The sequence below is a fragment of the Falco peregrinus genome, chromosome 4, assembly GCF_023634155.1.
Source record: "Falco peregrinus isolate bFalPer1 chromosome 4, bFalPer1.pri, whole genome shotgun sequence".
NCBI classification, from domain to species: Eukaryota; Metazoa; Chordata; class Aves; order Falconiformes; family Falconidae; genus Falco; species Falco peregrinus.
In genome coordinates, this window is record NC_073724.1 from 31,299,126 (window position 1) to 31,587,483 (window position 288,358).

Genomic DNA, 288,358 nt, shown 5'->3' on the forward strand with positions numbered 1-288,358 from the left:
CCTTCTTCTTCTCACAGATTGATTCTTAAGTGCTTTACAGCAGAAAAGATGAACCTAGGACTCATGTGAATCACTAGTGATCCTTCACCACGGCTTCAAGACCACTGACAAATTAAAAGTAAAGCTCATTGCACAGACTTGAATCATAGCAGCTAACGCTGGTATGGTATTGGTATGCAGAAGTTACATCATCAGTGATTTAACCCCTCAGCTAACAGTATTTTCTCCAGATATTCAGCCAAACTTGTAAAGTTACATTTGAAAGAAAATATAAAGGAAAATATGGCAATATCTATCTTCATGAATACTCAGGTATCATGTTTCCTTTAATCTTCTAAATAAATGAGTGGACAAACAACACCAATGATTCAAGAGTTAGTAAGAATGAAATGAACTGTCACCGTGGAAAGTATTAATATACTTCCTAGTAAAAGCAGATTACCTTCATTTTTAATTCTGAATTAAGTTATGATTTAAAAACAAACAAACAAAAAAAACCCCACGTAGAACATTTCCCCCCAATGTTTCACTAAGAGATTAACAGCAACTCCAGACTGGCCTCTTTCTAAGCAGCAGTATGTACGTGCACGTAGCTTCAAGGGAAGTTCAGCATTCATGTTACCAATACCCTTAGAGAACAGCTCTCACACGCTAAACAGCATCTACTGGCCATGGCTCCCAAGTTTTCCTTTCCTTGTTTTCTTTGCCAGGTAATATGCCAGAGAACAGATGCCAGGTCCGCAAACTGGCACTGGCACGGTGGATACCATGGTTTGGAAGCCCTCACCTTAAGACTCTTCTACCCCCTGTCTGCATTTCCTTCGTGTATTTGCAAAATCTCAGAAAGCAAATTAGCATACAGCAAAAGAAACAATGGTAAAATATTTTGAGGCTCTGACAACCACCTGTTCATTCAGTATTACACCCTCCTTCAGAACACACCTCAGAACAAATTAACATACATGGATTTCTAAATTAGTCATATTTTTGCTGGGAGTAAGAAGTGCTAAGAAACAAGTTAGATTCATAAATGAAAATGTATTTCACCTTTATACATGCTATACAAGACATGCAAATACAGAAATCTACAGGTTATACAATGACACTATAATAAAACATAACATGACATTTGTCAAACACCATGTCAAACAGCAAAACAAACTGGTTTTGTTTATTATTTAGGAAACGGATGAAGGACTAATTTGGAAGACAGTACCATGCTACAGCTTACTGCACAGTCAAAGGAAAGTATTTCTCTGAAGTACACAAACATAAATAGAGCTGGATTGTTGTAGGTATGATTTCTTTATATATCACACAATATCATTGGTTACTTTCCTGTTGCTGGCTTTAAAGAGCTCAAGAATGGGGCTACAACTGAGCTCAAGCTATGCTGTGAACTCCCTCACATGTGAAAAAAAAAACAAAGAAAAAAGCAAAAAAACCCCACTCCCCCCAAGTTTTCACTTCTTTTGTGTTAGTGTCCCAAGACAGTTTTATTTGTATTTTATTCTTATAAGTAACTGGACAAAAATGTCCTCAAAGAAGCACATGACCCAGCATAAAGTTATAGTCCACTAACAGAAATAAAGTTTACACTGTATGGCACAATGTCTAGACATTATACATCCTTATGTGAATTCTTCCATACAGATGCTTACAGAATGTTGAGGGGGCTAGCAGCGCTCCCCGTGTGTGTCTCAGCCTTTGTACTTCTGCTGCAACATTTGCATATTGTTGCTCCTAATTAAATCTTGGTTTGTTGAGCTTATAGGAAGACAAAATATTTCTCCACATGTTAGAAAGCCTGCTGGTATTAATGAAGTGTCTGCATCTTCAAAGATTAACATGTTATCTTACCCCCCGACCACTCACTTGGATCTACTACAGCTATACTACCTATATATTAAGGGATTACACTAGGCACTTTGCCTACTTTGTTTACAAGTGTTAAAACAAATCTGGTTTTAAACACATAGTTGATAGTTGCTCCCAGACTAATTAATATTAACCATTAAGTGCCAGTAGTGACTAAAAGTGTCAACATAACCATAATGGGATAGCTCCCACATGCCACAACCAGTAAGAAAGCTCTTTTGATTCCAGCAGTTGTGTAATTCAAAACTATAGCTGAAGAGGCTTGAAAAATACACGCCTGCATAAAAGTTGCCAATAACTCCTTATTAAAGACAAAAAGATAGGCACAAACTCAAGTACAGTATATTATTTCATTTCAATGCACTGTGGGCAAACCCCATCGTTATTTACAAGAAAGAGATGTCTAAATGGATGTATGAAAAAGCTTAAGGAAGAATTATTTCAAAATAAAATGCACAGGTAAAAATCACAGTGAAGCGTTGAGATGAATTTTAAATTAAAAGAAGAAATAAGTGCTTTACTAGCAGCTAAAGCTCAAATTCTAATGTACACTCAGCCTTCCCTGAAACCATCAAGGCTCTAGATCATTTTTTTCTACCAAAAGCAGCCAGTTGCTCAACATATTCCCTGGGAAAACAAAGCTCTATTCAGCTCTGATTATTTGACATCCAGTGTCAAGGACTGAAGAAGCTTTTTCAAGTGACAAGCTCATATTTTACTGCCAGTAGTATCATAAGGATATATATCCTCCACAAATTGCTAGCTCTGTCAATTAAAAAAGAGAGAGAGAAGAATATCAAGTCAGCTATGCAAGTTAGATGACCTCAGTTTTGTAATTTAAAATACACTTTTCCAGAAAAATTGACTGTGGCATTGTACTTCAAAACTGTCACTGAAGCCTACTAAGCTTTTTTCTACGCAGGCTTTCCAGGATAAGTGATTATACACTGTGCTGCAAAAGTATTTACAGCAGCAGAAAACAGTAAGCAGCAACAGTAACTACCATTTTCTAGGCTGGCCCCACTTTGAACTGTTTTCTTCATGCAAATAGGCTTCAAATACTTATAGGAAAGGTACTGTATTAATGAAGAAACAAAAAAACTCAACAACTCTTCTCACTGTATTCTGAATGTATAAAGGAAATGTATCCATTTACCAGATACTTTTGGTTGCTATCATACGCTCAGTTTGCATATGATGCCAATTTACAAAGACCTGTAAATATGAAAGATTATGCTGAACTTAAAGATCTAGGAGACCAGCTTTCTTCCTCTTCTCCATATATGCTGTTTACAACTGCTATATTTTTCTGGGAAGCTTGTAAGTAATCACAGCAATTGATTATATCTAAGATGTTTATCACCATACCGTACCTTTATCTGTTCTGCTGAAAAGTGAAGTTGTCAACAGATAGAATTGAGTGTATTTTCCTGTCCTGGACTGTTAAAACCCTCAATCAAGTTTTTGTTACAGTCATCTAGGCTAACAGTATCACTGGACATCTTGGAGTACGTAGCTTGGCCTGTGAAATCCAAGAGATCTTCCAGAGCCTTGGCATTACTTGTCCCATCTTGGTCCAAAGAAACACTGGGCATGAGTTCATTCATGGGTGAATATTCAGGGATAGAGATAAGTTCTTCTTTTGAAACCGGGCTACACAGAAAATACACAAAAGGAAGATGTAGAATAAGAAGTGTTTAACTTTTCATAAAGCAATAATCAAATTCATCTTCTGACTGTTCAAAAACTACCACTTATCTTAAGGCCAGCTGCAGCAAATCTCCATCTATAATAAGTCCCAATCCAAACAAAAAGAGGTTGCCCTGTTCAGGATAATCATACCTAATTTACATTCCGTAAGGATTAAGGTTTGTGGTAGCTGTATAATGTGAACACTCCTCTCCTAAAAACATATTTCTAGTAGTTTACTGAACTGAGTTTACTGATTGCTCATTACTTTAGTCCCTGAACCACTCCCTTACCTAAATGTTTATTGCATCTTGCAAATTATTGTCCTGACTTTGCAAACATTTAGGTAAAGTACTCAACAACTTAAGAAGCTATTTCTTAAGACCTTATGATACACTTCAGACGTAAAAATACCAGAATTTAAGAAGCGCTGCAACCAGTTGATGCTTTGCTGAGACGAGTAAGGCTAGTGAATTTCAGTTTGGAGAGGGGAAGGATTTCACAAACATTTCTGAACAAATGAAGGGGTGGTGAATAAGCTGAGGGCAAAACTACAATGCATGAAGTCCTGCAACACAAAACCTAGGCAGGGGTGCCTGATGCCACTAGTAAGAAACTAGGTTTTACACAGATCAAAGAATATAATTTACTTAGTGAGACTGTATTGTGGAACTTGCTGCTAGATGAGGTCCTGGATGCAAACTCATGGGCAACACACCCATCAGTGGCTATTTAAAAGGCCAAGGAAGAGTTGTACCTTCTTAACATCCCTAAACATAGCACTTCTGTGTGGTCCTGGATTGCAGAAGGTGGTGGGCTCAGGTGCTCTCCCTAACTACTTTTTCCTATTGATACTCTCAGAGACCAAATAATGGGCTATATAGACTTCTGGTCTGTCCCAGTAGGGCATTTCTAACATATTTATGCCTATTTATTGAAAATACTGAAACAATATGAGAGGTTCTGTTGGCTTACTGATTAACAAAGAACCACATAAAAATTATATGTTTAAAATTCAGGGCTAGGTTTCTCATAGCAGCCTTAAATTATCAACCTCCTTTTTTCCCCGGAAGTCCTTCCATCAAAATCCAACAGTACTTAATACGCAAGAAGTTATTTAGTGATTTCCACACATTTGTTCCAATTAAGCACTTAGAATTCTGAATTCATTATTTTCTTTATTCTGTTTGTATGGAGGGAGAAAAGCTCATGCATCATAGCTATGCAGTCTTGAAACAAAAAAAATGGTGACATCAGAACAATAACTACAGTAGTTACTTTCACAGAACAATGTGAATGGTTTGGGCAAACTTATATGGAATCCGTACATAAGGACTGTAGAAGGATTTCAGAGCCCCCCACCTCCTACCAAATATGCGAGTGAGATGAGGTTCAGTTGACTCTTGTCTGAAACAACCTATTTCACGTTAACAGAAGTACAGTACACATACCCCCGAAAGTCACACTGTGGGGTAGGGGAGAGTTATTAACAAGTGAAACTGAAAACTTTGTGTGAGCCTAATACGAATTCTGCAATTTCTATTGGTAGATTTGGTCTGTACCTAACATCCATGGACTGAACCTCATCTGTTGAGTCTTCCATGCTGTTAGATTTCCCATCAACAGCTTCCAGCTGAACAAGCCCTGGAACTGACTTCAGTCCATTAGTAACTATATCTTGGGAACGGATTACAGAGGCAGCACTTTCTAAGCTTTCATTTTTCAGGCAGTTTGCCAATCCATTGATATCTATTAAAAAAAAAAGATTAGAAATTGTGACAGTAGCAACTTCTTTATTTAAATAGTTTGAAAAAGAAAAAATAAATCACAAATGCTTTTAAGTTATAGATCAAGTAGAAAGGAGGATTAACAACGCAGCAGGGCTCAGTTTCATCTATGACTCATCATACTACACTGTCAATTCTCTTTCCCACTCTGAATTTGTTCTTTATGCTATATATTTTAAATCTGAGGGAACAGGAAGAGAATGTTTTGTCTTCTATGTCATGTACTAAAAGCCTTAGCCTGGGGAAGGAAACAAAATATATATAAATGCCTGATATGTATATTTTATTTAATAAATCTTTAAATACATATGCTTTTTCGGGTAAAACCAAATCAAATCTAAGATTTAGAACAATGCCATAAAAAGCTTGCAAGCTTGGTTGTGTGCTAAAATTTTCTACCTACAAAATTCAAAGGTAGGTTGCAGCAATCAAACTATTGGCAGATTAGAACTTCTCATTTACAGAAATGTCAGTCAGGTACTAAAACCGAGGAGAAACTTTCTTTTGCTTCTGCTTAAGCAGCAAAACAAAGCTACATCTCCAGTTTCTAACATTGCCACTGACACAAATGTAGCTGTTCTTTTTGAGAGGAACGCAAAGAACCTGTGATAATACACAGTGCTCTGCTTGAGATTACAAAACTCTGATGAAGAGAACTAACTGTGAAAACAGATCAGAAAAATATGGCAATTTTTACCTGTCTGGTTGAGAACAAGGACCTTTGGTTGCTTTTCCACATTCAAAGTTGACGGTACCTCCAGTTTCGGTTCTTCTTTCTGTAATCAAATAATGAGTCAACTGTATTAGATGAAGGACTGTAACCTTCCTGGAACTGATTGGACCTAAAACCTGTGAGATTGGCCAGGGCCACAGGATGGTCAAAGGTCATCAACAGCAAGAGAAGATTATTTTTCTTTTTCTCCTTTTTTAATTAGGCATAGGATATTTCTTTTTTTTTTTTTTTTTTTTTTAACTTCAAAATGAAAGCATTCTCTGAACATAACTGAAGAAACAGTTTCCTCAGCAGAAAACTTTGAGTAGAAGTAACAACTGGACTTGATACTGCCTAGCTGGACACAATTGCCCTGTTCTCAATCCTGCATCCCTGGCAGGCTTAACACCCAGAGCTCAGCGACTAGTTCACTGGCTGGTACAAAGCAGGAGAAGACACTATCACAGCAGCAAGCATTACAGCTCCAGCGTTCAGGAATAGGCTCTTGCCACCTTTCTAGATAGAGTGAGGGAGGTAAGTCTGCAACAGTTACATAAAACTGGTCTGGAACAGTTACATAAAACTGTCTCTGTAGCAGTAGCACAGCTATAACTGTGACACGGCAACCCTCATTCTCAGTTCAAAACACAACTAAAATTTGGGTGCAGAGCCTACCTACTAACATGGAACTACTCTAGAATTTAATAATTTTCATGTATGGGTAATAAAACAAAACAAAAAAACCTTGCAACCCTTTTTCATACCTTTATTTCTGGTGTTTCACTCCTCCTTGTTCTCTTCATAATTTCATCTATTCTCTAGAAATCAAAACAAATTGGAGGATGAGAAGGCAGACAGAATATTTAACACAAGGACTGATAAAGGAGAAAAAAAGAAAAAGAAAAACTTATCTACTGTCATGACCTCATTTCTGCCTGTCTTGAAAAAGGGAGAACAAATTAAAAAAATTAAAAAAAAAAAAAAAAAAGAAAACAAAAGGTAGAAAACACCTGGGAGCTGGCTTTCACATATCAGATCTCACAAAACATAACTTTCTCAGTTGATGCAATTTGGGAGACAAACATTTTAATACCAGGTGTTTACAGTTATAAGTTGTGCTCAGCTCTGGAACAAGATGTTTATTTAAAACCAACAGCTATTATTTTAATTTAGTTGCTCTTCCAACTATTTTCAACTTTTTTTTTTTTTTTTTTTTTTTAATAGTTAGGCTTTTTGGAATGGAAGAGTAAAATGAAGTATCTGAAGTTATTCTTGCTGGAAATGTGTAAGACATTACCCTAAAAATACCTTTTTCTCCCCTTCATTGTTCATTAAAAAAACCCTCCCAACAAACCTTGTCTCTTTGCACTACTGTGAAAGGGAACAATCTCACATTTAAAGACACTTCGGTTTGGTATTCTAATTTGCAACTGCAACATGCCTCCAGCTCAGTGGTAAACAGTTAAAAATAACATATTGGAGTAACATATGTGGAAAGACCACCTCATATAACCAGACAGAGGTTCTGCAGCTCTGCAGCTGTTCTCTCCTTCCTGCCACCGAGCTGTAGATAAAGCTGATTTATGCAGCTCCAGCCATTTCCTTGCACAGGAGTGGCCAGACAGCCCTACTACCTCTGCATAATGCAACCAGAGACAAGCCAGGTGGGAGCAAACCTCTCTGTTAATCCCATTAATTTTCTCCATTAATGACACTGAGCTTTTGTTAAATAAGTTTTTTAAACAAAGTCACTCATGTTCCTCAATAATCTGTGACTTCCCGGGTTGGGTGGCAATTGACATTTGCTTTGGCATGCCATTCCCATTTGTCTCAGGCATTTAACTTGGTGGGTAGAGGTTAATTCTGTGTTGGTTCAGTGCCTAGTAGAAAGTAATTTGCCTTAGGCAATTCAACTTTGTTACAAACTTTGCTGTCCACATTCCCCTAACATACAAGTAGCAAATACTAAGTTGGGCACAAATATCCATCTATAACTCCTCTCCAGATAATTATTTCTGCATACTATTGGGAACTTCCCGAGTTATGTATTAAACAAGAAATGAAATAATTATGTTGAGATGCAAATACGTACCTTCTTCCGCTCTAGTCTTTCTTGCTCCATTTGCTGCATGATTTGTTCCCTTTCAAGACGAAGTTGTTCGGCTACTTCACGGGCTTTGATTTCTGCTTCTTCCCTCTAACCAAAATGTGATAGGGCCATTATTCATTTCAGGCAGATTACCAGATACTATGAAGTATTTATTTACATGTATATCTAAATACATATATACAAAGTTTCACATTTGTGTTTGAGATGGTACCTGTTTCTCAGGTTTGGCCTGGAGCTCTTCTTCTTGCTTCTCCTTTAGCATTTGTTCTTTCTCAGCTCTTCTCCTGGCTTCTTCTTCTGCCTTTTTTCTAGCTGCTGCTTCTTCACGTTTTCTTTCCTCCTCCTTCTTACGAGCTTCTTCCTCTAGACGAATTCTTTCTTCTTCTGCCTTTCTTTTCTGTTCTTCTCTTTCAAGCCTGCAAAAAATATAACAGTATATTTAAAAGGCTTCATCTTGTTTAGCATGAATTCTATTGCATGCATAGCATGCAATCAGCAGTAACTGGTAATACATACAGCAGCACACATTTTCATGAAAAATGCCAAGAGGTTGGGCACACACTCAGAATTCAGGTTGCTATCAAACTTTTATTCCAATCGTATTTTCACTGCCTAAAATACTTCACAGAAATTATAATTTCCCTTGAAATAAACAGGTGTGATCAAAGACAAAACACTGCCATTCTAATTTCAATTAGAGCTTCAATAATAAAAGTAAGTTTCAGTAATAAAAACATCCCGCTTTCCCCTGTACTTCACACCCAAAATGCTGGTATCTATAAACAAGCAAGTACTTTTTTTCTTTGTTTCATCTGAAGATAAACAGATTAGATGAGTAGCAGCAAAGAAGTCCACAAAACACAGTGGTACACCAGAAAGAGTGGGTCTAAATTCTACCTGTGTTGCTCCCTGGCCCACTGAGGGATATCATGTTCCTTCGTCACCGCATACAAAAGCTGCTTTGACAAGCCATCATTCTTATCCTTGCATATCAGGGATTCAGGAAATATTCCCACTCAGCCAAACTGGCAGGCACTGGTGATCCCCACACCCTGCCATGTTTTCAGTAAGAACAGACAAAATTGAATTTAGACAAGCAGAGTTAGTGATTTACTATTAGGGCCTTGAAGGAAGGGCATGATTTGTTGACACTTGCAACTTGCAGCCCATGTGGAGAACAACCCAAAAAGCTTGCTCCCAGAACACAGCCAGAATTTCACTGCTTAGGCACAGCAACCTTCATTATGCCCACACTCTTAAAGCCCTCAACTGCCTGCAACAGACTTGGGCAGAAAGATGAACTTCAGGTTAGTTTGTTGAATGACACCAGCCTTGCCAACTGCTACTACTGCAAGGCTGTTTCTTCTGCATGAACTAGCTCATTTAGAACTGCCTCAAATATTTTTTTACAGCTGAAAATACTTCAGGTATGTCCACATGGCAGTATGCAGTACAGTGCAGTGTGGACATACCTGAAATATTTGGATGAGTAATAGTTTATATTCAGGCTTCTTGAAGAGGTCAAATTATTATCTTCTAACTTCACTAGTTATGAAGACTGCAAAAGACACTAACGAATTGTGAGTCCCAGTTGAAAGAAATCAACACTTACATGTAAGCTCTTACCTTGATTCTAAAACTACCACATTTTCAAGCCTCTTCAATGATACAGGTTAAACTATTAGGTAATAACTTTAACAAATCTACAAAGATACCTCTCCCGTTCATCTCTTTCCTGTCTCTCCCTTTCTTCTTGTTCTTTCTGCAGACGTGCCTGTCGTCTTTTTTCAGCTAGAATTTTTGAAGCTTCTTCTGCATCAGTTGTTCCTGCTGTAATCTTCCCTGAAAGATGACCAAGGGTTGAAAGTTAGGCAGGAAACAAAGAGAGTGACCAGCACTTCCACGCTCGCAGAGAGGCTGAAATGGGCCTGGTTCACACTGGTATGACACCTTTGCCTTTCAAAAGCATACCTTGGCATTATCAGAGATAGAATATGGGATAGATAACAGCATCCCCAGATTGCAGCATTTGCATATCCTCATTAACAAGCAGTTTTCACACATGGGTAACCCTGGTGAAAACTATACATTTACTGGTTCCATTATGTACCTTTACACATTCTCATAAGCCTATGACTGAGCAGCTTCATGAAAAGAACAGGTCATCACTGTTTAAAAGCCTTAGGGACCCACGATATTTGCAATATATTCTCACAGTAAGATTCACCTTCACTATTATCAGTCTTTCCTGCAGAAGGCACATGCTTCTCAGAAGCCACCTGGCCTGCCTCATCAGTGCGTGCTCCTGAAGATTTTTGATGACTGACATTTTCTTTCTCCTTGTCTGCTTTCTTTTTAGGAGTTTTCTGGTTGAGATTGGAAGTGGCACGATGCTTCACAGGAGAAGCTGGATATTGTTTGGTGTTTTTAGGAGACTGAGGATAAGCCTTTGCAACTGTCCTGATGAGGGAAAACAAAAATCAAAACAGGCCATATGTTACACAGCTTAGAATCAAACTCCATCTTCACATACATCATTCCCCTTTCTTGTCTCTGGCTACACAGGAGTATCAGCTGTTTTGGACTACACTGCATAGAAACCACCTGGATAGCAAGCAATCAGAACCTGAAATGCAGGGAACTGGCATGCAATCGCAAGTGACTACAGAAAATTCTCATTTAAGACGACCAATAATGCTGTCAGAGTTGTAGGCAAGAGATACGGTATCACAGACTACCTAAACCAATTATTTCAGTAATGGCCATTTCATAACAATTTTGTCAATATCACTGTATTCAATAGTCCTTCTCAACATTTAAAGCAAAGCTATGGCTGCTTTCTGTCTGCAGAAGTGATGAGTTGCAGTGTGCTGCCTTTATCTGAATACCACCTTGTCAAACACAGTCTTTTCCTAATAGTATCTGATTTTCCAAAATAGCACCAAAAACTACTAAATACTAAGGTAAAGCTGGGTGCCACAGAAAGAGACAGAACTGACCAAACCATCGTACAGTCAGCTCCCCTGTTTCAGTTATTGCTTTAATCAGCACCAACATAACAGACTCAAGGCTCAAAACTCAGCCCCTGCAACCTTTTTACACAGCTGCATTGATGGCAATGCACAGTGGCAATGCAGCTAATTGCTCATTTGGCTGTTGCAATACTTCAGGTGTAATAATAAACTTGAAGTCAGGAAAGCAGAAGGGTAAAGATAGTTGATATTCACTGAAAAAAGGTGCACGTTAAAGAACAGATTACCAGGAAACATAAAACTACACACAAACACCATTATTTACGTAATACCAGTAACTAGCACTAAATACTCGTAACATCAAGATAGCCTGGGCTGTGTGACTAAGTAGTATGGAAATAAAGAGACTACAATCTTAAAACAACGATTTATGTGACTCCCATTAGAATAAATAACCTTACATTGAAGTGAATGTTACACATGTAGTTTTAATTTTCCTTACGGATATGCAATTATGATATAATGGTATTACTCCTCATCACTTCTTTCATAGAGAGTTTCATAAACTATAACATGTTTTCTGGACTACACACACATTCTGGCAGACCACAAGCATGAAAAACATGGACAATGGTTGACAATCAATGGACTGGAGTGGCAGGTTCTGTATAGATCTAACTACAGAATTGTGTGGCAAGACTATTATAACCAGAACAAGATTTGCATTACAGAGCAGACAAAAATTAAACTTCTTTCAACTCCCCACCAATTCATGAACTCTGGAGACAAAAGGGTTCTCTTCCACTATATTATGCTGCATTTGAAAGAGACTGAGACACCAGAATACAGTAAGCTTGTTCAGAACCACCCAGTTTGTGGGGAGGGGATGACTGCAGAGTATTGCACCACCCATACTTACACTGAAGAGCCACCACAGACTCCAAAAGCCCCTGGGCTGGTCAAACAGTAGCACCCAACTACATTTGAAGTTCACCTCAGGTATCCTCTGCCTGCAGGCCCAGGAGCTCCCTGTCAGCTCAGGTTCTTGCCCTTGGTCCTTGCCTGAACTAAGCTGTAGGTAAGCCCATTCTTGGCCTCCTAACCTGCTGATCCTCACCTAATGGCCTGGCTTGTCCTCAGACCTGCCTCAGTAAGACATTTGCTGGCTACCACTGGACTCCTGGCTGACCCTAGCCACCATCACCAGGCCTGCCCTGGTCACTTCTTTTGTCTGCTAATGGGATGAGGTCCTGTGGGTGAGGTCCCTATCCTTGTCTGCCCTGCTGCCACCCACAGCTCCTGGCTCGCCCTGCCTTGCAGGGCAGCCTGCTCCAGCTGCTCCCTGACAGAAGCAGGCTTTGGAAGATGTGGACAGGCAAGTCTGTTTCCAGCTCTTACAAAAAACAGCAGTGGGAGAAGCCAATGAGATTGGTTGGTGTTGACCAAATCTGGTTTTAGCACTGTCTTTAGTTTTATCTTTAAGATATACATGGATTCCCAGGCCCTCCTAAAGACAGAGATTTCAAGGCCTCGCCTACATACGTCTCGTTTGTGCCTCATCATTACAGCATTTCAGAAAAACATAATGTGTAAATAAAAAGCGAACAACCTTTTTGTTATGCTCCTCTGCAGCACAGAGTATGCTTCCTGCTAATCAAACACTTCTTCAAAGCATAGTCCCTTCTTGCTGTCTTTGGTTTACATTTCCAACTTCACCACACATTCCTCACAACACTTTTTATTTAATTGCTTGTGATAGGAGGAGCAAAATAGGTTAATAACTAAGGCTGAGTCATTTTCAGTACTAGCACAGAATTAACTGTTCTCTAATGAAGACATGACAATCAAATTAAAGAGGTTGGCAGGAAGGAGTCTAGTCATGAGAGCTACCTACATATATCTTGCACTGCATAGGAATTACAGCAGACTGGCTGTGCAACTTACCTGTTGAATGAGAAATATGTGCTGAACGTATTATTTCAGTAATGCATCTTTGAACTTTTAGACCCACAGAATTTTTCTTCTTACAGCTCTTTGCCCAAAAGAACAAGAAATAAATATGGCTTTGATTCTTTTAAAGCAACTGAAAGGGAGATGCATATAAAAGACTGATTACTGCAAGGCCAACAACAGTGCAGTGCAAGGAGTGAAAAGCCGAGAAAGCCCATCAGGAATAAGGTGGGGTTTTTTCCACAAATTTAAAATTGGATGCCAGTATGAAGTATTAAATGAACAGTGTTTTCTCCCTTGTATTTAAAAAGATATTGTCAACTTAGCATCTTCAACATTCCCAGACACAGGCAGATTTTTTACTGGAAAAAAACTTCCTTCTAATAGTATTTAAACGATGTTACTTTTCACCAGAAAGGGCCAAACTTGATTGTGAAGACAGAAAAATGGTATTATTAAGGGAAAATGTATAAACACTTTCACAGAAGTCTGTTTAGGTTTAAAAAACGTTTTATTTTTGCCTTGGGAGAAAAGGAAAGGGATATAATGAAACCCTGGAAAGAACATGGGAAGTGTGCCTGATGAGTTAATCTAGCACAGAATTAACGTGACAAATTGCCAAAATCCAAGAAATGGTAGCATGTTGGTTGTCTGAAAGTTTACTCTTCTAAGTCACTAGAATTTACAGGAGAATACAGAAGTACAGGAAGCATAGTCTTTTCTCGAGGAGGTCTTCGTTTTCTCACTTAACTGCTCTGTGTTGACACGGGGCAGCAGCTTGTAAGAAGCCATTCCCATCATGACCCCTACATGCACTGCAGGAACCTCTATCAGGTCTAAGGATCCACTGGTCCTTATTAAATTACAGTAGCTCTTATTTAAGAGGGGTAGCCCACACTGCAGAATAATACTGCAGAAGAATGTCTCAGGAAGAGCACAAGAGGAGTTCTGAGCTTACCGTTGCTAAGCAGAGAAAATAAAGTATAGGTAGCACATGAATCAGAGGTCATATCCAATTCTGTCCATAACCAGGAAGGGAGAGAACAGCATGCTTTCTTGAAAAGCCTGGTACATGACAGGTCGTTGGTTACAGCAGTTCAGAAGGGTAAGTCAGAAATGGGCAGCAATGCCAGAGCTGCATTTTTTTTTCCTATCTCCCTACTAATTTGACGAAAGCTCTGCTGAAACCACACCAAGGAGTTGCAAGTTCCCAAGCCTGCTTTCTGAGATTGCTCTGATCACAAGCTGTTCCTGGGTTCTGACATTTTTGCTATCTGTGAGAACTTCTCAAAAGCTGTTTTCTTTCACTCACTCCTGATCTTCTCTAGCCAGAGACAGATTCATTGTTCTTCTACATTTCTTAAAAGAGCATAAACTAAGCATAGATCTATAGAATAGTTATTTTGATAGCTGCATTATTACAGATGTTTTCAAAAATCTTGAATTGGTCCATTCTCTAGCTAGCTGCTAAAAAACCCACGTCAAAATAGTCTTGATCCAACATTCTACCCATTGTTTATCTTTCCAAGGCAAAACAACGATCAAGAGTAGTAAATGTAGCACATATCAAAATCTAAAACTAGGTCACTGCAGGACACAGAAGCTGCTTCTGTGAGGAACTAACCGCATAGCAGGTGCATTTCTAATATGTAATTTTTAAAACTTTTAAAAGTTTGGGCTTTTTTGTACTATTCCAGGTTCTTATTTCATCGGTATTCTGTAATTTGATTAAGCACAAGCATTTGTGGTGTCAAAGTGTGTCCCAATGGCTGCAGTGGGATGTCACCCAAAAGAACCACTAAGTTACAGGTTCAGTTAGTGAAACTGTAAGCAAAGGACAGTGACACAGACTGGGACCTGGAAATGAAATAAGACCTACCACCCACCAGCAGCACTGCAGTCCTTTTTCCCTTCGCATTTGCCCCTTCCTCCTCCTCATATGAGGTAATGCTTTGGCAAAATAATTTAACACAGAAGTTTGTCAGAGCTTTTCCATTTTTATTCACTATCTTACCATATGGCTTGTCTAAAGACACTTAAAACTAAATCCTATTTACTTGATTCAGTCAGGTCCCATTGATTTCTAAGGGACTATTTACCCAAAGACATGTGAAGGACACAGGCTTTATTGCTTTGCCAATCTATAAGATCGGACACTTACCTATTCTCTGAGGGATACTGCAAGAATAAACTGACTAACGTATAGATTTTTCAAGACAAAACATCAAAAAAATTTACCAAAAAACCTGGTACTATTGATCTTGTGAAATATCTGAAGAACAGAAACACCTTGCACAATCAGTATCCAATAGCAACTATAAAAAGAAAAGATAATACCTCAATTATCTTAGTTAGCTCTTTAATACATTAATTTTCATCTTTGTCACCTGATCCACACTGGATTCAAAGCAATCATTTTGGGTTTCTTTTTTGTGTGATGTTTCTTGATTTATTTATTTTTTCAAGTACCTTCAAGCTCCAAATTCCTTCCTTGCTTTTAATTATTGCTTAATATATTTTTTCCCCCCTTCTCTCCTTTTTAGGTTCATATTTGTTCACTCATTTTGTCTTGGACATTAAGTTTTTGGGCTGATCTTTTTTGCTTTCTTAGTAAAATCTGCACCTTCAAACTTTTGTATATTTTTATGTAATAGCTGTGAATCTGTTCTGCCATCAATCACTGTCTTTACACTGAAGTTTTATTGTTTTGTCTGAGCCTGTTTCAGCTTACCATGATAAAAAGAGCTTTTTAATTAATACATAATGAAATAACATATAAAGACGAGAAGCAACTACTACTCACAAACCAAGATGATGACTGTGAAGAACTAGTAACTAGAACAGTACCAAGCAAAAGTGACCATCAAGTCGAACACTTTTAAGAAAAATGCATACAGCTAAGTATCATCTAAATCACCAGCCATACTTTACTCTTTCCTTAACATTTTTCAAAGCTAAGGTGTTATGCAGGTTCGCTAACTACTAGTGCTGTACAATATGTACTCTTATATCTTCCAGGGTATTTTTTTGGCCATATGGTGTGCTGGAAGGAGAAAGATTAAACTTGTAAGAGATTGTCAGGTTTGCAAGGAGAATAAATATTTGCCTACATATTTAGTCACATTAAAATCATGCTTAAATTCCACAGTTAATTTTAAATGAAAGGGTATCTTTCATTTAAATCTGAAGATTCTAAAAGCCTGACTGCCTATATTTAAATTCACTGACCAGCCAGACTATTATCTGGCATTTGAGTTGTATGAAGAAATTGGTATCTTTATATAATAATATAATATGGTGATCAGGATGCCTTTTTTTATTTCAAATTTTGAGCAGAATTTTTGAGAGTGCTGAAGCAGAACCATCTTTCTGCTATCACTAATAAACATGGACTTAAACTCTATTTACTGTATCTCCCATAAAGCCAAGGAAAGTGTTCTAATTGGGCCATGTTATCATTAAATGATCTGTAATACATTTCTAGCAGTGGCCAGAATCAGATTCTCATGAGGAAGAGGTGGAAAAAAAAAGGATAACTACTGTGGCTCAGAATCACAGAGAAACCCACCAGCAGGCTTCTTAATTCCTCCATGTAGCATCTGCCTCTTCCTTTAAAAACAGTTGTTTGTATTACTTATAGGCATGAAAACATTTTAGTCTAAGAAGGTTCTCGCACTTTGCCCCTCTGGGAAAGAAGTCCCCATCTTTGCCTAACCTTTTATTGAAATTAGTGCTACAAATGAAGACTGGTCATACTTTTTTCATAAAGCACTAAACATCTGTTTGTTTCACAAAAGCTTTTTCTTTTTTTCCCCCAAATGTCTCTATGCTGAGCTTATCAACCTTTTCAATGTCTGTCCATCAAGAAGCACTTCACTCTCAGCAATCCATTTCCACCAATCATTTTCCTTAACTCTTGGTATGTCTTTTATTCTGGCTGAGTGAACTGAAAGATGCATACTGAACAGGGAATATCAGTATTTACGGAACAATATACATTTTTATAGCTCAAACTTTTCTCTGTACATTTTGAAGTGCCACTAGACAACGATCCACTCAAAACTGTAATAAAAAAAAGCTGATTGCCCTTAACATTTCATATCTTCACAGACATTCACATTAACATCCCATTCTTCACAAAATGTATGTAGTTCAGAATCTGGTGACATTATACGTATATAATATTGAAAATCTGAGAATTTGTAGTCCTATAATATCAACCAAGAATTGCAATTTCCCAGTGGCATGCCAAGGGATGTCTAAAACAGAAAGAATAGCCAAAGTTGGATGGTTTCCTGTATTTTGTCTAATCAATTCACACACCAAATCATCTTCCATTAAAGGGCTATGCACTCACAGCTGAAACAGAAAAGGAACACCAGCTAGTTTTTGATGTGTGAGAAATGCATGACAAAGGGGATCAAGACTGGTTCAGAATATGACCAGGTTCAGATTTAAAATACATAAATAAATAAAATCAGACAAAAGGAGATAATTTTCAAGACCCATGGGACCCCTAAACAGGGTCTAGGGGGAAAAAAAAAAACCACCGAAACAAAGACAACTACTGTAGACCATGACTACTTTAGCACACTTCTGCATTTGAGCCAGACTTAATAACCTGTTCGAAGGAAGCTGAAGACACATTTGCTTAGACTTCTGAGTTGCAAGCTGTGGTACACAGACTACAGTTTTCAGTGTCTGCAAAAGAAAACTAAGAAAAGCCACTCAACTGCTAGTAAACCCAAATATGCTATAGGTCCACAACTCTGCATGAAAAAAAACCCACAACAAAAAGCAACAAACCCACAGAGGTCTGCAGATAAGCAAAGATTAAACCCAATTGTTTAGATGACGCACAGTTAAGTATATTTATGAAACCAGATGTCATGCCAATATGAAATACACATTTTACATTCTGGCATTTCTAGTTAGTATTCATGTTCTGTGCATTTCTTCACATTAGGCAGAATTTCTTTAAAACCAAATAAAACAAAAGCATATTTAAAAATAAATGTTAAATAAAATTTCTTGTGAATTACAAGATGTACCATAATAATTTCAAAAGACAGAAAAAGCAAAGGAGTGACACTAGTGAGCACTAACACAATCTTACATACATTGTATCTGTTCATCTCTCCCCCCCGCCCCCCGTATATGTGTACAACTAAAATTAACTAGATTTTATACAACACTTCAAAGGAAGCTCCTCAAGAATCTATGTTTCCTTTATATGTAAGAAGAAGCTCACAGCATATTAGACCACTAATAAGAAAGGCATACTTAGGTGTCGCAGGTGATGCAGATCTTCTGGACATGGCAGCAGGAGAATCAGACCTTCTTAGAGGAGATCCCGGACCAGACGGTGAACCAGGTGTTGCAGGTCGCTTCTCTTTCTTTATCTTCTCAGTCTAGAAGCAGAGTTCCTTTTAGTTTCCATAATTAGGGCCAACACATCAAAAATATATTCGATTGTTTTATTAACAAGATGGCATATAAACAGATTTGTGTAACCTGAATTTAAGATACATTTAAAAACACCAACTCACAACTGAGGTGCAATAGTTTTCTATTTTACAGACACAACACCCACCCTCCCATGTCTTGCATGGACACAGTATACAAGTTGCAGGTAAGTAACACCACATCAGAGCCTCTCCAAGAGTTCTGGAGATGCATGGCAGCACTGGGTGGAGTTTTCAAATTCATTTACATGCTCCTACAACACCTCTTAGACAAGATCATTAGTGCGCCCGGGCATCTTGCAGAAATGCTGCTGGATATAACACTGTGACTCACACCTAAGACAGACACTACACTAATCTTTAGCTCCCAACTTCGGTTCTCTCACTTGCATCTAATTTAGGTGGCGTGAATCCCACTACTATTAACTGTTACAAGACACAGGACTTTATGTGAATTTTACAGCCCTAGAATAGATATTTTTTTTTAATACATGCCTTACATTGTGCAGACTCAGTGAAGGTGAATGACTTGCCTTTGGTTTTCTGGAAGCTACAGTGGATCAATAATACATTTTACAAGCAAACAGCATTAAACATATCCACAGAAAGAGTTAAGCAATTGGTATAAAACAGAGGCATTGTCAATACACTTGGCAAGTTTCCAAAATATGTGAAGCTTGCTAATTAGCTGGCAAGACTGGATAGTCATACTCAGTAGAGAGATCCTATTTGTCATCCCCATTCCCAGAAGTTACAGGCAAGTCCAGAAACATACACTTCAGTGCCAGAAATGTCAGTTCCCTGAAAATAAAGGTGCAGCTGTTACAAATACCAGGGCTCAACATCGATTCCCAGGAGAAAGATATTAAAATAATACTCAACAGGAGCACGAAAGCAACAGATGCACGCAAGGCTTACTTTCTTACTGCTGTTTCTTACAACAGGAGCAGCACTGTGTTGAATGTAAAGGGAAAGATAAACAACCAGAAGCTGCATCAGTTTACCCAGAAGTGAAATCAAAACCATTGCAAACCCACCTGAGTAACTTCAGCTGCGGCTGCCCCTTTCATGGCATTGGAAGCAGAGGGTGAAGTTGCCTTCTTTCTGTCAGTGCTTCGGGTGGGGGAAGGCTTGTAGGGAGATTTAAGAGGACTAGCTGGTGCTACACGAGGACAGATATGGAATACTAAAGAGTTATAGTACAGTAACAAGAGCAAAAGGGAACACAGAGGAAGTAAAGGAGAGGAGAAAACAGCACACTTTTACGTTATATGTTCAAAGGTAGTTTTAAAGATTTTTTAAGAAGTATTTTAAAAAATCACATTATATAACACATTCAACACAGTCCCACGTTTACTAAAGATGCCTCAACTGAAAGTAACTTTTAATAGGATTTTTAAAAAAATTATCTCTAAAACATTGCTCTCTTACTCATATACCTTTTTGAACCACCTGACTACGACTGTGATTCTTTGTCAGGAAGAAAAGTCCTGCTTCCTTTGCATAGGATAAGAAGAGTAACCAAATAATTCTAGTTGGGTGTCTTTTGAACAAATATTGCAAAACAGGAAAGGTTACAGAAGCGTAGGGACTTTTTTTAAAAAAAAGTCTAAACATGACAAAGGCTCCTAAATATCTTTATTGCTTTTCAAAATAACATTTAATTTAAAAATAAAAGAAACCCCAACTCCAAACCTACTAAATGCTGCTGTAGATATTTCAGTTATTTTTATTTGTGGTAGACATCAGTTTGAATGCAACACATTCATTACAGCTTACGGGGCAACTCTTTTGGGGTATTTTTTCTTTATTTGCAATATAAACAGGATTTTTTTTTAAATGGGATATTTTACTGGTTTTGTTCATATCGCCTTCTAAGATCAAACTTCCACGTACATAACAGAACAATCACCAGATTATATACTTTATTAATAAGACAGGCACTAACTGTAATCATGTGACAGTGTGTTTCCAATCTTGTTCAACTGAAGACAAGATGGATATTGACTTTGGAAAAGCAGTAATTATGCTCAAATGGAAAGGAATTAATATTTCTAATTTTTTTGTTGTTGTTGGGGGCAGTCCAATACAATTTGTTGTAAAGCCTTTTTTCATACTTTTAATTGGACCTGTGTATTCTTTAACTGACTTCCCAGCAAGCTGGCAAAAGTTCACTGAATATTAAGAAAAAATGTTTAGAAAGTTAAATGTTAATTCAGATAAGTATTTTTACTTCAGCTGTAATAAAGTTTTTCTTTTATGTGTCCAATAACAACTGTTTGACTGAGTATCTTGACTCAGAGTGACAATAACAATGCACTGCCCTAGAGAGAGTCTTAAATTGCAGCTCCTCATTTCTAAGCTTACAGAAAGTACAGAGGCAGAGCAATTTTGACCCAAACATAATGACATGAGGCACAGTATAAGCTCTTGAAAAGGAAGAGCCCTCTGACCTATTCAGAAAGCTACTTCTATGGAGAGAAGTACATGACAAATGGGAGATCTCCCTCAATCCTTTTGCTGGCAATTACTGACAAAACCATCAATGGCCACTCTAAGTACTGATGCTGTTTGCAACCTGTGCTACAGCCCGATTGCCTGGTGAGGCAGTGACAACAGGACACTGCTTCAGCCAGATGTTCCCAGTATCAGCAGTCTTGTTTCAGCTCTGGGAAAAAGCAGTTTGCAGGCCAAATTTTACTCTGCTGTCCGACAAGCCAGCAAGCTACTTTAAAGATCCTGTGATGAAAAGAGAGAGAAAGCTGGGAGTTTCCAAACAAGATGAGTGGGTCCCTATTGATTTCTTCAATATCAAATACAACATGGAAAACAACATCTGTAGGTGGCCCCAGCAATCCACCTCAAAATTTTAAGTAGAATAAAATGATATAATTCCAAGTTGGCTTTTCTTCAATCTTAGCCATAGTTGATCCCTGAGCAGCAAGTAAACTGGGAATTTTCTCATGGGCCAAGTACTACATGACAACATTTCTGTTTCTGACAGATGCGGCTTTTAATGTAGAAACAAGAGAAGTAATTTTAGAGCCATTTTGTATCAATGTCCCTATGCACTGCAACAAAGCAGTAATGCACAAAGGCAAGTAGGCTTCCTTCGCAATTCATTTTTAAATAGCTTTGTATTAAAAGCACAGATGCAGGATGTGAGCTTATTTCAACTATGGTGCATGAAAACACTCATCCTAAAGATGACCTGACTTTTTCTGTCTGACTAGTTTTATCCTGAAAAAATGACAGGCATTTGGGTGTATGGTGGGTGCAGATGTTGTTGGGGTTTTTTTTGCTTTTAATAGAAGTAAAAACAGCTGTTAAAACTTTTGTCCTTGTTTCCCATGGCCAGGTATAGCTTTATAAGTGTAAACTACTGTATGAAGTCAGGCACTTGCCTAAGTATTAGCAGAACTGGAAACATTACTTTCGTAGATGTTTGCAAAATAAGGGTTTTACTAGACTGCCATTTACAGATAGGAACCGTTAACTATCATCCCTTAAAGATCAGTAATTTCTGGAACTGACACCTTCCTATCAGTGTCTGTTTTTTTCCTCTGAGAAGTATTCATTTTAAATGTGTACATACACACATGCATATATAGAAATACGCATACAGTCACACAGTTAAAGGCAAAAAAGTAATTTAACAGCAAAGAACTGGAACTCTGGTAAAAATAATTAAGGCTCAAATGGTGCACTGGGATTTCTGCTCTACATATTACTGGGTATGAAAGGGGATGACATTAATATATCAAATAAAGCCTCTGAGAGGTGTCACACACTGGTCTAAAAGACTGTTTCTTAAATTAATGTATTTACTTTTCCATTTGCTTAGGTTTTAGTGATTTTGTTCATTCAAATTGTGTTTTTAAAAAACCAGTGCTCTTTTCCAAAAGACATTCAGAACAAGACAGACAAGATAATGTGTTTTTTCAAGCTTTTAAATATACTGCTATCATGCATAACTTAGTTCATTTTTGATTTTGTACTATCAGGTAAATTGTCATTTGGTTCATAGTACTCTTGTTTCTTTCAGCAACTACTCAAATGCAACCAAAAAGATACCTTGACAGTTTCAAAGTGAGTAATTTACATTTTTACCTGAATTATTGTACTGCTCAGAAAGCACTAAAGCACTTCTGCATCTGGCTAAAGATGACTGTGTGGGAGTCAGCAGTCGAGAAACAATAGAGTTTTCCATTGGACTAAGATGCATGCGGTGAGCTGAGGTATGGAAGCAAATAAAATAAAATTGAAAATGCAAAGAAATAAAACAATATTACATTAAAATAACAAATAAAATGATGAAATGATTAAATGAATTGAAAAAATCTTGAAGTGTTTGAGATTTAAAGTACTTTAATATAATTTTCACTCCCCTCTGAAAAATAAAGGTTTCTAGTGTCTCCATAATTTTAAACTATTTTCCCACCTGTACAATTAGTAAGGTTAAGACCATGTTGCATTTTGTTCTCACATAGAGGCATATTCCATTCTGCAAAATGGTTGCTTTCATGACTCAGCACGAAAAAGGTTTGCCTTCTTTCCCAGCCGAAAGGGTAAAACACTTGATATAACAGCGCAGCTACTCATCAACGTGCCAACCATACTGGGACCGCGTTTAAAATTTGCAGTCTCATGGCATTATATAAGTCTTATTTATACAACATGCCTGCATTCCTTCCTACTTCATAAATCTAAGTGTCAACCAGTAAGATATGATATTTATAGATATTCCTACTACATGCACATCTATATAGCAATCCATCATAATAACCTCAAAGCTATTGATGAGTTTTCATTAAGGAATTCAGAAATGAAAGTAAATTTACCTTCTCTTTTCATTCTAGAAACAACCCTTCATTATCACTTATTTCAGTCAATACATTTTTTTTTTTCTCATTAGGGTTTAAAAAAAGGGGGGGAAGTAGGGGGGGGGGGGGGGAGGGAAGAAAAGACACACAAAACAAACAAAAAAATCCAAAGAGTTCACAGTGGGATTAGTAACCACTAATCCCACAAGATGATCATCTTTTGCTGAGCCTCTCATGGATCTGAGTTTCAAATCAAATTAAAGGGCTCTACAACTCTGGTCACCAGACTGAAGTCTCCCAGATGTATTTCTGCCCACAGTACATCGCACATCTATTGTCAAGCCACGTGTTTGGTTTACTTGTGTTTCCTTATTTGGCTAGAAGATCTAAAGCTGTACAGTTATACGAAATTACTGCAGTTGCAGCACGTAATTACAATCCTCTTTGCTGGAGTATCAAAAATTGAAAAAGAATCACTAAAAAAACAACCCACAGCTTTTGTTGCTGGACCAGGATCTCCAGCAAGCCAGCACAGTCTTGGGATATGCTGCAGAACTATTTTATCATATTAACTTACTACCCCTCAAATATTTGAGTTCTTTTGAATAATAGACATAAGCAAGTTACATAGCTGTATGGATATAAAGTGCTTTAAGCAGAAGGAGAGTTTATGCTGGTAGGAGACCAGCATATTCACTTGCCTGTGTCGGGGGAATGTGTTATTGCCACTGTGGAGGAGGAGAGGTGCTTACTGATTGGCGATTCCATTTGCTTTGGCAGATTCGTTGTAGAAGCTGAAAGTTTGTCACGTGCTGCAGAGAGACGCATTGAAGATATCTGTATTCATATCACAGTGTTGATAAAATCCCAGAATTAACCTCTCATTTGTACTCGTGGCCCTTGCCATGGTGGCCACGGATCATAACACTGAATAAGGCATGAGATAAGCTCCTTCTGACTGCCGGAGGACCAGCGTTTTATAAGACATGCTTTGGGGATGCAACTTTTCTGCTTGTGATACAACAATCCAGTTTTACGACAGCCTATCTTTTATACTGCCACAGGCAAATAATTATGTGTAAGTGAAGCCATTCTGATACAAGATAATCAGTATCAGCACAAGCAGAAAGTTACCTAAAAAAACCAAACTGCACACATAACAACTCTGAACTCCTCATCTGCATTCCCCCTTCCCTCTACTTTCAGTCTGGAAGAGCTGGGATAGACCTCCAATATTATTCTAATATAAAAATGAAACAACCAGCATTTGTGTGTTCACACAATAAGAACTCACTGTTTTAATGACTGATCTGGCACCAGCCATTTGGCTTTTTTTTTTTTTACTCGAGAATATTTTTTATTTAAAAAAAAAAAAGAAAAAAAGCTTTTTGGCACTATCCCAAGTGTTTTTTTCACTTTTCTTCTGAAATACTGTCTGACAAAGTCTATTTGAGCACAATACCAATTTCCTACCTCCCCAATTATTCAACTGAATGACAGAAAAATGTTACTCCAGTATTACTACGGCATACTAGTATATGATGATCATCGCATGATGCTCAGAAGCTAAAAGCATAGATGCTTTATCCTTTAAATTTGATTTTAATTTCTTTAAAACCAAAAAGATTTTCAGCCAGGACACGTATGTGGCCCTAATTCTGCAGCCCCTAAGTTACTGCATTCCCTATTACATCCATCGAAATGTTGCCTCAGTGGAGTCTGCAAGACTTGCCTCCATCTGTGCGGTTGTGGGTAGAACAACATTTACTGTGCATTCTGCAGAAGTAATATCCAAGCCTAGCTCCTCTTTTGGAGGGGAGAGAAGGTACCTAGCTCTAAAAGCACAAGGCTGCATTACGTTTTCAAAATGCCAAGTACATTTGCAACGAAAATTAGAAATCCATGTATACAATCCATTCTTAATTTTGGAGGACATCTCTACTTTACAGTCCTTTTATGGGAATAATAATTACTACTTTTTAAAAAGATAACTGAACAATATAAAAAGAAAAAAACCCACAACTGCCTAAATGAAGTCTACTACTAGAGTTTGTTACAAATACCAGCTTGGCTGAAATCCACTTCAGGAGGCTGAAAACCTCCTGTTTTATACCAAAATATACATGGCTGTTTATACCAAATTTGCTTATTCTTAAAATATTGCAGTAAAAGGCCCTCAAGAGGACTGTTTTGATGAAACATTGTCTTCATAACACGTTTTCTCCTACTGTGCAACCAAAATTTTTTCCAACAGCACCTGCACCTGTGCATGTCCATTAGAGCTGTTAAATATATGCGTAATTATGTTTACAGACACACACAAACACAGAGCACCTGCAGAATTAACAGAGATGAGAATCTGAGTGAAGAAGTCTACAGTTGGTGAGAAAACCATGAAATGCCTCTACTGTGCTGGAATGCGAGGCATGCACTGCAAAATTAAAAGGAAATTAAAAAGACATTTGCTCTACATCACTAAGGGTAACGCCGTAGAGTACCAGACTGAAATAATAAGAAAACAGTGGTTAGGAAGGACAAGATCAGTGGATGGATTACAGTGATTAGAACAGTTATAAACGAGACACGATGGTATTGTGATTCTCTGAAATACCATTGAAGGAATCAGCTGGAGCAGTAGAGGTCACAGGGTCTGAAGGAAGGGTGTTGGCAGCTAAACCTAGAACAGGGCGTGGGCTATTTTCTGATTCACCTACACAGCAGAGAAATCAGAGCAAAAAGAGGTGAAAGAAATTACTGATTAAGCTGGGGGAGCCGGAATTAAGCATAAGCTGCATCACAACGACAAACTGGTTTCTTTCTCAAAGTATAAAAGACTTCTTTTATTATCATATATATTTCATTTCCTGGCTTTTTTTGATGGCATACCGTGAAAACTATGATGTGAAACAGTTTGCCTTTTTAGAGTTAAGTATATCTACACATTGTTTAAAAGAGAGGAACTGTCATATTTCATCATCACCCAAACACAGATATCTTTCCCTGTAACATCAGTTTATTCAAACCTGACAAATTTAAATAAATTATATGATTTAAAACAGAAAACATGCGTATTTTTGAAATATAAAAGCAGTACATGACTGATTATGTAATAAAAAGAGTTTGTTCTGAAGCCAAATCAAAAAAAGAGCAGCAACAAAAAGTATGTGGGGGGGAAAAAAACTATTTTAAACTGCACACGCTGCATAGTCATCTAGAAATTCCTGTCAGGCTTTTAAAGTACCAAACAAAAACAGATCAACTTTTGCAAGTCTTAGGCAGCACTCAGTCCTTTGGTGAATATTAAATTTTCTGACTGTGTGTGTGGGAAGATAATGTGGGGGAAGAGACTAAGGGAGAGAGAGCATAAATTTAATTTTAGCATTTAGCATCCTCCAAACAGATTCTAGTTACTCTATTAAAATGATCTGCGTTCTTCAGTTAGTAGTGACCTTTCTCCCCAGAAGGTATTAGAGAGAGGAAGCCTGGCAAGCAATTACAAAGCATTTATTCACGCCCCAAGGCAGTAGCCCCTACAGCACCACCCTGACTATAAAATGCATCACCCTTACTATCTCTACAACCTCATGCATTTTGCACTTCCAAGATCTGCAATGCAGGCAGCCTGTTTCACTTACCATCTCTCCCTCCTGAGCCTGCAGCCAGTGCTCCTCCCCACGACCATGGCTTCTGCTTCTGTTCCAGCTGCAGGCTGCGTTCAAGGGACCGACGCATCATGGCTTCTAAACGTTCCTGGTTATATTGGTACAAAAACAGAAACCAAATCTGAATCAGTTCTTTGGGGGCTTTTTTTTTTCCCCCTCCTTCTGAAGCCATGCTAAAAATACACAGTTCCCCTGTTGCTCCATGCAAGATGATTACAGAAGCTTGTTTTCGATAAAACAAAAAGGATTGAATAAAGAAAATATCAGCATGCTACCTACCTCCAGATATATGTATCCTTTGTCTGCAAGCCACTGAGGTCACTACAGAGGCCTAAGTAAATAACACAGGTTGCATCACTGACTAGCATCTGCTCCTGCTGGTGAGGCTGCTGCTGTGCTCTGGACTTAATTTGTATAAGAATAATGCTCGACAAGCATTAACTCCTTCTTGTCTATGCAGACCTCAGGATTTTTTTCCATGCCTTTCTGAGCGCAGCTAAATTGCTGTAATGCCACTGGCTCCTCCTAGCCACAGAGATACATGATCACTTCAAATCCAAAGTAGGTTACTTTGCAGGATGCCTAATTTATTTATTTATTTAAAAAACAACTCCCTCCTTTCTTCCACTACGTTACTCACAGTCTAGGCGTTTCAGAGCTTCTGAACCCCAACACCCCACCCGCAGTATTTTTTAGTGCATGCCCAGATCACGCTGTTTTGAGATTTACTTTTTTACCCCTCCACTTCCACATTTTTCTCCATGGCTTGATGAGTTAGGATTTTCAGATGGGCAATAACAAGAAGATTTCTTTCCCCTCCCCAAATCCTGCTCAACCTTTACCTTACAGCTACATATGGTTGCCTTATTCCCTTCCTACCACCTCCTAACTCTCACTTAAAGACCTCCACTCAGTTTTGTTCCCACCTTCTCCCTCTGCTAGTTTCTCAGTGGTTTAATGTTGCAACAATGATATCTGCACCTTTTCTTTTCCTCCTTTCAAGCAGGTAAAATCAGATTCTTCCCCACCTGCTGTTCCATCACCTACCACCCCCTCTTCCTTTCCTTCTCCCAGTACCTCATTCACATCTGGCAATCTCTTCACCCTTACATTTTAGCACCCAAACCCTACCATGAAAGATAAGTCTACTCTTGCTGACTCCAACTCCTGCCCCAATGGTTTTTAGCCCTTTGATACTACTAGTATTTTTGGTCTTACTACTTACTGGCTTAGCTATGTCCTTCTGGTCTAGTACAGAACTCTATCCACTTCAAACTCTTGAGCCTGCAGGCTTCTGTGATTACATCACATCCCCTTCAATTTCTATCCATCCCCTGCTCTGTCTCCAGTATCTTTTGGTAGCTCAGATCAACTGCACGGAAAACTCTCCTGTATCTCTTGGCCAGACTACTGTCTGTCACTGATTCATGACTTCGGTCTAGGTTTCCTGTTCCTCTTCCCTGAGATATTTTACCCAAAATGTCATTCTTTGTTGAAGCATGTCTCCTTCAGTCTCCACACTGATGTCGAGCCCATGATCTCTGATGGAGCTCATTCAGATCAGACTTTAACATCAGGCACCTCCATAACTATCATGCCTGGAACTTTTATGCATGTACCTGTAAACTGTTACCTTCCTGGGGCTTCGTCTATGGTCACTGGCTTTCTACCATGCCAGATGCCCTCTCATCATCTTCTGGTTATCTGCAACATACTTTTGTCTCTTCTACATCTTTGAAGAATCTCTTCTACTACCATGACTTCCAGCAATTTATTTCTGACCTCATTTTTTCCAATTCACCCAACGCTGCTACCAATTATCCATGAATTTCAACAGAAAGCCACTACCTTTTATCTTTAAGCTCTCTTAACTTTATTACAAATCACTTGTACCATAAAGAATTTTGTATCATCACCCTGTATACAAAGAGTGAAAAAAGGCAATTCTCACACACCCTTTCTATCATTCTCACCTCTTCTGTCCCTGTTGCCTCTCAGCCAGGTGACCCACCCTGCTGTTACAATTTCTGCTGCCTTGTCCAAGACTATGATCTTGCAGTCATGTGTTTTGAGCTCTCACTTCAGTTTTGTCTCCCTTCTGTGACTGTAGTTCACGGTCTATCAGGTAACATCATTCAAAGACCACTGAAATCAGGCAGCTGCTTCCCTGCCCTTCCTCCCCCTTCTGTCTAGTCAGTGCCATCAGTGTCCAGGCAGGCTCACAAATGCATGCTTTGCCTCCATCCTCCTCCTTTTTCTCCCTAAAGGGCAAACACATGAAGCACCACAAAGTTCAGGCACAGCCTCTTCTGCAACAGCACAGAAAAACCTCACAGTTTTGGATACCCTATCGTTTATTTTCCATACATTGGGTGTGACAAGAAAGCAATCTTCCAGATTCACCCCTCTGCGACTTAGTTTGCTACAGTCTGTTTTCCTTCTTTTACTACCTGATGATGCAATTTTCACATTTAAAACCTCTGCGTGCTGGCTTTGCATTTCAAGTTCATACTTCTTGCTTTTAACTTCCCAACTCCCAACATTAATTTAATTGTTTCAGTCCCTTTTCTGTACTTACTCTTTCCAAACCTCACCTCTTACTTCATCACCAGTTCTTCTCTGCAGTCTGCTTCTTTTCATTATTTCCTTCTAACTAAGCACCTTGCCCCAATATACCTTTCTACCCACACTCTTTACAAAGGAAAAACCACCCTCCCGTTTTTTTCTCATTAAAGCATACACTTATATGGAATATTTCTTTCCATATCTAATGAATACTGTTACACATGAATCAAAGAAGATAAGATGAAAGCAGTCAAGTTTCAATTATCTAGGTGATTTATGTTTGGAGTGGTTTTTAATGCTGCTTGAAGCAAGGACCAGCAATATGCTGTAGTCTGCAAACCACAGAATACAGTTATACCACCTACTATAGGAGTGTTGATTTAAGAATAAAATGCATGATGAAATAGATTAAAGAAAATATTATTTTTCATACATCTTTGAAAGCCCATGCTACCTACAATCTGAGGTTGAAATCTTAATTACATGATGTGGAGAGGTTGGTTCATTTTCATTTGCAAAGAGCCTTCCATTAAAGCACTGAAGAAAGTAATTATTAAACCTCATGAAACCCTGCAGATATAGCTTAGATAAAGAACAATATGAAGGCCATTTTTCATGACGAAAGGATAGTTATTTAAAAAAAAGATTTTAAGTTAGCACAAAACTAAAAGGCTAAAGAAAATAGTAAGACACATGGAAGCACAGCATAAACAACTCATACATTAATAATCTGGTCTGTGACAAAAACTCAACAAGACAAAGCATTCCTTCATCAGCAAACAATGCACAAACCCCTTCCTGTCTATACTATAGATGAAGCACCTTCTCAAAAATGTATCAAACTATCCACGTGATCCTCATTTGGGAACTCTTAACAGCTATAAATAGAGGAAATAATCTCTGCACTGAAGATATATTGTGAGCTTCCACAAAAAACTATAATGTACAAGCTTTACATGTAGGTTAAATTAAGAACAAGTAAAACCATAAAAAAAGTGCTATCTATTGCTAGTATATATGTTCCTTTCCAAAATCCATACTTATTCATCCAGGTTTTCCTCAGACTAAGCAACAGAACAAATGTTTGCATTGTCTGAATTAAAAAAACCAAGCAAAGAAAACCAAACCAAACAAGCCAAACAAACCTGAAAACCAGTAGTGAGAATACAAGTAATCTGACTGAAGTAGTTTCCTTTTCTCTACATAAAGCATGACACAGATGTGAAAACAAGGAAAAAATTAATTTTACAAGTATTGTAACTTAAAATAATTTGCACGAACAATTCAGAACCAATCTACCTTATACCTACAATACAAACATCTGAAAGAGCCCAAAAAATCTTCCTCTTCAGTTTATATATTTGTCAGTAGCTATCTAAATAGCTCACTGTTTCTCAATATTATCAGTTGCCTTCATCTTTTGAGTGGCTCTTCCACATAGCAACCAGAGTTCTGTTATTTTCTATTTAAAGAATGTATTAAAAAGCAATACAGTATTTTTAAATGTAACTACCATTCTGAATAGAATCCATTTTCTACTCTCAACCAATTACAATTATGCATGTGTATTAAGGGTGCGTGCATCAAAGAACAACACAGGACAAATGAAGTCTCTGTGTTAAGGTATATGGGGAGCTGCAGCAGCAAGTAATGGGGGGGGAGGGGAGCAGAGGACAGTCAGTGTTGTACTAAGGACTAAATTCTTCTCACATCTATCACACAGCTTGCAGCAAAATTTCTGTATTACTTGTGCAAGTGAATTCCACTCAGCATACAAACTGCCAAAATACGTTTGGAAAGCAATTATTCTTTCCATGTATTATAATTCAAAAAGTAATTAACTGTGAATTATAATATAGAAAGTAATTAACACTGTTATATCTTGAGAGTTTTTCACCCTCTTAAGTGCATACTTCTTACACATGTAACAAATAGTCCATGTGCACCAAAACAATCTCTCCAATGCTGCAGGATACTCTTTTTCCATTTAGCAGCTGCTACATTAATCTTTCAAGTCTGAGTGCTGGATTAGACTTGATGCTGCCTACCAGTAGTAAGTCATTTAAACAACAGTATATTGGTAGGATCAGTACTAATTTTATCAATTTCTTTTTTAACAAAATCTGATGGTTTTATTAAAACTGGACCTTTGACTAGATGAATGTTATTACTCTTATTTGCACTAGTATCCTTGACACAGCCTGTACAAGTGTGTTTGTATTGTCTTACAGAATACAAGGGCAGTAGAACACAGCTTCTACAGACTTCCCAATACCCTGGTGTACAGCTAGACATTTATTTGCAAGGTATTTCCAAGTTACATGGAAGTTCAAGATGGTGAAAGAGAAAAAATTATTTTAACGGAATGAGGACTAGCTTCACTTTTATCTAGTCCTAAAGCCACTGGCTACTTACTTAAGTTAAGAAAAAGTTTAAAGCAACTTTTTAATAGCGTCTGTGAAACAACAATACACTTCTTTCCTCAAGGCTCAGAGGCTGCTTTTACTAAAGGAAATAACAACTTCAAAAGTAATATGGAGGAAGGGCAGTGCTACTGAAGACCTCTACGGATAAGGAAGGTGAAGTCAATATACACAGAACAATTTTCAGACACACTTATTCAGTTCCTGTCTGAGGAATGGGACACACTCCCACCGTGCTCTGCCACAAGCTCCAGCTGCCCCAGAGAAGAACTCTGCCAGAACACATCCACTGCCATCAACACAGACTTTCAAACCACGATCTCTTGACTGGCACTGTAGAGGTGGGAGGGACAAACGCAAGCATAAAAAACTGAACTTTAGCCACCTCCTTTTTGAGATGTCCTCTGCATGAAAAACATTCAAGCAGAAGATGTTCTGATGTAGGAAGCCAACAAGTCCCCATAATTTGTTAAGAGCCATTCATCTCTCAAACTCTTACAGGTGCAACAATATTTTCTAGAGAGAGATTTATATATTCTGTTTTTATCACAAATATGCACTGCCTTCAGCTGTGTTAAAAAGCAGGGAAAAAAGACTTAAGGAAGATATAAAGTACAACCAATAAGGCAGACAGCAAGGAAGAAAATCTTCCTACTTGGCACTTCATACACCTGATGAACTGGTAAAATGGGTGCTCCCAGTCCCCGCCCAGTGTTAACCAGTGTTAAAAGGAGAAAAACTGAAGACATGCTGCAGTATGCTGGCTCACTGACCACGGCACTGTCGCCCCTCATCTCAGGTGTGGGAAATAGAGGTTCAAAGCTCTTCCAGTAAAGAAGGCCTCAAATGTCCAGAATGACTCAGCAGCAGTGAGTAATTTGCCATGCCCAGGGAGCTGCAACTTCATTACCATCCTTACTCAGACTACTCAGTACTCAGACTCCACTGCTACTATGCATACAGGGTTTGAGAGGCTCATCAGAAGAGCTGGGCGGGGGTTGGCATACCCTTTAGTAGAACTCAAGTGGAATTCAGCAAATGAGGGAATAACAAATAACCATGAAGGGAAGCAGGAGGTGGTGGTGGTGTCTCCTTTTCCCAGTTTCCTTCTTCCCTCATCCTCCCCTGTCCTACAGTTTATTGTTATGTACCTTCCCCTCCTTCAGAGGCTCCTGGATTTTTCCTCTCACTAGGTCTAATCCATCCTCAAGCAAGCATCCTCTCCTGTCCTCCTGCCCACACAGCCTTTTCTCAGGTTCCTCAACCTGGGGGAAGGAGAAAAGGAAAGGGAAAGGAGCCAGGCCTGGGCCTGCCTTGGCTTCCAAAAGGCTTTAGACAGTTTAAGCTTGAAGGACCAGCTCAGTGAGCAGAACTAGGAGTGGTATGTATTATGACCAAATACTTGGAGGTAGCCTTTCTCTCACCATTAGAGGAATCTCTTGCTACACATACAGGGTGCTGGGGAGCTGTAACAGGCTCATTGATGCTTGGGATAAACATCACTGTGCGCTCAGCTTCTTATATCCACCTCTGGGCAAGTGCAGGCAAGTGCACTACAGATGGGATCCCCACCAAACAGAGCCTTCAGGTCTGACCTGGCATACCCTCTCTTACGTCCAACAACCCTGCTCTCATTTCTGCAGCACAGGCAAAACCACACAGGCAGGGAAAGCAGGCAGTTCATCACTCTTCCTACACCTGTTTCCCCTCCCTGCCCCATTCTGGTGCAAATTCCGAGGACAGGGTTTTGGAAGTTTTTGTACTTGCCACTTTCCCATACAAGCCCTACAAAGGGGATCAATTTTGCTTAGCTGCAAAAGGTTATTACAGGAGGAAATACTGGGGAAGGAGCATGTCAGGCCAATGACGTCACCGAGGAGGAAACCTCCTACCCTTTGTTTCTGGTTTTTGCCATTTTTCTTACCAGAATTTGAAATGAACGACATGACAAAATATTTTAAAATTAATTCTCAGCTATTATGCAGAAGCCACAATCAGTATGTTACTGCTGTTATGACAGCAGTGTATTATTCTGATCCCACGCAGAAGTGTTTTACCTCTTTTGCAATGATATTTTGATCAAAAGATGGAGGGCAGAAAGTAGGGAAGATTAACAACAGCAGATTTCTAGAGCCTTTTTATCTAGGAACTTGGGAAATACATTCTTCTGACTTTTTTTTTTTTTAAAACCACTGCCCCCTTTTCCCAAAATCATTAATTCTTTACCAGTTGCAGTAGCAGTGCTAGTGTTTTCTACACAATGTCACGTGGAGACACACACACACACACTGCATTCAGAGATTCGCAACAGCAATTGGACTCATTAGACCAAAAAAGAACTTTCAGTGATCTCAGCAGGAAGAGTAGAAGACAGGAAGGGTATGAAGATGCTTCAAAAGATGTATGAGTAGTCCTGTTCTGTGCTAGAATCTTAAACCAGCCTAGATTCTTCACTGCTTTAAGTAAGAAATTCTGAATTTGTCACTGAGGAAAAACGAAACAACACATTTTCAAAAACATTATTTCAATTTCACAGACAGTAAACAAAACAGTATGAACAATCTTTTCCCTCTTATGGAAACATTTTTTAAAACTAACTTCTGGAAAGCTGGTGCTTTATCATCTGACAGTGAGAGTCCCCCGTATGTTAGCATAAGTAGATGACTATTCTGGCAGATCATACAAAAACCAAGACACAAAAAAAGCTTTGGGAAGTGTTTTTGATGTACAAGCAGTAGTAGAGTACTTATAACTATGGTCATGTGCATTTGCAAAATAAATAAATCAACATTTAATGCAAGTCAGTAATCAACTATGTTTAATGCTACCATAAAGAGTTGCTCTGCCATACATCTCCCAGTGGATCTTACCTCCTCCTCTTTAAGCTTTTGTCTCCGTTTTTCTTCAACAGCGGCTCTCTTCTGTTCTTCTCTCTGCCTCTGTTCCTCCAGCCTTCTCCATCGCTCCTCCATTTGCTTTTCATATTGAAGTTTTGCTCTTCTCTCCTTCTCCAGTATCTGCTGTTCTCTAGCAGCTTCAGAGAGAAAAAGGTGCATTTCACTTTATGCAAATTTTCTTCTGCTTTAAAACCATTTGATAACATGACACAATAGTGTAAAACAGCAAACAAGTACACAGGGTTTTAGTTCACTAAGATCAAAAATATAGTGCACAGAAGCGCTGGAATGATTAATAAATCTAAACGATTTGCTCGATAAATAAATAGGGAAGCTCTCTGTACACAAGGTGACAGTTTGTGCCCCTTACACCTAGGTAAAAACAGTGTACGGAATAGTTTACAATTCCTTTTTGGTTATGTTTCAAATTCCTCTGTAGCTTAAAGCCAAATGCTTTTTTCACACATAACAAATGTTCTCAGTAGTGAATCAGTCATACATGTTGAAGCAAAAGCCCTTAGAATTTCTTTAAAACTGTGCTTCTCGTTTTGGGGCTGCCTTCAAAACAATACATGAAAACATACGCTAAATTTTCTATGATGCTTTGAGAACACACCATTCTGTTCATTAATTGGTGTTACACTGTTACCCACTTCTGCTTCTCTGCATGAAAAAAAAAATTACTTCTGTTATTGAGGGTTTGCCCAGCTGTTTATTCCAACTGGAGTCATAATCTTCTTGAAACATTAGCTTGTTGTCACAGAAATTCAGACAGCAACATTACATACAGGACTGTTGCTTCAGGTCTGCATAGGAGAACAAGTAGCAGAAGTTACTGTGAGAAATCATGAGGAAAAATCCACTTCTCATGCAAGTGTATTCCCTAAAAAGGCAGGGAAGCAGAGTTCAGTAAGCATGCTTATATACACGCAAGTGTGTATGTCACATACCACCACATATATATGGCCGATATCAAAGAAGGAATATTCTCATGGTTGCCAGGCTAAGAACTTGAAAGTTAGGAAAAGCCAGAATTAACACTGTTTTATACAAGAGCTAGTCCTTCATCCTGCTCACCTAGTCAACTTCAGTGTGCTTCTTCAATTCCTGTTTCCTTGTACAGAAAATTTTCACCCTTTTAACTCTCTCAGTATCTTCCCATCAGTCCCAGACTCTTCCTTGCCAAGCCATCTCAATTCCCTCTTCTCCTATCAGCCTTACTCCCTCACCTCCTGCCCCCAAGCTCTTTAACCACAGCTGTGACCTTCACTACCTCCTTAGCCCCACTCTACCCTCAAGCCCTTGGTTTAAAAGCCAGAGTCCCTCCAATACCAGACCCTTTTCCAACAGTTGCATTTCTTTCCCTTGAATACTGGATCCTCCTACAATACTTCTTTTTCACATCCAACCTGCTTTACAGAACAACTTCTACCTTATTCTTGTTAGAAATAGTTGATGTTGTCTTCCCCTTTTGCCTTGTGAGAAGTCACCATTCCTTGCCCTGAGGACAGGGCAGTGTGAGAGGGGTGTCAACTGCTGCAGGTGAGCCTGGATTTGTACACAGATAAAGAGTTACCTCAGGGACAGTGGAAGACAAGTGACCAGTCACTAATTATTAATGACTACTAGCCACATCAAGTAGAGCAAGTGAAAACAGCATGCTGGAGTTGATAAAACCCAAAAATAAAGTGAGGTGTCCAGAGATTGCACTATTACCTTCCGAGTAAGCAGGTTAAACCCAGGACTGATTCTACACAGAAAAGCAAACCATTCTGTCATCAGGAACATACATACAGTTCTTATTCCTTGATTTAGTGATACTAAACCACTGATCAATGAGTTTTGGCTTTGGTGAAAAGGTTATTTCATATTGCTGCAAAGTACCTGCTAGCTGCATAAAGATCTGTCCATCTAGTGAACTTGCTGCTTTTTTTCTGAACTCCTAAAAGAAATTCGCCACAGGCAAACTGTAACCAAAACCCAGAGCTCCTCATTCTAGAAATGGCCTTAAACCTAAGAAAGTATGTTTCCAGAAGGCATGTATGATGTCGGGATACAAGAACTGCAGAGAAGCCCTCCCAAATCCCCTGGGCCAATAACTCCCAGATTCTCCAACTTTTTTCCCCCTCTCGTCTCTTCTGCTTTTTAATCCAAGTCCTTTCCAATCTATTCATCATGTCACTTTCTCAGGAACCAGAAAAGAAGGGATTATCAAGAGGACAGAAGAGGTAGTCTGGATTGAGTATACTTAGAACAGATGTAAACTACAACTCCGGCTGGTGCATGCCTCATAGACAGAGCCTCTGGGGAGATTAAGAACTAAACACAATCAGATTTTCACAGAAACTACCAAAAGGAATCTTTGCTCACCAAGCCCACAGTACAAAAAAAAAAAAAAAAGTCAATGGCCTCAAGCCTCAGGTTTTGTCAAGAAATGGTCAACAGTTTATTTATTGTGCAAAAACCAGTATTCTCCTATGACTTTTTTCCCACAGGTGTCCATAATGTTTTATTTGACATTTCCTCAAAATACACATCTAGCTTAAATTTTACAAAATCATAAACCACTGACAATTCCTTCTAACAGGTATTGTCAGGGGCCTTTCTTGTTACTACAATGAGGATAAGTGAAGGTAACTGTTAAACATACATATACAAATGCATATATATTCAAAAACAATGCTGAACAATTAATTTAATTCATATATAGATATGAAATTAACTGTGTATACACCCATGCACCTTTTTTTTTTCTCCCTTTGATTTCCTCAGCATTTCCCTGGTGGTATTAGTAGATTAAAAACACCTGAATATTTTAAAAACTCCGAAATCAATGCTTATGTTATTTAGGAAATGAGTATTTTTTCTCATTGTCTTGAAAGATTACACATTTTAAACCTTATGGAAAAGTATCTGCTTCATGCTGTACTTAACAAGTCCATAGTATCTTTTAATATCGCTAAAACTTAATGAGACTAAAATTGAAGCTGGTTCACCAAATCATCCTACTTATTATCCTAAGTATTATTCAAGGCTTATTTAGTATTTTTACAAATCACAATTGTAACACTCAGTATCTTGCACATAAACCTATATTCAGAAGTACATAAAGAAGAAAGTCAACTTGTAACTATAGACTATTAAATATTCAAATGGAAATCGCAGAAGACAGATTATTTTTTATAATTTAATGTAAAAGTAGTAATATAAGTGATAAATACTAGGAACAGACTGAATCACAATGTTTAAAATTCAGAACAGAAAAACTGTCATGTTAGTAACTTAAGTCTATTAACACATATACATAAATAATACATACACCTCTCGCCATCTTACCAAAGTATTTCTCCCTTTCTTCTCTCCTCTCCTTTGCCAGTCTTTGTCTTTCATCAGTTTTTAGAAATCCATCAATGGCTGAAGTAAGAGAGATTAAAAAAAAAAAAAAAGTATTAAAAAAAGTGTTAGTAAAACTAAAGAAGCATCCAAAGATCCAAAAGAACTAAAAAAATCCACCAAAAATAAATATCTACGGCATTTAACAACCCCAACAACAAAAACTATTCTGCACTTGTATGCAGGCCAATTAACAAACTGGGATTTGGACACATCCTGAGCAGTTTCCTACCTACTGCTGAACTCAAAGCACAGCTCCTCACTGTAAATGCTCGACTCCTCTTCTCAGAGCAAACAAGCATGCTGTTAGTGCTCGTTTTAAAACTTAAAACTTTCTTGGGAAAAACCATAAGGATAGAATTAAGAGGTATTAATCTTTGTTAAAAACCTCATTCTAAAGTTTTTGGCTAAAAAAGAAAAACGTAGCTCAGGAAAGCAGTATGCAGCTCTTACAGTCTAATGCTATGTAGAGTTCCAGCCTTCATATTTATGGCTTAACACAGCCCCACAGCTTCCTCGCCCACAGCAAACCACTAGCCCCAGCTCATTTCAACAACGAGCAATTAGCTGGATGAGGCTACAGAGGCAGCAGCCCTCCTGCCCTTTTTTCCTGGTAGGAAACACTTTGTTTCCTGCTCCAGCTGGTATCTAAAAGCAGGTTACTTGTTTGGGAGGAGGCTGCATAAGGATGTGCTGTACCTGAATCCAGACACCCCAGTTCTTTGCACAGCATAAGCCACTGAAAAGCCCAACTTAAGAAAGCAGGGAGTGACACACGAGGTGCCTCGGGGTCACCTGCCTGCATGCCCTGGAATGAGCAGGCAGACAGACCTTAGATGGACCTTCTGCAACACCACAGGTAAGCTCACCAGCAGCTAGTGACTTGATGGACCAGCTAAAGGATGGTATCCTTTCAAAACAGCTGACAGGGCCTCCAGTGCCCTCCTTTCACTCTTTGTTTTCAGGATCTCCTGGGGTCTTAGCAGGGCTCCAGCGCAAACAGGCACAGCATCTCACAGCACAGTTTACATAATTTGCAATCATTATTGGGGCTCCCTACTGAGTTGCTGCATTATAATTAAGTCCCCTTTCCCTTTTGCTCTAAGAACTGAAGTCGATAATTTTCTCGGATAAATACGAGTGGAAAAGTTACTTAGACTGTAACCTCAACTATCTTCCTGAACAGTCACACTTGCAGGCTCCTCTCCGAGGGCATCCTGCCTTAAAGATTCTGCGTAAGTGCCTTTCTGTAAAATGTACAGTTCTGCAGCAAGGCTGAAAACCAGCCTCAGTGGTCCCTTGTGACTGGTGTAAAACGTAGGTCTCAGCTGTCCCCCATTAGAATAACAGCTTGCTTTTTCCCCAAGCAGCACCTTCAAACACCATCTCTAATCCTCCTCTGCAAACACAGACAGTGACTACTTGATGGCAGCCCGGCCTCTGGAAAATTGTAATTATAGTTCACAGCTGGTTAATTACAGCTAGAATTTGTGGGTCAAATACATATCTATTTATTACCAAAGACTCATCCTACTTCCATACTAGTCCACTTGTTTGTTCATTTGGCTGCATTTATTGTCAGATTTGACAAGTAAGAAGAGGAGGCAGCTCAGTAAAGCAACCACTGCAAAGGTTTGCAACTACTTTGAAAGGGCCTGCAATAAGTAACCAAGAAGGGGAATCCTGTTGTCAGCAGTTAAATTACAGCTCCAACGGAAAGCTTTCTCAATGATCTGAAAGTCAAAGCAGCATGAAAACTACAATTTAGACGAGAATCCGTAGAGAAGGTAAAATCAAGACAGGATCAAGAGCTGAAAGAGGGAAGACAGAGCTTGGGAGCAAGTGGAGGCTGGAGAAAAGGAGAAAGACAAGCAGAGGCAGGAGCTAAGGTCTTCTGTGGCAAGCGACCTAACTCTGATGGAGAGGTGGAACCTTGAGTATGGAAGCTAAGGAACGGGCAGAGGAACAGCAAGACAGTTCATGTCTATGGTTTATGTTTACAAAATCCTGCACTAGCTCCCCTCACTCACCTGCTTTCAGGAGAAACGAAACCTTATGAAACCCTACCCTTTTAATCTATGAAACCCACTGGAAAAATATGTTGCATTATGCTTGTCAATGAAGTTGCAGTAAACTTTGATTGCTTTGTGAATGCAACTGGCAGAAGCGGATCTAAAAGCTCCGGCCTTGCTCTCAACTACCATAGCTACCCAGAGTTGATGCACAATTTTTCAGGTTGGCTTTCTCAAAAGTGTGGATGTCTCAAATCCACTCAGGTAATATTAAAAGAATATCAAGGCTGTAATACCAGACATTTAAGAAATGAGATGCATCAGAATAGAAGCGGTCTGTAAAATCCTACTTTGTCTCCTTTTACGCACATATTATGCATTTTTTCCTTTTTGGTCCCTCCACTTATTCAGTGCATGGGATAAACCTCCTCAAGAAGTGAACCAAGTTCAAAGTGGTTAGTACTTCTTGCTTCATATTGTTCTGAAACTGGAAAGTAGACTGAACTATAATCTGAATTCTGTTTTGGAGGACAGTGCTCCAGATTTCGGTTACGGGCCAGGTGAAACAACAAATATATGGAACTGCTGCTCATTAAATGTGCAACACACCAATGTGCAAAAACACCTGTGGAGGAAAATAGTATGCAACCTAATAAGTACAGGACTCAAATGCATATGCACGCAGCAAGAGTAGCAATAAAATAGCACAGGCATCCTCCATACTAGCATTTCTTAACTCAAACACTTGACTTCGTGAATCAGCATGCCTACCAAAAATCAGAAATTTGCTTGCCTTCAGAAAGTAAACACAGCTTTGAAGGACAGAATAACTATTCCCTGGGTAATAACTTGTACCTTGGGATGATGAAAGGCCAAAATTAGCATATTTACTACACATCTTCATATAATACGCATTATAAACGTAATGGGCACAGCAGTTACCTGTGGCGAGAAATCTGATTCATGACAGGAATTCAAATTCTGTTTAGTAAAGCAGGCTGTAAACACCAAGCCAGCGCTGTACCATGAAAATAACGCCATGCCATCTACATTTCCTAATACGACTGCCAGCAGAGGGCAGAACAAGGTTTCCATGAAAAAGGAAAGCCCACAGCAAAAAAGCTTTCACTGTGTTAAGTGACCTCAGGTTAATAGTCTGTATACTCAGCTTTGTCCTGAGCTTTCCTCATATTTACAGCTAAGCCTCTGATCCCTCGGTTAGAGGCGTGTAGCAGCAAATGACATATTTAAAAGTCGGGATGTAAATGCAAGCTGGTTGTGCCTTCTGCCAGAGTAACGAATACAAAGAGACGCACGCTGGCAGAAAGTTCTCTAATAACTCTTTATTCCCAGACCTGCAGAAGAATAAGGAAACTGCCCAAGTGACATCAAAGATTTTATTGTAAGGAAGCACACACACAAATTGCCGCTCCTTCTGCTCCATCTCCCATCCCTTGTCAAAAGCCCCTTTTCCAGAGTCCCCACTCTCAAAGGCAAGCATCTAACTGCTGGGCTAATTCCTTGAGACTGTGCCTCATTTTTCAACTGAAGAGGTCAGCTGCTCCTTTGAGACTTTGTTACAACAAGCATTCCTAAAGAAAGAGACCATAACTTAAAACTGGTTAAAATAGCAGCAGTCCTGCAGCAGTAATATAACAGCTAATGCTGCAGGACTTTTTCAATACTTTAATGTTACTTTGAAATAAATATTCACAGAAGTAAAAACTGACATGTTAATCGCAGCAATCGCTGCTTTGATGGGCAAAGTAAACCTATTCAGACTGATGAAACAGTGCCAGAACATGTCCACACACACTCTGCTCCACATACCACTTGCATAAGCCTCTTGCTGGTTGCTAAAGACAGAGGAAGGCTGTCCTGTCCTGATGAGACACAAGGCAAGCTCTGTCTTTTGAAATCCATATCCTGTTTCTGGTTGAGAAAACAAGTACTCGAGCAGGACAATCAGGTTATTGGAAGCTGAGAGTACATTTCAGAAAGACAAACCTAGCTGCTTGGACATCTCCTGTCCTGAAATTCACACCTGAGTAACTGCCAGCAGATAGGGCGTCCATTCATATTTTTTTTTCCTACTCTGCTGTTGAATGCACATATACATGTGTCTTCTGTAATATTCCACGGTATTTGGTTTCACAATGTATTTATATAATAGCACAAATCAAAGTCCTTGATAGCAGGCATCCCAAGACAGAAGGGAAGTCAGCTAAGGATCTGAGCACAGCTCTCTGTAACTGTGTTCAACATACTTAGACCTTTGGCCATCCTATATGACCACGTTCAACAAGTTCAGACCTTCACCGCTCTATGTGACACCATCCAACATTCTCAGACCTTTGCCACAGTGTATGTCATCTACACTGAAGTTGCTGCATTGGTGAAATTCCCAGTTTGGATGTACTTCTGCCCATGGGTAGCCTTGCCAGGGATGTGGTGAAGTGGCCTGTATACCAGAACAGAGCTGCCTGAGAGCACTTAAACCCACTGCTTTGCTGGCAAACTCCATTGTTTCAAATAATAAAATCTCAATCTATAAAATCAAGGTTTTGCTCCCTAAAAACCTGCTTTCGCTCCCTTGAGACTGTTATTTGCAACCACAGAGAACAGAATTTTCCACCTGCCACTGCTTCCCTCTGGGTACAAACTGAATGAAGAAATGTTATGTTCAAGTTTTCAGTTACTGACTATACTCAGAGGGGAAAAAAAAAGGGGTGACACTGCATGTGACTGTACCTGGATGACACTTTCTATTGGCAAAAGACACTTTGTCTAAATTTTAATTGTAGTATGTCACTGAGAAGCTTTCAGGTAGAGTCAGCCTGCAAACAACACAAGGGCTTTGCCGGTATGTTCAGTAAGATTTAGCGGATTGTCCTTTTTTTTAATAATTATCTTTTAAAAGTTTTGGGTTTTTTTAATTGAACAAGCTGTTTGTTGTATTGCACTCAAAAAAATAAATACAAAGAATCAGAATTTTTCCAGTTTCAGCCACTTAATTTTATTTTCATGTTTGCCAGGCTGGATTTCAAATATAACCAGAAAAGCAAAAGGGACATTTTCCATTATGCCTAATTAAAATACCAGGATTGCTATTTGTTGTTATAAAGATGTTAAGTAGATGAAGTCATTAAGGGCAGACTCAGCTGCCAAACACAGTGACATTTCAGACACCTCAGGCTGATTGTCTGAGAGGTGGCCTGGCAGATAGGACACGGATGCTGTCAGGAACCCACAGGCCCTGGTGAAAAGCTAGGACACAGAGTGTCAGTAAGTACCTGCCTTATGCTCCTCATCTCCACCCTCGATTTTCAAATTATTTGTTTGAATCAAGAACTTCTGCTATACATCACACAAACATTACAGTAGCAAAACATATCCTACTGGTATGTTTATTTAAGTTTAAGGTAAAATCACTCCAAAATGCTGGCCAAGTAACTTTAAAATTAGACATAAAAGTATACATACGTCATTTGGTGATGACTTATAACAACAAAAACATCTTCTATTACTGCATGAAGGGGAAAAACTTGCTAAAATATAAAAGGCAGGTATTTTCAGTTCTGTACGAATCTGTAGGTAGGATTTTCCTCCCCTTCTAGCCTGTTCCTGCAGCTTCTTACTGCAGGTAATTACAAAAATTGCACAAATAAGAAGGTGAATGGTGGAGATTCAGCTGTAACTTTTTTTTAAACTTCAAAATAAACCCGGAAACACTCATGCTTATGAAGACAGTTAAACATTTAATTTCTAAATTCAGGAGTTAACACTCTGTATTCCTACATTTGTCAATACAGATACCAATTAATCCTTTCAACGTTACAAATGAAAATTTTGAAAAAGTCTCTAAAAACGTGAGCGTGTATCATGCACGAAGAGAACTTTTATTCCAGTATATGAAAAAAATTTCATCTTAATCATATGTTCTCTAATTTTTACTATTCATGAATAGTAATTTTAATAGCAGATACTGATATACTTGAACACAAAATTCCATTTCATAATGATTTTTTGTATTTATTCTATGACTGCAGTTAATTTGAAAGCACCTTCAGTAACTTCACATGAAGCTTTCAAATGAAAAATTGTTCTCAAGAACTTCTAGAAATAGTTGTATTTCTCTGAAAACTTCATCTTTGTAGCATATATGCAACCCATGCATGCTGCATTATCTCTTAAATGGTGGACACGTATGTCGGAGTTTCTATGCTGCAGAATAAAGCCTGTACAGAGATGCTTACAGATGGCAAACAGGGATAAAAGACAGACCTGCCTCTCCATCCTGCTCCAAGGGAGTGTATTATACTCCCTTTCTCTGCAATAAAAACACTTTCTAAGACTCTTGACTCACAAGGGGGAGGGAGAAAGGAGACAAAAAGGAAGCGGGTTTCCTTTTGCTTATACATCTTTCATCCAACAATTAGTTACCAATGGAATTTTTCCAGTGGAATATTCCTCTGCTAGAGGACAAATAGGAAACTATTGTTAATGCCTTATATAAAGTTTTAATACAAAACAAAACGTTCATACATGTAAACATTACATTCAAAGCCTTAGCTAACAGTTCTCAAAGCTTCAAAACAAAGCTTCAAAGTCGCTATTGCTCTAGTGGCCATTGATCAAAGCATGCACAGCTCTACGCACTGGCTCCAAAGCAAGCTGGCAGGTAGGGACCCAGTCAGACTTTCATGCCACTCCTGCTCTCATGCAAGTCTCATGAATTATATATTTTGTGGAATATCAGCAGAACCAGAATTTAGCATCAAGATATTTCTACAAAAATGTTGAGAGTTGAATAAAAATTCTAAAATTAGATGAAAGAAGTAGCAAAAAAAAAAAAGGGGGGGGGGGGGGGAATATGCCTGAAGATTCATGTTTGTTTATAAATGTTTTTATGAAAATGTCTAGTCTTTTTGCCTAATTGAAACTGATTAGACGCATCTGCAGTACAATCTAAGTTTAGGGAGACTTTTCAGACCTCTTTTATTAAAGAAAGGCCATTGCACAGCATCAGAATCACAACTAAAAAAAAAATATTTTTAAGAGTTATCCTTTAAAACAGTCTAAGCAGGGCTTTATGGGGGCCTTGGTGTTGGTTGGTTTTTTGTTGGGTTTTCTTGTTTGTTTGTTTTATGGGAGTTGAGAGGGTTTGGGGGGGGTTGAGAGGGTTTGGGGAGGGTTGGGGGGGTGTTTTGGTTTTTCTTGGTTTCCCACATACACACCTTGCTTTTAAAAAAATTTTTTTCCAGTAAACATAGAAATTCTCGGTATAAAAGACAGATAATCAAATTTGAAGATGCAGGAAAACTATGGTTTTTAAAATTGATCTTGTCACAACTTTAATTATATTATCAGAAAAAGCCCCTCAATAATATTAACCAAAAATAATAAGATAGCACTTTCCCTCTTCAGATACTTAACTACACAACACTTACAATGAGGAGTGGAAAAAAGGCATAATCCAAAATGAATTAATGCATTCATAACACTGTCTTGGGAACAGATTCATCCTACACACAGCCACTCTGTCTGAGGAAAGCAATCCTTTTTAAACCTGCTCCCTGAGCAAGTAAATAATCTTACAGTTCTGGGTGGGGGCAGGAATCAAATCAGCAACTTTCTGGAAGAGGAAAAGACTACACATTCTGAAATGGATTAAAAAAAAAGAAATAAACAAAAACAAATATTGCTTCTAACTCACAGTTAACAGTTAAAAACTAAATGCAAGTAAGGTTCACGAAGGAATAATTGCTGTCACCAGCTGGAAATTATGTACTAAATCAAGCAAACCCCCAAACCCATAAACATTACAAATAAAACAATTATTTTTCCACCACAGAATTTTTTTCTTCTTTCGTTCACTCACTACATACCTCCTAAGTTAACAGTTGTCCCAACATGTATTCAGAATTCATGCATTTACTAACTTGCACTGACTAGTTTCACTGACTTCAGCAGAACTAATTGGTTAGAAAAGATAGAAATATCTTGTTAGGATCAGGAAGCCTTTGCATGCCCCACCCAAGTCTGAAAACAGGTCCTATCACTCATGTACTATCATAATAAATGGAAAGCACACTTGTTACAAGGAGAGCATCTATGAATACTGTAAACACTGCTTGCCTAGTTCACTTTCTGACCTTTGCAAAAAAAAAGCCTAAGACAGTAACCTAAATTCTAAGACAAATTCAATTTCTTTCCAACAACTTTTGTCACCAAAAGGAACTAATAAAAAAAGCTGTGCATCTATAGTGGAGACTAACATACTTCAATTCCTCATTAAAAGTGTTTCTGGACTTGCAATGCACTTTATGTATCAACATCTGCTGATGTTATACAGTTGTTATTAGGTATTAGATAACCAGAGCTCAGTGAAAACTAGCATTCCACTGATGCAGGTATTTTTAACATCAGCAAACAAGATGGAAACTGTACGTATCCATTTGTCTCACCTCCAAGTAGTTTGCAATCCTCAAACGCACATTAAAACCCACTTCCTATTCAAGTTAATTGGCTTTGCTGTGTACAGCATTGAATAGCAATCTTACACTTTGGTGGTTTTGCAGTTTTCAATGCTATGTTCCGCTCTCACATGGTAGCTGCAGTGCATAAAGGCAGTAAAATTGAACGGAGAGCACAGAACTGCTTTTCTATATCCAAGTAGCAAGCGCTTTTGTGGAAGTCTTTACAGCTACTGCAGTCTTGCACAGCCCCCGCGTGGGCAAGGAGCTGACCTACAGCTGAGGTGCACCACTCATTTCACTGCGATTTTTTTTTTCCTCTGCTGACAGAGCAGACGTCTTATGCTGTAATTTAAAACCAAGGGGTGCAGGAGCCAGTGTTTGCAAAGATGATTATCTGAAGAAAACAGACAGCTTACCCGATGCAAGAACTCAGAAAAGTTAGAGCGTACTAGGCAGAGCTCCTGTCTTCATGCTCTTCAGTGTCACTGGCCTTGCGACCTGAGTAACATTCCCTTCGGCAGCGGACAGTGTGCTGCCTCCACCCCCAGGCCAGACATCCCTGCAGCCAGGATCCCTCATTAAAATCCTACTTCGCGGTGAAGGGGAAAGTTGGGATGATTTTCCCACCATGGCAGTAGCTCACATGTCAAGCTGCCCAGCTCAAGGCACTGAAGCGCACTGCTGAGGGCCATTATTCTGCTGCCAATGCTCCTTTTATCCAAAACTAAACTTTCACAGCACCAATACAGAGCAGCTGCAAATCTCTGATTTCAGGTGACTTGGGGCTCACAGGACAGTGTTTCAGGGGAAGCCCTGGCAGTTTCTAGACAGCCTGCTTTCTTCTGTGGTCTCTGCCTGTAGGTCATGGGCCCCTGGAGGAAAGCAACTGCTTGCAGATGTGCCAGTCTGGGAGATAGAAAAAGTCCTGTAATCAAACTCTTAATTAACCTCTATGTCAAAGTAACCATACAAGAGCGTGACATGGCAAACAAAACTACAGCTTGCTTCTAAACCAGCTTCAGCCAGAAAGCGTTCTTCTGAAGCCCTGAATAAAAACGATGACACAGACTTGTCAGTATATCCTCATTAACTGTCATTAAAAACAAATCTAAGCATTATCACTGAAGAAACAATAAAACAAGGTTACTATCTAGAAATAAAGGGCTCACAGTGAGGAGACAGAGGCTTGGGAAACGCTCATTAATGAGGTAGCAATTTGTACAGTGTAGCACTGACCTTAAGCAATCCACTGCACATGTACGTACAGGGATGGCTCTGCTGAGTCCTTTAACTAACCGTTTTTCAGTTCCAAGTCTAATTTAACAGAAACTGCCCTAGAAATATCTGTGCTTTGGGATTTGCTCCGAGTTGTAGAAAAGGTGTATTTAGAAAATCAAGAAAACATATTTGGCTTCTATCATTGCTTAGAGAGACACAAAGTGTTGCCAGCATGCTCCTTATTACCACAATATGCCTACATATTTTCTCCTAGACAGTACATTAACTTCTTCATATTATTTTCATTTCTCACTATACCCTGTTCTCCATCATTTAATCAGTGATGACTGAAGATTTGGAGAAGGCTTTAGGGTGTTTCTCTTCTGTTCTTTGTGGTAAGCAAGGTGAATACAGAGCATTTCACAAAAGAAGAATCCATTTGCAATTTTCCATTTATATATGTCTATTAAAAAAAGCACACATTTATGACTTACTAACATGACAAAACATGCACGTATCAAGGACTAATCTAAATAACCTCTACTTTGCTCTGCCTCTACCTGGTGCATTGCTGAAACAGCATATTATTTCACATAGAAGCAGCTACCAGATATCAGATGCAGAAAGCATGTTTTCCCTGTGATTTGGCAAAGGCCTCAAAGAAGAAACAAAGCTGATTAATCCAGAGTAGACATGATCAAGTGAACTTCATCCTTTGTTGACTTGACTGTGAATAGGAGGAAGAGTTAAAATGTTGCTTTTACTGTGCTTCACACTAATAGTGCATCCTATGGATTTATTTCAAGGGGAAGAAAAACATCCATTGATTATCAAAACCAAAACAATTTATTCTAGGAACATGCACCGTAGATCCTCATTGGGAGGGAAGCTTTTACAAAAAGCTTTTACAATTAGATGTCTGACTATAACTTTTTTTCTTGCATTTTAGTAGCTGTACAACACCAATGTATTTCCTATTAATAACATTACACATAGACACAGTTTTGACTAGGTTTCTGGTCAGTTTACCAAAGTGTATTCCATACAGCTCCTGCTTTTGGATGCCCCAGTCTTGGCCCCCAGATACAAATCATATAATTTAGTGGTGGAATCTGAATATTTGCCCTTTTTACATCCCTCTTGTGCTTCTATAGAGTTATTGGTCTCATCTGAAAATCTAATCCTTCTCGGTGTTGCATCAAGAGCCTAACATGTCCCTGTTGCAACTTCTGCCTAGTTTTCTACCTGTCCTTCAGCCGTGACCTTCTGACTCTTAAGGAAAACCACATGTGAAGTTTTCGTTGCATGCAGTTCCACCTGGAAGACTCTGCTGAGACTTGACCAAGCACTGGAAACCTCAATGTCCTAGATAAAGAGAAATAAAAATATTTGCATGCATCCCTTTGCATGTAAAGTATGCACCTTTTTATGATCATTTATAATGATTTTTCTTGATCCAACTATTTAATATTAGCCACTGTGCATAGAAAAATGTCTGTGTTAAAAACCAAACCATGCCCCCAAAGGACACTGCTCCAAAAGAACATCATCCAACTTTTTACCCTTGAACAATGTTAAAGGGTCTGAATTTCTTAGAGCTTCCAGATGTCTAGGCAATACCCCTAGGTGAAGATTGCCTTAACACTGACACAGGCAATGTAATTTATGTACGGGGCTGGTGCAGCCTCTTGAAGGAGTCCAAGACTGCCGACAATAAGACACAGTTACAGCTTTAACACTGAGACACACTGGGTCTCACCCACTTTGGCTAAATCCCACCCCATTCTGATGGAAAGACAATGTTTGCATTCTGTGGAAACAGGCAGAAGGCATTAGATCTATTAAGTTAGTACCTGGAAGAGTATTTTTCAAGGGCAAGGGACAGTATACAGATGGACTGATACACAAATAAGGCTGATAATTTCTGCATCTGTTGAAAGAATTATGTGGACCCATGTTCTTAAATAGTATTTAGTTAGATTTTCAGTACTTCAGAAAGTGTTAAAATGAAGTCTGCCTTCTTACCACTGCAAAAAGAGAAATCTTATTTAATCTGTAATTTCTCAGAGGATTATTCACTGAGTTCCAACTATAAATTGTCTTGTTTAGGCAAATTCAGAACACAAATCACATAATATGTAGAGCTCTTAACCTGCAGAATAAATAAGGTATTTTACCAAACCAAAATTTCTCTACACAAGAGATGAGTGGATTGTGCATCCCCTGATTCTTCCAAGTCTCAAAAGAGAAAGTGGGGCTTTTTTCAGGGTAAGAATCTGGAGCTTTTATGAAGATTTACAAAAATCTATAAAACTAAAGGATAAAACAGAAGTGAAAGCTACCTGTACAAAGTGACTACGCTGGATGCAAAGTGTTTAAATAATATACAAAGATGAACACACACGCTGAATCCAGGATTCACCACACACACGCCAACAGAAAGAGGCCAATTAAAACATAGTGGGTCACTAAACTTCGCAGTAAAGAGTGCTTAGCACAGAGCTCAGGTCTTGTGTTCATTATTTTTTGTCAAAGTTAATCTAAACTTTGCCCATGATGTGCAGCAAAGCTACACAGGATGAAGGGAGATTCCAGTTTGCATAGGTATCTCCCACCTTCTTTTATGACCTTCATAGCCCAAAGAGAATGGGGTCAAGAAATATATTTAAGTCAATAATATGCAACTTTCATTGTCATGACAAGATTGCCTCTGCCCTAGCTCAAGGGAAGTCCTGTGCAGGAGCATGTGTGTCAGTTGCTGCAGGGAACAAAGGAGGACTTGCAGTTTACCAAAACAGCACTGTTCAGCTAAAAAGCTGATGATAGCAGATGAACTTGAAGAAGTTATTTGCACAGAACATAATAAGCTCTAAAAGGAAACAAAGATAATTGTTTGCACAAGTGAACAGTATCATAAATGTACTAAGGTGATGATGATTGCTGAATTCACATTCACAATCTTCTCCTGTGGGAGATGCCACACAATACACCAAATTGAATCACGTGGCCAGACTTCTTTTTGGCACATGGATTTATTTAATGTTATGACACAGTCTAATAGCACGTGGTGTGGCTGTGTACATTGGAATAAAAAGAAAGCTCTTCAACAGAGGTAAATGCAAGGTGAATGCAAGAAACTGAAGGTCACATATGCTTGGCAGACAATACTTTGTTCTAATTGATTTTGAAAGCACGTGAATGGTGATTTTGTAATTAAATGATCTACATATAATACAATGTAGTTGTACATTTTTGAAGATGAAGACCAGTTAGCTTGATTTCTTCCAATGTGTGTTTAGACTTTGTAAGTCCACAATTAGCCTGTACATAGGTTAGATGGTTATTTCCTACTTAAAATTTACTTTTTAATTTTCTCTTGTCCATTGTTCCTCTCACCTTTTGCTGATGTTTCACAGTTGTGGTTTTAATAAAACAATTTATTGGCAGGAAATGTAATCTGACTGATGCTGCAAATAAAACACACATAGCTTTATTTGGCACCAGAATGAAGGTGTTTACAGTCAAAAGCTTGTAACTTAGCATCCACTTTGCATCAAAATAATCCTTTTATAATTCTTACAACAACTTGTGTGTCATCGTCTTTCCCTGCCACAACACCACCAAACTATGATCTTTCCTATGTGATTATTTTTCTTTTCATGCCATGAAACCAGTACGATGGAAAGATCTGTTTTTATATAGTACTTCAGGTATCATGACATTTGTACCAATGAATTTTGCTTTATAGTCATTCCATAGCTGAGTATCTCTTTACAATTAATTCCTCATCTTTGCCCCTAATATCTCACTGGGGTCTCTGCTGAGACAATCAGACTGCCCACCTCGCACAGGCTGCCAGAACTTAAATTATAGCTACAGAGTAGAGACAGATACAAAACCATCCTCACTCCAAGAACATCTTCAATTATTTAAAATAATTCCTGTTCTGGATCCTACAAAATTACAGAGGTTTTTAAATCTAAAAATAACTTCTCAGATATACTGCTGGTGTAAACTGACACAATCACGCAACACAATTATAGAAATACCATAAAATTATCAATAGATTGAATTTTTTTTTCTTCCAGCAATCTATCAATTCAATACACTTTGTAGATTCAAGTTAGACTGTCATTTCATCACCTTTCTTTTGGTTTGCAATATATTTACTTAGGATCTACCATATATACAAACATGTCCTATTGCAATGATCAGGAAAAAAGCAGCAGCTGTGTTTTACCTCAGAAGTGACTGAGCTGTAGGAGAAGATGATTTCAATCAGTCATATGAAACTCATCTCCCATTAATTATGCAATATAAACTAAATTACAAGCAATAAGTAATTGCTAAAGGTATTAAACATTACTTGGAAAACCTTTAATTAAGAATTTATCCTGTTTACACACGGCACAGACATAGGACAACAGAAAAGGTTAATCCAAAGGAATTTGCAAGCAAAACAAAGCCCAAAACACACTATGACAAAACCTCACTAGTCCTCACAGAAGCCAAGGTCCAAGCACCCTGATTACTCACATAGTAACAGGTCTACTGGGCAGCATCAGAGTGTTGGGTAAACAGTGAAATTACCTTGCACCTATCCATCCTTTCTGTTTCACCAGTCAACTCACTTATTAAGAGAGGTTTTATGCAGGACATTGCCCCCTCGAAGACACATCTAGCACAGAGAAAGGACCAGTGCCACACAGATGGGTCCCAACTGAGGTTGTAGGCTGACTGCAGCCCACCTCTGGGCTGTTTCCAGTAGCCTCACCTCCAGCCCAATTCCTGCTCTTCCCAGCTGGGACCCCTGGACCCAACTGATCACTCTACCATGTAGGACCATCAACAGACCAGCACCCTGCTGCACCCACCCCTCCCAAGTGTTGCAGGACAGCACTGTGGGGAGAGGGCACAGCAAAGTACTACACTATTTCCAACACACAAAACTGAGTTAGTCCTTTGTTTCATGCAGGAGAACCAAAGTGCTCAACCCCGCATCTTTGTTACTTGCAGCCCAGGAGCACTTCACTGTAACTCCTGCACATAGGAGCTGGCTGCACACTACACCTGAACAGCCCTGTAAAGGCAGAGGATCTATAAGTGCAGTTTTTCTGCCAAGCTCCTTTTTATTTCTCACCCCTTTTACTTCAACAAAAACCTGCAGGCTCTTTTCCACTTCCAGGAATCACTGACATCAAAACAAGATGATTTTTCACCACATAACACAACAACAAAAATAACACCCAGTAATAGGGTGTTATCTTACTAGTCCATCCACTGGATGACAACTGAGTAAAATAACAGCTCTGTCAACAGCAAACAGCATACCAGGTTTCAGACATTTTTAAACACAGATGTCTCCTCAAGCCCAACTTATGTGAATCACATTACAACAAAACACACTTTGTAATATTTATTTTTCTTTTTTTTTAATAGAGGTTTATGAAGTGTGAAGTACTTTTGTCAAAAATTAAAGTGTTCAAAACTAGTATTACTATGTTATTCTATTTCTATTTTAATAAGCCACACATGCCCATTACCCAAGCCTATGATCATGCTGGGCCAGATACTTTATACATAAAATATATTCATAAATAAACGATTCTATTAACATGCAGAAATGGCTGCTGGTGCACAAGTAACCAGAAGCCAGCAAACCATCCATTTGCTCACTGCACAGGGGTCACCAGCTGCTAACAGATGGGAAGGGAAACCTGTTCTATTCTGTAACATAGACCCGAAAAAAACAGCAGCTGCTCCTGCATAATGAGCGAGAAGTGATCAGATAAAGAAGACCTGAGGGGAGAGAAAACTTTATAGATACCTGTACAGCAGTGTCCATTGTCTGGTTCCACCCCCTACCCCAACACCTTAACCTCCCTTCTTCTTCCGAAGTTTTAGGACATACTGCTCATGAACACTTCCCCAGAATAAAGGCTGGAGTGTCACCAGGTTTGGAGTGCTGAAATAAAAACACTTCTTTTTTGCCACCTTAAAAAGCAAGTCTTAAGAGGATGCACGTCTCAAACACACACTTGCTGAAAGGCAGACTCCTACCCTACGTAATCCATCAGGGCAGATCTGCCAGATCAGGGCTACTTGCCTATTAAACCTGCAGCTCAAAAAGTCCAAGGTGACACGTCTATCAAAGCGCAGTTGAAGAAGGTCCACATACTTAAGAAACACAACAAAACAAGAAGACCCCATACATACAGGTTCTGAAGTTCTAAAGTTGCTAAAGTTAGACGCGGGAGGAAATTTGAAAAGTTTCCGTTTGAAAATAGGAAGTATTCAAGGTGAAAATTAAATCAGCCTGCTTTGCAAACAACTCTAATTATTAATACCATGTAGATCCAGCAGATGGGAGAAAATATCCTGCATAGTGCAGCTGAGAAAAACAACAGCAGGGAAGTAAAATCATTCTTCTTTTCAGCTTTAATACCATGGCTAGCACTAAAAGCTACTTTCAGAAAACATACTGCAGGGTAGGTTTTTTTAAATGAAAAGTAAAGTACAACTTCCTAAAAAGTCTTCCCCATAACAGCCACTGCAGCTGACAGAAGTCACAGCGATTCCCTTCTCTGTGTGGAAGAGAAGCTCACAAGGATGTTTTTGGCTACTACTTAAGCAGACATCATGATAATCTCAAAATAATGTTCCTAAACACTATTTGAAGAATTCACATCTGTTCCCCTCCTCTCAGAAACATGGGAAGTGTATGTATACAGGCCGTGCAGTTCCATTCTCAAAATTACTTTTGACAAAGACACCTGCAGCTAGTGATACCAGCAACTGACTTTCCTTCCTCTCACCAGAAGTAGATGCAGGCTTTTTCTAAGCGCTTTCCATCTTTTAACCCTATGAAAAAATTAATAGGTCAATTACCATTATCTATACAAAGCTAATTTCGACAGAAGAATCAGAGTAGCAGTCTGTAAATTGTCTTTCTAGGTAAAAATATATATAATTTACACAGTGAACACATCATTATTTCAAAATTACTTGTCTTGCTGGAAGAGTTCAGTTGGAAGATGCTGTCTATTAAACAAACGGCTGAAACGGTTAAGGCCCAAGAACAAGGAAAATATGTAAGCACCACAGATACTTACCTGAACAAAAGAGGCTCGGATGGTTGTAGGATGGTTATAAGATAAGGAAGCCCAGAGAACAAGGAAACTGTCCGAAGAACTAGATCCTTAGCTGAACAAAAGAGGCTCGGGATTGGTCGTGAGATAAGGAGGATGCCTGGATAATCTCAGTTTACACAGATGTGCAGGACTTAATAAAGACAAGAAAATCACAAGAGAATGGAAACGACAGACAATCCCAACGACCATTCAGAGACCACCAGGAAAGATGACAGTGCATGCGGACCAGACACTTACATGTGTTAATGAGTTCCAGGAAATCTCATGTATATGTATAATTTTATGGTATATAGCCTCTGAAAGTTTGCCAGATTGTGTGCGCACTCAAGGTGGAAAATCCCCAGTGGGACCCCAGACCCCAGCGCTGCTAATACAGAATGCCTGCTTAACAGTATTGTCAAAGTGCTGCTGAGTCTTGTTTCTTTGTTTCACAGCCAAAGACTGGATTAGCTCTTACACTTATTTTCATGTCTCAGCCATTTTAGATTGATTTACAGGATGAAGAGTAAACAGTAAGATTTAGAATAAGATTTGATTCATGCATGTGTAGATCGATTCCCCCCACATACATATATATGGTAGAAGCAGGGATGAGAGAAATTGAAAATCAAAACATAGAAATGTGTTCCAGTTTTCACAAGTAGAATGATAAATAGCACTGTGTGAACATTTATCTTTTAAAATACCTCTTCTATTTGTTTATTCACCGGGGCTCACATGGCAGGCTTATTTAACTTTCCTGCCCCTAGCACTACTTCCAAGCCAGGATGCTCAGCAATTTACAAGGTTATCTGAAAGATCAACAGAAAAACCCCTGCCAGGACCTCGAGATGCAAGGCAGACCAGGAATGACCACCCCTAAACCCTCCCTAGCACAGCAGTGCCCCAGCAGCTTTCCCCACAAGGCTGGGATTTGCATGAATGGGCAGCACTGAGCATCTTACAGCTAGGTAAGAATTTGGTGGGGTAAAGAACAGTATACACACAAAGCTCCACTGGTGGCGAGTGTTACTTGAGTTTATTTTTATATCTTATTTAGCACAGAAAAGCTGTATTTATATACACCTGAGAAGTACGGGTATATATACAATGCTGCTGAGGCAACACTTCAGTGTTATTAGGATCACGACCTGTTTCTACCTTAGTGGAATTTGGCTGTAAAGCACCAGTATCCTGAGCTCTGCTATTTTTCCACATTTTGTTCAGTTTTCCTCACTCATTTTATTAAAAAGATAACATTTCCTCCCTGTCCCATTCCCCTCCCCCCCCTTTTTTTTTTTAATAATTCAAGTTCCACCAAAACCAGCACCCTGCCTTCAGGCTCTGCTTATGCAGTATGTCCCTTCTCTGGCATGTCCCACACCTTCCCACTTAACAGTATAAATCTGTACTAGCTCTTCCCTCCCCTCAAAACCCTAACACCTCAAACAAAAAGCCTTCTGCCACATTCAACACATCTCTTGCCTGCAGCTCTGTGGCTTTCAGTACCGCTGCCCTGCACACCACCACATCTTCTCCCCTGGTTTGCAAATTGCCCCGGGAAGCCGCCAAAACACTGCAGGGCCTCCCCCATCTTCTTCAGCAGGGCAAGTACCACTGGCCCCTCTCCTGCTGTCAGAGGGGACTGGCATGCCCCAGTGCACTAGCTGGAAGCAAACCCACACGCACGCTCACCGATTTGGCAGCTTGAGAAGCCCTCAGCCAGAAAACGGGCATCCTCCCCCAGGACCATGAAGTTAAGTCTTCTGGCACCCAGCCATCCCATTCACACGGGAGGGTGGTTTGGACATTTCCACGGGCTTTGCCAGCTGCAGCAACCCCCACCCCTGCCTGCTCCAGCAAGCCCTGCCTGACCTGCCAGCCATGCAACAGGCATTCCTGGCTTAGAGTGACTCTAGGCCACATATGGGCTTTCCTTACAGAAATCATACAATAGGACTTACTCCAAAACATCAGTTTTGGTCCTGCAAGTATGTAATTTGCTTGTTGCTTTCTAAAGATTGTCCTCTGAAGATGAGGATGGGGTTGCATGTTCACAGACCCACAGCACAGCCCAGGCTAGAAAAGATGTAAAAAGATCAGCTGGTCCAACCTTTCATAGGAAAGGGAGCCCAGATAAGATTACCTAGCACCCCATCCAATTGCATCTTGAAAACCCTCCAGTGATGGGGACTCCAACACATCCCTCAGGAGGTTGTTTCAGTGATTATCCTCACCATAAAAAATGTCTTTATTTTATCAAGATGAAACCTCTCCGGGTGCAACTTGTACCTGTTTACCCCTTGCCATCTCCATATGGCTCCTCGAAGACAGAGCTTCCATCCTCTTTGTAGCCATCTTTTAAGTACTGGAATACAGTGACAAGGTGTTCCCCCTGAGCCTTCTCTTCACTGTTAAATATCTGGTCTCCAAAAGAAAGAATAGGAAAATAAAACCCTGTGCCTGATGCTACTGCCTTATGACTCCAAACACTGATTCTTCCCAGCAGGTCAAAGAGACAAGCAAAGGGCCAAGCTGCAGCACAGATGGAAGAGTCTCAAACAAGAGGTGGATGCTGTTCTACTCCTGAAGCTACAGGGACAGACCTGCACCTGGGTCCTGGAGTATTATAAACATGAGAGAGAAGCCTAGCCAAGTACACTGAAATAATCTGAGGCCACTCTGCAAATTATAAGTCCAAATGTCTCATTTTGGCATGGTAATGCAACAGAACAAACTGCTAATTTTCTTTTAATCATTATTAAGGCAGGACAGGCTTAAAATCACAGTAGAAAAGAACACTTGTTTCCTTCCAGTAGCTGACTAGACCAGTACTTATGTCAATTTTATTCATTTCCTCCAGCATAACTTACAGTATAAGTTCCTCCAATTTCAAATAGAAGAAAAAAAAGAGAATCAATGCAAATAAATTAATTTCCTATTATTAAAATGTTTCAAAGCTTACATTTTATAGAACTTTATCCAAGTGTTCTCTGACAAGAACCAGAAATATGTTGTGTACTCATTTCAATGGGAAAACAAGTCTATTTTTCTTTTTGAACCAAGTTAGTCCAGAAATCCTTGATGAAAAAATTGTCAATATATAACTTTTATTACTATTTTAATAAAAAAATAGTCAATAAAAATAGCCTAAATTTAGAGATGGGATATAAATCTTCTAGTGGCAAGGTGTTCTCCTCACTGTAAGTTTAGTTCAGCTTTCCACTTGCTTTCCTCTGATTTTTTTTTTTTTGGAACTTCACCTCTCTCCTGTATCATTATTCATCTTCTCTACGTTACCACCTCATGTTTTTTCCCACCATTCAAACTTCACTGAGTGGCTATTATTCAGCTACAAAATTAAAATCCAAACTGATCTTAAATCATACAGGGCTTTTCAAAATCATCTGGTGGATTTTATGCTCAAAAAATTCTAGGCAACATGACTTCCTATACAAAAGTACACAGCAATATTTCAGTATCACCTTCCATAAAATCAAGTTCTATTTGACTCTTAAGTACATGTACGCTTCCATTTTTAAACTTCCAACTTCTATCTTAATCAAAATGCATGTGGGATAATATCTGAAAGAACACTAACTTGGTATGGCAAGTTGATGACTCTTTAATAAATAGTTCTCTTGTAGCTGTAACACCTAAAACTATTAAGAGAAAATATTAACACCAGCTCTGCAAGTTCAATTGAAATAGTTTGGCTGAAGGGAATGTAACAATCAGAAGTGAAATTTTAACTTGAAGCATTTCCTGCAAGCTTTGCCTTACACTTCAGATGTATATAAGCATTGATACTTGACTGCTTACAGTTCAAGAAATGTGTACAAATGAACTTAAAAAATTTGAAAGCAGTGTCAGTACACCAAAACTACCTTAAAGCTAAGTCTGACTATTAGTTTCTAAGAACTAATCAGAAGTACTTTGTAAACTTAACAGACACACATACCCCCTTAATATGAAATAGAAGTTATATGAATAAATATTTGGTATTATGTGAATATCCTTGCGATGACCTTGTTGCCTGAACTCCCAAATTACCAAACTCTGATTTAGTGTTTAACTGTACGTTCGTATGTACACAAAGTTTAGGTCAAGCTGACCCATCCTCTCAAGTCGTCAAAACTGATGAAGGAAAGGACTTTTAATCAAGGGAGTCAACCTTGGGAAACAAAGAACAGATAACTATAAGAACACTATTATCTAAATTATGCAGAAAGAAGCCTCCAAGTGAGAAAGTTCTGGACGAGGAGACAAGCTGATAAGGTGTTGCAATCCCCGGAAAATTATTTGTTAGTAGGACAAAAGTAATTGTGGTAATGGGAGATCCTGACCTCCAACTCAAATAGCGCCCTCCGGAAAGAGGGCAAACCCCTGCTTTGGGAGCTTGCATAGCTGATAAAAAGCTTCAGTAGCACTATCTGAGGATGCGCACTAATTTGCATGGGAAATGAGAAATCAGTAACCTATCCTGTGCATGAATGAAAATAAGTATGTAACGCACTATGAATATGCAAGTATATAATGTGTACCCTCGAGTAACTTGGTGTGCCTGTTAGAAGGAAAATCTCCCATGCACTCAGCACTGAAATAAACCAATGTCGGCTTTCTAAACAATCATTTGGTTCAGAGAGTTCTCCTGGTTATGACTGTCGGTAACAATCTGACCCAAACTATAACAATGTCAGCACATTTTTATCTAAAAGGATTCAAGGATCGAAGTGTGTGATTAAGTCCTTCCACAGTGGTATGCCTGATATACGCAGATAATATACTGGGCATCCTTTCTGTTATGACTAAAGTTGGCTTAACTTGTGGCACTGCTCAGAATTTTAACTCCATCTGTCCTTATGTTTTCCTTGAGAGGCAGAAAGGTATGTATGACAGATACTGCACTTTTAAAAAAAAGTAACTATAACCTCATCTTCAATTGGATACTCCCGAATTTGCTCATCGCCTCAAGAATTCTCAGCTTGTTTCTACTTATACAATCAGCAATTCCAATATGTATTTTTTCTGAACCGTTCAGTGTATTTCTTTTAATAGAAAAATCACTGATAACAGTTTCTAGTATAAATGGAAAATATGAGATCATTCAGAACATTCAATAACAAACCAGTAAGTTTTATAACTAAGAAATACTGGAACATCAACTCACTTTTTCACCCTTGGCTAAAGCTGTTTTGGCTTTACAGACTCTGAACCCCCTTTAAAGAATATTTTTGTCCTTTTTTCAATTGACACAGACTTGTCTGCAACGACATTTGAGTCCTCTGACAAATCTCTCTGTGTTAAAGACTTATTTGCCACCTTTTAAACAACATCTTGTCATGCTACACAGACAAAGCAACCACAATTTCTGTTTGATACATCAATTTTTAAAGTCAGTCTTTGGGTACCACAGTCACTTCCATGCAATGCGCAGAAACTGCGGGTGACAGGCTTGCTTGAGTAACAAGCTTTGCAAAGACGTAAAAAAACCTTCCCTCTGATAACTGGAATGGGAGAGAGGAAGGCTCAGGGTCCTCACAGGCAGGCTGTGGGCGCTGCAGGCTCTTCCTGTCAGCTGTGAGAATTGGGACACCAGAACAATTTAGCATGCTTATTACCGATTCAGTGAGCAAAAGGAGTTAACACACACGTAGAAGTTCCAAGTTACAAGCCAATTTAAAACTTCATATTACTGCACCACCTCACGGAAAGCAGCAAGAATGAACACTGTCAACTTTGCAGACTGGTTCCCTCTTTATAAATAAGACCAGACCAAAACTAAGAAAATAAAACCAAAACACAACAAAAGAGTTGACACAATCACTAGTCCTGCAGTCATCATTTTGACACAAAAGGACACCCTTGAGCATCTGTACATAAAACATACATCGTTTTTACTTGGTGAATGTTGTGATTACCTTAATGTAGCTAATTTGGGGTGAGCCTGTACATGGTCCTTTAAAAAGAAAATCGCCTCTTTGCTAAGGAATGTTTTCATAGTGCTATACAGCACATTACTGAACATATTTCCTTTTGCAGCGAGTAATAGTAGGCTCTCATCTATTATACATAATTCTAGCAGAGCAGATCATTTGGATGCTACTGCTTCTACACTGCAGCAGCTTCAAATTCAGTAACAAAAGCAACTGTCTAACTTAGTCGGGGTGTTATTTTCCTATGGCGATAAGGCAATCAAAACCATTTAAGTAGTGATAATCAGCATACCCACGTATCTGGTTAGAACCATAGCAGGGTGGTAAGTAACTGTATGCTTTCGTTTCACAAGATCCAAGCCGGAGGAGCGGAACTCAGCCAGCTTACAGCAGCTGAGCAAGATGGTATTTTTGATAACTGCCTTCTGGTGCTCAGAACCTAATTTCCGTACAAAAATACCCATTTTTTTTTTTGCAAGTGGAAGGGATCTTCATAAATTTCTATACATGCCTCAGTCAACAGGCTTAGGAGTGTGGATCACACTTATTTGTTTCACAAGGTGTGGATATTGATTTGGGCAACAGGAGTTTGCCTCAGACTTCTTAGTTATTAAAATCTATTTTAATAGATTTAAAATCAAATCACACAATTAAAAAAAATAACAACACAAAACCACCATAAAGTGTCCTCCAATTCTTCCTTTATTCATTAAATCAGAAACAGGCAGCTCAACATAAGGCATTCAAGCTGTTATCAAATTCATTTATTTGTAAATGACAAACGAAACTCCTTCTCAGTATAACAGCTTTTCCTGGGGAGTCAATTTATTTAGGACAAATGTTGACATTATCATACCAAGGCATAATTATGTGATTTTATATGTAGCTGCAGCCTGAAGTATCACAGCTGTACTTTTAAACTTCTCTAGCAAAGAGGACTTATTAATTGCTACACTGTAGACCCTACTATATTTGCTTCTGGGGTGTCTATAGAGTCTCAGAGCTGTATGTCTTGGCCCTGCAATGGACACATACAGCTAAATTTTCCCCTACCACAGTCAGGAAGGCTCTGTGCAGGTACAGAAATCCATTAATGGCCACCTGCAAGGCTGTGTCACAAGTGAGGACTGGCTTGCTGCCTGTGACAGCTAGAAACACCTCTACTTTGCTGCAGCAATGCTCATGGTAAGATTGCCCCCGTGAAACTAATTTAGAAGAATTTACCTATTCAATATAGTCTATCAGCAGTATGCATCTACACTGCAAGACTGCTCGGGTCCCTCAAAGTAAAGAACAGAATGAAACATCATAGTCCCTATGGACAGAGTCCATTAATCTAAACCCCCTATGACTAGTATTTCAACATCAAGGTTATGAGTGTTCTATAGATATCTGATGTAGATTACTCACCCAGCAAGTCTGTCATACACTCAAACATAGTATTTGAAAATACTAGGGTTTTTTCTAATTACTTTTTAAGGCTTAGTAAGAAAATTTTCAACCTACTCATTGTACCAAAACAGCTTGAAGTAGAAATATTTGGCTGTGGGAAAAGAATTACTAAATTGTGTGTGTGCGTAGGTACACACAATCCAGGGACTCCAGAGCATGCCTAACCAAAACCGCTCAAACCTACAAGCAGCAGATCCTATTTTGGGATTTTTATTTTACATTTGCACATAGGCACAATGGATTGCTCGCCTTCTCTGCCTACCCTGCAAAGGTGACTGTATGCTGACTTGGAAAGGCAGGGAGAAGCAGGAGGGCCGCCATGTGCAGTGGGAGTGGAAGGAAAGCAAAGGAATGCTTTGAAGGCAGGACACTGAGCAGTACACCCAGCCCCACAGCACTTTTGTGCCATTGCCTCTCCCATGCCACGGCCGGCAAATCTAATACAAGGGTTTGGCAGGTTACAGCTGAAGCAGGCGGTTATGTCTGACACCTGGGCGGGAGGTGAAAGCATAGTTCTTTAAAGCTAAGAGGTGGGTGTTGACCTGCTTAAAATAGGGAATTTCACACCTAAGTCACACAACCTGATGGACCTGACTTAGGGATCTGTTCAATGCTTGAATTTATTGTAAATACAGTACTATGCCTGAGCATGACAACTGGCTTCTTTCAAAGTATTAAAACCTGTTGTGGTATTTCAACTTTGCCAACCTAAATGTATACCCTTGCTTAACATCATCGGGTAAATCAAAATCAAGGGCTCAGATGGCTCTACAAGGCAAGGAGGAAGGGCTTTTACTTGGGGCAACTGAGATCCATTTTATTTTACATGTTTATCTTATTTGTAAAGACAAAGCTAGTGATGTTTGAGAACACTGAGGAGCATGATAACAAAGCATACAGCAGCATCCTCCATCATCTGCACACAAAAAATGCCCAGACCAAGCTAAATATTTTGGCATATGAAATCTAAAGAAGAAAGAGCATCACTTTGATAGTCTCCAGAGGCAAAAAAAGCTTTTAAAACCAGAGGCAAATAGTATATGTGGGAAGACAAAGTTAAGGCATTATTAAGGTTTAACTACATGCTCTTAAAATTCCAGGTTTTATTCTCTGCAATTGCACAAGCCCTAGTTCAGAATACTCTACAAAGCCAGTCAATCTTTTAGACTAATACAGAGAAAATTCCCTTAATGTGCACATCTCTGAGCCCTAGAGGGGTTCAGTGCACTGTGCCCCTTTCTTAAGGGTCAAAACTTCAGTTCTTTGATATTGCTGTACTTACAAGCTTGTTGTTAACAGCAATTCTTTGGTAGATCAAAGAAGAAAAGCTCAAGGAATAGTCTACAGCATGATGAAATAAGCCGGACTTGTGACAAAGAGCAGACTGTACAGCTCTAGACTAAGGTTAGTCAAAACAGGCAGAATAGCCAAGCTCAAGAAACCAGGGCTAGGCAGAAGGCTTTCTCAGGGCTGCCTAGTGACACAAATGGGATACAAAAGGAGAGTGCAAAGTGCTGTTGTCTGGGGTGTGGCAAAACATGGAAGGGATCTGTAGAGGAATGAAGGCAGTGCGTTGATTAGCATTGATAACATACAGCTGTGGCCTTGCCTCAGAGGCAGTGGGTTGACTGACATGGACCATGTGCAGCTGTAGCTCATTCCCAATAAGTGGTTAAATAGCCCTGAGGATTGTGGGAGAGGGGGTCAGATGGAGGAGGAGCAGTGTGGTCTGACCTCTGGAGGCAGGAGATACAGCACAGACAGTAGAATCTGACCAATGGTAAAGTCTTGTTGCAGCCTACTAGTTTGTTTGTGCTGCAACAATTGGTGCCCCATGTGAGGCTGACTAAGTTGGACTCCGACTACGACAGGGATCCCTCTTTCTCCTTGTCTTGCCTGAACAGGCATTCACAAAAAAGCAAGAAACAGAGGTCAGCATTTTAGCCTGTTTTCCAATCTCATCTAACTGACAGAAGAATTAGAAGCCAACTTCCATACATCACAGGGATATTTGAAGGAAAAACAAGATGGCCATCTAACAGACAAGTAAGAATGAGATTCCACTAAGAAACTGCTTCATCAAACAGTTCAAAAAATAAAGAGAGCAAATAGACTTGCAGCACAGCATGTTCTTGATTTGAACTTAAAACCAATAGGGCCAAACATAGAAATTGCATGCATGGATTGCTTTCCTTTGCAGACCAGTGCTGGGACATACAACAGCACAGAGAGAAGATAAAGATGTGGATATTTTGAAGATGAAAACAAGCAAATACAGTATAATTGCATTCCCGAAGGTGCTAACTTACAGACAGAGGTAGAAAAAGCGCATTAGGCCATGTATGCAAATTTGCACGCAGGAAACAGGGGTGGGGGTGTAAAATCAGGAATGGAAAATGAAAATATTTAGTAGTGTTGAGTTTTCAATATAGGAGCTCCACTTACCTTTCAACTTGATAAGAACTGGCCCATTTACGGTAAAACCCATGATATTTGAATCCCAATTGCTTTATCTGATTTATAAAGCCAACATAGTAAGAATAAATAGCCTCCTAAAGCAAAAACAAATTAAGAACTCTGACTTGACTTTGGGAGCAGAGTTACATTGTGTTCATACCACCACATTAACTAGATACAACAAGGTCAATTGATAATTACATGCTCCTCTGCTCGGGAGCACTAGACGATGTATGTTCTAGAAACAGCATCACTGTAAATGTTTCAAGATGTTCTTATTTATAATCTATCATCATCTTCAAAACCAGTTTCCTAGCTTCTGGAAAAAAAAAAAAAGTAATTTATATTCTTACCTTGATTAAGCCACCCTAGAATTTTAAAGGACAACTTAAAAATTCCCTTTGAACAAGAACCAGTAAGAAAGAAATAATTTTGCCACTGAGGATTACATTTTATATCTGATTAAAATAGGAAATACTGAAAAAGGAAAAAGAGAACACTACATAATTAAATTTCCATTCTCAAAATTATTCCTAGTTTTAACAAAGAACTGAAAAATCTCTGCAAGTCTACACTATGTTTATATATTTAAGAAATGGGATGGTTAATCTGTACTAGGAAAAAAGCACAAAATACACAGTAGACCTGTAGATTTTATAGGAGACAGTAGGCTTGACAAAGTTTTCCTTGCTGCATACACTTTGCAGAAAGTTACATTTCAAATAAATTTGGGACTTTACAGTGCAAATAATGACTAAAGACATTTACAGACAGGTAATCTTTTCATGTATGTCAAATTCTGGATAGAGTTGAAGTTTTTTTAAATTATCTGAAATCATCATCAGTAACACAACCAATAAGTTTCTCTCTAAAAATAAATTACACATAATATTTAGGAAATAACTCTACCACAACCCCTTAAATACTGACTTAAAAAAACCAAAAAGGTTTCATTCATTTGTGCATATTTTATGGAAAACATCCACAGATAACCAGCCTCTGAAAAATCATTAATACTGCTCAGAACAAAAGGCTATTCACATTTACAGGCAACAGCAATAACTACGAAGACATAGGGATGAAGCATGTGCAGGGGGTCCCAGCCAAACACACCTTGATAAAAGCTTAGGGACTTACTGCTGAAAAAGCTGTCACCCTCACGTTTAACACACCATCCAGGTCTATCCTCCACAAACTAGCCCTCCTCCAAGACCACATTCCCCAATGTTACCAATAATTTGAAACACCTCATTGTTTATATTTGCCTCTCACAGACATCACTCTCCACATACCTTTATATTGATGGATGCTAAATTTTATCTGCCATTTACTGCTCCGTCACTTGGTACTAATTTTTCTAACAGACTTTAGTAAGTGACTGCTCTTTACATGACTATTCTTAACACCTTATCAACAGAAAACCCCAACTCAGTATTCACACAGTTTTCACGTCAATTATGAATTCACCAGACAGTAAGAAGCTTTCAAGATATTTAGGGTCTTTGATGAAAGTTCCTACAAATACCTTTCAGAAAACTCAAGCATACTCCTGGATCGCTCCACCCCACATATTTGCTGGCATCTTGTGAGAAGTCCAATTGGTTTACAAGATAAATTTCCTTACAAAAGGCACAAAGGCTCTTCCCAGCATATCATATTTTGCCTACTCAGTTTTCTGCTTGAAAACTTTCATTTGTCACTCTTCAGTTCTCTAGATCTTTTACACCTTCGTACTGAGGCTAATTTCCTCTGTCACCAAATACAATCTAAGCAACAGATTAAACCATATTCCATTTTAAGAAAGACTTGGACAAGAAATATCCCTTGAGCTCCTCTGTGCAGAATAGTGATGCACATAATTAAGCTTCAATGATACAACCTTATGTTTCTTGACTGTTACTTTCACACATGGACCATTTCACAACCTGCCACAAAGTTTGGCAGGGTGTCTGTCAAGGGGTTGGGGTGTTCACTGTCCTTTTTATGCCTTTATCAGTTTGCTCCTCAAAAATATTTGTACTGTAATGTTGTTATTTAATATTTAGATTTCCAGAGACTTGTTCTCTTCCATGTTCTCATTTGGATATATTTCCCCCTTGTCCTTTTATTTCCAATATCCTCCTTTACTGTGCTGTTTAACCATGTTTTAAGGGTTCAGAGTACCTTTTTTTTCTCCTCCCAAAGGAGGGGGGAAAAATGTTCTTTTCTATTGTAGGAAAAACTGCACAAAGTGTCTAATACTGGGCTCAGAGCTGCACTGTGCATCAGAAGCACAAAATAAAAGGTAGTCCCTGTCCCACAGTGCTTATAACCGTAGTAAGGCATCACAAATTATATAAGGTGGCCCTGACAGGAAAACTGGTCAAAGATTAAATACTACCTGTATCTGGCAAATGATGGAAAAAAAGAGGTTCATTTATCCAAGCAGTTTTGCAGTGTCAGTAAGACAAACTCCACAGCTCTTCATAAAAGCAGGATGCAGGGGAAGGGCCGCCATGAGACCTAAAGCACTATCTGCACTGCTTTGCTAATGCAATGGCTTCCTGAAGCTGAAATCTCCGTCTTAGGAGAGGCAAGAATGTTTATTTCTGACAGAAGCCAAAGCAGTCTGTATGGCTGGAGAAGACTTACAGGCAGAGAGCTTCCTGCACAGCACTGGAAGGGGTCTGGTTTTACAGACCTGATGTCAATTATGAACAAACAAACAAACACGTATCTGGAAGTCTTCACCCACCGCTCCTTCCTACCTGGGATGCTACCCAGTGTCCCCCTTCATCTTTATTCTTTTTCAAAATGAGAAACCTGCTCTCTACTTAACAGTTACAGTTTCAACTCCAAAGCAGGGGGCTCCACAGCCTGCTAAGTATGTGGCCCTCTATTTATAACTGGAAAATAAGCTTTCATTACAATAAACACATAACAAGTAATGAAAACATGTACCAAATAGCCAAGTCCAGTAAGTAGAATTAATATAGTAGGTTAAGTTTTAGTCTTCATTAAATATACCTATGTCATCTACTGATCCAGCAATATGTTCTTTTCTCCAAACTGTTCTCATGTCTACACGCAATTTAGCAATAAAAATTACCCTATGTGGAATAACAAGTTGTATAATCAAAACAAAACTCAAATCAAGTCTGGAGCTTGATGATTTTTAGGAATTTGACAGGCTTCACAGGAATCCCCATATACATGTTTACCTTACATAAACCTTTCTTAATCAGGGATAGGCAACTTTCATGATAACGTCCATTTCACATCTCTAATTACTGTATTGCCAAAAGCTAAACCATCACAAACACTATTTGCTGAAGTAGCATGTGTTGCAGCCACAGTGGTCAAAGGTTATAGTGACATACAGTAGATACTGGAACAGTAATACCATTTATGATTAAAACAAACTTGTATTTCAGAGCCAGAGAAGCAACTGCTTTTTTTGGGACACATCAATTTATCTATTAAGAGTGTCTTATGAAGTTTGCCTGCCTTCTTAAATAAAGATTTAAATGAAGCAGTAAGTGGTTTGAATGAAGTGATTACCAGCAATAAACTCAGTGGGGACAAGCCAACCAGGCATTGTAAGTCACACACCAGGAAAAGCCATCAGCACACTAAAACAACAGCTCAAAACAAACTGCTGCCACTGGAAAAGTCTCACTATCTTTGTGAGTTAATGAAAGGTTTCCAAGAAAGGTCATGGCTGAGCAGAGGCTCCATGAGTTGCTAGCCAGTCGCAACACACTCCTACAGAGAGGGAAATGTCAGAGCAGATTGGCACTTCACCTTTGCAACATGAATGATAAACCTGACTTGTGAACAGCACCTGGCTTTGTGCCCACAGGCACACGGGCAGCAGGTTCACCCTAGTGCAGGGGAGGGGCCATAACCAGCTCTCCCATGCCTCACAAGAACACCTGAAAGCCAGACCAGCAAGGATTGAAGTGACTGCTACTGCTGTCAGCATCTCATGAAGAATGGATGGTGGCTCACAAACTTTTCTCAGATACAGCGAGCTCTAATAGGACAGCTACAGCATCTCCAATGCACCAGGGAGGTTAAGATTCATCCTAACTTCAGCTGCCCAAGTAAACAGACATTCACCCCTGAGCTAGCAGCTCTCAGCTTCCCTCAGTCACTTTCTGGAGAGTAGGGGGTACTTCTAGGACCTATCACCTCCTTCTGAAGGAGCATAGACAACCAGCGTAGACAGCTGTCAGACGAATTCCTGCAGAGCACCTAATTGTGCACAGTAATGCAGCCTGTGTGCTGTCCTGCCAGGGAGGCACTAGGGTGCATACAGGGAACAGGAGGATTTTCTACAGGTATTTTCAAAATACCACCTGCCTTCGTTTGCCTGCTTGTTAACAGCCGAAAAAATGACACTGCAAATGAAACAGCAATGCAGGCAGTTTTTATTTAAACATGGTGGGGGGAATAAAAATATCAAAACTCTTTACATTTTTATTGATGACAAAGGAAGAACATTAGGCTGCAGAACACAGATCCCTTCAGGGAAGGGACATTTAATGATGAATTTCCGGCTAAGGATCAAAGGCTTCTAAAAGAACACACAAAAGTCAGGGTTTCTAACAGATTAGACTATCTAAAGCTCATATTTTACAGTTCCATTATGTATGACTATATCCTGCATCATCAGCCTTTGGGTTCCTGAACGAAGGCAGCACCCATTCACTGTTAGAGGAACAGACCTTGGGGGAGTGACAGGACAGAATAGCAAGGTTTTGCAAAGAACAGAAGAAACACCAGTTTTAGCATCTTAGCAAAAGAACTGAAACATCAGGCACTTAATTTCATAATTATCTCCTCGGACTGCTGAAGAGATGAAACACAGCCTCAAAACCTATTTCATCAAAACTGAAACATTTAAGAAGCAGAATGCCTAAAAGAGATGAAGAGAACCTCATTCTTGAGGTAACAGCAAATCTGCACTTGAGGACATCTGCCTGTGACAAACCAGTGTAAATGCTCGTTAGCGGGTACTTTCAACAAATTAACACAGTAATAATACCAGCTTTCCAATATATACTTTCAGGTTCAGCACTTGCTCAAGCTGAATGCTCAGAGCAGCATGAAATAGACAGCGCTCACACCCTGTTAGATCTCGGAGGTAAGAAATAAACCCAAGGAAAGCTTGGCATTTTCACAGTTCAATGAAAGCACAGCAAGAGTGATGCTTGAAAAAGGTCACGAGTAAACAACAGCAGTGCAGCAATGCTAACATAAAACGCTCGACTTTTATTTAATCTTAATCCTATTATGCTTCTTCCCATCATGACAATAAATCCCAAAAGGATATTACAAACCAAGGGGATGTATGCCATTTCTTCCTGTGACTACGTGTAAAAGAATTCTATGGAAAGTACAAGTAAATACAGGACACTTCCAAAGAATTCTTATATCTACATCTATGCATAAAACCTGCAAAAGTTAAATCTGTTGCCAGAGGATGAAAAATAACAAACAGTAAGAATAAATAAATAACCTTACTGAACTTTATTTTTCTTCCTGTTTACATGCAGGATGAAAGATTTTTAAGCCAACGCAACTCGTAGATGTTCAGGTATACAACCTCATATATTGATTCCTTCCAGGATCATCTAACAGGAGCAGGATGCTCCTTCAAAAAAAAAAAAAAATTCTTTCATAAAAGCAGAGATCTGACTAAAGATAAAAAAAAAAAATCAATACATAAAATATTTAGGCTTCCACATTTATAAATAAATATGTAACAGGACCACAAGGAAAACTGATGAGTCGCTCTCTAATATAATGAAGTTTCTTCACAGAGTAAGAGTATGTGGACCGTATTTATTATATAATTAATGTATGTCATTCTTTATTAAACATTGTTTTGCTCAATTTTAGCCAAGCATCTGGAATGCAAAATCTCCCTCTATAAAAGAAATACTAGTGGTGATACTTTTTGAGGAGTAGCTCATTAGGAAGGGCAGAAACAGCTGGAGAAAAAAGCTATTTAGTCAGAGGAAGAGAATTCCCACATTTTGCACTATTCATCAGTTAAGTTTGTCCATGTCCTAGGTGCTACTAGGATGATTTTCTCCACTCTGCGTAGACACCTGCACACTGTCTCCATAATAACTAAGCAGTAGAAGGCAAGATCTATTAAAAACAAAAGAACCTGCAAAAATGTAGTTGACAGTGGATTTTATACCAGGTTCTCTGTCACTCATGATGTTAAAAAAATGGGAATAGGAATACCCTTGTCTCACCACCTTCTCTTTGGCCTTCATTTTACACTTGACATAAGTAAATTAAGAGGCATTGCTCAAGAACAGCTTCCTCAAGAATTTTCCCCATGCAAACTATAGATATTCATAAAAGAAATTTAATCCTCCTGACCACAGAGACAAGAGTTCTGAGGCAAGAAAAAACTGTATTAATCTCTCCAAATGAGCAATCTATATCTGTCTTGCTCAATACACTGTATCAGCCTTTTAAAAGCATTATAGAAGTGTTAATACCAAGAGCAAAAGCTGGTTTTGCAATAGCTGAGGAAATGAGAGAGGACAGATGCAGAAATGGCACAGAGGAGATATTAATATTTGAGGAATTCAGGTTATACTTCCATGCTTCACCCACAGTATCACAGTATCTTAAAGTAATTGCACACACATATACATTCTTAATCCTATTGCAATAAGCATACTAGATAATGCACTATAAAACGTTCACAAATTCACTGCTTGTTTATTCCTCCATAATTTTTCAGAGCTTTGACACTAAAATGAGTTTCATTCTTGTTTTTGTCAACATGTCTAAAAATAAAACACACTCATCCAATGTCTGCTCCATACCATGACCACTTTTTTTTTAATTCAAGCAGTTTTAAAAGCTCTATACCCTTCTAAGAGGTGAAGTCACAGTCACCGATAAGCAAATGTATCTTCCTTGCAAAACTCAAACTAAGCTAAGTAGAAAGGGAAACATTACAGCAAGTGTCACGAGTCAGTGACGTCAACTAATAACGATGTTTTACAGTACAATAGTCAAGCTGGGATAAAAAAATATCAACATATCATGAGAAGGCTTAAGGGAAACAATACCAATTGCTCATTATTGGTAACACATACATAACTATAGTCACATCTTGGTAGTATCAGCTACACAAAAGAACATGCTACATGTAAATAAGCATTTCCTGTAGTTCCCCCACAACAAAATATCACTGTGAGCTTCCTACCATTTTCCTCTCACTGACACTTCTTCACAGGACAGCTGCACAGAAAAACCACTGAATAATTTTGCCAGAACTTGCCCATGTATATTTGAAGCAGAGATTTTGTTTGTTTGTTTTCAGAAGAACCTAAAAGTTTCTAAAGAAACATGAAGAGTGAATGGATTCCTTCCTTAGTACTGACAAAGCTGTCAATGCTGTGCGCACCACCTCAACTGTGGTTTACACTGGTCATCATTTAAGACTTCTGGTAGCCCAGTGTTAACACAGGCATAAAAAGAACACCACATACTTTGCATGAAATATTTCAAGTATGGAGGAGGTTTGTTGAAACTGAAAGCTTTTCATGATTGCAACAAGTTGAGGTTAACCCCACACTGCCTTACAGCTGTTTATAATGTCTCACCAACAGAAGTCCCATCCGCAAGACATGTGGATGCTCAGCATCCCGGCTCTGAACCATAGACACCCCACCTTCTCACCTCCCTGAAATTAAGCCCAAGCTGTGCCTTTGTTGCGGTTAAACTTTCTTCCCTTACCACCTTCCCCAAGCAATCAGGACTCCAAGACAGGCAGCCACCTTCAGCTTTACTTTCCTTCTAGAGCTTCTCAAAAAACAACAAGTTTCATTCCCATTACTTCCAACTCTTCCTAAAATAAAGCGGACTGTTTGCACTATCCCTACCAACATATAGACCTCTGTAGTCTATCCTCTGCCTCCGTACACATGTATGAGGAGACAGTGTAAAAGGTTTTTGCAAACCTCCCTGGTCAAATGGAACTACTACACACCTTACAGCTAGCTATACTTCAAAAGATGAGACATTAAAGTATAGAAACATAGTATCATTTAGGTTGGGAAAGACCTCTGAGATCAAGTCCAACTGTTACCCCAGGCCTGCCAAGGCCATCACCAAACCATGTCGCAAAACCTCCACCTTCCTTAAGCTTACTGTATCAGCTTGGATTAACTTTCCATCTCCTACACATGTCTGTGCTGCATGCAAAAAAACGTACTCCTCCTGTCTGCAATTTGCTGTTCTGCCAACCATTTTAAAAAGCACTTGCCCTCATGCTGCAAGCAAAGTGTTAAAAGAGCTGCTACTTCTCTACACTTAGCAGGCAATCTGTATAGGAGATGAAAATAGATACTATTTTCAAAGGCAAAAAACTTAAGGATATTTTACACAACACTCAATACATGACCTTAATTTTTCCTCCATTTATTTACACCACCCTGAACTTTTCGTCAAGAGGAACAAAACAAGGCTAAAAATCAAGAACAGTTTTATAATGATTTTGAAAGCTTTTAAATCTGAAACTAAGCAGTTTTGCGCAGCCCCATATATTCCCTCCCCTTCAAACATGCTGAAAAAATTTGCCCTTGGGCATGTAAGCCTCTAGCAGTGGGTTCCCATTATGGCTCCCGATGAGAAGAACAGCTCAGCTAAGTAAGAGGAAAGGTGTTTTCTCAGATAACTACTGCATATCCCTAACTATCTTAGTAACTTAAATCCTGAAATGCTGAAGGACAGCACATATGGGCTAGGAATAGATCTGGTATTCGGTGATGCTGTAGGTGGCAGCAGGATCTCTTCTACTGTCTCCTAACCCTTTATGGTTATAAATGCTCCATGCTATTACAAAAAAACAGCAAAGCTGCTACTGCTTTAGTGCTACAGTACACATGACACTTACACTCCTTCCTACTAAAGAAATGGTAGACGCCTATACCAGCAGAGTCGCCATGTGCAGAGCCCATGCAAAAGAGCCACAGCAACATGCTTACCTGCTGCAGTTTAGCTCCAGATGTGACCCAGTCCAGTGCTGTAAATCCCACCACATTCAGAATGAAAAATCCAATGCTTGTGAACAGCATTAAGGCTGATGTTTTTATTTCTTCCAGAGAGCCATCAAGCTTGCATCCTTGACAAAAGAAGCTCTCAAAGCAAGGGAAGTGGAAACTCACTTTTTCATGGAAGCCAGCCAGTACTGTCATTTATCTCTTTGTTCACTATACCGTACGAACAGGTGAAAAACCTAGATAACAAATCAACTGCAGCATATAAAACAAGAGCCTTACCTACTTAAATGTACTTACATGGTTTAGAAATTGATAAATATTCAGCAATTACTGCAAGAGAATACACTCAAAAATAGGCTAGCTGCAGCATTTACAACAAGAAATCTGAAAACTGCATACAATGATGCTACGTCAGTGATTCTCTCTTGGTTTAGTTACTTTTAAAAACCACAGAAGCATGCATCATGGACCAAAACTTACTGACAAGAAAGATATGTCAAAAAGTTTTTGGTTTTTTGTCGGTTTGGTTGGTTGGTTGTTTTGTTTTTTTTACACCGGTTTTACTTTCCTTTACTAATCTGGAATTCAACCATTACGACTTTAGTTAATAAACCTATTTATCAGGGTTGCTACATTAGGGGAAACTGAACAAGAACTGCAGTACTTTTGGACATAAGCACAAAAAAACCCAAACTCCATCAATGATAATACTAGAACAGCAACAGTTGCTCATTCCACACTTCGTTCTATATCTATCCCAAGAAATTTGTCTTAATTTCATCTAGTCAATACTTCTTGAAATGCAATAGCAATACTCACCCTGCAAATCTAGGAACCATACTGGAATACTTTCCAAAGTACATCAGACATCTGAACTTTTATTCCCTCCCTCTTGACTAGTGCTTATCTAGAACCTGCACTGAGTTGAGCCAAACCACCCTGAGCAGTGGCTGCCATACTGCAGCACAGTACAAAAAAAAAAAAAAAAAATCACAGCAAAGTGATCACAGGTGCTGTGTCCTGATATAAAAGGCTGGGTCACAACATCCCATGCCTCTGCAAGAGCAGGAACTCGCTGCTGCCAAGGGAGCCTCAAGGCTCCTGCAACCACCTGTCCTGTTCTTTTCTTCTCTCCACTTCCACATGCCATGAACCAGGATGCAGTTGCTCCTCCAGATAGATGGGCAAGAAAGTGTGCTTGTTTGGATTAAATTGGTTGGTCTAATAAAAAGAGGTTATCTGTCTACAAACCTTGCTTCACTGGAAAGAATACGTTCATCAGATGTAACATTCTTTGCAGAAGGCAGCTGACTATCAAGTTCCTTGCCAGGACTGATTAGACACAGACTAGCTGTGGTCGGATCAAAGTCCGGGACACACCTGTACAAAAAAAATGCTCTACAAACCTGACACCACCAGCCCTTACAAGTTAGCATAAACTACATCAAATTCATTTAAGACCCCAAACTGCATACTCAATGGTTGTCACTCAAGCTCCACCTACAAGTAAATATGTTTGTTTGTTTATTGATATTTAAGTTTGTTTATTTATATATTTCTTTATTTCATTGCTTGAAAAGAGTACTCGGCGTCTGCCAGACAATGCTGAAACCACCTTTTTAATGAATGCCACTTAAGAAGAACAAATTGGGTCTATTCTAGCAAGGGATGAAGTAACAGACTAGATTAGATAGCTGGAAACAAAAAGGGGGGAGGGGGGCAGGCGAATGCATTCAAATCTAGTTGGAGTTAAAGCTAGCTTTTAGTTGCTGAACAGTTAGTCCACATTCCTTTAGTAGTTTTCTTTCTTGGGACTTTTCAGCTGACCAGTTTTATGAAGGACTGTACAATCAGCTCCAGCTGTTCCTGGCCGTTAGGACTGAAGGTCACAATACAAGAATTACATCTTCCAAGGACTACCTTATACCACAGGAGTTTTGACCAGAGTTTCTCAAGATATGTGCATCACCAGGAGATATACCTGATTTATTTCCGTGCAAAATAGCTATTAGAAAACCATCTTGATGACTTCTGCCCTCCTCCTCTGAGTCTATGACTTAAAGAAGTGTATCATACTGCAACACGTTTTAAACAACGGCTGCTGTGAAGAATATGAAAACCTTCCTCAGTTTGTTTGGTTTTTTGTTACCTTTGATTTTCAGAGAGCTCTTTGATATGGTGATTCTCCATTTCTGAATAGCAATGCCTGAAGCAGAAGTTAAGTAATATGGAATGCATTTTCTTTTCTTTACATTTTTTCTCTTGCCGGTCTCCTTGCCTCCCCTACAGCTGCCACAAGAAAAATTTAAGAGCTGCTTTAGCCCTCCAGGCTCCCACTGCAGAAGGCAGGTGGGCTGGTGAGAGGTCGATTCCTGCCAAAGCCCATCTGATGGGCCCAGCCTCCTCCTTGGCATCATGCTTTTCTCTCTCTCTCTGCTCCCAAGGCTGGATGAGACAGGGTGAGCTCTGCTGCAGCACGGAGCACAGGAATGAATTACTGCATTGAATGCAATTACAAAGCTAGAGCAAGGAGCAGGCTTGAGCATGGGAACATCTATATATGGAACATACACCCAGGTCTTCTGGATACACCTCTAGCTCCTGGAACCGTAATCTGTGGGACACTAGGAAGCACACTGTATGCTTGCTCTGATCTTACACCCTTCCCTCAATGCCACCTTCTAGCCATCAGGGAAGACAGAACAGCAAAGGAGCTACTGTTGCTCTGACCAAAGCAGCCATCCTTATGGCCTTGTAGGCCAGGGTGAGTAGATGAAAATAGGGAAGGAGGAAAACATCATTAAAGAGAAAAATAAAAAGCCAATTTATAAAAAGTCAAGAGTTAACGTAGTAGGATGTCAGTTTATTAATAGCACAGGTGCAGTGCTATCAGCAAGTAGGCAACAGATCTATGCACTGCAGGGGTTTTACATCAACAGAGAACTCAGTGGTCTTCCAGGAGCGTTACTGTGCTATTTTAAAGACCTTCTGAGTTACTACATAGCCTGTAAGCTTGTCACTATGCTTTAGGGAGCATTCATTACAAGAAGCCTTGGTTGCATGAAGACTTCCTTTACAGTCTTCAGTTTGTCTTCAGCATTACAAACAGACCAGACATGACAAAAACTGGATTTGAAAATGGATGTGCTTTTACTGTGTAACATGACTTCCAGTTCCATTCACACATCATTTGGACAACTTCATCACAGATTAAGTGTATTAAGACTCAAAGAGAGGCTACCTATTCCTTTTAAGACACCCTTTGGCAGTATGAGACTTAAAGGAAGACTGGATACAGGCAGTGACTATCGTCTAAGAGCAGAGATTACAAAAACTCAGAAGAGGGGAAAAACCCAATCCAAAACAGGGAAAACATACTGCAATGGGGGGAAAAGAAAAGTTGCCCTTTGATTATAAAAACTATTATGAAAACCAAACTCTTCCCGTTATCTGTGAATGCCTCAATCTGTGCAGTTATTTCTGTTTCAGATTTTCAGTTCCACAACTTGCTAATGCACAGAAATTCAACCTTTCTGCATAGTACTTTCTCTAAATAATCTCTCCCTTAAGCATCACTCAAACATTTTCATTCAGTGCCATAACCCGGCCTCAAAGAGCTACAAAACACATTCTGGACCACAATCCTGCAATCCAGCATCCTCATCCAGAACCTCATCAAACCCCCATTTATGCCAAAGGAAGGTCACCCATTTATTTCACTGCACCATTAAACCACTTCCTATGACTGTTGAGAATTGCCATGTTTACTTATAACCACAGCACTTAGTGCTACTAAACCCAGGAAACATAATGGAAATACTTACATCTATTAATAGACCATTAAGCATATGGGGAAAAGATGCCCTGTGGCTGAAGCACAGTACTAAGAGTCAAGAAACTAAGGATAAAAGTAAAACCCTACTCCCTCTTCCCTTTAGGACAGAGAAAGAAGAACCAGCTCATCCATCATTTATGTTGGAAGCCATAATTGGCTTACTATTTATCAACATTTTAAGAGCCCCAACAGCATGTTTCTAGTCCTCTCCCTGAGGTCTCTTTCCCCTGATGCAGAGTGGGTCTGCACACATTCAACAGAAACAAGGAAATCAAAATGATTGGCATGAGTGGGCAAGTTGCCAACAACAGGAAAAGGAAAGCGCTTCCCATTAGTTGATACCACCCTCCCGAGTGAAGGGAAGTTAAACCCCTTTACTTAAAATATGTGAAATCACAGCAACGGTGTGTGGATGAACACTGCAATATTGTTCTGTTTTCCCTTCTGGGACAAAAGGAAAGGCCCTTCTTGTGTGATTTGCCACGTAGCCAACTTAGTAGCACAAAAAATATTTTTGTTTCATAGGACTGGAGTTTTTTCAAAATGAGGTTTATTTTACTTACAATATAATTGTATACTGGAATTTTGTTCCAATTCAATAATCAAAGCTAGTTTATTCAGACTGGAGTATTCTTCAAACTATCACTTGATTTATGCTCAAGTGAAAAAGCAGCAGTGCTTTCCCTGGCTGGGCAGGGGAAGACCCCTTCAGCACTCCTGCTGTAGTTAACAAACCCAGGCACGCTGCACCGCCTTAGGAAAATCCGTATCTATCTTTTTTGATCAAAGCCACATTAAGAATTTCAGCATTCCACCACACCTACAACCAAAATTAATTGAAAACCAGAAATATTTGAATAAATGTTTTGCTGAAATAAAGAAGAGCTCTGCTAGCTTCTGCTTGGCATGAGACAAGTAACTCGTATGGACTGAACCAAGCAAGGCATACTTCCAGATCTTACCTAATTGAGACAAAACCACTATATGTCCTCCAGCATCTGGCATTAAAGCAGACAAAAGACTGAGATATACTAGTGTTACTACTATTTTCTTAAAGATTTTCTGTGACACTTTTACAGTGGCACCCACAAACTGATAAAGAGTATCTTTATTTTTATCCAACACATCCTTTCCAATCCTATCGAAACCTCAGGTAGAAACGATAAATTCTAACTCATTTATTAAAATCACTACTAGGAAAAAGGAGTTTCTAAGAGAAACTACTTAATAAAGGAAAGTAGATTTATGAAGCTTCATATACTTTCTTCTTCTAAAATGGTTGAATACACAATGCACCAATGATGGTGCTAAGGTTATGGGGCATAAAATCAATCTCTCTGTGCAAGCAGATGCGTTAATGTGCATGTGGGGCCAACAGGCACCCAGCTCTGGCATGAAGAACCAACTCAGAAGATACCCAGAATAAAATGCTCATCACATCAAACCAAGTCAATACACAATGGACTGGTGTATTGGAAGGCAATGCAAGCACACAGGAATGACTTTACAAAACAACCAATGTAATTATCAGTGAAGGAGCTGACCTCGAAAGCTTGAACCATTTCATCTATTTCTGTACTTTGAGTACAGAAAAAAGGAGTTTCCAGATCTTTCACACAGCAGAAAAAGGATTTGAATGCTCAAGACCGCACCAAACGTGTATTTACTCTTGTAATGGAAAACAGAAAATTTAAGAAGTTAAATACATGATACACAGGAAAAAAATCTCTTCTATTAAACCGTTACAAGAATTTCAGCTCAATACTACATTTTTCAAACTATCCCAATCAATAAAAGCACACAGGTGTAACACTGGAGCACAAAAAGTTGCAGTTTGCATATTGTAAAGGAATTAATTTAACAAAAGTGAAATATTTGTACAATAAGTTTGCTACTGGCACCTTTATTTATGCCAAAAAAAGTAATGTGAAATCACAGTGAAAGAATAAACTTTGGCACACCGAGAAACAAACAGTTTAAAGCAAAATGACAACACAACTGTGCCAACCCTGCACATCAGAAATACTTCTAGTCAGCAGCGCTTTGGACATTCTCACCGAAAAAACAGCTAAAAAGCAAAGAAGAGCTTGTCTGCTACGTAACTGAAGTTTATGCAACTGAAGTTTATGCAAAGATCACAGAAATGCTTTATCAGTCTCAGCAAAGTAGACATTTGTCTGCAGCACCTTAACACCACGAGAATGATCAGCTTCCTCTTGATCAAAGGAAAACACACACGAGCACATGAAAGCAGCAGCAAAAACCTCTAGATGTTCAAGTGCAAAAGAGAAACTTTTGTTTCTCAGATGTCCCAGAATCTAGGGCAAAACACTTGCACACAGTCTGATCTGGCATCTGGTAAGCAAAAGTGATATACGCAAATAGTACAGTGAATGAAGAGAAGCACATGCTTCATAAGACTTCATATTGCAGAGGAGACAGATATTAAATAGTTCAAGAAAATGGTAACTACTGCAGGTAATTCATTTAAGAGTTACAGGAAGAAAACAAAGAAGATGAGTAAAGTGTAACCAACAGGCATTTTAATATATTAATTCATCACATCTGAAGAAAGCTTGAAAAGTATATGCAGTATATATGTACGTACACAGAACACACAAGACAATTCAAAAGCAGAAGTAATTCTACATGAAACATTTGGATTACTATTTAATCACAACAAGAAGTACTTTACCAAGATCTTTACAACATCCAGACCCGCAGAGAGTGCTGGGTGCTCGGGTTATAGGATCTTGACAGTTTCATGATACAAATGAAGGAAAAAAAAAGTGTATTATTTGACTGACAGACACGAAGTCTGGCAGATGGGTTACACAGCAATAACCTTGAGTTTCCTTTTTCTTTTTCCTTTTTGCCATTTTAATGGTTACATAGATTTCCACTTTGTGAAACCCACTCACCTCTTATCTTTACACCCCCCCATCATCATCATTCATCATTGTGGAGATAAAACACAGTGAAAGGTATTTCTAAATATCCTGTCTAAAGTCAGTTCAGGGTAATACTATGCTGTAAAATACTTCTGTGATTAGCCAAGATTTCAAGTCACTTATTTCACTGGGTAAGCTGCTTGAACACAAGTATATCGGAAAAACTAACACATACCATGTTCTTACATGCACTAATTCCAGCCATAGAAAATACACAGATAATATATCAAGTTGTGATGGAAATATCAAACACAAGTCAATTACAGCAAAATAACTCAGAAATTATCTAAATGTCATACACCACACAGGTTAAAAAAACATCTGTTGCAGTACTGAAAGAACTGTGCTTTTGATTGCTGCAATAGGCTTGGCTCAGTTACACAGCATTACTCCTTCCACTGTTTAAGCATATTATCCACATCTTTCCTCTCAGCCAGTAGGACAGTAGGACAGATTCACAAGAAAGTTAAATTTGGGTGTGTAACACAAGTGTATTTAACATACTGCCCTGAATCACTGTACCACTGAACACAGAGAGCTGAGCATAACCTGTCACACGCACATCGTCTGAAAGGTTAACTATATCAAACAGGGCCTAAAAGATACACAGACCTCACAAAACCTGAAGTTATCGGGCTGAGAACTGTAAGAGCCAATTAAAGGAGGAAGATGGAAACAGGGAGGAGACAACCCGAGTTGGCTGTTACTCAATGCACTTAGTTAGCATCCCCATAATTTGCATTGGTTTCCCGATCAGCTGTACTTCCCCCCAACCTGTATACAGTCCATTTATTTATAAAAATTCTATACAAACAATACTTTAGAAAGTAAAACAACACGTAAGTGGACATAGAACTTAAACTGAGAATAACTGCTTCTAGTATCTGCTCAACAGCTTGAGCCAGTGGTAAAGGAGGGCTGAAAACTGCAATGCCCTATCAGAGAGTTGGTGCAAAAACTAGATTTCATGAAAAACTATCAACACAACTGGAACACAGAAGAGCCAAACAAGCCACTCAACAATACTGACACTAGGACCTTTTGGCACAGATTAAACTCACGTGAAGAAAATAAGTTATTTTTATTTAAATCACCTGAAGAGTCCAGAAATAAACAGAATTAAAAAAGCCTTGCTCTTACTTTTCTGTAGCCATAAAATACATTTGTAAGTCAATATAAGATTTTAAAAGCATTTCCCTTGTTGGTTTTGCTCTGCACACATTAAAAGACCAATAACTAAGAAAGTTATAATTGTATTTCATTTATTCATTAGACAAAAAGAGCTACTACATAAATCTTCATACAGTATCAACATTCAGGATATATAGTTTCATTTCCATTAATTATTTACATACTCCTTCAAATAGTATATCTATAAATAATTACCTAATATAAAAAGGTAAGCCTCTCTGCTGCCTTTCCACCCCTAAAGATAATGCCAGCCACAAAAGCAAATGGAGGTATGTGACACTATGCAATACTGCCTTACAAACACTTAAGTTTTCAGATGCCTCACCTTTCTAACATGTGTATTTCAAGTGATATACCTTTTTTTTTATTTCTGAATTCCTGGAATTCAAAGGCAAGATATTTTTCTTCATTGCAATTTAATGAAACTTAGTTGTAAAGGGATGTGACTTTTTTTTTTTTAAAGGACAGAGGCAAAGTCTGTGTAACAATATTTTAAATAATAAAACAATAACCTTGAGAGGCTGTGACATTTTAAACTGCTCTGAACTAAAACCTGCAAATGGTAACAGCACATGAAAATCAGTGCATGAATTAACAGGGGGATAAACAACCTTGAATGTCCATATATGAGAGTAAATAATATAGTAAAAAAAAAAAAAGTATAAGCATACTTTCTTTAAATTATTTTGCCCTGTAAGAAAATCAGTGCTATCAAGAAGAAAAACCCACACAGTATTTTACAAGAACTATGCACATTAATTCCTTTCACACAAACTGTTTTTGTGATATACAGTCAAAGCTGGCACAACATGTGATTTTTTCTTAAATCCTTTTAAGGCTGAGCAACTTTTCTATAAGAAGAAAAAAATGTATTTTGCTCTGAAAACCAAAGCGTTTAATGTTTCAATCTCTTAGATCACATATTCAGCAAATTTCACTGGGCAGCAAAAGGGAAGATGAGAGATTCAATACCAAGCAGCTTGTCCTTCAAATGCTATTCAGTCATTACAATTACTACAGATGGCAACAGCAGTAACACCTACATCCTGGTCACCTAACACTCTCCCTGACAGAAAGATTCCTGCAACGTCTTCTCCTCAGGCTGTGGCATCTCTATTGTTTGCAACATGCCTTTGATTTTTGGCAAAGGGATACACTTGGAACTCTGCAATTATTATTTGCTTGAACCACAGAATTTTACTCCTTTCTGCAAGAATTATAAACCATTGAGCAATAGACTCTCCCCTAGCAGTCAAGGGATGCAAGTACCTTCCCTTACTGCAGGCTTGTTTATTACAGCTTGATCTGGGCAGACAGTGAAGTGATGCACATGCTTAATCTGATGCCTCACTTTCACTGCCATCTAGCAATACTCTCGGCATCGGCAGACACAAGAGAACAAAACTCAGATGCTGTCAGAGAACTACAAAGTTTGTGAAGCAGGGGGGTGGCTGCAGCCACCACTCGTCGCTGGGGCAGCAACTCTTTGGGGGCCAACACAGTGGGAAAGGAGCATTTTACTTTGGAACATGGAGGCAAGATTATTCCTAGCCCTATGAATAAAATGAGGACTCCAGGACCAAGATGTACACACAAACACATGAATTAACAGAGTATCGTTTCCACACCCACCTTAATGATCTGTGTTAGCAGCTGTTGTGTTTGCTACAAAATTAGCAAATTGAGTCCCAGAAAAAAAATCTCGTTTTTTGCTGCAACAGATCCAAACCCCATCCATATTGCTGTCTGTGAAACACACCACAGACAATATTTTACACCACATCATAACAAAATAACAGATTTGACTAAGACCACTCTATACTGCCTTGTTTGGGCATTAGTGTTCAAATGTTAATGCTTGACAAGTGACTATATCTGTCTGTGCCTGTCCATGCTCTACAACACACAATCTATTCGATATCACCTTTAATTATACTACATGCTGCCTTTTCTATGCATTCCCAATCTCACACAGAGTGAAAAATAGATGACGTCCTGGTCTATATAATGAACAAAGCTTTTTTGCAACATTTGCCTCTGAAGCTGAAAAACTTCAAAAGTAGATAAACACAAGACAAATGTCTGGGAAGAGCGCAAGTGAGTATCGAGTAGATTTCCTTATACTTTAGAGAGGAGGCAAAAAAAGGATCACAAATATAAATTCTGAGCATTGATTATTTTTCTCCATTCCTGTCCATATAAAACATGGAAAAAATGGAGATGCAAGATCTAGAAGCACTTGACTGTTCAACTGCAACAGCTTACAGAGGGAGCTGTGACTGTTGAGCACAGGAGGGTGAGGAACAGCAGACACAGGTGTTCCAGCTCCCTCCTTGGCTCCCCACACAGTGTCACCTCAGAGAATTCAATGACTTGGATTCATCTTCCCACTCCATAAATCTGGGATAACAATACTTCCTTATCCTCCAAAGCAACTGTAAAGGTAATTTAGAAATTATAGTGGCTTAGGACAAGAGGGAAATTAATTCCCTCTTACATTCCAGCTTTAGATGGCTTGCAGTTCATAAAGCAAAGGCCACATATCAGATAATTAAGGTAAAAGTATAATGAGCAGCTGCCTAACACCTTAATCAGCACTCACCTCCTATGTAGAGCCAGGGAGAGGTCATGTGAAGGAAGAGCAGCCAGACCCACCCTAACACCTACGTGCGGTCATGACCACCAGCCCTGGCCCACATATCTCCTGTTGTTGGGGGACTTGATGCCATGCCACACGCAACTCCATACGCTGCAGCAGCCTCCACCACATCTCACACTATTCTCACCCTCAGAAATTAAGTTATGTTCACCAAACAATGAGGAAGGACCTTAATAGGAGCTGCGCCTATAGAAGAGCTCAGAGCGAGGCGTTCACGCCTGATACCAGCTCAACCAGTTTGCTGCGCGGGTTGGCCAACCCGCACAGGCAGGCCCAGGCACCGCTGAAAATGAGGTTTATAAATTGCTCCCTCCCCGCCTGACACTTCGAGGCAAACCCAAGCTGCCGCCCTCCCCGGCGGCACCGCCGGCGGTCGGGGAAATCGCGGCGGCACAGGCGGCTGCCCGGAGAGCCCGACCCGCCGCACAAAAGCCACCTCATGGCAAACACCTCCCGCACCACAAAGGCGGCACCGGGCGGCGGGGGAAGGGGGGCGCCGGGGGCCTCGGGCGAGGCCCGCTCCGCATCTCCCCGGGAGCCGCCAACCGCCGGCTCCCCCTGGCGCCGGCACCCCCGCGGCTCCCGCCCAGGATAACGCGCCTCCTGCTCCGCGGGGCCGGGCCCGGGGCCGCCCCCCCCCCCCCCCGCGTCCCGCGGCGGCCCCGGGCCCGGCCCGAGATGGCGGCCGGACCCTCCCGCCATCGCCCCCTCGGCGCCGCACCGGCCAGCGGCTGCCGGGCACGCGGGGCAGCCACCCTCACCTGCCGCCCCCCGGGGCTCCGCCAGCCCCGGCCCGGGGCGCGAAGGGACGGGGCGGCGCCGGGGGCAGCTGAGGGAGCCGGGCGGGCGGACGAGCCGCCGTCCTCCGGCACCCTGCGGGCCCGCAGACCTGTCCCCTACCTGTCGCCCGCGGGTGGCTGCGGGCAGCCCCCGGCTCCGCCATCTTCCTCGGCCGGTAGCCACCGCCGCGTCCTGCTGCCGGCGCTCGGCTCCGCGGCGGCCGCCGCAGAGCCTCACTCCCCGCCCCGCGGCACCTGACACGGAGCGGCGGGCGGGGAGGAGCGGGAGCGGGGCCGGGCGCGGCGGCAAGGCAAGCGGCAGCCCGGTGTCGCCCGGCGGCGGCGCCTCCCCGCCCGCTGGTGCCTGCGCGGGGCGGCTCTCTTGCCGCCAGGTGCTGCCGCTGCCCCGCCCCACGCGCTGAGGGCGCGCGTGCCCCGCCGGCGGTCGCGCGGCACCGGCTCAGCCCGCCCTGGCCGCGGCCGCACCGGGGAGCGCGACGCCTCGGCCGGCGGCACCGGGAGGGCCGGGCCTGGGCGGAGGGCAGGGGGGTGCCGCCGGAGGGGAGGCCTGGCCCACCGCCCTGCGTGGGGCCCGCCCGGCCCGTGGCACCGCCTGCCTGTCACCGGGTGCCGCGGGGCTGCGCGCTGTCAGGCGAGGCTCCGTGGCCGAGCCTGTGCACGGCTGACCGGGCACGTTTAATCGGTTTAACTCGCAGAGCCCAACAACGTGCCCTGTGGCTTTTGGCGGATCCTGCCGTTTTTTCTAGGTTTTTCCAGATGTTTCCATCCAGGAGGTTGCGCGTGCTGTTTGCAGCCACACGCTGCCTTGGTTGACTCGGTGGCACTGGAGAAAGGGACAAGCGTGTCCCGCTCCACCAGCAGCTGCTCGCGGTGCCCCGCCAGGGCCGCTCTGCTGGGCTGCAGACAGCCCTTCAGCCTGGGCTGGCCCCGTGGCGGCCGTACCGTTTTGTACTCCATTTCAGAAGAGGAGATATGAGGAAACATCGCCTTCTTTTCCCCTAAACAGTCACACGCTAGGGGTCGGGAGCCCCCCGCAGTTTCACACACCGCCCGCCTATGTGTTTGCCCCTGCCCTGCCGGGGCCGGGCTGTGCACGTGGCCTCTGGGCCTGGGGCCTTGGGGCAGCTCCTGCTCCGCTGCCTTGACATGTCACCAGCACTGACGCTAGATGCTAAACACCTTACCGCCTCTTCTTCAATGCCTGTTTAACAAAACTGAAATTTAAGACCTTTTTAATCCTCCCACTTTCCATTCTTAGTCCTCTTGTTCCGTTCTTTTTGTCTAGAAAATATATTCCTGTTAATTAATAATTTACTTCTTTAGCTGAAAACACAGACCATAGTCCATATAAGGGGGTGGAGGAGAAAAGTTATTTTCCTTTTTTTTTTTTTTTTTCCCCTCTGGAAAGCATTTGTTTTGGTATTTCTGATGTGTCTCCCAGTAAATTGCTCTTCCACCCATACATTCAAATGGCGTCCTTGTGTTTTGGTTCACACACCTCAGCAAATGTTTAACTAGACAGATTTAGGTTTTGTTGGTGCGTATATTAACAGTTATTCTTAATGTTGCCTTATCTGTGAAAGACTTCATTTTTGTTGTTTATAACTCTGCCAGATTTAAAAAGTATCAATAGACATTTTCATGCCAGCTGTTTCTCAGGCTAAACTTATGTCAAGGCGCTCCACTTAAAATTATTCTACCTGTCTAAAGATGGAACTGTACTGTTTTGCTGATGCTACAGAGGAGGAACCCTAACTGTCTTACTGCAGATGCGCCTCCAGATTTCCAGAGGCTCCTTTGGCAACAAAAGAAGGAAGACTCTCCTGTAGTCTTAATTAATCTTTAGCCTGTTGGTGCCTGATGAGCACACGGGAAAGAACAGCTGGTCTCGGTGCAAGTTACATGGGCTTAGTACTGAGGGAAAGGAAATGGAGAGGATGAGTTTGCAGGGCTGTGAATTAAGAAAGCGGGGAATTGATGTGGGGGATGTAAAGGGACAGGAGAAGGTGGAGGAGTATAGCCAGAGCTAGAGAAGGGGTATCAGGCTATCTGCAGGGAGGGTATTTGGGCAGGAGCTGGTAGCTGGGTGGAGGGGACTGACAGGACTACAGGAGAACCTGCCCCAAGGAACATGAGTTTACCAGTGCTGGCTCTCAAGCAGTCATGAAGCCCGTAAGCATGACATGTCACACAGAGAAATAAGTAGTCTCCTGTGACTGTAGTTTTCACTGATAGCTGGCTCACAGCCTCACCAATATTCAGACTGGGAGTTGTGCAGTGAAAAAAAGACTTTAAAGAAAACTTGAGGAAACTATATAGAAAACATTAAAGCTCCAAAGACAAAACCCTCCCCTTTATTATTGCATATAATATGTGATGTAAGCCAGTTTTAAAATTACCTTTTCAGAGTGTTTTTTCCACAAGACTCCTGTCTCATTCAGTACAAAGGATGTGTTTAATTAATGTATAGTTCTTCAACGTTTCTCTTCATTTTCATCATGTAAAATGGAATCTTTCATGTCATATTCACTGTACATTCTTCAAACCCTTCCTTGAAGGCAGGTTAATTAATTTCCATGATGACTTTCCTGTGGTAGTCTCATAACTCCTTCAAGCATTAATGAATTTAACTTTATAACATCTTTTGAGTTGAAGTAGTACTATTACCATATTTTATACTCAGGGAAGAACTAACAGAAGGTAACGTATCTGGAGTTGTCCATAGTTGGCTGTTAATTAATAATGTTGGCAGGTTGTTTTAAAGCAGAGGATAGTGGATTTAGTACAGCGTGCATCTACCAGCACCTAAGAAACAAGACCATAAACATTCTTGCTCAGGTTTGACTTCAAATACTGTATGGATCTTTAAGTACCAGATGTAGTGTATTACTTACAGTCTACAAAGCTTTGGTATGCACTTACTTACACCCAGGAGTCACGAGCTAGTTTCAGATGTATCTATGTATCCTTTATGACAGGTGGAGGAACTCTGGTGAATTTTTAAATCTTTTTAGAAAGGAAGTTATGAACTGTTTCATTTTGTCCATACATCACAGAACAAGATTATTTTCTTGACCATAGCTGCTAAAGGGGGTTTTCCAGCTGTGATGGGACTATAGCCGCTGTCTGTATGTTCAGAGTTGGAGATGTCACTATGTCCTTCTCCAACTCTCCACCCCCACCTTGCTCTACTGTACCTTCATATCACACTAAAGGAAAAAGGAAACTGTCCTAGAGGCAGCACATCACCAGGAGCAATGTGAGGCTCCACTTGTGAGTGATAGGGGAAGGAATACACACATAACCCGACAGCCCTACAGCCCTGGGGAGCTCAGGGATGGGACTGGGAAGTTTCTCCTCACCTCTTAGGACCAGGAGCACGAATTATCACAATCATGCCTGTGAGGGCAGGGAGAAGCTGTGTGCATGCTGGGCTGCAGCCAGCCTCTTGCCATCAGCTCTCTGGCATGAATTACAAGGCAATGCAGAAATTCTCCCAAGCGCAACTTCATCTCGATTAGGCACGTCACATTGAGCCTTCTGATTGGGAAGGTGTTTTACTGCAGACACTTTGGTTATTCTGCTTTCTTCATCTGATGCCCAGTTTGTCCTTCAGTGAATGCAACTCTGGTAATACTTGTTCCAGATTGCTGTATTTTAAAACATTTTTCTTTTTTTTTTTATGGTATGTTGTATGCTGTTACAATTGACACCACTTTGAGTTGCTTTTGTGGAAAATATTTTTCCCCTCTTACCACACATTTTCAGCAGGTGCTGAACAGGTCTGTGCAAATATTCATACATGAGCTATAGTAGGTGTTGGTCAACCTAAGTGTGGGAAAATCTCAGAGATAAATCTGCAGAGAGGTAAAGTCTTAAAGTCAGTTGAGGATGAAGGCAGAAAGGAGCTGGAGAGTCTGCTAATTTTGCCACCTTAACAGACATTAAAATAAAAATTATCAAAAGTGTAAACTAATTCTGACAATCTTGTTTCTTTTTACAGTTTCTTTTATATTTTGTGGTTGTATCCATGCAACCAAAACCATCTATGCCTTCGAATGCTTCCAAGGGACAACAGAACAGGCCAAATCTACAATGTTTCAAATCTGTGATGGCCCACAGTTCTTGCTCTATTTTGCTATTTTGAATCAACAGCCGACAAGTTGAGAACCCAAAAAAGTGTGGCAAACAGAATGGCTGCCCATGGTATTTCCGTTAGAGCAACTGGCCCAGTGTCATGTTGTGCGTCAAAGATGGGAAATCCAGTTCTCCCAGGCAGTCTTTGTCTGCTTTAACTTGAAAATCATCCTTCCTTTTCTGAAACTCCTCGATGTCCAGTGACTCATAACTTCTGCATGAAATTAAGTGCTCACACCAAAGTATTTTTGTAGACAACACAAATTCATCTGAAGAGAAGTACTCCTCTTCATCATGTAAGTTCCTGTCCTCCAAGAAAAACAGAACATGACTCAAAAGTTAAGAAGAGTGTTTTAATACATATATCAGAAACTGAAGAAAGGTGGTGGGTGTAACTAATTATAGTTATTCCTGATTGCTGAAATCTTAACTCACCACCTTAAGCATTCCCCTAAAATAGATTATAAATCATAATTGTACTTGGAGAGTTAGAGAAATTAGGTTTGCAAGTGTCAGAAATGCTCATGGACTAATTGACTGATAAATCTTCCTCATGAGGGATCAGTCTCACACAAAAAATTCGTGGGCACTGAGTCAATAAACTGAAACACAGTGTGATAGCTAAGAAAATCTTTTTTTTTCCAGTTGCTTGAAACCTTTTGATAAAATGTGTTGGTGGTGTCAGTCTTGAAGCTAGATGTCAACAGCAAAATGCTGCTCTGTTTCAAAACCACAATTTTGAAATCAAAGATCATTTTTGTATTTCTAAAGGACTTCTACCTTTTAGTTATGAATGTTTTGTAAAATGCGGTTGAATTTGCCTGGTGAAATGGCTAATTTCTCTGTGTCTCTCCCTGTTTAAGAAGCCACAGGCAGAAGAGCCACAAGAATTAAACAATGTTTGTAAGTTCCCTTGATGGGAGAGCAGGTTCAATGTACAGCTCCGTCCTGGCAAAGCTTGAACTACATCTGTCTGCTTTTCTTTTGTGTACTTACATAACTGAAAAGTGTCATTCAGAGAATCATATCAGCCTAACGTTAACATATTTTTTAGGATGAATCATAATGGATTGCTTTTGTATTTGTCATTTGGCATGCAAAAAGCCTATTAGTTCTTCTCCATGTGAAAAAATATATGTTAAAAAACCCCTATATTGTTAAATCGCACATCTTCTACCTCAATATCCTATGCCATGTATGATTTTTTTATACTCCCAAAATGCCTTGAACTAGGGGCATATTCTCACTTGCCTCACACATTTATGTTATCTTTTGAAGTTCAGCTATTTGGCTTGGAACAGGTTGACAATAATGAGGTCAATCTTCACAATAATAAGTGAAAACAGAGAAAGAGAGCAACTCTCTCATCACCTTGTCCTTCATTATTTACTGACAACACAGGCATTTCAAGTCGTGTACAAACATAGCCCTGCCTACACACCCTGTTTTACTGATCGTGAAAATGGGATAAACAGTATTAGAACGCAGCACAAACCTATTTCACAGCTGGTTTAAATTCAATATTTTTTCATGAATGCTTCATTGAAAGGGCGATACATATTATTTCTCCAGTTCTCCCATAAATAAGGCCTTCCTTATTTACAACCAAATACCTGCTGTTCTCCAGATTCAAAGCCTTGTGAGCCATGAATTTTAAGAGCTGTGTTATTAGCTGCTTTGCAGATTTGTGGCCAGGTATCATTGGGGCATACGAACAAGTTAGATTTTGATGAATTTTGGATTGCTTTTGATTCTGGGGTTAAACTAAAAGTTCTTTACTGCAGTATTAGGCAAAGAAAAGGCAAAAGCTCTGTTAGTTTTTCATGCTTTAACAGGATGTGACACAGTCTTAACATTTGCTGGGAGAGGCAGGAGAAGCTAAGCCTTGCTTAGGAAGGAAAGAATGTCTGCCCTGCAGCCATAGAAACGTTTCTGAGTTTCTGTTCACCACCTGCTGAAGTGATTGATATTTGCCTGAAGGATTTGCAATTTTCTGTAGTATTTTTGTTTAACTGCACCACTGTACTTTTCCAGGAAGAGGAACATTCTTTCCCCAGTGGTACATCATCTGTTCATATAGGGGAATATTATGTTATATTCTATGCATGATAGAAGCATGGAGAGGAACATATCTACATTAGATTGATAATGAGCTGTTCTCAAGGTTATAGAATATCAAAAAAAGATACTTCTACTCTGATTGAATGCCTAAAATAGCATTAAACTAATTAAATTTTGTTACCATTGAATAATAATTACACTGCATCAGATGGCAGGCAGGCAGGCGGTAGAGAATTAGGTTTTTACTTTTTTGGTTAAACTAGCATCATCTTGCATGTAATAAATTAAGTCACCTTGAAGGGAAGGGAAGTCATGACTCCCCTGGGGATGAAAAACCTCTGGAACATATAGACCAGGTAAGTCCAAGAAGTCATACAGTCTTGAGACTACATGCATTTATGAGCAGTACCACACGTGCACAGAGGACCCTGCCTCACACTCACAGTGAGACCATTTGCATGCTCTGGGCTCACCCCTTCCAATATGCCTGGTAAGTCCAGTTGCTCAGCCTTTCTGAGCACTATCCCTAAGATAACTCTGGGAGAGACATGATAATTTGAGGAGGTAAGTCAGTGCTTTAGGTCTGATTTAATAACAATTTTTTTTAAATTATTTTTTTAATCATAAACATTCATTCATTAATTTTTACCTTTTAGGAATATATGACAGACCTAAGATATAACTTAAGAATATACTGAATACCTGTCCAGCATAGGAAAATGGAAGCTGAATTCTGATGGATTTTATTGAAAGAGAGAGAAAGAACATTGCAAAAGGTGATAATTTTACTACCTTTCATAATCAATTTTCATTCTTCCTTAAATTCCACAGACCATGGCATTTATTCAAGCGTGTGGCTTGGCTCACTCCAAAAACGGAGAATGCAATGCTGGTCACAGTGATTCTGTGGTTGCTTCAAAGAAAGATAAATCAGGCCATGGCTGTAGCCGCCTACAGTCTAAAGGTCTCCTGTTATTAAAATGAGATCAATAATTTTGAAGCAAGCAGCATTTGAAAAATGGTTGAGCTGAGCCTTAAATCAATGGGTATATTACACTGAACATTTTAACACAGAAGGGGAGGGTCTATTCACAAAACTTCTTCATCAAGAATGAACTAGATCCTCAGGCTGAGCTCCCCTACTTCAGCACAGCTACAACCAAGTACGCAATCTGCCTCCAAACAGAAAAATCAGTTATTTCAGTTTATGATGTATAAACATTCAACAAAGAGATATTAAATATATATGCTAAAAAGATAACAACTTTACAGAATTCTCACAGAGATGTATTTAGACAGCTGTCATACATTTCAAATCTTGAGTAAACGTGGGCTATTAATCGAGTATTAATTTACCTTAATTTCACAGGTTAAAGATGACTCCCATGAACAATTAAGGATCAATTTTCTGCCTCCCTGCCAATCCAGCGATTTGTGGAACATGCTGCTTCCTCTAGATTTGAATTCTATAGGAGTTATAAGTAAGCAAACATAGTGAATGCATTTTGTAAATGTTTACAAACCTCTGTAGCTAACATAAGAGAAACCAAAATATATAATAAAAAGATCTGGTAATTGCTAGGGTGTTAAAAATATGCATGACAGATTCTGTGGAAATAATGTAAAGGATGGTACCAAATGCATAATACTGGGTTTGCTGTCATTTAGTGCATTTTCTGAATTCTAGCCCTTTGACAATTTAGTCTTCCTTCTCCTCCCCCCTTGAAAATCAGGTCTAATTACATCCAGTACATATCTTGTAATTTCCTTCTTTTATTATTTCTACTGCATATCAGGACGTTCAAAGCTTGTTTTTTAATTAATTTGTGATATTTATGCAAGTTACTTACTCTGTCTTCAAGGTCAATTTGAAGGTACGACTAACAACTGGTGGGAAAAAGATTAAGATGGCTAAACCCAGCCTTTCTATTTAATGAGATTTCTGCCACTTCAGAATTTCTTTTAATTTCAAATCAAAGTAATGGAAATTATTTACTTGTAGTTAAAAAACATTTAAGGATTCCACATATTTCTTCCTAGCCATATGACAAAGTTTTCATAGCACTCTTGCATATCTTGTTACTGCAGTGTAGCGATCTGTTATCACATCTACGAATAGGTAGGCCTTCTGATCTGAGGACTTAAAATTTTCTGTATTTATAGAGATAGTAAGGGTATTTCTTTTCTTTTCCAGGTGATATGACAGAGATCTACATCCCTGTCTAAATCCAGCCCACAGGCTCTCTTGGATACTGCAGGCTTACTGATACTTCAGTACAGTATTTTTTCTACTTTTCTCTAAATGAGTTTAACTCAGACATGATCCATCTTATACATACTGTCCCTTTTCTTTCTCTGAAGTCATTAAAGCTGTTTCACCATCTTTATTTTTCTCTTTTTTTTTTCCTAAATGATGCATATACTTCCATCCTGATACTCCAGCCACAACTGCTAATCCTCTCCAGGCCTCTGTACTAGCTAGTTTCACATTCTGACTCGGTTGTTCTGGATCCTCTGATTTGTTGTACCAATGTAATAGCTTCATACTGGCCACCACAAGATGCTGACTTTTAGCCGGTACTTTCCTACTGTGTATTAATCAGCAAGTGCTCTTATCAGTATTGGCACTTTCATTCCTCTGCCCCCTGATACTTCTTTCTCACTATATTATCATCAGGCAGATTCAATGAGCTTTGTTCCCTACTTTTAAATTTAAGCTCTTATCAAATTAGCCTTGATCTCAGTCCAGAATTCAAACTATTTGGTGTATGATTGTCTTCCAAGAACACTTCCCAGTGGCAGACCAACCCTAAACCTTCCTATAGGGTGGTCTGTTTGTCTTCACTGTCTAGTTGCACCTTTAAATCTTTAAAGACCAGAAAAATTCCTTTCCATTTATATTGATTTTTGTATTATTCACACTTAACTAGGTTAGAATTTTGGATCTTTTCTATGTCTTCCTACTAGCAGACAATTGCTTCTGCAGTTGGAACAATTTTTCCATGTTCATTCATGAGTCTTGACCTACTGGAGAAAAAGTTTGCAAGAATCAGAAAGACCATCTCCTGTGTGATTTAGATTAGCCAGACTAATAAAATTACCTTACTGCCTTAAGTAAACCATTATCACTTGACAGACACCCAATAAAAAAAAAAAAAAAAAAGCAGTGTCAGGTACTTAGTGTCAAAATCAAGAAGGCCAAAGCCCAGCAGGAGCTGAGACTGCCAAGGGGCACTGGTTGGAACAAGGCAGATTCTGTGGGAGTGCTAATTGGAATAGCAAGTTCAAGGAAATAGGGCCTTTGCTGATGGAGGCCCCTGGTGACAACAGATGTCAATGAAAAAGCTGATGAACTCAGTGCCTTTTTTTGTACCTCTGCCTTCCCAGCCAAAGCCACCTCCCAGACCCCTGCCTGTATGAGCACAGATGGGGAATGAATTTGGCAGCTGGCAATGAAGGAGCAACGAGTTAGAGAAACTGGATGTATTCAGATCCGTTGGGCTGGATGGGAATCACCCCAAGCTCCAAATCACCCAAATCTCACCAGGCCACCCCAGTCTTCCCCAAAGAACACCTGGCAGGCCTGAGTGTGAGGCCACTATCAATCTTCATCTTTAAAAAAGGCATGAAGGATGACTTGGGAAACTAATGCCAGCCAGCTTCACCTCAGTCAATGGAAAGATCAGGGAGCACATACAGCAGTAGTCAGCCCAGGAAGGCAAATGATGTTTCACCTGCCTGATCACCTGCTACGATAAAACAACTGGCTCTTCGGGTGGGCAAGGGCAGAGTGGTGGGTGTAATATACATTGATTTGAATACGGTTTTTGACACCATCCTCCCCAGCTTTCCCTTCTGGAAGCATCCCCACAGCAGCAGCATGGACTGAACAAACGGACTGTTTAGGTGAATTGAAAACTGGCTGTAAGGGTAGCAGGCAGTAACTCAATATCTGGCTGCTAATCAACAGAGTGCCCTGGGGTCAATAGTGGCACCTATGTCAAATACATTCATTAACAACTTGACTGCAATGCAGAGCTTGTTCTGAGAAGATCTGCAGATAACAGCAGTTTAGGGGAAGTGGCTGCTGTTTCAGCCTAGAAGGACCTTGTTAGTGATTGGACAGAGACCTCATGATCCTTATAAGAAGTATGAAGTTCTGCACTTGGGACAGCCGGAATAACCCCGTGTACAAGTACAGGCTGGGAAGTGGCTGGCTAGGTCATAGCCCTGTGGGTGACAGCACACTCTGGGTTGGATGTGAACCTGTGGCACACTCCTCTGAAAGAAGGTACATACTGGGTTTCAAGGGAAATTTGCTGATGATCTCTGCTTGGTGCTGGTGAAGCCATACCTGAAAAATTTAGTTTTGGATCCGTCTGGTCAAGAGATACATGGGGAAATGGGAGAGAGTTCAGTGGAGGGCTAATTAAGAAAGCTATGGAGGAGGGGCTGAAGGAGCTGGACCTACTCAGTCTGGTAAAAAGTAAGCCAAGAAGTAACATAACATCAGCCTACAACTATTCGAAGGATTATTATAAAAGTGACAGAGCCAAACTCTTCTTGCTGCTGCCAGCTGCTCTAACAGAGCAATTGCCACAGTTTACAACTTGGGAGATTCAGACTGGGCATCAGAAAACAAAATCAGGATAGCTGGGCATTTGTCGTGGTTTAACCCCAGCTGGCAACTAAGTACCACGCAGTCACTCTCTCACTCCCCACCCCCCACCCCTGCAGTGGGATGGAGAGAAGAATTGGGAAAAGGTAAAACTTGTGGGCTGAGATAAGAACAATTTAATAATTGAAATAAAGTAAATGTAACAATAATAACAACTGTAATGAAAAGGAGAAAGAGAAAGGAATAAAATCCAAGGGAAAAAAGAACAATTGGTGCACAGTACAACTGCTCACGACCCACTGATCGATGCCCTGCCAGTCCCCAAGCCACAATCAGTGGCTCCTGGCCAACCCCTCCCGCTCCCCCCATTTATATACTGAGTGTGATGTTCTGTGGTATGCAATATCTCTTTGACTAGTTCAGGCCAGCTCTGCTGGCTGTTCTCCCTCCTGGCTTCTTGTGCACCTGCTCACTGGCAGAGCATAGAAAAGGGATAAGTCCTAGATTTAATTAGTACTACTTAGCAACAACTAAAACATCAGGGTGTTATCAACATTATTCTCCTTCTAAATGCAAAACACAGCACTATACCAGCTACTAAGAAGAAAATTAACTCTATGCCAGCCAAAACCAGGACAGCACTAGAACAGCATGTCCAGAGAGGTGGAGGAATCTCTGTCACTGGCACTTCTCAAGACTCGGGCAAAGCCAAGAGTGACATAATTTAGTGCTGAGCTGGTCCAACCAAAAGACAACCTTCAGCCTTCCAACCAACATTTTAATGATCTTGCAGCATGTCTTGGGTCTTCAAAACATCTTATTAATAAAGCCCTATTATTATAATAATCTGTTTATTAACTTGTTTGGTTTCATGAGTGGCGGTAGAAGATTGTCACGTAGCCTGCTCGAAGAGAGAAGATTCAACAGATGGGAAACACCTTGGTGAGTTGCATAACTGAGACACCTCTCATCAACCCACTTTATGGAGTCAGGACTATAGCAAGAGACTTCAGCTAAGGAAGGGCATTCAGGACACCACCTGCTCCACATCCTTCTTGCCCTTGCCCTGGCACCCATTCACCTTTCCAACTTAGTTGACTTAGTTTTCTACCACATTAAAATCTGAATCTAGACTCTTCTCTCCTTCTGCTATGTCTGAAACAGAGAGAACCTACATTAGTAATTAGCCTTTCTCTGGCCTTCTGTTATCAAAGCATTATCCAGCTTCTTTGGTCTGTGGGAAATGCTTTGATATAAATAGACTGCTGTGAACTATATTGATTCCATGACATCTCAGACCAGTAGTTTCCCACACTGCACGATACAGGGCGGGGGGGTGGGGGGTAAAGAAAGTGTCTCTGTCTCAATTGCATTCATTTTTTTTTTCCTCCATCAGGAGATACTGAAGAGCAAAATTTTCCTCTAAGTCTGTGGACTGCCATTGCCTTTATCAGTTAAGAATAAATGGCATGTGAGATAATAGCTTCTGAACAAAATATAGATTTGCCAATTTTTTTCCATATAGCTTGACATACTGGAGCAGATCAAATTTTAAGTCCATTTGATGCTTAAATCTCAATAGAAAGGTAATTTCAAAATTACGATTCTGTCCTCAGTACAACGGAATTATAAAGCATCCTCTGAAGCAGAGGAAATTGAAGCACTTAGACCTATTAACAAATTCTGTTCCTACCTTTGACTCTCTGTGCTGGCCACAGACTTCTCTTCTAGCAATGCCGGATGGTACAGGGGAAAATGCTTTGTAAAGGGGATGAATCAAATGGACTTGCATACTTTGGATCTAAAAAACTGGGCTTTCAGGATACTTGCAAGAAGCAAGTTATGGTGCATGTGAAAGTCCATGTGATTGGTATAATCTTAGACAAATGACAATAAGGTCATTTATAATCAATATGATTTTCAAGTGTCACCACCAACAGAACTTGCTTTACCGTATTCAGGGGAACAGTAATCTGCTTGTCTCCTGTTGAGAGGTGGAGAGGTATGGAATTTTTGTTTGTTGTTGGTCCCCCCGCTGCCCCTCTTACAGAAAAAAAATCTCAGAGGGTAGTATATATCCATATATTCTACACACCTGAATTCTTTCTTGTATTGTGGATTTGACCTTCGGTCCAGTACTCTAGGTTTCAATGGAGAAATGATAGGATATGATGTATCTAAAGGAGAGGAGCAGAGCAGCCATACTTGGAGAAACTAGAACCAGAAGATACCTGATGGGGTGCACCTAATGCACCTACAAGTGCAGAAAAATCAGATGTTTTCATTTATAAAATATAAACCTTCAACAAAGAAATCTGATATATGTAGTCTAAAAAGGTAACAACGTAACTTTACAGAAGTTTCACAGAGCTGTATTTAGATGTACATTTCAAAACTTGAGTAAAAACGATGCTAACCAAACATTTACTCACCTTGATTTCAAAGGTTAAAGTTCACTGTCATGTACAATTAAGGATCAGTTTTCTTCCTCTCTGCAAATCCTGCAATTCATGGAACGTGCTGCTTCCTTTAGATTTGAATAATGTAAGTTATAACAGCATGGAGCTGGCTGATGTCATTGTGAGGCCAGTGTTGCTAATCTCTGAAAGGTGGTGGTGGTCAGGGGAGGTTCCTAAGGGTTAGAAAAAAGCAAATGTCACTGCTCTCTTCAAGAGGGGCAAAAAGGAGGATCCATGAATCTATGGGGCAGGCAGCCTCACCTCAGAACCTGGGAAGGTGGCGTTGCAAAGGATTTCCAAACATATTAAGGATAAAAAGGTGTCGGGAAGTAGTCAGCATTGATTTACAAAGTGGAGATCATGCCTCCCCTGTGATAAGATGATACTAGTGGCTTGGTGGAGGAAAGAAGAGCAGTGGACGTTATGCTGACTTGAGCAAGGCTTTCACACTGTCTCCCATGACATCTTCATAGAAAAACTGATGAAATATGGACTAGATAAATGGACAGTGGTGTGGATTGAAAACTAACTGAACTGCCAGGCTCAAAGGGTTGTGACCACTGGCATGAAGTCAAGCTGGAGGCCAGTCACTAGTGGTGTACCTCAGGAGTTAATACTCCTCAACATTTTCATTAATGACCTGGATGAAGGGACAGAGTGTACCATCAGTGAGTTTGCAGATTGCACAAAACTGGGAAGCATAGGTGATACATCAGATGGCTGTGCTGCCATTCCAAGGGACCTCAACAGGGTGGAGAAATGGGACAACAGAATCCTTATGGAGTTCAAGAAAGGGAAATGCCAAGTCCTGCATCTGGGGAGAAAAAATGAAGTACCTGAGGATGTACTGAAACACTGTATCTGACCTCCTTTTTCTTTTGTGCAGGTCCAAGTAAAAGAAGTGTTCTTTTACCTGCCTTTTGCCCTTAACTCATGCAGATCCAGTATGTGACCCAGTAGTCCAGTAAATGTTGGTGCTGTTTGAACCACCAGTGACTCTTGTTTCCGTTCATCTGTCTGTGACAGCTGCTGCTCGAACATGGAAGAGGTCTTCAACTCCTGAAGCTTAGAAAACTGATCTGAAGGCTCTCCTGTCTTAAATATTGCAGACAGAAAACTGTAACTTCTTTGTTTGCTTTTGTTTGGGTTGCTGATACCAAGGCAGAGATAAATAAATAAAGCCTTTGAGTGGTCATAGGATCATAGAATAGTTTGGGTTGGAAGGGACATTGAAAGGTTATCTAGTCCAACCTCCCTGCAATAAGCAGGGACATCTTCAACTAGGTCAGGCTGTTCAGAGCCTCATCCAATCTGGCCTCAAATATTTCCAGGGATAGGACATCTACCGCCTCTCTGGGCAACCTGTTCCAGTGTTTCACCATCCTCATTATATCTGGCCTAAATCTACCCTCTTTTAGTTTAAAACCGTTATCCCTTGTCCTGTTGCTATAGGCCCTACTAAAAAGTCTGTCCCCATCTTTCTTACAAGCCCCCTTTAGGTACTGAAAGGCTGCTATAAGGTCTCCCTGGAGCCTTCCCTTCTCCAGGCTGAAAACACCCAACTCTCTCAGCCTTTCATCATAAGAAAAGTGTTCCATCCCTCTGAACATTTTTGTGGCCTCCTCTGGACCTGCTCCAACAGGTCCATATCTGTTTTGTACCTTGCAGTCCAGAGCTGGACACAGCACTCCAGGTGGGTTCTCACCAGAGTGGAGTAGAGGGGCAAAATCACCTCCCCCAGTCTGCTGGCCATTCTTCTTTTAATGCAGCTCAGGATGCAGTTGGTTTTCTGGGCTGGGAGCACACATTGCTGGATTATGTCCGTCTCTTCATCCATCAGTACCCCCAAGTCCTTCTTCATGAGGCTTCTCTCCTCCCCTTCATCCTTCAGCCTGTATGCACATTGGGGGTTTCTCTGACCCAGGGTGCAGGACCTTGCACTTGGCCTTGTTGAACTTCGTGGGCCCACTTGAGCTTGTCCAGGTCCCTCTGGATGGCATCCCATCCCTCAGGCACGTCAACAGCACCACTCAGCTTGGTGTTGTCTGCAAACTTGCTGAGGGTGCACTCAATCTCACTATGTTGATGAAGATATTAAACAGTACTGGTCCCAGTACGGACCCCTGAGGACACCACTTGCCACTAGATCTCCATCTGGACATTGAGCTGTTGATGACTACCACCTGGATATGACCATCCAGCCAATTCCTTATCTATCAAACAGTCCATCCATCAAATCCAGATAGATAGAGGAAGAGAGCTTAAAATGGGGCTTGAATAGACAGGCTCTCAGCAATAACAACAAAATTATTCCAGCAGTTGCACTTATTTCCTCAGAAGGCACTTTCCTAGAAGAAAGGTTGCAAGCTCATTAAATAAAGAGATGAAGAAATGATCCTACAGAATGAACACTCAGACTGATTATAGACTTAAGAAAAATACTTTGTTTAAACATGAACTTAAAAATAATTCCAGAAGCTCACAGCTCAAACAAGTATACCTCTGAAGGTCCTTCTGGTATGAGAAGTATGTCCTACCCTCTGTACTAGCATTTACTTTTCTCAGCTGGTATTCAGTAGATATAAATCAGACTTTTGAATCTTAGCTGTAAGTTTTAACAGACTGAAACTAATGAAATATTAGATAGAAACCTTTCCAAGACTATCCTATGCAGCCAATACCTTTTGGCAACCATATTGTTCTGACAAAAAACCAAACCAAACCAAAAAAAACTTCAATAGATTGAACTTTGGCAATTGAATGTTGAAGAAATCTTAGGAAGAGAGCCTTAAGCCTTAACTTGAATTTAACAAAAGTCCCAATCTAAGCTCAAGACATAAGCACCTAGAAAATCTGTCATCTTGTGGAAGATTCTTAACTGGTTCAGAAATCTGCAGCGACAGTCAGAATCTCATTTATTCTCTCAAATAAGTTTAATAGCTACTAACAAAACAAGCTTCAAAAACACACAGTTGAAAAAAGTTTCAAAAATATTTCACAGGGAATCTATAAAACATGAGAATTAGTGGTTTTTCCGCAAAGGTTTTCAGATCTGTATCTCTGTGGTTATGACAGTAACCAGCACCATAGTCCGTGGTACAGTTTTCATTAGAGGTACAGGCATATCTGATTGCACTGAAAATAAAAACTAGTCTATTTTTTATGTAATACCTCCCAATTGTATTTTTTCACTTCATACAAATCCGCTGAGACAGTCACTCAGTTACCTTCTCTAACAGAGAAGTGAGTCAGGAGTTCTCAGATTCTTGGAATCAAGTTCAAGCCTCATGATTCAGATAAAGTGCTCCAACAGCTCAGTAATGGACAAAAAAATCATACACCAGATGCTTGTTTCATCCTGCAGTGAAGAGCACCATTATGTTGAGACTGCATCTGAAGTACCATGTCCGTTTTGGGGCTCCTTAACATGAGAAAAGTGAGCAAGTCCAGCTGATGACCAACGAGACTGCTGATGGCAGTGGAGCACATGAGACCGGGGAGAGCCCCAGAGCTCTGCGTTTGCTCAGCCTGTGGGAAAGAATGATGAAAGGAGATCTTGCTCCTCTCTGCAACTACATAATGGGTGCGGAGGGGAAGAGAAGGGAGAGCCAGACTCTTCTCGGCTGCACACTGTGAATGAACAAGAGGCAATGGACGCAACTCAGAACACAGAGAGATGCAAGGAAGTTAATTCTTTTTAACCATGAGGGTGCTAAAACCCTGGAACAGGTTTCCCAGAGAGGCTGTGGAACCTCCATCCTTGGAAATATTAAAAAAGCAACAGTACAAAGCCATGAATAACCTGCTTTAACTGGACCTGCTTTGCACAGAAGGTTGGACTAGCAAACCCCAGAGATGCCCTCCAACCTATGCCATTCTGTGAGGCTAACAACTAATGACGGCCATAATTTCCTCGAAGTCTTCGGAGGCTATACCAGCTTAAAACACTTTTCATACCTCCACCACTCTTCTCACCTCCCAGTTCATTTCTCCTTCAGCTTGGCTGGCACTAACGCAAATCAAATAGGGGAAGTGACCTAGCTTCAAAATACATTTGAAAAAAAAAAAAAAGTTATGGAAGAAAACTTTTTTTAAAAAAAATTAACTGCCCTGAGATGTTTCAGAATGTGCTGCACAAACTGTTGTATTGGTTGGTACACTATGGCACAGGTTCAAAATCAGCATTGACGGGGGAAGTACCTAAAGATCATTTATTAAAAAACATTGTCTTGCCCAAAGATGAGTTAGAATTTTTACTATTTCAGAAGCTTTCATGTTGTAACAAATGTTAGCTTCCAGTCCTTTTCTATCCCAATTATACTAATGCAATATTGTTCTGCCAACACAACCATACAGAAATAAAGTAACACAATTACCAACTTCATAAAGTAGTCAATACTCAACTCTGTAGTAATAAACATAAAACTAACCTTCAGTACCATCAAGACACTAATTTCGCAGAAGAACTACAGTGTGGGAACTTTAGTGGAAAATCAGCTACCGCTAATTCAGCTCAGCCCAAGAAAGAACAAGGTTTCTGTGGCTTCTGATTTCTTATTATTGTATAATAGTACAACATAATAATATCTGCTGAAGAAATCATATGGATATAGTACTTCAGCTATGTAAACTAGGTGCATTCATTATTGTTACCATTAAAAATATGAAAAACTATGTAAACAGGCAGGAGTTCCTAATCAGAACCTCAGACTGATATGCAAGACTTAACAGTCCTAATCTCCACTGGATCGATCTCATTTTCTCCTCACATACCATGTTCTTCAGTGTGTTCTGAGCGTCAGTGTTAACTCCCCAAATATTGTGAAAGTTTAAATTTCTCAGAACTCTAGTTTGGGGAGCGCTCAGTGGTTAACACCTTGTCTCTTCAGGCACGCACGCATCATCTACACAAGAGGCTTGGAACAGGGACTAGAGGACACTTGGCCTTTAATTCTAGGCACAGCAAAGGAAGCTATTCCAAACCTGCTGTCCAAAGGCATATTCTCACTGTGCTATGCATAGATGTGATTATTTGAGCTGGAAACATTTTTAGATCTAGCAATACTTTCCTCTGTCAAACTGCACAAGCAACCTACAAAAGCAGAAGAATGTGCCCCATCTTCTGGATGCATCTCATAGCCAAGTTTTGCTGAGGGATTCAAAGGTAAATACAAAAGAAGAAAGGACATTTTAAATAGCCTCCAGTGTTTGGTAAATGAGTTAACTTTTTGCTCCAAATGATTGTCATGGGTTGGGTGCCTCTAAGCTGAATGGAGCCTCATGCAGCTGAATGAAGAATGGTCTTACAAACTTCTAAAAATAGAGGCTGGAGGAGCACACAGCTAACTAGCATCACCAAATTTGAATGCTTTTGTGATGGCATGCTGAACAAAAGTTCGAACAGAGGTTGAGACAGTATTTCTGCATATCTCATTGAAAAGAGCAGTTCTGGGGAACACCTAAGGGTTCAGAGAAGCTCTGTGCAGCCCTGTCACCGCAGGATGTGGTTCTGCTCCATGGGAAATCTCAGCAGGCTGCTAGCAAGGCAAACACCGACACACCTCTATGGAGGGAATAGAAGAGTTGAAGCATTTCCAGATGGGGTGGGGAGTGTCCAACAGGTGCCTAGAGAGACACTCAACTTGGAGCTGAAGGTCTAGCACTTTCCTAGTATGTGATGAAAAGAATTGGGTTTTTTCAGTCCTGAAAGAGGAACATATTTTCCCCTTTGTAATCTGCTGTTCTAAAATGACTCCAGTATCCTGCTAGCATATATAGAGCTGTCAGGAAGCTCAGCTGTAAATCACTAACGGAACAGACTCCAAGGGGAAACTGCTTTTTGATCAAAAAGAACAAATCTTGTGCTGCTGTCTTCAAGCAATGCCACTAAAATAAGTATTTCTGATTGGAGTTGAGTGCCCAATCCAGATTCCTGATACATGCCCAGAGCACACCTGTGGAACCTGGTCACTTGTAAGATCAAAAATCTTTTTCCTGACTTTTTCTGAATGACTCTCATCCTCACTCCCCGTTTCCGTAACTGAAAAGGGAAGGGTTTACCATGACACAGTGAGCTCCAGCTGGGCAATCCCCAAGCTGGTAGGCTTTGGAAGTGGGAGATCATACAAAAGGTCATAGACAGTGAAATCTCTCCTATTTCCTACATTTTTCACTAGCTGCTTTTGGTTATTTCAAAAGCAGGATGGGAGGGTTCAGGTGGTCTGTTCAATCAGACAGATTGGCTATTTTCATATATTTATCAAGTGCACAGTTCACGTACCAAACCTGAAATATTCCAAGGTATTACGAGAGATGAAGTGCACTTACTTAGAGCCCTATTACTTGAGATTAAAAAGAGACTAATTGAGGAAGTGCCATAGGGTGTGGTGGAGGTGGAACAAGAAACAACACTTACTTTGTCTGCCACCTCTGGATTTCTTAATCCAGAGGTTAAAATTTACTGGGAAAGGATTTATAGTGGTGGGGGTGGAAGATCCATGCCCAATACATTTCAAATCTACTTACTGTGCTAGTAATGTGCCTTAGGCACTCCGTCTCTTATCACAAGCAATAGACTGTTACTGGAAGAAAGAATTTAGTCTAACAGAACAGTTAAGTGTAGGCTTTAGTAAGCATAAAGATAAGATACCTCTTTAACTGAATTATGGTTAGTGAGTTATGTATGCTCTTTGAAGTAGCTGCCATACAAACCAATCTTTAAAATATTTCTGAAAAGTATTAGCGTATGGCTTAATAATTTTCTAACTACAATGTCCACATTAAGTTATTTTGAAACATCCGCGTTCAGCGATGGCATACAGTTACCAAAGATTCCTTGATCCTTTGAAGTTTTTGGAAGAAGCCAGGAGCTCAGCTAAACAGCTTTATTTCTGTGTGTCTAAGTTCTAGTTACATATGTATGTGCTCCCCTTGAGGGAAAGTACGGTTTTGGGAGGGAGGAAAACATGAAATATGCTTAGTTAGCCATTGGAAGGAACATGAGTAAAGGTGTAACCACAACTTTAGGAAAAACAGTAGCTTAGCTGATGCTCCTACCAAGTTCATCCACATGGTATGTTGAAGTAAAATAAAAAGAATATTATTTTTTACAGGAAGGACATGGAAAAGATAATTATTAAGGCACATTAAAATATTAGGAAGAACACTATGTTCCCATGATAACAATACTTCTCACAACAGAGGAAATAGATGAAAAGTCTCTTGAAAAATGTCAACAATGATCAGTACAAGAAAACTAGTGTAATGAAAAATAAAAAATTAAGCTAAAGAAATGGTACATGAGTACCTGACATTAATTGAGAAATCATAAATTCAAGGACTTTGTCCCAGAAGAATTAGGTTTTCAGGGGAAGATGAAAGGATATTTACTTACTCTTATAGCGTGATATGAACAAACAATATAAAATTATAAAGTAATGTTTTCTACAGTCATATGTGCAAACAATGTGTGAGTACAGAAAAAGCAAAAAGAATCAAACCCCTATTTGATGAAGAGTAAATATTATTTCAAAAATCAGTAATAAGGAGATTACCTGTTTTAAGGAGGGCTTGGGTATTAAAGGAGGAAACTATTGGGTGCCATACACTCCTCCCTTCCCTTTTTTATTATTTTAATTGATTTAGAAGATATCAGCAAGTAATCAGAAACTGTCGTGCTGTCTTCTCAATATGAAGGTACTGGCTACTTGGCATTCAAGCTGTTTCTTCCAAATGCTTCCTCATACCCTAAATCAGAAACACATCTTCAATGCTTTTTGCTTCTCTAACATCTGTCTATGTAACTATTGGTAGGTTAAGCTAAGCTGCCTGTAACAGCACATGTTCAGCAACTAGCTATATTCTTTTTCTTAATTACCATACATTAGTTTCTGTATTGGTGTATACTAAATACTACAGTTAACCTTCACTTTTGTAATCCTAAACAGTAACGTTACAGCAGTTTAGTTTAAAACATTTCATGAAGCCTGAGATCACTCTTCCTACCATTATAGACACAACGTACACCCAGCAATGTGATAACACCAATTCAGACTGGGGAGAGGAGGGAAAGAGGAGGTGGCTATTGAGGGTTTACTGCATAATTAGAGTAGTTAATCTTGGCTTTTTCCACTTACTTTTCAGCAACTGTTTCATTAGTTGGTGGTACTATAACAATACACCCATGACAGTATTTGTTCCACTTACAGGTGGCATACTCACATTTTTAGTGAAAAAATTCCTATGCTGTTGCACATGTCCAACACCTTTGTGAAACTGGCCCTCTATTTTGGGAAGAGGTTTCTGCTCACTTGCTGCTACTCTGGTTAACAGTAGCAGTCCATAGACACACTACTCGGTTGCAAGTGGTATAAGCTGCTGCTAAGGCGATCGAGCTGACAACCATAGCAGGATACAGCAGGGTGCCCATTACTTCTGCCCCAGTCACTCAAGTGGAATACAGTAAGACTGGACAACCACACCAATGGGCCTTAAGGCATCTTTTAAGATATTTTCAGCTCACAGGACTGGCAGAACCATCTAACATCTTGATGAATACTAAAATCAGTGGATGCACCCATACTTTTTCTTTTCCAAAGTGGCTAGTGCCATTTAGATGCGAAGAACCAAACGTTCCATTAAAAGTGTCATAAGCCACAGGTTCACTGAGAATAGATACTGCAGGCCCTTCTGGTTAGGCTAACAGCTGCAAATGCCTAAACACTACTGCTGCAGAGCTGATGAAGCTATTTACCAAATCTAGGGGAAACCTACATCTACGCACACTGACAACTGATCTGCGGCGTCTTCCTTTCCACTTCTATTCAGGCTCCTACGCTGCAGTCAATTAGCGGCATAGGACTGCGGGGTTATATTGCCAATCTGAAGATCTATTTCTATATATTCCATCACACCCTACGCAGTTACTTAGCACTGGCTACTTCTGCCATTTTCACCAAAATTTAGGATCTAGCTGCATATTGTTATTTGCTCAAGACATAATGGTCCCTATGACTGAGGTGTTGCAAGACTCTCCACCTGCTCAGCTACCTGCTGCGTCAGTTGATGATTAACATCCCAGACCTATTCCAGAGCAATTTGACAAGGCAAGTTGGGACACTTGGGCCCATAGGTTTAGAAGATGGCAAGCTCTTCCACAGCTTTCTGGCATCTTGAACTTCTTAGTGAGCATCCAGGACTACAACTTTAACCACTGTAGCGTCTGTATACATCGCCAGCTTCAGCCATGAGAAGGGGAAGACCGTTCCACCGAGTCAGGCAGAAAAAGAGTAAAATTATTCTCAAAACCTCGTTAGGGCATCCTTCCCCACCCCTCACCACTGTCTACTACAACTAGTCTTAAAGCCTTCTAAGTCAGAAGCTGTTTCCTCAAGCACTTTGCAGCACTTCTCTAAGCACAGAGCCTAAAGACAGTAACTGTGGAGAGTCCTGTCACTGTCTTGAGGATTGTCACAAAGCTGAATCCTCTGTGACAGCAAGGTACCATGGATTGTGGAATGTATACAACCCATGCAGGTCTGGGTGTCCCACGGGGATCCTCCAGCATATCTGCTGCTCTTCACTGTATTTCCTACAGGTGGGAACAGCCGTACCCACCGCGTGTTGCTGCCAGTGCCAGGATTACACCTCAGCCGGTGCTTATGCATTTGAATCGGCTCGGTCTTTAGAAAGAAGACAACCTACTAGAACAAACTTTTAAAAAACCCCAAATCCTAAGTATTTCCGTTGCTGACAAGATTTATTGCAGACATTGGGCACCTCAGAGTCCCTGAAACCATGCGATAGAAACTCTTCCTAAGGAGAAGCTGAGGCAACCTGCTTGCTCTTGATCTGCCAAAGTCGGTTTGGTTTTTTGCTTGTCTGCTCCCTCCAGAGGCCAAGCACGCAAAGGCGTTTTGCTGATGATCTTCCTCAGTTGGGAATAAAATTCATTAACTTAACCATGGAGAACAGCAGGGCTGGTTAAGGAATACAGATGCTAGTGACCACAGAAGAGACGCCCACACTATCGCAGTCTAGATACAAAAATATGAGCTACCCACTTTTGCAAGAGGGAAGAATGAGTGCCTACAAAACACAGCAAGAGCACTTCAAAAGATAATTTACTGTTAGGCCAGTGATGCAGTAATTAATAGGCCCCTTAACTGTTACCACCTTCTGATTAACCTTTCCTTTCTTGAGCGGACAGCCTGGATATAAATAAAACTGCCGTGCAAGTGTCCTCTCTTGTCTACAAACACCCATGAATTGAACTCATAGGACAGACAACCCAGCCCTTTTTAAAAGTATTTTTGCCTCACTAAGCATCTACAGGAAAGCCTGAAAATAAAATTGGTGTGATTAGAACATCTGGATCGCAACTGCAGCCCAGGAGCAAACAAGTGCTTGGAAGGAGAAACCAGCCTTCAGATGCTTGGTGGCACCCTGCTGCTAGTACCTACTGCCTAGATGGAATTACCACATGGAGGTACTCACAATTTTCAGCTTGCCTCTCTATTTGGTCGAGATTGTCTTTTATAATCACAAAGTTGATCTTTGGTATTTTGTTGGGCAAGATATAGCACACGTATCCTGAATTAATCAGTAGGGACTCTTAACTCATGCTTGCTGTGATTAAAAAAAATAATAAAGGAAAGGCATTCTTCCTGCTCACCTCTTCTCCCTCCTGCTCCAAAGGGAAGGGCATGCACAGACCAAGAAATAAATTCTGAATTCATTGTTTTGTATCAAAATCAGAAAGCATCGCCAACAGCTACCTCCACAAAAACCAGCAATGGGCCTCAAGTTTAGAGGGACAAATAAAGCTGCACTCGGAATATTCCAAGGTTATTTCAGATAACACTTCCCTCTTCCCACATCTTCCAAAAAAATTGCACTTAAGTTCTCACCTCTATTAAGTGGTCAACCTACCTATATATATATATATATACACACCTATAGCACGGCATCCACAGATGAAAAGTCTTGAGTCCTCTAGTGAACCATATGATACAGGTATTCTAGTCCCACAATATTAGTGTTCAGTAACAGCAAATAATTATGGCTTAGATTGGAGCTTGCTCAACAGCAGTTGACACCCCAATTTGCCCGAGAGTGGGACTTACCTTGTCACCAGGGGGCCTCAGGGAGTGGCGCCACAACCCAGAAGTGACACCAGTCCGACCTGTTCATCTCGGCCAACCCAGCCCACATTACAGCCAGGTACCACAGCGAGCAAACTGCCACCCACCTGCTCATTTTCATTCACGGACATCACTCTGATTACAGAGCAATCATTGTGTCAGCCTAACCTCCATCAGCTTTTGTACTGTACATTCATCTAAGAGTGTGTGTGTACATACACGATACCATATATATGTATGGTATGTATCATATCAACGTATGGCACTAGCACGTAGAGTGCACTGACCTGATACAACCTATTGGTAGTAACAAGTAAATGGCACCGAGCTCAATGAGCAGCGGTTACTGGCTCCTCCTCTTCTTGCATAAGGAGAGGTGGTTTGTTTGTGTGGGGTTTTTTGCACTTTTTAACCATATACTTTTTTTAACAAAAAAATAAAAATCAATATAGTCTGGACTATATCTGTTAAGAATTAGGATGGAAAAGCATTAAGGCTGTCCAACCAACTGCACAGCTGCTCCTATTATAAAGCAAACACAGAAAGATGATTTAGAACAATGAATAAAAATCGCATCTCAAATAAAAATCACAGGGAAGATCTCAAAGTGGGAAACACCTTAGAGAACACAAAGTTTACACTGTAGCTGCAGTTTTGAATCCCTACCTTCAATTTCACACTGCCAGCAGCAGTTACCAACAAGAATAATCAAAAATTTATCTAGAAAATACTCTTACTGACAGAGCACCTTTCAGAGCTGCACAGTCGGCAATCTTGCAGCTGCTCTTTTACCACCGTTCTTTGCGTGGAGACACTGACGTGAGAGCCACTTGTGCAAGCTGGTTTTCTCCCTCAAAAGAGAAGCAAGAGACAATACAAAGCTGCCTGGATCGGGCTATGAAAGGGGCTTTAGCAGCAGACAGAGAAACAAGCTGAGGAAGTGTATTCAAGGAAGGCGATGCAGCCTAGCACTTAAGTAGAAACTAGATGGTGTTGAGCCAGAGCATTAATAGGAAATTAATAGTTAAACAGGAAATTTCCTTAAAAAACTCTGCAGACTTAGGCTGAGCCAGGCACGAGCCTGGGAGCAATAAAGATTGGAAGGAACCTCAGGGCAAACCACAACTCATTCTGCCAGGAACAGTTTCAATTTTGTCCCGCAGCTAAGTCTCTGTTACACTGGACTCTGGTAGGGTGAAGTAAGCTTCTTGCAACAGCACCGTATTCATTTGTGTACCTCCTCACCACTAACCACGCACTTTACATTTTTCCCACATGTACAAGATTGGTTTTGGCAAGTATCATTTCCATAATACCTGTATCTTCAGTAAACATTCACTGTAATTTAATCATTAACCTTTCTGCTAGCACAACTGAAAACAGATACCTTCTGCACTTGGACCTCAAGATCAGTTTTGAAAGCTTTTAACCATTTTCAGAGCTGCTCATAGTCTGCTTAATATGTTGAAAAACCAGTGAGATTAGTATCTTTTCCCAATATTTGGCAAATTTTTACAACAAATATTTAAATCCCATTAAACACTTGGCAAAGTTACTTAATACTAGGAAAATGTTATCCCTAGAATAAGATACCAGATCCATGTAAGGAAAACTGACATTACAACAAAAGAAAAAAATGTAAAAGACGAGGACATTTTCGCAAAAGCTCTGGAAGTTCAAACCTAGCAAAGAACTCCTTAAAAATCATGTAAAGCAATGAGGCCACTCCACATTTAAAGCCATTTTGTTTTTATCTATTGGGGTAGTCACTTTACATCATACCAAAAAGACTGTATAACGAATACAAGTGTCAAGAATCAGATTTTTATGGCACAAAAGGAAGTTTTCCATTAACCTGCTTTCAGAGTTGCTGAATACATAATTGAAGACAAAGAAACTAAGGCTACCACAAAATAATATTTGCATGATGATGTTAGTCTTTATTCAGCTTCTTAACTGACTCCTCCAGTCTGAAGGCGGAGAAGAATCTTTCCATTAGTTTGCTTCAGTGATTTATTCTGGATGAAAAGATTCTTTTTCTATGTTTGACAAGTTTATTTTCTCATTTATATTGTTATTCAAAGTTCACATAAGCTTTAATGTTGTACCTTACAATGTATGGAATTTAGATTAAAATAAAACTCTACTCTTAACATAACCTTTTCTATAATGTAAAAATATTCTACATGTTTAACATATCAAGAATATTAAGCATTCACTTTGGGGAAAAACTATTTAACATGGTTTTTAGTCCAAACCCAGCTGTTACGGTTTTGTATTTTTGCATCCCTATTAAGTTGGGTGCCACCCAGTTTTCGTCTTCTGCAACTACAGCTTGACTACCGCACTCAGAACACGGAAGAACTATGCATACAAGACAGTTTTCAACAACTGCAAATTTGAGATGCTGCTTACTTTTTATCTTCACTCCTCCCCTACCCCTCCACTGCGGCAAATTTACATCTTTGAAATAATGAGAGTTTTTAATTATCAAAATCAGTATAAAAATAGCAGCATGCTACTAGACATGAAAAGCAGATTCATCATGCATCATGAATTTAAATGCAGATCTCTGCCTTCCTTTTATATTATCAAAATCTTTTTAAAGTTAACATCAAGGCAAGGGGTATAAGGACAGACACTGCATAGTATGATTTGATACTAATCTGAACTGGGTATTTGTATTCAATTAAAATCCATGATAATTACAGGGTAAACAATTTTTATTTCAAAATACAAGTTTTAACTGGAATTGTAGTGATGAAAGCAGAAGAGGGAAAAATGTCGTCTTTTACAGCCCACGTCACTGTATCTCACTTACATCCAGAAGTAAAAGCTCTAATTGGTGAAGAGACAAAATATTTGTGGTGTTTCACTGAACCTTCGTGATAATCCAGCATTATCCATTTCTAAAGAAATATAAATACTTTAAAACAACATTGAAAATAAATCCTTTTGATGTAACAAACTACACTCCTTACTGAGAATTTTCAGTCTTCTTAAAAGAAAGGGACTTCACCCAAAAAATAATCAAAATATCAATGTAGAACAATCCTCGGAGGAAAAAAGTCGGAATGTAAACCTCTGTTCCAAATTAGATCTGAAAAGCAAAAACACCACAGCATGTATTTAATTTGCATGCATTTTTCATCAAGCAGCAATTTCTTTAAGCTCTTTTTATGGTTCAACAGGAGACTTTCCCAACTCAGTTCAGTCCTGTTTTTGCCTCAGCTCACATCCTGTTTTCTTAATACACAATCACTCTCCTTTTATGTCGTGTGTGTTGTTGTCCCCCCCCCCCCCAGTTACCATTGTTATGCAGGTAAGCAATTCTGACAATATAATTATGCATCAACAGTACAAACATAAATTAGCCCATGATTCTCAAAAACGAAAACAAAACAGAGTTTAAGGGTAACTTCCCTAAGCAGTGACTATTCAAATTAATTTATTGGCAAAATAAATGATTTTCTACGCATTCTTCTGACATAAACAACAAAGGAAAGGTTCCACCAAGCCTTTCATTTTAACTATGACCTTGGAAGCCGCACTTCATCCTAGCTAGACTAGAATGATCCTCAGAGGAGTTCAAATTTTCTCTCCTTATGTCTTTTCCCTTCTTAAAGCAGATATTATATTGCATAGCTGACAGAACCTCAAAAACAATCATAGCTGCTCACTGAAATACATTATCCCACACAAAGATCCATTAGTTTGCAAATTTTATTATTTCAGTGTTCCTACAGCTTCTAATCACTTTGACATCTTGCAATAGCTTCATTATTAAAACCATGCAGTACTAGGAAGTGTCTGTAGCTTCAGTAAGCTAAACCTTCAGTAAGCTCAACCACTGACAGATCCGAAGTGCAGCTTTCAAGTCTGGAGAAAAATTCATGAAGATTTTGATATTTTTAAAATATTTGATCTGATGCATCATATAATGAGAACCTCAAAAAAGTCAAGTTAATGTAAGCATTTAAAGAGAATTAGTCATATTACCGACTCTGAGAGAGAGGACTAAAAAGATGAAGAATTAAGACATAATAATATACTTAGAACAGTCTATCCAATTAAGTTAACTCACTGGCTCAGTAAGTTACTACTTATCCTCTCAGCCAGTTGACCCTGCACACATTTATCTCTCAACTGCCAAAAAAAGTGCATCATCTTGGAAAACATTTCACAGCAGATTCTGCTTCTACAATTTGCTATATAATCTGAAGTATAACCATTTTACTACTACAATTTAAGAGTGTGCATGGTCAGTTACTACAGCTTAGCGGTAAGCAGTAACACAACTAATTGTGACAACCTGTAAATTCAAGCCTACGGTTAACTTTAGCAACAACCAAGATACAGCGTTTTATGTAAACAAAAATGGACACTTAAGTCTTTGCTTTTCCTAAAAACACAAATCTCTCAATTATTTCTGTAGTTAGTATTAGATAGTGAGTTTGTTAAATCTACAGAGGAATCAGAATTCATGGAATTCACCAAAACATCTGCATAACCTGTGGCCTGTTCCAGCATTTGGTGTCCAACGCAGTTGCATCAGCAGTTTATGGCTCTCCCTGCCCTGACTGAGCTGGCCACAGCTGCCCTACATGGCACCAGCGCTGACCCACCAATCTTTGTGCCAGCTCCCTGAGAGGTCTTTCTGGCCTGCTGTGCAGGGGTATAAGGAAATCCTACTAGTCTGCTAAACCTTCCTATACTGTCTATTTTGCTTTCCACCAGGAGCTTGTTGTAAGGAGCTTACGCTTCAGAGTGGTACCGAGGGCTACAATCAGTTCCTTCAATACAAACACACCCAGCTACAGCCATGCATGTAGTCGTCGACTCACCTAAACGCAACTCCTCGCGTGCACACGCACACACTCACTTGAACGGACACTGCTACATAACTCTAGGTCTTTGGGGTCAAATTACATTATTTTTCTTTTAGACATCTTAAGGGTAATGAGAAGACTGTGCTCCATGTGTGTTTTAATAGTATGACACTAAGCATACTATCTACTCAGAGGTCAACTGGAGGACAACTGTAGGACAGAAGAGAGAACAGAAAGCTGGCATGCACACGTCCACACCACTTTCTGAGGCAGTGCCTGAGGTGAGCCATTTCAAACATCGGTGTATTACTTGCTCTAAAAGAAGTAAAACCAGCTTACTGCCAATGATTTCAAGCATATGACACAAAATATGTTTACTACTTACATCATCAATATCTTCATCATCATCTCCAATATCATCAAACTGGATTTCATCATCATCTCCAGGACCAAACGTGTCTGTCTCATTGATTTTAGCTAAAAAGGAAATTAAAGAGAATTTAAGCAGCGCACTCACATCAAGTCAAGACAGACTGAATGTTATTGTCCATTATGAAGTTCCAATTTGAAGTGAGAAGATTCTTACCATGTTCTGGAAGCTCCCCATATGCTTTCAGACTTCTGGCTTCATCTGCATTGTACTTTAGAATAACATCAGCCTTGTTATCCTAAATAAAAATATTAGAATTTATTAGTTATCTGTGAAGGAAAAAACTAACTATTAACCTCAGCAGACCAGTACCAATATTATTTACAGAAAAATAACACCTATATTGTTTACAGAAGAATGTCTTGTCCCACCTTCTCCTCCAGTTCTTTTAAAAGTAAAGTAAAAAGTGCTCATTTGTAGAATATCTTAATTTTTTCTGTCTGACAACTTAATTTTCTCCTATTGTAAGTAATTTGAGAAGTTCAGTTTCATGCCTTTGAAACTAATCTTTCTTCAGAGAACACACATAGTGAGGCGTTTGGTGGTCAGTCAGAAAGTGTCAAAACTTCCTAGTTTTAAGTAGTTTAATATATACAGTAAACAACAGTATCTTAAATGTTTTACAACTCTAACGTACGTTTCAGAAGCAGAATCTGCCTTCAAATAACTGATGACACAACACTAACATTCATAAAAAGCATTTACTTAATGAAAAATACAACTGTTTTCCATTAACCTTTACAATATTAGGTAAAATTACACTAGTACATTTTTGGAAATCTAACTAGAAACTAACCACTGATCAATTGGCCTCTTAAGGCAAAAAGCCTAAACATTAAGGCTCAACAACTCCCATCATCACAATAAAATGTTTGGTACTTGACTCAGTCTCCCTTGTATCACAGGATCCAAGCATCAAACAGCTACACCTTGAAAAAAAAGAGTCAGGTGTGACACCAACAAGAACCTTCACTCACAAAGTCACAGGGTGCAATTTAGAAGAACAAGTTGAACCAGCATTTGTCATCTGCTCAAGACAACCTTTCTGTAATACAAAGAAACTAAAACTCATGATTTAGCATAACTAAATACAAATTCAAAGAAAGTTAGATGGGAATTTCCCCATGACACCTGCTGTAATTTAACATTAAATAAAGCTGTTTGTAAGGTATTTTTCATTGGCAAATTACATTGAATTTTTACCTGGTAATCCCTTAAGCCAACCAATATAATATCAGATGTATTTATCCAAACCTGAAAGAGAAAACATATGTTATATTGCAGGAATTCAAGTTATGTCATCTAACACGGAGGTCAAGCAGCACATTTAAGTTTACTGAGAGAAATGGAACACTTCACTACAGCCACCATTTTCACTTTCTAGGTTAGAAATAATAATTGGAAATAGCCAATTTCATATTTTAACAGCAAAACCAAGGTTATATTATTTCACATTACAGACCTATTACCAAGATAAACTTCTTTGAAGAGTTTCTAGTCAACAAAGTGGTTACTAAGCCATAACCTCTGAGAAAACAGATGTAATGCATCAAGCCACCATCTGAACTGAGCTCCATAAAGGCAAACAAGAAAGAGCCCGATGAAGGGGGTGATGGACAAGCACAGTGAAGAGTATGAGAAAATGAAGGGAGTTGATTCTAGCAATTGACTAGGCTAATCAGCCAAACCAAAGCCAGAAGCCTGCGAAACAGCACATGTTAATTTAAATGCACAAGACAGAACTATCCCACCATCAGCTTGATTTTTTTTTTTTGAGATTAAATACATTCATTTCAGTTGGAATTTCCTTTCTTTTAGCACGAGGAATAGGTAAGTGATGCTATCTGTAGCAGGACATTAATTCTGCAGCACCTAGCATTTATCTACACACATGCTCCACTACCTTCAACAGTTTATTGCAGTGTGTTGCAGGCAGCTAGCAGGGCTCACGTTGATACCAAGATACATGCATTCACTGGTCTCCAAAACCAGGCAGGTGGAACATTCCGGAATGAACAAAGCAAACATCTGTTTTTATTGAGAACAGACTATCTGAGAGGACCTCCTCTGTACCATACACCAGCAGAGGATAGAGAGCTGACGAGGCCAGGAGGTGACACCATCCAAAAATGGCAAAGTTAAGAACCTGACTTCCCTGAAGGCATACACTTTTGGAGATCAGCTTCGTACAGAAGTATTTTGGGAACTGATGAAGTGGACAATGAAACGATGGCATCTGAGGTGCCTGAGGGAAGCTGTAAAGAAACCTTCCCAAACTGCCCTTACTGAACTAATCTCTGATAAGTTACCTAGTGAGAAGATGATAATTATTCAGTTCTTCCCCATATCAACCAAAGCAGAGTATCAAACCCTGATTCTTACTGGTTTTGGGAAATAGCATACAAAACCAGGTAGCTCTGGACAACCCTCTTACACCTTTTTCTTCCTATGCTGTGTGTCAATCTTCATGTTAATAGATGTTCTGCTAAACTAAGTACTGATCTAATCTCAGATATAACACGTTGATTTTCCAAATAGTCATCATTCCCCATTTACAATTGGGGTGCTTTTTAGTGTTTCATATACATGCAAGTTTCTAGTATATGAAGAATTAGTATTTCATCAACAGCCAAAAAAATCTCCCCTGAAATACACACATCCAAAGGCAGCCCTTCAACTACAAGCTTCACTCAAAAGTCAGACTGCCTGTTTTTGTGCCAGCAATAATACAAACGGAAGAACGAACTAGTTTACTAACAAAAGTAAGTTTAAGATATTAAGTGCAGTAGAAATGGTAACTTCTGTAACGAGCTACATACATAAATTTTAACAATTACATATCATGCATAATGCCACCGTTCTCTATTGCAATGCTTCAGAATTACCTTTTTTCTTAGTTTCCCTCTAATATGACATAATCTCTTCACACCATCAAAACATAATGCTTCCAGTCTTCCATTGCCTAACATCTTGATCACCTGGGCATATTCTAAAAGAGAGGGTAACATATAGCAAAGCTTCTAAACAAATAGTTTCATGAAACAACCAGTAACTTCTGCCACTGTAATCAAAATTTGCTGTAACATTTTATCAAACACGAACAGCTGTGAGGAGCTTTGATCAGCCACACATGCTGAATGTTATCACAGTTTCTGTATCATTGTTCATGCTAACATTCAAACACTGCTTATTCTTGGTTGTGCCCATACTTTGGTTCCCTCTGAAATGCTTACTAGAGATAATTTTTAGAGCTATCAGGTCACACTCAGAGTTTGAAAGTTTATGGCAGCATCACAGTGTCTGTCTTAAGTGATAAAATCTCATGCTATCCATTGAGGGAAGAGGAGAAAGCGGCACATCTTGTATACCCCACTGATATTTGGAATCCCTTCTGCAGAGGCTCTGTGGAAAAAAGAATACTGTTGTTTAAAGGACACATTCTGGTGTCCTCAGAAACTGACTGAAAGGCAGATACCAGGCTTCAGCTGAAAACGATGAAGCTTCTCTCCAACACCCACCCACAATCTCTCACCTTGTATTTAATCTCCTTCCTTCACGGAGTTGCAGAAATCACTACTGGAGTACTTCATACACTATTAAAGTTTGCAGCATAATGTATTACAATTTAACTAGAAAAAATAAAGCTTGTAAGATTTACAACAACATTATCTGACCACCCATACTCGCCGGGGAGGGGGGAAGTAATATTCAGTTAGCTGGAGCAGTATTTCAATATTCTAAAACCTTTCCTTAGCACAAGTTAAGACAGTCCAACAAACCACTAGACTATTAATAACTGAGAATAATGTTTGATTAAGCAGATTTTGGTGGGAAGTTGAAAAGGATTTTAAGTTTTATAGGTGCATCAAAATCAACTCTTTTTTTTGCTTATAACTGTCACAGAACATCACAAAGCTTAAAGAATGAGTTCAGCAGTCACTTCTTTTTTTAAAGTGATTCAAGTCAGTACTTTTCCTGCATTTCTAAAAAGCCAGCTGACTACTTGGTCACTAGACAAGTACCTGCATATATGTTAGCAACCACAAGAGCATGACACACAAAGACAGGGTAAGCGAAAAGGGAAGCGAGCTCACTGGCACCAAAAAGCAGGGGAGAGAGGAATCCCAGTCATCACCCTCTGGCTGAACACTCTTGTGGCTTATTTTACCCGACAACATCTATGGACCTCACCTATTGCTCCTGTTTTAGTAATTGTTAGAGGTCCCAGCCCAGGAGCCAATTCAACTAAACCATCAGGGGACAGTGCAAAAACAGTGAGATGCACTGTTCTGCCAGGTCAGTGGCTTTCGAGAGCTCACTGAAGGATCCAAGAAACGTTACAGTTGGTATAAAACAGAAAGCAGGACTGTGCATCCAAGAGACAACTACTGGCAACACTGAACGACATCAGCTAAGCTAGCTGCTTACAGACCTTCACACAGAGCTACTCAAGGGATTTCTAGTGAATGCTTACATATATGCTGTATTATACAGGCGTCACAATAAAGTCAAGGAGAGGTAAGCTTCATTCTTACGTGATGAAGCTATTTAAAATGTCCCTTTCCTAATGTCTTCTTCCTACACTCAATATGTCATTTAGAATTCAAATACAACCCCAGTAAGAATACATCTCTCTATTCCCCAATAACTTTGTATTTCTCAGCCATCCAGGCATTTTGTTTATCAACTTCCAACATATGTCACTTACAAGATCTACAGAAAACAACAGCATCACTGTGCTATAGTTAAAAACTCACCTTGCCCATCTTCCTTGAACACCAGTTCCCTTTTTTCTGACTCGTTCTCATTCTTACCTCGTCGCCTGTTTTTACCTCCTTTGCCTAGATTAAAAGGGGGAGAAAAGATACAGTGAATGAAACAATCAGCTATATGGGCATTTCTGTGCCTGTTTTGTATATGGCTGTTTTTTGAATATTCCATCCTAGATTTTCTGCTTGCTCGTAACGTTTTTAGCTCTAAAATTTTTCAACTAAGTAGTAACAATTAAAAGAGCAGACCCTCCATTACTTAAGATGTTCTGGTTGCTCTGGAGTGACAGATGCCTTCAAGAAGAACTTGCGCAAGATCACCATTTTCAGTTTCCTCGACTGCTGCTTCCAAACACCTCACAAGTAACGATGGGATAACCTGGCGGATGGAACCACCAAAGAGCAGAAGAACGGCTTGAGGGATTTACTGTAGTGCTGAAATTCCTGAAATACTCAGGAGAAAGCCCACGCTCCAAGCAAAGATTCCCTTTTAAAAGGGCACACACGTGGCAACAGGACTAGATGCTCCTCACAAGGAAGCAGCGTGAAGCAGAAGAGCGGCTCCTATGAAGAACCCCCGCCCGCGCCAACGAGCCGCCGTTCCCTTCCCCTCACGCCTCCCTGCCCGTTAAGCAGCGGGCGGGGGGAGAGGGGGGTGAAGCCGCAGCCCCCCGGGAGCGCTCGGCGGGGCCCGCACACCCGGCCGTTCCCCCCGGCGGCCGCCGCTGACAGCCGGGCCCCGCCAGGGCCTGCCCCCGCCGGCAGCCCGGCCCCAGAGGCCTCCGGCATGCCGCCGGGCCGCGAACGGCCGGGAGCAGGGCCGGCACCCGCGGCCCAGAAGGGCCCAGAGCGAGAAGAGGGAACCGGCCCAGGGGAGCCCCCGCACGGCGGGGTGGGCTGGGGCTCCCCCGCCCCCTCCGCGCCCCGCCCGCAGGCACCGGGCTGCGGCAGCTCCCACGTGAGAGGCGGCGGCGGCGGCGGCGGGCAGGGCCCCGTCGGGCCCGGCCTCGTCGCTCAGCGGAGGGAGGGCCGCCGCGGAAGGCCCAGCGGCGGAGAGGGCGCCTCACCTTTATTCTTGGGCATGGCGCCGGGCGCTCCGCCGCGGGGCGGCTGCGGGCAGGGGCGGCGGCGGGGGGCTGGGGCTTCACGCGGCTCCCGCGAGGCGAGGGCGGGCGGCGGCGGCGGGATGGGCGGCGGGGCCGGGGCCGGGGCTGGGGCTGCGGCTGCTCGTGCGTTCCGGCCGCTGGCGTCGACCGACCCACAGCGCCCCCTGGCGCGCGGGCGGGCTCACCGCCTCTCGGCCGCGCCGCCTCCGCGCGTGCGCCCCGCGCCCCGCCGCCAGCCCGGCCGCTCCCGGCGGCGCAGCCGGGACACGCCTCAATGGGCGCCGCGGTGGGCGGGCGCCGCGCGATTGGCCGGGACTCGGAGCCGGGCGGGGAGCGGGACCAATCAGGGGCTCCAGGAGGCGGTGGGCGGCTCCAGCGGCGGCGCCGGGCGGGCTCCGCGGGGCGCAGCGGGGACACGCAGCGGCCTGACACGGCGCACCGAGCCGCCGCCGCGGCGCTCGGCTGTGCTTTGGTTTGGTGTTGTGTTCACGGCACCGACCCCGACGAACGGTGCCCACCCCCGCCGCCGCCGCTCGCTCCCGCGGGCGGCCCATGCGTCGGACGTTAAGGGGACGGAGGGGGCCTGGCCCCAGCGCGCCCACCCGCCGGGGGAGCCTCGCCGCTCCGGGGAGGGCAGGCGCAGTCACGAACGGGAGCGTACGCGCTGGGAAAGCGAAGTACGGCGGGAGGGCACCGCCGCCCCCCCATCCCCCCTGTTCCTCCTTCCCAGAGCTGCTCCAGGCTTACACAGAGCCGCTTTACTCGGAAATCCACGTTACGATGTTGTTAGGCGGGCAGGAGGAAGGCTGGGGCGGGCACGGGGCGGCAGCGACACAGGGTGTGAATGTCCCCGCAAACCACGCACCCCCCGCGCCGCTGTGCTGGGTCCGGCCTCGTACCAAACCTCTCGTGTCCCCTGACAGGTTTCTTCTGGTTCGCTGCAAGACTCCGGTTACATTCCTCATATACTCCCTGTCGCACCTATGGCAATTTGATGTAGGCTGCGCACACTTCACAAAATCTTCCAATTTTTCCCGGCTGCAAAGCTAAAAAGAATTACGCTGCAAGCTTCCAAGTCGTGTGAGCTGCTGAAACACACGGACGTTTTTTTTGATGGAGTACTTATGCATATATCCTAATGTTTCAGATGTTTAGAGGCATATTTGATAATTAAGGAACCGTTATTTTCAATGTCCTGAGCCATACAGGCATTGCGAGTCTCACTGAGCAGCGCCCCCCCCTCCCCCCCCCTTTTTAAGTTGTACTTGGGTCAGCTGGAGTTTTTGCAGGGTATTGAAATACCAGGTTGCACTTTGGTGATGCTGTGTCATGCATGGGGTCTGTACCATCCCCTGAATACCAGCTTTTTCCTTTGGCTCCCTCTTTATCTTACTGATTGTGATCTGACTAAATATGCTGTAATAGAATGACATTTTAACTGACAAACACTTATTAAAAACTCTTTTCTGCTTGGAAACGCGCATGGTATGCTGCAAATGTAGTTCAGTGTTAGTGATGAACATACAACTTCTATAACTGGGCAGAACAAATGACTAATCAAAAAAGCACTTTAAGATGTTTGAAAGTTTATTCATAGTAGAAATTTCAGTTTCTTTTGAAGACTACAAAACCTGCCATTAGACAGGAGTACAAGCAATGATATCTTTCCAGAACTGTTCATTGTTACATCCGCAACAGTTCTAATTACACATTAATAGCATGATTGGAACATTTCCTAGATCAGACTTTGAATAAAACGATCATTTAAAGTATTCAGTACAATTTTTCTTTTTCTAAACTAGCATTTCAGTTCTATGACAGCAGTGCCAAGCATCTAACAGATGCCGTTGTAATGGTCTAGAACCAGGTACGATACCACCGATTTCCTGGAACAGTACCTTAGACTCACTTACATGCCATGCTGAGAAAACTAGTATAAAGTATGATTGTATAGAATTGTAGAAAAATATTTTATCTGTGATTTTGTCATTTTTTAAAAACGTTTTAAGTAGATTTTCCCCCCCGCCCCAACTAGGTTGCAAAATAATTACATCCCTCATAAGTACACCTTCCCTTTGATTAGGTCAAGAGTATCAAGATAAAGCTAATCATTTACATCATTTTCATAAGTGAAAATTCATCTATTAACCATTGCTGCTTACTAAGGACCAGCATACTTTGAATCCTTTCCTTCCAATAATAGAAAAGCACAGCTTTAGTTGGTACACAACATTTACAAAAGCAAAACACACGCAAAAAAATCCCAGACACGTAAATCTATTTTCTTAGGCCCTTGACTCTTTAGAAAAAAGTTTTAAATATTCTCTTGAAAAACTCCTTCTAAGTTTCAATACAATGTTATAGTGATTATGAATAAGGAACTTTGCCCTTACTGGATATAGATGGCATTTAACGAGTATTGCAACTACACTCTTCCCTTTGTTCTCTCATGCTCTCACACACAGTAAGTGGTAATTTCACACTGAAAAAAATAAACCATGACCTCCATATAGAAAATTCACCTGTATCTGCAGTTCTCCTTTTTCATCCTCTATGACTCTGTATGCTAGAGTTGCTTGCTGTGCTTTGCAGAACGAGAAGCAGTCCAGCAATGAAATTACACGATGTGTCATGCATACTCACATTCTAATAGAAAGATGCTGAGATTCAAAGAAGCATTATGTGGATTTCTTTATAGCTTCTAAAAACCGCAGCTACAAAAACATAAACGTGAAAGTTGTGAACATGGATCCAAAACAGGAGGTAAGGTATGTAAACCCATGTAAGTTTAGCCTGTAACATACACCTCCTGAACAGGGGGGCCTTTACACCTTTGTTTAGAAAGTAACTTAAAAATACAGTGGATCTAGACTTCAACACATTTGAGTCTGCATGTGCTAAATGGCCCTGTTTTAATAGCATTTAAAATGTTCATCCTGCGCTGCTGTACATGTGACGTAGTAGCAACATCTGTGAAGTCTAGACTAAATTAACAGCTTACTTGAGAGTGCAGATACATAAAATGCAGGAGTGAACTTTGCTTTACTATTTGGCTAATGACCAGTGAGCTTGAGGGCCACAAAACATGGCTAAGCTAAGACTACTGAAAACTACTTTTTATTATTTTAACAGGGATATCGCCAACAGCGAGGCAGCTTAACACTTCCTCCTTTTGGTCTCCTCGCCAGGTACCTGTGTCTACACGCTTGAGAACACAGGAGAAATTCCTTCCTGAAATGAAATGCTATTACTGACACACTAGCAAGTACTGCTATCCCATTATTTCAACACTATCAGTTTTAAATCTTGTGTGTTGATTAGATATGACAATCTTCTGATTAACACACTTAAAAGCCACTCCAGCAGGTATGGTTTCTAGATTTTGGTAAGCCTGACTTACACTGACTCACAGAGCTGAAAATACATTTTCTGAAAGGTAAGGTTTTACTCAATTCCTCTGGAACTGCAGACACTGTCAAAGAAAAATTAAAATAGCCTTTTTGTGCCTCTACTTAAAGATGTTTGCTGAAGGAAGGGTAGATGCATCTGTACAGCTAAAGGGAACATCAATGCTAGAGCACCAAGTAAGGGAAAAATGCTAACTGCTTGAAAGAGCTGTGCATTCAAATTTCTAAGATGTATGGCAGTTTAAAAATCCCTGTTCATTAAACCAATTCTGTAACAGTTATATGATGGATTAAATATTTAACTGATTTTTAAGGGCAATAGAAGCGTGATCCTTTGCAAGTTTAACAAAGGAAGCCACCCAAGGAACTCTGAAAAATTTGGGGCAGAAGGAATGCTCTCACATGCATTTACAGCAAATTTGCAGTGTCATAAAGATGATTCTCCCTTTCACAAACCACTGATGATTTTAGGGAAATTAGCAAATTAATCACCGCAAAAGAAATTTAATACCATTAGATCAAGAAAATGTCTTCTTATGCAAAACATGAAATTGCACCTTTTAGTTTTTAAATTGTATTGTTCACATAGAGCTGTTCACCCAGCCAATAGCCATTTTCATATCTGGAATGAGCTGATGTAGCATATAATTTCGGTGGAGTGGGACACTTACTGAATCCAAACACATTCCAGTCCACTTCCTCATGTGGACAATTTGATGTTTCAAGATTAGCCATCAAGATGTGCCTGTAATTACTTAGGACACCAAGAGGCCAAGAGTATTAAAAGTTTATATTGGTATTTAAAATGAGTCTTTCACCAGACTTGTTTCCATCTGGAGAAATGTGAGAACACTCACTCTGCACAGCTTCGTCTTACCTGACTGAGAAAGTATTATTTTCATGGTAAATTATGACCCTGTTCTAACCCCTGACAGGTCTGGATGACTCTTATCTCATTTTGCTTTGGACGTCAGTTAAAGTTATCAGAAAGTAACTGACAGAACATTAGATCCATCAGTTTTGTAACCACAATGAATGCAGTTTAAACCTACTTTTTGCAGGCTGCTGCTTATTAGTGGTCAATATGTTTTGCTTTATCTTCAATGTTGCCTTTCTTCTATAATGCCAACAATTCACTGAACAAATCCTTTACAGCTTAAACAAAAGTCACAGAATAGAGATAAAATATTAACAATGGATTATAAGAATAAACAATATAGAAATGTCCTCTATTAGAAAGTATTTAGCAATGATTCCTGAGTCCAGAGATTAAATGGGAGAGAAAAAAAAGGGCATGGCAGGGGAACAAGAGTGAGATATGGGGCAAGTTATCTTTTCTCTGGGTTATATTACCTACTGTATACATAGTATGGTGAGAGATCCACTGTTTAAATTTTGAATACTATAAACAGTATCCTGATTTTCATAACATGACATGCAGCGTCAAAAACATGGAAATGTAGAAAAGACATAGGCAAGGAGAAATACATAGTCATAGTATTACATTCAATAGCTGTTTAACAGTCAGGCTTCTTTTAGAGCTGTCCAACAATATCAATTAATCCAGGTGAACTGTTTAATCAGACTTAATTGTCAGAATGATTAATAATATCTAAGTAAAACAAGGCATGTATACATTAAAGAAAACAGCACAGAAATGTACTGCTTGTGAACTGTTTACAAAAACGTACAAAATGTTGGATGGCACAAAGTATATAGTGCTAATATAAACAGATTGTTTAAGCTAAGTGCTTAACATAAACTGTCCATCTCTACCTGTAACAAAGAATATTTTAGGGGGACAAAAAATATTCCTTATAAAAATAATGCTATGTGGTGCAGAGTGCTTTATTCAGTGTATTTTTGACAGAGGTGGCATTCGTAACTCTTCTGGTTTATTCAATCGCGAACATGATCATTTTCATTGTGTTTCCACTTGTCACTCCATTTGAAGCTCCAGTAAGATCAGTAACTTGCCGTCAACAGTTTAAAGCGAGAATAGATGAAAGCAGTAGCAGCAGCAGCATTATAGGTACCAGCTGGGACAGAGTGTGCTTGCAGGTATCTGTCAGATATGTGCTACCTGTCGCCATGATTTGTGCTATCATCTTATACCATGGTACCAAATACCTGGTTGAGGTCACTTCACAGGGCTGTTGAGGTAATTTTTTTTATACCTCTCCTCTGAGCAAGAGTAGAACGGCCGACTGGCTCCAAAACTGGTGACTGATTACGATTCAAAGCAGAGTAAGTAGCTGCCATTGCACCCTGTGGGGCAGAGGGGAAAAAAACCCAAGAAGAGCATGTTGTGACTGATGCACACGCTAGAGATCACACAGCGCTAAGCACCAGAGATTGTGAACGACTTTTAGCTTCCAGTCTACTTTCATCTACAAAACAGAAACATAACACTGCATTACTCAAACACCAGCAGTGTCAGGAGTGAGCGATTTTTAGAGTAACAAATAGTTTTCAGATGAATCTAAAGCAATTTTACCTTGCTTAAAAAGCCAAACCCAGAAGGTGTAAGATAGATTGCTAAATTAAGTTCTCTCTCCATGCGTTGTGAGTTAGTTGGGCAATGAAATCCCATCAGTAGGCTGTCTCTGTTTATCACTTATATAACCATTTCTGTTTTCAACAAAACATTTAAAAATCGCCCACATTATTCAGCACATGGAGATTAAAAAAAAAAAAAAGTTAGGAAGTTGTGAGCTGTGGGATTAGAACTTCCCCCTCTTTCTACTTGTGTTTTTGAATGCTAGAAATTTCTAATAGCTGACTCAGAGTATTAATTATATGCTTCAGATCCCTTTTATGTTGCACAACAGACATTCTTGGATGTAGGACTGAAGGCAGGGTGGAATACAGAGAAGTAGAGTTCAATTATTTTTGATTTCTCTCTGCTTGTTCAAAGTGAAAAAGTTTATCAAGGTCAAAACCAGACTGTGTTTCAAACAGTGCAGAACAGTACAATACCATATTAATTAACACTGCCTTTCTTACTTCTTTTAAACTTACACTGTGATCATGAATATACTATTTTCTTTTAGTCATAGACAATTAACCTCCTCTGAAACTGTAAAATTAGCCAAACTAATTTTCAGCTCCCCTATAGTCACCTGACAACATTTTTCAGTATCAGAAAAATGATTTCTTCTATACTGGTTTCTTAAGGCAGTTAAGCCTCTCAGTGTAAGTCAGTCCACTAAACTTCAAACCTAATAAAATAGAAGTATTTTTCAAATGTATTAAATTTATTCTCCACGAGTGGGTTCTTCTGAAATCCTGTTACATATTACAAGTTCACTTTATAGCTTAGGGAAGCTCCCAGTCACAACGACTTTTAAATAGTATTTAGAGGAAACACATGCTACCATAACTTCTTTTTTAAAAAATCCTTTTGTTTACGCTGGTTTTGGCTAAACAGCAAGCTGAACAAAGACCTGCTTACCTTCACTAAGTGGGGAGCATCCTGCCTGTTCAGCTGGTATTGAGGCAACTGGTCACAGTGAACTATCCAGGGGTGACTAAGAACTTGGGCTGCAGTCAACCTTTGATGGGGGTCAACATGAAGCATTTTTGAAACAAGGTCCTGTCAATAATATACGAAGAGTCAATACAGATAGCAGTAAAACTTCAGCTTTAAAATGGATTATAGTTCAAAACTGCAGATTTTAGCAGTATAAAAATATGTTCATAATGTCAGTTTGAAACAGCTGAAAAGCTACCCAGCAATGCTAACACAGATGTTTGATAACACAACAGGTAGGTATCCAATTAAGTGAGATGAAATACAGAAACATAAAAAATATGCACGTTGGGCTAGAGTAGAGGCCCCACTATGCCAATATTTTACAATGACAAATAGCAGATATGTAGGAAATGAGTACTGGAAAAGGAACAATTAAGAAAACCGAAATGATCCTTCCCTTTGCATGACTTCCTCGGGTCTAAATCTTTCAGCAATTGTGCAGGCTGAAGGCCGAATTTTAGTTCTCGCGCTGGCCATGTACGTACCCTTAGTGTTCTTTACTTCATCCCCTCTGAACTCATTTTGCTGCTTATAATTTTGTTTCCCTCCCCTTCTCAAACACCTTTCACTGTTGTTTCACAATTAAGTTGTGAACCACATGAATAGATGTTTGTTTTTTAACTTCTGCAGAATATATTAATTGAAGGATCCCTGATTTTACTAATAAAATTGTCATATGAGGAAAAAAAGGAATTAGTCTTTCCTCCTTTGTACCATCAGTGAAATGGTACCTTTCATCTGTCACGTCAGTCAACTCTGCTGAGATGAAACACGATATTCTATTTACTGTCCTTACAGCGAAGCGGCTCTTGACATCCGACCAGATTTTCACCTTTGTTCTAGTACACCCTTTTCTACCACCCTTTCTATTCTATATTATCTTTTTCAAATTATGCTAGCAAGAACTGCTTACACCAAAATGTTGAAAACAAATTTATACAGCAGCATATTTTATACATGTCTTCAGATGACAGTCAGTAAGGGTAAAACCCAAATAACATTTCTACATTAAGCCGTTACCTGTGGAGAAACATATTTAGTTGACTACAACTAGATTTAAGGTAAGTTACCTGAGCAATACTGGACATTTTCATATAAAACATTCTTTGTTTTGTAATTCAAATTCAGAATTTGAATATAAAGATGTTACTAAAAAGGAATCAAAGTTTTTTTCATAACTAATAGGCTTTTGATTCATAGTAGCCTCCCAAATACAACTGAACAGAATAGCACTGAAGGAAAAAAAAGCTGATGATACCACATTAGTGTAAACATGTTATTCTAACAGGTTGATTTGCCAATCAAATGAACGATGTGATTTGTGGGAAAATGGATGAGTTATGAGAACAGCACATTAAAAAGCACATCACAAATCAATTGGCAAGAAAAGCACACGTAAATGATTTTTTAGGAAAACAGCACTTCACTGTAGCTGCACAGAAGAAGCATAAAGGGTACTGCACACTCAAGTTTGGAGTCTATTTGCTGTAAAAAATGTACTTTTCAAACAACAAAAAAAGCATGTAAAATTTTTACTTTGTACAAATGCAGTAAAAAAGTATACTGCTTCAGTGGTTTTTTGTTTCTTAAGTGATACGACACCCTTAAGGCCCAAAAGCTCTTAAAGTCCTTAAAAGAATAAACTGCTTAAATCCTAATGAAAGAGTATGAGATACACTGTCTTTGGGTCAGTTCTTCAGAGTTACCCAACAGAAAAATGTGAAAACCTTTTTTTTTTTTAGCCTGAATCAGTGGAGCATATGGTAATTATCCTAATAGTCTAAATCAGGATAATGAAAATATCTCTATCATTTTTGGATGTCATGCTTCCATATGAAGTTTTATTACAGCATTTCTCATCATGGATGACCGTGCATGTGTGTGAATATTGATAAAATAATAACTATCCTTGGAAATATAGTGTAACTACTACAGTATAATGCACAGCTAATTTTTCTTCCTACATGCAAGTGACTGTTGAAATGTGGAAAGATCCTAAATGGGAAACAAACTTCTAGGCGCATAAAGGATCAGATCAGTACTTTAAAATAACAATGAGCGGAACTTACCCAATGATATACAATATAACATATACATTATAAGCAACATGTTACATTGCAATCCATTTCTTATCCTCCAAAGGACAAAGCAAATATACTTGCCTTAGCTGTATCTGAAACGGTATTCCAATAACCACCGCTGAGAGAGAACTTTCCACTACCTATTCGGGCCAAAATCTCCTCTGGGGTATCATCAGGACCATTTGCAAAAGGAGTGTAGCTATTTGACCAAACAATTTCAATGTTAATAACTTCCATAACCTGGACCTCAATAGTTATTATAAATCTGATTGCAGTATCTAGCAAGTTCAAAATAATTATAAGCAACAGATAGTCAAAAAGTTGTAGAAAGAAATTATTCCTAACACATGAAAATGCATGGCACTGACTACAGATCTGTTATTACTGTATGTATTCCCTCTATATCAGGTCTGGAAACCAGATTTTTCCTACAGCAGTCGAAGTACTGGTGGTTCCCAACTTACACAAAGTATTCCTTAAGCCTTTGTATTTTATTGAAGTTATAAAACAAGCTGTTGTAAATTTAAATGTGAAGGCTTTATGGTGAATCTGAGAAAGAAGAAATGCTCTTTTGATACTAGAAGAAGGTGCAGCAATTTTCGTTGCTTCAGTTTAAGAATTCTTGCTGCTACCAAATATCCACCAAAAAAAAATATTAAAAATGAAATATGTTTATCATTTATTTTAAAATGCCAAAGTGGCAATCTGAATAATGCAGCACAAAAAGATAATCTATTTGGCAGGTGAAATAGCAACTATATTTTGAACTTGCAGAACTATAGCTGAATTTATTATTCGTCATCTTTTATACAATTAATTTATGTTGCAAATATAAATGCATTTTTATTGCACTTATTATATACTAACTGCATCACTTCAAACTATCCACTGGCTGAATTTTGCACACAATCATGCTTCAATGCATTGCAATTATATTTGCAACATGTATGCTGCAGGACATACATGCTGCTTAATCAGCTAGTTTTCACATTTCAATTCTTACTCCTAAATCACCGTAAAGCAGAAATTAAACACCTAAAATAGAGGGGACATAAGAAACCAAGAATTTTTCACATCAGTCCTTGCAAACTTGGATTCTATTGAAGAGAAACCATATTCTAGCCCCACTGAAGCCAAAGCAGAGCCTCATCAGTGCCTCCATAAAAACATCTTCAACAGTGGGCCTATCTTTATTATTTTGTTTATATTGGCTTGCTATTCTACAAAGTAAACTAAAATTACTCTTACCCAGTAAGCATCGTATAAAGTAGAACGCCAAGGCTCCATATGTCACATGCAGCATCATAACCTTGTCTCTTTAAAACCTGGGGGAAACAAATATTTTTTCTGCAAAAAAAATACGCTTAGAAATGCTTTGGTTACACCACAAAAATAGAGAGGTCTCAAATTTTTAGTGCATACAAAGTGATTTCACTTGTTACACAAGAATGAAACAAATAACTAGCAAAAAAATCCCATCAGAATAAATCAAGCCATATAAGCTATCCTGGTATTTACCTCTGGTGCAACAAAATTTGCTGTGTAACACGGAGTCATCAGAAGACCATTTTCTGCTCGCAGTTGTTTTGCAAAGCCAAAATCACAAATTCGAATTGATTCTGGATTACCAGATTCGTCAACATAAAGAATATTGCTGGGCTTCAGGTCTCTATGAACAACCTAAAAATTTAAACCAAAACACAAAATACAGTAAGCTAAATATATGAGAAGCTTTATATTATAAAGCTTTCATATATATATATATATATATATATATAAATTCTGCTACTAAATTTCAGATCTCCCATCAGCAATCAGTTTCCAGATTTCCAGCTTCTAACATCAGCTGCAGTATTCTGATGCTCAGTGGTGTCTATAGAGTACTACAATTCTGCTAAGAAACTCTAGCCATAAAGCCTGCTCCACACATCCCACTCCCCCCACTTCGTTTGTACAGATGGTTCCAGATGTCTTGTTCCAACGGGCATATATATCTATTTCCTATTTTAACATGGATACCTACAAGGCTCTGTAAATCAGAACCCTTTGGCTAGTAACACCTTTTTGAGTCATGGATGTCCCTAGGTGCTGATGGGCCACCATGCTAAGTAACCACAAATTAGTTACTGCTGGAGTAACTGTTTATATTCTGTTCTCTTCATTCAAATAATCTGAACTAACCTCAGTGCAAACATTTAAGGTCTGATTAAGGAGGAATTTTAATACAGTCCTGCCAAAAAATAACAAAATATCAGAGGTATTCTCCTAATGGACTGGCATGCCAAAAAAAAGCCTGTACTGGTTCCCAAGTGGCTGTTTTGTAGGGGCTTCAGAAGTAAAATGCTTGACAAAAACTGTAGAAGCTGCCAACGTTCAGGCAAAATGAATCTGATCTTACTTCAAGCTATGTTGTAAAACAAGCCTTAATAAAACCTGGAATGCACATGGACAGTCTTCGAAATCAGATTACCTGTTACATTTTCTTCACAAGACAAATTAGCCTAAAGCCTCTAGAGCCTTTGCTCTCTCTAAAGAAAAGGGTATATACTGCTGTAACACAGAAGAGTGGATCTAAATGTCTTCTGTTAAATATTTAAAGAGACCTGCTATGAAGGCCTTTATCCTCCTGATTGTCCTATGTATTTGACAAGTATTAAACATAGCTTTTCATAGTTAAATTTGAACGGAAGAAATTGTGGTGAAATATTTCAAGAAGGCAACCACATCAGAACAAGAAGATACCCCAAAACTCCTGCAAGCAAGTGATGTGCAGAATTAGAAGCTCTACGCACTCTCCCAGAAAGCGAGCAGCATTTCAGGAAGGCGAGTAATACAAGACCGAGCAGCAAAAGACTGCAGAGGTCTGCGGATTGTAGAGCCACTTAACACAGTAAGTGTATTTAGTACAGGCTTTTTCAGCATGCAAATATTTTTCAATTCCCAGAGTTAGCAAAACAAATACTTAAAATTCTGGAAATAAGAACCTTGTAAGCTGAAATATACAAACGATATTAAAGAATATGAGTCGGAACAGTAGATGTTAAGGGGAACATCCTGGCTTCAGATGTCAGTTTCTGAGAGAACTGGCTCCTGACAGCCCTCATTTTTTAGTCTTTTGATAGATTAGAATTCTTTTTCTCTAAGTAATGTATGAAACAACCTTTACTGCTCCAGGAGGCAGAAGAAAAAACCCACAGTTTTATTCTATTTGATAGTGTGGTTTTTTTTTTTTTTAAATAGATCTTGAAAGGGGTAGAAAGGAAAAGATGACCAATAGAAGCAGCAAAGAGCTGGGGATTTGGCAGACTGTTTCAAGAACAGTCTTGAGCTGTATTTTTTTTTTGGAAGAAGGGGAAGCAATTCTCAAGTGGGAGGAAGTGTAACAGTCCAGTTCAAATCCAAATGCCAGTTCCCAAGCAATCAGAATATTTATGTCAAAGGTCAGATAAAACACCTTCCTGTATTAAGCTGTTTTCCCAAAGGTGAATTTTAAAAAGATAGCAGATTGTTTTAGATTACACTGATATTTTACACAGAAATAACATTTTATTTTAGAGCAACAGAGGAGAACAAAACAATATGCAGAATCTTTCAGTTCTTTATTTCTCAACATCATATTTTTGATTAGCAGTCTCAATCATCTACCAGCTTGCAGAATTATTCTGCTCCAGCATGACACGATACCTCTTGTTTATCCTTTTTATGATGTCTATTGTGTTGACCCTTACTTGTTTTATGCTAGCCTTAATACTTTTAGAATGGTTTGGGTGAGAATTGGAAGTATTGCTTTACTCTGAAGAGAAGGATTTAATTCCTTGCATATCTAATTTTTCAACTCAAAAGTATCCTATGAATTTCTACGAGGAAACTCCTTCTGGGAGAGGTTGTGGAGACTACACACAGATTGAGTCTGTCAAACCAGTTATTACCTAATACCATATTCATATGAGCTCCTCCAGTGTCCGTAGGAGCTACAAAAGTAAAATCCACCAAAGACAAGAACTCTTCCAGACAAAAACTAGACTGTTGAAGTGCTCACTATTTACATATATGCCATCTTTCCTGGTGAAGCGTACTTAACACAAGATGACTCAAAAATTTCCAAAAGTAAAGGTTCCAAACACTGTGTGATCTAATGCAAGTTAAAATGCCAATACTTACAGACATCTACAGTAAAGAAACACAAGGCCCCTAAAATCCCTTAACTGAAGCAAGGATACTGGGCCTTTTTTTGGCCCCATGTGGTAAGAGTGAACCAAGTTATGATTTGTGATATTCTATTCTTTATATTTCCACACAGAATGTATTGAGGTTTTTTCATAATTCCCATGGATGCTGCTGGCCAAGGATTCTAGTCCTGTGCACGCAGGCTCAAAAAAACCCACACACGTAAGCAAGTGACTGAAGAAAATGATGAATCACAGAATAAGATACACCAGATAACTTTGATCATAATTTTTCTGAAATAGCAGCTCCCAAAAATGGCAATGCGTAAGGAATTGTTATTTGTTTCTTAAGATAATTTTAGTGCTGTATGTTCCAAAGCATCTTTTCTTGGGTAACAATATTAGGTGTTAGCAGCGTGACTTTTTCCTTGCACCCTTACTTTCTGCTTTTTCTCAAAGCACCCTTTTTCTTGTTTACTTAAAAATGCAACATGACTTGTCATTCTTGCCATGCAACTGTCACGCTGGCCTTGTCTATCTTTGAACTGCTTCCTTTGTCTCCAAATTTGCGCTAATTCTCTTTCTCCTAACAGTCCACTACAACTTCCTGACCCTATGATGCAGAGGTTACAAGTCATACATCATGCTCTTTAAAACCAAGAAGTAGAAGAAGTTTTAAGTGTGGTAGGTGGAAAATAAACTTCCAGGGTCTGTCACAGGATGGGGTTGGAATTACAACTTCTTGACTTACTTCCTCTCAAATCCTCTCTATTAGTCATTATCTGCACGTTCCACAGAACTCCTGACAGACTGCATGAAGGACACCAGAAACATTTGCATCATCTCCATTATCTGGACATCTACACAGCTGATGAGGAGGAATGTTTTGATTGCAACACAAATTCCTGCTTCAATGAAATTATTCACAAAAAATTAACTACCACACAGAAGAACATATCAAAATACGAGTTTATACTTCCGAAAGAGAATGTTAACATCTATAAGCATTTTTTCTGAGATGAAAACTTACCCCTTGTGCATGAAGATATTCAACTGTTTTTGTTATTGTGAACAGAACAGCACTAGCTTCTCGTTCTGAGAAAAATTTTTGCCTAAGAATTTTATCCAGAAGTTCTCCTCCTTTCATAAGTTCTGTTACTACGTATACATATTTTCCATCATCATACACCTGCAAAAAGTACATAAAGATGTAAACTTCAAAATATTTATTCTCTGCTGTCTTGCTTTGAAATGCAAAGAGGTAGTGCAGATGGGTCCATAAGATGTTTTCTTCAATTGTTTTTCCCATATTTCTCACCCCATACACTAACCTGCAGTTTTCCCCCCCACAGTTTTACTGAAACAAATTAAACTAGACATGGGAGAAATTAAGTAGTAGTAATAATGGAAACTAGTCTAATTAAGGCAAAACAAGAGCTAATTCTAGAAGCGATTACCGCACCAAATTACAAATATGAACAGAGATCATTCCAACTGAACAGTCAGAGAAAAAAAAACCCAAGGAAAAAACCCCTAAAATTCACCTCAAATAGCCTCTGGGAAACACTGAAGTTAATACATACAAAGCTGCTGTGATAAAAGCCTACAACTTATACAGTACTCTGCACATAAAGCCCATAAAAAAGTCTAAAAGTTTTTGAAAATGCATATTTTAGCCTTTAGTTCTAGTTATAAAAATGGCTTAGTTTTTGCAAGGCTTCTTATCTTCCAGGCAATGATAGTTGAGAATTATGTATACCGTCACCAGGGGGCACTACAGACTGAACTAAACCGAAACATGTTTTAAGGTCTATTAAGCACTTAAATTTCAGTTGAACTTTCTTGGGAGCTTTAACTTAACCCAGAAAGTCGTTTCTGCTTTAACGAAACCTTTCACAGACTGTTCCCTATTTTTATTTCAACCTATTTTTTATGGTGATGTTGGAATCGTTCTCTTCAGTAATAAATGTGAAATAAAAACTAACTTGCGTTTAAGTAGAAATAATTGTCCGAGTTGTAGTAAAATGAAGTTAGGAATAGATATCAGGTAAATTAAAAAAAAGTTTTAATCCCAATTTCCTTGTCTTAAGCTACCCGGAAAATACAAGCCACTAAAGTTCTAAGCTTCGAAATTTCTGTGCTCTTAACTATACTAAAAGGATTTATTTTCTCACCAAATTAAAAAAAAAAAAGTGAGAGTGTTAAAGACAATTCTACAGCCTTTACAAGCTTATGATCTTAAGGAGAGGAAGACATGATGGGTTTATATGTTCTCATTTTCTCAGCAATTTTCCCCCCCGAAATATAAATTACTGATAATCTGAATGTACTTGTATTAAGACTTCAAATATTACACAGTATTAATAAGCAGAATTATCTAATTCTAGATAGTAAAATGGCATTTTAGATTGTTTTGTCCAATAGGCATGCTCCCTCTAACCCTGATAGTAACATGAGGAAAATACTAATTTCATTTAACATGACAGAGCACACACATCTCAAATACTGCAGGGAGCATTCAAGCAAAATTTGCATTTGATTACTATTTTATGTGCTACCCCTTGCTGGTCCCATCTGCAAGCCAAAAAAATCCAACAACCCCACCCCAACCAAACCATTCCCCTTGCACGAATTTCTCCAATGGTATCAGCAATTTAGTTTTTTGCACTAAATAAATACTACTGAAGTATTCTTCACAGTTAGGTGTACAGTATTGTGCTGAGATCATTAAGGTGATGTTGACACATGCCAGTAGCATGACACATGACATCATTCAGTATGTCTTCTCTACCAGGCAAACTGGAAGAAACTATAGTGAGAAACAGATGTAGGCACATGAACAAAATATAATAAAATGGAGAAAAAGAACATTGTTTTTGTGAAGTAAGATTTCACATACATATTAGGAGGGTTTTTTTGAACTCATAAATGAGCAGTTGGACAGGGAGACTGGATATACCGTATTCAAATGCTTCTGAAAAGCTTCTTTAGCCAATGCTTTAAATAACTCAAAAGAGGACAAAAGTTCTGTTATAGAACAGTAACTTAATAGGTAAAAAGGGTAAAATACTATAATGGTCTGGTACAGGAAGTTTCTAGGTAATGGTTTGTTGGAAGCTGTGTGCTTCCTCCATTCTTTCACTGTTTCCTAGGCATCCACTAACGGCCACTGTCAGAAGCAGGATACTGGATAAGAAGAACATCTGATTTAGTACAATATAGCTCCTTCTTTTGTTTATAAACTGTAACTGAAAAAGACCAGTGATAACAATCGGAAGAAAAAAACCCAGAGGACTGTACATTGCAGAAAGTTTGGTCTTTTGAATATCCATTGTAAATTACATAAAAAGGCTGAGTGAGAATGAAAATTTCCAGCCTAAGCTAAAATTCAAATATTACTGCATGTATTCTTCAAATACAAGAAAAGAAAGAAATTATTTCTGATAGAATAGTAATTCCCAAAGGCATGCACTTAAATGCCAAAACGGTTTATTTTGGCATTTCAAAAAAGAAACATTTAAATTTTGGTGTGAAACTGAATGAAAAATTGAGTCAAATCAACATTAAGTTTTATTTGTATAATAACTCATGGTGTTCTTGAGTTCAAGGCCTGAAGGCCAAGTACTCCTTATTCTGTCCTCTGAAAACTGTAATAGCACACCACTGTATTGTGGGATATGCAAGCAATCAGCCCCATGCATCTATGTTGAGACAGTGAAAACTTAGAACAATGTTAAATTCTACAGTGGTGGATATTATATAAGTTTCTATTACATATGAATCCTTTACCTCGTTCCTACACTGGACATACTTCCATAAACTCTGCCTGGGGAACTGATCTGAAGTAGAAGTGATAATTACAGCCTACTGTTGTTCTTCTTCTGTGGACTTTTTTTTTTTGTCTCCTTTTGCTGTTTGTGTATTAGTGTTGGTGTGTGAATGAAAGATGGCTCCTGCTAGAAGATGACCGATGATGATGAAGAATTCATCACAAAGTAAAACAATTCAGCATACATTGGTAACTTTTCAAGGCCGCCTGGATTTCTCTGCTCTCAATGTAAAATACTCATAATGCTGAAGTTCAGGTAAGTACTCACATTCCTGTTTGTCTTCATGCCTAAATAGCATATTTTCTATTATGAATTAAAGGAACACATAAACCTAGCATGCAGCACTAAAAGCAATATGAATGGTGATGCAGGTTCTGTGTTAGCACAATTGCTTTCAGGTAGCTTCATTGTCTAACTACACAAGGCAGAAAAAACAGAAAGAGGGATTGTAATTATGGTATCTAGTTTGCAATAAGGTAAGCTCCATGGTGTGCTCCCTTGCATATCTGACTTGCTTTATTCTCCTAAGAAAGAACCAAACTACATGACTTTGATAAAGTGAAGACAGATTATAGTAGGAGAAGCACTTCAGGCGGAGTTCTTCAGTACTCATGTCCACAGTATTGACAAGCTTCTGTTTCAATGACTTCAAAACGTATGAGAACCTCCCTTCAGCTCAGCTTCCTGGAAATGGTTAGATCTTTTGCTTGAGATTTGGTTTTGGGAACCAGAATACTTTCCTGCAGACTAAGTCATTAAGCATATGCCTTTTTAATTTTTAATCTTCTTTAATGCATAATCAAGGAGAGAAAGAATTTTTCTGTTAGATCGTGAGAATCTACTGTTCACCATGAAAAACCTCTATTTTATAACTTACGATATTTTTTGCTTTTTATGGTCAAAGCATTTCCATGGTCCGAGCAAATAATAATAATAATAATGATAATAAAATAGCTAATCTTCCATAAAGACCAGGTAAAGATTCTAGGTAGAGAAAAAAGTGATGACCATGGATATGAAGAGATGCTGTCCACCACTGAGTAATACTCGTTACTGTCCATGAAAATTACTTTGGGTATTGTGCTAACAGTGAGTCCTCAGTTATACAATAATGTATTTTAAAATTGCTTTTGGCTGATGTAAACAGAAATAGATTTGAAGTTAACTAAGCAATCAAAAAACTTGCTTGTTCCTTTAAAAGTACAGCTAATGTTAAATGAATTAATTATTCCTGTACTAGGATTTATGAAGGATGAATTATTTGACTGCTTAGGATTATGTTGTACCAAAATATAAGCATCTTAAAGAAGTGAAATGCAATTATAATACACTAAAGGATCTCTTTAACACACTACTTACATCTTTTAGGGTAATAATATTTGGATGCTGCCCATAGCGCAGTAAGATTTCAATCTCCTCTGTTGGATCTCTTTTACTCTTGTCAATAATCTATAACAGCAAATAGATACATAGGCATAATTCTTTTGGTGAATATTATATAGTGTAACATTTTGGTGTGCATATTAACAGAAACAGATAAGCAATATCTATTGTTGTTGGTAAAGGGCATGGATTATAACCAAAACAAAGTTTGTTAAATTAGAACAGCAAGGCAAAGCAAAAAAAACGTTGGAACAACATGGTAAAATCTCTCAGTTGAAAACAATTTTGGAGGACAAGTGATCCGATCCCTCAGGCTGTGATAAATAACGTAAGGCTGTTTAGTAGATAAGGCTTCAGTCATGCATCATGTAATAACATTGTAAGTTCCTAATTTGACACGAGATACTGGTTTGATGACGCTAATGAACTGATTTTCACAAAGCTAATCTCAAACAAATATTAGTGCAGCAAAAGACAAAGCAGGAGAGCAAAGGAAAAAAAAGAAAGAAAAAGGAAAAAATTCTGAGTTAATTCAGACAAGCATTCCATTATGAAAGTCATTTGAATCTCTGGAGGCTTGCTATCGGGCTCTGAAGTTCTCCCTGTGCAAACAAGCAAAATATTTTGTCCTACTTAATAAATACTCTAATTCTTCTCCTTTTTTTCTCTCCTTCTAAACTGTAGAATTTCCTCTAATGTCTTCTCTGTCTCTGCCTTACCCCTTCTTCCTCTTGACATCCTTAAACCCTACTGCTACCAGCACCATCCTAACACATTGAACACTGATGATGTTATTCTTTCTTCATTACTCCTTGAGGAAAAAAAGCCGTAACACAGGCAACAGAAAAGTGAGGCAATCTTCACAATAAATATAACGGCTTAAAGAATTAATATCTATGCCAGTACTTTCTTCCAGTTTCAAGAAATTACTTCAAATTGCAAGCACATAATTCAAATCTGTTCCTAGTCAGAATCAGAACAAAGACAACTATGTAAGTACCAAACTGAAATTGGAGGGTTTCCCAGTAGACAATCTGTGTGCAAGGACACAGCAAAACATACCTAATTTGTCTTTGAATTTTACATATTTAATTAGTAAACTGTTCAACAATTCAAAAAGAGAACTGCCTCACAGTACAGGATTTAAAACCCGCCGCCCCCCTCCCCCCAAGTCTGCTAATCCATACTTCTGCTTTCATAGTCACTATTCAGCCCCACAGTGTCATACAGAAAGACAAAAAAACTTATCATTTCACTTCTGGGAACTCCACCGATTCCAGCTAAGAATTTAATGCCTTCAAAGAAGTGCTAGAAAGCCCATCAGAATAACATAAAAACAACATTAGAAACCTTGTTAAAAACTAGCAAGCAAAGAGTTGAAGTTTATTCTGGAAGGTATAGCAGACTTAAGCACTGTTACGAACTCCTAGCTATCTGACAATTTATGAATTTACTCTGGAAGAAAAAAAGCCATATATGACTATGTTTAAATAAAAGTAATCAGTCACATTTTTAAAAAATGATGATGAGTCATGTAAGTTTCTCATCGTACATTTCTTTCTAGAAGCAGTCATGTAACTCCCAACAGTTTTACCACAATTACATAGGTGTTTCAAAGACTGAAGATTGCTTTTCACCACCCAAACCAGCATACAGATAACAAAATCCATAGCAATGCTATATAAATAGCTTCCAGTACATATTTGGTTGATTATTATAATTCACATTTACATCTAAAATCTTTTTATAAAAAAAAAAAACCACCTTAATTTTCTTTATGGCAAATAAATTAATGATGCCCCATATCTACCATGCTAAAACTTGAAAACAGTGTGTTCTATAACCAAGTAATTACCTTTACAGCATACTCCATGTTTGAAGCTTTATGAATACATCTCTTGCAGATAGAGTAAGACCCAACTCCAATATCTTCCTTTACTTCATATCCGTCAGTAAACTGAATGCTGTTCCTGTGCAACTGCTACCAAAATAACATTATCAATTGATGACTATTCTAAATATATAACTGACCTTTATATTAAAAATGAGTTTTTGAATTCCTACTGATTTGCTTCAAATTTTCAACTGATGGCTGTACTTGGTCAAAGCAGTCTAAACAGTCACTACCTTCTGTTTGATATTAGTACAAGATAAATTCTATATTAGAGACATTATAAATAATGCACATTGTATCTCAGAAATGGAAAACACGATTTTTCTGGTCACTTACTGATTAATTTAAAGATAGAAACTCCAAAACAGGTAAGATCAGAAGACCACATGACAAAATAATAACAAAATAATGGTAAAAAATCATCACTGTTTCTATTAGATGAATGCCAGCTGGAAAATTCAGACATACTGAATAGAATCAGATTAACTAGATAGAAATTGCATGGAATGGCAGTCAAAAATCCTTTCACAGAAATAAAAAGCTGAAAGAAGGACAAGTGTTCAGTCTTGTAACGGAAGGAAATGGTGTTCTAGTATAAGGAGTTTGTGCAGAGGATGCAAAGCATTTGCAGGAAAACATCTGGGTATCCTGGAGCACAGAAAAGAGGAAATCAGAGTGAGGAAGCGGTTGAGGGGCACAGAGGAAAAGCAGCAGAGAAGCAGACCTTTACAAGAGAAGGAAACCATATACAAAGACAAATAATTTCATCCACAAAAACTATGTGGGAAAGAAGGAGCACAGAAAAGCTTGCAGAAACTATTGGCAAGAAGACTTCATGACCAGAAGTCATTCTGATGTGTATACACCAAATCAGACAGCTTATTTAGAATAAAAAATGGTCTAAACCCCCTTGAATTGTAATGATTCATTACACATGAAGCAGGTAATGTATACAAATAAGTATAACTAATCTAGACATAATGACAGGATTAAAGAAATAAGAGCTACTCATGATCTGAATAAATTGTTTTTTAAAAATTCTCAGACATTTGCAAAATATCCTACATATCATACAGCATACCTTTTTATTCTTGCCTATACACCAATAAGTTTTTGACACAGTTTAGATCACCAGTTCATTTTCACGACTCAGTCCTCCTTGGTAATTACAATAATTAAAAGCAGAAAGAGGAGGTAGAAATACAGTTTTCGCAGGTGTCTTACAGTTTTTTTTCCTGTACATGCATCTGCTTTCTTCTTCCTGGCTGTAAACTCTCCAGTGCTAAAGTACGCTTTTTAGAATGACCTCAGCCTCATAAGGAGGCAAGGCATGCCTCTCCCCTATCCTAGCATGAAGTCCACTTTTCTTGTCTCACACAAAACTGCACTTAACTGAAGGTTTGTTGTCCAAAAATCAGCAGTACTGGCAGTAACAAAGTATATAAGAATAGCAACTGCATTAGGCTACTAAAAGTGACAACCTCACATTTATTAATACAGGAGACTGTACTGGAGTCATTCTAATTCTGTCAGGAAGCCAAAGCTTGTGTGTGTGCTACAACATTACCTTGTATGATGCACTGAAACTAGTCACAAAATATCACAGATGAGCACATCAACTTAAAGTGGCTTGGGAGGGACAGCATATGTCCTGGGTCAGGGGTTCCAAAACGCATAGCAGTCCAAAACATCCAGATACAATTCACAATTGTACTCCAGTGCCTCCTACTGCAAGAATCAACTGATATTTTCACACATTGGGGAAAAAGATCAAGATGTCTGTTATTCCCCTCCACCTTATAATTATGGCTTGACATTAAAGAGTTAATACAGTACAGGTGGTAGAATGTTTTCATTTAAGGGTTGAAGCCTATTCACAACCTGGCTGTTTAGTAATTAAACAGGTCCTGAACCTTCAGAGGTTTGTTTGGATAAAATAATCTGCTCTTAATTTTCTTGTATGAAGCTGATAATGACTTTGTCATGGTACTTCATTCTGTGACAAAGGAAACAATCCTTCCACCAAGAGACAGCAATACTGCTTTCCTGACTTTTTTTGTTTATTAAAGCAGAGATACTCACCTGGACAATTGAATGCACTCCAACTGTCTGCATTGCTTGGCTTTCATCATCTGATGCAATAGCTACAAAACTAAATCCCCGAAAAAGTTGATGTGCATTAGCACTAGGTGGGATACCAGGTGAATCTGAAAAACACATAATCTACTTACAAGCAAAGTTTTTAAAATACAGAGATGAGATTATGTCTACTCTGAAGTGAAAACTACAGCTTTATTCTATAAAGTACACAGAAACCGGAATTTGCAGAAATTCTGTTTCTGAGGACCAAAATACAAATAATTACTGAATTGTTTTGCATGTACCATCTAGAAACACAACAACGACTATTACTGTCAGATAATATTTTATTATACAAAATCCAGTACTCTGCAGAAAATATTTACCTATAGCAGTGTATCTACCTAATATTTATGGAGAAGTACTCAAATTTTGGTAAACACCCTAAATTTGTAAAGACAAAAATTTGTGTCATATTTTGAATAGATCAGTGTACAACTACTATACAGAGATAGACTGCACTTTGCCATCCAAAGCTTGACATTCTTAAGCTTCTATGTATACATGGTATGTAGAGTCACCATCATGGATTAAATGGAGCCACTGCATACAGCCTTTAAGGTCACAAAGACAGGGATAATCTTTTGAATTAAAAAAATGAGATTGCTTAGATAAGTAAAACTGAACCTATGTATTTGCTTTGTAGCTGAGGATTACTTTAACATAGGACAACTCAGTTGTCCCTCATGACATATTCACACCAAAGACCACACAAACTTTTATGGACTATGGAATACTTGTTTGTGAGCATTCATGTAGCCCAGCAACACCTGGAAGAACAAGACACTTTACATAAGCCAAACAATGTTTCTAATTTTTGAATACGTAAATTTTAAATTCTTCACTTTTTACCTTTTGGAGTTTTTGCTGTAAACTCAGGGTCAAAATAAAATGTATCTTCAGGTCTGCCAGTTGCAGGTTTAAAGGGGGGATGAATTTCTCTCCTGTACAATTTCTGATGAGAAGGCACAGGCAAGAGTGAATGAAAAAGTTATACAACACCAAAGTCTGAACTAAAAAGTTTACTTAATTAATTTTGAATTAGATACTCACATTCCAATCTATTTTGGAAAAGAATGCATGCCTCTTAATTTCTTCAACTCCATCTGGACCTGCTCCTTTTGTAAGGAAGAAAAATGCACGTGAATTGTTTTCTTCTCGGTCAAAAGAATGACTAGCAAAACTATATTTCTTCTGTGTTAATTTTAGATGTATGACTAGCAGAAATGGTATTTTATTGATCAATGATGTGGCTAGTGCAGTGCTGTGTTTTGGGCTGGAAGGGCACAGGAAACTGGGAGAGGACACAGCCAGGACAGCTGACCTAAACTAGCCAAAGAGGTACCATGGGACGTCAAGCTCAGTATATAAACTGGGGGAGTGCGGGGAGGTGGGTGTTGGCTGGGATGGCCAATTGCTGCTCGGGGACTGGCTGGGCATCGGTCAGTGGGTCATGAGCAGTTGCACTGTGCATCATTTGTTTTCTTTTCTCCCTTCCCTTTGGATTTCATTACTCTCCCCTTCTCCCTCCTTTTAATTATAAAAGTTATTATTGTTCTTTTGTTTTAATTGCACCTCGCTTGTTAAACTGTTCCTGTTTCAACCCTTGACTTTCCATTCCTTTCCGATCCTCCTCCCCACCACCCTGGTGGTACTTGATTACCTTCTGGGGGCTAAACCAACGACAGTTTAATGATCATTGATGCTATCAATATCATAATCAAATTTAAAATAGTCTGCTAAACACTTTACCTAATCTGTTTGCCGGGTTTCTTTTGAAGAGCATTCGCAAAAGACTCTGTGCTTCAGGACTCAAGAACTGGGGCATTCCAAGTTTGGCCCTATAGAACAAAAATAATTACTAGCATACAAACATATTTAGGTGAGAATTAACTCTGCATTCCCCCCGTCCTTTGTCATTCAAAAAAAATCTGTATCAAAAAACCCAGCATCACTAAGAAATTGCCTTCAGACATCAGAAACAGAGCAAAAGTGCTGTCAGTCATGTAAACCTGTTACTTTTTTTCCCCTCTTGTTTTGAGTACTATAATATTTTCAGTAAGATTCAGGAACTTGAGGAAGAGGTGGTAAAAAATGTAGAGAGGTAAGTTATAGGATAACAGTTTATAAACTTGTAAATTTTTGTAATATGCTTTGAGCAACTTTTAAGTCCAGTTATTACCAAGTGACACCAAACAAGAAAATCCATTCTGATAGTAAGATAAAAGACATTCTAAAAGAGGTAAGAAAACTACCACAGTATGACATACACCAAGAACACCCAAGCAAAACAACAGGAAACCTAAAGCTGGAAAATAGAAATTGTACTAAGGTAAGACAGATCTTGCAAGATTAGCAGGTAAAACGGAAAAAAATCACTCCCTTCAGTCCTTCTTTTTGAACCCCTCACCCCCCCCCCCATCAATTTCAAATACTACTTTCCAAATTTCCAGTCTTGAATTTTTTGATTTATGTTTTTGTAGCCCTGTCATTTAATTTTGTTTTGTAATCTTTGCCATATTTTTCTCCTTTCCATTTAATGTTGAGCCTCCACCCCCTCACTATTACTAGGTATTACTACACTTTTTCTTATGACCATGATAATGGTAAGGGTGGATATAATTTCTCCTTTCCACCTCTCATTCAAACTGTGGTTTGTATTTTTCCATAACAATCCATCACACAAGCTTTCTTTGTGTTTCACTCAGAAGACATGATTTGCCTTGTGTTCCAGCTATTCGTAGATGTCCACCTCTGTGTCACTTCAGCAAGTGCATACACATTGCCGTTGATTCACTACTAATTACTTTAAAACTAGAATTTACTATATTTTCCGTTCCTTTCAGCTTTAATGAACTCAGAGGTAGGGTGGGGTAAGGTAAGTCTGAAAAACCATGCCTTCTTTAGGCTATTCAATAATGCACTACAGGCAGACCAAGACCACGGATGAAGTGGAAGAACAGGCAGTGACCCATCCAATGCTTCCCCAACTGCCATGCACCGCTAGCGGCTGAATTCTTACTCATGCGCTCTATATGCGCTGATTTCATTGCACATTCACTTGATATCATTTCTGCTCACAGTGAAGTATCATAGAGCTATACTGTAAAAGGAAGCAAGAAACACACTGTCTGCAGAAAAACAATGGTATCATTTACAGTGTGATTGAAGGACAGAGAACAGACAACTAAATACAATAGGAGGGCTGCAGTGGGTGGAAATCTTTGTCCTATTATAATCCAAACCAGCTCCAACAGTAGGATGCAACCCTGGAGGTTCAGTATGATAGGGTCAACTACTTAGAAAAAAATCTAAAACCAGGCCAAAAACATAACTGCAATTAATCTTACAAAGAAGTGACTCAATGAATAGAAACCAAGTACACAGAAAAAATTCTAGAGGACTGGTATGTACTGCAGTCCACAGTGGAGTGAACTGGAGGCCCCTGTGCAAAGGGCAGAGATTACGACTGTCAGTGCTCCCTTTCCATCACAAAGGAGCACCTTTCACAAAATCCTTTACTGCCCAGTGACACAGCAGAAGAAAAGATCATCACCAGGTCCTCAGAGTTCCTACGTTATACAACTACATGAGTGACAGCAATTTTTTCCCAACATTCCTGATGGATGAAGACGGAATTTTATATGAAGGCATACCTCTTCAAAAGGAGAAAAGATGCTTAAAAAAGTTAACTTCATTGCTGCAAACTATGATTTCGTCAAATTGCAGACTTTACAATTTTAGGTAGAACACACAAGAATAAACAAGAACTTGTCTTGGTAATGTTGTGAGAAAGAGAGAGCCCAGAAAAACATGCTTGTATGAAGAATACATTTTCTGTGGATTTTCAGGAACAGAACATAAGAAAAGCAATATGTCTTAAATGATACACTATGAAAATATGAACTTGTATGCACACCTGGCCATTTTAAACAGTTTTACAAATTATTTATGGAGAAATATAGTACATTTACTACTATACAGAGAATAAAAAGAAAACAAACTGCCATTCTTACGGGGCCAGACAAAAAATGTGAACTTATTAGAAAAGTCTTTAAAATATCTTCTGTTTTTCAGCTGTTCAATATTACTAACAGTGAAATAGATTTATATGTATGTAATAATGATAAATGTAGAGAACATTAAAACAGAAGTAAAATTTCTTTACTTCATATCACATTTTTTGTGCAGCTCTCTGAAACTAACAAAAGTTATGAAGATTAAAAGGTGAGAAAAGAAAGAACTTGGAAAGGGAATTAGAGATACTTGCTCAGACGAAATCCAAAAGTAATTATAGAATTATAGAATTGTTTAGGATGGAAAAGACCTTTAAGATCATTGAGTCCAACCACTAACTTAGCACTGCCACGTCCACCACTAAACCAGGTCTATAAGTGCCACGTCTACACGCCTTTTAAATACCTCTATGGGTTGTGACTCAACCTCTGCCCTGGGCAGCCTGTTCCAAGCTTGACCGCCCTTTCAGTGAAGAATTTTTTTCCTAATATCCAATCTGAACCTCCCCTGGTGCAACTTGAGGCCATTTCCCCTTGTCCTACTGCTTTTTACTTGGGAGAAGAGACTGACACCCACCTGCCTACGGGCTCCTTTCAGGTAGTTGTGGAGAGAAAGAAGGTCTCCCCTCAGCCTCCTTTTCTTCAGGATAAACAGCCCCAGTTCCCTCAGCCGCTCCTTGTAAGCCCTGTGCTCCAGACCCTTCACCAGCCTCATTGCCCTGCTCTGGACACACTCCAGCACCTCAATGTCCTTCTTGTAGTGAGGGACCCAGAACCTGACACAACATCTGAGATGCAGCCTCACCACTGCCAAGTACAGGGCGACAATCACTTCCCTAGTCCTGCTGGCCACACCGCCTCTGGTACAAGCCAGGATGCTGTTGGCTTTCTTGGCCACCCGGGCACGCTGCCAGCCCATATTCAGCTGGCTGTCGACCAACACCCCCAGGTCCTTTTCCACCAGGCAGCTTTCCAGCCACTCTGCCCCAAGGCTGTAGTGCTGCATGGGCTGGTTGTGACCCAAGTGCAGGACCTGGCACTTCTTGTGGAACCTCATACCACTGGCCTCAGCCCATCAGTCCAGCCTGTCCAGATCCCTCTGTAGAGCCTCCCTGCCCTCAAGTAGATCAACACTCCTGCCCAGTTTTGTGTTATCTGCAAACTTAATGAGGGTACATTTGATCCCTTCATCCAGATCATTGGCAAAGATATTAAACAGAAATGGCCCCAATACTGATCCCTGGGGAACACCACGTGTGACCAGCCACCAACTGGATTTAACTGCCTTCACTACCACTCTTTGGGCTATGAATGACTATGAATATCAATTAACTGGGGAGATGCAAGGAGGATGGTCCACATGGCAGCTAAATACATAAGATTTTTGTAGCAACAGTGGAAAGACTGTTGAGGAACAGAGATGAGTCACATGCAGACAGAGGAAAGAACAAGAAGATGTGACTTGTGAGACATGGATAGAAAAAAAAAGCATGGCTCCTGAAATAAGTGATAGTGCAGTAGAATTCAGACTAGCTTCTTGTAAGTAGGAGGTGGTCAGAAGGAGTTTACGCTTGCTGTGAATAAATAGAACCTTTTAGTAAAAGACATTCAATAATCACAACATGAAGATTTGAATTGGCATGGTGTTGACGCAGCAGCAGAAACTAGCAGCACAAACTAGCAGCACTAAATACATTTGCAAATACAAGATGAGGAAGAAAAACAAGGGCAAAGAGTAACATAACATGTATGCATTATGAAAGCAAAAGCAAAGAAAAGAATGAGTTTGTTTTCTAGCAGTTTTCGCATTCTAATTGCTTAAAAAATATGAAAGAATTTCATATATTTACTTTTCAAAACAAGCCGTTGATGCAAAAGAAATGCTGGCTTCGATATATGGGAAGACAAGCGGTAACGGGACTAAGAACAATGAAAAACAATGAAGCAGAAAACACATGAGAAAACTAAAATAGTCTTATGAACTTCTACGGGAAAAAAAGTATTAGTAAAAAATGATGGAAACAGAGAAGTGAAACTATGATATGAGGAAACAGAGGAGCGTGCACAGCATTGGGCTACAGTCCCAAAAGTGGGACAATTACGTTATAGGTTGTATTAGTTCAGAGAATATGTAGGGAATCAGCAAGAAAAAAACCCCAGCAGGTCTTCATTAGCAAAACCAAGAACATTAACTGCATGAAGGAAAGCAATTTCCACAATATGGTTAATGCAAAATCTATACTGGAAATAGCAAAAGGGAAAACTGGAGCTTGGACAAGTCATAGGAGAGTACGTAAGGGAGGGTGCACTTTAGTAACCAGGGGAAGTATCAGAGAAGCAAGTTGTTGGCAGCACCAGTAATATAAAGTAGGGTGAGGAGCTGGTAAGATAAGAGATGGGTAAGGAGAGAAAATACTTCTCAAAAAAAAAGCTAAACCAAAAAACAACAAGGAAAAAACACACAGGTTATCAAAAGGGATGAGAAAGTTAAAAATATTATGGAAATAAGATGGGAAAGATCATATGGTTGGAGAAGTTATTATTACAGATTAAAGAGCTGCTATGAAATTCTTTGTACCTGGTATAGGGGAGGAATAGAAAGGCAAATTAGACAGGCAGCAAAGGGAATTAGTAGTATGGAATAGGGAGTGAGGATTTACCAGTACCTTTGGAAATGAGGGAAGAGTAGAAATTAGATATTGCAGCCCGGAGGGCATCCCTGTAGAATACCTGATGAGATATATAAATAAGAGTGTACTCACTTGAGAATCATAGTCATGGTTTCTTTTCTGTCTTTCCCTTGGAAAGGTAGAGTACCAGTGAGCATTTCAAACTGTATAGAGTAAAACTTTCATCAATTACATTACCTGGACAAAATCTAATTTTTGACAAAACTACTTAGCATCTTAACCTTCCAAAATTCATGCATGTTAACAATCAAGTCTGTGCAAAACAACTTCTCATTGTACAATTTAAATTACTGTAAACATTGAGCAGCCTTTGGCATTTTTAAAGCTGCAAAATATTTTCCTATATTGACACCTTGCTTTACATGCTTCTATCTGAACAATTTAGACTATAATGTCCTGTGTTTCATTTCTACCTACAAAAGTTTATTCTTGGAAGACTTGATCTATACAACTGTATTTTAGTTTTCAAGAGAGTGGGGAGTAGGGAAAGAAAAAATTCCCCTTTCAAAAGTTAGTGATGACTTCTCCTCATGCAGAGAAATTAAAAAAGGTCAAAATTTTTTACATCGGCATGTACATAGCCTTAATTGGAAAGGGGAAAAAGGTTAGTTGAAATTGACGAAGACATGCATGATGAAAAGTGGTTACTGTATGCATACAGCAGAAATAAAGCCTGAAGGAACACATAAGAGCTACAGAGTACATGCACGCACATTTTACAGTGCCTGGTAGCAGGCAACAGACACTGTTAAAATACTGATTTGTTCTGAAAGTGACTGAGTAAAAATAGATAAATAGAAAGGCACTTCTGTTGTGCTGCAGTATACTGCAGGGATATCGGACCTAAGCGAGGTAGCAAAAGCAGTCCGGCAGCCGTCATGGGAGCCAATACTCTGAGGCAGAAATCCTGATTTTTGATTTAAGAATTGCAAAACAATTTCATCTAACGAAGTGTCAAGGCATACACTTAAAGCCATCAAAATTAAAATAATTATAAAGGAACCCTCTGAACAGCTTATGCAAGCTTAAGTCATCCTGAACACAAGGTATCCATCCTCTATTCCCCTCTTTTCTGGTATGACCTAATCGTTCAGACTTCTAAGCATTAAAAATGTACAGGGATAACTTGAGTGAATAATGTCTGACTGTAGCATTCTTATATCTACAATAAGAGCATGGAGTTGCACTAACAGCATTCTTTAAAACCTTTTTATATAAAAATAAAATTTTAGAATTCTTACCCTACCTATAAAGTATTCAGAGAATAAAAGCTGCCAACTCTTCACTACTGCGAGATACTTTTTACTCTAAATATTATTTTTTACATATATACTTATATTTAAAATTTTACATTTAATTTAATGCCAACATGAAAAAAACCTACTTTTAACTTAACACTTAAGACAATTTTCAGGAAGATATGAGAGGCACAAGCCAAAACTATAAAAAAAAAAAATATCACCTTTTGTTTGTTTATAGTGTAGAATGATTGTCACAAGTTGCACTTGCAAAAAAGCCCTTTTTTAAAGGTAAGTTTATAGTGCTGCATGTTTGGCTTACACTTGCTTGAAATAAAAAAAAGTTTCTTTAGCAAGGTCCTATTTGTCACAAGCATACACACTTGTATAAACAACTCAGCATACGTGTTCTTTGTCCCCTCCAAAAGCACTACCTTCCAACATCAACAGGTCAATAGTACTTTAAGAATAAGCCAACACTGGCCTTCCCTAGTTATCATCTTCTACAGGAGAGTACCTCAAACACATAATGCTCCTGAAAACTTTAAATGAATGTTTTCACATCTGGCATTCAAAACAGTCACTCTTTTAGAGGACAAAATGAAATATACTTCTCAAGGATGGTTTAAACATACTCAGTATCCAGCAGCAGGAGAAAAGAGACCAAATGATTTGTCGATACAACTTTCTAGTGTCCGTTTCTATCTTTAACTTCTGTTCAATCCAGATAATGTGTACTCATACCACACCAACAACCACTTGAATTCTCTTAATTAGAATCTGCATTGATTAAATCATTTGAGAGCGGACACATACAGACTGTCTATGAAAATTACCATGCAAACTAGGAATGCAAGCAATAAAAATACGATGTTGAGAAAACTGCACTGTATTCCATCTAGAATTTAGAGAAATTACTTTTTAAGGTCATATTTTTGTATTCAAAGTAGAACTCAAAGTATTTAAAATGCAGTGCACTTAGACTGTGAAAGCTACACGTCACGTCTAACATCTTTCAGCAGTTTTCAATTTTAGCATATGCACTTTGTAAGCACAAAATTATGTTTCCCAGCTTTATGAAGTAAAGCTGAAGTTTAATCCTGTTTGTGTTATCAACAACAAATATCCTGCAACTACCCTACAATTATCTGTTACTTGACTGTGTTCTTACTGATCAAATGTACTTGGGTGTGTGTGTGTGCTTGTCTATCTGGAGAGAGTCTAGTTATCAGATGCTACTTTTACGTAGTCAGTTTTCAGATCACAACAGCATTCTAGATGATTAAAAGGTGATAGGATGACTTATTTTCAAACACGAGTACTTTTTGTACTACAAAGCACACACGTTAGTTGTACTGTTACAGTCATATGTAGCAGAAGCAGTAAGAAACAAAATTATTTCCTTTAGAAATACAACTATTTAATTTTTATGTAAAAATGCACAAAAAGATTATAAATATTAAAAGCCATTCAGCATTCCTAATATACCAAACATGATCTATTTTTCTCTTCCAAAGCCATATTTGATACACACATTATTTCCCCCAACCCTGTAACTTCACAGAAGTTAACTCTCTGCAGAAACTCTGTAAGCAACTGAGCAACTATATTGTATATCAGCTCAGTGTCATTTAGATTATTTTGACGTGTAAGAGCAACAGCTGCCATTATTCCACTGAGATATAATTACACTGGAGACTAATTAGAAAGTTATCATTCATTTTTTCCAACTTGAGAATAAATTCAAACTTAAAATTTCCATCTAACTTTCTTCCCTGTCTTGGAAGAGACAGTATTTTTCCTGTATACTTTAGTATTCCTATTAGTCTCCGTAACATTCAAACTACAATAGATGCACAGTATTTCAATTCAATGGTAACAAAAATAGGCATATTGTTGGTGTTGATATGAGACCTAGTCCACGTTCTTCATCCAAACTCTGTGGTATTGTTATTAATTTCATATAATTTAGACTTTTTTGATAGTTAGAATTCATTTAAAGCTCACCTTAGAGTTTAATGTTTGATTTGTTTCACCAAACCTGGCAAAGCACAGTTTTGCTATTTTGTACATTTACCAGAAACCTACCATTAAAACACCAAAAGACCACCAGTCTGCACTCTGTGTATGGCCTCGTCTATTAACGACCTCTGGTGCCATATATTCCACTGTTCCACAGAAAGAGTAGGCTTTTTTTTCGTGATCAATTGACTCCTTACTTAAGCCGAAATCTGGTAGAAAACCAAAAATAGTTCTAAATGTAATTATTCCTTTTAAAATCACTTATGGTTAATACTTTCACCATAATGTGAAACGTGATACTTGTTTCATACATACACCCAAGTACACATGTGGGAATTACAGAATTCTCTTCCCCTCCCCACATTATCATATGTCCGTAAGATCAGATATACTTGTAAAGCAGATATAATATTTAAATTATTCTGTATGTTATTTATTTCAAACTAATTACTTTATTTGCTCCACAGCAAAATTACCTACCAGTTAAAACTGCGTATTTTATCACACTCCCCCAAAAAAGGAAAAAAGCAAAGATTTTTATAATTAAAAGATCCAGACATTGCATTTTCCCCTTATTCACCTGTCAATTTGATATGTCCTTCCTCGTCAAGCAGGATGCTAAGAAACAATAAAAAGAATAAAATAAACTAATTAAAATCTTTTAACTGTTGTTTCAGACAATGTATTGATAACATTTAGGAATAAACAGAACAGCATACATAAAGATGAGCAGAATTGAACATGCATGTAAATGAATCATTAGGAGATGATACTTTGAAACCGCACAATTTATTCTCTTTTAATTCTTTCTTTGCAAAGATTGTAAAACATAACCAACACTTCAGAGCTTTATTTAACTATTTGGTTAAATTCAGCACAGTATGTAGTAACATTTATATTGAACTTTCAGTTTTGGCCATCTGCAGTGCGTGTCTATCACAACTGCTAAAAATAGAAATACAGTTCTGTTTCTATTAAACTGAGCAAAATATGTTAATACAATGTATGTTTGCATATATATGCAAAATGGGTATTCATTTTTAATTGCCATTTCAGAGTGTTGACCACTACAGATAACAGAAGTAATAAATATTCTCATAGTGTACCAAAGGACAGAACCCATAAGCCCTACACTTAGAGCAGGCCTTGTGCTTCCGCCTGTTTATTTCAATCACAAAGGCGGCCACAGTTCTCTGAGAAGCCAACTATCCTTAACCACCACTGAATATAATCACAATTCAACACATGTAAAATATTCAGGAACTGGACTCTGTAACACCACCTACACAGAGGACTTAGTTCCTCCAGATTCTCTTGTGGGCAGCTGCATTTCATCCTGGGGATGAGACATGACTCAGGCACACACTTCTTGTCCATTCTCCCTGCCCTTTCCTTTTCCTCCTTACAGTTTCCGTGGTGGGAAACAGCCCCACAGTACAGATACAGCCTGTGAGAGTTACTATGTCATCCATAAATTGCAAGTAATATGATTTGCTTTGATAGGTTTTTTTAATCAGATACACCCAAGGCTAAAACCAAAGGCGTTTCAATAGGTATTGACACATCCAATTTTTTTCTTTTTTAAAAACACTGTGTTTGAGGCAGTAGCTATTTAGTCTTCTGACAATTACTATTTCGTTCTTTTCCTCTTGGAAGTAAATGTTAGCAAAATAACTAAAGTTCTCTCACTTTGCTTTTTAAAGATCTTTTTCTACTGGGCAAGCTTATTTTTCCTCACTTCAGAATTACTTAACAGAACACTCCCAAAGTTTAAACATAATTAATTCCCTGTTCATTTGGAAGTGCAACCCCATGCCAAAAGTCTCCAAATTTTTGATTTGAGTATGAATCTTTCCCTTCCTGTCAGTCAGGGTTAAATATCTTAAAATTTGTGTCTTTTTTTCCAGGAGATGCATAAAAGAACAAGTTATCCTAATGGAATTTTCATGGAACAGCCAGGTTCTGTGATACTTGTTACTCCTTTTTGCTCTTTTCCACCAATCCTTTACATGAGATGGTTATCTCGCACAGACTTTTCAGGTTCCCTCTATAGCCATAACAGAGAAGTTGGGTCACCAAAGACATCAGGACTTTGGAGTTTATATTACAGATTTCCCAGCAACGAGGCAGCCTATGCTAACTAACTGACTGAGCACAACAGAGGAGATGCACACATCATATTGTCACTTAGATTCCCCTCCAGACAGAGGGTAACACTACAGCATACATTTGAGCTGAAAGGCTCAAATGTTCCACGTGATTGCACTGACATTTTCTTCTTCACATCTTCTAAAACTTAAAAAAACCAAACCCCAAAAGCTTCCTGGAGGAGAGACGTACACAGGAGACAGAATTCAGACATTTGAATGAAGCATGGATGGCCAATATATTGAGACACAACACCATACCGGAATTGTAGCTTCAAGCTTATTTTAAGTTTTCAGTGTAATTGTTACTGATTCAGCGATTGTCGATACTCTAAATGAAGCCTGTGACTTAATATTTCCATATTTTACTTAAAATTTTAAACTCTATTCTGCTCTTCCTGCAGTGCACTGTAAAAATCAGCATTGGAAAAAAATGTTTGCTGTTAGCCTTCCAAATGCAAAGACACAACATTCAGCTGTAACTTTGTATCACACATTTGTTCTAAGTTTATCTGTATACCAGAAATTCTACAATAATGACAAAAACAAAAGGTCATGGCCACCTCTTCTCCATCATACACCCTAAAATAACTGGAAAATGAAAGTTAGGAATATTTCAGTACATTCTTAAAGTGATATGGATTATAGTACTTGGCATATCACTCTGCAACTAGATGCTCAGATGTTCTAGCAGAAATTAAATCCAACCTTTTTAATTAAAATAGCCCACAAACTTCCCCCACCTCCCTCCCTGTTCAGTTTATATAGTAAATTACTGAAGTTTAAAAGCTGGATAGTGAAGTGCATGGATAGAAGTGCTACAGAAACCAAATAAATAAACTGCATCTGCTGTAGAGGAGTCTTACTTTTCTGGTTTTAGGTCCCGGTATATTATTCCAAGACTGTGCAGATGGTCTAAAGCAAGTGCTAATTCTGCCAGGTAGAATTTAACATCATCTTCTGTGAACATCACCTGAAAAAGCAAAACAATGTACTTTACATGCAAAATCTGTAAAGCTTATACCAGCACCAACTAAAGAATGGCTTAAACAGTGGTTTTGCAGAATGGTTCTTCATGATACTTGAATTCATTTATATATGAAACCCTAAAAATTAAAATTCCGTAGTTAAACAAAACCTAGGATTTTATAAGCAATACTATTTCACAGTACATACCTGAAAAATAACTTCTGAAGCCAATATTATTCTTTCTGCAAAACAGGTTATTTGCTTCTGATTGTTCAAGGGAACAGATACATTGTATTGGGACTGAGAAATTTTGGGAAACATTTAAACAATGTGACTACCTCTTCATTGGATGTGTCCATTTCACTTCCAGACAACAAATAGACTAAAGTAGTCCAAATGCCTGAATTTCATCTACAAAGTCAGAGACACAAGAAAAGTATATGCACCTTGGCTTGGAGAAGACTGCCTCAAAGTACTATGAGAAAGAAGTTACAGTGATGGTAAAAACCCCAAGATGCAGACTGAGATGTAAGTGCAGAAAAGGTAAATCAAGGAGTAAACTAAGGAAATAGGTTATGTAAGAGCACAGGTAAGATCTCAGGTAGTAATCCCACATTTTCTGTTAAGAAGATAAATTAATCCCTGCTTACACTGAATGAAATGAACGTGTTGTCCCAATTACATCAACAACTGTTGCGATCCACTGACAGAAAAGTTACAAATAATGTTTTCTGAGAATTTAGAAAAAGATACAAATAAAAAAAAGCCTACGTTATTTGATTCTACCTCTGTTACCACTTAGCCTTTTTTAAAAATCTTTAGATACAGCATATGGACCTGGAAAAAACAATGGCAATGGGGAGCACATGTAAACATTATTTTAAGCAAGAGTTAGGAATGAAGACTACACTGTATTTTCCCCTTAGTAAAGCGGGAAAGTGATATCAAAGCTTGTACGAAAGGTTGTTGCTTATGTTACTTCTAGAAAAGAGCCAATATTTAGTACAGGCACATTTAAGAAGGGAAATCCGTATAAGAAACATTTAAAAGCTCAAATAATGAAAGATCCCATGAGGATGATAATACACCCACTATGGATGGAGTTAATCTCTCCTGATCCTAAAACATCTGCGGTTTAGACATCTAGCTCGGAATTAATCACTTTTTCCTTTGTAGTCAATGGGGAAAAAGCAGGAACTTTTAGGCTGCAGTTCATCTGATCTATTGTAAAAATCACATGATTTGATAGGAGGATGACATTAATTGCATCCAGAATGTTCATTTCACTCCTTCAGTTATGAGCAATTTGCTTAGATTCAGGTACCTATAATGATTATTTCTTTCTAACCATATTAAACCTATAAAATTTGAGTGGCTCAAGATTAAGAAGTCATCAGCAGGAAAGCAACATACATTGTTTCTTAGGAATCAAGAAAGAAGTATGGATTTTAAGAAAATATCTCATTTTTAGAGTACTAATAACTTTCTATTTATCTGTGGCAAAACCAACTAAAATAAGCAACTTGAAACAGATGGCTTGACTGAATTAAATTTAATACTTTATGTGGTCAGCACAGAAATTAAGATCTATCTATATACAAAATGCATTGCATTCGACTCTCCTCTTAATAACCATACAGCTTTGTAGTGGTGACCCAACTGTCCCAGATACTGTGTAGCAAGGGAAAATGGAAGGCAGCTACAGTTACAAGCTCTGGCTACTAGATATACATGGGATATATTTATATCTCTATCCTACCATTTATTTGATGAAAGTTTTTGCACAAGTGATAGAAAAAAAATCTGATACATGAAATGTTAGCATTTATTTTAAGAGTTATAATCAAATTAATTTGAGGCAACCAAACTTTTCCAAGTCATTATTTCACATACCTGCACAGAAATACCACCAGTATGACAGAGGCAAAGTGTTCACGTTTGGAAAATTACTGAAGTAAGGGGAATACAATTCTTGCATTTTTAATATTTATAAATAATGTATTTTTGTGTTAAATGTTAATAACTACAACAATCACCACCTGACACTGAATTCTGTATATAAAAACCAGACAAAAAGAAGTTAATTTGAATACAACTACTATATAAAAGTCCACCTCTTTCTGAGACTCATCTTTAAACATGGTAGCAATAGGAGAAAAGCAGCACAGAGAGACCGCTTCTTTAAGCCTTTTTTTAAGAAACAAGTAAATTACCAACAGCATTTCACAAAGTGACTACTTTTTGCAAAAAAACCAACCAAGCAGAAGATCCAGCTGATGAAAAAAAAGATATTAGAAATTTTATTCAATGATAACTGAATTTAAAAATAAATTCTGCTAATACAGACAATTTATAGTGAGATTTTTATCAATAGACAATTTTCAAATTAGAAAAGTTTACCTCTTTGGATAAACGTGTAAACAAGTCTCCTCCCCTGAGAAAATCCAAAATAAGATATAGCTTCCCTTCTGTTTGAAAAGCTGAAAAGATCAATTAAAAAATTAAACATCATCTAATTTTACCCATGATCACAAGATTACCATACCCAAAAATGCACTCTTATTTTCATCATCAAAATTAATTCTTCATCTTTCTCCTTTGTGGAAAAACGTCTTTAAAGGAATTAAGTAACTGTTTCTCTACCATGGACCAGGTAACTCCCATGCCATGTGAAAGCAAAGCAAGTCACCAATGGAATTTCTAAAAAAATATATACTTATGTTAGTCAGCATTTCATTCCAGATTTTGGAAGTAAAAAGCCTAGATCTAAATGGGCAAAATGGTAACTAATGCACGTATTTCTACAACCTCTAGAAACTCACCTTAACGGGAGATCTAGTTTGCAAAAGAGTAACAAGTAAAATAGTGAAAAGCTACATTATTTAAGCCACACCAGAGAGTGATAGACATCTCAGGTTTGAGCTATAGGAAAAACTGGACACTAAAAGAAAACACAAACTGGGGGAAAAAAACAACCAGTGGAAACTATTCTCTATCTTTTTTTCAGGTTACTTTCTGCATGACATGCTAAGAGTATTGATTTCCTCCCCCCTCCACGTGAGTATTTTTTATGGCTGCCCTTAATATTAAAATTAAAAGGCATATTCCCACCAGTTTTGATGCATCTGGCACTAATGCCATTGCATGTATTTTCTATAGAGTAAATAAAGCAAGGCTACGAAATAATAAAAAGAGTGAAGGACATTTACGAAAAAGAAGAGGTTTTGGAAAAGAATGGCTAGACATAAATAGATAACTGCTCTCTGAAAACACAAAGGGCTACAGACTCTGAGTCCTATAGAGATTTAACACTGTACATGAAGGTAGCCATGTGCTTACTTTGCATGAGAATCACTACACAGCAAGTATTTGCACAACCAGGATTGAGATAAGACACTAATTTTCTACGATTCTCTGAACCACAAAGCAAACAGTAGGTACGATCTTGACAAGCACCATTTTTACAATATAAAAATTAAATTTTCTACAACTCACCATAATGTAACTTGACAATAAAAGGATGGTTAACTTCTACTAGGATATCACGTTCCATTTTTGTTCGAACCCGATCTCGAACTACAACAGGATATGAGCAAGATTAAAATAAAAGAATTTACATTATGAATCAGTATTACTCAATGTTTCATGATGTACTTCACATCGTGGCCTGTAGTAATACAATGGTCTGCAGGTCGCTATATATAGAAGAGATATGAGACAGAATTTATTTCACAGTACAGAGCTTTCTGATAAATCTCATTATGCATTTCAGTTTGCTTCTGTTTCTGCTGTTGGGAAAATCTGACACTGGGTAAATAAATATAACAAAAGCACATGAGAAAACATAATCACCCTTCAGTCTGCCCTATACTTAGTTAACCTTTTCAACAGTAAAGCAAAACTGTCACAGCTATGTATAGAAAATATAGCCATTTCCTCTATTGTTGAAGAGCAGGGAAAATTAAAGTCATAACAAAACAAACTAATAACAAATACAATTATACTATCATAAAGATGCTTATATTGGCTTAACCAATTCAAACAACTTGCATTAAGTATCTTCACAATTTCAAAGGAAATTTTTTGTTTTATTTCCCTTCTTTATTATTAACTTAGAATAAAAAGAACACCCATTCAACGTGGTGTGTACTTCAGATAACCTTTCTGATTTTAAAAAGGTCTACTGAGAGTAAACATGTGCATAGTGCAGTGAATCAGACAGCAGAGGCTGTTATTGCTCAAGCTGCCTGTGCTGTCCCCATCATGGTGGCTCAGAACCAGACAAATATCTGCTCCTATACCACCACAGATTAAACTAAATGAGCATCACGTGCAGATGCCCCACATATGGGGCTGGCAATCCATGAATACAGGCAGGACAGTCAGCTGAGCATGGCACCTGCTTCAGCTGTCCTAGGCAACTCCCCGGCCACTCCAGTCAGTGCCTCGTCCCCATCTGAAGCTCCAGATTAGCCAGGACACAGACAAAACTCAGAACTCTTACAGATGGGAGCTAGTGAAGTTTGCTACGTTGGTTTAACATGTTGCATTTCCCTTTCTTTCCCTTATTCTACATTTTGTTACTGCCTCCTTCCCATATGATACAGCTTCTTGAAGGAAGCAGCCCAGAGCAACGAAGTCCAGTCCAAAGTTTAAGATGCTGGCATTCCTAGTACAGTTAACAAACCAGAGTTCCCAGCCATTAAAACATAACAAGGCAGGAAAAAGAAAAAAAAAAAGTCAAGAAGCAAAAGGGTCTTTTAGAAGTTTCGCTACCTTTTTCCAGAAACAGGCACTTACAGTAATACAAGTACTTGTCAAAAAGTTACATAGATACATTTTTATCAAGTTTCCATCTCCCTACAGCAGGTTCCTAAAAATGGAAGCACATGAAATAAGTGCTCAACAAACACAGAGCAAACATCACATTCGAATTTTGACCCTTACATCTAAAGTAATTAAATTGTCATAAAACAGTTGTGTGATTTCACTGTTCCAAGTGTTTATCTGCATTACAAAATCAAAATGCAGAATGTTCTTTTTTTAGGTAGGTTCTGTGGAGAAAAAAAAAAATTCAAAAGACTTCAGTACCTATAGCTATGCAACAGTTATATGGATAACAAGCCTTGCTCCTGAAAAGCTAGAGAAAGTCTGGATTTACAAAATCTGAAGCAAAAGAAGTATAAGTAACTAAGCTTATTTCAGACATTAGTATTAGATTTCTAAGATAAATAATGGCTCACTTCTGTTAATTATAGTTTCTTTATGTGTACTGCTGGAAGCACTGATTTTTCTTAAAATGTTTGATGCCAGACTCTCCAGCGATGATTTGGCCGTTTCTCTCTCCCCATCATAAATGGGCACCGAAAGGTGATCCCTTCTATCAGAGTGTATTAATAAACTAGTCTCTGCACTAAACAAAGTTTATGCATATATTTTTGGATTTGCTCTAAACATTAAAAGGTTGATTGTTCATAGTTGCTGTGTGTTCTGGCTAATATAGTTGCATTCCTATGAAAATAGTCTCTCTAAATTTGATTTGTGAATCACACTGCCTTCGATTAAGAAGCGGTCTTTAAAGGGCATTTTTATCTTAAATTTTAGAACACAGAAATAACTTTGTGAAATATGTTTGAAAGAGCTAAGGAACCTTAGACAAATCAAGCAATACAGTGTATTATTTAAAATTACAACATTAGATTAGATAAATGTTGCAATTCTGGAAAAAAAGGATTACTTTCAGTTAATTTCATATTAAGTTTTCAACAGTAATCTTCATTTGCTTGCAACTCCACTCTTGAATCACATGTGATTCAAACATGAATCACAACCAAAAGACACTCAAAAATTCGAAGTGTTTAAAAGCGTGGCATCCTCCTGCTAGTGTCACCTTTCTGCTCAAGACTTTTGCACCCTTGAATTCTTAGCACCTTAAAGAGACTCCTGTTCCAACCAGAAGTGTCAAGCTTCCAGTTACTGTATTTATCAGTCTCTGCCATCTGTAGGCAAAACTAGATCCACAGCTTGGACTCTTAATTTTTACGCATAAGGTTAAATCACAATCAAAAGGTGTCAGAGAGAAGTCTTTAAATGTCTTAAAAAAGCAACTGCTGAATGACCTTTGACTCCAGTCCTGAGCTATGAACAGGCTGGAGAATGAAAGGCTATTGAGGATATCAAAATACCTTAAATGAGTGGAAATCAATTTCAGAAAAACAGGAAGTAAATAATGAGAATAACACGTGCCACAAAACACAGAGGAATCAAAATATAGGAAACTGTTAAAAAATACTTACACCCTCTCTAATAGTTTTAAGGGGAAGTGACATATAATGAGATTCATGAGATTAGATATTCAGCACTAGATCTTAAGCAGAAAGATGTCAAGTTCAATGTTTCAGCAGAAGTTCACAATTTAATGTAAATTTTTGTTCCCTCAGTCATTCTGTATTTCCGGATTAAGCTGTATGTTATCAACATTAATGAACGACAACATAGGTGAAGTACTACAAGTTGTTGGAACTATCCCAGAATTACCATTGCAATTTCAGTACAGTCACGAGTTATAAGAACTACAGACAGAAGTATTAAACAATGGCATAAAGCAATAAATACATGTTCTGGTTAAGGGATTAGTGTGAAAGATCACTTTCACAATGATGTGAAAAGATCACATTTTAGTCTACAGTAAAAATTACATTATTTCTTTTTTCTTGTCTAATTCTCCGGGACAGAATTGAGATTGTTTAGGTTTAAACTTATTTTGTTACTGAAACAATTCAAGACCAAAACTACCCAGGAAACAAAATAATTTACCTATTTGCTCAAGTAGAGTAGATTATTAACTTATAATTTTATCAAATATATTATACATCCAGAACAAGTGCCAAAAGTTTAGGGAAAATGTACTGTATACCTCTGTTTTAAAGACAGACTTAAACTCCTGTGCTTAAAACTTTTAGAATAAAACAGCTGATATAATGCACTTTTAAATATCACGACCTAAATATAAACTGAGCAAAAGGCATTAACTGTATCCTTGGTGATGCACAGCAAACGAAAAAAGGAAGGATATTAAGTTTCAAATAACAGCTCAGGAACAAGTCGGTGGCAGATGTAACACAACTACCCTATTAAACCCACCATCATCTAACAAACAGCATGGAAAGGTACCTACTTTCCCCCATCAATATCAGTGTAGTACTGTTGTTTACTTAATCTTTCTGGGTTTACAATACAAGGCAAGGTAGTGTATTCTGCTATTTGCTGTTTGCTAGAAGAAAGTTCTAAGACACAATCTGCAGAACGTGTGTGTAAAGATTAAAGTTGAGTATAATGTCCCCAGTTCCTCTTCCCTCCTCCTGCTCTCTCAACAGCGCTTACCTTTCAAGGTGGCCTTTTTCAATACCTTCATTGCATAAAGCTGTCTAGCATCTGATCCTGAGATTTTTTTGACAAGAAAGACCTGCATTGAAAATTAAAAAAGAATTCTTGAAAGAAAATAAAGGCAAGTCTGATCAATATGCTTGGCTATGATATTCAAGTAGTCAGTATTATTTCAATGAAACTCAGCTTGACAGTTTTAGATTCTGCAAAGCTGAACAAAATTTTCCTTCATTTTTTTTCCCTACTATTCCTTCATTTCATAATCTAAAAGGTTAATTCAAGGAAGTCTGCTAAATTAATTTTGGTTTAACTTAATTGACTACAGTGAACAGAAGAAAGGATGAATTTGCATTCTCTCAGAAGTTGAGACAAACTTGAAACATAAAATTCAGTTTTTTAAAATTTACCTCTAAATAGTTTTGTCTTATTCAAATTTGTAAGATGGCATAGCAAAAGTGCTAATAACATGTCAGATATAAAGATAAACATGTATGCAAAAGTTGATCTGGAAAACTGTATGAATCTATGCATAACAAAATAATAATAATAAAAACTCCTATAAAATTATAACAACCTCTTGTGTCCCAAAAACATACCTTTTCATGACATATTTCAGATTAGTTTTGCATGTACCAATAAAGAACAACCAGCCTCAGCTTATTTGTGTTTCATTTCCTTCTTTAGTGTAATGGGATTTCTTGAGTGGGATTGTTTTTTAAATATCCTTAATTCAAAGTGAATTCCAGCAAAGCCTAATTTTAGGTTCAGAACTGTGGAAGAAAAACACATTAAAAACTAATTTCATATTAAGTATTTACGCTTGGTTATATATTCTGATCATCTATCGATGATGCAAAGGGATCTTAACATAAATGAGAACTGGATACAAAACCAGACATAAATACGTTATATGAAATTAGTTTTAACATTCTCGTATACCACAACATGTCTCTACACTTTTTCATAAATAACCAGAAAACCTGTGGCAGGTGTGTTTTTCTTCCACAATTCTGAACCTAAAATTCTGAACCTTGAAAAGCATGCAGAATTAGTCTTTTTAAACTGAGTGGAAATTGGTGACATCTTCCCAAATTATTAGAAAAGATATTATGGGGTTTGTAATATCAATCCTTTTTGCATAAAGGCTAAAACAACTGAATTGTTCAGCACTTCGGCAACACTTTGAGTCAACTAGACAATCAATTACTTTTGCTTTTTCAAAACTTGCTCCCCGCCCCGTTATAGCATTGAATTTAGTAATATAAATGAAATACAAGGGATTGTTAAAATTATCATTTATTAACTTACATTTCCTTGCCCCTGAATGATTTACTTCTCCTGATCTGAAGATTTCCAAATAAAAACTTGGTTATAATTCTGGGTGAAATCATATAGCACAGGAAACCACCTTTGGCATCAGGTTTCTCGGTGAATTCTTACTAGTTTGAGTACAAAATTTTATAGTTTCTGAACATCTAAATTTCCAAGCTTAACTGGAACTTCTATTCCAGTAATATAACTAATATAATTTCCTACCACCAAGAGATAATTGGACCAGTTATTCTCATTTTCCCCCATACAGATGGCATTATATGCTAGAGCCTAACATCACATTCAGAATTGCAATTAAGGTGGAAAATTGATATAAAGGCTCTGTTGTCTTACATTGTGTATTCCATTCTGTCTCAGTGATCTGCCTTGTCACATCAAGTTAATCTTTTGCTTCCACGTTGGATCTGGACAACTAAAAGTATGAATCACGTACATCTAGTGAGATCTCAGTGTGGACAGTACTCACTAAATGCTAGAAACAGAGTCTTTTAACAGATCTTCAAATAAACACGAAGGTACGTTGTGCTTTAACCAAATTATGACAGCTAATGTCTAGTATGACCACAACTAGGGTATATATATCATGTTTACTTCAGTAGCCATTATTGCCTAAAATTGGCTCTTTGCAATTACAATCTGCTACAAAAATAAATTATGCCTATAGCTTCTGTGCTGGTGATGACCTATCATTAGCAAGTTAGCAACTAGGAATACTTACCAAAAAAACATTTCAGAGCCCACCCCCTCCAACACAGAAGAGTAGTTACAGAAAAACGATATTTCATTTTAAACAGTGAATATCCAATTATTTCATATCAAGCCAATTTTTCTATGGAACCTTGAGAACTACATATCACAGAAACCAGAAAAAAATTTACTGCTTTAAAAAGATCTGCCAAAGTTACAGTGGCTAGTTAGCACTAATTCAGAAAGTAGTTTTCACTTGCAGCATTGCCTTAATGCAAGATTGTGGCTGTTCTAAATATTTCACTCCTATTCAATGCTATATTCCTGAATAATTGGCTCTACAAGAGTTCAGTTACCAACCTTTCCAAAGGATCCTTGTCCTAGTACTTTCAGAAGTTCAAATTGCGAAGGGTCTGCTTTCTCATGGCCTTCCTTTACATGGTGAGTTATTGCAATTTCTTTTATATTTCCTTCTTCCTAACAGATGAACACAGTGGAATAAATTTACGTTAGTGGTGCATCTTCCTAAAATGTTTATGAATACACAGTATGTTGAAAAATATCAGTGCCACTGAATACAACCAACTACATGCTCCTACATGTAGATAAAAAACACTGAGCAATGCTATTTGCATAATTAAGACACAAAAAAGTAAATCATATCTGTTACAAAAGGCAGTATTAGTTCAGTAATGACATGGCTTAAACTGTAAGGGATGCATCAGAATCCAGACAAGAATGGAGTTGACAAAGCAAGTCAGCGATTCCCAAGCTTTTGTGCTTAGGCTGATACTGTTTGGTTCATCTCTGTTCCAGATTCATAACCCATGAATGGAAACCAATCTTCTTAAGAATGTAGTCCTCGTAAAGCACACCTAGAATGCATCAAAGGACCGTATCTCTTAGGAAAGCCCTCCTTTTTAACACTTGAATGAGGACCACTACGCTGCAGTGATGCTAGTGCTCACCTTTATAAGACAGTGTAAGACTCAAGACACTTCCTCGAAAAGCAGCACACCCTCTACCCCCACTTCAGCAGCAATAAACTCTCCACCTGCCACTGAGAAAATTCTGGTACGGAAAAGAATCTCATTGCCTCTCTTCTCAAGGAGAGTCTATTCTATAAAAGCTGCCAGTCTTCAGCATTTCCTTCTGTGAGAAACTTGTCACCAGAAAGCTCTAAAGGGCAGTGGATCTTCTAGTGTTTTTCTGGTCTGCACTTAATTCAGCATTTTCAGCACAGAATTCAAAAATTCCCTGAAAAGCACCGCTCCTTGTTACACAAGGAAAGAATTTCAGAACTTAACAGCAAGTGTTCAAAATTAAGTAAAAAAACCTGCATTCTTATAAATGTCATCCATAGAACTATCTAGGCATTACACAGAATCGTTAACTTATATAATGCAAATATACTAACTACAATATCAACTTTTTGTGCATTCTTTCTAACCCTTCTATGGGCTATAGTGAATAAAATAAATCTGAGAATACTTTTCCTCTATTTAATGAGGAAGTCTCAGATCTATTTCACAGAATTACAGACTGGTTGATGTTAGAAGGGACCTATGGAGGTCATCTGGTCCAACACCCCTGCTCAAGCACAGCAACCTAGAGCCAGTCTGTCCAGAACCATGTCCAGGTAGGTTCTGAGTATTTCAAAGGATGGTGACTCCACAACCTCCCATGGTAGCCCATGCTAGGGCTCAGTTACCCTCACAGTGAAAAAGTGTTTCCTGATGTTCAGAGGGACCCCCCTGTGTTTCAGTTCGTGCCCATTCCTCTGGTCCTGTCACTGGGCACCACTGAAAAGAGCCTGGCTCTGTCCTCTTTGCACTGTCCCTTCAGGCTGGTCAAACATGATTTCACCTTTGTGAAATCCATGCTGACTAACCCCAGTTACCTTTTTGTCCTTCACGTACATGGAAATGGTTTCCAGGAATCAGTTGTTCCATCACCTTCCCACAGATCAAGGTGTGGCTGACCATTCTGTAGTTCCCTGGCTTAGCCTTTTTGAAGACAGGGGTGACATTTGCTTTCCTTCAGTCCTGAGGCACTTCTCGTAATCACCATGATCACTGGAGTGATCTTGAAACGACATCTTCCAGGTCCCTCAGCACTCATGTGTGCACCCTGTTAGGGCCCAGGGACTTATGTACGCCCAGTTTGCTTAAGTACTCTCTAACCTGACCCCTTTCCACCAAGGGCATGTTTTCCTTGCTCCAGACCTTCCCTTTATTTATACGCACAAAAACGTGCACTAATTAGTTCTAGTAATGGGCAACTAGAGGCAGCATTCTAAAGACGTGTTTCTGAAGCATGAATTTATAGATTTTTCAAGTGTTCAGCAAGATTTATATGCATTAATTATTGCTGAAAGTATCCTTTTGTATTTGGTCACTGCAGTACTGTGCATTAGTAAGTGCACAGCATCTGTTCATACATATCAGCTTGCTCTAACATATGCTTTTCCCATATCAACATTTCTCTTTCGAAAGACCCTTTTTTTCAAAAGATTTTAACCAAAGTTGGAAAGAAACTGCACATAACAAATCCTGAGCATGTATGTGTGAGAGAGTGTGTACATATATTAAAAAAAAAAATCCAGTGTACACTTTGGAATAATGCACAGAACATCCTGACAACTTTTAAAATCAGAAAAAGAAGAAAAGATATTTTAATGTAAAGAACTTGGATTTGTATTGAGTGTTCTAAATCTAGGATGACCAATAAGGATAGGTGCCGATTTCTATTTTAAGACAGCCAAAATTTTGCACGCGTGTGTATGTATGCGTGCTCTGTACTACTCCTAATAAGCCTAAACTCCTTTTTCCTTTCAGGATAAAATGCTGCCGTCATTGACTCAAGGCTGAATCTTTAGAGAGTTTGAAAGAAATACCGATTCCTTCACTTGTTAAAGGAATTATTTGCTGGTGGACATCTGTATTTTCATCTTTTAAATTAGTATATAATCAGATGGATTACATACTACTTAAACCACCTACTGCAATGTTAGAGAATCCCAGGGGAGGACTAACACAGCAGAATAGCTTGCCAAGTACACATTACTTCAGATACTTTGATCCATTTTTGTTTCACTGTTTTACCTATTAGCTCCTTGGCAACCTTGGGAAAGTAAAAAAACGCGTGAAACAGAACTTCCTCAAATCTTTCTATTATCTACTCAGATTCAGGGACACAAAGTGATCAGGTGGATGCATTGCTTTAAAAACATCATAAAATGTAATAAAAACAAGAAATGGAAAATATATTAACTCATTCTCTATATACAAACAAAAATATTTTTGAATGCGATGCAATTATTATGCAACCAACTTTCCAGTGGTTATTTTGGGCAACCTCTAAAAAACCCTCCAAACTACCACTTCACATTCCTAATGCTAAAAGAATATTCCCAGTCTTCACAGTTTCTCAGGGTTCAGATATTCTTCAGTCCTTATAAGGCAGACTTAATACAACTCTGTTTTAAATTAAACAGAACTCAGATCATATCCTACTTTAGTAACTTGTCCATAACACATTTGGGAGCAAGATTTATTACGAATAGTTACCAACAGATTTTGCAAATGCAGTTAAAAATACAAAAGCTAGGCCTTTTATAGAAATACAAATTATATGCAGAAGTAATCAACCCTCACTGTACACACTATCCACCTGAACTAAAATACAAACCTTTCACACTGGAAAAAGAGATCGCTACTTCTCACCTAACTGTACTAATTACATTAATTGACAGATGTCATCTCACAGTATGCTGGAAGAAAAGTCAGCTGTTTAGCCTGGTACTGAATTTCTCTTAACCTCTGCCTCTGATCGTTCCCTAATATTTGGAAAAAAACATTTGTCCCATGTGATGAATTCAGATTAGATGAGATGTGTAGGGTGCTGAAAGACTCTGCTCCTCCTCTTTCTCCTGTTCCCTGACAACTTTCACACTACTGCAGCCCTTCACTCACCAGTGACCTGGCCATTGCAATGGTGATCTTCTTTCCAGTTATAACTACACCCCACTGCCTAAGTTTTATTTCTGTTACTTACAAGCTTGGATAGTTCCCTTTTCTCAAGCCTTATTACTGCAACAACGTCTAAATAAAAGTCCTGAGAAATAAATTGATTTTTTTAGCCACACAGCTCTCTTTTAAGGCCTTCCTCACAGCAGAAAGTAAAACTGTTATAGAAAGGCACATTTCAAAAAAGTTTTAAATACTGTGTTAGTCAACTTAAAGTGGTTGCTACTGGCTTCCGTTATCATGAAACTTAATATAGAATACAAGGAAACAAACAGACGGTAATGTTACTCTGAGTTCCCTTAACATTTCCTTAACAGTATAATAGTGTTAAATCAACACCGGCCTAGAAGGGAAGTAAGTGACAAACAAGTTTGGGTATGAATTTAAACTGCCACTATTTCAGAATAACTTCCTGTACTGATACAGTTTGCAAGTTAGAACTATTCTGGTCAGTAAGTATCTCAGCGTAAGTAAGCTCTTAGTAATGTACCTCACAATATATGTCTATGCATGTATGCATTCCTGTGCATAACAAACAACTGAATGGGCTATATTCCACAGACAAACCAAATCGGTGGTGGGAAGAGAGAGAGGTTCAGCATACTAAGGGTGACACATTTTTCTCTTTAGGAATCAGCTGCAAATTAGAATAGGAAACATGCTTGTCAGGAAAAAAGAAAAAGGATACACACCTTCTAGGCAAGCAGTTTCTAAAAACCGTTTAACCATTATTAGGCTATAAAAATAGCAGCCTAATCATGTTGCTGGAAAAATTCTGTATTTCAGGTACTTAAACTCTAAATACTTACTTTTGTTTTAGTAATTGAATTTATGTGAATTTGTTTTTATGTTCATTTTTTAATTCAAGACAAATTAATTCTGCTGTAACATTAAATATTTGTATTTGCTTCTGAGATCTTATTACAGGAAAAACTACTAGATAACGTACTAAAAGGAAGCTGGACTTCAAACTCTAAAGGAAGTAGAAGAGCCTTAGTAGGTAAATATTTCTCAGTAGTAACAAAAGAGCCCAGAAAAGTAAGAGAAAAACGTGAGTTTATCTACATACAGAATCTTCTGTCATTTATCCTTCAGATTTCTGAGTTTTCAGTAGGAGATCTGAAAATGGTTCTGTGTGTAAAGAAGTGGCCCACACAGAGCTGGATGGCGTAACACACTGCCTGCTTTACACAGACGAGCTTATCCATAGACCTTTTTCTGAGCAGCATGTTCTAGGGACAACTGAAAAGATGGTCTAGGGCTAGTAAAATGGGCACTGAACTGCTAGGAGAGCTGCCAGTCTCATTCACGATACCACTCCTACTGTTCCCACAGGTTTGTAATTTCCACTTCTTTTATTACTCCTAATAATTCCAATCTTTTTACAGATTGAATTTATTTTCTAATCATGAATACAGCAGCAAAAAGAGTACATAGCCCTTTTACCTCTAACTTCCAGTTCCTGAAGATAACATAACAGTGGTATGAAAGGAAAAACAAGTAAAAAGGGTGTGTGCAAGAATTCTGGAGTCTGAGCTTAAACCATCTGTGGACACTTTAAGCGAGGGTTGCCAGACACACACTTACAACAACTAAGTATTGTGAATGCCATATGAGATATATTCTTATGACACAACCTAAATATGATAAATATAGAAAATACAATAAACACTCATTATAATTTAAATAGCACCTCAAAACACAGAAGCATTCTTAGTCTACAAGTTTTATATAAAAAGGACAAAGAAAGAACAAACTAGAGATAAAAATTAAAAAATATAATGTTTAAGTGTATGCTCTGACACCAACAAAATAATCCACAAGTAAGAAGTCCTGAATCATTTAAATTGATGGCACAGGATCAGATTTGTGCTCTTACTTGTATCAGGAAGAGGGAGGCTATCCAGAATAAGGGACATTAGCACATCCAAAGACCATAGGGGTTCTGCTGCACCTAAAATTCTCAGTTTCAGGTTCGTGAATAAACACATAAGCAAAGTGTAAACATGCACAATGACAAGTGCTTGACAAAGACATTTTAACACTGGGACAGAAATGGGAAGTTCAGCAAGAAAGTTAATTCTCAAAGATGTCTAAGAATTAAACGTGGATTAACTTAAACAGAACATCAAAGAATAAGCTTATATGTCACATATGGAATGCTTGCTTAGGAGAAAAGGTATCCCTGGAAGACAGATTCCTCCTTTTATGAGTACTCAAAATTATATGAATGTAAGTAGAGATATTTTAAACACTTAACTCTTTATGATAGCATATTTTAGATCGGAGTTACTAAAAGAGCAATTAGTTCATCAGCCTCACAATAAGTGACAAAGATCTGAGTATACACACTTTAATATACTGAAAATATGTTAAAATTATAATACATATAAATTACCCTAAAGGGAAAAAGCAGCAGCTATCTAAAAAAAAATATTTAGACTAATAATACTAATGGAATGTTATATTTAAATTGTTCCTACACATAGGTGACATTTAATGGGTGCAAAGTCATGAAGTGACATAAAATTGAATAAGTAAAAAAAAACAACAGGGAAACATTTACTGCTTAAGACATCTAAAGCATTCAGGTCAAATAGAATGCGACTGAAAGTAAACTAGACTCATCCTGAACAGAAAGACTGACTGCATCACCTCTGCTGTCACCTTCAGTGAAATTAAACTGAAATAAGTGAAACACAGAAAGTTAACCAAACCCTAAATGTCCAAAGGTTAGATCTCTAACAAAGATATGCCTGCACAGAACTGGGGGTTGCAGGGGGCTGGAAAGGTTTTATTTTATTATAACAGTGTGGGTCTTTTAAAAATATATTCGTGATAACCATGCACAGAATAACAACTAGCAGTTTATTTTTTATAATATCAAGAGCAAAGATGAGTATGTGCAGTACATGCTATGAATACATAATAGATTAAGGCTTTTTGAAAGAACATTCCATTTATTTTTAACATGCTAAAACACTTCAAAAGGATTGGCATTACATTTTTGATTACTCTGATGCCTGTATTGTGGAAAATGGGTGTTCTTATTTGATGACAAAAAAGGCAATAACAGCACTTAAAGGCTAAACAAAAAAAATGGCTCCTTCACCATACCTGAATTTCACTAACAAATTCAGAAAAAGATTCCTGAGAAAATTCTCTTTATAAAAAAGTTCATATGTGGATTTAGAAAATCCCAGTTCTTATAGAGTGAGATATGTGATAAATAACCGTATCCTATCTTGAGCCCTTTGCATCAGGAAGGGGTATTAAAGATAACACACCGCATAGGTATTCCATTAATGAAAGGGATAGAAGTGACTAAAAACCAAGGTTGCATTTTCCCTTTCCCACAAAATGTATACCACCTAGATGTAGGTGAATATCTCCTCAGAAGTGCGGGGAATTTCAGCTGGTAGACAACTAAACACTGATCAAAGAACTTTCCCTCTGCACACTTCTTCTGTATAAAGGAAATGTATCGAGAAATACACCACCAAACCTGTAATATCTGAATAAAAGGCTTCCCAGTGAGAACATTTCCTAACAGAAATGGAAGTTACTAGGAAGTAACCGATGTACAGGAACAAGAATAAAACATTAACCTTCAGAGTAATTTTAAATAAAACCTCTGAATTTTACCTGAACAAAAAAATACCATAGTATGTTTGCTTTTGGAATCGAGAAGCAACTTGCCTCTCAGTAGGGCTTTAAGATAAACTTTTATTGGAAAAAGGCACAGATGACCAGTACAGACATGGCTGTACGTACTTCAGTTCATCAAAACCCAGTGGGTGGGAAATCTGGCATAAGCAACAAGTCCTTAAGACAGGTCCTGTATTCAAAAAAAGTTCTTCCTGTAGAGCAAACATTGTTGACATGCTGACCAAAACCTGTAAAAATGGGGTTAAGACTTTGACTTAAGGTAAACTTTAGATAAACAGAATAAGAAATTATAATCTGCATGAATAATTAAAACCTGTTTTAATATCTAAGCTAGGTTAAGTAACTACTGGAGAGATTAACTGAAATACTGATATTCCTGGTTCCAACAAGACCCAGGTTTCACCTTTATCTGTTAATTCTGTACTACTCTCAACAGAGTTAAAAAGGAACAAGCAGTATGTATAGTTACGTACAGACTTAGGACTTATTTTGCCCCTTCAATAAGAGTTCGCTCAGATTTTTCACCCTAAAGCAACCTTCCAGTTCCCAATCTTGTAGGGTCTTCTCTGAATCATTTTTTGGTTTTAACATTATTTTGGAAGCCCTTGCATCCTTGCTACAGAGCAACAACAGACTGATTTCATGCTGCATACAGAGCAATAGCCCCATACTACTCTCCTAGTCTGGACCTGAAGAGACTGCAGTTGCTAAGGCACCGACCACGATGCTGCTCAGCTGAGTGTTCAGTGGTATTGCCAGTCCTGTAGAGTCACCACCTGCCAAAGTCAAGTCACTCTGAAACTGTGCGGGATTCTTTGTTCCTAATACACAATTTAGCATGTAAAAGTAGTATTGGCACAGTTAACACTTCTTCTGAACAGACATTATTAACACATTAAGAAATGTTGGTGGGATCCTAGCAGAAACTCTTCCAGGAACAGTTTCATTAATATTTTCTGCTTTCAATAACATTTTAAAAAGGAATTAAAATATATTTTATATATTTAATTTATATAGTGATAATTTACACATAAACCAGTCAGAATCGCCATTAGGAAAGTCCACAGTTCTGCAACTTCAACTTCTACAGTCAGGAACCAGAATGAGAGAAAAAACCCAAATCTTTCTGCTAGTTTTAATCACAACAACTGAGTCAGATCTATATTGACAGTATTGGTGAATACCTGCCTCAAATGTCAGCCATCTTTCAAGATAAGAGAACAGCCCTGAAATAAATTTTAGAATTAAGCTTCTGAAAGAAAGATACAAATACTTCAACAATAGTAAAGTGCAACCCTTTTCCTATAAGGCAGGCAATAGTAAGCTATCGGTGTAAAGGACAGTTCATAGCATACTTCCTCGTAATACTGTTCAACTGCACCTAATGAATTTTAACTTATCTGACTGCTGTATCAGCTTATACTACTGAAATTACAATTTTCAAAAAAAGCAATGTAATAAAGAGCTAATTGCAATCTTATTGTCCACTTTGAAGTTGAGCAGCAGCAACAATACTTTTATCAGTTTTCATTTGTTATGTTAGGTATATAGCTGCATAGATTTTTCCACTTTCTTTATGGAAGTAGCAGCTTTGTTTTCACCCCTCTCAATCTCTATTTCAGGAATGTTTTGCTTCCTCTAGACAAATGCATGTTCTTGAGGCATATGTACATTCGGTACAAGTGAAGATAAGGCTGAAAGCAGAAAAATGGGATTCCCCAGCAAGTTACTTAACACTGCTCCAACCACAGTTGCAGGTTTCCTTTTACTACTTTGTTAGCCTTCATTGTACTTGTCAGAGCTCAATTGGACATTGCTGTATTTGGCAAAATACTCTCCTGTTACAGGCAGAATAATGTTGATCTCTGTAACCAAACAGAAACCATTTCTGAAATATTAACTATGATATTAAACCTTGGTGCTGAAATTACATATAACAGTTATGTCCTGTAAAGACAGTATGCTTATTGGATATCAAGTGATTTTAAAAGGATGACTCAATGCTGGCACAGTTCCCCAGCTCATATACATAATTTCCTTTTCCTCCCCTCCCTTGAGTCAGGAAGTCTCCTAGATGCAGTTTTACATTCCCAAATTGTTATGAATGTAGAATGAATTTTCAGTATTACCTGAAGAAATAAAACGCCTATGAGCTATGCTTTTTGAAGTAAAAAAGAGCCAACAAACTGAAAACCAATTACTTCTAGGTTTGGTATTAGGGCTTATGGAAATCTTTATTACGTTAAAAAAGAGAGTTTAAAATGTGAGAGGCACATCAGTCTAGGTATTTTTTGAAAATCTCAGACAATTCTACACATATTCACACATTCCATACTCACTATACCCTTAATTTTCAATTCAAAACTGACTTGAAAAAAAAATAAATTCAATGTCTAACAAATATTTCACAATCTCCTATTACCTCAGTAAGCAACTTTAGTGAGCTAAACCATGGAATAAAAAACATTCCTTGTATCTGTGACTAATATTCAATTTGAGTCACTTAACAGAACTAATGATTACTTAAATGCTCATACACAAATAATTGCTCTAAAAGCTAATTAAATATGTCGCTTTTGAAGTAGCAATTATTCTAATACAATGAAAACCAAAGCACTGCTATGCATAAAATTAAGTCTTTAAGGATATTCCATGTATGTTGTCTGTCTTAAGCTAATACCAAAGAAAAGCAAGAATAGAGCAGAAGTAAGTTCTAATTAACATGGACATTTGAAGTCAGAAATACAGGTTTCCACAATTCATGCCTTTGCTTCTTTTTCAAAGATTGAAAAACTTGTATTTTCAAATAACATCAGATTACTTGTTGCAGATGCCACCTATTGTTTTATCTGACAGAAAACAAGATTTCCTAAAAGCAAACTATTTGCATATGTTTAGTTTCAGTGTTTTTTTAATTTCATTTATTCTTAAATTGTTAAGTCTCTAAGAGACAAACCATGCATAGAGATAATAAAAATCACTGTATTCATGTATTTATTCCTTACTCTCTATACTTCCTACTCTTTTCATTCCTGGCTTTCTACTACAACAGTTTTGAGATCTGGAAGGATGTCTATGTCCACATTTGTTCCAGGTAGCCAACTCACATAATGAAGACTGCAAATCTGGTTACTGAGACTGAACTCCCCCCATTCTTTTGGTGTTATAGACTAAGCAAGATAGGAGTTTGAAGAATGAGTCCTGTCCCAGAGCAACAAGTCAAAGGATAGGTGAAGCCCTTTGGATAAACATGGTTGGCCAGGCTGGTAGGGTAATTCCGAAAATGCCTTCCCCTCCTCAGAATGAAAATACAAAGGCCAGGACAGAAGTAGGGCTCCTTTCTTCACAAAGGAACTGTGAGGAGTAAGTTGTTCAGCAGGTAAAACTGAGAAATTCCTGTAAGCATTTTGAAAGCTCAGTGTTGGTCACCAAAAGCAGTTTTGTAATGCAGTTGTCTTTTGATCAAACACCACAAAATTATTTCATGAACTAAACTGTGCATGTCAGCATTGGAAAAAAAATACTCATTGGGTGGAACTTTCATTTCTCAGTAACTTTGATATAAGTTTTGTTCCTGCTTTGTAAGTACTAACATTTAAAAGCATTGCAATCAAAAAAAAATTCAAAGTTTAAAAAAAATCAACAAATCAAAAAAATATACACAAGCATATTCAGCACTAATCTATGAAAGCTGCGATTCCCGATTTATCGGGATAATATCCTAAATACACCCTAAAATTTATATGGGCTGAAACCCCTTAGTGTGATCTGCACTGCCTGGCATTTTAAATGGACAGAATGTTAAAGAGAATATAATCAAGCTGCCATAAGTTGATGAAAAAAAGGCACTGTTTTATCTATTTGACTTCTAAGAAATACCTTTCATGTTGCCTGTGGTAAAGAACTATAGTTCAGGACTATGAGTTGATACATGTTTATTTTACATTAAAAAAAGTGTACATAATGCAGCCTATGTTCCATTGTTTTACATGCATGTCTTGTTGTAATGCTTCAGTTACAGCAAGCAAATTCAATTGCATTTTCTAACAAGTATTGCAAAGGCTAGGTCTTAAATTACTATCCCTTTTATTTACAAATTGGTAGACCTCCCTCACTTAAGATGTTAAGACAGTACACAAGAAGGTGGCTGAGGTTGGTGGTTTTGGTTGTTTGGGGTTTTTTTCCACTGAAAAGTATTTGCAGATTACAGGAGGAGAAACATGAAAAGTTATTTGAGTTTCAATGATAAAATGCTCTATCACATTGCATGTTTACATATATTGTTAAGTAGTATGGAAATAGTGCTTGAGATACTACAGTTCTACACTAGGGATTTTTCATTACTTAAACCACTTTTATGTTTAAATACATGCTCAACAACAAGACAAATTATACAAATTAACTGTCTGTTGTGACTAAATTATCATTTAAAAGTTAAAATAACCATGACATTAACTAATGCAAGAGTGTCAAAATTCTTAATACTGTTTTCAGAAGTAAATCTAAGATATTAAAAAGCCCACGTTATTTTATAGTTTAAAGTGCTACATGAAAATTTAACTATTAAAATAACCACTAAGTATTAATTTTAAAAATAGATTTTAAATAAAACTAGACTCTCAGTGAGAAAATTTAACATACAGCTAAACCCATAAATTTTTGGAGGAAAAAAAAAAAAAAAAAGAGTAAGATTTACAGTGTTTACAGACAGGTAAGACATTCCCAATAAGGTTAAATTATCAACAGGTAGCTTAGAAATCTCTAAGAATATGAGCACACCACAAGTTTGTTTTTTGGTTTTTTTTTAAGAAAATACAAACCCCTTTGCATACACACAGCACTGATCCCAAAGCAGTGAGAGACTAAAATTGCTTTGAAATTAGAAGTTTGATTAAAATAGAATTTCCCCTTTCCCCCCTTATTCTTTTAAATAAGAAACTAAGCTCACCCGAATAGAACGAACACGTAGAGCCAGAAACTTAAACATGACTAAGAAACCATGATGTTTAGATTTTCTGACTGAGTGATCATAAGTCTAGCAGGGAAGACCAACCCTGGCGGTTTTGCTGTGACCAGCTGTTCCGGCAATTAGAAAATTTCCTGTCAGGCAAGTCAGACAGTTGGGGGTGGGGTGAGAGAAGGGGGGGGGGGGGGGGGAAGGTCAAAAAAACCCCACCCCAAAACCAACAAAAAAGCAAAAAAAAACCCTGCCCCGCCCCACTAAAAAAAAACCTGGGCAGCAGTGGTACTCATGTTGCTGATGCTGTAGAGATCAGCACAGGAAACTTAAGCAGATTGCCTGATAGCAACATGCTGTTGCAGATGTTATTTATTGCTGGTTCCCAGAAAAGAACAAAAAAGATCAACATCTGTATCAGAAATCATGGTACTATGCCACAATGTACTAGTTAAGCAGAATAGCAACTATTTTAAATTCTACATGTGATAAGTTAAAATTCATCAAAATACAATTAACTTTACAAAATGTTTTAACATATCATATATCACTACTTTTTAGACTTCAATGCACAGAATGTGGTATGTATATGCTTAATGACTATTTTTATTTCTAGAGTTGTTAAAGGACCGAACTGACCTTGCGCATCGCCCTTTGGAATCCTGCACATAGAAAATGCTACACAGATGTTACAGAGGTTAGACCAAGACAAAAAAAAACAACCAGACTGCAAAAATGATTTGAATTGGATCACCCAGGTCCAACATCTGACTTATGCACCAATATTATATTGCTCTGTAGACAGTGAAAAATTTCTTAAAGTAATAAAAATGTCTAAGCTTTCTTTCAATGTTTTAAAAAAAACCTTTCAAATGTTTCTAAGAATTAGAATTCACTCTAATTACTTCAAATAGCTAGAGATGAAGTTTTTAATTTGATCTCTCTAGATTTAGTATGAAAGTTATTTTTCTGAGTATTGATACTATCTTCTGCTTTTTTGATATTTACTAAAAGCACTGAACTACATAGTACAGCCTCAATTAGAATATGGAGCAAGGCTGTTTTTCTTCAAGCAATAAATAAAGGCAAGTAACAACGTTTAGTCAAAGGCATATACAAGTTCAGCTATAAACAGTTCCAGGTGATTCCATTTAGTGACTCTGCACCAAAGGAAACTTACAGAAAAATACTGTACTTCTTCCTGCACAAGACATTAAGACAAACCAACCCTCCAAACTACCTTCCTTGATTGGGTTCTAACAATATCTGGATTAACGCAAATGTTTTTAATTTTAATTCCTCTTCAGAAGACAAAGCCAGTAATTTATTTATTTAAACTGACAGAACATATTGCTTCTATCTCTATACCACATCTTGGCTGTCTACAGTATGTTTCTAACTTTGCTTTTGAAACTTGGATTATATGTCTCCCCAACATGAGCAAAGACCCTCTCACACAAATGCAGAGATGAAATAAAGACCCCTGGCCTTATCAGGACTCCACAAGCAAAAACATGCCTTTTTTGTGTTCTCTCATACTCCTCTGGGTCTTTATTTACATCATATCCACCGGGATGGATTGTTTAAATTCTGTGTACTGAATTATTCTTGAAGATTACACAGGCTTCCACTTACTAGTACTGTACCTTGAGTCCTCAATTACAATGTACTTTTTACAGTGTTACAACCTTTTTGGAAGAAACAGCCTCTACTACAACAGCAGTAGCACAGCATGAAAAATGATTCAATATTTGTTTCAGGATAAACAAAGCTTCTTGAACACAAGTAGGTTACTGCTACACAAGGATTTCAAGTATTTCAGAAACAGTATAAAAATGACTTGAAGCTTTCCTCTCTTCAATTGTTTTAAACCTCCAGCTGCTCTCACCTCAAAACTGAAATATCTCAAGAACTGCAGTTTAACAGCAATATAGTTGTTTACCCTTTGAAGACTTAAACCAAATTAAAATAAGTAAATGGGAGACCATTCCAGTTCTCTGACTTACCTTGTCAAGAACACGTATGAATGCACTAAAAGCAGAGTGAGCAGGAATCTACAAATCACTAAATTAAACTCTATGGTAGCAAAGAGAGGTAAAAGCAGAAATGGAGAGTAAGCGGTAACACATACACTAACTACAATGTTCTTTAAAGATAAAAAGATAATGTGGATAAATAACCACCTTCTATTTTTGCTGTAAGGATATGAGTGTATTCTGCTGCAGATAAGCTGTATCTGCTAAGGGTGACAGGAATAAGGCATTTCAACTGCAACAGTCGTACAATTACTGACTACTGCTCTCTCAAACCTTTTATGTAACCTTCCAGTGAAGTACAAAACACAGCGCTCAGGGGTCAGCGGGGTTACTTCACAACAATAGCTCTCCTAAAACTGGCATGGGTCTGCAGCAGGTGGAAGAAATTTCTTGTGTTCTGGGAGAATAAAGCCTGCATGGTTCCCAAAGAGCGCTACCAGCCAACCAGAAATGTTGTTATACGCTACATAATTAATTTTGAGAATCTCTGAGAAGAAAACTTGCCCTTTTAAATATTCCTTCGTATTGAGAAGAATGACAGGTTAGAGGGCAGCAGTCCCCAACAGGGAAGTCTGTGATAACAAGGACAAACTGCTCCGGCAAATTGCTCCCCTTACCTTGAAGTCTTTGATAAGGATTTGCATTATACATGTTTATCACAAAACACAACTGTCTCCAAAACAAAAGGAATTTGCTTAGCCCAACAGTGACGGTTCTGTCAACTGCAGATCTCCACTTGTACAATGCAATTCCTCCTCCAGTACAGAAATATAAAGTGAGTTCATCTCCCATCTTCCCCTCCTCTTCTTTTAAATGGGATGCTCTAAATTTAGTCAAGTGAAGAGAAAATATCATCAGACTTGCTGTCCAGACATTCAAGAGAATAGGGCTCACAGCCTCCACAGAGAGCAAGGAGAAGTGAAAGATGCTGGAGGAACTCTCAAAGCAGTACAGAACACGTGGCAATCCATAGGTTTTATTGAGTAAAACATGCACGCCACAGCAGGATGCTCACTTTTACATATAACCAGAAAAAGTTGAAGCATTTCATCTAAGTAGAATCCATTAGGTAGACTGACAATCTTCCCATACCCTCAGCCCAAGAAGTATAATAATGCAAACTAAGTCTTTATGCTGCTAGACAAGCAAGGCTCTATAGTACAGATTGCCTTCAATTACCTGGAAAATACAAAGATGGAGTACACACAAGGAACGAAAAGCTTTTTCAATTGATGAAGGTCAACAGTTGAGGAACAGAGAACCATGTTTTGGAATTCTCAGAAGCTGAATAATATACTTCTCTTCATAATAAATATGTATGTTTGTATAGCCAAAGCAACAATATTCTATTAATCCGGGGGTGTGGCAGTTTCCATCTGCTAGTTTACAGGCTTTTCAGGGCTACCATCTGTTTTCTCCACAAGTAACAAGCAAGCAGCTTGACTTCTAATGTTGCTTACGCTCTCAAATTATTCAGTTTTCTGACCAAGATCCAGAAAGTATGCTGCACCTCAGATACTAAGTGCAAAATAAACCACCCAGAAAATCCATTAGAAGGCATCAATGAAAGAATTTTGCTTTTTTTTTTGCATTTCCTCAGCACCTGATGATACCTTAGGGAAAAAAATATTCCTTCTTTATATAGGTTTGATATCTAACAGTTAATGTCTCCAGCTGAAAGCTCTGCGCTGTTTGCAAGGATGCTTTAACTTTTACATGAGGACCACTAATTCCATTCTTACACAGGTAAGATGCACGTACTTCACTGTAAATTTCTAGCAAAATTCACCCAAGCTGAAATACAGCACAGTGCTTTAGAAAATAACGAACTTCCAATTTAATTACACTAGAGGGAAAAAAGGGTATTTTGCCTTTTACAAAGGAAAATCTGAGCACTGAGAAGGGAATAACTGGATTCAAGTTTTACAGACATACATGGTTTGCTTGGGAAACTTATTTGTTCAAGAATCAAGTTATTTGATTTTAAAATAGAATTAAATACACATGTATGTATACTTAAGTATATTTAGTAGAATACATTAGGAGGAATGTAGAAATTATGGACCACCTTAAAGTCCAAGTTTAGTATTTGTAACCCACTCCACTACACAGTGGACACTGTCTCATTTGATGGCCAGGTTATCTTTGTTGGCTTTAACAGAAACTGCAACTTACTTCATAACAAGGAACATGGTATCATACTGAATTATCTAGTATTATGGTTTCAAACAATTGCATTGCTATGGCTGTAAAGAAAGCTTCCTTAGTTTGATTTCCATATAAACAGGCACTAATTACACATTCAAGAATGTCTAAGCAATGTGAAAAAAATGACTGTATACTTCACCTTTCACTAAACCTGCAGAAATATTAAATTGTTACTGTTTTACTACTGATAAGCTACACAAGTAGCTGTTTAACTTAAAACTAAGTATCAGTCTGTAAAAAATGAGAAATCCCAAACAGTGGTCAACAAATACTTGTGAACTCAAGCATTTCTGAAATATTTAAGAAATTCTAGCTCTGTCTTACAAACTCTACTCCAGAGCCAAGAATTTATATCAAAAAGCTGGCAAAAATACACACACCAAAAATTGAAAATACATCAAAACGATTATCAGAAATATGTTTATTGTCATGTTAGCACACATGATTAAGCTTGTAATTGGAAAATGTTACTGAGCACCTGAACAGCAATATCCAACAGAAGTTTGGAGCAGTCCTGAAACAGTGCTTCAGCCTGTCAAAATGCAGCATTTCTGAAACTAAGACTTCTCACTAGTACAATGCTACAATATCAAAAATTGAGGTGAAATTAAAAATCAGTTAAAGCCTTTCTCAAACGTTCTAAAATCTAAACATTTTTCAGTTTAATTATGCTTTTTTTTTGCTGAATTATTTACTTCATTTTAACATTCTTTTGTTATTTTCATGAATGTTGACACAGCAAATGGGATCACCCAGTTTTAGTATTACTGGCTAAGTGATGGAGGGCTGTTTTGTCCATGACTGTAATTGGTAAGTGACATCCCTGTCCTTATCTTGACATTTCCGCCTCTATGCCTCCTCCCCCCTGCTCCCACTCCCCCTCAGTAGACCAGTGTTTTATAGATTTGTGGTAAATTGCACAGTATACATGCATGTATAATATAGAAATTCAACATTATTACTATATATAATTGAACCAGTTCAGTATTTACAGTAAAGAGACTATATTGCCCACATGCTTCAAATTATTTTTCTAATCTAAAAGCATTTTCTAAGATCACATTTTCTTTCCTTGCGAACTCTTTAATTAAAACACTGATTGGCAAGACAAAGGTCATAATTTTAATCCCTCCTAACTGCAAACGGTTCTTTTATTTAAATTCCAAGAGAGAAAAACAAGTGGAAAAGATTTTTTTCACTACTGACTTTTCTTTGGAAGCCTTTCTTATGTTACCTTTTGATTACCCACTGACTACAGTCTTAGTTATCTTAGTTACATATTTTTAGTAAAAGGATGACAGCTACCGAGACTTAGTTTTTTATCATCCAGATCAGCATATTATAGTATACTGCTTTACGCTTTAGTTCTATTTAATTCTATGTATGCTTTAATTCTGCTTTTTTAAAAGTAGGGTTTTGTTTAAAGTTTCACCAAAGCGTACAAGAAGTCAAGCATAGTAATATTACCCAACCACTTCCACTGGAGAGAAGGTTTATTTTTTCATCCCAGTTCTTTGAGCCTGAATAGGTTCCACTCCTGCCTGTACTGAAAAACTGCAATCTACAGTCCTCGCAGGTTACCAAAAAGAAGTATATACTTGAGTTTTTCTGCAACTTACAAAATATTACTGATAATTTTTCACAAATTCTTGGAACCTGTTTTGAATGTTTAATAATTATGCTTAAGCTAGTATAGCGCAATGGCAGCACATCAGTTGTAGTAAGTGTTTTTTAACAGCTTAATTGAATGCAGACAACAGAACGTAACAAAGAACACAGCATACACAATATGCTCTTCACATACATACAAAATGGAAAGCTACATGCTGGACTAGCTGTAGTTTCTACTTAGCTTTACTAGTACTAAAGCATACATCAGGATTGTAAGAGCTCAAAACAGTTTATCTGCTCGGTTAATTTACTTGATCTCTATGGACAGAGAGATACAAAGGCAATGGTACACATCACAAGAGTGAGAAAGGTAGCAAATAAAAGCTTTAAATAGCTTCCCCTCTTTCATTAATGTCCACTCAAGCTTTCACATTAGGTCAAGCTTCAGCCATTTGTTTACTTGTTCTTATATTTATTTCCTGCTGGACTCGGATCATTTATGAGATACATCAAAAAAAATGTTGACAGCAAGCTATAAAGTCAGATATAACCAGTATGTTAATTGCAGTAAAAGTAGAATTATGAATGATTCCTGTTTTAACAGGAACAAGACTTTGAACCATACAGCATCTTGGACTCCTCAGAAACAGGCATGTACCATTATAGCTCCTGATTTTCTTAATTCATACTACCAAATCTGAATCAAAGCCATGCAACTCAGACTCTCCTGTCAATTAACTTTACTTTTGACCCAAAGAACAGGGTTGTAATAAAATGACATTTATTTTTCCATACACAGAATACTAGAGACTTGCTATGCAGATTGCACTGTTAGGCTTTAATATTTATTTTAAATTTCTCATCTGATTTGCAGTATCAGCATACTATCCAAACATTTAACACAGCAAAAGGATGCAGCATTTCAAGTGCTCACCTTCTTCTGTTTCCACAGAACTATGGCAACTCTCTATCCTGAACCTGCATACCTTACACACCTACCAAAGTATTTTGTCTTTGTTACTGATATGCTAGTTGGTACATGCTAGGCCTGTTCACTCTCCTGTCCTCAGTTAAAGCTGGGAGATTTCATAAATTCTCAGTGACCACGTAAGTGCTCCAAGTCCATTGCAGTGCACAGTTAAACAGAACTGAAAGGAGTTTCAGTGGTAATTTAAAATTAGTCTTTATCTTGCACCAAAATCTGAAGCACTCAAAGAATGTCACATCCTAGCTGAAGTAGTATTTAATTAGCTGACAGACAGCAAAGGCTAGCTTTCAGCTATAACTGACTGGGCAGCCTTAGTAATGTTTTGTTTAAAAACCCCCACGTAATTATTTTACATCACTATTAGCAACATTTTACTCGCCATGACCTAGAAATAAATGCAAAATAAGCTCCTAAAATACTGGTCCGAGGCATTAAAAAGCTAAAACAATCTTAACCAAATAGCTCAAGCATGACAGAAAGAATATTAAGAGAAATGTTTTTATTTTTTGATGGTCATATTGTGTTAAGATAGGTTGCTCCCCAAAAAAGCAGCACTTTGGAAACATCTGAAGAAAGCACAGGAAACCACTTTTAAGTAATCCTGCAATTACCAAATATTGAAAGGGAAATGTGACAGTTGTGGTGGGCTAACCTTGGCTGACTTCCAGACACCCACCCAGCTACTCTCTCACTCCCACTCCTCAACAGGACAGGGGGCTAAAAAATAAGGTGAAAGAAAGTTCATGGGTCAAGGTAACAGGCAGATCGCTCACCAATTACCATCATGGGCAAAGCAGTCTCAACTCGGGGAAAATTTATTTCTTGCCAATTAAAAATGAAATAGGATAGTGAGAAACAAAGACAAAACTAAAAACACCTTTCTCCTCACTCTCCCCTTCTTCTTAGGCTGAACTTCTCTCCTTCATTCCCTACTTTTCTACCTCCTCCCCTGACCAAGCAGTGCAGGTGGGATGGGGAATGGGAATTGCAATCAGTTTGTAATTCTGTCTCTGCCGCTTCTTCCTCATTTTTCCCCTGCTCCAGTGTGGGTCCTTCTCATGAGATAGTTCTCTTCAAGAACTGCTCCAGCATAGGTTCTTTCCATGGAGCCAAGTTCTTCAGGAATGGACTGCTCCAGTGTGAGTTTCCCATGGGCCACAGTTCCTATCAGAGAAAACCTGCTCCTGTGTGGGAGTCTCTCCATGGGCTGCAGGTCCCGCCAGGAGCCTGCTCCAGCATGGGCTCTCCACAGGCTGCAGCTTCCTTCAGGGCACATCTACCTGCTCCAGTGTGGAGTCCTCCTCAGTCTGTAAGGCATCTGCTCCACCGTGGTCCTCCAATGGGCTGGAGGGGAATCTCTGCTCTGGAACCTGAAGCACCTCCTGCCTCTCCTCCTTCACAGGCTTTGGTGTCTGCAGGTCTGTTTCTTTCACACTTTTCTACTCCTTACTCTCACAGCTGCTGCACAGTGGTTTTTTGCCCTTTTGTAAACATATTATCATAGAGACATACCACCAACATGGTTGACAGGCTTGGCTTTGGCCAGTGATGGGTCCATTTTGGATAAAGCTGGAACTGGCTCTGTCATACATGGTAGGGCAGCCCCTCCCACCCCCCTGCTCCTGAAACCTTGTCATGTAAAACCAGTACAATAAAGAATATAATTCTAGCAGACAAACACGAAACAAAAAAGTTCATAGGAAGATGAAGTCACAGACTCAAAACAAGGAAGTTATCATCAAGTGATGGCACTAGTCAGAATAAATTAACAAATCAAACCAAAACTGAACACTTTCCCCAAAAGAGATGTTCTAGTTTGCACAAAAATCCCCTTCTGGTGTTGCCTTCTAACTAAAAAAATATTGTTCCTTTCTTACTCTTTAACACTGTGCTACTCTAGAGTAATCTGGCAGCACTTGCCTTGTTCCTTCACTGTGTGCTAAAGACAGCAGAGCCTTGCATGCCATGACAAGGAACCAAAAGCAGCTACATAGTGCAGGCTTTTAATCTACTTTTCATACCCGCTTAAGAGCTACATCTACTGCTGGTATGGGAAAGGCAACTCCACTCATTATCTGAACTGGCTCTGTCCACAACTTCAGCAGAAACTGCTATGGCATTGTAGTTACATCCACGCTACACAGATGTAAACAGCTTTGACCATCTAATCGCAAGCTGACGTCTGCACAATACCAGCATACGAACCCTGAACTCCAACCAAATATGGGGTTTAAAAAACTGTGGTTTATTGTTAAGGCCACTTATTACCAGGCTTAACAGTCAGCTAGTACTCTCTAACAGAAAACTACAGGTAAACACTAAAGTTGCGTTCGAGTCTGAGAAAAAAAGCATCACAATAAGAAGCCTGAAGTCACTGGTATCTTCACAGTACGGAATTTTGTAAACAGCAAGTTTGACATGAAGATAAGGAACTTAAATTATCAATGAACCTTCCCGACTGTGATCTTGTCTTTAGCAGCACCTCTATTTTCAAGAAGCCTGGGTTAAGAATTCATTTGATCAATGCCTCTCAATAACAATAGCAATGTTTCACATTTCTTCTTCTACAGTTTCACAGTCCTTTCTCACCCTTGACACTCCCCTGAAAGACTATCGAAAGCTGAAAGCAGAAAGGAATATGAGGTATGAGCTTTTAGAATTTACAGATAGCCGAAATGAAAAGGAGTTATGGTGAAGGAAGAAAGAAGGGATAGATACCTGGGGTTTTGTATTCACTTGCTAGTTCAAGCTCAGAGTGACCACTCTACTCCTGTATGTGCTTCACAATGCATTAGTTTAGAGCTATTTAATGCTTACTGCCCAGATCTGATTTACACCACTCAGATCTACATTAACAGCAGCCCCTGCCTTTGGCTATTGCATCACTATGAAAATTTCAGTAAGCATGTTTCCGCATTTAGCATCTTATCTGAGGCAGAGAAGGGGTCTTAAGTTTGATACCTACAGCTATCATCTTCAGGTATCTCCATGCAAACACTTCTGGAGCCCTTAGCTTTGTCAGCTCTAAACCAATGAACAGTTCTCTTCCATTCCAACTTAGCCAAACTAGCATCACAAGAGTAAAGTTGCAATTCACATCATCAGAGGAAAGACTTAATACACACTTGGACCTCAATGGACTAGCTTTGCTATTCCTGAATGTACTCAAATGTGACACATCTAAACTTTTCAACCAGAAGCCCAGGAAAAGGACCTAAAACTTTGTTTCCTCATTCTATGAAGAAAGGGAATAGACAGAACATTCCAGGCTAATGAAGATTTATCGTGCAAATAATCTAGTTTGACACAGATCAACAAGGAAAATATGAAATGACTAATGCTGACAACAAAAGGGCACAGACAGATACTGCCAAGAAATCTCATGACAGCATGGAAAAACAAAGGTGATAGCTGCTGTTATACATTGCATATCAAAATAGAAGAGGCAAAGCTATGGTGTACCCTACCACGCTGAAAGAATCATATTTCATACAGCAAGTACACATGTGTCTGCAACTGAATCTGTGTGGAATTTAACCATGAGAGAACTCTTTGCTGTGTGACACAACCCCAATTGAAACCTTCACTATTAATAAAGCATACTCTGGAACTCATAGATGCAGAATATTTTCACCTATGCACTGATGAGACTAACAGAAGCCAATGGAAGTGCTTTACTCGCTGGCACTGGGAAAAGTGGGTAGTAAAACCCAGTATGTTTTTAAGGTTTGCTAAGACAAGAAAAGAGGAGATCAACCTCCCCTCTACAGGAATGTTATAACTAGCCACATCTTACCATCAAACCTTTTCACTCTCTAACACAATTATGATTTCTACCATATTCACCTTTGCGCTTTCCACAGGAAAGCCTACCTCATACTAAAAACACTAGAGATAGTCTATATCATACAAAAATACTAGGGAAAGCATAAAAGTTCATCAGAACAAACAGTAGGATACTGAACAAGACAACAGAGCCAGTGAGAAAGAATAGTAGAGCTCTCAAAAGTATTAGTAACCTAGACTGCACCTCATGTCTAGTAAACCTAAACAACAAAACATAGTGGCAACTGCCTGTAGGTGATATCAGTGTGCTACAATATTGTGCTTTATTACCTGTCTTTATTACAACCATCTTTTACTCACAGTTTGTGTGTTGATATCATCTTCTCCCATAGGTTCATCCACAATTTGCTGTCCATTCTGTAAAAAAAAGATACAGCAAATTACTAGAAATGCTGAATCCAAGTACAGAAATAAAATATAATGCAGATGGGCTTTTATAGCATGCTACTGTACAGGATCAAGTGTTCTCTATATTCTATTAAAAAAAAAAAAAAGTCATTGAAAGTAAACACAGAAGACCGCATACTGCTGGCGCGCAATGCCACTCTCACTTTGATCCTCATCCATTATCAAACTGGATGAAGTCACAGCAAGGCGCACATAAACCATTCTGGTATTTGAAACCCTACCACTACACAGCTAGACATTATTTTCCACTACTACAACTTCCACAAAAGACTTAAAGCTGATGAAGACTGAACAGCAAAAAGCCACAACAAAGAACAGATAAACAGGTTTTAAGAGCAAGATCTTATGTAGCAAGTCAGTCCTTACGTCACCATGACTATGTCAAGAAACTGTTTAACTACAGTATAGCCTTATAAAAACTATGAACACAATGCTAATTTTATTAGCCCACATTTACTTATTTCTGTATTTTTCTAAGGACCATTCTAATTAGCCATAGAGAAATAGGCTTTTGAATTTGAAATTTAGCCATAAAGATTCTAAAAAAGCTTAAATACCTTGCCAGTCAACAAATGCTTTGCTTTCCTTGCCAGTGATACTATACTTGGAGAATCTTTAAGAGCCATTTTTCCCAGAAAGACATAGAATGACCTTGCTTACAGAACAAGCACGAATATTAACAAGTTGTAAGGAAAATACGTATTTTGTAAGTTATGGTACAGGGTGTCACCTAGGGCATTAATTCTTAGTTTGCTCCAAAAGTATAACAGCAATTTAGTATGATTTTAGAAACAAATTAAAAACTATTATAAAAAGTAACATTTTCCGTTTACCACTGGAGGCAGAATTTTAAGTTCATTTGTGCATTGCTTCCCTAGAGAACACAAAGCCTAATTAATCTAGCTTTTTCAGAACCTAAAGTTACATGCATGTAAGGATAGGTATTTTCTAGATGCTAGAAAGTTAACAAAAGCTACTCAGAGAGTCAAGCTTCATCCTACACCTTCTTTCCTACAGTTGAGTTTGTCAGCAGACTTCTTGTGTGGAATTTTCCTAGCATTTTTCTCCAACAATTTCTCATTAATATAGTCTTCCAGGTTGCACATGGCTGGGAGAATCTTTTATATGAAATGACAGATCAGATCCTAACCACTTATGAATTCTGATTTTCAAATATTGCAAACGCACAGAATGTCCAATCTCAGATGATTACCAGCTCTCTACGAAGTTTTCTCCTCAGCATTTTTTTGTTAAAAGATGCAGCTAGATAAAGCTAGGTTATAAGAATTGTGGATTGCCCAAATACGACACAGTGGTGTTTGTGGTTTTTTGTTTTGTTTTTTGTTTTTGTTTTTTTTTAGGGGGTGGGGAGGGGAAGAACATTGGGCTTCTGATTGTCCCTCCAGTGCAGAGTCCTGGCACATGGTAGCACTGCCATTTTCTCATCCTAACTGGCTTCATGAAGATAATAGAGACTTCTAGTATGACTCCAGTCTAGAAGTCATCTTTCCATGACAGAGGACTAGTAAGAAATCAGCTTTACACATTATAGGTTACTACAGAGGTGAATATATTATGTATATATTATATAAGCTTGTAAAAGCTATTTCTGTTAAAGGTAATCAGTACAACCCTCTAGTACAGATAAATGTAATTTGAAAAGATGATGCTCCAAAGAGCCTAAATCCCCCTCACCATAGCATCTTTTCCTTATAGCGTGCAGGCAGTAAATACCGTACTTTCTTTCCTTAAGGTTCATAAAAAGTTGAAATTATCAAACAGAAGACCATAAAAATACCAGCTTAGCTAAGTAACAGAAATGAGTGTTTTTAATAAAGCCTGTTTACAAGGAAGCATATTGTGTATACAAGTATCATTACCATCAAGGCCGCAAATCACATACTTCCCCTTTTCTCAAATCTATGGCATATATTTACATTAAATTAACATTTGTATTTTAGTTACACATTTCTATATTCTTTTCAGGCTACAGGACAGCTTCCAAAGTATCACGTCAATAGGAAAAAACAAAACCCAAAACCAGTAGAACAAACAAGACAATTGAGTTTAGCCCGAAAGGAGGAGTCTATAATGTCCTAACAACTAACGATGGCTAAACTCTGGGGCCTAAAATAGGGCAATTTGTGTACCAAAGCTATGTGCTCTAAACTGACACCACATGCAGATTTTCAGAAATAGTGATTCCTGCTACAACAATAATTCCACTGAAGAATAATGTACACTAAGAGCAGGTTAAATAAGAATTTACTACACAGTAAGCTTTAATATTTCACATTTACTATTTTACAGCAACTGAAACATAGTTGAAAGTAGACCACGCTATCAGAAACCTGAGACAAGCCTCTCTCTGAAGACAAAAAGATCACTCTTTTTAAAAATGCTCTAATCTTTAACTTCATTGAATTTTCAAAATTTTATCTGTCTACCAGAAAAAACACAGCAAACTTTTGCAGCACAACTGAACTGTTTTGTACAATCTGTTTTCCCTGTTTAATCCTGCATTGCTTTCCGTTAAATTCAACCAATGCATTCCAAACACACTTTTTGGAACTAGGAACAAACTCAAGAAATCAGCATGTGCACCATGCAGTCATATCTGAGCCAGATCATTGGACTAGCAAGATCTTTTTAAACAGGTCTGCCCAAGCAATGATTATGCTAAAGGAATCACTGGATGGTAGAACCAGTTTTTCTCAGAACAGTCTCAGCCATGTAAGGTAAAGAAGAATATGTATAAATGATTTATGGTTTGCTGGTATATGATACCATTGAATGGAAAGCAGCTGTGTATTCAGAAAGTCTACAAGGTGTACTGCCTTGCTTATGAATTAAAATGTAAAGCCAAAAGGTTCCTGTCAGAAGTGGCAACATCTAAAGCACTGTGGATCGAGGAGGTCAGCAGCATGCTTAAGTGGTGAGCGAATGAAATAGGTTCCATCTTGCTGGGCGTAGACTCCCTCTAGCATTTAACTAGAACCAAGGGTAACTCTCAATGACATAACAGATTGGGACTAGATATAATAGTCTGATGAATACAGAATAAGAGAAGGCTGAATATAATTTTCGCATGTCCAAATTGGTCTAATTCAAAAGACAGAGACTCGACCTTGATTATTCTTCAACTGTACTCCTCCCACAGTGGGACACTAAGCAAGCAGAATGGATCAATTATTTCTAGTACTCGGCCTCCAAAAGTAGAACTTACTTCAGATGACAGCGCAAGAGAACTATAAGAAAACCAGCAGGAAAGTCCAGTTTCTACTTACACATCAGCAACATATTTACACCATGAAAGAAGGTTGCACATCCCTTATAAAGGTAACCTACAAAGGTTACCACTCAAATACTTCCAATCCACTCAAATTGCACTTCCTAGTCTGTTTTCCACTGGCAAACAGTCATGTTTAGTTACAAATTTGACTCCCAAAAGCTTTTAAACCTGTTGCCACATTCCACTAAATTGGTAGAAATTAATACTTAAAACACAGTTGGGTTCCAGTAGTTTTCCTGAAGGCACATGGACAGGAACACAAAAGAGATCTTACAGGTTCCCTAACTAAGCATAAAACTGACAAACATCAGGGAATCTGCATCAGGCAGCTGGTACGTGAATGTCCCCCATATCAACCAACAGAACGTCTTGACACAAATGTCTATCAACTACAGAACAGGAAATCAACTATCAATATTTCCAGCAATCAAAAATTACAGGTTTATACCCAATGAACTCTTGGGATCTAATCACGTACTTGACTTTCCTGGCAAAAAGACAGTTTAAAAAAGTTTTTTTTTTTAAAAAAATAAATCTAAAAATTCAGATTATTTCATTTCTTGCCTAGTAATCCATACACATAAATAGCTGCAGTGGAAGGGACCAAAAGTTATCAAGTAGTGGTGTAGGTTAGGGTGTTAGTACTGAGAAAATATAATCATACTAAATACTTTGTAAGAAAGGAGTACATCAAGAAATGTAGCCCACATCCCACCCACAAACAATTAACTGCTTTTTGTGAAGCAGGGAATATCCTGCACTTTACAACTATATATTGATCTACAGTTTTAATGTCACTTGTAAATTTTATTTTTTTTTTTTTTACAGATCCAATTGATCTCAGAAGTCTGGCAAAATTGTATTATCTTGGACACCTGCACAATAAACCTAATGCTATTTCCATCTATCCTTCTGATTAGCACTGGATAATTACCACATGGGTAATCTTGCGTGAAAAAATACACCATCTAGTGTCCATAACAGCAATTCAAATTTACCAATTTGATGAAGAATATTTTACCTTAATACTAATGTCAGGTATCCATCATTCCCATCACACAGGTATTTAAACCATATTAATCGAAATATTAAGTGGACAAATCATTATGTTTCTCACAGTACTCTTTTTTCTTATTTTTCCTATTAGTTTCATCAATACTATTACAGATAGCATACACCTGAATTTTTTAGCTTTAGTTTAGTATCTCCATTCTCACACTCTGTTTGCAATTCAAAGTTCTAATCTGAACTTACCTTGCTGAACTTTATGTTCTTTCCTACAGTTTAATAGAATTTTTTTCTGAAGGATATAAGTTCATCCCCAAAGCTTCTTTGATATTAAGACACCACCAATATCTTCTTCCACTCCCAAAACATCTCTGCTTTGCGTTTAGTCTATTGCTAGACTACTCTGGGGTGTTTAAGTAGCCTCTGTGCCAAATATTTTAACTTTTTAACTCAATTATGTTTGTCAGTTATTTTAAAACCCCTTACGAAACTGATACCAGTTATAGCTTTTGGTATAACTCTTCCACTATAACTTCAACATTTCCTAATTATTATTATTGGGCTTGAGCATGTCAGTCTTTATACTATTAACAGGGCTCAGTATATTAAGTAACTACTGACTTTTCCGTGTAATGTTTTAGCAGAACCGTAACTCCCAATTAAGATATAAAAGTGTTATATTCTTACACTTAATTGGACAAATCAAGAATTATGAACCATATATGAAGTGCAGGATGATGTTTTGAGTACATAAATAAGCACACAAGATAATATGTCTGCATCACATTGTTTAAAAATCATTACCTAGAAGTTTTAACATGCCAATGAGTTACACAAACAATGATTTAACTGTGCTTTAGAGTTATAATTTAAATAGGAATTACCTGGGAGAAACTTCAGATCCATCCAGATAATCTAATTCTCAGCTGCCAAAACTTCCAGACTTACCCAGCAACTTTTAAACACAGCTATAGGATATAATAAAACACTTTTTTTCCCCTTTAAACTGAAATGAAGTTTAGGATACCAAAAATAAATATTTCAAAACACACAGGAACTTTAAGTATTATCTATTACTTAGTTATTAAAACACTGGCCATATATAGACCTGAGCACTTACACTCTGGTGTTTTCAAGGGAATCTCAACTGACAGGTAAAGCTCAAGAACTGTGCAGTCCCTGAATTGAGTAAAGCTGTAACAAAGCTTCAGCCTTGTTTCAAAGCAGCACAGAATACAGAATTCTCACTATAATATTCGTAACAAATCTGCTGTTAGCAACACAAGGCACTGCATGGAACTACATTCAGTAAGAGCCTTTTGAACTCCATGCACTCAAACTTGCTATTCTAAGTAGCAATGAGCTACCCTGAGAAAAAAAAAGAAAATCACAGGTCCACAGAAAAAGTTGGAAATAGACTGAGAGGACCTTGAAAGGTCATCCAATCTATCTCAGTTCACCAAGGCATGATCAGCTATTCCTGCAATGTTGCTCACAAGATGTTTATGTCTACTCCATTCTTAAATCTTCAGTAAAGGAGTTTTCACAATCTATTCCAGTACTTAACTAAAATATAAGGCTTTAATAGGATCTGGATTAATGACTTGTGCCCTAACTCCTGAGCTGTGAAGCCACACAGATCCAAAGCACGTACCTAAATCCTGACCTGATTAAAACTTATTGTATGTAAGCAGCAGAAGTGAGCTATCAGACTCCTTTAGCTGTTCTCTTCTAGCATATATATTCAATCCATTTTGCATATACTATGCTATAAATAGTACACGCCAAGTACTAAAATCTCCTTACTTTTTTTGTTTTTTAATCAAAAAAAAAACCCCTAAAGATACAAGTTCTTTATTTTTATGGAACATAAAATTACTGCAATTACTTCTTTTATATAAAGCTTTGTAACTTTAAGTTCCATTAATTTCACATAATTTATTCTAAGCTTTATTGACTAAGGTGACTGACTTCATCCTTCGCCAAGTGTTAAAAGAAACAGCAGGACATTGAAACTTGCCTCTCTGTAGACAATCGGCCTCAGATATAAGCCATTCATTTCTAGATCATTTAGGTACATAGCCAAATTTCCTTAAGGAAGGATACTCTGGCAACTTCAACTATGAGATTTCATAAACCCCATCTACTTTACGCTACCACCTTCTTATCTAATATGACTCAAGAGTATCATTTAGCAATACAGAAAAGTAGTCCCCTTTCCTCCACTGTGAAGCTTTCCTTGGCATCAGCATTTGTCCAGCCCCATGCCAAGTCAGGTCTGAAAATGAAACTAAAAAAAACCAACTCTGCAGTGCTCAGTGAGTTTAATTCTCTGAATTAATTCAGCTTGAAGTTAGACAAGTGTCATGGCATTATCCAGATGCCAGACACACAAGCACTTTCTGTAGCCAAAACAATCTCCAAATCATGTATGTTCATTTGTTCAAGGAAAGAAAAAAAAAAAAAAAAGACAGGGAAGTGAAACTTTCATTTTGTTCCCTACCTGTATGGGTGGTAAATTACACTTCAGGCCTCAATTCAGCAACCTTAGTAAAAAAACCAAACAAACCTAAACAACCAAACACAAAAACCCACACCACCTATTCTCTGTTCATCTGCTCCAAAGAGGAAGAAGAAATGCATGTGTAGAAATCACCTACTTCAACATATCCAACCACTGCTGCACATATAAAAATAAAAGAAATTCCTTCTCTGCTTACACACAATATCTTAGGAGTGACTCTAGCACCCGACAGTATGCAAATCTTATTACCAAGGCTGTACTTACATGAGAAGGCAGGTATGATTTGCCTTCACTGCCTCCTGCAGTCCCTGGCCCACTGAAATGCCCTGCACCTGCCTGGGTTCCTTCCGGAGGGGACTGGGGCACACAAAAGTCACAAGGGAGTGTGTCAGGTCCTTCCCCCGTGAGCTGGGGGCAGCAAACAGCAGAGCAAGGTCTGCGTGCTGCAGTTCCTTACAATGCAGATGCAGGTTTTCAGACATGAGTTGGTTTCTCAGAATCTCTTTGCATGATAAAAACTACAAAGGTCGAAATGTAATATTGAGAACTGAACCATTACTCGTTTATGCTTGTTTTGTCATTTAGCTATTTTAATAAATACTACTAAGAAGAGAGACTAAGCTATGGAGCAACTTCATTGTTTCCTAAAATTCAGGATTTCCAAGGTGACTGTACAACAAATGTCAGCTGCTGGAAGACAGGAGGACAAAGACTCCTCGTTAAGTGAAAAAGAATTGTTTAACATTCAGGTCTAACAGTAACCAATTTTGGCAATCATGTTATGTAAGGAATAATACAAATAATATTCACTATGATCTGATTACATCTTGAAACTACCACCTTCTGCGCCTACAGGACAAAGATTTTATTTTTCAAAGCTATGTTTTGCTGGACATTTAATATCACAATAAAGTATCATTTAATCACAACTTCTGTATATACTTTAGCATGTTCTGATAAATTAATGCTTGAAATTAAATGTGAAATGGACATGTAATCAATTTAATTAAATGGAACCTTAGAAATGGTGACAGAAAACAGACCTATACAATAATAATGTATTTAGAAGACAAGCGCTACTTTTTACACAATTGAATTGCTTCACTCAATAAATAAATAAGTTGGGGGGGTGGGAAACAGGCAGCACGTTTCCTCCAAAAAGAGTTAAGTACAGCAAGCATACCACAGGGGGTTCCTTGCATCAAAGGGAACATATGGTAACTGTTACTGATAAAAATGAGCTAGCAGTAACTTTGTGGTTGAGCCACTGGAGTAGGTCCCTGGAAATCAGAGTTCATCTCCTAGCTCTAGAACACACCCCACGAACCATGTTAGATGGGGTCACTAAGCTGTTGAGCCTCATTTCCCCATCTGTTACACAGGATTTCTCCCCCCCTCTATTTCCAATGGGTGAGGCATTTAATCTTATTTCAAAGCAGGAGAGAATAAGTAGCACAGTATCATGTATGCAAAAGATTCTAACTTATCCAGTTTTACTGATTAAGTTACTCCCCTCTTGAAAGTCACCAAGATTAAAAAAAAAACACAATTACAAGGTTTTACTCTTGCCTGAAGAGCTGCTTAAAAAAGTCATTATTGGAATACAGCTATGAATTATACTGGGGGAAAAAAACACAAACAAAACCAAACACCTAAAACACCCCCTGCACACACCCCCAAACCAAACCAAAACCCACAAAAAACCACAACAAAGCCAAGTATATCTTGAATGAGTTCTTCAAGTTGATAGATCTGCCAGCTGCCAAGATCAATCAACTCATAAAGCTAATATTTTTGATGTGCAGAAATAATTAAATGCCCACTTTAGCCTATGTATCAGTGTGAATCTAAGTCAAGCATTTCAAATGACAAACTACAGTTAGTGTGACAGAAGACAATCAATTCAAAGACAGCAGACATGCCTTTAAACATGCCAGTCTGCATACACCTACTTTGTGTTAGATGTCCCAGCTGTAACAAGAAATATTACCTATGCTATAACAAACAAAATGACAGCAAGCTAAGAACTGGCCATGTCATAAGAAAACTAACGGAACAATTCAAGAAGTCAAATTCAACACCTTCTATCAGGAAACCAGGAACTGCAGAGCGGACACAATACTGCATTAAGGTACTGAATTCAGCAAAGTAAAGCACCTGTCCCCTCGTACCCCACCCAGCTGACAGCAGGACATCAGTACTATGGCACACAGTAGGATTGTATTAACTAAGAAACAGAGCAGGTAAAATTGTACCATTAAGGATCTGAGAAAGCTGAAGAACCCCTCACCCACACACCTAAACATCTTTCATGCAGACATGTTTCTCAGGACAGTATTTACATATATGTAGTGCCTATTACCTATCACAGCAGTTTGTGGAATACAGGGTAATACTACTTACTCAGATGAGAATTAAACTGCAGATTGCCACTTTTAACCCTGTGTAAGAAAATGTTACTTTCACAAATTTGTGAAAAACCCAGACTTCAGAATGTCCTGACAGCAGGCATGCATGAGAAGCAACAGCCATCTGCTGCAGAGAATCTGCCTATATGTAAAGACGATGGATAGTCTTGAAACTCCACAGAGACCAGTCCATTTAGGTGATTCCACTGCAGCTTTGAATTGTTTACCTGTGTTGGCTATACCAGAAATGACTGTAAATACAGCCTTTGTTCCTGTGGAACTTAAGTACAACACTGACTGCACAGTCTAGTCCAGAACGTAGAGAGACAAACACAACCACAGCTTCATGACTGCAGGCAGCAAGATATCTGATAAACTTACACCAGCAGTATACATGGACATACAGAATGTCACATTGACATCAGAATGGAACTACAAAGCAAAAATAATATTATACAAGATTCTTTAAAGCATCAGCATGACTGTTAAACATTAATGTCCTTTGTCTTGTGCAAGGTTCAAATAATTCTGGATACAGAAGATAAAACAAGGAATTCTGCAAGAGGGGATTCATACCATCTATTTAGACACCTAAACAGGTGATCTTAAATCCCCTGCCAAGAGCAGTGGAAAAAAATTCTAACTTTCTCCAGAGCCAGTTTAGAGCACCTAAATTAAAACTCCTAAAGACAGATGGCACAAACACTTCCCAGAAAGTCTAGCAAACTGCATCTCCTTATGATGACCAGCTCTTTTCAGTGTACCTACCGGTGTCCAAAATTTGGCTGCCATAACTGTATTCATTCTCCTCCACTCAACGGTAATATGCATAGCTAGGAGTAGAGATTAAAGGATCAGGCTAGTTACTCAGGCAGTCAAATACAAACTCAAATCATCAATACTTAATTTGCTTGAAAGCAGATGACTAAGTAACAAGCATATTCTCACCACTGAAAACAAACCTATGCTTGTTATAAATCCCAAGTAGACCCTGAGTCAATAAAAGACAGCATCATTCCACAGGCTTTAAAGGTGTTGGGATTTAAAACAGGAAACTAAAACCAAAACAAAACTACACACTACACTATATAGGTAAATTATTTTTAAAATAGTGTAACAACTTTACACATTGAAAAAGCTGTCAGAGATGTAGTGTGGATCACTGACCTTTGTACCAGTAGAAACAAAAGTCCTGCAACTGATGTCTGAAAACTATAAATCCATATTTTATCTAAAAAAATTGTTTGCGTATTTCTTAAGAAGGACCATGTTCTACAGATCTGCTGTCCTGTACATCTAAGTTACAGCATCTGTTTATGGTTAACTATACTGTCTTCTAAAGTAATCCTAGTTAAAGGTATTTTAGTCCTCCTACTAAATTTGCTCACACATCACAGCAAATCGCCTCCTTGGTGATAGCACTATAAAACCAAATACAGGACTGCACTGGGAAACAAATAAAAAAAAAAATCCAATTAAAAATTCAACGACTTGTTAAGACAAGAAAAGTGTCTGAGCTGAGTTTTAAAGCCCAATAATTTGTAATTCTATGTGGATAACATGGTGTTACAAGAACTGTCAGCAAATCCGAGAGGTCAGCGGAAACTCTTTACCTGACTCCGTATTACAGCTAAAGACATTATCACTATCAAACTATGACTGAGATCACAATGAGATTCCAGGTGGATGTAAAAAATACTTTTGCCCAAGGATACTTTCGCAGGATAGGGTCTGTAATTAGGATATTGCTATGCTACAGATAAACACAACTCATGCAAATTGAAAACCTAAGTTATGTATTTAGGTCATTTGTTTACGCATTTGACTGAAACTTACCTGTTTTCACTAAAACATCTTTTCTTAAAGACTCATCTCAAGTAAGCAAACTTTCTAAGTCTACTTTTTACCTTCTGAGGATCATCTGAAAAGCTTTTACAAGTGCAGTCTGGTCTTTTCAAGAACTGAGTGTTTATTCTAGACTAGGGTGTTAGACTGCAAACCTGTCAGGTCGTTGCTGTTTCAAGTTTTATTAGTGGTCCTAGGAAATTCTTTGGTGATAAACTATGGTAGACTCATGTCAGTGTGTTTAACTTTTTTTTTTAGGAAGAGGTTTCTTCTTTCAAGAAGTTTACGACAGTAGCTTAAATACAAATCATGTCTGCAATACACTAAAACAAGTATAACTGATGACAGACATACACACCTTTCAAATAATCTATTTTGCTACCTTTCCAGCATATATACCATTACTACACGCAGCGAGCATGGAAGACTAAAGTAACAGTTAAGATCTTTTTCTCCAAATCATTAGTCTAAACGGTCTTGCTGAAACATCTCCCCTACCACCTTCTCCCCCACCCCCTAGCATCACACTGCTACTGTAGTTACTCCCCATTAAAAAAACATAAATCATCTAAGATCACCACTTCAGAAGTCAGCAAATAACTGGCAAGAATTTAAAAGTAACTACAGTAACTGGCAAGAATTTAAAAGATCTGTCAGATCAGAACAGCAGATTCTTCTGACCTCCAGAGATGCAGTTACTTTAAGCAGAAGGAAGACAAGACAAACGTCAAAAGGACAAATACTTCTGATACTGCAGAAACTTCGCATTGGTCTCTCTCTTTGCTCCGCTCACTAAGGGGTAAGTCCTAACCTTGCGACTAATTGTTGTGAGCTGGCCTGAGTCCACACCGTTCAAGATCAGCATCACTCGAAGCAGCCTGGCTGCGTATCAGCTGGAGCAGATTCAGGTAGAAGCTGCACTGTCAGAGGAAGCTATTTCTTTTCAGATGGGAGTCTGGTCGCAAACTAGTACAGGCGTTGCGGGCTACTAGGGAATCATGAAGCAAGCACAACTGTGTAGGTGTAGTGTTTACATAGATCCAAACCAACACAGTAGTACACTGTAGGAAAAAAAAGAAGACAACTGAGGGCACCTATGGCCTTGGATGCAAGTGGATCTAATTTCCAGCCGCTCTCATTATCTCAGCCAAGGCAAGCTGGCACGCGTCCTGCCTAACAAGGACGGGAGCACACCACCAACTCCCCGCTACCGACAGCGGGAAGCCACACCGCGCTGCACCGCGGGGACGTCCCCGTAAACGCCGCCAAGCACAAAGCTTCACCCATGCGAAACATCCCTGCGGTTTCCCAAACGCTTGCGAAACTGCAGACAACCCCATCCTGCTCAGATAAGGGGGCAGCGGCACCGGGCGGGGACGGCCCTCGGCCACCGCAGGGGGGGAGCGGCGGCGGGGCGAGGGCGCCGGGCAAGGTGAGGGCAAGCCCCGGCCCCCCCGCCCCGGCGGGGCCGCCCGGGAAGGGAAACTCGCCGTGACAGTAACCAGACACCGCGCTAGAACAAAAGCGCCCGAGTCGGCCGCCACCGCGCAAGCAGGTTACTCCCTCCCGGGGACGGGGGCGGAAGGGGAGGGAGCGGGCCGGGAGCAGCCCGGTCCCGTGAAACACGCCCCGAGCCCCGGCGCGGGGGAGTCCCGGCCGGTCCCGGCCGTGAGTCAGTGCCCTGGGGAGGAAGCGGCGCGCAGGGGCCGGCCGGGCGGCGGGCGACAACGCTCACCCCGCGCCGCCCGCCCGAGCGGCGCCCGGCGCCCCGCCGGGCCGCTACCCCCGGCCCCTTCCCGGCCCCCGCCCGCAGCCGCGGCGCTGCCCGCCCCGAGCGCCCGCGAGGGGAAACTCCGCCCGTCCCCTGAGCAGCAGCGGGCGCCCGGGTCCCGTCCCCGCCTCGCAACTTTCCCCGCAACACCCCCCCGCTCGCCCCGTACCTCGGCGCTGCTCTCGGCTGCGCTCTCCACAGCCATCTTCTGCCACGGGTCCGCCAGCTGCGCCAGGGGCATCTTCCCCGCCCGGCTCCCGCAGCCTCCACGTTCCGCTTTCCCGCACCCCGGCGGCGGCGAGGCGAGGGCGGCGAGGCAGGCAACGAGCCCTCCGTAGGGCGCGGGACACCCCGGCTGGCTCTAGCGACGGCTTCTGCAGCGACTGCTGCCCGCTGCCGCCGTCCGTCCGGCCTTCCCCCCGCCCCCTCCCCGCTGCCAGGCGGGGCCGCGCTTCCCCCCCTCCCCCCGGCCCGCCGCGCGGGCCCGGCTTCCGCTCACAACATGGCGCCCGGGCCCTACCTGCCCGCCCGACGGCGCCTGCGTGCGCCACCGCCGGGCGGGTCCGCCGCCGCACCGGCCCTCGGCGCCCGCAGGTGCCGGGCAGGGCCGTGGGGGATGGGGGGGGCAGCGGGGTGCGCCGGGCTCGGGGGGAGCGGAGCCGAGCCGTGGGCTGGAGGCTGGAGCGCGGCGCTGCTGGAGGCCCGGGCAGGACCGGGTCGGTGGCGGGCGCGGCCGTGCCGCCGCCCCTGGCCGGCGGGCGGGGGAAGCGCTCGGTGCCTGCCGGCGCGGTGCGGGGCCGCGGCTCCCGGCGGCGAGGCCCGTCCGTACTTGGCGGCTCTGCGGCCTCGGTCGGCGTCGCCCAGCGCTGTGCGGGACGGCGGCGGGAGGGCGGCCGCGGCCGTGGCGCGACGCTCCCTGCGAAGCGCCCGTGCGGGGTATCGCCGCCAGCGCCGCCGCGGCCGGGCTCGGTCCGGCCAGCCCGAGGGAAGGGGCGGCCGGGGGGGCGCCGGGGGCTGCCGCGCTCGGGCAGGTGAGCCGGGGAGATGGGAGAGACGAAAAGTGAGCAGAAGAGCGGATGGGGAAGTTGCAAGGGGGGTGAGGACGGGAAGGAAGATGCAGTGTTGTGCAGAATAGCATTAGGCAAAGAGGGAGAGGAATTACGATGAAGGAATTTGATTTTATAGCAATGCCATTTAAGTAGAGGTTGGACTGCATGAGTAAGTGTTGCCTTGCAGTGGGAAAGTCATACTGCTGCAGGCCAAGAGCCATGAAGATAAAGCTGTCAAAAAAAACCCCACAGGTTCTGAAAACTGCCCCTATTTTACTTTTTATCCTCAGCTGTTAGGTAGTATGCAAACAGCTGATTTAACCATATACTGAGATCCACAAACATATGTGGTCTTATGTGGTTCTCTTAAAATGTTAAGTGCTATAATAAACGCTCATCCTTTTGCAGTGTCAGGTGGCTCAGCTGATGCAGGAGAAGCTTTGAAACACTAGACCAGCAACTGGAGGTGGGTGCTTGTGTCAGACATCTTGCTGTCGAAGCCAGATTTTTCAGAATTTTGAGAAGGCTGCTTCATCTTCAACAGCTTCCACTGTCCCAAAGCATTTCTAGATTTTGACAGGTCACACGCTTTGTTCCATCCTTGATGAAAAGTTAACATTCTTTAAGTATTTGGAGCTTTTTTTGAGGTGAGAGGAATGGCAAGAATGTTAGTAATTAAAAATGTGTGTACGTGCGTGTGCATGCACACACTGCCATGATGAACACAGGCTATTTCTGTTTCTGCTTGGCAGCAGTTTTGATCCCACCTCATGTTCACGTAAGCATAAATACCTATCTACAAAGAGGTACAAAGGAGTGGATAGGCAGTTGCTCATAATGAATCAGACTTCAGCTGGTACTACAGAAACTTCCATATCTGGAGTAAAAGGTCATAGCTAAATGATCATTTGAAGCCATCACCACTGCCAGGAGAAGCAGCTGTGCCCTCCCCCCCACCCCCGCCTGGTCACTACTGCTCAGCCTGGCGCTTGCATGAGCTTCTCTTTTGAAGTGGTGCAATTGCTGGTGCTGCCACGTGGTGAGTTAGACTGGGGAACAGATCTACGTCAGAACTAGCCCTACCCTTGCCTTCTGTTGTCCTGAAAAAAACCCACCAACCAACCCTATCAAGCTTTGAGTTACAGGTTGAAGAGAGGTCGGGACTGCTTCCTTCAAAAACAGGGGCAATTTGCAAAACTGGCCAGTTATTGGTATGAAATTTAGAACAAGGCAGTAGGAAACAATTCAGTAGTGCTTGGCAGCCTTTATGCTTAACAGCATAATGTTAATAGCAAGGAATCATTTTTTTGTAGTCTGATCAGGTCGCTTCAGTGTCAAACTGGTTGCTGGAATGTTGAATAGGAAGCCCATACTCACAGCAGTCATACATTACGTATTTGGCAACACAAATGACAACTTTTTTTAAAAAATCTTGAGTTTGTGTAAAAATCCACAATGAGAAAAAATGTTTCTTTTCATCCCTCTGGAAATATCAGTTCCTGTTCCCTCACAGGGATAATGTACTTTACATTATCAAAGTCCATGCATTTGTACCTGTCAGGCACATACATCTCAGAATGTGCCATTAGGGAGAAGAACCTAAGCAGCTGAAAAGTGGCAACCACAACAGGAAAAGCGCCCCAAACCTAAGCTTGCATTTAACATAGTTCAGGCAATCCTTTTTTTTGTAAGACTTCCTTCCTCCTAATAAAAAAATTCCATGATCTCCTCTTTTCCTTTCATAGTTGTCTAGTCCTTTCCTGCCATGGGTACCTATTTTAAATTGTTTGAATTAAAAACGCTGGTTAGAAGGACAGAGGGTATCACATTTCAGCTAGCATTTCTAAATTTCATATGTCGGTCATCCTTTGTTCTTCCCTGTATGCATCCTATGAATCCAGAAAAAAGATGAGGGCAAAGATCCTATGTGCTAGCATATGAGGGCTGCAAACAATAGAAATCTGACCTTTTCTCAGGCACTGAAGTATGGAGGGTAGGCAGAAGTATGCTATTTCATTGTTCTGGGGTTTAAGTATTATCACACCACACATTTAAATTTTGTTAAGGAGAAAGCTGCATCAGGATTTTAATAGCTACTATGCAAGAACAGACTTCAGGGCAAGAAAATAATCTGGAAATTGTCTCCACAAAAAAGGGGAAGAGAAACATATCAGTTAATCTCTAGGAGATGCAGGGGATTCTGACTTTCAGATCCTGCTAAGCTCAGAGTTGGATTGTCCTCTCAGTGAGAGGTAAGGCGCTGAAGATATTTTGCCTCAAGACAGAAGCTCCTATTTTTCATTCCTTTTGTCTCAGGCCAAAGCAAGATCATGCTTTCACCTGTGGCAGCAGGCTTTTCCTTTTACCCTCTTTCCCTCTAGGCACAGCCATTACCAGTGACTGTAGTCACTGCTAATAACTGTCACTAGACTTAGCTGTGGGGGTTCATTTCACCTTTGTGTAAGTGGTTGCAACCATATTGCATCCATAGAGTTTTACATGCATTGCACCAGAAAATTTGATCACGTTCATTAGGAAAAGGGTAGCATTTGGCACTGAAATGACAGTGCTGTACAAAATCCTGTAAACCTGTCATCATATGAATTAGGTGAGCTTCACAAGCTGCACCATTTTTTGATCTCACTTCTAATAATCTCACTAAAAGATCACCCTATTGAAATGGAGACATCTGCTTAATAGGACTTAACCTGTCTTTCCTCACAGAAGGTGTCTTGATAAGTAGCAGAAACTGGGGAAGCTTGCTTACAGTCAATGGTATTTAATGCTTTGACTGGCTTTGAAATAGTACCTACTTACTCTTTGCAATTAAGGCAGAATTAATGGCAAAGTTGGTAAATCACCATAGTCATACCCCAAAAATAATAAGTGTAAAACAGGATTAATTTGCTGATATTACTATCAATAATACTCGGGAGCTTGAACTTGCATTTTAAAAATACAAATAAAAGGGGAGAAAACCAAAGCAAACTATTTATGGCAACAAAAAATACAATCTGACACTCATCTAGAAGGTGTAGTAGTGTCTTAGGTGTGAATTATAATGTAATATCTTCTGGATTAAAATGAATAGAATATGAAAAAGTAAATGCATTCCAGAAGTGTGAAATTCAGTTTCAAGTATTACAACCATAGGACTGAGATGTATAATTTTAATTTAATGCACAAGAAATTATACAGAAGCTACTGTGATTTTACATGGGAAAAAACCTCCTAGGAGTTGGTTTTTTTTTTTTTAAATCAATACAATTTATTTGTATAGCTAGTAGACGCAGAGAGTCTCTTACTCTCAAGACACCTGGATTCAATTCCTAGCAGATCACAAAGGACGATTGTGTAATTTAGTAAGTCACTTAATATAGATGAGATTCAACTAAGGAGACCTGGTCTTTCTTCACGATGTTTTCAAAAGTGTAAAGAGGCCTTGATTGGAGCAGTGTAAATACAGCCTGCCAAAATAGACTAAGGAAGCCTTAGTGCTAATTAGAACTGGTTGCTCCATGCTGTAGTTGCAAATATAAAGAACATCTCCTTAACCTCATTGGGACACTGAAAGGATGGTTTCATTGATGTTTGGAAAGCTGACAAAGACTGTGGGAAAAGAGAGACAAAGTGCTGCAAGAAGTTTCCAGCTGGTGTGAGTTGTTGTAGCAGAGACGCCAGAAGGATTTGCTGTATGAACCAGGGTTAAAGAGAGTTATAATCAATAATTAAAAAGGGAAGAACTGAAATGAATGTCTATCATGTATTAAGACTTAACCTGACCTTTCAAACAACATCTGCTGAAGGGCGCTTTCACCATTACAGGCCCCTGGATGATGGAATCATATAGGAATGCGAACATTTCCTACCTTTTTCTCTGGCAGGCTTTTCTTTGAAGTTCTGATCTCGCAAGTGTAGTAGAAGATGTGGTAATGACAACAAGAATACTTCTAAATCCTCTGTATATTAAAGATACGATGTCTGACTCACCACTTGAAACTGTAGCTCTTCTGGATGTATGTACATTTACATTAAATTGCACTGAAGGAGTAAAGCATAATGGATCAGATTTGATGGTATTACTGCTCTGAGTTTTATCTGTGGTCACTATAGTAGCAGGAAATATTGTGCCTGTGGTTTCTACATCCTGAGTGGAAATCTGGAATTCAATAAAATATGGTCTCATTACAGCATACCTGTCTCCAACATATGTTCTCATTTTAGTGTTTCCGTACATACAGATAGCTCAGATTTATCATCTGAATGACAAAACATACCCTGTTCACCACAGAGTATGAGGAACCTTTTGCTGAGCTTTGAAATCTTACATGGAAACCTGCAATCAAATAGTGAATACAAGTTGTCACCCTGTTACAGTGGAGCTTTGAGAAGCAGGTCAGAGTTTCAGGTTGTGGCATTTTGATACACAAAGGAAGCAGTAGAGTATGAACAAGGATCAGTCTCTGAGGATCAGGGTTCTCCTGGGTTAAATATGACACAAGCTAGCTGTTCACAAAAAAGAAAGAAAAAGGATACAAAGGTGATAGAAGCAGAATATGATACTATATTATACAAGATAGGATAGCAATGAAAAATTTGTCTGCTTGTCAAGTCACTGCTATTAAATACACCAGGCCTACAGGAGGCCACAGTATTATGTACCCTATGGGTCTCCTTCCCTAGACTAGGAGTTTAAGAGTCACATACCTTTCTGTTACTGTTATTAATTTAGGTCTGATTTTTAAAGAGTCTACTGACAAGCAAAGCCCAGTTTATCTAGCATGTTTTGGATCTAACCTTACTACCAATTCGTTTTAACACCCTCCCCTGTCTCTTCAAAAGCTAACAGCTGTACTTTATCCTGCCTGACAACAGCTGATCTTCATTCCCAGCAGTCTGCTGATCTTTTTTGAAATACCTGCTGTCAAAGTGATCAGACCTAAAAAAACAGTTTGCTACCTCTACTGGTTTGGAAAACCCATATGTTTCTTCAAGACAGTTCACTCTTCCACCAGCATCTCACATTTGTGCCTTGCGTTTTTCCCTGTAGAGGATCAGGCACTGCCATTTAGAGGGGGGCCCAGGTTTCTGACTGTGCCCATAAGTGTTCTCTAGTGATCGATAAAACTTGTTGCATCATCAAATGTAAATCACAAGGGATCATAATGGCGCATGTAGTACAACAGGCTGCACGTATGTAGTATTTTCCCCATCTCCTTGTATGATGTCTACTGTTCCAGTGCAGCTGGGGAATTCCTGGTGTGGGTGCTGGTCCCCTCATAATTCATGTATGTGACAGATTCACTCTCCCATGTGTTATTGATCTATGACTTCTGTGAGAAAGGAACTTCAGTGATGGTTGACTTACCCTGAAGTGTTTCTTCACTATTCCATATGAGCTGGGGACTGGCAAACTCCAAAGCATACCGGCACCCTTCCTCGTGTCCCATGGATGATTTGCCAGTGAAAAGATACCTACTCTGAATATGGATATTTTAGATCTCCAGCAATCATTCCAGGACCATGCGATGACAACAGTTCCACAGTGAGTGCTCATTTCCAACACCCAGAGTTGGCACTTACTGAAGGCATGAACATGATGGAAGCCATCTCGTTATCTGGAAAGTGTGAAGAGCAACATGTTAGCTGAAACAACCCTGACCCCCTCATGGGTACCACACTCTGTCCCTGCTGTGTTGACCCACTTTGTCCCATTTGATGGAGCAAAGACATCCTCAAGACCTTGCTCCAGAGTCACAACCTTGCCAAAAGGAATAGCAAGATGAAGAGGCATCAATATTTATCCAGTATTGCAGAGCAGCTGAAGGCTCTGTTAAGACATGGTCACTTATTTGGAGTTTTGGTGTTGCAAAAAGGTATGTATGCAACAGGTGAGTCAGAAACTAAAGTCTGTGCTGTCTGACCTCTAAAAGGTTCTGGGCTATGGTGTGCTTAAGCTAAGAAGTGATACAGACTTGACCTACTATTTGATTGGGCAAGAAACTGCAGGTGGAGGAGGGGAAGTTGTGGAAGATTTTTAGCTTGTTGGTCATTCTCCAGTAAGCGAAAAGGAAGGTAATGTAAGATGCAGGAGGAAAGAGAAAGGGGATGGTTCTTTAAACAGGGAAGAGGAAAAAGAGCAAAACACTTCTAAAGAGCATACAAGGAGCAGTTGAGTCTTGGAAATGAATAGCCAGTTAATTCTATGTGAGAATTTTTGTGTTAATATTTAGTGAATCACAGGAAACCGGAAAGGCTGATGTGCTAACGGTGATAAGCCATAGAGATCCTCTAAGCAATTGTAGAAATCTGCCAACATTTCCTATTTTAGAGTCACTTGATACAAGATTAATGAAAGAACCATTTGGTCTCATTAAATTCATTACAACCAGATAAAATATCCAATGGCTTCTGCTAAATGTTTGCAGTAAGAAGCAAATTTTCAGCTCATCAGTGGGCTTACAAGTTAACAGAGTTAACTTCTTGCATCACCACAGACAGTAGAAAGGATTAAACAAGTTGTCAGGGTTATATTCCTCCTCTACTGATTCACTTGCAGCAAGAGTGAAACTTTTCTTGAAACACTCTTGAAACTGACTTCAAAGAAGCTATTCTAAAAATCACAATTTTCAGGACGGAATGACGTTATTTAGCCTGCTTCAACAGAATGAGTCCTCCTCTGCTGCGCACAAACGAGCTGCTTGCCCTAGTTGAACAAAAGCTACGATGAGGGCTTTGATCAGTGTTGACAGTGTTCCTGCAGTATTTCAGTGCTTCGTTCCTTTGTGCTTTCTAGAACCACTACTAATGATGCTGGTTAACAGAGTGTAAATTGCAGTAAGATGGCCATCTCCAGAGAGTGCTGAATTGGTCTGTTGCAAGGATTCTTTAATTATTAATTTCATTGCTATGGATTTATCTTTTTTAATAGTTTCTTAGGACAAAGAGATCCTTTGTGAGCTTCTTAAAGCTCCACTCATCTATATGACAAAGTTTGTCCACTTTACTCCACAGAAACCCCTTTTACATTAGTGACACATCAATGCTCTTGTTTAAAGGGTTACATTCCACTCTGGGTTTATTTTTCGTTGTAGACAAACAGGAAATCTGTCACTAATTTCCTTCCAGCCAGCTCTGACTGCCTTTTCTCAGTCCTCTTAATCCTCTGTACATTTCTTCTCCATTTTATCTTCTGAAGACAGACCTGGTTCTCTTAACTTCATTCTTGTGTTTCTTTCAAGGTATTCTTCATCCTCATACAGCTCCAAGCTGGCACTTGGCCGAAGCAGCAGGTTGCCTGCTCTCCCTGAAATACAGCGAGCAGATCTGGGGTGCTCACCCACCTCAGGTGCATCTACTTCCTCATTTACCACATCTCCTCTTTCCTGCCCAGTCATCTTTATTTTTACCTACCTCTGCATTGCATGCGGTGCGTCCAAAACTTTGCTTCCCTTTTTCACACCTGAATCCTTTTTCTTAATAACTTCCCATTTGCCATGCAAGAAACCTCTCTAATCCTCCTTGTCAAGTTGTCAGCTTCTCATTAGATTGTGTACCTTCAGGAGCTGTGTATTTGCAATTCAGCGTTTCCTGTCTGTTGCCACTGCCAGGAGTTACGGTCCCGTTTCTGCAATGTTCTCATCACTCACCGAAAAAGCCAGACTGCTCCCATCTCTCTTGACTTTTCTACACCTTAGCTTCTTTCTGCTTCTTTCTCAGGTTGAGCCTTGTGGTTCAGCAGAACTCTGTTCTGGCTTATTTCACTTTTCTCATTTTATCCTTTACCTTGTTTATGGTTCTGCATTCTTCTGCATCTTCTTTCCTATTGCTTCACAGCCTCATGAATTTTTTATGTCACTCTGTGCTTCAGGCTTCTCACACGGAAAGCCCTGCTCTTCCCCAAATCCCCTCGAGTCTTCATATATCCACCTTAATAGTGTCTTTCAGCTGCTGTCCCAGAAAATATATTTTTTCCAAGAAGAAAATTCTTCAAAGTGCAGCTTTTGGACTGTCAAAAAGCAGAAACTTTTCTACCTCCACTTTAAAAGTAAGGAGTGTGCTTGAGAGAGAGATGTTTTTGCATATGTAGAGCCACATTCTATACTGTCCTCTGGGGCTCACAGGCTGGGCATCTAAAGGCTGACAGACTCCATATAAGCTCAGTTTTGAAAATTGTGGCAAATGGTTTGAACTCTTCCCTGTTTTATTTAGGTGCAATTCTAAAGTATTTGGAGGACTTGATCCCACAAGGCTAAAATTGCTGTAAACCTTAAGTACTGGTACTCCTTAAAGAAAGAAAAAAAAATATTCAGTTACAAGCCTTTGAAATATGCATAATACTTTTAAGCATGGAATGAAACTGCAAAAGATACCTAATTTGAGGAAGTGGGTGCAAAGCAAATATATTAGGAGTAGGCATGAGAAAAAGTTAAGCTTCCCTTTCTCTTTTCTATGCTTCTTCTTTACCAGTGCCGTGGAGACTGAAAATAACTCTGCTGGCAGTGATGTCATCACCATTAGAGGCATACTGTCAGCTTAATTTGTTTCCTGACTTCAGCAGGGGAAATAGAATCTGACTGCTGACTCACTTGTTAGGTCTGAAGTAAAGTACCTCTGTTTATTTCATCTACTGACCGTAAGTTTGGGGCTTTAAATATCCACCCCCTTTGTACCAGGTACAGATACTCCTATTCATGAAGGGAAAAGGAAAAGAACAGTCTAAATTAACTCTGCACTTTGATATCATAAAGAAGATGTTGTCTAAAGCAGGAATATATAAAATTTCTGCAGACTTGTCCTACTGAATAGTTTCCTTCTTTCATACTAGGGCACGGTGGTGGTCTAGTTATTGGTTGTCCGGGGTGGCTGAGTTACCTTAACTTCAGCAGCTGATGCAGTATCAGTGGTGTCAGCAAGTGATGGTTTGGCTGCAGATCCATTGTTCAGATGCTTTTGTTTTTCTTTCTTGGCCTGCCCTCTAATGTCTCTGCAAGCTGAAGTGAGAAAGTCCTGTGGAAAATCAGCGTGCAAATGGACCCTCTGTTGTCCATTTCATTATCCTTTGTTTTCCACTGACGTGTGAGTTTGGGCACAATTTCGCTTGCCCAGAAAGAAGATTTTTGATGTCTACATGATGTATTTTATGCATATTTTAGGGAGAAAAAAAAGAAGTTGCAGTTTAGCTTGGACTGGCAAAGTAGCAGCAAATGGAGACTTTTTCTGACAGCATAAGTTTTTTGGCTCTCCTTCTGTATTTAAGTACCCGGGGGCCAGATCCTCTGCTGGCAGAAGATGAGAGGGCCTCTAGCTTTTTTAACCACTTTGCATCTTCTGGGGATTTAAAACTTTGACTGCTACTGACTTACCTAAGGGAAGTAGAATTGTGTCCATAATCAAAAGATAAAGCATATTTGAATGCAATGAATGGCTCTAAATATTTAAAGCAAGGAAGAACACAAGCAAGAAACAAGAAAAAAGATAGAGATTGTTTCAGTCGTGTCGTTTTCCTCAGGATGTTTAAGTAGCATTGCCTTAGTTTCAATTTATTTTTCTGTAATCCTTAGAAGTTATTAAATATCATATCTGATCTTATTTTCTGCCTTGTTTGTTTTTAATTCCCCTTTCTGCAGTTTAGGTTGGGAGCTATTCCTGCCTTTTTTTTTTTTTCCCTTTTGTTAGGATACAGGAGAAAAACATACTGGCATATTTCTAAATTCTGATGGACTCAATGAATAATTTTTTTATTTGTCACACTTTTAACCATGAGCATGCATATTAATGATAGAACTGTGTATTTCTGTAGGAAAACCCAAAGAATTCCATAAATTGATGTCACAGCACCATTAACAATAGTCTTCTAGAACTCTTCCCCAAGGACTAATTTCAGTTGTAGAATTTATTCTTCTTATAAACAAACTGTGAAAACTAATGGCAACAGTTTATTTAAATACAAGGTACATGGGAAGGTAATGTACTAATACATTAAAACAATGAATACAGTTCTGTTCCCATTGAAACCATAGGCATAATTTCAATAAATACCTACAGGAGCAAAACACAATCTAATTTTGAAACTTTTAAAATGGCGAAGTTCATCCAGACATAGAGGATTGCTGCATAACATCGTTCAACTCAGGAGTAGCTATCTAGTATAACATCATGCATTTAAAAGACATTGTCTCTGTACTCAGAATCAGATGCTGGCTCTGTCGGCATTTTTAGGATGGTGTGGAGAAGTTTGTCATCCTAATGCTGCAGACTATGGTAGTTTAATTTAATCCTGCTTTAGGAATCCTCCTACATCCAGGATAGGATGAATGCAGGATGAGGAAACTTTGCAGTACTAGCTTAGATATTTAGATCTCTGGCTTAAATGGACTACACCAATACACACAGTTTCTGTAAAAACATCCACGTATTTCTTTTTCAACCTGTAATGATTAATGAAGATTAATGAATAGTTTGTGGTAAATGACTTTAACTTAGAGAACCAAAATTTCCATGCTTCGGGGGCTCTGTGTCATAAATAACACTAGGAAGGTCTTAATCTTCCATCCCACAGTGGCATCTAAAAGGTTCATGCTTAGCCTTGCTTTTTAACTCTGCATATAGTCTAGTGAACTCTTCCCATAAACTGCCCTGCATCCTATAAAATGGATGATACTTGTGGCTTTTGAAAGGCAAAAAAGCCTTTGAAAGCTCATGGAGGCTTTTTCTGATGAAGAATCAAATAAACTTCAAATAGAAATCTCAGGATCTGGCCCAGAGAAAACTCAAATAAACCATTCTTCACTGTTAATGCTGGCAGTTAGTGAGCTTGGTAAACAAACCGAAGGAGACTTCAGCTAAAGAAACAATACCTGGAAAATAAGATGATAGAAATAATAAGTAAACAGCATTACAAGAATTAGGAACTCAACCTTCTTGAAGGATAGGTGTTTTTTAAGTGGCTCAAAAACATAAGCATTAGCACTTTGTCTACCATAATATTGTTCTATTTTGTATTTGGTGATGCTTAAAAAATTGTAATAACTGGATTGAGTGTCATGCCTTCATAGGGGTGTGTGCAAACTCACTGAATTTCTACATCTAAAGGCTGAAGGAGCATTAAGGACACCTAAGTCATTCCTGTGTTTGATATTATGTACATTGGCTACGTGTGTATAAAAAATACAATAAGTGAAGAAACTATTGAAGAAAGATTTTTCTTGCCTTAGGTGCTGTGTAATTTTGTCTTACAAAACAGAGTAAATCCCAAGTTTTCTAATGGTTATGTCTCAGATCAGGCCCTGAAATAAGCTGTGTATTTGTTTCACCCATTGGTTCCTGGCACATCTACTGATTTGTCATGCTGATTCTCTCTCATGGCTTAACCATTTGCATGAGCAATATTCAAAATGGTATCTGGGCAGCAGCTGACCTGCATGCTTTATACTTGTTAGCAAAGAAAAAGTAATAAAAAACCCAACAAAAGTTCAGTGAAAGGTAGTTCAGCTTGACTTTTTAGCCGGAGGAAGAAGCTAATACTGGTGTGTTAATTACATGCCTTTAAAATTGCAAATCTTCATTACAGCTATTGTTCCCAGTTCAAAATCAGTTAGATTTAGTCTACCACAATTCCTAGCTGCAATTCTTAAGCACCAGGAACTGCCTCTGTACAAAAGGCTGCAATCAAGGCCTTGCCAAAATTAAATAGATGCGTGCATTGATATGCTTATTATAGCACTTATGATGTAATAAGTGCCAGGTGGATGCATGGACTATGACAGACTAAAAAATAAAGTTATCCCAGCTTTATGAGTTTGTAGTTTTTTGTAAAGCATATCTAATTTCCTTTTTTTCAGAGGCATTGAGACAACATACTTTCAAAAAACTTTCCCTAGGATGGAGAGGCAGGATTTATTAAGGTTGAGAAGTGTTGGTTTTTCTAGCACATCTGTAGCACATTTTGATGGTAATGCAGCTAAACATCAGTGCCTGAAAATTGTAAAGTAGAATGTGGCAATTATCATTGACAATTTTGTTATATTGAGATATGCACTGTTAACTTTTAATGGTCTTTAAAACCTGCAAATGATAGAAAGATGGATACACATGTAGCTTATGTGTGGTTGTATATTGGGTCACTGCCTGAAGGTGAACTTGAAAATATGAGGAAAAATCTTAGCAATTTGAAATCAAGTTTAGTGTTGTATCTGGAGAAGGCTTTCTGCACTCAGTACTTTCTCAAGTGGGACAAGAAATTATCATTTTTCCTGTGGGCAAGCCGCTGTCAAGCTTCTAACCCCCTGGGCAGCTACTGGCAGGGCTCATGCCTCCAGCTGCTACTCTCACACACGACCTTTCTCACAGCCCTAAATTCCCTGTCACTAGCGGAATGCAGATGTGAAGAAGAGGGAACGTAGCTGTCAGAAGTCTCTTCTCTTGCGCAAGATCAGTGTTGTACAAAAAAATTATCCAGTCACTTTGAGGACCTAGTGGGAATCTTTTGGCGTGGCACCACACAGTTCTGCCTCTAATTTTGAACACTTCTCGACCAGAACGCGAGAGTGCTCCTCCTTTCCCCTCTCAGCCATACACTGGGTGGCCTGGCAAGAGATACCCGTCTGCCCTCCAGCCCTCCACAACTTAAAGACAGCCATGGGTGTCTGAACAGACTTCACAGCAGCCTCAAAGTTGACAGATGCAAGAGGGATCCAACCAAGTCAGGTGAGAGCTGACCCTCACAGAAAGCAGCAGATCAGTGGCTGCACCTGAGTAGGATGCATCTTTCAGAGTATTGCGTGAGCAGCTTCTGTACGCTGGCTGACAGTGGTGGGCAGTTAGCAGTGTGCTGGTGAACCTTCGCTCCTTGGGCTGAAATGCTAAACCTCCCTGCAACCATAAACCTAAACACACTAAAAAAGTGAATCCTAGTGCTTCAAAGTGCCAAAATACCTGCAGTGATCAGAGCAGGAGGGTTGTTGTAAGGGCAAAGGCTGGGAGTAAGCCTGAGAACAAATTGTGGAGGAGGGCCAGCTGGGCAAACTACAACTAGGATGATGCTCACAAAGGAGGTTCAGAGGAAGTCATAGTATCTGCCTTCCTGGTCTTGGAATGGATGGATGGACCTAGATATGCCTTATTCACCTACCTGTGGATCAGACATGACTTCTGGGCATCTAAGCCTGGGATTTTCATGCAGGAAAACAGTTAATTACCTTCTAACCATGATTTTCTTTTAGATGGTGGCAACAGATTTTCTACAGATAGTGTGTGCTTGTCCCATGTCTGTCCTGGCTTTGCCCATTTCAGACAACGAGAAAGAGCAGAGAGGTGTAGTCAAAGGCTGTTTCCTCACCATTGCTCCCACCCTGCTTGGCCTTCCCATGCCTACACTCAGGAACAATCTAGGAAATGATCCTGGAAGAAAAGGCCTGTGCTCAGAGCATAAAGAAATGCCTGTAAACCTTTTCCTCCCTAAAGTTTCTGAGTGAGAAAAGCCATGGTAGTATTTATTGTTTCTTTGAGATCTAGGAGAAAGTGTTTTCCTCAGCAGCTCGCCGTGCCCCTCCTGCAGCCATGGCCTGAGCTGTCCCATAGTCTGTGCTCGCAGGAATCCCCCAGAACGGTTCACTAAACTTTAAAGCTGAGGCTCTAGGTTTGTTCATCCATTTATTTCCAGGACCAGGAAAGTAAGCATAACCCGTTGCTGTCTGTCAGTTCATCCTTTGCTATCCCAGCTTAACATCTGGAGTAACTTAGTCTAAATGGTTTCTGTGAAAACACATCTCGTGTGTCTCTTCAGTGTTGGGGGTCAGTGTTTACACATGAAGACATTATTCATAGCAGTGGTGCTCGAGGAAAGATGGTGCTCCTTCCATGAAGTATTTTCCAATTATTTTGTAGCTGTTCAAACTGCACCTTCGCTTATGTGAGCCATTGAATGTATGTTATAAAACATACTTTTGATCAGGTTTCACAGAAAGTAGCAAATGCTAACTTACATTAATTATCAATCTATTTTCTTTTTGTAGTAAGCAGTTGCATATACTTTGAAGTAATTTTTGTAGCTTTCTTGGCTGATGAGGAAATAATTTTCACATTGATAGTGTGGGAGCTTTCACTTTTCTGGGTTGGCCAGGGGTGGCGTAAGCTCAGAGGGAGCTGGGGACACAGTGGACAGAAATGGGACTTACAGGGCTGGTGTGAGGCAGAGAAATGACCCCAAAGGTCCTAGACAAGGGCTGGATATTTACCTGGGAATATGGCCCAAGTGTCTCAGAGCCTATGTGATCTTCGACTTTAGACATCAAGTTAGTACTAGGGATTTATTTGAGGTAGATGGGATGAATCACAGAGTGGGATTTATCTACCTAAATTGCCTTGAACAGGTACTTTAAAGTTGATGAGCCTGGCCACGAATGTTTTAATGGCTAGAAATGTATGAATGAAACCATTTCCTGCAGAAATATCCTGGGGAAAGTGTTGTGGGAGTGCCAGGTGGGAATGATGGAGGGGATAAAGTGCTTTGAGGTGTATTAACTGATGTGAATCTGACTATGAGCTGCTAATGAGAAGCTTCCTTGAAGCGCTGTGCTTAGATGTGTCAATTGAGGTAATTGTAGAGAAAAATGAGACATATTCATGCAGGTGTGTGTGACTCTGCCAAAAACTTCTCTGGAGTATTGTATGTACTTCTGAGCATCAATGACTGAGGAAGAGGGAATTCAGACTGGAACAGGTGCAGAGAAGTGATGATGGTAATGAAAAATGTTTTAGAGAAGACAGTTTGCTCAGCTTGGAAAAGCAAAGGCTGAAAGAGGTTATGGTTACTCTCCGTGAATGCAAAACAGGTAAAACACCTGGAAGGGAGGGAGCCACTTAAAGAACAATACTGGCACAGGAATGAATGGATATTAATTGGACATGAATAAATGTAGATTGAAGGCTAGGGTGGTTTGCAACCATCAGAGCAACAAAGTTTTTGTTGTTTTAAAACAACTATGTAAATAAGGGAGGACAGAATCTAAGTGGTTTTGAAACAGAATGTGGTCAGTTTATAGAAAGGAGGATGCAGGTTGTTTGCAGATAGATAGAACTCAATACACTGGAAAATTCCATCCAATCCATTGCTCCTGGGTCAGTCTGTAGCCTTTCTACTTGGGCAGACATAGCCAGTGTCAATAACAGAGGAAACTAAAGCTAAAATAAATTGAAATATTAGTGGCTTGCTGTGAGAGGGTGGGTAATTATTTAGAAGATAATATGCCCCTATAGACACTGTGATCAAGTTCCTGCTGGTAGCATTCAGGTATTTAAGCATGAGTGCTAACATACAAACCCGATTAGATAAAGACAGCTAGGATAAGGTAGGGAATAAAAAATAATGCCTAGTAAACAGAGATTACAGTACAGAGGTGGCCTGGCAAACACCATTAACCTAGAACCCTGAAAGCAAAGCAGTAAGACATTAGGGAAAAAAATCTTTTCATTTCTACATGGTCGTTAAAATACTCAAGGACTGCAGACTTTCACTCTACTGCGACCAAAGCACTACACAACTTCTGAGCTTTGAAACTGGTGGTGGCTGATACCTGTGACTGTAACAAGATATATTTGACTAAATGGGCCAAAGTTACTTATTTCTAAATTTCTATAATAGTTATTCCTGAGAATGACTGGATTTCTATACCATCTTCTGTGTATTCTTCATCCCCAGGAATAACGATCTCATTTTAGGATCTCTGATGCTAAAATTAGTTTCTGGTAGTGAAAATTTACAGAGTATGAATACAAAAATTAAAAAGGATGGTGTAAAAAGGGAAGAATATAAATGGTAACATTAAAACCAACACTCCATCTTTTTTTGTTGACTGCACAGAGTAAAGCTGCTTAAAACACACATATACCACACTCAGCAGCTCTGACAGGAATGTCTTTTTCTCCTGTAGAGAAAGGATGAGAAAAGTCTCAGATATAACCCATTTTTCATTATGTTCCACATTTTTTGATCTGATTTTCAGCATTGAAGATTGCAGATACTATAAAAGCATTAACGTAGCACAACATAGTATTAAAGCCATGTCTCACTGGTGCAGACTGTACTGGTTTAGCCACCCAGCCTGACAAACTGCTGCCACTGCCAAGCCAATATATCTTTTTTTTCCACATAATTATACCATTTTTATCCCTGAGTGAGATTTCTCAGACATGCTATTGTTGTCAGGGACACAAGACTCCATTACCACTATGCTGAAAACTCTTCCCTTCCCCCACAGTGCATTCAAATGGATCTTAACTTTTACTAAACAGCGGTTTCATAATCACAGATGGAACAAAGTGTAGTTGTACTTAATAGAAGTGCCATAGTGCAGACATGGCCATTTTCTTATTTAGCTCTAAAAAAAAATAAATCTCTGTACAGTGCTACTTTGTTTTTTTAACCACCAGCCTCCCCTCCTGAGACCCAGATGTTGTATCAAAATAAAAAAAAAAAGAAGTCTTTGACTGGCGCAGGGTAAGATGTATGGGTATCATGCCATAAAATAGTTTAAAATTACAACAAACTGGAAAGCTGTATTGCACGTAAAACATCTTCCAATTACATCACAATTGATAAGCAGTAATTTAGGTTGATATTCCTATTGTTTTCAGAAAGGAGTTCAAAAGTCTGTATTTTTTAAGCAGCATAATTTCCATTGTAGTGAATCTCATTGTAATTATAGAAGGACTCTCACTCATCTAAAAATAGAAGACCGGCTAGCCTCTTCAATGGCAATCTGTTATGGAACAGTTCTATGAAGTCTGACAGCAGCTGTGGCTGGCGGTGCCTATGCTTACCCGTGGCAGAAAGGTGCCTGCTTCTTGGGAACTAGCACAAGCTCTGGACTAGCAGCAGACTCCTGCTTGCAGGCTCTCATCCTCAGGGTGGAGGTTCAACTACTGAGACGCCTGCTGTGAGGGCAGCACAGCATCTGGCAGGAACCCCAGGAGGCTCCTGGTGTCCGTAGGTGATGGGTCCTCAGTGGAAATGCTGATGAGTGGGACAGGGCCAATGACTGACTCAACCTGTTTCTCAGAAGCAGGGAAGAGCTGGTGGCAGCTCTGGTGACACAGAGCAGCCCTGGCTGCAGCAACCACAAGATGCTGGAGGTTGTGGTCCGGAGAAAAGCTCAAAGGTGAGCAGAGGACCCTGGTCTTCAGGGAAGCAAACAGGGACTTGTTTAGGGATTGTCTGGCATGATCTCCTGCTGCTGTGAAGGGGAAGGGCACCCAGGAAAGCTGGCGAGAACTCAGGAATGACCCACCTTGTCGTGTGGGAAGACTGGGAAATTCAGGAAAAGGTCTGCATGGCTAGACAGGGAGCTTCTCGTTGAACTAGCACACAGAAAGGGAGTGGAGAAGAGGTAGAAATAAGGACAAGCATTATAAAGGAATGTTAGGTACTTAGTGTCAAAATCAGAAAAGCTGAAGCTGAGACTGCTGAGGGGCACTGATGGGACAAGACAGACTGTGGAAGTGCTGATTTAAAAGTAAGTTCAGGAAAAGCATAAGCCCATCAATGGGTGGAGAAGAAACCCTAGTTACAGTGGAGGAAAAAATGCTTGACCTTTTTCTCATCAGTCTTCCCAAGCAAAAGCTACTCTGGTACTGGCATGATCTGGGATGGAGAGGGGCAGTCTTCCCTTAGTGGGGAGGAGTCAAACAAGCTAGAGACTTGAAAGAAGCTGGATGTACTCAGAATTGTGGGGTTGGGTAGGATTTACCTGAAGATGCTGGAAGGTCTGGCCAGGGTGATTGTGGGATCAATATACGGCAAAAACATTTTTAAATTAAGCTTTTTAAAATAGTAAAGCTACTGTGAAGAAGAAAATGGAACATGCACGTGAACAATTTTAGCTGTAGCTGAGCTACATTATCTGCACTGGCTATTACAATGAAAGGAATTCCCACAGCTGAGTGAGCCATGGGATTTGATTTTTGTATTTCTTGTCCTACTTTTATAAGACATTACATACAACAGCCTTAAGTTTTAAGACCTGGCATTTGGTGTATTGTAGTTCTGAAACAAAAATGAAAGTTTTGCTGAGGGGAGAGGGAAAAATCCAACACCAGGTGAAACAGTACTTCCAGAAGCTGGACTTAATACGAGCTTTCACAGCTGCCCTGGGTGAGATAAGCTGGTACTCTTGTGAAATACTCATCTAACATCTGGGGAGGAAATGCTGCGAGGAAGTGAGCTCTTGCTGCTAGTGGGCTGAGTCCCAAAGTTTCTGCTTAGTTTTGGCTCAGTCAAATGCTTAGCCAGCTCAGCTGGATTTCTCTTCAGGACTTAGGTCTGCACAAGGATTGTGAGTCATGATCAAACTGATCCCCCACGCCACACACCCCCCTTCACCCCCCAAAAAAAGTAATTTACAGACCATTCAGTTTGTGAGTTGCCACTTGTGAATCTTAATTTCCAGTCTGGCATCTGATCTGCCTGACTCCTATCACACTCATCCCAGCTCATCTTTCTATGTGTTCTTTAATACCCAGCTACCAACCTTGCTATCCATGCTCCCGAGTACTGCCTTAGTAAGAGGGAACGCAGACTGGCAAATCAGAGGGAGTAACTACCCATCTCACACTTTCTCCTAGAGTGGTGACTGATTTGCCTGTCTCTTCTCTGCTATTTCCCCAGAATGTGTAGGAATAGAATCTCTTGGAGGTCAGTAGCCCTCTCAGGGTAGATATAGCCAGATGGTTAAAAAGCGAAGGTAGGCATGCAGACAATCTGGTCAGATAAACCCCATCTCATTCAGAAACCAAGCTAAATGTATAGTGAATCTAAGAAGGAAGAGAAAAAGGGAAGATGAGGCTGGGAGTGAGAGGGACAACTAGGTCTCATTTTCCCTTTCATTTGTGTCATTGGGCATTCTGCTAATTGGTTCGAATAGGAACTGAACTGGACCCTAATTCAGCTATGTATATTCCAAATGAAACACATTTAATTCAGGAGGTGAATAGTGAAGTTAAAATTTAAAAAGACAAAAAAGGTGCCATTATAAAAGAAGCAATGATGCTTGTTCCTTGTTTTAAATTTCTGTTTGATATTAATATTTGGGCATCCATTGACACACTAATAACTGCTTTGAGGAACAATTAAAGAAAAACCGGCTAGATGTGGGGCTAGGTGAGGATATAAAATAAATATCTTGATACACTGGAAGAAATAGAAAAATTGAGAGTAATCTTATGTTACCAATTAAGAAGTGTTGAAAGGGACTCATTTAAGACTGAATGCATAACCTCAGCATTAGTATTTTCTGTCTTGCTGTGCTTAGGCAATTTACATGTTCTTTAAATGCATGTGCTTTTAATGAACTTACAGGTGATACAGTGTCAATGTATATACTGAGATTAATTCACTTTCACTTGGGCTACCAGCTGTGCATTCTGAACGCCTATAATGAAATGTAGTTATTACAGAGTTTTGGTCTCCTGGTTTTTTAAGCCTCAAATTATGTGAGGATATTTCTAGCAACATCATCCATGCTAACAAACTTTCAACCTACTTCCTTCAGATTCAGCACTGGATGAGCCCTTGCTTTGTTAATTTGGCCACACAGTTTCATAATCATTGAGCACTGATGTTATTAGTCCTTACAGACTTAATTTGGCAGGGTATGAGATAAGCAGCAGTTAAAGCTTTCATTTGGGCAACAGCTTGTATGTTTGAAGTTATGGATTCTGCTGGACAAACATGTCCCTTCTCTGAGTTGTGCCTAGCGATGCCATGATTCACTGCTTGTATTCAGGCACAAGAAAAGGCAAAGAGAGATAGGGAGAAGCTTTTCTGAGTCAAACTCATCTTCCTAGGAGCCTACAAATGGCTCTGGGCACCTGTGATGTGCAACCTCCAGATGTTTGGAGGTGAACCAGGCAGGAACTGACTCTGCAACTTAATTCCTCCAGGAGGCAGAGAACACACAGGCTTGTTAAAGAAGAATCCGTGGAAGTTTTCTACTTCAGGGGTATTGTGCTTAGATTCGTAAGATAGAATTTTTTTAAAAAACACCTCAGACTAGGCATCCTCTGATAGAAAGGTGTCTACTGCGTGACAACCTTCTTTGCTCCTGCTTGTTTCTTTTTCCTGTATTTTTCCCAAAATGAGTCTTCTGTGTTATTCTCTTCAGGTGTCTTTTTCAGGGGCCCAGCATCTTCTCACAATGTAATTTATTGCCTAGTTATCACTGACCTTGGGTATTCAGAGCTGAAAACTGGGCCCTGGACAAGAGCCAAGGGTGTCCAAGAGTGACACATGAAAACGGCTGGTCAGGCTTTGTTGTGCCCCCTCACCCTGTGCTCGATGCAAGAACTGGCCTTGTCTCCCCCCATAGGTTCTGTGTCAACTGGGAGGCCAAACACAGCGTAGGAGGCAAAAAACCCCCACACTCAAAATGAGGTTTTCAGCCTGACCTCTATATGCTGATATCTGATGAGATTTAAAAGCCAAAAGGAGAGACATTACACAGAGGTCTGCAATAGTTGGGGCTGTTTTGTACACCACACAACTTTCAGTACTAGGCAGTAAGCTGTCAAACTGGCTGAAGCATATTTATAGGGAAAATTAACTATACAGGATGAATAACTATATACAGTGGAACTTCACGAGCACGCAAAAGCTGTTCTTGGTTATGTAAGAAAGAGAATGGCTAGGATCTGAAACTGAACTACTAAAATGTCACTGATTTATGGATTCCAGTTTTGGGCCGTACTTAGAGCTGTAATCAGTGTTTTGAAAGGACTTAATCTCAGAGCATAAGGAGTGACGAATACTATTATTCTCCTTTTAGATTGCTTGCACAGTTTCTCTTTCTGATTAGTAAGAAGATTTCTCTACCCAAAAGTCCCATCTACTTGCAGCCTCTGCATTCATAGTCAAAGATTAGTTTCCTTTAAGACAGTATTTAGACGATTTTCAAAATCTGCTCAGCATTTTCCTTTCCCATCTCCCATTTCTTCTCTTGCCCATATTCTTCTCTGGCTTGCACTTCACAGAGTGCTATCCAAACAGGAGAGAGGTTGCTATGATCTTGCTTCTTTTCCTGCAATAGTTTTGATGATTGTGTGGAGAATGAGTTTTGAAGTTACCTCTGTTGTGAGCTTCCAGCTCCATTTCTCTTCTCTAAAGAAAGGGACACCCTTTATTAGAGATGCTATCACCTCCACAGTCTAGAACTCAGCAATTCAAAAGCAACTGAAAAATCTGAACTCTTCTGCTGCTCATGAGTTATGCATTGGCTTAAACGTCAAAGCTAACAGTCAAAATTATGCACAGGCAGAGAGCACATCCACACGTCCAAATCCAGCTGGGGACACCTAAGCTTCAGAAAAGGGAAAGCCTTCCTTGTCTTGCTTCTTTCCAAGACATTAACTCACGTGCTTTTAATAATCTCCCTCTTTATTGCAAGGCAGTGCAGTTACTGGTGGCTTAAGCTTCATCAGTTTGTTGCTGCTCTTCTTCTACTCCCCAGTTTCAGAAGAGATCACTGCATTGGGTTTGAACTTCCCTTCCAGCAGATGGTTGTCTCAGTCTCCCAGTAAATTACTCCAGCCTTGTCAGGCCTCATAAAACTTTCTGCTCCTAAAGGCACTTGTGCAGAAAAGCCTCTGGCCTTTGCGGTTCCCTTCTGGGGCTGTCGCAGCCTCTCAGGGGTAGGCAGCATGTTTGGGAGTGCAAGGGTATAAAGCTCATCCTTAGACATGTTATCTCAACCCAAATACAAAGTTTTCTCCATTCTGATAATTGTTCCTGGAATGACATATCCCTACCTCTGACCTGTACTTGCAATTGCTGTAAACTTAATCTTCATTTGTTCTTTATCAATTTTACATTTCAAATTTGTTGGGAATTACAAAGGTTTAATGTAGAACATACTTAGCTATCAGAGTCTTTTTATATCTTTCAAAGAGCTCTTTATTATTTGACAGTTCTCATTCAGTAGGAGGTAGACAATTCTGGCTCACAGATTGGTAACATTATTTTGCTTTTCTTTCATAAGCAGCACAACTACTGTTTCTAATAATATTGCAGCTAAACAGATTCTAAATACGACAAAGTGTAGAAAACACTGATGTGCAGGGTAAGTTGTATAATTGAATAAAATCTTCACTTCTTATGCCCAACACTTTAATTAAATCCATCCATTCAAAGCCTAGAGTTTTCTTGGTCTTTCAGCTGCACTTATCTGATAAATGAGCTTTTAAAAATAGAGATGGGACTAAATTCAAAAGGAGTATTCAAACCTCTAAGTACTGGGAGGGCATAGATAAACTGGGGTTTATATTACAAGCAGCTGCTGTGCTAACAGTCTACAAAACCAAAAATAGGTCTGAAGTTGGATCATTTATTGAAACATTGTAGTATTCAGTTATGGTGTAATCTGGTTCTCCATGTGTTATTCTACCAAACAAAACTTGATTCCAGTTTAAGATCAGTATCATGATCTTCTGGAAGGCATATGCTGTTACTTGCACATGCTGACAATCTACACACACGTGTGCTAGGAACTGGCTGTGGCTTTGACAGCTGGTCCTAACTAATTACCTCCAGCAAGATAAACAAGGTCCTGGAGTTTGATCAACTACTTTTTAGGATAAAGGACAAACGGAAGAGAGCTATGCACTGTGGGAATCCAGGAGATTAACAGGAAAAAGATTAACACTGTAGGAATATTGCTGCATCAAGACAAAAATACTCTTATATATTTTATTCTTCTAAGGTACATTCTGTACAAGCAATTTAGAACAATCTGTGATTTTACCTTTGCTACATCCCACAAAGAAGATCTCCTTTCCTGCAGTGCCATTTTATTCAGTAATTGTCACAAGCCATTAGACTTCCTACACAATTCACAGTCAGAAATATGAGTGTGAAGGGAAACGTGTTGCTTCAGTTTGTGGAAGACTATGTACCCCACTCCTGCTTGGCATGAAATTTTAATCTGATTTATACAATCTACTCTTACTATTTAGCTTTGCAAATGAATTTGAGTCTGAAGAAAAAAGTGCCTAATTCTTTATACTGCTCTTGCACAGGTACAGACTTGACAAATGCACCTCTCTCTTCTCAGGCCAAACCCAAGTGTGAAGAGGAGTGACATGAAGAATGCTGCAATTTATTGTGAGTTCGATCTGGGTTTGTATTTATTTATTTCAAAAATAAACATGCACTAAACTCTAATTTAGTCTGTTAAGACAAAGGAGAAAACTCAGTTTTCACTGTGGATTTATTTCAGTTGCATGCAGATTTCTGGATGATGAGGATGCTATGACTTTTCACGATCTGTAAGGGATAGAATTATCTTATCACAAGAGAACTTTGAGAATAGGGAGCTCAGAGAAGCCAGCCAATTTAACTTCAATGTCATCTGAATTTGAGAGAATTAATGTTCCTGCTTGCCAGATATCTTTTGATAGTTCCACTGTTAGCTGCCTTCTGTGAAAACCCTGAATGTTTTCTCCCCAAAACACATGCTAAAATTTCCCCAAGGACAGACGTGATAATACACAAGGTGAACTGTCCCCACGCTGGTGTAGCACTGAAAGGGTAATGCCAGACTTACAAAAGCATGAATGCAAAGTACATGAGCATGTTTGCCGTACAATTACTCTGTTTGTACAGTCAGTTGCAGTAATTGGATAATTGGGTCCACAACTGCCTAACTACATCGGTAACTACTCATTACTAAATTATATGTGAGCAATGTATAAAAAACCCCAGTGTCTAAAAGCCTCTGTTACATGAAACTTATTTCATGAAGGCTCATCCTACTTTTAAAAAAACATGCCTATGCACCACGAGCTTTTGTTTGTTCCTTCTTTTTGAACCCAGAGAGTGTAGACAGAAAAAGAAACACAGCTGAATGGCAAAAGACGCTGTTGTGAACACAGGCTCTTGCTTTTCTTTTCTGCTGATCCACAGAGCTTTTCAAGGAATGCCATGGGAAGTTAAATAAGGAGGTTTTAAATGTCCAGCCTTTGAAAGAAGCATTCTAACATGGTCTTCCAGTGTCAGGTTGTTATGTTTTTCTTCCTCTCCTAACCTTTTCAGAATTCTCATTTCAGTTAACACTCATAGGAATAAAGAATGACTTCTGAATGTCCCAAACCTGAAGCCAATTTGGAGGACTGAGCCTTAACAGAGAGTTACCAGCTGGACTACATTTTCACCTGAGAGCTCTAAAGAGATGCAAATATTAAATAGCTGAACTACTAGTTGTAGTGTACAGCCACTTATCTCTCATCTAGAACTAATAACCTGGATACCAGAGGAATGGAAATGTAGCAACCGATGGTGCCTGTTGTCAAAAGGAATTGCAGGGATTCTAGAAAATTACAGACTGGTGCTGAAAATTAATAAAACAGAAGAATTATTGGATATGTAGGGAAGCGTGATATGCTGGGCAAGATTCTTCATGGTTTTGTAAAGGGAATTAATTCCTCATAAATCTATCAGAGTTCTCTGAAGAAATGAACAAGCACGTTGATAGGGGAGATGTGGCTGGTATGGTCTCCTTGGATTCCTGAAAGGCACTTGACAAGATTATTCACCAAGTGGTCTTAAAGAAATTAAGATTTGGATGAGATGGACAGTGTTGACATGAACATGCAACTGATTAAAAGAGTAAGTAGTTACTTTTCTCACCAGAGGGAGCTTACCACTGGGGTCTCACAGGGACTTATCTGAGGAGCTTTACGCTTCATCATATCCACAAATGAATGGAAAAAGGGTGAAAAATGAAGTGACAAAGTTCAGTGACTGTTCTGAACTCTTCCTGGTGTAAAAAGCAAAAGCTAGCAAAGTGTGAAGAGTTGCTATAATGTTTTGTGATACTGAGTAAAATGGCAGAGTGAGGGAAGAGAATGTATGAAAATATAAAAAGAGTTCACAAGAGAAATCCTAATTTAATATATGCAGTTGCAGACTCTGGAAAAGCTATTATCAACTAGTACAGAAGTTCTGAAGTTGTAATGACAAGTTCTGTAGGGACATCAGCACAGTGCTGAATGGCAGTCAATATGAAGCAAATTACTAGGGAAGAAAGGGAGAACAGCCCATAAAAAAATATTAGGCTACAATACCTTGAATGCTGTGGACATTTTTAGCCTTCATATCACTATGTATATATAAAAAATATGTCCAAGAAAGGAGCATAGTAGCGTGACAAGGACAATCATATGTATGAAGTAGGCTCAATACAAAAAAATCAAACACACAAGGACTGTAGCTCAGAGGAGATATGAAAGAGAGCTATAAAATCATGTATGGGATGGAAATCAACAAGGAAGAATCATTTTTCTGTTCTAAAATAAGAGGAAGCATCCAAGGAAATCACCAGGCAGCAGCTCAGCTATGAAACCTAGGCCTATGAATTTCAGCTATAAATTCTAGCTACTAAAAATTTACATTGATTCAAAAAGTGATTAGGCAAACCAATGAAAATAAAAAAACCCAGACCAACAAAGCACCAAAGCCTATTTAATGCTGAGATTAAACATGCACCTCTGGCTCAGGAAATTATTGTCTAGTGCATTGCCTGAGCTGGAGGAGTTTTCTGGGAGAGTATGTTCATACGCTTGTCCTGCTTTTGTAACCTTTCTTATATCTGTTGTTGTTCAGCATCATATACTTGACTAAGATGGCTTTGGTCCAGTTCTGAATGACTATTCTTATGATCAGTACAAGGATCTTATGAAGTAGGAGACATCTCATCAGGAGATTATATGCTATGATAACAAGCAACGTTGCTGCTTCCATTGTACCTTTATGGTGACTAACTTTTTAAGAAAATAAAGGTTTTACATTGATAAGACTTTTTTTTTGGCAATGGAAATAAACTGTAATTCAGCACAGATCTACATTCTTTTTTTTTTCATAGGTAACGTCTTTGAAAAACTCCAGATTAGTGAGTGACATGGACATTTCATGAATTAATTTCATTTTAACCTCCACACAATTCTTGAGATGACAGGGGAATAGTTTTAGAGTAATGAATCAAAACTTGTCACTATGTAAAGGAGGTTTTCAGTTTACATGTTGCAGTATCATATTGAAACACAAACAAGTGTCCCAGCACGAAAGTAGAAGGGGAAAAAAAATTATGGTTTGCAGTTTATTTTTAAAACAATTCTCAACTTTTGCAATCGATGATTCATAGAAGGGCCAGTGCCAGTAGGCAGCAAATCTCACAATCTTCAAACAGTTTTGATTACAGCGTTGATCTCAAGTGCCTACTTTTTTTTTTTATTTCTTTTTTTAATGCATGCAAGCACTTTTTTGTCTTTCTTGTTCTGACTTCTAGATGTTATCTCTGTTTATTCTGCTTTTTCACCATAATGCCAGCATTTTCTTGATCTGGGCTTTAACAGTCCTTTCCTTCTTTCCATGTACTTGAAGTACTTTAGAGAGGCTTCCTGAGTTTTTATATATGGAACATTATCTTTGTCCTTTTTTCTTCTGAGAGTCCTCAAAAAGTCACATTCACACACTCACATTGGATGCAGTGGCTCAGAGAAATGGCAGTTTCCCTTCAGATTGCCATCTCAGTGACTCAATCAGTTTCTGAAGATGATTAATATGAAGATGGCTCAACCCAGGGTCTTTCTGAATTGCTGAAAATGTTACAGACTGTGAAAGTTACTTACTAAGTTTTAAAACTGGAAGCAGTCTTATATAATAGCACTGCTTAGTGACTAGTAGATGAAGATGCAGAAAAATAAATTGTGTTTGTTCCTTTTTCTTGGGGGAATTTATCTTTTTTGTGGCTATGCCACTGAAAGTACTGCAGTTCTGCCTAACAGCTCTGGTTTATGACTGTGTCACGCAAGTGCCCCAACTGCTCTGCCTCCCAGCTGGGCCTGGCAGGTGGGAAGACCACATCCTGCAATACGTGAAAAGCTGGGGTCTTCAGGAGCGAAATAATTCTTCCTCTTGTATGTTCACCTCCTGAATATGCAGCAAGTCAATGCAGCTCCCCTTGTCAGAGCTCCTAGGTTATATACCACAGGGACATGCTATAGTCACATACATAGAAAAAGGAAATGAGAATGATAAAAATAAGTGCCAAGTAAAGCAAGAGTTTAGTTTTCAAAATATTTTCAAGAGTTCACAAAATATATGATCACCAATAGATTTTATGAATCACCCATACGTAGATGTTAAAGAGAGTTAATATCAACAGAGCTATTAGAGGACCAGTGAAGAAGTGGCATCCTAGTCTATGCCCTACCAAAACTGATGCTCCTTGGACCTCTTGCACCCCAAAGATAATGCATATTGCCGTTGCTGTTAGTATTTAAGGCATAACAGGTATAACTGTGCATAAGTTGTGCCCATGGTCTGGAGAGGGGCAGAATCCAGAATGGGACTGGCAGTCAGGTGTTGGTGGGTTTGGTGCCCTGGCATATGCTGGCTGGCTGCACCTGCCCTGAAGTTAGTCTTGGTCTCCAGCCATCATGGAGATGGCCTAAAATGCCAAAGGAAATAACTTGACACAAGCTACACCTTCTGGACAAGTATAACTGAAGGGACTCGGCGCTACCATTCAGGTTAGTATGAGGTGCAGAGCGTGCGTGCTGCTTGGGATGTAGCAGTAGAGTCAAGCAGCACAGCCCTCTTTGTTCCTCTGGCTCCAGGATACCCTTCCCGTCCCTCATGCCTTCCTAGCAGCTCCAAACAGTTTCACTTCAGGAAGCCAGGGTTTCACAGATAAACTTTTGAAAATAACCCGAAAAAAATGTCTCACAACTTAAACTCTTCTTTATCCTTCCAGTATTCTCACATTTTAAATTTAAAAGTCCTTTTAGTTCCAGCTCTGTGTGTGTCAATTTCCCAGCTTGCTTAAGAAGGACATAGGAAATCACACAGTAAACAATATAAATACGTCAGCAGATTCAGGATCATGAAGCAGTATTTGCTGGAGTAGTTTAGCTTAGAATTGGAGCCAAGCAGCATGATTGCTTTTTCTACTCCATAATCTTAGAGAAACAGCTCTGTATAATTATTATACTCATGTACTCATGCCACTATTTATGATTAGCATTCAATTCTGCTGAAAATGTTATAAGCTGAATTTTCTTGTAACTTTTAAACATGGGAGAAGAACTGATTCTCTTCTGTTTTGAATTCATTCAGGCAACACCAGTCTCAGCAACCGCAGAGCAGTTATCAAAGCAGAAAATCAGTGTTTGCAGACGTCAGAGTTGTGGCTCTCATGGGTATCATCTCATCTCTGAAGCAGTCAGCATGGCACTGTAGTATCCTGTGCCTTGGTGGGGTGGAGTGGAAGCTGCTTGGACTAAAAGCCCTCTTACAATGTCCGTCACCTGAAATATCTATGTATTATGTGTAATGTCTATGAAAAGCCAAAGTAATGGTAGAGATTGTTTAATGACACGTAGTTAGTAAGAGTATGTACAGCTAAAATGTAATTAGTAGCATGCAGGATCAGACTTACGAATGTTGTAACAACAGGGAAGTGCTTTGAATAGTTGAGATAATGCCTTAACCCAAGATAAGCCATGAATACTTCACCTGTATCTGGACAGGTCTGTAGGAGCTGATCACGATATGCATGAGTAATTTCCTATCTGAATTAGGGAAGTGGTAGAAGAAGCCAGTAGCTCAAAGATCAATATCAAAAGCAGCCTGGAGTGTTAAAGGCAACCATTTTCACGTAAAGCGTTGGCACTGGGGAAGGGAAACTGAAAGAGCTGTACTGATAAAGCTGGGAGAGGTTGGCATTCGGCTCTTGGGCGTGCTGCTGGAGTAGTTGAATGCTGCACTTTTACTGACCAAGGCCTGACTTAGGGACTGTAGATGAAGGACATGAAAACAGCCTTGAAGCAACCTGTTGGTGAACAGAGCCAGGCTAAACCCAAGCTTTATTGCTCTGCTCTGCCTCTGAGAACCTCATCTCCAGTTTTGCAACAAAGACATCAACCTTTGGCTTTTCCAGAATCGCCCCTTCTGTTGTCACCTGCAGAGAGGCAAGTCCAGAGTAAAGCCAGTAGGTTTGGTTCTTACCCTTTTTCTGGAGGCAGTAAAGTCAAACCAGCCAGCATGCACTTGTACCCAGAGATGTGTTTAGTCGAGCCAGATGTCAAAATACTAGCACTGATGGGCCGGGAAGGAATTTTGAAGCAGCAAGGAGTGGGCATTTGGAAGACAATTTGTGGCTTCAGGCAGACCCTAACCCATTGTGGTGACATCTCTGCTGCTTCGTAGAAATAATTACTTTCCTCTGAACATTCAGTATTTCTTTCTAGTAGCCAATCATAGCCTGAATGCTGTGGGGATCTTACTACAAACCCCACTCCCAAAAGCCTGTGTGACACTTCCCTGGCTGAAAGACCTCGCTGACCAGTTAGCAGATTGTAATTGTCAGACAAAGCTGCTGAATCCCTCAGGAAACTCCAGCTCTGTCCCTGTAATTTGCCATTAAACTACCTGTCAGGAGCTAGGCCCCACTGTGTGCAGGAGCTCTCCGGCTCAGTGGGCTGGCCACAGGATCCGGGCTCTAACTCTTCACTCTGTAGTTTAAACATCTCCTTTCCAAGAAGAGTGCTGGCAGCGTGAGCTTCTGACTTGCAGCTGAAACCCTCAGGAGCCACAAGACAGACTTCACGGAAAACTTAAACTCATGCTAGTCCTGTACTTAAGATGGACCTCAAAGGTTTACAGAAAGCACAAGCTTCCTGAGGCAGCTGAAGAGAGGATCTTTCCCCATCCCATGTAGTGAGGTTTGATTGCAGTTCCTTTTCCAGCTAATATAAATTTCCACAGGAACGTATTGTGTATGATTGCGTGACCTTTCCCTCACTGTTCAGATGTGGTTCCCTGAAATGGGTAGGTTTAGATTTGTATGTGGCATCACAAAATAATTAGCTTATTATTACTTTTAACTGTTGGTGTTTCACTGGTAGATAAGCAGATAATTTTTTAGGATCATTTTGATAATTTAGTTCTAAAACTGTAACGCAGTTTGGCTTTTTGCTGGCATCTGACTGTTTTTCTAGGAACAGCAGCAGCCACGATCAATACCTTAAAGATGAAAATGCAGCCTGCCCTCTGGGTTATACTCTGTCAGTGACGTTGTAGTTTCATACCTTTAAACCCTTGTGAATGCTTAATGGGTTTGCTTAGTGAAGATGGCTCACTGCCATCGTGAGTTGTTACCATAGGTGAACTTCATTACCCCTTTGTAAAGCAAAGAAACAAATTAAATAAAGCCAATTAATGCTCAGCACAGCTCAGGCAGTACAGCTGCGGTGGTTTATCAAAGCAAAGCTCCTCGTGTTCCCCCCAGACTTACTGTTCATGAATGTTTCAGCCTGGCTGGGGGCCTGTCCCCACTAGGGAAAGATGATGTTTATGGGTATGAATGAATATGTGCTAAAATCCTCAGTGATTCCCAGCCTTGGTGCCAGCAGCAAAATTTTAATGGAGGAGTTGGTCCCTTCTAGAGAGGAAGAAACTGTATTTGTAGTGGATATTAGCTGCTTGTGGGTTAACTTGAAGGAGTTCTTTCCCACTGTTTAGATTACAGCACAAATTAGCTGAATGTGTCAAAATACTTCAGTTTTACACTAGTATAGAAATTATCTTAGCTTGAAACCCTCAGTGTTAATTTCCTTTTATGCAAGTTGAGGCATGCTTAGCCTGGACGGCAGACAAACTGCTGCAATTCAGTTACGCTAGAGCTAAGGAGCAATAAAATGCTCAGCATTTCGTAAGCCAGGAGACCACACACGCTCTCTTCCTCCTCAGCAGAACAAACCCAGCAGAAAAGAGGCATTTTTGCTAGTCCTCAGCAAAGCCTCCCAGGCCCAGGGCAGGCAGGGGCAGCCTGTAGAGCTGCTGGCCCAGGGCTGGTGTGACTCCATCTCCAATCCCCATGCCCTCAGCAAAGCTGTCCCCCTGCCAGCACCCCAGGAGGACGGGACACTTCGCTTCTTATTGTACTAACTTGTGCCACCCTCCCACTCTGCCTCACTGCTTCTGTGCATCTTTCTAGCTCCGGCTGAATGCCCCAGACTTGGGAAATTTGGCAAGTGACAGGAATTGAGCTTCCCATCCTTCACTGCTGACAGTGCTTCCTCACCCCCGCTTCTGTGACGGTGAAGCTAACAAACTGCAGCTAGGGATGGTGCTGGGCACCACCACGCTCACTGCAAAGTCATAGCAGTGTCATGAAAAGCCTCCCCACTTCCCCCCAATCAGGATTTGGTTCATTTGGTTAATTACTGCCTTGAAGAGGGCATATAACATCTATAGCAGCATTTGGGCTCTAATTACTATCTCCAGGTGCCTTATGCAATAACACTAAGTCACCCTACGTAAGAAGCTGTTCAGTAGGACAGATATTTTTGTAGTTTCATTATGATGACAAAGGCTGAAAGAGCAATAAAGTCACTATTACTTATATTTACCCTCCCTGCACCAGCACAGAAATACCTGTGCAACCTTCTGATGGTCTGTGATGAAAGTTTTAAAGCTGTTTTGCCTTGATTCCCCTGGTAAGGAAGTATCAGAACAGTGACAAATAGATAAATGCTTCTTTCAGGTCTCATCAGACCCACCACAGGTCTCTTCCAAGGCTCCTCTTCACCATGGAAGGTCTCCCAGGCCTCTCTGCAGGTGTCACCATGTTGGCAATGGCGGTGATGGCATTTGCCAGAAAAGTACTTTAAAGTCACCAGAGTCCCCATAGCATCATGTGGGCCCTCTCTGAGGACTCCTGGCCTCTGGTAATCAAGGATGCACTGTGCGCATCCCACCTGGGGGGCAGAGGCACTGCCTGGGCAGTGATGCCACACGTGTCCCCACCCCGCTGCAGCCATTCCCTGGGCTTGGCGGAAACAGGGCAGTGGTCACAGCTGCTGTGTCGCTTCCTGCTTCTCTGCCTGCAAAGCCTGGGAGCTGCCAAACCTGGGGAGAGGTTTCTGTCAGGTAGTTTTCTTCATGAGTCCTTCCTCAGGATGTCCTCTCCTTTTCATGAGAACAGCTGATGTCCCAAACACGTGGCTTTTTAGATCAGAAATACTTTTGGTGAATCCTTTTGGTTGGTACAGGTGTGACTGAGAAGTAAATTACATTGCAAGCTTCATTTAAAACACAGTACCCCTCACAAGACACTAAATGTGCGTTTGCTTTTGAGAGGTCTTGGCAAGGATTATTATTTTTTATATCCTTCTCACCTTTCAACTTTTTAAAGCTTTAATATTTTAATTTCTGGTGAATTTTATTTTCTTTCAACAGCTAGCTGGTCAAGCGAGGAAAAAGGCACTCTTCTGGGTGGCAGTTTCATGTTCTTGTTGTTGCTTAAAGGAAAGTTGATGAAGATTTACATCAGCTTTGTGTTTGAAGAACCATAATGCAGTGTGAGTTACAAACCTCATCCTCAAAACCATTTAATTTTCAAGTGATATAGGTAATCATGGGAGGCAAAATTAACTTTGCAATATTGAATTACTATCATCTTATATGTATGTATAAATGCCTGGATCAGCTCAAGCACCTTTGTGAGAAATGATCTGTCAGACAAAGTGTAGGAAATACAGTGCAAAACAACTGTCACCAATCCTTTTGTAGATGTAATAATGTATTATAGCTGTTCAAGCATAGGAAAGCCTGTTATCCTGAAAGCACTGATGGATGCAATGCTTTTTGGTCATGTGGATTAAAGTGCTCCCTGATGTGTAGCATTTGGCAGAGCTTCCTGTGTTTTTTCCTCGAATAATTATTCATGCGCATATTCTTGGCACGTCATGCCTACTTTGAAAAATGCAAAGTAAGGTGCTATCTGCTTATTCCGTTGTTGGGATTAATGCTGTCATGCGAAAAAGTGCAGATGGCGGTCACTTTTATAAGTCTACAAGAAGAGGTGAGAATCCTGCAGAAAAGCCCATTTACGCCCATGGGACTGTGCACCCTCCCATCCTCCCTCACAGAGGAGTTTCAATGTTTCCTTTCCTTCCCAATCCCTATCTGCTTGTGGGGATGGAAGCAGAGCCACCTGTTTGCACCATGCACTGCTGAAGGTGAGCTCAGACTCCTGTGTGGTCCACACACCCAGATGGTCCACAGAGAGAGCCAGGACACGGGCTCCTCCAGCGTGCCCCACAGGGTGCCCTCAGGACATCCCTGTCAGGGCTGCACTCTACCCCTTGGGCATGGGTGAGCTTCACTCATCCTTGCAGCTGCAGATTTCTTCAGATGTGTTTAGCCTATGCAGGCGTATAAAAGCATGGCCAAGGACATGTTACAAGCATGGCCAAGGACACGGAAGATCCCAGCTATCCCCACTGCCTCCTTTTCCTGCAGCCTTTGTCTTGGCACGCAATGTACTTATTAATTTGCAACAGGGTATGTAGTTTTCCTGTTCTTACGTAAGTCACATTCCTCCTCCTGTCAAAGAAAGCAATTGCTTTCATATTCAAAGCACTTGGACATACCAGCCACAATTAATGCCTTTTATCAGGGAAGTCAGAGCAAGAATAAGCTTGGCCAAGGGTGAAACCTCCGCTCAGTGCTGTGCTCCTCAGGCATGAATGTTATTGCAGCATTTAAAGAACAATAACTTGCTGACATTATTGCTAGCAATACCAGGGCATATTTTATTAATGCATCCACACAGAGTATTGGCCAGCTCTGTCTAACAGCTGCCAAGGGTTACATCTGTGAATGCCAAAGAAGTCTCATTTGTTTGCCTGCCTGGGTACAGATGCTGGACCTGAACTACATTTCAGCACAGGGTCCCATATTATCTCCTGAAATATCTCCTAGTAATTTAATTCCTCCAGGCCACCCTCTGTACCTGGCCTTTAGCTAGCACATCCTAAACTGCTTTTCCCAGTGGGCGCGATGCTGCCTTTGAATGAAGATTGTGCCCGAGCTGGCAGGGGATGGCAGCGCATGCACACCAGTGCAGGGTGCCTGTTACCTAGAAGAAATGACAACGTGAGGGTTGGGAGAGCCATGGGAAGGATTATCTGAGCGTATTTCTAATGTCCATTCATCACAGGCTGGCTGAGCTGTCCTCTGAGGGTTGTCTAGGCTGAGTCCAATGCCCACATCCAAAATGAGACCATTTGGGTCTGAGCGTGCCTGAGGACCTGTCCTGGGAGAGGCCCTGCTCTGGGTTTCCTCTCTTCTGGGTGCTTTTGTTCAGCCCTCAGGGGCATGCAATAGTTGAAACAAAACCACTGAGCTTTGCTGGAGCAGTTTTTGAGCCCCCATGCTTTGCTCCAGGGGTCTGCAAGGGGTGCAACACTGGCGCACCAATTCTTTCCTCAGTTTCCTTGCTAAAGCCAAGGATCTTCTGAGGTTTCTCCATGCCTGCGATCAAGCACAAACACATGCCCGTTCAGTGAGTCATTTTGACTGCCAGTGACTGAGCCCTCCAACTTGTGAGAGGGTGGGGAATTATAATTGTAATAACAGTTTGTGCTACCATTGGAAGATTTCAAAGCGCTTCCTAAGCAGTTTTCCTTATCAGGGTTCCTCTGAGAGATAGCAATCGTGCAACTGATATTTCAATGTTCTTTCTGTGTACTATCTTTTTAAAATGCTTGTTGCTTTTTTGCTGCTGAACACATGGCACGTCCGAGACTCTCCCAACTCCTCCCTTTCCCCAGCCATAATCAATCATCATTTCCAGTTTGAAAAATAATGCAGTGAGTTGCACTGTAGTGAAAGCAAATTGGAGGCATAAAATACCCATCTGTTTTTTAACGCAACCAGCCAGTTATAAGAACATCAGCTGTTGCAATGAATGTAAAACAAACAGCTGTCAGGGAAGCCAGAGGAGCCAACTCCACCTGTTTAAGCCCTTGGGACTGCTCAGGTACACCTCTAACAGAAAATGGGAGGCAGCTCAAGGAGGCAGATGCTGCTATAGTTTGAGATTTTTTAAATATTAATTTGGGGACTTCTTCAGTACCTTTCCTCTTGTGTCTTCAACTGTTCTCCGCAGTGCCTTGTGTATGGTAAGTATGTGTATAGGAGAATCTATTTGAGAAGTTACACTAATCATGAATGGATTCTTGATTGGATTCGGAGACATGATGGACCAAACTAAAGCTGCTCAGCTGAATGCTTGGGCTGTGTTTTGATCCTGTAAATGCAAGAAAGATGGCAAAGGGACTGTTCTTCCTGGCCAAGATCTGCTTGCTGTAGATCAAGTCAGTGACCACTGAGGATTGCATCGAGGTCTGCCTGAAGGAGACTTGCCCACTCAGCCCCTTTCCCTCTGCATTTTAACAGCTAAGTTTCCTTGCTTGTATTCTCTATAAATTTTTATAGAAGTCACTCAAATTGTAGAATACAGATGAAACAACTTACCTTTTGCTTGCTGGTTTTCAGGCATCAGCAGCTTAGTGTGAGTGAGGAACTCAGAATTAGTGCAGCTTGGTTGGGATCAACACACAATTACCATTCCCTAACTCTCCCTCTGCCACATTGCCCCTGTCTCCCAATCCCTAATAAATCAAATTCACAACAATAAAGAAAAGAGAACAATCCAACTGTCCACAGTGAAGTATTGTTTAAATAATGACTCACATTAGAGGATAACTTATTTATTTAACCATTAAGAAATAAATTTTACAGGAAGCACAGAAATAGTCTGACATGGCTGAATTCTGTTTCAGACACAGTAAATAGTCCCTTTCTTGGGAAGAAATCAGATAAAATTTGTACAGGTATACATATATATACACACACATATATAAGATCTATAAAAATATATACTTTATTAATAAGGCTATTACAGTTATAAAAAGAAGTCTTTACTGTTGATGATGCATGCTGTGTGCGTAGTATTTGCATGAATAATGAAAAGTGTAAACTGTAGGTTTTCCTGAGTTTGAGTGGTATTATCCCAGCTGGCAGGGACCAGTTCTTTCTCTTGATGGACCATCTACCGATAAATATCTATAAAATGTGTCTTGTCATTTTTATGACTTTCATGTTATAAAAAGATGAAAATGCATACAGATAATAGCGAGCTTTAGATGGCTAATTGATCCATTTATTTTGTTTCCAGTAGTATTTATCACATGATGTCAGACTTCTAGAAAATGTAAGGGATGTTATATACTTCTTCAGAGGTATATTGCAGAACAGGATGAATTAGCAGTGACTGATCCTATTGAGTCATCATTTTTACCTGCATGCTAATGAAACTCTACTCCGAATATTTTTTCAGGGTCACCAAAATGTGTCTTATTTAATATATTTTGAAAAATGTGTTTAGCACTCTTTTTGGACAACGATTTATAAGAATGACAGAATTGACTATGAGAAGCTAGATATTTTAAATCTGAATATTCTTTTGCATGTTATAGTATTTTATACATTTTAAGCATATTTCTATATACTACTTAACATACCTATGTTCCCTCTCTGGAGTGTAGATCCACATCCTCTCCACATGGAAAAAAACTCCACAAGTTTATTTTTATTGCTTATTTTTCCTCTGTTTGACTGTCAGTCTATCTACGCGTCTGTCTTTCATTTTATTAATCTGCTAATCCATGCAACAAGGTATCTAAAATTCAGTGCCATTTTACAGATTAGTTAGATGTCACCTGTAAAGTTCTGTTGCCAACCTGTAAGTTTTTCTGCTTTGCTATTTCACGTTTTGCACTCAGACATTTTATCCCTCTTGCCAACACACATCAAGCACTTCTATTATTGATGCCTTTTAGTGCTGGAAGTTAGAGTATCAGATTTTATTCTGTTTTTTGAGGACAGGGCTCAGTGGGACATGCTGAACTGCACTGTTGCTACTGCAGTTTCAGCTGTACAGCAATGGATAAGATCAAGTTGCATCTGATCTAGTTGTGTCTTCTGGTTCAGCTTGCTGCTTTGCAGGGGAGGCGTCAGGAGCTACAGAAAAGGTAAAACAGAGCACAGTTGAAGTCCACACCAAATTACCTTCAGCTAGGCAGTCCAGTTCATTAGTGACCCCGCCGGGCATTACAGTAGAGCTCAGGTAGTTGAGCTCACTCCTTTCTGTCAATCTTATGCCCCCCCCTACTGAGATCAGGGAGTTTTTCCATACATATTTCATGCCAAAGCAGAAGTCTGCACTTGTCCTTGCAGGAATACAGAACAAACAGTGGAAGATTAATTTGATTTAAATGACTTGTCCTCAGCAGCAAAAATAGACACTTGACAAAGACTGAGAAATATAGGAACACCAGAAGAATCATTTAAAGCTAATCCCATGATTTGCCTTTTATCCCCTCATTTGATGAAACCCAAATTTGTCAGCTGTGAGCTGATCAATCAGCTGGGTGTGTTGACAATAAAAATATCACACCAACAGGGGTTTCATAGCAAATTGATAGTGTTGAAATCTTTTTATAGTAATGACAGTAGATATATATCTCTCACTGGATTATCAAAGTTGAAATGCAATAAAACAAGATTGTCTAATATCTCTTAGCTGGCTTCCTCACTGATTTATTTCCTTTCTAAAATGTCCCACTACTTGGAAAAGACCTAAAACTTTCATAATGGCATCATACAGAGTTCGAATTTAAACATGACTGGAAGATCTCTCTTCCCCTTAAAACTATGGGTAACTCTGCCAAGTAATCAAACCCAGTTTATGTAAGTGTTCTCTTTTGTGGTGAAATCTTGCCTGTGCTGGAAACAATAGCAAAGTATTCATTAACTTTAATGGAAACAGGATTTCCCTCTTATTTTTATTATTTGCTTTTTTATGGACAAGCAATTGGAAATTATATGAATCGAGTTGGTCATATATAGTACTGAATGGTCTATAAAAATAGATGGATACATACTTGTGCATAGACAGTAAAATGTAATCAGTGTTATGAAGAAAATATTGTCTGATTACATTGGAAGCTGTATATTCAATGAGAGGATCCTCAATACGCTAATAAATTCTTTAGAATAGCCAGTCCACAATGCTGCAGAATTTATACAGTGTACAAGATTTTAATAGAGTTTTGTGAACCTCCTTTTCCAATGTTTGGCTTTTTTCTTTGGGTACTGATTTTCTTCCTCTGTTCTAGACTACATTCTCTTTTTTTCTGGAAGGAGAAAATTGGTTTTGCTGTCTTCACTTAAATCCTTGTCATAGGATGTTTCCATCCCTAAAAAAAAGGCACTAACATTCACACAGCAGAAAAATAAATATATATTCACCCAGAAATTTCCCACACTACTTCAGTTTCAAAGCTAATAATAGTATAATTTCATCTGATCATTTGTAGACATCCCAAACCGCTACACATATAGATTATGGTTTCCAGCACTGCATTACTAGATGCAGGTAATAAAGATGTTCAAGTGATTGACTGAAGTATGGGCTGTTGTGTAATGGAAAGCTGAGCTTGATGACACATGGAAGGGACTTCAGGGAAAAATTTCTCAAAGAAAGGAAAATGTCACAAGACTATGAACCTGATGATATACAAGTGAAAATACACACAATTACATGGTGGAAAGATCCAGTTGTCACATTCTATGTCCATGACTCTTAAAGTTTGAAAAGATTCTCCTCTGAATGTGCAATGCATCTAGCTAAGTGCTGAGCACCATGTTTTTATAAGATGAGTTTACATGACTCCATAATCTTGGAGCACAGCTCAGGGTATGATGCTTTGGTTCCTGACTGCATCATGCTGTATAATAGGGTGAAAATAGTTCACATATTTGTCATGACGCAGTCTAGCATCTGTAGCTACACAGCATTCCTCACTTCTGGAGTTAGAGTTTAGTGGCTTCCTAAACAGATCCATATGACCTATAGTTATATTGAACTACAAAAATTATTTTCCATAGCATATATCTTCAGCAAGGCCCAAGTATGAATCACTCCTCTTGCTCTTCTGCTTTGTGCAAATGGATCATGCACTCTCTTTATGATCTGCCTGGTTGTTATTTAGGTCTTTTCTCTGCAGGTTTTAGTTCACAGTGACATGTTTCATCATGACTACCAAAATGGGATCTTTAGCTCAAGAAAAGTACCACCGTGGCAAATAATCAACAGAACTCATATTTTGCTACAGGCATAACAAATTTGAAATCACTTAATCTTTAACTTTTAAGGTGTATTATTTACTGCTGCACTGACAATCATCTATATGGTAGGAGAGGCATTTCACTTATGTTGTTTTCTCTTTTTATAAGGTCTGTCTAAGTGCGGTTGTTCATTATAAAGTTTACTGTGGCTCTACTGCAGCTCCTTAATGTGATCACATTTCATGGAAATTGCATCTTCTTGAGTCTTTGCCTTAGAAAAACCTTTCTTCTCTGCTAGCTGTTTAGACTATATCAGTATATACATCTTGATTTGAGTTACGCTAGTGTTCGTATGCCCTATCTTTCTTCTGCCTTTGGACTGTGTAGAAGAGTCATCAAACTACCAAGGAACCAAACTGTTTTTTAAAAAAAGCTAGTTTAAGTGTTCCTTTCTCTTAAATAAAATAATTATTGCAAATACCTACTGTGGCCACAGTTTGACATGTTGATGTCTCACATTTCTCTTTTCAAGCTGTGTTACTGTATAGACAAAAACATCCTGTTCTTTTTGGTCTTTTGAGAAATACAGCTGCTGCTGTAGCCTGTTGTGAAAAAAAATATATAAATTTGCTTCCTATTAAAAGTCTGGATACTAAGTCAGTAGGGGATATAATTAAAAACCCTTTTAAAAAAAATCATGGCTATAATAAAGTTAACCAAGCAATTTCAGAAATACAGTTTGTGCAATTGAAAAATAATGAAGTGATGATTGTAGAGGTCCTGAATGGCATCTGCTCTGAAATGCAATAGAGCATCATTTGCGAAGTTTAAAGAAACAGAAACAGGAAGATCCTTGGAAGACAAAAAGTATTGACTCCATCTGATGCTTCAGCCAGAGTGTGTTATGACTTGAAGGGGAGAGCAAAGAGAATGTTTCGCTCGGCATGGAAGAGTATAAAACTCACCCGCATCCTTTTTTCTGAAATCAGTAGCTCAACACCTGCAAGTGGTTGGCAAGTTAAGCCATACAGGAGATACGTGATTCATCAACTGTCTTCAATTTTCATTAAAATGGGTCAGCACAGCTTCTATATATAAAGTCCAGTACAGGCCATATTTTCAACTTTTATCTATAATTGCCTTGTCCTGCTGTCCTCATACTGTTCTCTCACAGCTTTTTTCAGGGGGAGAAATGTGTATTTTATTGACGTGGCTTCCTTCCCTTAAGAGAAGAGGTTGGAAGAGGTTTAATGCCTCCAGAGCATGGCTGTCCAAGGTGGCTGAAAATGGTGCTGAAGAGAGTCGGATGTGAAGCGGAAACTTTTCGTGAAGAACCGGCTGCTCCTTGGCACATCCAAGGAACTGCAAGCTGATCAGGGTGGTTTTGGGGGCTGTGAATAGCTAGTGCATGGTGGGGAGTACTGATGGATCGGTACAGCCACCTGCTTGGCTTGTATGGACCAGGAGAGCACAGAATATGGGGCTTGCATTTTGCTGAGTTTCTCTTTTCTCTGGGTCTGTCGTTTTCTGTTCTTTTCAAAGTCACCTTTAAACAGAAGTAGAAGCTACCTTAAAGCCATATTGCCCCCTGCATTTTTATTCTAGTATTGCTCTGAGCACAGAGATGAAATAAAACGGGGTCAGGCTCATATTTTTGCTCTCTTTGTCTCCCTTGTTCCTTTACATAACCCAAATAAATGTGATCTGTTCACCTGTGACCCAGTTTTATAAAGGAATTTGCCTAGGCTTAAGATCTAATAGCTTCTTAGTAATGACAGCTGACTGTTTTCCAAATCTCTTGTGTAGCATTTCTTTACTATATATAAAGATTTCCTTCCTGAGATTTTTTTGCTATCTTTCTAAAGTCTTTCAAAGTGTATCCATACAGCAGTTATTCCATTACCTACCTCCTCCTGATTTGTTAAGAGGATTGGCTGTGTACAACAGTTATCCTCCTGAGATTATTACTAACTTCTCCACTGTTTAATGGCCTTTATCTTTGGTATAGCCATAGAATAACTTTTAAAGGAAGTATACTCTTCAGTAGTTTAATTAATTGTGATTATTCCTGCTCTTTCAGAAATGAACAGCTGATAAATTTGCTGAAGCAGACCCGTGTGACATCATGTTTATGGAGTGCTTTCGCGGAGCAGAACAACATGTTATAGCTTTAGCCACAAAGTGCAGTCTAAAAATAATTCTGCTTTGCTCCAAAGACGTGTGTGGATTGATTATTTTTCTCCTTCAGAGGTGACTTAAGCTATTAAAAAGTAGGTTGAGTTCAAGAAATGGAAATGTGATTAGAACAGGTGAGTTTTATCTTTATGAGATTCTGGCTTTCTTGTAAGGAGCTGTTAGCTTTAGCCTGGAAATAAATCGCTTATCACTTGCATATTTAAAAAAGACTTTACTTTTGGCAAACAACTAATCTTGAAGTTTTAATGAAGAGTGGAAATGAAAAATACAACTGTCAGGTAACTTTAGTTGATCTTGTTCAGAATGGAGCTGTAAGTGTTTAATACAGTTGTTCATTATCTTTGGCACTGAGAATAAAACACATTTCACTCCATTGCTACAGTCTGCAGCCAAGAAATGCCAATCTAATAAAATACCTTCAGAAGCTGAAGTTTAGATCCACATTTTATGCAAGGTGTGAACCCACAAGGAAACAAAAAAATATGGGCAGGCTGTTTCCTGAGCTGCTGGACTTTGCAGAAGACCAGTGCGCTGCCGGTAACGTGGCAGGCTTTGGTGATGCTCGGGGAAGGCAAGGGGCGGTTGTGGGGACCTGCGCTCTGGGGCTCTGTCTCACTTTCCAGCCTGTTTCTGAGATGTCTCAGCTGTGGTCGCCCCTGACTGACCTCTGCCTTCCTGCAGCACGCCTCTGCTGCAGTGTGCTTTTTCTGGAAAGGGCAGCCATTTAACCCTGGTTAACTCCCCTTCTGTCCACCTTTGGAAAAGCTTCTTAAATGATGACAATTTCTTTGCCTGTGCCTTTTCCCCATATGCAGGTAGCCAGGAAGGCCAGTGTCTCAGCTGGCCTTCTATCAAGTCCTGGAAGCAAATGAAATTGTAATTACCTGGGAGATCTCTGCATTAAGAGCAACAAAAAAATCTGGCAGCATCATCAACTCTATTTTTGAAAAATGTTTTGTGTTTGTTTTTTTTTTTAAACGCAAAACAGAGGAATAGTACAACTTGCACAGTGGATACTCTGTCATGGTTTGAATGCCGAATACATATAGTAATTAAAAAATATAATACAGTCCATGTTTTAAGGTTTTTTAATGCTGTCCTACAATTTCAGTCTTTAGTGTCTCTTAAATTGTCTTGAAGACAGTTCTAACTCAGTTGATGAAGTTGCTGAAGGTGGGCTATATTTTTTGGCAGCTGGCTAGAAAGCATCTAAACTGTTTGATATGGGAGGATTTTTGAAAATAAATAAACCCCCAAATCAGTTCAAAGTTCATTCAAATCAATAACAAGGAGGTTACAAAAAGTTTTCATAGAAAGTGTCATCATTTGGTGTTTTTGTGATGAACTGGGCACCACAAAGCTGGCAACGGTGCTGCTTCATGCTGCCTGCAGACTCAGGAAGCCAATACAGTATCACTTCAGAATATTTTTTGCTTTTGAAGATTTCTTCATAACCACCAAAATGATTTATATTTATATTTAGGGATTGTGAAATAAATATATTTAGGGATAAATATATTTAGGGATTGTGAAATAAGTCTGAAATAATTCTTCACGAGGGATCAGAGGGTAGTAACAAGCTAGGGAATGCACACAGACTTGTGCTTTTGACACCAATGGCAATTCATGTTTGGGATAGACCCAGAGGCTGTGTCTAAATAGGGGATCTGGAATCCCTGACATACTTATGGATCAAGAAGTGTACTGCGCCCATCTTCAGAGGAGATACAAATTGCTGACAGCGCTCCCAGCCTTTTCCTGCTTCTGCAGAAAATGGGGGGAAGGAGCACATTCCGTTCCCCGGTTTGTACAGTTTGGTGGTTAGATGCATAGCATGAATAAAACATTATCGTTCTCACAGATGTCTATAACTCTCATCATTTTATCTAACTGCTGAGTTATACTCAGGGATTTAATAATAATATATCTGATTTATTGTCCTGGCTAGAAGTCAATGGAAGACGATCAGCAGCAAAAATACCTGTTAGTATTGGCATAGGATACAAAGAAGCTTTCACCAGTTGTGCTGCAAACCTGGTTTTCCCTTCTGAAGAACACCAGAGGTATTCGAAGAGCACATTTCCAAATTAGTTGTAGTGTTATTCAAAGAATAGAAGTATTTAAGTGGAGAACAAAATCACCGGTTGTCAAGGTTTTCTCTTGAATGGGAGGTTATCTTGAAGGAGATGGGCAATGAGCGTTTTTAACTCAGCTGCTGTGGTTAGGGCTGTTTTGTGAGAAATGTTATATGGCAAGATTTTGTCTTTTTTTTTACAGATGAATGAGATTATTTTATCATAAAGTACTGATAAAGCTGGAAACGACAATGAACGCTTACACCAAAACTGTATTATACACAGGTATTTTCTTGTATAGTGAAGAGGAAGGAAATGATTTTTTAAATCTTTCCCTGCTGTATGGGATGGGGATTCTGAACTTCTGTATGTTTAAGGAAAGGCTTTAACAGATTAAGACACAACTGGCAAACTACATTACTTGCTCACACCCCACATATGGACAGGCTTTGGGGAATCTTTGTTTCATTAAATGCTAATTTCTGCATGTAAAACAATTTTTTGAGGGGCCAGTTAGCAAACTGAGGGGTTTCTGTGGGTTTTTTATTTCTGATTACAAGTGGAATTTTCCCCAGAAGCTGAACCCTCACTTTCACTCTCTCTTCCTGCTTATGATGTCACACTTCCGATGAAATGACGACTAAATGAAAATCACTCACATTTCCAAGTAGGCCAGCCAACAACTTCTCATACCAAGTAAAACTTAGATATTTATAATTCTATTTCATCCTGGTAAGATTATTTGTGTTCTGTGAAATGTTTTTTGGCAGAGCGAGGATGTGGGTGCCCCCTGTCCCACCAGCATGGTGCCCCAGACAGATGGGGCTGTGCAGGGAGGACAGAGCCCAGCACTGTCTCCTGGCCCCCTTTGCCTTTCTGCTTGCCATTAAGCTCAGAGGAGTTCAAGTGCTTGATGGTGGTGCACTTGTTTTTCCTGCTGAGTGAACATAAGATGACCTAAAAAATGGGAATCTTTCAGCATAATGACATTATCAGGCAGGGTGGTTTACTACTGGAGAAAGAGCCTGTTGCAGCTTTTGTGATGTGTTTCAAAGTTTTCCATCTTTTCTTGCTCACCCTCCCAATAACAACGGTGTAATATATTAAATTAAGTGGTAACAATGTATGAAGCTGTGGTTATCATAAAATATTTACACCCATGGAGTGTTGTAAACACACAGTGGAGCCCTAATTAACAACAGGTAGTCTACAATTATCCCATGGTAATTACCCTGACTGGAATTAGCTCATTATGGGGAATAGAAAAGAATTTGTTTTCTGTTTAGTACTGAAAAATAGAGTTGGCAATTAACTAAAAGCAGCAGCCACTTCATCTGACTTAAAAAAATTTAAATTGCCCTCTTAGAGTCTGTCACCGTTCCCACAATGTGAGCAGTTTTGCAAACAAAACCAATAATCTGATCATTTCCAAAGCACGCATACTTTTTCAACTTTGTCTCTCTCTGTCAGCATTATCAATGAGTCAGGTGATTGATGTGTGATGCACAGAGGTCCATAAAACACCCCAGAAGGTCTATCCAAAGCACTCAGAGATACATAAATCATTTACCCTGTGAAGCTATTAGAGAAGTTGTGGGAGCAGAGAGACAGCATGCACACTTCGTTTTGATATGGGAATTATTCAACAGTGGAGATGGAGAGGCTCTCAGCCTTGTTAAAGCATGGCAAGCAATATTTCTGATCAGGCCTCTCCTTCCCTGGCCATTGGGACATCTTACAAGTGTAAGATGGGCAGATCCTGGGCTATTTGCAAGGGGGTGACCCTATGCCTGTGGAGCTGTTGCAGGCTAACTGGAGCCCTCCTGCATCCCAGGGCACTTGGCCATCACCCCAGATGCTCCCTCCTAGGCCCCTGCTAGCCAGAGGGTGCAACACTTGTGTGCAGGACACTGTGGGTGTATCCCTGCAAAGCGCATAAACACAGCCAGTGCACAAGAGGGTGAAAATCCTGGCTCCCCTCTCAGGCATTCCCAGACACTGGAAACAGTCAGGCATGTTTTCATCAGGCTAATAAAACTAGTGCATCTCCTCATTCAAGGCTGGCAGCAGAGCACGGGGAAGGAAAGGTCACCTACTGTTGGATACAGTCCAAGTGGGATTTCTGGACTAGACTAATCCCTGCTGGCCAAGACTGAGGCCAGGCTGCTACTCAGCTGAGTAAAGGTGTTGCTGTCCCCAAATGCCCATTCCTGCCCCTCCTTCCCCACCAGATAGCCCTGATCCCTTATACCCACCAGCATCAGGGTGCTGAGAGTATGGGGGAGCAGAAACAGCTTCACCTGGGGCTGCTACTAGCAGAAGAGGATCTGTAATTGCAGCCTGAGGATTGAGGACAGCATGCGGCTGCTGTGAGGAATCTCCTGTTTCTAATTTTATTTTCCTATCTGCTCATAAATGTAATGCAAAATTAAATGAAAAAGGAAGTGTAGGGTGTTACAAACTCCTGTCATAAAAATGTGTCTTCTAAGTCATAAATTAATGATTTGTTTTCTCTGTTTGGTTTGCCTGATAAAAACAGGAACAGTTTGCTTTTTCTGAGAGTGGAAATGCCTCCGCTGAAATGATCTTGTGGAAAGAGGAAGATGTAAGATGAAAACATTCAACTAACCTGTAGCAGCCTGCACACTGCTACAAACAAGGAAAGTGCACAAAAGGAAATATGACTTGGAGGACAAACACATCTGACACATTATTATTGATTACTCCCTATCTCCTCAGCTGGTAGCTATGGGGCTTTTTTTCACAATTCATGAAAACCCACTGCTTTTTGACCTTCCTCCTAAAAGTATGACCTATCTACCTTCCTGTCATGTGCATAACTTTCAGTTTTGTTGGCTCCTTGGGCCATTCTTTCCAGACTTGTTTTTACATTTTTTCCAGCAATTACACTAACTGCCACCTCCAAAGGGGAAACTAGTATTGCCAGTTATGAATGAGGTGAACTGTGAAAAGCGAGAAAAGGAAGAAGCTGGAGATATGCCTGAGCAGTATTTCTATAACACTTCCAAAAGGTAACATACATCCATATGCTTTGGAGACAAGGAACAAAGAGGCTTTTGGTCAGAATGAATGAGCTAAGTCCTATACATCTAGAGGCATTGATTATTTTTTCTTTATTGTAGAAATCAAATCTTCTAAATCACTTTTCTCTGTTTTTCAGATATTTTTAAGTTGGATGCTAGGAAAAAATTGTATCCAGATATTAGCTATTTGCCTGTGGTAATGCCTGGGAAAAGGAGGTAGGCTACTGCATGGAGAGATTTCTGGTGAGGTTTTCTGCATCTACATGGTGGCTTTCAGAAGACTTTAGGACCAGCAGGAGAGAAAATATGTTGGTCTCATCAGGAGAATTAGCCTTGATCTTACCATGATCTTTGCTTCTCCGCCAGCCTCTAACCAAGCTATCTTGGGACTTTATTTTTTGGGGCTGAGGCAAGTGGAGGCATAACAGAGAAAGAGATGAGATTGTAGAAAACAGTCTTTTTGCTTGTTAGGATCTCAGAAGGAAGATAACCAAGGCAACATCTAACTGGAGAAAGAGCAAGAAAGGTCAAATCTTGTGCAAAGCCCAGAGTGCATTGAAAAATGATGGCTGTCTTTCACAAAAACATTTTTAAATTAATATTAAAAAAAGCGTGCACATGCATGTCAAATTTACCTTTTTGTTGTTCTCCCTTAGCTCATCCACTTGTTTCTGACTCTCATATTGTCCCTTGTCTAAAGCTGCTTCATTTCAACTGTCTTTTCTCTGTCAAACTCTTCTTTTGGTCCCAGGCATTTTCCAGCAGATCTCAGAACTGTGTGACTGGCATGTGACACTCTCCTCAGGCACCCGAAGGGAAGGAGAACCTGGCCAGGTAACTTCATTGACAATGAGGGCTGTGAAGTGGTCAAAAAAATCCCCTCCTGTTCTGTTATCCAAGATGTTTATGGTTTTATGAAGGAGTAAGTTCACTTAGTGAGTCTCTGTTTTTAGAATTGTGCTAGCAGCCCTTGGGATTTTATGTTGTAGATGGAGATGAAAGGATGTCTGTCAATGTGAAGGTCTGCATAGCCAAAATGCAGTTGCCTTCCTGGCCAGTACTCCCCCAGGGACAGATTTTTTGAGTGGTGTGGATTGTCACAAGAGCCTAAATACATTCACTTGATACTTCTTTTATTTGTGCTTTTTTTTTTTTTTTAAATACCCCATTTTTTAGCCTGGACAGGCATCAGTTGCATTTTACGAGCTTATCCCACTTGAACGTTGGATAATGTATACAGGGGAACGTAATGCCCGTCAGAGGAAACCAAACACAGCGTCTATAAGACTGCTTGAAAACCTCTGTAAACCAAAAAAAGATTCAGATAAAGTGTTTAGGTGAACACAGCCTCCTTTGGGATTATGGAGCAAAGGGCAGTGCCATCCAGAAATTTTCACACCAGTGCTCTGCAAGCTAATTCTGATTCTAGAAGGGACTTGGTCATCACAGCACAACCCTGCCTTGGTTCACTACCCTTCCTAAGCAGCAGCAGCAGGTTATGTTTGCATTGAAAGTCTCCTTACTCGCTTGGCAATACCCTTCTCCAACATTCAGTGTTAAGGGCTAGTCCAGGCATCTTTACATGATACTGCATTGTGCTATATAAACATAACCTTTAATATTTTTTTTTGTTTCATTTGAAATAAATGTAACTGCGTAATAATTTAGGTTTTGCTTCTTATTTTGAAATACAAATACATGTTTCAATTCTCTATTGTAGTAAAAATTAGGGTATTTTTAATGGGCTCAGACATGTTGTTAAATCATTTTAGATGTTACCACTGTATTCCCATTCTTCCTTAAGTTATTAATTTGTTCCAGCACTCCTTTTGGCAAGAAACTCACTTGCATAAGCTGTTGGGTCAGCTTTTCAATGATTTTGAACTCAGTGATTTTCTGCTTCAGCAAAAAGAAAGAGCTGAGTAAAAGAGTTTTTAGTTTAGAAATATTTCTCCTTCAGGATTTTGGGTGGCCATTAACTCCAGCAGGAATGGAGATACTTAGCACTTTGCAGCCTTGACTTGCTAAACCAGAGATGCTCCTGTAACCTTGTCCAGCTTCCAGGGAGCTGTGCTGCTGCAGTACCATTCCCACTTGTCCTCTGTTTCTCACCCTGTACTTTTCTTTTTTCTTTAAGTGAAAGCATTGGTTTTCTTGGAATGAGCTGTAAAACCTACCCCTCCCTCTGCCACAAACATCCTACAAGATGTAATACAGCCAACTTCTCAGAAGTGTGCTTTTTCTCTTCAGTGGGCCAGTAAAGTACTGTTAATCACTAGTGGGTGTTTTAGGTAAATGAAAGCCAACCTGGTGAGTGAGTGATGCCCAGCAGGTGAATTGGCTGATTCTCTCAGTTGTCAGTTGACATTGCCTGCAGCCATTCCTTCCTTGCTTTGCTTGCATAAAGTACTAGGGAAATCTGTAACCAACAGGGAAAATATTTATTAAAATTACAACACCACAATAGCTTAAGCAATTTTTACCTTCTTGGGATTCATTCTAAAACAGTATGTTACAATGGAAAATGCAGTCCGTTGCAGCAGATACTGCACCAAAGCAAACCTTGAAGTGCTCTTGAAAGCTCTCAGTGATTCCTCTTATGGAGCATGTTTAATGTCATGATGGTGATAAGTGATTCACATTGCTCTGTGTCATAGATATCAAACTTAACTGCACAGCTGGCTCTGCGGGGTTTTGTAACACTTCTGTTCACCTTGGTAGATCCAGTTTCCAGATGGAAAATTTAAATTCTGTGAGAAAGTCCATGTGAAAACCTTGTGTCCCAGAAGCCAGGCTGAGTTCTGTCTCCAAATTCTCAAGGAACAATTGTTTCATGCTTTCATCTTCAGGAGATTTCAAGCTTAAGGTGAACTTGATTCCAGACATCCTTTACAAGGATCCAACCTGCAAGGCAGGAGGCAAAAAATTTGGATCTGATCTATTCTCAGTCAATAGCTCACATCTCTGTTGATGGCTGTTGAATGTGGTCTGCTGGATGCACCTCTGTCTCAAGAAGTCCCTGCGCTAACAGCTGGTAGGAGCTGTGAAGGCAAGACAAAGGAATTACAACTTGAGACACGTTACTTACAGCCTTGTCCTAAGTCTCCATTGCTGACGCCATTCAGGACAGTCTCCTGGGTTGAGTGGCTCTTTGCTCCAACCTGGAGGGACTGTTTTCGTGTGCTTCCTTAGGTAAATGATTCAACTTATGTGTACCTCCATTTCCAGGTCTAGAAAATGGGATAATGCCTCACCTTAACTGTGTGTGCATGACAGGCAAACCAAGGCAGACTTCTATAAATATTCAGGCATCAGAAGAGGCAAACTATCACATAATAGGGTTTTCAAAAGAATATAGGAATCTAACTTCTCTTGGGGTGAATCACAGTGAATCACTTTGGATGCTTGTTGCTCAAATGGGGCTCAGCTCCCAAAGGTTGTGTGACAGGAGTCTGCACGAAGCTTTCACTCTTTCTTCTTGCAAACACAGATGAGATTTTTTTTCTCTCTTTAAAAAATTATTCTACTTTTGTTAGAGTTTTTCACTGAAATGAGGATTTACGCGCACAGGCTCAGATAACACCCCCTTTTCAATTGCCAACCATTGGTCCATAAGTTAGCTGACTTTTCAATAGGTTTAAAGATTAAGATATACTTTTGTTTGCAACCACCTTTCTTTTATTATGTCTTGGTCACAACACAAATGCAGCTTTATAAAGACATCTGGTTGATATGATTCAGAGTATAATTTACAAAACCACTTGGCTCTGTGGAGAGAATTGATTTCTTTGTCAGCAAGAGTGATTGGCAGCCCAAACCCACATAATCTAAAAGCAGATGCAGAGACAGGATCTGCCAGTCCATCACAACAGACCTCTCAAGTTAGGCAAGTCCTGTGCAGGAATACTGCACTGGGCTCGGTGATGGGAGCAGTCATTTAATCAGGTGGTGAAGGCACGTGGTGAGCATGCCAGACAATGTGATGAAGACAGCACGGGGAAGCCATGTGCCATGGGAGAGGCTGTTGCTAGAGCATCTGTCTCTGAGCGGTGCCTGTCCCCGCTGCGGTGCAGCCCCCTCTGCCTGGGGAAGCCAGGCAGCAGGCACAGCTGCTGAGGCACTGGTTGGTGGGTGTGAAGGGGAGGACAGAAATGAGGCTTGTGATCATGTGTGGGACTCCATGGGTCTGGCACCACCTCAAGCAGATGTTTTTGGTCCCTGTTTCAGTGGGTTGAGCTGGAAAACAGCACCGAGCCTCAGCCAGCAAGGTTCTTCAAGCTGTACTGCGAGCGTGGCCAAGTCCTGTAGAAGTTGATTCATGGCACTAGAATCTTCACCGGACCCTTCATCCTGGACAACCGTTCAGAAACCTAGATGAATCATGCTATCAGTGCTAAGCACTGAATCGTGCACCTACCAAATCTGTCGGCACCAAAATTTATAGGTAAAAAATAAGTCGGTACACCTCTTTAAATTGTTGGCAACGCTTTATCAGCATAAGTATTTGGATCTTATATCCATATGAGCTTTCCAAAGTATTAATTTAATTGCACAGCCACCTTCTTATCTAATTTGCCCCTAGCCAGATCTTAAAAATAATTTAAACTTCAAAGATGATAGTAATCCCACATGCACAAAGACACTTGGAAAAAATATTTCTTTGAAATGTAACTGCTTACAAAATAGTGTTGATTGCTTGTGCTTTCCTTGCATCATTAGCTTTTCTGTGGGCCCGGAGTGCTCTTGTAATTTGTCAACTGCTACCGCTATTTAGGATCAGTTAAGCTTTCTCACATTAATTAAAAACTGTAATTAAATAACCAAAAAGCCCCTCACTGTGACTTAGCCTCAGAGTGTGCATCTGGCCCTTGTTTGAGATGGAGGAGAAAAAAAACTGAAGTTATGTCAGAAATTTCCGGGATGTTTTCTTTTGATTATCCCATAAAGGCATTCTGCTGAAATGGTGATGGCTAAGAAATATGAGAGACAGACATCCTTTACTGAGGTGGGAAGGACTCTGGTAAATCTTTCTGGCTTATGTTGCATTTCAATCTCAGAGTGCAGTACAGGACTAACAGATCGTGAACAGAAGGTGCAAAATAAATATAATTTTAAAATATCTTTTAATTATAGTCCTGTAAAAGTCTTGGTGGACTTTACTTAAAAAGATTCCTTTCCTCGAGGAGATGGGCACTCCGCTCTTGCTCTCCCATATTCACATAAAAAGGGGAAGATGGGCATTAAAGAAGCAGATCTACTTTTGCGAGCAGCTACCACTGCATTTAATAGCCATTTATATATTTCAAAAGATTAGGATGTAGCTTCTGAATACATTTGGAAAAGAATGAAGAGCTCTGTGCATAAGCTTTATCATATTGCACAAGATCTGTCTCCACTAATTGAATTTGGCTACTTTTTTGTTGTTTTAGTAACCACATAAAACAGGGAGGGTACCTCAACTTCTGTCTCCTGATGGAGATGACATATATGTTGTAGCTAAAGCTTTCTAACAATTAAACTGTCCTGATCATAACGTAAAGATGAGACATATTTCCTCATAACTTCCCATATAGATTCCATGAGAGCTGTGCAAAAACATTTGTTGAGCAGCTGTCTCTAGAAAGAAGAGCGTGCTAGTGATATGTAGCTCTTAAATTGACACAGATTTCAGTGGACTGCTGTTTGGAGTTATTTTTGGAGAAAAAAGTTTTCAGAGTGAAAAAATTATCACTTCAAACTACACTTTGTTTTTCTACAAAAAAAAAGATTTAAAATGGTGTTTATTGAGCTGAAAATTTGGAGTCATACAAAGTAATTTTTCAAAAGAGGGACTCTTTTGTGCTAACTGCTGGCTTTAGAGATCAAATTAATTGGAAAGAAAAAAAGATTATCTTTTCCATGACAGAAATCTCTTTTTTATCAGCTCAAGGTTCTTATTTCTGTCACAGCAGATAGAAATATATTTTTTTCTTGATCAAACCAGAAAAGTAATTGCTTTGTTTATTTACCTTTTATTTATTCCTATGCTGTAAACATGTTCAATTGAAAAACATAGCTCCCTTATTAAAAGGCTGTGATCTCACTTGCGAAATCATAGAGTCATAGAATCACAGAATGGCTTGAGTTGCAAGGGACCTTTACAGATCATCTAGTAACCCCCCTGCCATGAGCAGGGACATCTTCCACTTGCTCAAAGCCTTGTTCAACCTGACCTTGAACACTTTCTCTGGGCAACCTGTTCCAGTGGCTCACCACTGTCATTGTAAAAAATTTCTTCCTGATCCCTAATCTAAACCTAGCCTCTTTCGGTTTAAAACTGCTACCCTTTGTTTTGTCACTATAGGCCTTGGTAAAAAGTCTTTCTCAAACTTACTTATAAGCCCACCTTTATATATTGGAAGGCCACAGTAAGGTTTTCCTGGAGCCTTCTCTTCTTTGAGCTGAACAACCCCAGCTCTCTCAGCCTTTCTTCACAGGGGAGGTGTTCCAGCCCTCTGACCATTTTTGTGGCCTCCTCTGGATCTACTCTAACAAGCCCATGACTTTCTTGTGCTGGGAACCCCAGAGGTGGATGCAGTACTCCAGGTGGTGTCTCATGACAAGGGAGTAGAAGAGAAGAATCACCTCCCTCGACCTAATGGCTGTGCTTCTTTTGATACAGCCCTAGATACGCTTGGCTTTCTGGGCTATAAATGCACGTTGCCAGCTCATGTCTGATTTTTCACCCACCAGTATCCCCAAGTCCTTCGCCACAGTACTGATCTCAAACCAGGTGCAGGACGTCGCAGTTGGCCTTGTTGATCAACCTGTCCAGAGACCACAACACAGCAACATTTAACCTGTAGTGGAAGCCTAAGAATCAATGGCCCTGAGAAAGCCAGAATACATTAGTGTTGTCAACCAGTTGCTGAACAGTCTGCTTGCTACTTCCTAAAGCACAGTTCTCACTGTTTGTACAAATGTGTAATATGCAAGTTGATGCTAGGCAGCTCAATACTTTGATAGAAAAATAAATGTATCATTAATCTTCCCTCTACGTCAAGAACATTGAAAATGAAAATATATCCTCCCCTGACAGATCTGGCCTGGTGACTTTTTGGGAAAACCCCTCTCAGGCGCTCTAAAGGCTATGTCTTGACATAACAGCTTAGCTGCACAGACAGGAAAACAAATAAGGGGAGAGGAATTGCAGAGCCACAGAAATGTTGACAGGAAAGAAGCCCTTGCAGCCTCCTAGCCCAGCCTTCTGCTCAGAGCAGGAGTGCTGCTAGGGCCAGATCAGATTTCTTGTGGTTTTGTTCAGCTTAGTCCAGAAGGCCAGAGATATCACCACCTCTTTAGACAGCCTGATCCAGTACTGCACTATCTTTCTATTAAGTTTTTGCTGTCGCCCAACATGATTGCTCTGACCAGAAAATTGTGCCTGTTGCCCTTCGTCGTATTACCCGTCTCACAATACTAAGAGGGATTTGGTCATTATTTCTTGTAATTGACCTCCCAAGTAGTCTGTCATTACAGTGTTCCTTAGCCACCTGCTTGTCAGTTTGGCAACAGATCCTACTTGAGCACCCCAAGTGTTCCTCCCCTGTGCTTTTCCCTCTGTGTGCTGCTGAGCTAGATGCTCATTTCCAGTTTCATACTGGAGATGTACACAGTGAAAGAGCTCCTTAGCACAGAGGGTGACTTCTTCCCCTCTTCTTCCTTGCCTGTCTTTCCTGATCAGCCTGTAATCATCCAGAACCACACTCCAACTGCGGGTGTAGCATCCGACCATGCCACCACCATCCCAGTCCTGTTGTAGCCCTGCCACTGTGCCTGGACTTGTGAGTCCTTCTGTTGTCCAGGCTTTGCATGAGCTCTGTACAAGCAGTAGAAGAAATCCTTGGTATTAACTTCCCCTCTGAGCAGGAATGCACCAGTCCCTCTGGGGGCCTTCTCCCTTGCGTATGTCCTCCATTTGCAGTTTCTCTTTCATCTCTGGACTTCAGCCCTTGTTCCCTGGTGAATCTAGTTCAAAGATCCCACCAGTTCAACAAACATGGCCACAAAATGCTTCTTTCTCTCCTGGTCCTGTAGGTCCCCTCCCTCCTCAGCAGTCCTTGCTCATAATCAGACAAGATGACATGGTGAAGGAAGCTGAATCCTTGATAGTGATCCCAGCTGTGCAGTCAGACACTGGTCTGCCAGCTGCATCTGCTCCTTCCAGGACCTTCCCTGTCACTGCAAGGATTAACAAAAACACCACCTGGGCCCCCAGTCCCCTCACCCTTCTTTCCTGAGGCTTTATGGTCACCTTTAATCTGCTCAGGGTTTTCTGTGGCTGTATCATTGGTATCCACGTGGATGAGCAACAAAGAGGAGCAGTCAGGCATGTGCCTGGGCCTTGGCAATTTCTCTAACAGTGTCATGGATCTGGACTCCAGGCAAAGCTGCTCCAGCACCAGATCTGCTGGCAAAGGGGTGCTTCTCCTTCCTGCAGAAGGGGGTCGCTGGTAGTGTTGGTCCTAATATGAAGAGTTGTCCAGCCCTGAGCCTCCCTCCAGCAGGACTTGTTCCTCTTCCATTGCAAGTGGATGTGGGAATGAAGCCTTCCTCCTGGTGACCGAAGTAATGAGTTTCCAGCTTGCCCTGTCCTGACACTCCGTCTCCTTCCTCATCCCGCCTCAGTCACATCAACCTTTTTGTTCTCTGTTTTCTAGGAAGCAGGAAGCTGGATACGTGTTTACTCTGTCTGCAGGGTCCCTTGCCTGGCTGGGCACCCCTTGTGCTACCTCCCGTTTCCTGGCATGGTTCACTTGTGAATATCCGAATCACCTCATGCTGCTCCTCCCATGCTGTTTACTAGGAAAAAGGAGAACTTAACATTTCCTCTGTCTCTCTGTGAAATCTCTGCACATTTACTTCTGTGTAGACTAAAGGAAAGAAACACATGTTCTGTGCATGATCTGCTCCCATCTTCCCATGCAGGTAGATTGCAAGAATTGGAAAACAGGAAGATGAGAGAAATATTCCTCTGGAACGGTAGTCATCACATGTCATATAAGCACAGTCTGGGCTATGATGAGTCTGCTGAATGTGATCTGTGAATATTGATATCATCTCTTCTCCATTAGCTCTGAAGGCAGTTAATTGCAAGGTTAAATTCCTTCTAAGGTTGTCAGATATAGCCATTTATCCACCACGTCCAACAGGCAGGAGTAGCTACACTTGTACAGGGAGGCAAAACCATTATCCAAAAGTGGAGAAGGGGATTCTGGTAGTGGTGTGAAGTACTTCTAAACAACGTGCTTTGTGAGAGATTTATTTTATGAAACAGGATTTTTGTTTCCAGATTATAAAAGCCGTAAAAAGTTATTAGAAAATGAAAAGCTGTGTACAACAGCTTCAGAGGCACTTTGACTAATTTACATGTGTGTATGGGGAGAGGTCAGGTGTATCTTGTCCTTGCAGTCACTATTTTTCTGATGGTACAGTCCTTTCTGGAGGTTCTGGCCCAAAATACAGCATGTTATTTAATCATCTGAAGGTTCCTGGTGGCAAGGACAAGAATTAAAGCAAAAAGGTGCTGGAACACCTGGATCCTAGTGACAGCACTGTGGTCTGAGAGGGCTGTGCTCAGTGCACATGTCTTTGCTTCTGGAAATGGAGGAGCAGGTGGGTTGCAGCATGTCCTCACTGCATGCCTGAAGGTCAAGCTGAGAAACCTGGATTACGCTGAGGGGAACAGCTACATCTGAATCACGCAGCACAGTCTCACGTGGAGGTGCTAGCTCATGCCCAAACGTACTCTGTCCATATGAGAAGACCTCTACTCTCCACAAGGCTGATTAGCTCAAGCACAGCTCTAGGCTAACACAGGAGCGACCTACACTACCAGAGCTAGCTCTGCTTATGTTAATTTGGGCTAAATCTGGCTGCTATGCTTTATTACAGCATGTAGACATATCCTCTCATGGTTTTTTGTGTATGTATCTCTGATAGCATTCATTAAAACCACCCATGCCTGTCTCCTGGTGAATTTTAGCAGTTTCACATTTTAGCTGAAAGTCAGAATTCAGGATAAAAGGAAGCTGTAAATAGGCAGGGTAGGGGACTTTCTATTGAACAGCTCATGCAGTCTTCTGCTATGGACCCTTTGCAGTTTTTCTAGGCATATCTTTAGGTTTTTGGTTGCTTGCTTCTGAAAATCCCCACACCATGCTGAACCAGCCCATTGATGTTCCAGTTACTGTGTATCTGTGTTGACTACCTTTGCAGCTAGATCAAATGTTTCCCAAAATCTCCTCACCTGTATACTGAAAAATATCTCTGCTGAGAACTGTTCAAAACAGCTGAATATACAGTCAAAACCACACAGTCAGTCCATGGCCCAAGCCTCTTTCTAAATTGGACAGACAAGACAGAGTAAACAAGATAATGGTCTTTTTACAAGACTGTGCAGCCTCTTAAAAAAACATTAATTCTACATTTCTCTCAATAAACAATACCAATAGATGTCAGAAACACGCAGTGGTATAAACTAACATTTCAGCAGACACAAAAAGCAAACACATTTCTTTCTTAATGGAGAAATACTGTAAGAAATAAAATCCTGTCTCATTCCATAAAACGTTTTCTTACAAGTAAGACCTCTGACATCTGATCATCTCAAATATTTGCATCAAAAAAACTGTTTCAAATTTCTACCAGTGCTCTGCTTGAAGTACGTTTGATAACTTGCTAAGTTTGCCTGTTGATGACTGTGCTTTGACTGACTGTCACTAATCTGGCCAACTAAGCAGCCTAATTTTTGTTTGGAGGGCCATGTGGAAATCCTGATTAATGTAAGGAGAGGACAGTCTGAGTTAGATTCAAATATTAGATATCTGCAGTTCAGACAAGTACACCTTACCAAGGCCCTTTTAAAGTAATAGACACTCTGTGTGACTCACATTGCACAGGGTGAAAGAGATTGTACTCTAGAAGCACCCAGGGCTGTGCAGATGTAGACATCTGCATTTGATGAGTACTAACCTTGGCAACCATGGAAACCAAAGTAACGGAAAGACTTTGGTCCTCTTTTTGCTACCAACACAAAGTGGGAGGAGACCCTGTACAGAAGCTACGTTCTGCTTGTCATAAGTGGTTAGATCTGTGCTTAAAAGGGTGTTGGATATTAATTCAATACACAGATTACAAAAGAAAACAATGAACAATGCTTGATACTCCCAGGGTCTGAATTTCAACAAAGGGTTGGGAATGAGGGCTACGATGCTCTCTGATCCCTGCTATGCCCCAGGCTACAGCCCACAGCTTGACAGTTGATAGGATTTGCAGAAGTGCATAAGGGCTGGTGTGGTTGATTAGTTTTTGATTTGTTTCCTTTTTTCCCAGGACTGTGAAATCTCAAATGTCTTTATCAGTCCTCTCACCGTTAGTAGTGAGTCCAGCCAAATACCTGTGTGAGTCAGGTCTGAGGGGAGGTTGCCCTTTGCAAATGCATGGCTACAGACAGGGCACAGGGGAAGGGTAACACATCCTGTTGTGCCTATCAGCTCTCCATTGTAGGTGGGGACAGGCTGGGGGAGCTGCCTTGGTGCTCAGGATACAGTAGTTGCCTGCTTGCCAGTGCATGCTCCTTCTTGCCCCAGACAGAGATCCTCGTGACCTGGGAAGATTAACCTTTTAATAAGGAATCCTTCTGTTGGTTACTCAGTCCCCAAACTCCTAATGGAGGAAGTTTGAGACCAGTTATTCTTTATTTTTTTAAAAAACCAAAGCTTTTCCCTGTTTCTCAGAAAAACAGGAGATGATTTCATCTTATCATAATTGCTAAATTTATTTTTAAGATGGGAGACTGTCAAAAGCTGTAATCTTGCACGCCTCCTTTAATACGTAACATCCTGATTATAGTGGTCCTGAAAAATTAACAAGTATTCAAATAAACCCTAACAGAAAAGGATGCGAGGCCACCATTATCCAGCTTGCATGAGTCATTAAAGTGAAGGGCGAAGAGCACAGCGGAGTTGCATTAATCACTTGGTTCTGCTACAGGAAGAAAAGCGTTCGTGTGATACTTTATTTACAACATACCATATGCAGAATTAGCCGATAGTCTCACAAAGACTCTAGCTCTAGAAATGCTGATGACAAAGGAGCATCTCACTTCTAAATAATTTTGGGAGGTCCTTTAGTTAAATTTCGCTTCAGTTTTTGCATTTTGCTTGATAATAATGCACAAAAAAATTTCAGATTTTTTTTTTTTAATGAAAAGAAAATCTTAATTTCCTGTTTAATGGCTTCTTCCCTCCTGGATTTTAGAATATGATGAAAGATAATTTCATGACTAGATTTTGTAAGACCAAAAGAGGAAAAAAATTTACAGAGGTTAGATACCTTTTTTAGAGCAAGTTTTTGGATTAGTTACCTTGAAGATGCTCTTAGAGAAGTCATATGGCGTTGGCTTAGGCCTCATACCACAGGTAGGTTGTTATTAGAAAAAGAGAAATAAATGGGTGAAGTAAAATTCTGGTTGCTTAGGCTCTCTGAAGAATACTTGGTGTCAGAAAAAAGAAAAGAAAGCATTCTGAATGGAGAAACAGACCAGAAGGGGTATCAAAAACCAAAGAAGTAGCATTTTTCTGATGATAGGTGGTCATGGTATATTGGTGTTTTTATTTATGCCAGGAATGACTGATTTGCAGCTGATAAGCCAATCTTGTAGTTAGGTTGAGGGCTTCAAATTGTGTTTACACCAGTAAAAAAGTACTCTAATGGGAAATTTCATCAGCACTGAGAGCAAAGCATGTGACAGGAAACTACTGATGGGTATAAATGTTATAAATTACCATTCAAAAGAATGTACGTGGTCCAGAGTAAGACTTACTGGTGATACTCATTGAACATTTACAAGGATCTCAGAGAAGATGTTTAAAGTTCTGGTTTGTGTTGGGCAAAGGTTCACATTGCACAGCACTGTTCAGAAGTGAGGCAGCAGACGGAGAAAATCTCAGATGTGGTTGATACTAGAAAATCCAAAACACAGAAGAAAAAAGACTTGGTGCAGGAGGAAGTGACGAATTCAAAGTTGATGTTACAAAAAAACAACATATGGAGTTTCATATGCTATGGCAAACACCATAAATTGAGGCATGGGCTTGGCATTTGGAAAAAATTTAATGTAGTTTGATTATTGTTGTTTTTGGCTGGGGGCTGTTTGAGAGCCTCCTCTGGGAAGCAGCTGGGATTGATTACTGAGCAGGGTACACGTTCAGTAGAGCCGAGCAGCTAGACCCAAAACACTTGTGGCACAGACCTCTGCCAGGCTCCCTGGCCTGCAGTGGCTGCTGGAGTTTCTGTGGTAGAAATCACAGGATTCCCAGTCTGAAATTGCTGTATCTTGACTGGAGAGTATTCAGATTTGTCCACACACGGCCATTCTCACCTTCAATAAATCAGTCGAAGGAGCTGTTGTAAGATCAGACAGTGAGTTCTTGTCCATGTGGCCCATGGCTTTTCTGTTGGAGTTGTCAACAAGTTTTCCAATTAACGTCAATTGAGGTAGAGGGACCTGTATACTGAAAGATAATTTTAATGGCCTTTTAGCTTCTAATGTGCTTTTATTTAAAATTAACTCTTAAACTTTCCTGAACTTGCTAAAATAAAAGAATTATCTACATTTGTACATAGTTTTCAAAGTTTGCAATACTACAACACATGCTAAACATATAATTCACCCAGCAATACCAGTAGGACTGTTCTTATGCTTAGAGATACACGTCTGCAAGGTCAAGGCCTTATTCTGTTTTGTCATAACTATAGAATAACACTTAGGTGGGTGCTGGCACCAGCTTCACTAGCTGAAAAATAAATTCCTTTGAGGGGTCAGGTAATAAAAAATTCAGTTCATCTCCTTTCCTGGGTCAGTAAAACCTGGCTGAACCTAGGCTTTCTGTTCACGATCAATGAAATTTTCTTCTTTTTATTGACAGAAATATCAGAAAAAACCCCAATGCCTTCCAATGTAAAGTAGTAATAGTCATGATGAGCTAAACATACTCATCAGATTATGATTACCTTTTTTACTTTCTGACCCACAGGACATAAATGACCATCTCTCTCTCATTACCATCACTCCTTTGCTACCTGCAACTTTTTCTCTTAGCTCTTACTGTTCAACAGTCAAATTAATCTCAGAGTCTTGTTCTGTTTGTGTTTAGCTTTGCAAAATGCTTCTGCTATTTCAGACCTGGACAAGTATTTATGTGCCTGAAAGCTTGTTTTCTCAGTGATGTGAATTGACCTAATAAAGATTGTCTGTCTTTGCAAATTGTGTCTTTCCAGTAAGACAGCATCTTTAACCAGTTCATCTGAACTGCTCTGAATTTTATACTGTATTCCAAACCTACATATATGTAACACAAAAAAATTCTAGAGTGAATTTTATAGGATTATTATAGGTACCATGCTCAATTACTGAAGCTCAAAAGTATATATGCACAATACATCTTGTCTGTCTTTAAGATCTCTAAATTATTTTGGTCAGTTAGATTTCTGTTTCAAGATGTTAAGTTCATGATGACAAGCAAAATTCTTTGCTAACAGAATTATTGACCCAAACCCAAGACACTAAATGAAGTATGATTAGATAAAACTGACATCTTGTTAATATTTCTCTGTCCCTTATCCTTCAGTATATCAGAGCTGCAACACTAAAATACCCTGTATACTCTAGTTTCATGCTATCTGTGAACTAGCCAAAATAGAAAACTATGGGTATCTTATAGGGAAACCTGATTTTCTTTGGTCCCATTTTCCTGCAGAAAATTTCTCTGGCACATTTCCCCCATTGCATTTACAACTGCAGCATTCTAGCTCTTTCAAGCTCTGTGAAATACATCAGATATCAAGAAAGCAAATACCTGCGTGTCCTTCATATGCACAGTCTGTGAGAGCACTCCTATCCACTTCCTACATTGTCATGGGGAAGCATTTATATAATCTACCTTTTTTAGTCAAGGTACAAACATGTCTTAGAAAATGAACACAAAGACAGAGGGAAATAATGTCAACAACAAAAAAAAAAAGCCAGAAAGATTTATATATACTCTCATTTGAGCTTCTGTAACATGCAGATGTAACTGTTATGGATAATAGAAATACCTGTCATTTTAGCTGTCAACACATCTTGGCAATTTTACCCAGTTGCCCTTTGGGTGCTCCTTTTTTGTTGGTTCTTTGACTGGTCTTGCCTTACTACCTTTCACAGGCAAAATTAATGGCTGTGATCATTCCTTTTTATCCACTTCACATATTCATCCTGACTCAACTTTTTCTCTGACTCACAATCTGTTTCTATTTCCATAATCATGAGTGAATGTGAAACATCCTGGGCTAATGCGAAATGGCACAGACATCAAAATGTGTTATTCATACCTATGTGAGTAATGCCCACTCATTTTTTGGTTCGTGTATATTGACTTGATGGCACCTTCACTTCCTGCCTCTTTCCATTTATTCAACCACTTGATGAATCTTCCACAGTAATGGGGATGATTCCTCTTTTGTTCTTATGTCAGAATGAAACCCCCTCAACATACCAGGATTACATCTTCAGCCAACTTTAAAAAAAAAAAGTCTAGAAAAAGAGAAGAAAAAAAAGTTTAGGAGTCCTGATAAACAATTAATCATCACAGGGAACCAAATAACTGCTTCTTCATACAGCCTGCTGGAAGTGCAGAGGTTCCTGTTCTTAGTGAACAAAAGCTCATCAAGGAATTCAACATAATTTAGAAGTCATGTACATTTTTGGACCTTACCAAAATCTTTCTGCAAATCATGTGTTAAAGGCATCAGAGCAAAAAATGACATGTATGTCTGGAACTAATTGGTTTTCTTAGGCTGTAGGTCTGGTGCACATTGAGGGGCCCATTTTAGCGATAATACATGCCACTGGTAAGGTCAGTAGCTGGCCTGTAGATGTTGCAACTGCTTGAAATATTGGGTCTTTGTGTTGAAAAGTCTACTGTACATGCAAAATCTACTGGGTAGTTTCTCCTCATGGACCTATCACATTATCTGCTATGTAAGACATAAAATTGTAGGGGAAGGTTTGAGTAAACTGTATGAAACTCCTGAAATATCTCCAAAATCCAGAAAACAAACAGGAAGTGTTAGAGGAAGGAATACCCTTTTCTGTATTAACATCTGTGAGCAGAGAAGGCAAAGAAAGAAAGCTACAAAATAATCACGACATTATCTACTACTTTAAACATGACAGTAGGGTAACAAATAATTTGGTTTTTTAACTGGAATATTATCAAATATAAATACAAAACCCTGGAGATTACTACTTATAATAATAATCTACTAATACTACTTTTATAGATAGATATTAATTGACAAGTGTGACCTTCCAGGAAGTCATGGACTTGGAACTGCAGAGTTAACTCCTCCTGGAGCTCTCACTGGGTATCCGGAAATCTGGCAATAACTCTAATTCAATTGCTTGATGTTTAACAAAGAGTATTGGTAAAATATGCTGTGTAATCTACAATGTTGATACACACCAATTTACTTCTTCACAGGCAGTAACTCAGGTTCTTGCCACACGCGATATCCAGGTGGGAACAAAGAAATCCTGACAGGAATAAAAGGTCTGATGTTCAGCCTGCCTTAAAAATGGCATTGTCTGTCTCTCTCAAACTTCTGATAGAGAAGGATGTAAATCTTAAAAAGTAACTTTAAATACCCAGTTAGTCAGAATTAGAGGATAATCTGGAGTTGGGTAGCATAATAAGTACAGAGGTTTTATTATTTCAGTCTTTTTGCTCTAGGCTGCATTGCCAGGAACAAGTACATCACATGTCCTGAAGAGGCTTCCCTGTAGTCACTGCAGCATCATGCTGAGCACAGATTCCAGAAGCCTTGCTTGTAGGAGGGTTGAGCCCTTTTGGACACATTGGAGATGACACATCTGGTAAATAGGTGTGATGCTCTGGTTTTCCAGTTCCAAGTGGGTGGATCATAGGGTGTCATTCTTGGGTATAGTGGTGGAGGCGGGAGAAAGAAGCCCCAAAAGAACTTTGTGCCAGGGTGAAACCTCATTCCTTCCGTGTAATGTTGAAAAAGTGACATTGCAATGCAAAAATTATAACAAGATACAATTTTAGCTTGATTATTTCCATCCTCCCTTGTTTTATTGCAAAACATTTATTTGCTGGAAGTTTTGTTTTTCTGGATTTTGTTTGTTTGTTTTCTAAACCATTGTTGTTGTTATTAACAGTAATTACCATCCACTGCAGCAGAGTATTCTGTCTTACTCAAAACTAATACTAAGCAAGAGATGATCAGACTTTTTTTTTTTCTCTCCATTTTTTCCTAGTGCTATGCCCCGTCCAATCTGTCATTTGCCCTACTTACTTTCTTTTACAAGAGCTGCACAATCTGTACAGGCAGAAATTTTAAGACTGCTGTTTTTTAAGCTGGCCATGCACTAGTAACAGACAGCAGCTTGCTTTTTCAGAAAATGCTTTAAATAACAGGTACCAGTGAATATTGATGCAATTAGTGCTTCAGTATAGTGGGCACTCTACCACACATCTAAATAATTTTCTGGATTATTTGAACAACCTGGACATCAAAATTTAAAACTTACTAGTTTTTTATGTAGGGTGTTATGTTTTGTAGGAGAACAATGCGAGGTATGAGATGCTTATGCTGGTAACTGAAGATGTATGAAGCACTTGAATATTCCAGTTGTCTTCTAACTCACTGAAACTTGGACGTTCTCTGTGGACCTCCTAATCCATTCAGTAAAAAGAAGTTATAGATACCTGGGTAACTGAACTGAACTGAACTCCAATAGTTCATCTGGCCTCAGTAACATTCCTTGCATTTCTCACTCTGGAGTTTCAATTTTCTTGTTGTGAAATCATCTCACTGGGAAAAAAAACACAAACCAACAAAACCCACCCAACTGTGAGAGCTAGGTCAAACAGATTCTCCTAATTGTGTTTTTTGCTATGTATCAAGGTTGATATTTAAGTACACAGAGCAAAAAAAAATTGGAGGGAGATGCTGTTGACGCCTCTGCACACCCTCACACCCTTCACCAGGGAACCCCAGGGGCCTTGAGCCCTGGCTTCCCCGGATGTCAGCGTCCGCTCCTCCACCCACGACCTTGGTGATGGTGGTCCTTGGCTGTCCTCCATGGCACCAGCCCACGGCCCCTCCCTGTGCTACCGGGACCCTCATGCTCCCTCCTGCAGCCCTGAGGCAGCTGCCGGGAGTGGTCGGTGCTCGTCCATCCCATGGGGCACTTATGTCTCGGCTGGCCAGAGTAAAGCTTTCCATCCCCCCGGGGCTGTGTGCTTACACACCCCTTTCAGAAGGCAGGTGCAGGGGGCTGACAGCCTTCCTGAGGGATCTTTTAATAACATTTAGTACAGCATTTATATTGCTGCAATCTTCTTCTGGACGCTGGGGTACAGGGATCTTCATACAGACAGTGTAAACTAATGCTCTGTGCTGCCTGTGGAGTAAAGCCTGTCTCCAGGCAGAAGCTCTGCTGCAGCACTGGCAGTGGGAAGTGGGCTGGCTCCCGACATTAACCAGGGTATTGGTCATTTCTTCCTCTTTCAATATTATCTTTAATGTTTAATAACATTAAGTAGAGTGTGCAAGACACTGAAGTGGTGTCAGTGACTTTGCACAGGAGTCTGGTTGCCCATTCCCAGACAGACTTAATCACTGCTTTTTGCTCAGCAATGATGGCTGAGTTTGAGTGACTACACGGGCTGCAAATTTAAGCCCCAGTGTCCTCTTACTGCAGCTCCGATGTCTTTATTCTTTCTGGCTTGAAGACAAACACTCATATGGAGAAGGTCATGGACAAATTCACTGCTTTAAAAGAGCAGAAATAATGTTGTTTGCTATAAACATGTTGTTAAACTGTGACATCAGTATTTGGGAGGATAGCGATTATAGAAGGACTGTGTGAGAAATGACCTCAGTCAATGGATAACAGCCCAGAAAATGACCAGAAAAATTTTGTCTTAATTTAAGACAAAACCTGATTTAAATCTGTGTCAGTTTATAAACATATAGAAAAGCTGACACTGGCAGAAATTGTAGATTGAAACAGAAAAAAAATATTTCTGTGGAAATATTTTTTAAAATGCTTGTTGTAGTACTGAAATTCCTTGGTAACCCAGGAATTACTCAGAAAGATTCCTTAAGTCAAGTCTTTGCAGATAGATACTACCAGACATTAAAGAAAAACGTAGCTGCTCTTTCAGAGCAGCACGACATTTTGATTGAAAATGTCATTATATTAGAAGTTTGCATGGCTTCCAGCCTCCTTTGCTCAGTATTCACTGAGGGCATGCATTTAAATATGCATTGCCTTAGAAACTATTCACATTGCATAAGGCACATTACGGCTTTCCTGCCCAAATGAACCACTTGAAAAGTATGTTTCATCTTCTGGAAACAGTCATCTCACACTATCATTGCCTACATTTGGCAATAGGTTTTGAAAGATGGCCTCTGACTATCCTGTTATGTGGGTTTCTCAAGCTCAGAGCATGTTTGCCACTAGACATCTCGGTCTCAAAGACACAGTGGCTTGCTTCTCATCATTTTGCTTTTTCCTGTTCCATTCTTACCACTTCCAACAAAACCATTAATCAAGTGAAGGGAGAGTTCATAGCCTAGAAATTCATTTATGGGTAAGCATGATCTTGTAAGCTCTGAAATTGCTCAGTGTAGTAGACTGTCAAGATAATATACATGTGCAAGAAATCAGAGACCTGTCATAATGCATTTCTGATTACAGTTATAATTTCCTCATTTGAAAGAACATGTGAGAGATGTATGTTTTACAAACTGTATGCTTATAAATCTGACCAGGCCTTTGGGCTATGGATTCCTTATTGTATAGCTTGTATATTCCAGTGAAACATTTGTATTCCAGGTACACTGCTTCTGATGCCTTTTAAATTCTTCTTCCTCCTGTTTCACTTCACCTCTGTCCATCTCACCGAAGACATCAGCCATCACATCATATATGCATGTATTCCTGTACTGTTTCCTTTGCTATGTGTTTCATGGCAGACATTCAGTCTCAGGAGACTTGCTTTCGCTGCTTTCATATTTTGAATGGCTTGAAAGGAGTGCTGGTTGAAAGAAGAGTCAACAAGCTAGATTCAAAATGATAAATAGACTGGTTGCTGGCATGCTGGAGCATCCAGCATTTTTTGACATCCTGTACGTTTTCCTTCTCACTGGCGTTTCTTTGTTTTGGATAGAAGTTTGCAAAGAGCTTTAGTATTAATGAAGATCAGATACTGAATCATCTACTTGGAAAAAACAGTGTGATTGTGCTGCATCTGTTATCTGAAGTAAAAACTGAAGTCAGAATTTTAATAGAGAGTATATGAATATCTTCGAATCTACAGAATAGCACATCTCACTTTTTAGTGCAGCTGAATCAAGTTACTGTTACTACCTACACTGGCTGATAAGAGCATGGTCTTCTCTCTCTATTAGATTGTTAAGGTCCATGGAAAGCAACTGCCAGACAATACAGGAGACTAAGGATTGCCTCCTAATCTTGATGATGATGTAGGTATGGTACAGAAATGATTGGCTTTGCGTATGCTGGAGTAGGAATAAAGAAATCAATACCAAAGAACACTGAATAATTCAGCAGTTGGGTAATACTTGTCAGCTAATATTTGGTGCCAAACACAGGAACTCTTACAGTAAAATGTGTATTTACAAAGGAGGAAAAAAAAAGCATTAACCAGATGGTAATAAGAAGCGAGACTATTGAACTGAAAAAGAAAACAGGCTGGATTGAAAAGATGTGAGTAGAGGCACACACCTTCCTCAAACTGTAGTCTGCAATGTAGGTAGAAATCACATGCTGATGGAAGACCCACTATCTAATTAAGCAAGCCCATATAAAAGTGAAGCAAAAAACCATCACTCACTCTGGAAATGCTCTTTGTGAGCACTTATTTTCAGGTAAGAACACCACTGCCCATACTCAGTTTTGGTATTTCAAAGTTGCAGAACTAGAGCTGGAAAGAATTCTGAAATCACATTTGAAACTTTTAAAAGAAATTTTTCCTCTGACTAATGGAGAAAAGCCATTGATCAAAGTGTCTGACATAATGTGTGAATATTTTCAATGATTCTGTCTCAGCAGTATTCACAGATCTTGCACATGACTGAATGTAGGACGTTGCATAGTTTCACTTCTGTAGTAAAGAAGAAAAAAAAAAGATATTTCTCCCAGAGTATTCTGCAGTTATTTTGTCCAATCAAACATTTTCTCAAACAGGCTTTTGAAAAATGTACAGTGCATGCACAGACTCTGAAGGGTCACCATGCTTTAGTTACATCCAGCAGAGAACTGAATTCCTGAAGCGAGTGGAATTCTCCTGGGGAATTGTCTTGAAATCAGCTGCCAGACTCTTTAAGATTTAGTTTTTAATAGCCTACCAACACAACTAGAAAGAATTCTGACTTACCCTGATCATCTGATCAGTTACCAGCAGAGTGCAGGATAAATTTGGCAGTCATAATGGGACTTATATGAATGACAAGTGTGAAAGAAGAATTCTAAATTCCAAATATTTTGATTTTTCGTTGAGTTGATAAGTAATCCCCACAAGAACTATTTCTGTTATTGATTCATGCATTGTTACCCAAACCGAACCTTCCTGCGAATGTTTTTGTACTTTATCATCTTGATAGTGTCTATGTCTTACCTTGACTCCTAAGTCATGACCACACAAGTGGTATGTCAAGGAGACAGGTCCTTTTTTATTAGTAGTCAACTTTTGAAACACAATAAAAAACTAGAAGAATGCCAGCTGAATCCCCAGCTTGTCTGGATTTGAAATTCCCCTGGGATTGTACCTTCTCACTGACAGGCAGATGCATTGTGCAGACTTGATTTGGAAAAGTTTCTCCAAGCTCTGTGCCAAATAGGAGACTGTGATTTAATTTCAAAGGCAGAAATGCCAATCTCAGCGTGTAGACATCCAGATCAAAGTAATGGCACAGCCCTCCACAATCTGAGACACTAATGCTATTTCCAAGAATATACAACACGTAATTTGAGAAACTGAACCTGAAGTACTTGGAGGAGTGTAGGTAACCTTGCCATGTAGGTAGTGAGAATGAAATTCAGTTCTCTCCCCCAGCTCTGGCTTCTCTCTCCCAACCACCGCCTCTGCCTTTGCTTATTAACTTTTCTTTGGGGCTGTTGACTCCAGGAGGTGGGAAAGCAGTAGCACTTTCTTCCAGAAGAAAACCTCCTCTGCAGCCACTACAGACACCTTGTCTTTCCTCAAGTGCTTGGTATATGAAATAAGCAGAAAGGGTGTCAACAAAAGAGATACTGTACTTGTTGTTGGGTAGTTGCTTGCTTCCCTTAACAACTGTGGACTGGGAGTCACCTAGAAGGGTGAATTATTGTGTCTGCGCAGGGTTTGGTTTGGGACAGAAGGAAAGTTGGGAAGCCAGAAGATAAAGGAATGTGAGCTAAGGAAATCAGTGTCCTGATCATCATTGTGGTGAAAGAGGGCAGAATCTTTCTTTCACTTCAAGGAAATTATTCTGTAGCACCAAATTTGAGAGCCAGAAGAAGCAAACAGAAAAAAACACCGTAAACAAAAGCAGAAAATGTGTTCTCAGCCATGTCTTACTTGTACTGCTATGCATATAAATACAGTAAACATGTTGGTATCTATTGCAAATAGAAACTCATTACTGTGAAAGGAGACAGTGGGGAAAGAAAGTAAAAAGATAAAACTCCCTGAAAGATAGACCTAAAACTACTCCTACAGAGTAATTGTAAAGGTGTAAGAGTAGGTAAGAGTATAAATATTCTATAGCTCTTCAAGGAAATGGAGAGGGAAGCATGTGTAAAAATAATCAAACCAGCCAATATTTCACAGCCACAGTGTCTGAGTTGCTCTTTTTTCATATGTATCTAAATTGCAAAGCAGCAGCATCTCTTCCTTGCCTGCACAACAGGCTGCTTCCAGATGGGTGACTTGTGTAATACTGTACGAGACACCAAGTCAAGGTCTGTCTTGTGGAGGAAATACAAGAATAAACTGAGACCAAGAGAGGAGAGGAAACGTGAGGGTAGCCAAGAACATCCGCTGTCTTTCTACGATCCTCAGCCACTCGTTGCTTCCTGACCATTATTAGAACTGACAGGGGCAGGAGACAGGAAAGTACGAGGGACTCCATCAAAGTCACAAAGACTTCTAACTGCTTAAACAAATTTGCTCTTCTTCCTATGCCAATAACGATATAACAGTGCAAGTCTTCTACAAGATGAAGTATCCTTCCTGATATGTTTTGGTTAAGCCTGTTTCTTCTTATTTTCTTTCCTCTTATTCCTGTCCTTTTGCACCCTTCATGATTTCACTTCTCTGTTCTTCCTCCTTCCTTCTCTCCCTACCACCTTTGTCTGTGGTGTATGTGTCCTGGTTTCAGCTGGGACAGCGTTAGCCTCCTTCTTAGTCACCGGTGCAGTGCTGTGTTTTGGATTTGGTGTGAGAACAATGCTGACAGCACACTGATGGTTTCAGTTGTTGCTGGGTGATGTTTACACTAAGTCAAGGACTTCTCAGTTTCTCAGGCCCTGCCAGTGAGAGGGCTGGAGGCACAAGGGAAATTGGGAGGCGACACAGCCAGGACAGCTGACCCGAACTGGCCAGGGGGATATTCCATACCATAAGGCATCATGCTGAGTATATATAAGCTGGGGGAAGAAGAAGGAAGGTGGGGACATCTGGCATTATGGCGTTTGTGTTCCCAAGTAACTGTTACGTGTGATGGAGCCCGGCTTTCCTGGCCATGGCTGAACACCTGCCTGCCCATGGGAAGTGGTGAATTAATTCCTTGTTTCGCTTTGCTTGCCTGTGTGGCTTTTGTTTTACCTACTAAATTGTTCTCATCTCAACCCCTGAGTTTTACATTTCTTTCCGCTTCTCCTCCCCATCCCCTTGGGTGAGGGGGAGTGAGTGAGCAGCTGCGTGGGGCTTGGTTGCCAGCCGGGGCTAAACCACGACAGTCTGACTCCACAGTCTCCCCTCTGTTTCTATCCCCCACTCCTTTGTCTCTGTTGGAAGCTTTTCAGTGCAGGGAGGGAAGGACAGAAGGATGCTGTTATGAATGCACCTTCATGTCCTCCTTTTTCTCCACTGGGTGCAATGATGCTTTTTACTGAGCGCTGCCCAGCTGTGGTAGTTTTGGTGCCTTCTCATTCCTTATTTGAAAAGGCAATATCATATGTGCAGCTCAGTGCCGGCACTGTGGTAGCTGACTAAAATACTAAGTACTGACAAAGAAGTCATGCAGTCTGAAACCATTTCTGAACGATCTGCCCTCTTGGCTATGCTCCTGCATCACTGTTTTCAACAGGAAGCACAGTACTTAAATGCCTGTGATGGGAAATCAGGGAATCCTATAGCGTAATAATTTCCTTCAGTCTCCAGTTCCTTGCAGACACTTCTTAATCCATTCACAAGTGAAACTGGAACATATCACTTACGTTGGGAGAGACAAGAAAATACATTTTCTGCATCTTGAATCTTTCATTTGAGCTCTATCCCATCTGTCAATGTCTCTTTGATGTGCACATACAAGAGTCTGAAATTTCCTTGATCTTGAACAATGATTATATTCACTCCCTTAGCTATAGTAATAGAAGTTCCTATTTGCTGATACAAGGAAACACATATTTAGCTCGTTATATGTTGGGACCTCTACAATATTTATGGTCTCCATGCTTTCCAAGACCTCATTTTTCAATCCTATGAGTGTGTCTCAGATTCCATGCTCAATATTTATGACTGTATTAAAACATACGCTTGTTCAAACAAGTTTATGCTATCAGTTTATTCAAGGTCTGCAGAGAGACATAGTTTGTGTAACTGCTATGTTGCAGCATTATTTACCACTATTTATACAGAAATATTCATATTGCCAACACTGATTTTATGTACTTTTTCTAGGTCTGCAAGATGATGAATCTTTGCACCCACTGAAATAATCTCTTTATCTCATTTGTATGCTCCTATCAATCTAATCATCAGCTTTCAATTCCCTTAATATGACACATTTTACTGGAATTCAAGTCGCATGAAATGGACTGTATATTCAGGTGTGAACTGCCAACGTTTTTTAAAATCTACCGTTCAATATAAATAATAGCCTTGTCTCCCAAAGTGATCAGTCATGTACCACTGGGCTTTGTCCTGTCATCTGTCACCATCATAACTCAGTGTCTTTGACATGAAATAGTTTTGCATTTCTGAGTTCCTAAATAGACAGGATGAAATCTCTGGCTCAAATCAGTTCCTTTCAAGTCAGTCTGACACCCAGGAAAACAAGCTTTCGGGAGGAGGCAATAGGCTGTGGTAAGCAGTAATTGCAGCATGCTTATTTATAGTACTTTTCATCCAGAAGAACTCTGAACACAAACATGAAGGCAAAATTAAGAAAGTACAAAATAAGAGCAAAGCATTTATTGAGTAGTGAAGGAGACGCCAGCTTGTGTCTAATGAATGAGGGGCAGCCCTAATTATAAATGTATTTGCTTTTATTGTCGTGTTTTAGAACTTTAATGGTCATCTAATGCATTTTTTATGGGATGAATATATTTCTTTTAAAACCTCAGGAACATGCGCAGCTGCTTTTAATTTCAGTGGGAGTTGTAAAAGCTCATTATCCTCTAGATTTGTCCTTCAAATGTACTTAATTAAATATATAAAGAAGATAACCAGAGAGCCTGAAGGGCTGAGACAGAGTTAGCACCAAACCATCTTTCCTTCTCTTTTTATCCTAGGAATAGGCATGATTTGAGTCAATTATCACTTTGAATTAAACTAATTGCACAACTTCCTTGGTTTAAGGGGGCTGAAGTAGGCTCACAGTATTACAGCACTGTGTCCCACTTTTGTGCCTCCTGCAGTCATCCTTTGCCTACACAGTCATGGAGCAGCAACAGCATTGATGCAGCTATCTTAGCATTAGCTTGTAACAGGCAAATGGTAACAGAATGTTTGTGGCAGCTTCACAATTTCTTTGAACTACCTTTATCCCAGTACATGAAAATAGCCCGAATTTTCAGCTCACAGGCAAAGTACAAATCCATTCTGTGCCTCACATTTTGAAGATATTGCATAATTCTCTGGCATCCAGCCACAACAACTCTTCTTTGAAGAAATGCTTTGTGGAATGACAATGTTCAGAAGCAGGGCTTACAGGAGTTGCAGTGGCCAGCCTCACTGGAGTCCCCTAACACTGCCTCAACAGTAAATGCTGGGATAATTATTACTTTATAGTCATGGACAGTTTTGCAAGTCTCCGTAATAGAAATGAAAACACAGCATCCTTGCCCCAAATAACTCACTTTGGTTGCACTGAAGGAGGATGGGTAGCAAACCAGAATAGAACAAGGAGATTTTGGGAGAAAGCACACACCAACTTTGACAGTTACACATGTACTGAGGAAGTATAAAGCCATCTTCAGAAGAACATCAAGTTACTCAGCAAAAGCCTTGCATAGCAGGGGACAGACAGAAGAAAAAGAGTTTTAGGAAAACTGTAAAAGCAGGACTTTTTTTTTTTTTTAATTGGGCAATTTTCTTGAGGGCTTGAAAGAAAAGTGGATCAATGAGGAAAAACGTGACAGAGCAGAGCAGCACATCATCTTGTACAGGCTGTTGTGAGTGTGGGGCAGAACATGGAAGAGGGGCTGACGGGGGACCCTGCAGCTGCAGTTACAAGTGTGGGTCTTGCTGGCGTGGCAGCAGGCCTGCCTGGGGCAGGCATTTCCAGCTCCCAGGGTCTCCAGGGATATCAGAAATGGATGGAATGGCACAGCAGACCAAAGAGGTTGTTAAGTTGGTGAGAGGTGAGAAGTTGGAGGAAGTCACAAGACGTGAGAGGTGAAGGGTACTGCAGAGGGGAGAGAAAATAAGCGTATCACAGTAGCATGTCACTGATGACGTGGTATCTTCCAGTCTGGTTGGGCATTTGGACCTAACTGTCCAAACCTGACCCTGGTTTTCTTCATTTAATTTTTCTGTTCTTGTGGGATTTGCCTTCATTCTTTTCCTTCCCATCACCTTTACAGTACTGCTGCAAGAGCATTTTCCTTCTGCACATTCCTTTTTCCTGGTTAATTCCCTGTCTGCAAACCTCATGCAATATATTCTCTCTCAGTTCTTTACCCCACCAAATTTTTCCTTCATCTGTTGTTAATTTTATCAATAATATTTTGCCATCAAGCCCACTGAAAACCATTTTCAAGAGACAGTACAGAAAATACAGCACTTTGTTTCATCTACTAGTTATTAAATGGAATCTGATTTGTTTGCCAGGATGGAGCTGCCTCAGAAGACTGCTGCTTAATACGTAACAGTCAAGAGATGTAAAAATAAAAGAAAACCATATATTTGGAATAAGTCAAATAAAAATACTCATCATACTTAGAATAAATAGAGTTTATCTTCACAAAGCAATTTTAGCTGCTTTTTAAACTTTACATCAGTCATCTCTCTGTGAAAAGTGTTACTTTGTTACACATATTCCACTCCTGCTCAGTTTTCTGAGCTTGTGATCTTTGTTTGCTCTCCTTGGGTTTTTGGTACCAATTCACTTCCAGGTAGAAAGCTTTCTACTTGTTTGTCCCATGCATAGGGGAAAAATGCAAGAGTCATTTCCTGGGAGATCACAAAAACTGTGCAGGTAAGAAAACTGGTTTGTGCATTGGAAGGTAACTTGAACGTCCTTTTCATGATGGAAATGCCAGACAGAAGTAATTGCCTAAGCGTGCTGTGGTTAATGGTGGGTTAGCAGGAAGCACTCAGAGCTGAACTAGCAATGACCTTTTCTTTAGGATGGCACAGCTGGCAAGATGTCAAAGCCCATTATCCCCACTGGTAAACTAGAGGAAGATACCAAAGCAGACAGACGCTCCCCCTAATGCCTTGTCTAAACTACGTTATTGATTTCTGTCAAAATCCTCTCCCTTCCTCTACTTCCAGTCTACATGAGGAGAAGTTGCATTGAACAATCCAAGGCACTTGAATTACAAGAAGAGCCATAATGATAAAAAAAAACAAACAAAAAACAAAAAACAAACCCTTTTGGCTTTTTACCTTAGCTACAGTTATGATAAAAATCTCATGGGTTAGGTTCTGTAGCCCAGTGGGTAGATCATGGACAGTGACACTGAAAGCAATCAATTCCTGCAAGCAAATTTTCAAAAGCAGAGCCTGAACTGAGATGCCTCTGATTTTGTGCAACCTGAAATTCCTGTATCTAGACCCAGATTTTTCGCTGCTTTGAGCACCTGAGATTTCTATTGATGTCTCTCAGAGCTAGAAGCCAGCAGCAGTTCTGATAATCCAGCCTGTGGTGAAATCTTGGACCTGCTGTAGTTAAAGGGAACTTTTCCAAGATTTAATCTGATGTAGCTAATTCTGAGCATTCAGAAATTAGGTGCTAAAAATGAGACGAATGCATTTCCTGGTGAGCAAAATGGAGAAAACATTTAGCCACTTTTGTAAAATGTATACAATTTGTGAAAAGCAGCATCTGGATGATTAGGAAAAAAAAGATTTCCTTTTGCAGTATCAGTGAAATCTCCAAAACCTCAAAATAAGGTATCTTAAAACCTTGTTTTATAAGCCTTTACTTAGTGAAAGCCTTTACTTTCACTTAGATTTCAGTTACCTCTCTTGAAATAAAAAAGGAAGTTGTAAAATTAATTTTTTCCTGTTTTGGTATTTAGGTAAATGAAAGGGGAGAATACTGAGTTAGGAACCGGGGGTAGACCTGCAAGCTCTGTGCTCATGTCCTCTGTAACTCTGTATTGGCTTGGGACATGTTCACACCACAAAAATTTTGAATATGATTTTTGGCATGAATTTATGTGGATTAACTGTTACCTACATCCCTTCTATATACTGCATAAGCAATGGTTTTCCAGAGAAATACTCAACAGTCTAGGCAAGATTTACAAGGTTGTCTCCGAAGGCAGAAACCTGTCTCTCATTCCAATTAGCATCTCTTGATCTGAGCATGATTCAGAGCACGTTCAGAACTGTGAGATGTATAGCAGCAGCAAAGCCAGCACAGACGGACACTCCCCATGGACCGTAGCTGCATCCAGCCCAGGGTTTCCCCGTGTCCCATTGCCACCTGCAATCTGGTCAATGTCTCACACTTCTGTTTCTGAGCTTGGTATATGTGCTGATGGATGGGAGAGGACAACAACGCTGCTACAGCAGCTTCCGTGATGCAGGCATCATGTTGCAGCACTGCCTGAAAGTTGAGCATCACCACCAATTGCCATGTGTTGCTGTTGGCATGAAGCCATTTGTAACACACAGGCTGGCCCCTATGGCTTATGGCCTCCATGATGCACTGGAAGGGCTGAACCCCATACTGTTGAAATGGCCATTTAATGAGAGGAATTATTTATCATATATATTATATACTATTTATGATACATTAAATGTACACAATCCAAGTTTATAACTACAAGTCACTTAGCTTCCTAAGATAAAAAATATTTATGGGGAAAGAAGAAGCCCTATGAACAACTTCTCTACGTATCGCAGAGGAATCAATTTCAGACATTTGTGCAGGTCCTTAGCAGTTACACAAGAATACAGCTCAATGAGATCTTCTGAATGAGTAGATGAATAATAGGGCTCTTGAGACACATCATTTGCATTCAAAAATGACTAGAAAATTCCTTAGTAAAAATAGGCAGCAGGAATCCAGGGATAGGAGCCTGGTCAGAAGACAGCATTCTGGAGGTGGGGTTTCCACAGCTGTGTCCTAATTTCAGGGTCTAATTTGAGAAGAGATTAATTCTACCCCAGAAATATCTGTTTTCTCTACTGACTGTAAAAGGGACCAGAGGTGAGCACTCAGCTGGGGACATCCACATTGTACCACTGGGCACTCACCTCCGTACTGTAACAGCTCATTATTGCAATCACCCAATTGTCCTTTATATACCACATTACTTTAGGTTAGCCTCTATCTCCCTGTCATAGTTTCTTATGGTTTTAGATATCAGGCTTTTGGCATGGCTTTTCACTGAATTCTGGTGCTTTTTATCTCATGGCACTGATAGCTTCTAGGAGCATATAAGGGACTTGGCTAAGTCTCTATTATTCAGGTGAAAAAACATACAGGATGTTTGTATTAAGTGCTAGATTAACAATTAGATAATTAGATTAATGATGTTCTGTCCTTTTCATCACTGCATATTCTTTCAAAATCCTTTGATGTCTTCTCTCTTGGTTCAAGCTTTTTTGGGAGGAGAAAATCTGGACTCCTTTGCCATTACTTTTGCCATTACTCACCAGTCCCTGGCCAAGAGTTCCAAACCAAACACCACATCCAGCGGTTCCTCACTGGGGAGGACATGGGTCTTCCACGGTAAGCAGTAGTGAAGAGGGTTAGTCTGGATCTTAGAAAGGTCCAGAATAAAAGGCTGTGTTGTTAGCATCTCCAATATACTGTCATTTCTCCTAAGGTAAGCAGTAAGAGTCCCTGTATGCTATGCTTTATGTATCTTATCGCTTCACTACCCATATCAGATGGTATTTGAGCCAAGCTAGGGTCAGAAGATTGCTTTGAAGACTAACTGGAGATAAAAGATTTTTTTTTTTAAAGACTTTTTATAGGCTGTGCTTTCTGAATGCTTCCTTGAGAAAGGAAAAAAGTATTTTTATAAGCTATGCATTCAGGGTAGTTCAGTTGCTTAAGGGTACTAACTAGTGCACATTAATTTGCAGTAACATTTTGAAGCTTTAGAACAAGCTGCTCCCTGGTTATTTCTGCCCTGGTGAATACTGCATAAAGGAAAATGAATTACATTTTTTGTACATCCAGAGTGCAGTACTTTCCCTATATATTTTTGGCTGTAGAACTGCTCTCAGAGGTAACTTTACCAAGTGTCTCAAGATCATATTAGCTACCTCAGTGGACTGTTGTGAGAACATTGCTGTTTTAGAAATGTAGCTTTTATCATTAACTTGTGGAGGGAACAGTCTAAAAGCTCTAAGAGAATGATCCCCTGCCAGGCATCACTCTTGACTGCTGTGAAGGGTGATCTCGGATGGAAAGGACAGTGAATAAGATAGGAAAGAAGAGCTGAAGTACGTATAGCCATTATAAGCTTGTTCTTTCTGTGGAAGACATGATGATATAGAAACACTGCAAGGAAATGGGAAGATACTTCAAGTGCAAATAAATTTTCCAAGGGAAGACCAGTCCTGTCAAAACTTTCTGATAGTAATTTTGGGGGCATTACAGTATTCTGGAGGTAGAGTAATGCAGGAATGACGGACAGGACATGTGAAATATTGCCTGTGCACAGTCATGCCCACTCTGCTCTAGTGGAAGCCTGCATCCAGCTGGACCAGATCCTGGATACACTTGGGCCACTTGCTGTACGGCATGCAGTGCAAAGGAAGCTGCATTTTCTCTGTGTGGGAAATGGCAAAGCTGTTACCCTGTAGATTTCTACTAAGCCCAGTCCTTCCCTACTCCAGGTTTGAGGCCTTTAAAGAATGTAATTCTTGGATTTTTAGTTCACCAGAAAATTTACGTGGTTTCAGCCCAGTGAGATCTGTGGGGGAAATGCAGGATCCTTCTCACCTAATTTATGATGTTGCTGCCTCTGACGTAGATAATCTGTAATTGCTCCACTCACTGTAGACTCCCTTTGAGTCAATGAGGAAGAATAAACACTTTCAGGACATGATTAATCTGATACATTTTAGACATTTACATTAGAGTTGGATCACTTCCACTGTACCACTGCCTATTTCCTCTCTATTTGATTATAGAGAGAACTTGGCTCAGAAATAGATGTCACCATCTAAAGTTAGGTGTAATGAATCCCACGCAGATAGCCTGCTGTAGAAATGCTAACTGAATGGGAGATTCAGGCATAGCTTTTTTTCATGGTGTTCTAAGGAGGAAGCCTAGAAAAGGACTGGAAAGGGGGTGATGGCCAGATTTCTAGAGAAATCTATGTCAGGGACAGGGAATGGAAAACATGAAGCTGGAAAGAGCTGGAAAAGGAGATAAATACTGCATCGAGACGATTGCATATGATAGCAAATTATTTGGAACAGTCTAATCTGAAGCTGACTGCAAAAAAGCTGTAACGGAATCTCATAATACTGAGTAACTGCATAATAAAATGACAAATGAAAATTAATGCTCATAAGTCCAAAGTAATAGAAATGGAATAAAAATAACTTAAACTGTTCATACATAGTAACAGGCTCTAAATTAGTTATTACCATTTAGGAAATACATTTTGGAGTCACTGTGGATAGTTTCTGGAAACATCAGCTCAGTGCTCTGGGGAGGTCAAAAGAATATATGAAATGTTAGGAATTATTGAGAAAGGGATGGAGTAAACCCAGAAAATGTTCTTATGTCACTGCATAAATTCACAGTGCTCCCACTGCTTGAATGAGCATACAGTTCTTCCCCAGTAGCCTCAAGGCAGGTATAAGAAAATCAGAGATGAGAGAGAGAAGAGCTGCAAGGTGATCAAAGATACACAAGAGTAAGACAGACTTCAGCTCTCCAGTCTGGACAAGAGATGATTGAGAAAGTAATATCACAAAATTCTGTAAAACTAAAAATGGTTTAGAGAAGGTCCATAGAGAATGCTTATATGCCATTTTTTGCGAGGTTGAGGGGACAGCCATTGAAATCATCAGTAGCGAGTTTAAAAAACACAAAAGGAAGCACTTTTTCACACTATCCAGAATTACACCATAGCACTTCTTGCAAAAGAAGGCCAGATGGATAAAAAAAAAAGATATTAGATGAAATCAAATGTATACACTTCTGTGTATAGTGCATTGTGGTCCAGTACAGAATCCTGAATAATCAGCTTTTGAACAGCTAACTGCTGGAAAACAGCATTTATTTTATCACTGCATGCTTCTGTTATATCACGGTATACTGTTTCTTACACTTCCCTGAAATACAGGCTAAGTGCTGTTGAGCCCATGGTCTAGGCTAAACTGGCACTTAACCTCATGCAGTGTGGCAGTTCATGTGTTTGTAAGTGTGCAAAGAGTCTGAGAAAGACCATGGAAGAGTTTAAACCATGGAGGAGGTCTATACCATGGAGCAGGAAATCTGAGCTGAGTAAGGGACCATTCTTGATATCCTTGGATATAAGCCTGGCATGACAGATGACAAAGACCTCCACTGAAAGGCCACCAAGGTATAGTAATGTAAATTTGTATCCTGGGAAAAGATGTTAGATCTGGGGCAAAAGACATAATTTACCATTATTTTTAGTTCAGCATCATTACGAAGGAAGAGATCTTTTGTTTAGTTGAGGTATGTTCTGGGTAAGGTGGCCCTGCTGAGTACGATCAAAACACTGGACTTGGTTGAAACGGGCTGTGCTTTGAGCACCAAGAGCTCTCAGCAACATAGACTGCTGGTAGCATAATGCAAAGCAACTTGAGGACTGCTTCCCAAGAAGTGCAAGGTGGACTTCCCTGTCTCTCCCCTCCCACAGTCACTATGTATAGTTCTGCGCATTTAAAGACTGAAGTAAATGCTGCAGACTAAGACTTATTCCTTTCCTACAGGGCTGTTCTGTTAAAAACTAATGTAATAAACACTAGAAATCTGAGGACAGAGATGCAGGTTTTTAACAGGATAACTGGGATGTGGACCCATGGTAGCTTAAGGGGAGTTAAGTTGTAATTGTAACTTTTCTCTCTAATCGTGGAGGGAGACGGTGGAAAGGCAGCAGGTCTGATTGTGTCCTGAGTTGCTTATTCCACAAATGTTGTTTACAACTTAATGATATAATTAGGACATCTTAACAATGTGATAAATTAAAACATCTTAATTCATCTTTTGTTTACATTATTGTATACCCAGCCATGGATTTTTCTTTGCCTGGTATTAGCATGCAGGGTTGGAACTAAGCCTTAACCTCTTCTTATTGCATTCAGGAAATCAATTTGTTTTGCTAAAGCAAAATGAGCATACAGTTCCATCAGCTGCATCTGAGTGTGACCAGTAATAGTCACGACATAAGGAGAAGTGCTAGGTCGTGCACTCGGGACACAACAACCCTGCACAACGCTACAGGCTTGGGGAACAGCAGCTGGAAAGCTGCCCAGCAGAGAAGGACCTGGGGGTGTTTGTCAACAGCCAGCTGAATATGGGCTGGCAGTGTGCCCAGGTGGCCAAGAAGGCCAACAGCATCCTGGTGTGTGGCCAGCAGGACAAGGGAGGTGATTGTCCCCCTGTACTCAGCACTGGTGAGGCCGCACCTTGAATGCTGCATTGAGTTTTGGGCCCCTCACTTCAAAAGGCAGATGCAGAGGTGCTGGAGTCTGTTCAAAGATGGCAACAAATCTGGTGAAGGGTCTGGAGCGGCTGAGGGAACTGGGATTGTTTAGTCTGGAGAGCAGAAGACTTGGGGGGAACCTTCTTGCTCTCTACAACTACCTGAAAAGAGGTTGTAGAGAGGTGGGGTTAGGTCTTTTCTCCCAGATAACAAGCAACGGGACAAGAGGAAACGGCCTCAAGCTGTGCCAGGGGAGGTTTAGATTGGATACTAGGAAAAAATTCTTCACAGCAAGGATGGTCAAGCATTTGAACAGGCTGCCCAGGGAAGTGGTGGAATCACCATCCCTGGAGGTATTTAAAAAACACGCAGATGTGGTGCTTAGGGACATGGTTTAGTGGTGGACTTGACAGTCCTGAGTTAATGGCTGGACTTGATCTCAAAGATCTTTTCCAACCTAAATGATTCTGTCATTACCAAGGTGTCAAAAGGTGTTCATATTGGCTGCATTATTCTAAAGGGAACAAAATAATTTAAAAAGTGACATACTGAACCTACTGAATTGATAGTAGCCTTCAGTAGGGTTTGGGATTGGACCCAAAGGGTCATTCTATATGCAAAAGTATGATGAGAGGGAAAAAAAATAGAGAGAAAAAGGCATCCCGATACTTAATCAAAATCCGTGTATCTGTTCAGAATCACATCTGCAGTCTCCAGTGATTACCATCCTTCCACAACAACTTGCAGTCCTTCCTATCCTTCCCTCCATTGACATTTGGCAGAGGAAGGATGAGTGTCCTTCTGCATTACCTAGTGTCTATAGCCCTGCTCACTCAATTCCTATTCCAAACCTTTCAAAACCTCTCTGATGATGCAACCAGCCACCTGGACTTTTAGATTCCTGGTGAGGTTTTCAGGACTGGATTAGAACAATTTGAATTTATAATTTATTTCAAAGTAGGGCAGATTTGGCTTGGCAGCCTGTGGGTTGTGATAAACATGGAATTCCAGCAGCAGTAAGTGTCATTTCAAGAAGCAGACAAACACTTTAAAGTTACCCTTTTATTTTGAAGTTTTGTTTTTCGTAGATTGATAGAGTTCTGCTCACAGTGAATGACAGTCAATGTAACATGGTATTTTTTTTTTTTTTTTGTTCAGTGGTAAGGTTACACTTTTTATTTTGCAGTCGTAACCTAAGAAAAGTGACAGGTGCTTATGGAGCCTTACTTCTACACTGCAGCTAGAGCCATCACACACATCAGTGGAGCAGGAGCTGAGTCCCATCCATCTAGGCAGGTGGGATGAAGAACGTGGAATATAAAGTGAATGGAAGTGACACACATCAACATTTGGGCGCAGAAACTTCGTGGGGATTAGCATGTTGTCAGTTCTTGCCTTCCAATGTACCATAAGCAAATCTGCATCTGTTATGCAACCATTTTATCAGTATAGCCTTAACACAAAGTAGACATCAAGAAAATGTTGAGAAAATAAGAACTTTTTCTTGGGGATACCAGAGAACTTCATTAGAAGCAAGACAGAGTTTTACCGTTGTCTAGCTAGACTTGATCTTGAGAAAGCAAAATTTCTGTTGTCTCACCTATGTTCTGACTTAAGCACTAAACTCCAGAGCAAACCCCCAAACACTTTGATGCCTGTCTTCTGCTCTTCATGATTCAACAACCTTTATATATAAATTCTCCTGCTGCTTTTAGGATTTTCTTCTTGTCATGGATGTATTGACACTTCAGTAAGCTCAGAAACCCTGCACTGAATTCAGTGGTGTCACTGTAAGGGTAATTCAGATACATAGTTAATGCACCTAAAATCAGTTTCTGTATTTTTGCAAAGTGCTATATAGAATTACAATGTTACAAATGTCCATAATTCCAAATTATTTTCACCTTTAAGGTTTTAACAGTACTTCTAACACAGATACTCTCTGTTAATACTGAATCCAAAATAACACTTTCCATGATCTCTAGTTTGGTTTTAATGAAAATCTAGACATTGCCATCTATGATCCCCCTCTTTGTTTTCCAGTAGCTTTACCATTCAAGGTAATATCAAGAATGATATTTAATCAAGTCTTTTATATGTTTTTCTGCTAGTTTCCTTACATATGTCATCTCTCAGTCCATGTGGTTTGCATGTTGTTCAGATATGATTTCAGTGTGGATAACTTTCAACACTGTCTTCTACAGAGGATATGTACAGCATTTTCCAGGGTGCTTAATTTCATATATGCATCAGACAAGACTTACTAACAACTTTGAAGTCATTACTAAAACCCTTGTCTCCTTCCACCTGCCTCCCAAGAAGTAAAGTAATTTCATTGCATTCCATGGTTGTTTCTCCCTGACTGTCAGGCACAGAGTAAATGCTCTGCTTAATAGTTTTAAAACAGGAAAGCTGAAACTGGCTGGACTTGAAAAGATTGCAGCCTGGATAAATTGCTTTACCACCTGCCAGATCCAATCAATATCCTTTTTTCCTTTAATATGGCTTACAGTAAAAACCAAAACCACATACCCCCTGCAACAACAACAAAAACCAACCCCAAACTAAAACCACCACCACCCAAAACAATGCTTAAGGGTTTAGTTTATCAAAAAATGCATTCATATTTTCTAGACATAGTATGCAATGTTTGACTCTCTAGACAGAAATCAGTAACTCCAGATGAAGACATACTTAATCCAATGAGTCATCTTTAAAGGAAATGTACTTCAACTTCACATTTTCCTTTGAATACTACCTTCTGTCATAGATGACAATACCTACATGTCCCAAGAAATTTCTACTTGGGCTTCCTGCAGCTCCTGGAGAAAGCCAAGGGACATCCCACCTGCAGTTATCTAGGGAAGAGTGTTTGCTCTAAGTAGAAAGCAGAAATGCCAAAACTGAAAAAACCCAAACATCTGGGCACTTGCAGTCAACATGCATTAAGAATGGCAGCACTGACACTACTGTATCATAGCCAGTTCCTCTGCCGCTGCCTGTGGTTATCGACTTCTAGGCAATGCCAGGCATCACCATTTGTACTCGGACCTTAAATACATAATGTCTCCCAACACATCTCTTAGCTAAACTGAATGTAACTGCAGGCTCCCAGCCACACTATTCAACTCTAATGGCTGATCCAGTTTGCCAGTTAGTTCAGACATCACTGCATAGTTAAAAAAAATGCGAAGCACAGCTCCTCATTTTTGAAGGCTGCTGTGTCATCTTCACACCTAGATTGGTGCCTTTCTATTGGCAGACTATCAATAAAGGTGGAGTTAGGATTTCAGGGCCACCTTCTGCCACGCGTTTTATTGACACCAGCAATCACAGGTGCACCTGGAAAACAGGGTAGTTCATTCAGTCTGGCAAACTGCTTCACCTCCCCTTCTCACCATCTAAAGTGCTGAAAGTGAAATTTACTGGTTGGTTTATAACACAGCTTCCTGTGTGGGTATGTCAGTGTCTGCTACTGCTACCTGCTGAATTAATTGTATATCTAGGGAAATGTGGTAATCCTGTGGGACTTGTGCTTTTAGTGCAGAAGGACCTGGATTTGCTCTGTTTAGGCAATAGAATTAGTACCCTGGGAATTGTTACACAAATACAGTTACACTTCAGAATAGATGTTCAAATCCATTGGAGACAAGTGCCAAGGCTCTTTTGAAATTCCTATTTGTGTAAATCTATCTCTCTATTGACCAAATTGGAGAACAAACAGAGTCCTAATTGGCCTGAGCTCTTCAAGAGACAGCTTTCTGAAACCATAATGCTTTCTGAAAATGGAAGAAGGCCTGTAGCTGAAATTTGATGTACATTTCAAGTACTTATGCATGAAAGAAAACAGGTTCTGTCTGCTAGACACTCACTTTTCTCATGGCTGCTCGCTCCAGAGTTACCTCTTCTCTCTCTTCTACTGCTCACCCAGGTGAACAGAGAATTGCATCAGGGACCTGGTATGACTGAAAATAGCCAGTTCACTTTGCCAGGTTATTTTTCAGACAGATTGGTTGTCTGTTAGAGTTTGGGGCACAAACAC

At 39.5% G+C, this 288,358-nt stretch overlaps 3 protein-coding genes across 14 annotated transcripts; all 3 read right to left on the bottom strand.

Moving 5' to 3' along the window:
• Window positions 1–1,018: 1,018 nt before the first annotated feature.
• MAP7D2 (MAP7 domain containing 2) lies at window positions 1,019–85,826 on the bottom strand. Of its 9 annotated transcripts, XM_055802950.1 has the most exons (18): window positions 85,567–85,826; window positions 38,270–38,347; window positions 34,907–35,070; window positions 27,022–27,136; window positions 25,998–26,096; window positions 24,088–24,198; window positions 22,674–22,796; window positions 19,601–19,749; window positions 18,382–18,509; window positions 10,404–10,636; window positions 9,892–10,018; window positions 8,388–8,592; window positions 8,159–8,263; window positions 6,831–6,884; window positions 6,052–6,130; window positions 5,130–5,316; window positions 3,252–3,531; window positions 1,019–2,643 (listed from the first exon to the last, which is right to left on the bottom strand). In XM_055802950.1, exons 1-17 carry the CDS (start codon window positions 85,607–85,609, stop codon window positions 3,282–3,284), a joined length of 2,250 nt encoding a protein of 749 aa, XP_055658925.1. In that variant the 5' UTR covers window positions 85,610–85,826; the 3' UTR covers window positions 1,019–2,643; window positions 3,252–3,281. The 9 variants fall into 9 exon arrangements, with proteins under 9 accessions (XP_055658925.1, XP_055658926.1, XP_055658924.1 ...); XM_055802951.1 differs by having other exon boundaries at window positions 1,019–3,531; window positions 19,601–19,725; XM_055802949.1 differs by having other exon boundaries at window positions 1,019–3,531.
• A 25,784-nt stretch (window positions 85,827–111,610) lies between these two features.
• EIF1AX (eukaryotic translation initiation factor 1A X-linked) lies at window positions 111,611–121,144 on the bottom strand. Its single transcript, XM_055802499.1, has 7 exons — window positions 120,978–121,144; window positions 119,899–119,982; window positions 118,027–118,130; window positions 116,345–116,395; window positions 115,298–115,379; window positions 115,097–115,188; window positions 111,611–112,982 (listed from the first exon to the last, which is right to left on the bottom strand). Exons 1-7 carry the CDS (start codon window positions 120,991–120,993, stop codon window positions 112,977–112,979), a joined length of 435 nt encoding a protein of 144 aa, XP_055658474.1. The 5' UTR covers window positions 120,994–121,144; the 3' UTR covers window positions 111,611–112,976.
• A 1,441-nt stretch (window positions 121,145–122,585) lies between these two features.
• RPS6KA3 (ribosomal protein S6 kinase A3) lies at window positions 122,586–202,954 on the bottom strand. Of its 4 annotated transcripts, none has more exons than XM_013294814.3 (22): window positions 202,707–202,954; window positions 189,582–189,638; window positions 166,299–166,415; window positions 163,917–163,998; window positions 160,029–160,109; window positions 158,934–159,013; window positions 156,431–156,537; window positions 153,998–154,035; window positions 153,484–153,626; window positions 150,230–150,300; window positions 145,204–145,292; window positions 144,505–144,569; window positions 144,304–144,406; window positions 143,395–143,519; window positions 141,274–141,396; window positions 139,395–139,484; window positions 135,236–135,394; window positions 131,558–131,719; window positions 131,288–131,364; window positions 130,121–130,238; window positions 127,878–128,018; window positions 122,586–126,691 (listed from the first exon to the last, which is right to left on the bottom strand). In XM_013294814.3, the coding sequence occupies exons 1-22, from the start codon at window positions 202,776–202,778 to the stop codon at window positions 126,569–126,571; spliced, it is 2,223 nt and encodes a 740-aa protein (XP_013150268.1). In that variant the 5' UTR covers window positions 202,779–202,954; the 3' UTR covers window positions 122,586–126,568. The 4 variants fall into 4 exon arrangements, with proteins under 4 accessions (XP_013150268.1, XP_005231965.1, XP_027634742.1 ...); XM_005231908.4 differs by having other exon boundaries at window positions 141,274–141,399; XM_027778941.2 differs by lacking the exons at window positions 189,582–189,638; window positions 202,707–202,954 and adding an exon at window positions 178,584–178,692 and having other exon boundaries at window positions 141,274–141,399.
• Window positions 202,955–288,358: the final 85,404 nt, after the last annotated feature.

What these genes read in the sequence shown, in the direction of transcription:
- RPS6KA3 (XM_005231908.4), bottom strand. Translation starts at nt 202,778, where the DNA reads ATGCCCCTGGCGCAGCTGGCGGACCCGTGGCAGAAGATGGCTGTGGAG. An exon ending in CGGGACCTAAAACCAGAAAA is followed by an intron (nt 154,036 to 156,430) that starts GTAAGACTCCTC and finishes ATTGTTTCTTAG; the next exon opens with CATCCTGCTTGACGAGGAAG. An exon ending in CTTTATACGATGCTTACTGG is followed by an intron (nt 130,239 to 131,287) that starts GTAAGAGTAATT and finishes TTGGTCAAATAG; the next exon opens with CTACACTCCTTTTGCAAATG.
- MAP7D2 (XM_055802950.1), bottom strand. Translation starts at nt 85,609, where the DNA reads ATGGCGGAGCCGGGGGCTGCCCGCAGCCACCCGCGGGCGACAG. An exon ending in AAAGACTAGAGCGGAAGAAG is followed by an intron (nt 6,885 to 8,158) that starts GTACGTATTTGC and finishes TTTGATTTCTAG; the next exon opens with AGAATAGATGAAATTATGAA. An exon ending in CCTTGTTCTCAACCAGACAG is followed by an intron (nt 5,317 to 6,051) that starts GTAAAAATTGCC and finishes TTTTTTTAATAG; the next exon opens with ATATCAATGGATTGGCAAAC.
- EIF1AX (XM_055802499.1), bottom strand. An exon ending in GTTCAAGGAAGATGGGCAAG is followed by an intron (nt 118,131 to 119,898) that starts GTGAGTTTTTAA and finishes CCTCTCTTTTAG; the next exon opens with AATATGCCCAGGTGATCAAG. An exon ending in TGGGGAGCTTCCAGAACATG is followed by an intron (nt 115,189 to 115,297) that starts GTAAGAATCTTC and finishes TTTCCTTTTTAG; the next exon opens with CTAAAATCAATGAGACAGAC.